General features: G+C 49.3%; 6 protein-coding genes, 2 long non-coding RNA genes and 1 other non-coding gene across 16 annotated transcripts; 6 read left to right on the forward strand and 3 right to left on the reverse strand.

Moving 5' to 3' along the window:
- Nucleotides 1-5758: 5758 nt before the first annotated feature.
- Nucleotides 5759-65549, forward strand: LAMC3 (laminin subunit gamma 3). Its single transcript, XM_057549181.1, has 28 exons — nt 5759-6134; nt 18923-19227; nt 23540-23670; nt 26793-26959; nt 29763-29951; nt 30031-30148; nt 31391-31489; nt 34209-34345; nt 36981-37088; nt 39036-39228; nt 39407-39525; nt 41663-41881; nt 43569-43757; nt 47441-47686; nt 48528-48681; nt 49349-49491; nt 49991-50169; nt 51500-51635; nt 52640-52845; nt 53228-53304; nt 54534-54668; nt 55809-55956; nt 56965-57114; nt 59286-59388; nt 61528-61727; nt 62448-62594; nt 62688-62787; nt 65248-65549. The coding sequence occupies exons 1-28, from the start codon at nt 5759-5761 to the stop codon at nt 65496-65498; spliced, it is 4725 nt and encodes a 1574-aa protein (XP_057405164.1). The 3' UTR covers nt 65499-65549.
- Nucleotides 23728-24314, reverse strand: LOC103006854 (ATP synthase subunit ATP5MPL, mitochondrial-like). The gene is made up of 2 exons (XM_057548266.1): nt 24137-24314; nt 23728-23738 (listed from the first exon to the last, which is right to left on the reverse strand). Exons 1-2 carry the CDS (start codon nt 24312-24314, stop codon nt 23728-23730), a joined length of 189 nt encoding a protein of 62 aa, XP_057404249.1.
- Nucleotides 65550-69857: 4308 nt separating the features above from the next.
- Nucleotides 69858-92493, forward strand: AIF1L (allograft inflammatory factor 1 like). 3 transcript variants are annotated; one of them, XM_057548982.1, is made up of 6 exons: nt 69858-70016; nt 70208-70269; nt 81460-81526; nt 84015-84056; nt 86358-86520; nt 89705-92493. In XM_057548982.1, the coding sequence occupies exons 1-6, from the start codon at nt 69986-69988 to the stop codon at nt 89790-89792; spliced, it is 453 nt and encodes a 150-aa protein (XP_057404965.1). In that variant the 5' UTR covers nt 69858-69985; the 3' UTR covers nt 89793-92493. The 3 variants fall into 3 exon arrangements, with proteins under 3 accessions (XP_057404965.1, XP_057404966.1, XP_028017800.1); XM_057548983.1 differs by lacking the exon at nt 70208-70269 and having other exon boundaries at nt 69879-70016; XM_028161999.2 differs by lacking the exons at nt 69858-70016; nt 70208-70269 and adding an exon at nt 78466-78486.
- Nucleotides 92494-93440: 947 nt separating this feature from the next.
- On the forward strand, nt 93441-195804 carry NUP214 (nucleoporin 214). 3 transcript variants are annotated; one of them, XM_057548327.1, is made up of 36 exons: nt 93441-93603; nt 95825-96020; nt 96647-96798; nt 97811-98009; nt 101191-101261; nt 102308-102371; nt 102831-102934; nt 104598-104704; nt 105364-105430; nt 110159-110285; nt 112945-113106; nt 116306-116783; nt 118100-118275; nt 120775-120869; nt 123627-123713; nt 123924-124073; nt 125900-126058; nt 128884-128987; nt 131729-131911; nt 132642-132727; nt 132833-132916; nt 138716-138976; nt 139736-139897; nt 141796-141895; nt 154202-154277; nt 155616-155694; nt 158696-158786; nt 161275-161336; nt 164009-165856; nt 167666-167736; nt 179638-179794; nt 186512-186664; nt 190631-190802; nt 192613-192752; nt 194006-194030; nt 194537-195804. In XM_057548327.1, the coding sequence occupies exons 1-36, from the start codon at nt 93559-93561 to the stop codon at nt 194568-194570; spliced, it is 6327 nt and encodes a 2108-aa protein (XP_057404310.1). In that variant the 5' UTR covers nt 93441-93558; the 3' UTR covers nt 194571-195804. The 3 variants fall into 3 exon arrangements, with proteins under 3 accessions (XP_057404310.1, XP_057404311.1, XP_057404312.1); XM_057548328.1 differs by having other exon boundaries at nt 179641-179794; XM_057548329.1 differs by lacking the exons at nt 93441-93603; nt 96647-96798 and having other exon boundaries at nt 95886-96020.
- LOC114235577 (small nucleolar RNA SNORA48) lies at nt 171476-171610 on the forward strand. Its single transcript, XR_003621725.2, has one exon. It is a non-coding gene; the product is annotated as a small nucleolar RNA SNORA48 (small nucleolar RNA).
- Nucleotides 195805-220536: 24732 nt separating the features above from the next.
- On the reverse strand, nt 220537-235792 carry FAM78A (family with sequence similarity 78 member A). Of its 2 annotated transcripts, XM_057549377.1 has the most exons (3): nt 235311-235792; nt 233656-234706; nt 220537-221399 (listed from the first exon to the last, which is right to left on the reverse strand). In XM_057549377.1, exons 2-3 carry the CDS (start codon nt 233976-233978, stop codon nt 220871-220873), a joined length of 852 nt encoding a protein of 283 aa, XP_057405360.1. In that variant the 5' UTR covers nt 233979-234706; nt 235311-235792; the 3' UTR covers nt 220537-220870. The 2 variants fall into 2 exon arrangements, with proteins under 2 accessions (XP_057405360.1, XP_057405361.1); XM_057549378.1 differs by lacking the exons at nt 233656-234706; nt 235311-235792 and adding an exon at nt 222230-222468.
- Nucleotides 228897-237694, forward strand: LOC102997486 (uncharacterized). Its single transcript, XR_452190.2, has 3 exons — nt 228897-228975; nt 230874-230953; nt 237606-237694. It is a non-coding gene; the product is annotated as an uncharacterized LOC102997486 (long non-coding RNA).
- A 5058-nt stretch (nt 237695-242752) lies between these two features.
- LOC103020671 (uncharacterized) lies at nt 242753-247523 on the reverse strand. Its single transcript, XR_452188.2, has 3 exons — nt 247423-247523; nt 244201-244481; nt 242753-243113 (listed from the first exon to the last, which is right to left on the reverse strand). It is a non-coding gene; the product is annotated as an uncharacterized LOC103020671 (long non-coding RNA).
- On the forward strand, nt 245900-259523 carry PLPP7 (phospholipid phosphatase 7 (inactive)). 3 transcript variants are annotated; one of them, XR_009008744.1, is made up of 3 exons: nt 245904-246862; nt 249000-249098; nt 258211-258341. XR_009008744.1 is itself a non-coding variant. In XM_057549249.1 (2 exons), exons 1-2 carry the CDS (start codon nt 246412-246414, stop codon nt 248929-248931), a joined length of 513 nt encoding a protein of 170 aa, XP_057405232.1. In that variant the 5' UTR covers nt 245900-246411; the 3' UTR covers nt 248932-248970. The 3 variants fall into 3 exon arrangements, 2 of the variants coding, with proteins under 2 accessions (XP_057405232.1, XP_007194549.1); XM_057549249.1 differs by lacking the exons at nt 249000-249098; nt 258211-258341 and adding an exon at nt 248870-248970 and having other exon boundaries at nt 245900-246862; XM_007194487.3 differs by lacking the exon at nt 249000-249098 and having other exon boundaries at nt 246122-246862; nt 258211-259523.
- The last annotated feature ends 23792 nt before the right edge of the window (nt 259524-283315 follow it).

A 283315-nucleotide genomic window follows, 5' to 3' on the forward strand; every position in this document is an offset into this window, starting at 1 on the left:
GGAGCCTGGGCCTCGCTGCCAGATTTCTTTCTCCTTCCTTCCCTCCCTCCATCCAGTCTTCTTTCCTTCACTCATTCATTCACTCTGTACTATTTATGGACAACCTAGTGTACACCCTGCCTTGGGTGCACGTCAGGGACAGAGCGGGAAGCCACAGGATTCTTGTCCTCTGGGACCGGCAGCCTGGTGGGAAAGAGGGACATGAAAATAATGATGGGTTTAGAGGTGCCAGGAGGTCAGGGGGCGGGGCAGCCTGAGGAAGTGACATTGTCCTGAGGTCTGAGCCCTAGAGGAGGAGCAAGCGTCAGGCTGGTGAGAAGAGCAGAGGAGTGTCTCAGGCAGAGGGACCGGCAGGTGCCAAAGTCCTGGGGGTGGAGGGGACCTGGAGAGGCTGAGGGTCAGAAGGTGCTGGCCGATGATGTAGGAGTTCTGGAGTCTTAGGAGCTGAGGTCTCAGAGACCGCCCTTACCCGAGAGCGATGGGAGCCTCTGCAGGGTCGTGCCAGGCCCTGGGGACAGACAGGGGCCCAACTCAGGCCTGGGGGTCGCATCCTGGTTCCAGCGGTGCTCACGGCAGTGGTTAAGAATCCCTGGGGCAGCTGGAGTGCAGGTGTGGCTTATCTGTGCCTTCCCTTCCCTTGCTAGGTTCTGCTGCTGACTTATAATTGCCGTTTCCTTGTCCTCAGCAGAAAGAACTTGGAAATGAAATTACTGTTTAAGGGCAGCTTCCCTGTGGTGGGGATTGCTGGTGCAGACCAGTGTCTGCGTGGAGCTGGTCACTCCACTGGGGACTCTGTGCCCTTATCTGCTGCTTTGTGCCCCATGGATTCATCCCACAAGTGTCCCTGCTGGGCAGAGAAAGGGGGGGGCAAGCACAGTTGCCGCCCTCAGGAAGCTCCCAGTCTGATGGGAGAGACAGACCACAGACAAACAAGCAAGTATGTGTATGTGTCACAGGTTAGGAAGAAAAACACTGCACAGTGCAGGAGTAGGAAGCACAGGGGAAGGTCAAGGAAGGTCTGGGTCGGACTCTCCATATCAGGACCCTGGGGCAGGGAGGGACACAGAAATCTGCAGGAACAGTGCTCCAGGCATAAGGCACAGCACGTGCAAAAGCCTTGAGGTGGGAATGCGCTCTGTGTGTTTGGGAAGGAGGCCTGTGTAGCCGGAGCTGAGTGGCCAAAAGGAGAGGGTGGCAGGTGCAGTGGGAGAAATGGGGAGGGGGCTATCAGGTTGTGCCTTCTGCTGAGACTGCAAGGGCCCCAGAACTGGGGGCAGAGGCTGTGTGAGGAGAACCCAGGGAGCAGAAGCCCTCACTTCCTGCATGCATGCATTCATTCATCACCATCATAATCACCATCATCATCACCATCATCATCACTTCATCTTTATCATCACCATCATCATCACCACCATCATCATCATCACCATCATCATCACCATCATCATCACCATCATCACCACCATCATCACCACCATCATCACCATCACCATCATCGTCATCACCACCATCAGCATTACTATCATCATCACCATCATCACCATCACCATCATCATCACCATCATCACCACCATCAGCATTACTATCATCATCACCATCATCACCATCACCACCATCATCACCATCATCATCATCATCACCATCATAATCATCACCATCATCATCATCATCATCACCACCATTAGCATTACTATCATGGTCACCATCATCACCATCATCATCATCATCATCACCATCATAATCATCACCATCATCATCAATCACACTTACATCCATTCGTTCACCATCCATCCATCCATCCATCCATCCCTCCATCCATCCATTCATTCAGATGCTCTCATTCTTCATGTACTTTTCATTCACTTACCATCCATTTAACATTCATCATCCTTCATCCATTCACTAGGCATTCTGCAAGCACCCACTTTGCTGCCCACCCAGGGGATGAGTCACACCCCTCCTGCCTACCCTCCAGGGGCCCCTAGTTGGGGAAGCGGTGCAGACAAACAAGAAAAGCCACTGAGGAGCAGCTGGGCTCTGTGATCTACCCACGGGGTGGGCTCCATGGCCTTGTGTTCCTGGCTGACCTGTGTTGTGGGTGACTTTGGCTGCGTGTGGGCAGTGTCAGGCACAGCAGAGACATGTCTGTGTGGACTCGGCTGGGGGGTTTCCCCAGGGAGTGCCAGACCCAAGGAGTACCAGGCCCAAGGATTGCCGTGCTGGACCCTGAGTGTTCAGAGGAAGTGGGAGGGGACCTAGCAGGTGCCAGAGGCTGGATCTAGGGCAGGAGCCTCTCACTGGGGAACGGGGAGCCTGGACCCCTGGGAGAGGTTGGAGAAGGGAGGCTGCTCTCTGGCAGTCCCCACGTGGAGTCCAGCTCTTCATCAGGACATGTGGGGCTGGCTCTTGCCCACCCCACCAGCCCCAACCTGCTTCTTCCCAAACTCCCATCTCCAGCCACCCTGGGCTTCCTTCAGTTCTTCGGTTTTGTCTCCAAGCCTTTCACATGCTGTTTCCTCTCCTGGAATGCTCATTCCCATCCCCTTTACTGGATATTTCCTCCTCTCTGGGTCTCAGCTGAGACCTCACCTCTTCCAGGAAGCCTTCCCTGACTTCTCCAGACTGGGGTAAGCACCTTCTCTTTACTCTCTCTTCCCCAGTGCTCATATCACTCTGTGTTATAATCACTAGTTTATTATTGGCGCCCCCCCAAGTGCAGGGACAGTTTTACCAATTCATCACTCTGTCCCCTGTGCCCAGCCCAGGGCATGGCATGTGGACTAAGTAAATGTCTGTCCAGCGAGTGAATGAATGATGAGTGGACAGCCTTTTTTTTTTTTTTTTTTTTTTAGAAATTTATTTATTTTTGGCAGCATTGGGTCTTTGTTGCTGCACGCGGGCTTTCTCTAGTTGCGGCGAGCGGGGGCTACTCTTCGTTGCGGTGCACAGGCTTCTCATTGCGGTGGCTTCTCTTGTTGCGGAGCATGGGCTCTAGGCGTGCGGGCTTCAGCAGTTGTGGCACGTGGGCTCAGTAGTTGTGGCTCACGGGATCTAGAGTACAGGCTCAGTAGTTGTGGCGCACGGGCTTAGTTGCTCTGCAGCATGTGGGATCTTCCTGGACCAGGGATCGAAGCCGTGTCTCCGGCATTGGCAGGCAGATTCTTAACCACTGCGCCACCAGGGAAGTCCCAACAGCCATTATTACCTCCTTTGGAGCCCAGCCTCTGGCCCCTGCACCACCCGGAAGGGGGTGCATCATTTATCCATCTGGGCCCCTTGGATTTGAAGGGCTATCCAGGGTTGACTCAATCCCAGGCCCAGGCCCTGCTCGGGCTGGGGACAGAGGAGGGTTGAGACAGTTGCTGTACTGAGGGGTGGCATGTCCTGAGGCCAACCATGTCCCTGGGCCTGTCTGAACTTGTTAACTCCAGGGAGAAGATGTTCTCTGAGGGTGACAGCTGAGGGGTCCCTGTCAGCTCCCTCTCCACCCTGCCTCTCATCCCATCTTTCAGGTCTCCACTGTGCTGTCACCTCTTCCAAGAAGCCTCCCCTGATTGCCCAAACTAAACTTAGCCCCTCATCCTGGCCCCTTAGTGTGGTGTGGTCCCCTCAAGAGCCATTGCCAGGAGCTGGGCAAGGTCAGGGAGCACCAGGCTGGCGTCTCTTAAAGGAGCTGTCATCTCCGGCCCTGCCTCTGTAGGATCAGCCTTTGCCAGCCATGTGGTTCCTGCTTGTTCCCCAACATTCCCTGAACTATGCTCAGCTCAGGTCCTGGGGACAGGGGGTGAGGCACACGAGGTCCCTGCCCGCCAAGAACTCACAACCCACAGCAGCTGTAGATCCTCTACAGGACAAAGCCCCTGCTCATCACCATGGTGCCCAGCACCCCACATCATCTGGCCTCTGCCCCCTGCTCCAGCCTCACCCCCAGGACCAACTCCCCACCCAGAGCTGCAAACACACAACAGGTTTGCCCTACCCATTCAGACCTCTGAGCCTTTGCACATGCTGTGCCTCCTGCCTGAGACGCCCTTTCCCCTACTCAGCCTTTACAACTTGGTCTATTTATCACCTCTTCTAGGAAGCACCCCCCACCTGCAGGCAGAACTAGCCACCCCACCCTCCCTACACCCCAAGCCCCCCATGCACCACCTTCCGTTACATCCTATCAGCCTCTTCATGGACATCAATGGATATGGTGTCTCTCCCTCACTAGGGGGTGGGGTGGGGGGTGTCTAATTCACCTCTGTGTCCCCAACACAGTGCAGGGTACACAGTGGGCAACAGTACATGTTTGCTGAGGAACAAATGACTGGAAAACACGTGGTCACAATCCAGTCTTATAAAACAGGCAAGAACAAGCCTTGGAATGTCATCAGGCTGTTTCTTAGTGCCTTGTCTCCCTCTCTAGTCAGACCGAGGGCTCATAGAGAGCAGGATCTTGTCTTCATTGTAGTGATAGCAATTTATTGCCCACCCTCTCCACCCTCACCATGCTGGGCTCGGCGCCAAGCACTTGGCAAGTGCTTAGGTGTTTGCAACAGGAAGGACTGAATGCAGAGAGGTAAGCGCTCAGGGGATGGATGGAAGGACACTGGAAGTGCTGACATCCAGGACATTGCAGAACTGACCTGCCCGGGAAGCTGCCACCACCTGAGGCTCTGGGAGCTCACTCTGTAACTGCAATCCAGGGGGCAGAAATAGGAGTCAAGATGCCACGGCTGCTGCTACCACCACACAAAGCCTTCTCAACCCCCACAGAGCTGGAGAATGGGAAGCACGCTGCTGCAGAAAGGCTCCTCCTCTGTGACCTCACTTGCCACCAGAAAAAATCACCAGAAGGGCAGAGGATGGCCTCTGCCCACTTTTACTTTCCCAGTCTCAAGCAAGAACATCTGATGGGAAGCACCTAGCTGCAAAGGCTGCAGCTGAAAAATAGTCCTGAACATGCTTAGGAAGTTTATTACTATTTTCCTTAGAGTTTTTCTGGGAAGGGCTGCTAAGTTTTATCAAGTGTTTTCTCTAGCATCTATTGATATGAGCATCTGGCTTTCTCCTTTGATCTACTAATTTTAATGAATGGAGCATATAAGGGGGCATCTCCTGCGGGTGGGGGAGGGAAGGTCTCTCTCTGAGGTGATGTTTGTGATGAGACCAGGTATCCTTGGTCACAAATGTCAGAATCTCTGCTTTGAGAGCAGAGAATAGCCAGCAGCAGAAGCACTTTTCAGAGTTAACGGAACAGTGGAAACTTAAGGAACTACCCCTAGGGTGACTTTATTGCTGGGAGGAGACGTGCAACGGGAAAGACCAGGTAAAGACCCTGATGCCCCCTTTTATTACAGGACTTGAAAGGCATTAGTGAGCAGTTTCCATGTCTTGAACAGCCATTGAAACCTCACAAGCACGGTAATGAACCTACATCATTACCAATCCCGTTTTACAGACGAGGACACCGAGGCTCAAAGAGCCAGGGTCCCCCAGCAGAGCCAGGGCAAGGCAGCTGGGGCTGACTCCCAAGCCGGGCACTCCCGGGCACGACCACCAGGTGGGGGTGAGCGCCCAGGGACGGAGCGGTCGGGAGGCTGGGGGGCGCTGCCCGCCGTCTGTCCCTCCCTCCCGCCATGGGTCCCGCCCGCCGGGGGAGGCGCGTCCTGGGGCCCCGCGCGCGGTCCGCGCACACCGGAGCCGGAGCCGAGGCGGGCGCGCAGAGCCGGGCGCGCACTGCCTGATCGCAAGGGCGTCGGTGCCCTTGACCATGGCAGCGGTGGCCGCGCTCCTGCTGGGCCTGGCGCTCCTGGCGCCGCGGGCGGCCGGCGCGGGCATGGGCGCGTGTTACGACGGCGCGGGGCGCCCGCAGCGCTGCCTGCCCGTGTTCGAGAACGCGGCGTTCGGCCGGCTAGCCGAGGCCTCCCACACGTGCGGCCGCCCGCCCGAGGACTTCTGCCCGCACGTGGGCGCTCAGGGAGCGGGGGCGCAGTGCCACCGCTGCGACGCCGCCGACCCCGAGCGCCACCACAACGCCTCCTACCTCACCGACTTCCACAGCCAGGACGACAGCACCTGGTGGCAGAGCCCGTCCATGGCCTTCGGGGTGCAGTACCCCACCTCGGTCAACATCACTCTCAACCTGGGTAAGCGCGGGCTCAGGGCACCGCCATCACCTCGTCCCCTGTGCCCACCATCGGGGGCTCGAGGCTGCGCGCCCTGGGTTAGCTGTGGGATCCAGATATGGGGGGGCCTCAGGAAAGGGATCTGTGCCCCCCACTATCTGGAAGGATAGACTGATGGGTGTCTCTTGGGGCTGGGAGGGGTGGGAAGCCTCCTGGGAGCCCTTTACAGAGCAGTGGATCTGGGTGCGAGGACCATGCCCTGTAATGATTGTCCATCCTAGACCCAGAGCTGTTGTGGGCAAAGAAGGGAGGTGACCCACCAGGGGGTGAACTAGTTGGCTCTCTGGGGCAGGGGCTCGTAATCTTGGGGCATCTGGTTGACTTCTGGGGTTCAGTGAATCCCTGAGGCTGTGTGCCGTCCCTGGGAGTGATCTTGGGGATAGAGCCAGCGTGTTCATCACTGGGAAGGCTGCCCTCAGGGCAGGAGCCAAGTTTCACCCGGCTGTTGGGTAACTGGACCGGATGGCATGGCCTCTCTGCTGTGCCCAAGCCTCCCTCCACCCAACCCCATGCCAAGGTACAAGAGCCCTTAGGTCCCCGGGAATCACAATCCTGAGTCTGGACCCAGCACTTCACTCCTGGCACCTCCCCCATTTCAGGGAATGGGAATAACCACCTCCCCCCGACCCCCGGCTCCATAGCCCTTTCAGGGAGGGAGTGTTTCCATCGGTCCACACTCCCTTATCTGTGGGTTCAAAATCTCCCAAAGCTCTGAAAACTCAAAGTTTTTTTTTTTTTAATATTTATTTATTTATTTATTTGGCTGCGGTGAGTCTTAGCTGTGGCACAAGGGCTCTTAGTTGAGGCATGCATGCGGGATCTAGTTCCCTGACCAGGGGTCGAACCCAGGCCCCCTGCACTGGGAGCATGGAGTCTTAACCGCTGGACCAGTGGGGAAGCCCCTCAAAGTATTTTTATAACTCATTTCGGCTGCTAAACCTGACCTGAGGCTACTTATAGACCTTGTTGATCCTAGAGTGAATAGTCATACATTCTGTTCCTGAGATGTTTGAACATGGCTATTAGCCCCAGACCCAGCTGGAGGTGTTAACACAATCCATGGCATAAGGACTGCATCATCTCTCTAAAGTCTGAAGAGTTCTGAATTCTAAACTACATCCGGAGCCAAACAGTTTTGATAAGGAATTATGGGAATGTATCCATATTTTTCAGATGAGAAAATTGAGGTTCAGAGAGGTTAAGTCTTTTGCCCAAAGACACACAGCTGCTAAATGATACTGACATCCGTGTGTATCCAAGATCAGAGCATAAACTCCTTGACATGAATTCCACCCATTGGTGGAGTCGGCTCTTCCTAGCTCTGGGTGACAGTGCCTTGGGGAGGGCTGGGGAATGGCACTGAAGTGGTAGGGGGGACACCGAGCCTTCTCAGAAGATCAGGCTGGTACCCACCGCCACCCCAAGAAGCTCGGTTGCTCTGAGGCCTTGTTACCACCCATTGACCTGTCGGGCTCTCCAGGTGGGGCTTGTCGATGGGATGGGACGGATGGGATGGGACAGGATCTCTACCCAGGCGTGCGACAGGAAACCAGTGGGGGGAGAGAGGTTGGGGGAGCTGGCTGGACTGGCCTGGCAGGACCCCAAGGCCACAGGGGAAGGAATCTGGGATAGGATAGGGTCTGTGGGAGACAGTCTGTTCCATGACAGAGGACGCGGGATTGGCTGATGTGTTGCTTGTGTGGGTGGAACCCGGGGCAGACGAGGGGCTCAGGCCAGGCACAGATGAGGCGGGAGCGGGCGGGAGAGGGTCTACGTGTTTTGATTTGGGGCAGTTCCCGTTTACACTTGGTGTGTGCCAGGCCCTGCACCACACACACACACACACACACACACACACACACACACACACACCCCATTGTTCTTCCCGTCGTGTTGTGCAGCACCAGGCACGTGGGAGGGGCTCTGGAAGGGTCTGCACAGTGAATGAATGGGGGAGGGACAATGTCACCTCCTCCGTCCTGTGCCCCGGGCCCAGCTCAGGGCTCTCTTTTGCCTGCCCCAGGCCACCGAAGAGGCTTTGCACTCAGGCCCAGCACAGCCACTCACTGGGCAAACGCCACCCCCTCCCCGTGCCTCGGTTTCCTCCCAGTCAGATGGGGTGAGAGTTGCCACCTCTCGGGCAGCGTGCAGGTCCTGTGAGCTCAGGTCGGCCAAGTGCTTACAGGAGCTGGGACAGTCCTTGTGTGTGACCAACAGGACTCTGCTGAGAGAGGCTCAGGCTGAGGTTCCCCTTGGGGTGGCCTCTTCCAAAGGGATTGAGAAATGTTCGCCCACCTGGCTCCCAAAAGACATCCTGACCCTGGTCCCATTTATGCAGGAGGGGTTCTGGGGACCCACAGCAGCCCCAGACGTGGCCCACGTTTGGTTCCATTCAAATTTGGTTTTCTCCACTCTGAGCCACAGATTGCATAATATTAGGGGAAGAAGAGGTCTGGGATCATCAGGGTATTCCCAGTGGGGGCCTGATGGATCCTCAGTCAAGGTGGGCAGGGAAGCCTCTCCTAGCCCTCAGGCCGCCTCTGCTGGCTCTGCCCCTTCTCTCCTTGACCTCACTGGAGGGAGGAGTGGGCAGCGGCTCTGGCCCCGGTCTCCTGGAGGGAGTGGGGTGAGGCCGGGGGAGGGACAGGCGGCCGGTCAGCCCTGGATGGAGGTCACTGCTTTCCCAGCCCCCTGCGAGCTCGCAGACATCTGTTCCAAATCCCCGAGTCCTGTCGCTAAGCTGAGGCTTCCTGTCTGGGATGAAAGGCAGCAGCGGGGTCTTGTGGCTCCCAGCCCTCCACGGAGGCCATGGGAAGTGAGCAGGCTGGAGCCTAGTAGTGGGTGTGTGGGAGGTGGACGGTCATCAGGGGTAACACAGTATTCAGGGGGCCCTCACCACGTGCTAGGGACCCCACTAAGTCAGCACCCCATCCCAGCACCGTTTGTTCCTTTTCTTTGGCCACGCCGTGCAGCATGTGGAATCTTAGTTCCCCGACCAGGGATTGAACCCGTGCCCCCTGCATTGGGAGCGTGGAGTCTTAACCACTGGGCCGCCAGGGAAGTCCCCGTTTGTTCTTTTATAGACAGGGGAACTGAGGCTCTGAGGATGAAATCAGCGCCTAGGGTCCCACCGCAGACCCTGGGACCCTCCGTGCAGCGCGCTGCATTTGGGGATGATAAACGTCCAGCTTATGCCCATCGGAGTCTCAGCTTTTGGCTGGGCTCAGGGGAGTCTCCCTTCTTGCTTGTACACTTTCTTGGATTCCTGAGAACCTACTGGAAAGACCCTTAAGTCCCTGAGCAGGTGAGTTCTGAGCCCCTGAGCGAGGGGAAGGTTTCAGGAGAAATGGTGGGTGGGCTTCTGCCCCCCGCCCTCCAGCCTCAGATCCCGGCTGGGGGCCGCCCGTGTGCAGGGCCAGTTCTCCCTGCATCCGTTCAGCATCTGTTCCATCTTCATGGAGCCAGAAGACGAGCTGGGCCCCGGGAACGATGTGGATGAAGATTTACGCTCAGGGGACACACCCGGGGTGAGCGGGCCTCTCGGAGATCTGAAGGGTGGTGGGAGTTGACAAAAGAGTGGAGGGCATTCCAGGTCAAGGGGAGCCAGGAGGCCGCTCTGTGTGTTCTTGGACCTGCATGGCCTGGATGGCCAGAGCGGAGGGGACAAGAGGACAGCGGGGCCTGGTCCAGTGGGAGCTGGACGTCAGAAGGACCTGCCGGCCCCTGTGGAGCCCGACGCCGGCTGGGTCTCCTGAGCTTTGGCTCCACTGCGTCTTCCTGTCGAGTGGGTGGCCGTGTTTGCGTTGGACGAGGCCAGCGCCGGGGCGCCAAGTCCTCCTTCCTTCTCCCTGGGGGTTCTGGCTAGAATGCTGGGCCCCAGTCAGGTCAGGGGTCAAGGCAGCAGCCCTGATTAGCCTCTACCACAGAAGCAGCCCCCCATGGCCCTGGGCCCAGCTGGCCCTGGCCGCCTCGCGCCCCTCTGGGCTCAGGATGGACCCAGCAGTTGCAGGAGTGGGAAGTCCCAAAGCCCAGGAAGGATGCAGGCAGCCTCCAGATCTCCCCTCCCTCCCCTCCCACTCTGGCTGCACCAGCTGCCCTTCAGCAGGGCTGAGGATGGGCCGAGACTGCATCTCTCCTCCTGGTCTTTGCCTTTGCTGTTGCATCTGCCCGGCATAACTTCGTGTTCCCGCCTTCTCCTGGATAACCCGTATCTCATTCATAAACAAAACAGCCTAGTGCCTACTGCGTGCTAGTCCCTGTACCAAGCCCTGGGGATGCAACAGCGGACAAGCCACTATCTGCCCCACTAGGCTTTGAGGGCACCTCCTACAGGAAACCCTCAGCCCCCAGGATTGGGCGGAGAGCCTGCCTGCGTGCTTTTGCAGCCCCTCACCCTTCCCCTGTCACAGTCTAGATCATGAGCTTGAGGTTTTGGTTTGTCTGTGTCCGTCACCGGCTCCAGGCTACAGAGGGAATGCCTGTTTTCACAGCTGCACCCCAGCGCCCAGCGCAGGGCCCCCTACACAGTGGTGCTGTTGGTTGGATGGATGGATGGAATGACAGCATTTAGTCGTGCATGTACCGGGGACTGTTGTAAGTGCTTTGCAGGCGTTTACTCATGAAGCCCATTTTATTGTGATGCCCATTTTGCAAATGGGGAAATGGAGTCACTGTGTTCAAGATACCTGCCCATTTCACTGGAGGGAGGTTAGGTATTTTGCCCAAGGCAACAGAGCTGCTAAGCAGTGGAGCGGGGATGTGAACCCCAGCACATCATGGCTACACTGTATTTCCTCCCTGGAAACGAGGAATGAGTGGATGAATGCATGAATGAATAACTCCCCAGCCTTCCAGATACATCCCAGACTCCTAAGCTGTGGTCCCACCCTTCCTCCTGGCCCTGCCCCGCACCTGGGCTCCCCAGGGCTCCAGCTGCTTCACCCGCCTCCCTTCCCCTGCTCTCTCTCATCTCCCCGCCAACCCTGCCACCAGCTGTGCCCTCTCCCCATCTCATGCCCCTGGCTTTGCCTGTTGGGATCATGGTTGACGTTTGGGGCTCCACCCGCACCTCCAGCCCAGTCTCCCACCTGAGCCCTTGACCAGGTCATTAAAGCATCCTCCTGAAAGTCAACCCCTGAATGTCACACAAGGGCCCCAAACTTAGGGTCCAAAAGTAAAGGTGCACCGTGTAAACCATATTCATAGCAGCATTATTCACAATAACTGAAGAATGCAAGCAACCCAAGTGTCCACTGATGAATGAATAAGCAAAATGTGGCATACAAAGCCATACAATGGAATATTTTTCGGCCTTAAAAAGGAAGGAGATTCTGACACATGCTGCTATGTGGATGAACCTCGAAGACATTATGCTCAGTGAAATAAGCCAGACACAGAAGGACAAACACTCTATGATTCCACTCATATGAGTCCCTAAACGAGTCACATTCATAGAGACAGAAAGTAGAATGGTGGTTGCCAGGGACTGGGGGAGGAAAGAATGGGAAGTTCGTGTTTAATGGGTGTGGAGTTTCAGTTTGGGAAGATGAAAAAGTTCTGAAGATGGATGGTGGCCACGGCTGCACAACAGTGTGAATGTGCTTAATACCAGTGATCCATATGCTTAGAAATGATTACGATGGTAAATTTTACGTTATATTTATATTTAAAATTAAAAAGTAAAGGCATCCTTCTTTCTTCCCCCTCGTCTCTCCATGCACCAAAGCAAGGAACTCAGGAATCCGCTGCAGTTCTTCCCTCCTCATCCTTTGACTTCAGCATTCGCCAGATCACTAGATCACTGTCTGGAATGTTCCTTGTCTTTGCCTTCCTCTCCATCATTCCCACTCAGCCCCTCATCTGTTCCCTGATTTATTGCGATGGTCTTAAATGCCCTGACACCTCTCTTTGCAGACTTGTAGTTTGTACATGTCAGTCATGGCTCCATTCAGACTGGACCTCAGAATCCTTCTTAACACAAAGCCCTAGGCAATAATCAATCAGACGAAATCTGTTCACTCTCCCCAGGTTAGACAATAGGCTTGACAATCTTGATCCATATTTGGGGTTTAGACTCTTGGCCCAAAGGTGAGGGAACTGTCGTGGGCCTAGCTCTGATTCAGCCAGGCTCTCATGGTGTCTGGCACTGTGGTCACAGGGATTCCCCAGCTCTTCACAGGGATTCAGCGAGCCCCAAATTGCCAAGAGCTAGGGTGGGAGAGGAAGATGAGAACAGTGGATGGCCAGATGCTAGGGCGGAGGAGCCCTGCTGAGATGCCTCCTGCAGGCTGGGAGCGGCTCTCCCCATTTGGTTCTCATGCCCACGGTGGGCAGGGCAGCCTCGGCCACGCATTTCCACTCAGCTCCCCACCCTGTCCCCTCCAGCCCCATCCCCAGGCCACTGCTCCCCAGATGGCTCCAATTAAAGGGCTTTGTTTTGTTTCCCTTTTTCCAAAATAAGCCTCTCCTTCGTAGCTCATTCTGCTCCGTCAGTGCCGGATGTGGGCCAGCCTGCTTTTATGACCGCCCTGGTGTCATTCCTGTCGGGCTTTATGTCCCAGCTGGCTGGAGAGGACATAGCTTGGTGCTCCTGGTGCTGGCTTGGGCGACCTCTGCAGTTTTCATGGGCACTGGCACCTCCTTCCTGGGCAGCCCTTTCTCTCTGGGCATTGAATTGGAGGGGTGGCTGGTTCGGCAACTTGGGGGCAGACAAGCCTGTAGTTGAGTAGAGACTCGGCTGTTTTCTACGTGACCTTGTGCGAGACCCTTTCTCCTGCCTGAACCTCGGGTTCCTTGTTAGTAAGATGTGCACGGTATGGAACTGTTTGGGGGTCTCTGAGATAGAGTGTACATAGAGCACTTAACAAGGTGCCTGGCACATAGTAGGTGCTCACTAAATGCTGGCTGTTGTTAAACAGACTCATTTGGGGGTCGTGATTGGCAGAACACTGTGACAGCCTCAGTCATGTTGTCAGGCCTGCCTGTCTCAACTTGTTCACTGGATTATAACCTCCTTGAAGGTACAAATCATGCTTCATCTGGCAAGCATTTATGGAGCACCTACTGTGTACCAGGCACTGTGCTCAGCTCTAAGGATTCACTGCCCCGTCCCAAGGAGGGCACAGACTAGTGGGAGGGATGAGCAGGTCTTTACAGAACAGGGTGAAGAGGCTCAGGGCAGCTGGGGAGCACCAGTGAGGCACCCTAACCCACAGCTCCAGGGATGAGTAGCCATCAGGGAAGGCGGGAGAAAGGTGTTCGACGCAGGACTCAGGCTGGGGCATTTGATCAGTCTGCTAAACCAGTGGGATGAGCAGGGATGCACAGGAGCCAGCCAGGTGAGGAGCGGAGGGAACAGCATTCCAGGCAGAGGGAACAGCATATTGGGTGGCTGGGAGTTGAGATCCATGTGGCCCCAAGCAGTGTCGCTCCGCAGTTAACAGGTGGGGAAGACGTTTTGGCCCAGCTTTTTTGATGGGAGCACACCTGTCTCAATCACCCTGAAGCCTCATTGGCCCCTGGAGCTTGCAAGGGTCTGGGTTGAGGCTGCAAATTTAATTCTTGTCACTGTTTAGATCTCAGGGCCAGTTCCTTCCCCAGCCTTCGGGTTGCCTTTGGCAGAAACCTTTTCATCGCAAAGCAGGGATTAAGTTGCTTTCTTAGCCCTTCTAATTAACTCTTGTAACAGAAAGTCCCTGCCGCGCCTCTGTGATGTTCCTGCATCTTCTCTCACCTCCTGGCTTGGCAAGGAAAGGGAAAAGCCGCGATGTTTCCTAGTGTGTGATGTTGTTCATTTGCATGAAATCCCGGTGGCTACCTTTTTCCAATCATGCTTCTAGCTGCCAGCTACCTTTTAAGTGGCTCCAAGCTCCCCTCCTGAGAGGTGTCTGGCTGCTAGATGTTTATAGAGGAACTTGGGCCTGTGGACCCACGGCGACCTGCACACAGCATCCTTTCGTGAACACACACCCGGGGCAAGTCCTCACCTGGTTCCGAGGTCTGACGCCTGCTCAGAACAGAAGCGGCCGCTTCAGACACTGGCTCCGTTGGCGACACATGCTTTCTTTTAAGGGACTTGGAGTGACAGTGCCAGGCTGTGCTGCAATGTAACTTTGAAAAACATCTTAAAACAGAACATGGCAAGGCGGTTGCTTTTTAAATTTTTTTTTTAATTTGTGTTTTCTCCAGTTTTTAAATTAGAACAAACTTTGTGAGAAAAAATTGGGAATATGTAGAACACTTGAAAAGGGAAGAAGAGTCACTGAGTCCTCTGCCCTGAGGACAGTCATGCTTATGCGTTCGATGTCTTTCTTTTCTGCTTGTTCTTTAGGGATTTTTAAATATCATCTGATGATTCTAAACGTAAGATCGTTTGTCTTTTTTTCATTCAACATTTTCACTTTCCCGTGTACTGTAAACTCATTGTCAACTGTTTCAGTGGTTTCAATCATCCTGTGAGTGTTTGCCCTACAATTTACTGAATCTTTATGGTTCCAGTTTTTTCCCTATTATAAAAAAATTCCTTGATGAACTTCTTGATTTAGGTTCCATGTCTTGTTTGAATTCCCAGAAGTGGGATTTTTTTGTTTTTCACCAAAGGCCAGGAATATTTTTTTTTTTTAGGCCAGGAACATTTTTATGGCCCTTTATCTGTGTCACCACACTGCATTCCCAAGGGGCCAATATGTATACTTTTGCCCCAGCTTTTTCTTTTATTGTGGTAAAATACACATAACATAAAATTTATTACCTTAACCATTTTTAAGTGTACAGCTCACTGGTATTAAGTATATTCACATTGTTGTATTATTGTTGTATATTCACCACCATCCACCCACAGAATTTTTTCATCTTCCTAAACTGAAACTCTGTCCCCATTAAATACTATTGCTCTCTCCCCTCACCCACCATTCTACTTTCTGTCTCTATAAATTCGACTCCTCTAGGGGCTCCATGTAAGTGGAATCATATAGTATTTGTCTTTTGATGACTGTCTTAATTTGCTTCACATAATGTCCTCAGGGTTCATCCATGTTGTAGCATGTGTCAGAATTTCCTTCCTTTTTAAGGCTGAATACAATTTCACTGGGTGGATGGACCACATTTTGTTTTTAAATTAATTTATTTATTTTTGCCTGCGTTGGGTCTTCGTTGCTGCGCGCGGGCTTTCTTTAGTTGTGGCGAGCGGGGGCTACTCTTCGTTGCGGTGCACGGGCTTCTCATTGGGGTGGCTTCTCTTTGTTGCGGAACACGGGGTCTAGGCGCGCGGGCTTCAGTAGTTGTGGCACGAGGGCTCAGTAGTTGTGGTTCACGGGCTCTAGAGCGCGGGCTCTAGAGTGCAGGCTCAGTAGTTGTGGCACATGGGCTTATTTGCTCCGCGGCATGTGAGATCTTCCTGGACCAGGGCTCAAACCCGTGTCCCCTGCGTTGGCAGGCGGATTCCTAACCACTGCACCACCAGGGAAGTCCCTGGACCACATTTTGTTTATTCATCATCTGTTGATGGACACATGGGTTGCTTCTACATCTTGGCTATTGTGTGTAATGCTGCTATGAACATGTGTGTCCAAATATTTCTTCAAGACCCTGCCTTCAATACTCTGGGGTCTATATTCAGTAGTGGAATTGCTGGATCATATGGTAAGTCTATTTTTAATTTTTTGTGGAACCGCCAAACTATTTTCCAAAGCAAATGCACCATTTTACACTCCTACTAACAGTGCACAAGGGTTCCAACTTTTCCACATCCTCACCAATGCTTGTTATTGTTATCTGATTTTTTAAAATATTGATATTTATTTATTTATTTATTTATTTATTTATTTATTTATTTATGTTGGCTGTGGGCGTCTTAGTTGCGGCATTCATGTGGGATCTAGTTCCTCGACCACGGATTGAACCCGGGCCCCCTGCATTGGGAGCGTGGAGTCTTAACCACTGGACCACCAGGGAAGTCCCTGTTATCTGGTTTTTAAAAAAATAATAGCCATCCTAATGGATGTGAGGACCAATTTTTAAAAATGTATGTAACAGCTTTATGGAGATATAATTTACTGTACAATTCACCCAATTCAAGCATACAATTCAGTGCTTTTTAGTATTATTCATAGAATTGTATACCCATCACCACAATCCATTTTTGAACATTTTTATCACCTCCAAAGAAACCCTGTGCCCGTTAGCAGTCACCTCCCCCTGCCAAGTATTCGCCCAACACCCCAGGCCCTGAAAACCACTAACCTACTTTCTGTCTTTCTGGATTTGCCTATTCAGGACATTTAATATAGGTGAAATCATACATTATATAGTCTTTGGGATTAGCTTCTTTTATTTATCACAATATTTTCAAGGTTTATCCACATGGTAGCATGTGTCAGTACTTTATTCCTTTTTTCTTGCCAAATAATATTCCTTTGTATGATATACCACATTTTATTTATTCATTTATCTGTTGATGAACATTTGAATTGTTTCCATTCTTTGGATTTTATGAGTACTGCTGCTCTGAACATTGGTGTACAAGTTTTTGTGAGGACATGTGTTTTCATTTTGCTTGGGTACATGCCTAGGAGTGAGATTGCTGAGTCATGTGGTAACTCTATGTTTCACATTTTGAGAAACCACCAGACTGCTTTGCAAAGCCACTGCACCATTTTACATCTTCACCAGCTGTGTACGAGGCTTCCGGTTTCTCCACCTCCTTGCCAACACTTATTTTTGTCTGTCTCTTATATTATATCCATCCTAAGGGAGTGAAGTGGTATCTCATTTTGGTTTTGGTCTGGCTAATGATGTTGGGCATCTTCTCATGTGCTCATTGACCATTGATATATCTTTTTTGGAGAAATGCCTATGTAGATCCTTTTTTCTGTTTTCCATTTTTAAATTGGGTTATCTTTGTTTTTTTTTTTTTTTTGGCTGCGCTGCACAGCTTGCAAGATCTTAGTTCCCCGACCAGGGATCGAACCCGTGCCCTCTGCAGTGAAAGCACAGAGTCTTAACCACTGGACCTCCAGGGAATTCCCGGGTTATCTGTCTTTTTATTTTTGAGTTGTAAGAATTCTTTAAATATTCTAGATAAATGCCTTACCAGATACAATGCTTTGCAAATATTTTCTCCTATTCTGTGGGTTGGCTTTTCATTTTTCTCAATGGTGTCTTTAGAAGCGCAAATTTTTTGATTTTGATGAAGTTCAATTCATCTGTTTTTTTCCTTTGTCAGTTGTGCTTTTGGTGTCACATCTAAGAAGGCTTTGCCTAACCCAGGTCATGAAGATTTACTCCTATATTTTCTTCTAAGAGTTTTATAGATTTAGCTCTCACATTGGGCCAAGATGTTTAAACAGAGGATTGAAGTGACTTCTCCTCAGTGGGTAAGGAAGACTGTGGACAGTGATAGAGGTGGCAGCAGCGGGAAAGGCCTCCTGGGGTATCTGGGACCAGGGCAGAACAGCCAGAGGGAAGAAAGCAGATGTGGGAAAGCGGTGCAGAGAAGTTCTGTGCTGCCCTGGGGAATGTGAGTCGACTGCTAATAGTAGAATTTATGGGAGGGCTCCCTCTGTTGGTCATTCGTTCGTTCCTTAGTCCATGGGTTTTTCTGTTCTTAGGCATTGCTTGCTGACACCTGTCGGGGCAGGTGAGGATGTAGGCGGCTGTCGTCCCCACCCGCCCTGCTCCCCAGCCACATTCCCTTCCCATCCCGGCCTCCCAGCTCTGAGTGATTGTGGTGGATCTGGGGCCATTGTGAGCGCTCCTGCAGCACAAAGGTGGCAGCTGGGCAGAGAGGAGGGCAGGGTGGGGCCTGAAGATCCCACATCTTGATGTCAGCAGGGTGGGGGAGGGGACCAGGGCTAAAGCAGATGGAGAGGCCACTGGGAGAGGGGGCATTGAGCAGAGGGGGCCAAGGAGGGGACCCAGGGTGGGCTGGGAGGAGCAGCCCAGGAGCAAGACCCAGGAGGCAGGGCCAGGAGTGTGGACTGCACGGAGGCCTGGGGGAGGGGGCTTCCAAGTAACAGGGATGATCCATGGCCCAGGAAGTAAGGCAAGGCGTGGTCCCCTGGCTGTGACCATAAGGGGCTGTTGGTGAGGAGGCTTTGCGAGAGCAGTTTCTATTGAGTGGCCCAGAGAAGCTGAATTGCAGTGGACTGAGGGTTAAATTGGGAGATGAGACCATGGGGCCAACAGATATAGACTTCTCTTAAGAACTTCGGATCAAACAGAAGTTAGATGGAAGCAGGAGAAAGAGAGGGGTTCAGGGGGGATTGTGTTAGGATTGAGGGGGCCTTGAAACAGGCATATCTCCAGACTCCAGGGGTCTAAAATCACTGGAAGGGAATGAGACCAAAAGGCACAGGTGGAAGGTTTGGCTTTGTTGGATCATAGTAAAAGAAATAACTTTCTAATGGTAGAGCAGGCTTCTTCAGGATGTGGCAACAGCCCATTGCTGGAGATAGTTGAGCAAAAAGAGATGGCTGCCTGTCAGGGCTGTTACACTGCAGATTCCTGTGCAGGGAGACAAACGGGCCTAGTTAAGGGATGGCAAGTACTTGGGAAGCATGCCAGCATTGTCCTCTCCTGTGTCCTTGACAGGCATCACTCATTAATCACGGCACACCCAGCACAGTGCTCCAGGCAGCCTCTAATGATCCATCCAAGATAGTATATGCAGCACAGCCGTTCTGCTCTCCCTGGACCAGGATTCTGACGCTCCCTTCCCTTCTGTAAAATGGGTCCACGTCTTCCCACTGCAGGGAAAGCTTACGAGATCACCTACGTGCGGCTGAAGTTCCACACCAGCCGCCCTGAGAGCTTCGCCATCTACAAGCGCAGCCGGGCCGGCGGTCCCTGGGAGCCCTACCAGTACTACAGCGCCTCCTGCCAGACGACCTACGGCCAGCCCGAGAGCCAGTACCTGCGCCCCGGCGAGGACGAGCGCGTGGCCTTCTGCACCTCCGAGTTCAGCGACATCTCCCCGCTGAGCGGGGGCAACGTGGCCTTCTCCACCCTGGAGGGCCGGCCCAGTGCCTACAACTTTGAGGAGAGCCCCGTGTTGCAGGTCGGAGAGGAGTGGGGCTGGGCGGGGGCGGGGTTGGGGCAGGGGCTGGGCTGGACACTCGGGTCCAGGGGACCACAGGGAAGTCTAAAAGGGCAGGAGGACACAGGGGACTGTGAGAGATCCCACGGTTTTCAGATTTGAAACAGCAGAAGCTTTTGTTGTATCTGAATCTTTTGTGGGTGACTGATAATGAAATAGATGGAAGAGGGTGCCCTGTGACAGCTACCAACTCAGCTGACCCCTTCCTTAGGCAGGTGTGGAAACTGAGGCCCGGAGTGGGGAAAGGACTTCCCAAGGGCACACGTGGGTTGGTGGAAGGGCCCAGCGCATACCCTGAGGGTCCTGACTCGTAGCTGGAGCTTCTGCTAGAACTCCCTGCTGGGAGCACCGCTTCCTCCCTCTGTGATGGATGGCGTTGCCTGCCCTGTGTGTCTCCAAGGGCTGTGACGGGGATAAGAGGGAAAACGCGAAAAGAACGTGAGTTTGGAGTCGTAGAGTCCTGGGATCTGTGCTGTCAGGCAGAGCTATCCAACAGAACTTCCTGCAGCGACAGAAATGATCCCTGGCAGCACCCTCCGGGATGGTAGCCACGAGCCACGTGTGTCTGTAGAACACATGAAATGTGACTAGCACGACTGAGGAATTGCATTTTCATTTTTATTTCATTTTAATGAAGTTTAAACAGCCACATGGGGCCAGCAGCTGCCACGTTGGACAGCCAACTATAAAGTGACCGGCACAGTGCGTGTCCTAGAAGAGATGCTCATTCACGCTTTGAAGATAAGAGCTCGTGGTAGCTCACGCATCTCATCCTCATGGCAGAGAGAGAGCGTGGCAGGCTTGTGGCTGTGTGCATCCGTACAGGGCCCCCATCCTGTCCACCTGGGTCTACTCAGGTTTGTGGCCCTACCAGTATAAGCACCCGCGCGTGTCCACATTTCTGTGCGTCAGTGACGGCTCATCTGTGGATGTGGTGGGTCTGTTGGATGTTTCGGGGCATTGGACGGCACTCTAGTCCACTTCCCTGCGTTCCGACAGGCCTCTGCCGAGAAAAACTGCTATCTTCTTCCCTCGCCATATTCAGAGCATTTCCTTTGCCTGTCTGGGATAATGAGGGGGCTGGGATTAGAATCCCGTTTGTTTCTGGAGGGGACACTGAGGCCCAGAAAGAGGTTGTGCCCCACCCAGGCTGCCCAGCACAAGAAAACACGGTGTCAGCTGGCTTGAGGTCCCCAAGACCACCCTCAGCTTCCGTGATTCACTGGAAGGACTCTGTACAGAACTCAGAAAAGCCGCCGTACTCACGGTGACAATTTATTACAGTGAAAGGATCCAGACTGAAGCCAGCAAAGGGAACAGGCACGTGGGACGGGAACAGGCACGTGGGACGGGTCCAGGAGAGACCAGGCATGGGGCTTCTGGGTGTCCTCTCCTAGTGGAGTCGTGGGAACAGTGCTGATTTCTCCCAGCAACGGATGTGACAAGTGCATTGCCAACCAGGGAAGCTCAGCCGTGCCTTGGAGTCCAGGGTTTTTATTGGGGGTCAGCCACATGCACATGGCAGACTGCCTATGGCTGACCTTGATCTCCAGCCCCTCCAGAGAGCAGGCTGATTCTGTGCGGCCCAAGGCCTCCCCATAAATCACATTGTCAGCATTGACCGTCTGGGGTGGCCCAGGGCCCCAGGTGAACAAATTTACTCTTATCAAGCAGGACATTCTGAGGGCTTGCAGGTGACCCCCCAGGAGTGGGGGGCAAAGGTCAGAACTCTCTCAGGCAAGGTTAATCCTTTCTGGCACAAAGTCTCATCTCCAGACGCCAAGGCCCTGATTATCCCATTAAAAACGTTCACTTTTGATCATCACGTGATTCTGTTGAAAATGACAATTTCTTCTCCATGGGGCTCCAAGCTCTGTAGATTAGAAAACACTGGCCAAGGTCATCTGAAGACAAGCACAAGGGCCGGGCCCCTGCTCTGCCTGCATCTGTGCTATCTTGACAGAGGGGCCCCCTGGCTTGTTGCCCCTTATGTCCTGGATGCTGTCCCTAACGGAAAAACAGCCTTTTCAGAAATGAGACCCCTGCAGCCTCCAGGCAGAAGAAGGACAGAGACGGTCAGAGAAGGACAAAAAAAGCCAAGCCCCCCCTCCCCTTCTCTCCCCTCTGGGCACCCCCAGGGTGGCGCTTCCTCTGAGGACGTGGAGCATTTGGGGTGTGGGGTAACGAAGGATGTGTCCATGCGGCTGCTGTGTCTTGGGTCCCTCTGTCCTCCATGGGAGCCAAGGACCTTGGGGAGAAGGCTGACCCTCTCTGGGGTGCTGGCTGGAGCAGAACCGCTGCTGCTGGAGACGAAGCTCCTGCCTCCCGCTTCTCGTTAACGCTGCATTCTGGCTCCCACGTCTGTCCAGAGTCAACCCGAGACCCCACTTGTAGTTTTAGCTGGGCCATTGCAAGTTGCACAAGGTCCTTGCCTCTGTATACTGGGGCTCCGGTTTGCCCCCAAAGTTACCTCTAAGGCGTCAGGGAGTGACCCGTACAATTTGGGCTAAGGGAACAAATTCCCCTTCTCTCTCCCAGCTCCCTTCCTGGTGTCTCAGGGAGATTTTGATGCTGTTCCTGTCACCATTGTCTTCAAGACTGATGGAGCAGGTCATAGGCTGCAAAGCAGATGCAGGAACCCAAAGAGGGGTCGGGCCGAGACCTTGGGCAGGTCATTGCCCTCTGGGCTCCATTAGTATGATGAGGGCGTTGGGGTAGATGCAGGAAGGCAGGCTACCTAGTAGCTAAAGCTGGGACCCTGGGGTCAGATAGATCCGAATCCCAGCTCCGCGGGCACCAGCCGTGCAACTAGGAAGCAGAGTACTTACCCTTGCTGATCCTTAGTCCTCTCCTCTGTAAAACATGGGTAAGAATAACACCTCCCGGTGGGGTTATTGTGAGGACCCGAGCCATAACCACACAATAAGCGTCAGCTACTGCACCTTCCAGCTTGGACATCAGCTGGTTTGGGTTCTCTAGGGGCACTTTTTCTGCAGGAAGAAAAGACTCTTAGACCATCGGTTGTGCTCTGCTGGGTTCCCACCCCGGGCCTCAGCCCCTTGCTCCTCATTTGCTTCAGGGACCGACCAGCAGCGTCAGTACCACCTGGGCACGTGTGGAAATACAGATTCTCAGGCCCCACCTCTGATCAGAAGCTGCATTTTAACCTGATCCCTAAATGTACACTGACATTTGGGAAGTGGTTCAGGGAGTGACTCCCCGGAGGTTTACAAACTCAGCTGAGTGCTGAGGTCCCCTCTGAAGCTTTCTGGTTCTGGACCCCTCCCTGGCTGAAGCATCCTCAGGCAGAGGCCCCGGGCCCCAGGCCACGGGCTCGAGAGTTGCTGAGCCCAAGGGGATCGGAGAGGCACGCTGGCCTGAGTCATGCTGGGGTGAGAAGTCAGACTTTATGCCAGTTCATTTTCTGTCCTGATGGGCCTGATTGCTAAACCAGCAGCTGCTGGGCTGAATTAAAATGCTGATTAACATTCAGCTGGAGCTACCTCTGATTATAACAGCAGGCAGATGGAAATGTCAGCTTTCACGTGGGCTCTCCCCCACTTCCCCACCAGCTCTTCCAGGGGGAAGCCTCTCATTCCGCCATCAGCGAGTATTTATCGAGTGCCTGCCGTGTGCCAGGCAGAGCCCGGGCTGGGGATGCGGCGAGAACCAGGGGCCCCGAGTCCTTGTCCTCTTGGGGCTGTGTTCTGGTGGAACAGATGTCACCTGGGGCAGGTGCCTTGTCTGTGGGAGCCTGATTCTTAGAACGCGAGAAGCCTGTAAACCCAGGGCCCACCCCACACCAGGGCGCTGGGACGTATCTTCCCTTGGCTGCCCTCTAGAATGGGGGTGCAGCCCCGCTGAGGAGTCAGGTAACCTGCGTGACACGGTTCTAGATGGGCTGCTCCAGCACCTCGACCGTGTACCAGCCTCCGCGCCCCGCCGCTGACATTGGCCATCCTCCTCCGGCACCCTCCTGGAGCCGACATTATTCCTTGTCCTATTTCACAGATGGGGAAATGGAGGCTCTGAGACACTGAGCAAATTCCCCAAAGTTGCACAGTTAGGAAGGGGCCGGGCATCCAGGTTGGTGTGACCCAAAAGCACAGGCTCCTTATTTCTGCAGCGTTCTCGGAACTTGTCAGTGTTTGGCCTGTCCCTGTGTCCCAGAAGATGCCCCGGGGAGCCGGCTGGACCCTCCAGCAGAGCAGGGTGGGAGCAAACATTCAGGAGCCTGCTGATGGTGCCCTTTCCCTTCCACCTTGTCCCCCAGGACTGGGTCACCAGCACCGAGCTCCTCATCTCCCTAGACCGGCTCAACACGTTTGGGGATGACATCTTCAAGGACCCCAAGGTGCTGCAGTCCTACTACTACGCCGTGTCGGACTTCTCTGTGGGTGGCAGGTAGGCGGGAAGCAGGGCAGCGGCCGGGACGCTGTACAGGATGGCTGCCACGTGGGGTCACCCGGTGGCTACCGTGGAGGGTAAAGAAACCACTTCTGGTGCTCCAGGGGGGCAAAGGAGCAGGAGCCTGGTTCCTGGGCCCGGCATTCGAGGCCTTCATGACCCACCTACCTCCCGCCTCCCAGCCCCGTTCCTGCTGCTTTTCCCACGTCAGCTGTGTTTCCGCTGCCGTCAGCGGGACACACCAGCCCTTTGCACCTGTGGTTGCCTCTGCCTGGTGGTCCGTCCCCCTTTCTTTTCTTCCTTTTTTTTTTTTTTTTTTTTGCATCTGACAGTACATTCATTCACGCCACATGTGCCCATGTGGGGCAATGTTCCACGCTCTCGTCTGACACCTAGAACCTGCTTAAATTTCCAGTCGGACCACCGTCCTGTGGGACGTGGGCTCCAAATGAAGCTGGTTAACAGTGGCCGTAAGCAGGCGCGGGACCCCAGGCTTTCAAAGCTTTGCTTCTTTCATCAGCACTCATGAGCTTATAACTGATGGAGCCCATCAACCCCATTCTTCCCCAAATCTTCCGGTAAACTTGGGTAGAGTAGGGCTTCCTGGGGACCCAAGCGTGTTTAATAAGGCTTTGAGGCATCTCCAAACAGTACGAACGGTTCAGGCCACTCCAAAGCCCCACGGCCAGTGACCCAGAAAGGTCACCGAGGAAGGAGGCACCGCACTTCTACCCCCTTCTCATGTGAGGGGCGTCGGGCTGTTCTGTCGGGACCCCTGACCCTGGCCTATATACTCCTCTAGCTTCGATCAGTGCACATTGTAGTTTAAGCATCTCACCTCTCCAAGAAGCAGGGGCCATCCTGTACACACGTGGCCACCTGGTACTGGGCCCTCCAGGCACAAATGACGTCTTTAGTATAAACGCTCCCTCATCAGGTTCCTTCTTGGAAAGGAGAGAGGAGACAGATGTGTTCCCGCCCCAGGCAGACAGTAACCAGATCAGTCCCCAGTAATCATGTCGCACGCCCCAGATTAACAAGGATGGGAAGCCAGGGCAGGGTGTGCTGACAGTCAGGGAGACCACCCTGCAGATGGGGACCCTGCGGGAGGTCAGGGAGACCACCCTGCAGATGGGGACCCTGCGGGAGGTCAGGGAGACCACCCTGCAGATGGGAACCCGGCGAGGCTGGAGAGGTGAGGGGCAAGCATCCCAGGTGGAAGAGCCAGCATGTACGAGACCCAGGCTTGAGGAACGAGGCAACAGCCCTGCAGCTGGAACAGGGGGCGTGGAGACGGCTGGAAGATTGTCGGGGCCATGGACCAAGTTTATGCAGTCAGTGGGAAGTTGCTGAGGATATGGCCAGGGTAGTGACAGGGTCGGATTTCTGAGACACCCGAACCCCTGACATCGCAAGGGGGCAGATAAGAGGAGAGAGAAGAAGCTGGCTGGGCAGAGATGGTGGTAGGATGGGAGAGGTGTGGATCCGAAAGCTGTTTAGGGTGGGAAGTCAGCTCCACGTGGGAGTGGTGGCCCATGGGGGTAGGGGGCGAGGGGCTTTCAAACTTCAAGGATGTTTAGGTGGCGTTCAGAGAGGTGAAGATGTCTGGGAAGGGAACACGGGCCCAGCTGCCTACACTCAGGGTGTCTGCACCCTCTGGAGGCTGGTGCTCGGGTGTGAAGGGGAAATGGGGGGTGTCTGTGAGGGCCCCTCTGCTCCTCCTCCTCCCCCGCCACTCCCACACTCGATTCAGGTCAAACCGCCCGGGAGCAAGGCCTCTCCAAGGATGGTGGATGGCGGTGAGCTGCAGCGTCTGCCATCAGGGGGCTTCGGGACAGAGAACATCTGGGCCCCAGCTGCCAGAGCCAGACCACCCTCAGGCCAGCAGCTGGCTGGGGGGCAGTGGCCCGGGCAGCCTGTGTCCCACAGTGGCCTACAGGAATTTCACTCTTTCCCTTGGGATCAGAGGGCTTCGAGGAGGAGGGCGTGTTTGCAACATCCCCTTGGGGCCATGGGTGGTCCCTTGTCCCGAGACGGGTGACCACTGTCTCCCAAGACTGCCTGGTGCCCGCCTCACCCCTGCCAGAAGTGCTGGGCATTACCTGCCTACCCTGAGCTCCCAGGGAGGCCTGGCGAGGAAACAGTGCTCTGTGCCCTTCCCAAGCCCTGTGTCCCCAGTACCATGGGTACTGGCAGTGGTCAGAGGTTCTTCAACATCCACTTAGGACAGAGCGTGGAACATAGCTTATGGGGAGACACCAAGTGGCCGTAGAGGAGTGTCTAGGAGCTCAGGGTCTGCGTGGAGGAGGAGAGAACGGGCTTCAGATTCTGGCTCTGCCACGTAGCATTCGTCACTTCTTGGTCTGAGCCTCAGTTTCCTCATCTGTGAAATGTGGAAAGTTGTGGGCCGTCCTGCTGCAGTGGTGAAACTCCAGAGAGAAGACGTGAGCTGATTGCTCGGTAGGGGGCTGCTACACAGGAAGGCTGGGCGCTCGGAGCCGTGGCCATCCTCTGTGTGGCTCAGTCTGGCCACCCGGGATGGGGGCGACGACCCCACCGGGTCAGGCTCAGCCGAGCACGCTGTGTGGCCCCCTGAGCACCTTTGTTCCTGCCTGATTCCGCCTGTCTGACTCTGCGGGAGGGGGGGTGGGGCAGGCCCAGGGCTGCCCTCAAAGGCACAGGCTCACTGGGGTCTTGAGATGAGTTGGGGGCCGTCCTGTGTAAGGCGCAATCTCAGGAGACTGAGATGACTTCTTCCTGGGTCCCCCTCGGCCCCTGGGTGTGGTGCCTTCAGTGGCAGCATCGAGAACTTTACCATTACTAACTGGTGGCCTCGGGCAGCCTCTCTGTGCCTCGGTTCCTCCGTCTGTTAAATGGGGATCATAGCGGGCTTGTGAAGATGCGATGGGCTTACACGTGTGCAGAGCTCAGAACAGCCCAGCGTGGTCGGTTCCGTTACTGGTGCCCCGGGCACATAGTAGAAGTTCAGTAAAGCTCCATAGCTGAGCCGTAGAATCAGGCGCTCACCCGAAGGCAGGGGCTACCTGGTGATTAACCCCTTCTCCGCCGGCACCTGTCCCAGCTTCCGGACACCCCCCACCCCCGTGTTCTTTTCCCAGGTGCAAATGCAACGGGCACGCCAGCGAGTGTGGCCCCAACGAGGAGGGCCGGCTGGTCTGCCGATGCCAGCACAACACCACGGGCCCAGACTGCGAGCGCTGCCTGCCCTTCTTCCGGGACCGCCCGTGGGCCCGGGGCACGGCCGAGGCGGCCAGCGAGTGTCTGCGTGAGTGTCCTGGGCCTTTGGTGGCCGGAGGCCGGGGGTGCAGGCCAGGAGACGAACTCCCCATCCCTGGCGGCGGGGCTGCTCCTGGGTGGGCCTGGCCGCAGCTTGGGACTCTAAACCCTGTGCAGGGATGAGGAGGAACCGAGGGAGAGCTGGAGGGGGCACGTGACCCTCCGTCCTCACCCCCTCAGGCAGCTCCCCAGACCCAGGCTCCCCAGGTAGCGGCATGCGTGGCAGGAGGGCTGAGAAGGACCCCCAACTTGTTCCTTTGTGTCAACTGCTCCAACCGCAGCTGCCGATCAAAGCCAGGCCACCCCAGGTCCTGGGGCTGCTGACCTGCCCGCCCAGCCTCTCCTGCAGGCCCCCAGGCAGCCCTTCGCTGCCCCGGCCCCCGTGCGATGTGGCTGGCACTGCCTAACCTCACAGACACGCCGGAGAGGACGTTGCCATCATACTTTTTCCAGGGACGGGGGCTGCGCACGGGGTGGGGGGCTCCTCCCAGCCTGGCGTGCCCCTCCAGCTTCCCTCTGTCCCCAAGCCCTGCCCTCCGACAGTCATCTGGCTTGCTCCGGGCTCCCATGTGTGGCTGGTCGTCGCTGGGCACCAGACTCCACCTAGCTCTGCTGCTGGCAGGAGGCGTGTCTTCATGGGCAGGCGCTCCTGACGGCTCAGCCTCTGGACCCACTGTGCTCCTGGGCTTGGGCTGCTGGCATGTAGAGCTGGGGTGGGGAGAGGACAGCTTGTTCCATGGAACAGGGTGCTGTCTGCAGGAGCTTCCCGGGGCCACTGTGGCCCTAATGAGTTCCTGCTGCCCTTGCTGGCCTGCCTCCACCAGGAAGTCCTCTCGGGGCCAAGGAAGCTGGCTGGCTCAGCCGTTCTGAGTCTGGGGCTCTCTCTGTGGTGGGAACACAAAAGGCCAGATTGCTTCTCCCGTCAGGTCCTCACCCCTGAGGTCACATCTCTGTCCTCCCAGCCTGGAACCTGCGTTTCATGCCTGACCCCTCGTGTTCCCCAGTCCAGGCAGCCCCTGAGCCTCATTCACATCCCCCGAACCCATCTGACTGTGTCCTTCTACACGGTCAACACTGTGGTCCGGCCGGTCACCCCTCCTCTGAGCATCTGAAGCCCCCACCTCCCTGCTCTCCCAGCCCCCATCCCCCGCCTGCCGCCCAGCTGAAGGCACTTTCAAGTGCAGATGCGATTATATTCATCCACGGAGCCCCTTGCTCCAAGGTGAAGTCCACTGACTGCGGCTTCCCAGCCTCCCTGGATCAAGCGCTGGCTGACCTCTTGACCTCAGAACTGCCCCTGCGCCCCTCCCTGTCCCGTCACAGTGCACAACGTCCCCACCCTCTGCCCTGCCCATCACATGACATGCCACCCTCCCACGCCACACTGGGTGAACCTTGCTTCTCTGCCTGTGCCACAACTATCCTCTCACCTCCTGCCTGGGACTCTCCCTTCCCTCTCCTCCCCTCCTTTGCCTGGCCACTTCCTTCCTGCTCACCCTTCAGGTCCCACTTAGCTGTGACTTCCTCCAGGAAGGCAGCTGTAGGGCCCTCCTTTCACCTCCCAGAGCCTCCCTGCTTCTCCCATCACAACCCTTCACCTGCAGGATTTTCACCTGCTTGCTGCCTCTGGCCTCCCTCAAACAGTGGGACCATGTATGCGGGGCACTGGTCCACACCATGCTGGGCTCACCACGGGAGCCAAGATGGAGCCGATCTTTGGTACATACTTTTTTTTTTTTTTAACATGAATGTACTTTGTTTATTTATTTATTTATTTTTGGCTGCATTGGGTCTTCCTTGCTGCGCGAGGGCTTCTCATTGCAGTGGCTTCTCTTGTTGTGGAGCACGGGCTCTAGGTGTGCAGGCTTCAGTAGCTGTGGCACGTGGGCTCAGCAGTTGTGGCTTGCGAGCTCTAGAGCACAGGCTCAGTAGTTGTGGCGCACGGGCTTAGTTGCTCCGCGGCATGTGGGATCTCCCCGGACCAGGGCTCGAACCCATGTCCCCTGCATTGGCAGGTGGATTCCTAACCACTCTGCCACCAGGGAAGTCCCTTTGGTACATACTTTTTAAAAATGTAGGAAGAGTAAGCTGGGACGAAGTGAGAGAGTGGCATGAACTAATATATACTACCAAATGTAAAATAGATAGCTAGTGGGAAGCAGCCGCATAGCACAGAGAGATCAGCTCGGTGCTTTGTGACCACCTAGAGGGGTGGGATAGGGAGGGTGGGAGGGAGACGCAGGAGGGCGGAGATACAGGGATATATGTATATGTATAACTGATTCACTTTGTTATAAAGCAGAAACTAACACACCATTGTAAAGCAATTATACTCCAATAAAGATGTTTTTTAAAAAATGTATTTATGAGTGAATGAAAGGTGACTTGTATTTTCCATGCTTCTGAGTGACCTCATGGTCACTGGGGATCAGATTCACATACTCTTATGGCTCAGAGGATCCACAGGAGATCTTGGAGGGAGCCACGCTGCCACTCGAGAAGGTAGCCAGTCTGTGATCCATGACCAGGTGACTCTACGTCCTGGCTTGCCTGGGAGGGTCCTGTGTGTTGGTATATTTATTAATGGTGCCCCCTTTGTTCTCGAGAGTGTCCTGTTTCGGAAGATCAATTGACTGGTCTCCAGATCCTTGATCAAGCCAGGCCTGAACTCCATCCTTGCCCTTCCTCCAGCTGCCTGCTCACTCACCACAAGGAAGCTGATTGGCCCATACTCCCCTCCTACCATGTGCCACGGCCTCTCTCACACACCCTCCCCCGCCTCCTGCCCACAGCTTGCAACTGCAGCGGCCACTCTGAGGAGTGCATGTTTGACCGGGAGCTCTTCCGCAGCTCGGGCCATGGTGGGCGTTGCCTCCGCTGCCGTGACCACACAGCCGGGCCACACTGTGAGCGCTGCCAGGAGAACTTCTACCGCTGGAAGCCACAGACGCCATGCCAGCCCTGCGACTGCCACCCAGCAGGTGAGTGGGCCGCACTGCCCCGGCCCCCACCCTCGCCCACCGCCACGGGCTCCCGCTGCCCTGTGCCCTTCCTCCCCAGGCTCCCTGCACCTCCAATGCAATGACTCCGGCACCTGCATCTGCAAGCCCACGGTGACGGGCTGGAAGTGTGACCGCTGCCTGCCCGGGTTCCACTCGCTCAGTGAGGGCGGCTGCAGGTGAGGGCGGTGGGGACAGTGGGTGTAGATGACCCAGCAAGGGCGCACGGCGGCGGATTTGGACTGAATGATGGGAAGCAGGAGGGAGAGTCCCAAGCCCCTCGGAAGGCAGAGTTGGCAGCAGGTGGTTACCTGGGAGCGGAAGAGGAAGAAGGGATGAAGGCTGACCCCCTGGGGTTCTGCTTCAGGCACCTGGGTGAAGGGAGGCCATTCATGGCAAGGGGAGCACAGGGTGGGGAGAGGCTGAGTCTGCAGTGCTCGTGGGGCATCCAGGGGGACAGAGATGGGCAGGGGCTACTGGGGTCTGGACCTCAGAAGAGGGTCTAACACTTTACTGTCACTTGATTGAGAAAATACACAATGACCAAAAAAAATAAAGCCGTTATAAATTCAGAAGTACTATTAAATGAGCTTGGCTTTGGTTCATTGCACCAGTCTCCTTGTATATTTGAAAGGCAGTAGAAATGCCATTGGGGAGGTTTGGGGAGTCTCAGATCTCTCTCAAAATACTCAGTGGTTCAGGCATAAAACTGGCCATTAGGTGGGGACCTGGATGCTTCCCCAGGGTCTCTATGGCCTCTGGGCCTCTGTACCTGCCACTTCTCCTACCCTAGAGCATTCTCTTCTCCCTCAACACCCTGCCTCTCCCCAGCCTGTGTCTGAACAAAGTCCTACTCATTCTTTAATTTTCAGCCAAGGTACAACTCCCCACCTCGTTCCCACTCCAGACACCTCATTGGTGCTGCCACGGCCTCTTCTTGTACATTCTCTCCCATAGCTTGTATCAAAGTACAGCATCTACCTGTTTGCCTGTCCATCCTCACTGGACTCTAGGCTCTGTGAGGACAGGGACCATGTCTTATGAGATGGGGGATGGATGGATGGATGGGTAGATGGATGGGTGGGTGGATGGAAAATGCATGGATGGGTGAGTGAATAGGTGTGTGGGTGGGATGGATAGAAGGATGGAAGGATGAATAAAGGGATCAGTGGATGGAAGGATGAACGGATGGATGGATAAGCAGGTGGGTGGGCAGATGGATCACTGTTCAGGTGAGCGGATGGGTCACTTCCTTCACTCAGTGGGAACAGTAGAGCCAGGGGGCAGGCTCTTGGGTCAGCCTGCCTCCTGTTCCTCTTGGGCGTGGGGAAGGATAGAGAGATTCCTTCCAAGGAGCGTGAGCTATTCCCACTCTGGAGTTGCTCGTTGGACGCTTTCCTCTTGTCCTCTCTCTTTGGCAGACCCTGTGCCTGCAATCCCGCTGGCAGCCTGGGCACCTGTGATCCCCGCAGTGGCCGCTGCCCCTGCAAAGAGAATGTGGAAGGCAACCTGTGTGACAGGTGGGTGAACCGACCCAATAACAAGCCTGCTGGAAGTGACCTCAGTGGTGGTGGGAGGAGCAGGGGCCATCTTCCTCCCAGACTTGGGCAACCCCACCACCTGGCACCCTTCCTGGAACACCATGGATCTGACACCCAGGAAGTTATCTAAAGACTTTACAATACCATTTATACTTTGACCCACCACCACTGAGAGTTCATAAGCTGTGAAAAAATACATCTTTTTTCCCCTAGCTCAGAATCCTAAAGAAAGAGCTAGAAAGGATAGGAGAGACCATCTAATCCAGGGAGAGCAGATACATGGTACTCGTACCACAACCCTCCCATCTCACACTCAGGGCAGACATCACTCATAGAGCGCTACCACAACCCTCCCATCTCACACCCAGGGCAGACATCACCAATGGACCACAGCAGTTTACCATGAGCTCTACTGTAACCTCAGAATCCTTCTCTACGCCCTGCTCCAAGAAGTTCCCACCAATTGAGCTGAGATTCAAGCTTGTTTGCCATCCTTGCCATCCTATCATGGTACAAATGGAGCTTCTAAGGCTCAATGAGGCAGAAGGACTTCTCCCTGTACTTCCTCCTTCATGTGTTTAGGGGGCCTCCTAGCCCCAGCAATGGGCTGGCAGACAAATGTGGGTTTACGTCCTTGGGCACACTCTGTCCCCTCTGCCTGGCTTCATCTCCAACCTCTGAAGCCTTTGCAGCCAGCGTGGGGTGTGCCAGGGCCTCCTTGATCCTCTGGCCATGGGCCATGTGTGGGGAACCTGACACGGCAGTATATTGTGGACTCTACTCTTGCCAGACTATGTTGGGCCTCTACTGGTTCAGGAAGAAGCCTGGCCTTGACTCTCACCTTGTCCATGCGGGGCCTGTGGGCCCTGGGGTGGGAGGTCGACTCCCTGCTGGGTCTTCCTTCCCCCAAGACCCCTCAAGCTGAAGAGACAGAGTGGAGTTGGGGGACTAGATCCCACTAGCTCTACGCCACTGCCTCGTACCTTGAGGAAGTCCGCCTCTGAGCCTCACTTTACCTGTTTGTGAGATGGGAGGGCTGGTGAGGTGTGTTCGTTGGAGCTGGCCCAGCTTTGGGGTAATTGGCAGCTTCTTATGAATTGGATTCCTCCACCTGGATCGGCCCGAATGGAGCCCCCATGGTGCAAACCAGGAATATGTGTTTGTAAAAGGCCTCTGCAGGGCTCCTGGGAGAAATGGCTGATTCTGGGGCTGGGGCGGGGAAAACACAGGATGAGCCCGAAGCATCTTGTAGAAAACAGGGAAGTGCTTAAAAACAAAACCAGACAAAGACAAACCCAGAAAACCCCAAACCAGGATGGGGGCCCATGTCAAACGGACATGAGCGCCAACCTGAAAGAGTTCCCAGAGCTGGAACAAAATAAATAACAACAATATCGGATTATAATGCAAAGTATAGAACATCCACGAGTCCACACTGATATAAATAGATGAGTGAATAAATAAATACAGGGGGATGAAGGGACAAATCTTCCTGGCAGAAGAATTCCACATTATAAATGGAGAAGGAATGAGGGAAATATTAAAGCACTGTTACAATATCAGAGTAACGATTGCTGTAGGCCAGAGCCGCTGATGAATGCTGAAATTCGTGGGCAGAACTTGAGGGAAAAACAGGATATTTGCATAGCCCCCAAATATCTCCCTCAAAATATTTACTAATTACTGTGGTGCTTTCACCATAGGTCCACGATTCTTTGATTACTCACACCCTCCCAGAGGTGGAGCTTAATTCCCTTCCCCTTGACCCTGGGCTAGATTTAGTGACTTGCTTTTGACAACTAGAGTATGGCAGTTTTGCAATGGAGAAACCTGGCAGGGACTTCCCTGGTGGTCCAGTGGTTAAGACTCCGCACTCCCAATGCAGGGGGCCCGGGTTCGATCCCTGGTCAGGGAACTAGATCCCATATACCACAACTAAGGGTTCATGTGCAGCAACTAAAGATCCCGCACATGGCAACGAAGATCCTGTGTGCTGCAACTAAGACCTGGCACAGCCAAATAAATAAATATTAAAAAAAGAAAGAAGGAAAAGAAAAGAAACCCGGCAGGCAGCACCTTAACTAAATGGTGAAGGTTAACTTTACCAGTGATGTCATACGTGACCAGTGATGTCATACATTACCAGTGACATCACACAGGTATCATTTACCCTGATATGATGTGAGAAGAAGGGCACTTCGCCTCTATTTCTTCCCCAAACCCACAGCCCCAGTCTAATCTTGAAAAACACCAGACAAACCCAAATGGTGGACATACTACAAAATATCTGACCAGTACTGTCAAAAGTGTCCAGGAAAGACCAAGAAGCTGTTACAGATGAGATTAAAGACACCGCTAAATGCAATGTCATGTCCTGGATGGGATCCTGGAGCAGAAAACAGACGTTCGTGGAAAAGGGGGAGAAATCCTAATAAAGTCTGGGGTTTAGGAAATAACGTTAATCAGTGTTAATTTCTTGGCTTTGATAAACGTACCCTGGTAATGGCAGATGTTAACATTAGGAAAAGCTGGGTGAAGAGGCCATGGGAACTCGTGTCTACAATCTTTGCAACTCTTCTGTAAATCTGAAATTAAAACAACTTTCCCCAGTGATTCTGGGCTCTGGTTAGTCTAGCTGGGATCCCCCGAATGTAGCCAATTCATCTGGCCCCCGTGGGCATGTCCACCTCCATTGCAGATGTCGCCCGGGCACATTTAGCCTGCAGTCCCACAGCCCAGCCGGCTGCAGCAGCTGCTTCTGCTACGGCCACTCCAGGGTGTGTGCGGCCGCTCCCCACTTCCGGGAGTACCACATCCTCTCCGACTTCCGCCGGGGTAAGAAGTGCCCCTCCCTGCAGCCACCTCCGAGGGGTCTGCTTCCCAGCCCAGCTGGGACGGGCGGTCCTGGGTCCTGCTCTGGGGAGATCCTGAAATGGTGGTATGGGTGGGTGTGGAAAGGAGGGGGCAGCCTCGGGCCCCAGCCCGGGCGTCTCCCACAGGCCCACACACCGGCCGTGCCCCTCTGGGTCCTTCAGTACCCCCAGCACCTACCTGCACCCCTTGGCTCCCTCCTGGCTGCTGCCTTCTTCCTCAGCCTCCAGCAGGGGTGGGGGGTGGGCACCTGGCAGCCTTTGGAGCCTGTGGGGGAATTTCCAGTTGCTCCTTACCCCCTTGGTGTATCCTAGTGCTGGGGATCTGGGCTCGATCCCCTGGCCTCCATTTATTGAGCACCTGCTGTATGCTAGGCACCATGCAGAGCTCGTTATGCCCATGGAACCTCCTGGATTCCCTGGCAGGTAGATATTCTCATCCCCATTTTACAGATGAGGCAACTGAGGCCCAGAAAAGGAAGGTCACGTAACTTAGTTGTTGGCACCTTGGGTTCATCAGCTCCCGAGTTTTGCTCTTCACTGCTGTGCAGGTCTTCTCTCTAGGTCCAGGGGTGCTGTGGGGACCTGGGTCCCCAGCTCCAGGTGGATCTTTGGAGCAGGAAAGCAGTGGAGCTCTGAATTCTGCATTAAATCATGGCCTGAGTGGGTCCCTGCCATGCCCACTGAGTCTCCCCACCCCCGCATCTACCCCAGGGAGCTAGAACCTCAGGGCTGGCTCTGGGGTGCCCCAGATGCAGGGGGAGCAGTGCACCCTCTGCTGGACACCACGCAGAAAGCAGGACTGAGCGGGGCTTGGAATGGGGACTGCATTGTGGTCACTTGGGCTGTAGTCCAGGATGTCAGCGTCAGAAGGGACTCATTTTATAGATCCTAGAATAACATCACGATCCTCCTCACTTGGAGCCAAGCCCTGGGTTTGGCACTTCAGTCTCGCGTCTCACGTGATCTCACTAACACCCTCGGCCAGCAGTTCTCAAACTTTTTGATCTCTGGATCCCTTCATGCTCTTGAAAATTAGAGAGAACCTCAAAGTCCTTTTGTTTATGTGGGTTGTTTATACGGATATTTTCTGTATTAGAAATTAAAACAGTTTTTAAATATCTGTGTATTAATTCATTTACAGATGACCGTAGTAAACTTATAACAAAATATAACTTCTGCCTGTGAAAAATAACCCTCTTTTTAAAAGACAAAAAACTTTGAGAAGAGTGCTGCCCATTTTACCTTTTTGCACCTCTCTTTAAGGTCTGGCTTAATAGAAGTCAGCTGATTCTTACCACGGCTTCTGCCATTTAGTCTGTTGTGATATCACACATCCTGTAGCTTCTGGAAAATTCTCACAGTGAGAAAGAGAATGAAAAACGCAAATAACATTTTAATGTTATTTAGAAGATAGTTTGACGCCATGGACCCCCTGAAAGAGCCTTAGGGATCTCCCAGGATATTCAAACCAACTTGAGAACTGCTACCGGGACCACAGTACCTCATTGCCCCCATTTTGCAGATGAGGCACTAACTGGCTTCAGAGAGGTTAAGTAACTTGCCCAGGGTCACACAGCCAGCAAAGGAGCAGAGCCTAGTCTAGCACAGAGGAGCCCCGGACTTCCCCTTTCTGACCTCTTTCTGTTTCTTCATCCCTCCCTCCTCACCTCTTGGGTGCCCCAGGTGTTGGGCCTCCACCCTATTCTCCAGCTGCCCCCCTGGAGAGCACCCTCTGGAGGTCACTTGCTCTATGCCTGACTGTGCCTGGTGTACTGCCATCACCAGAGGGAGGGTGGACTGAACTGGGACTGGGGTCCCACCCTGACCTGGCCACTTCCGAACCAGGTGGCCTCCCTGGGTGCAGTGGGGCTCGTGGCACACACACCTGGAAGGACGGGGTGGTGAGGTCACGGGCGAGGAAATCCTCTAAAGACCTGAAGACGAGGTCAAGTCCAGTCTCGTTAGAGACGGCCCACAATGGGGTCTCCGGGCTGTCCTCATGTCCTCATCAAGTGCTCAAAGCCCAGTGAAGGGGACTTCCCTGGTGGTCCAGTGGTTAAGACTCCATGCTCCCAATGCAGGGGGCCCAGGTTCGATCCCTAGTCAGGGAACTAGATCCTGCATGCTGAAACTAAGAGCCTACATGCTGCAACTAAAGATCCGGTGCGCCACAGTTAAGACCCTGCGCAGCCAAATAAATAAATATATATTAAAAAAAAAAAAAAAAAAACGCCCACGGAAGGGGCAGGGCAGGCCCAGAGGTCTGACTGTGCCCCAACAGAGCCGGGTCTCTGAGCCTCCTAGCTCCTTCTGGAGCCAACTCCCACCCCAAGACCCCCGTCCTGATCTGGAATGGGGATCCGAGCTGCCTGGCTCTGGGCACGGAGCGTTTGCTAGCACCAGCTGGCTCTCATCACCGCCCCCCCCACCCCCGGCCTGTCTCTAGAACAGTCTCTCCCCTCCCTGGGTCCTGGTGTTTCAGGCTGCACTCAGGCCTCTGGGGGTCGCCCTTGGGACCCGGGAAAGGGTGTGAAGTGGGAGGGGGCAGAGGCCACCCTGCAGAGCCTCACAGGGGCGTGTGTGTGTTTGCTGTCCAGGAGCCGAGGGCTGGCGGACCAGAAGCGTGGGGGGCCCAGAGCATCCTGCACAGTGGAGCCCGAGGGGGCTTCTCCTGGACCCAGAGGACGAGGAGCTCACAGCACCAGGTACCTGCCTCCACAGGCAGGGGCAGGGCTGCCCGTGTTCATTTCCTGCGGCTGCTGCCACCGATTACCACCAACGTAGTGGCTAAAAGCAACGCAGATGTATTCTCTTTAGTGTTCTAGAGGTCGGAAGTCGAAAACGGGGCTTGCTGGGCTGAAATCGCGGTGTCGGCTGGGCTGTGCTCCTTCTGGGGGAGGCTCTGGGGGAGAATCCGTTCCCTGGCCTTTTCCAGCTTCTCCAGGCGGCCTGCATCCCTCTGCTCGTGGCCCTTCCTCCTCCTTCAAAGCCGGTCAAATCTTTCTCACGTTGCATCTTCCTGACACCACCTCTTCTGCCTTCCTCTCCCATCTTTGAAGGACCCTTGTGATTACATTGGGCCCAGCTGGATAATCTAAAATAATCTCTCTACTTTAAGGTCTGGCTGATTAACAACCTTAATTCCACCGCAACCTTAATTGCCCCCGCCATGCAGCACAACATATTCACAGATTCCAGGGATCAGGACCTGGACACTTTTGGGGGCCATTTTCCTGCCGATCACGTGCCCCTCAGCCTCTGCTTCCTCATCACAGCCTTGCCACCCAGGGCTCCCTCAGGCCACTGTCGCACCCCATACAATCCCTGCGCGTTTCTCATCAGCGTCTCACCCCGCCAGGCCACCGCACCCCCATGCCCGGGGCCATGGTATTCCTGTAGAAGCAAGAAGTTCTAGATTATTCTGAACCACTCCCCACTAACTAGGGCAGCTTTGGTCTCCTGGAAACTGTATCAGACCAGGAGCCTGGAGCCCATTCTTAGCTCCACTGTGGCCAGATCTGGGGTCCACTGGCTCCCTTCACCCAGTCCTGCCCTTTCCCTCTCTCTGCAAGAGGGGCTAGAGAGGTGGCACTCAGACATCTGAGCAGCTGTGTAGATGCAGCACCCATGTGCCCTGCAGCCAGGAAGCAAAGGACGTGGGGTCCTCGGGTCCCCTCCTGGGGCAGGTGTTCCAAGTTCAGAAGCCCGAGAGCAGAAAACACGCTATGTTCCCTCGCCGCTTTGTCAATGGATTTAAGAAAAAGGAGTTATTCACTCAAAAAGTGTTTACTGGGTTCTCTGCTGGGTGTGCTGGGCACACTGCAGTGGGCAGGGCAGGTGGTGGGCGAACTCAGCCGTTTTTTTTTTGTTTGTTGTTTTTTTTTTTTCAGCCGTTTTTATTTCACTTCTTTTTACGCACACATTCAACAAACACTCTCGTGAGTACAAAGGGCCTGAAGGGAGGAAGGATGGGGTGTCTTTTGGTCCCTTTCCTTCTGTGTCATGATTTTCCGCCTAAGCACTTGGCTAATACAGAGAAATGACAAAGTAAGACAGGCTATGATAGGGCCCCTTGGTCCTTTGTGCATCTGCCTTCTTTCCACTGGAAGCAAGTTCTGATTCCTATGGAAAGTGTGGCCCTTGGGAGCTGTCAGTGCCCCTACTTAGTCACACGTGTAGCACGCTTGCCTGGTACTCGCTTTGAGCCTCACTAAACGCCATGGATGCGGGTCCCTAGGGATTCTGAGCTCACGGGGTGTTGGGCGTCATGAGCGCTGCGTGAACGGGCAGGCAGGTGCCACCGCCTTGCATGCTGTGAGTTTCTCCTCTGCTCCTGTATAGACTCCCTTGTCCCTTGGCACTTCACTTACAAAACCCAAGGTCCAGGATAAAAGTCTTAAGAGCGTCAAGATAGTGACAGCAGAGCATTAAGCCAGGCGTGGGGCCCCAGGTAACTGCCAGGGTCACATGCCCAGGAAGCCAGCCTTGTCTGCGGAGGTATGAGTGGGCCTCTCTCAGCATCTTCTGTGCAGGGACCCTTTGATTTTGTAGTTTTATCTTTTGAAGGTTTAATTGCCAATAAAATCAGTGCAGACATGTAAAATCCAGCTAATTAAGTGAAGACTGTCAAAGCTGCCCTCTCTTGTCTTCAGAGAAGTTCCTGGGAGACCAGCGGCTCAGCTATGGGCAGCCCCTCACACTGACATTCCGGGGCCCCCCCAGGGGCTCCCCCATCCCTGCGAGGCTGAGGCTGGAAGGGGCGGGTCTGACCTTGACTCTGCGGCATTCCAGTTCGCCCAGCCCCCTGGACGCCAGACAGCCGGGGGAGGTCGAGCTCAAGTTCCTGTAAGTGTCCCGCTCTGTCCTGAGAGATGGGGTCGAGCAGTCGGGGTGGTCCCTGAGGTCCAGGCACACTTGGTTCCCCGGGGTCTGGGGGCTCCCGCCCTCCCCACTCCTGCTGGAGGCTTCCTGGCGCCACCTGCCCCGGGCCTCAGGTTCTGCTTTGACCCCCTCCGCCTGCCAGGTTGCAAGAGACCTCCAAGGACGTGGACCCTCCGCTGCCCCCCTTCCACTTCCAGCGGCTGCTCGCCAATCTGAGTGCTCTGCGCATCCAAGCCAGTGGCCACAGCGCCAGCCCTTCCGGTTAGTCATGATAGGGACACCCCCGGCCCCCAAACCAGCCAGGCCCCCGGGCTCTTTCGTGCATAGCCTTGTTGAGTCCTCACAGCAGGTGGTCACCGTCCCCACTTTACCACGAAGGAGTCTGAGGCTCAGAGAGGTTGGGACACTTGCCCAAGTTCATATAACCAGTAAGGGCAGCAGGAGTGGGTGCAGGGGCTGGACAGGTGAGGGGCCTGAGGATGGGCAGCTCTAAGGGACGGGTGCTTGGCCACAAGGCAGCCAAGAACCTGGCGTGGTCGCACCACGGCGGAGTCTGCCACTGCCAGGAGGCGGACCCTAGAGGGCCCTAGGTTGGTGCTGGCCGCAGGGGATCGCTTCCCCCTGCTGGTGATCAGAGGTGTTGCACCTAGAGAAAGGCTGGTTTCTAAACCCTCTCAACCAGCCAGCTAAGTCATCACAACTTCAACCGGGACTTCTCACCACCTCCCATCCTGGTCACTGGGTGATTGCCCTGATGGTCCTCTGACTGTTCCTGGTTCCTCCCTTTTTCCTTAATGTACTTTCTCTCCTCTCCATCCCGTACCTGTATGTGCCTAGACCAGGGATCCTCCATGCCCCTTTTTAGAACAGATCTTTCATATACAGCACCCCTTTTACTATCTGGAAATGAAATTCACAGATATTATAACCTAGACACAATTTTGAAAAAACAGTATAATATTCTAACTGTAGTACACAGAATAAATAAAAGGAAAGTAAATGATATTTTAAAATAACCATATGAATTCCAAACAGTCACTGCTTCTAGGAGGGTGATTTGCTCCTTTTGAGAACCCCTGGCTTAGATGGCCAGCTTTTCCTGGGGCCCCTTTGAGTCCAAGGCTTGGGGGTTGTAACCCAGCCCCCTCCAGCCCCAGACCTTCCTCCTCTTTGGGGCTGTGGTTTAATTGCCTTCATCCCCATCATCCTTGCCAGTACTCCCTGCTCCCCAGACCCCCCCTTGCAGGAATTTCATTTTTACTCTTTCCAGCAGCTTCCAGAACTTCCTTCTGTCACTCACTCAGCCGTCAGTTAACAGATGTTTACAAAGCACCTACTTAGGCCAGGCCTGTGCTGGGTGTGAACTGGAGACGCACGTGGACATATTGATACTCATCTCACCCCACCCCCCAAACCTCCTCTGCCCACTGATAACGTTCTGGGGTGTATCACTCCAGACCTTTCTGTGTGCATGTACTTAACATTTGTATTTTTTTAATACAGAAATGTGATCCCACAGTATAATGATCTGCCACTTGCTTTTTTCAGCTAACGGTGCATCCTGGAGGTTGTTACTTGCCTTACACGTAGAAAAGGCTGGCTCTCTATGTCCACCGCGTTTCACTCCGTGGTAGAGGTGCTCCATAAAGTTTTACCCATCCCCCTATTCATAGGTATTGAAGTGGTTTCCAGCTTTTCACCGCTGCCAGCAGCGCTGCAGGGAACAGCTTCGTATAAAGGTCTTTTATCCTTGTGCAAGTGTGTCTTTAGGACAAATTCCTCAAAACGGAAACGTTAGGTCAAAGAGTGTACATTTTACATTTTGACACATGCTATCAAATTTTGCTTCAGCAAGGCTGTGCCAATCTATATTCTGATGACAGTGTCCACTCTCCTCCCCTATTTACCTGCTCTGGTTTTCCGCCAGCGTTTACAGATAGTTTTTATATTTTGTCCCGAGTTTCTAGTTGTTTTCTGTGGGAAGCTTGGTCTGATAGGAGCTTCTCCCCTGTTGCTAGGAGCAGGACCTCCTGATTTGTATTCCCACAGTCCCATGCCTGAGTTCCCCACACCCACATCCTCCACTGTCACTGATCTGTAAAATGCTCACCAATCTGAGGGTCGTGAATGATAGCAGTCTTTAAATGTACACGTCTTTAATAACCAGTGAGAGTGAATGTCTTTCTGTAAAATTCCCAGCCATATCTATTTCTCCATCTGAAAATTACCTATTTTTTCCTTTGCCCTTGGTCTGTTTTTTAAAAATTATAAGTGATCCATGGACTGCCTTTGTATACGTGGGCCAATAACCCTTTGCCTTTTACATACGTGAATAGGAAGGTTTGGGGGAGAAACATGTGCATGGAACTCTCTCCTTCTCTCTCTCCTCGATCTGCAGGCCCAGTGTTCCTGACTGAGGTCCGGCTCACGTCGGCCCGGCGGGGGCTCTCCCCCCCAGCCTCCTGGGTGGAGACTTGCTCATGTCCCAGGGGCTACACGGGCCAGTTCTGTGAGTCCTGTGCTCTGGGATACAAGAGGGAGACACCACTGGGGGGTCCCTATGCCAGCTGTGTTCCCTGCACCTGTAACCAGCATGGCACCTGTGACCCCAACACAGGTGAGTCTCCCTGCATCCCCCCCACCCCCGCAAGGCCACCTGGGCACACAGAACAGCGAGATGAGTACTGACCTGCACGGGGTCAGCTATGAGCATGTAAGTGATCACGGAAAACAATACCGATAAAATGGTGTACTCGAGTCCCTCCAAGTGCTAGGCACCTTTTTATATGCTATGTCATTGAATCCTGCAAAACCCCCTCGCGGTGTCGGGACCATTCCTGTCCCGTCTTACCGGTGAAGGACCTAAGGTGCAGGGAGGCTGCACGGCCAATAGGTGGCAGAGCTACTCCTCCCACAAGTTCAGTACCAGCTATTCATCCCCACTTGTAGCAGAGGAAACCTGGGGAAAGACCTCGCCCACAGTCACTGGGCAGGAGACGCCGGGCAGGAGACGCCTGACAAGGGCTGGACGCTGGTCCCTCACACAGGAGGTGGGAGGGTCAGCGCCCTGCTGCTCTCCTGGAGCTGCTGGGGTCTCCGGAAAGGGAATGGCTTTTCTCAGCTGACAAAGCACAGTAACCTGGGAATGAACAGGCCAGCCAGGGTGGGCATGCACCGGCGACATGAGGGGCCTCCCCGCTTCTTGTGCCCATGGCAGGCATCACTAATCGAGCCAGATGAGACCTCATAGTCCTTCTATGCAGGGCTCCAGGAGAGTTGTCACATGAGATGGGACTAGTTTGTCATCCCTCGGAGCCCCTTGCCTTGGCGTGACCTCCAGCTCCATTTGGGCGAGTCCTCATCTGTAAAATGGGCACAGCAGCCACTGCCGTCCACCCTGGATGGGAGGAGGGGTAGTGAGCGTGTGGGTGCTGGGCCGAGACAGGGACCAGTGGAAAGCAGGGCAGGTGTGACAGCTCCCCCTGGATGCCACCCCTGCTCTGCCTGTCCGCCCTGCGTCCCCTCCCCTCCTGTTCCCCTCAGTCCCTGCTGGGTGCTGCTGGGGGCCTCTGGGAAGTGCTGGTCTTGCTTAACCCCTTCTCGGCCAGGCTCCTCCCTTAGTCCCTGGCAGTGGCTCTGAGAAGACTCCAGATGCTGTGGGGCTGGAGAAGGGGGTTTGCAGAATCCCCTTCATTAGAAACCAGTGGGCAGAGACGGGGGTTCTGTTCTATGAGACCAGGAAACCTCTGGAAACCCATAGACCCCCTAAACGGGGGCCTCATGTCAAGGCCAGAATCCTGGGTCTGTGTCACTGTCCCTGAAGTTAAGAGGACACGGAGGCTTCAATTAAAAAGAAAAAGAGGACACAGAGGAAGAGGAAAAGGAAAACCGTGACAGCAAATGCTAGCTGTATCGTCAGCTGGTTCGGTTACAGGTTTTGGAATACAAAATAATAATGACAACAGTAATAATAATTGTGTGCGAGAGACTGTGCAGGGCACTTTGACTGCATGGCCTCATTGAATCCTGATGAAAACCTTTTGAGGTCAGAGCCATTTATGCCCATTTTGCAGGTGAGGACGTTGAGGCACAGGGGTGCCCAGGTTCACACGGTCAGTAAGTGGTGGATGTGAACCTGGGGTGGACGCTTCATCCCTGGGCTATGCTGCCTCCACCTTGGAAGTGTCCCCACCCCTTTTCTGCCTGGGACGTGCTCTGTGGCCTCCACGGCCAGAAGCCTGCCTGCTGTCTCTGGAGCGTCTGGGCTCAGGCAGTGGTGACCAGGTGCTTGTCTTGCCCCTCAGGGATCTGCCTATGCGGCCACCACACCGAGGGCCCATCCTGTGAGCACTGCTTGCCAGGTTTCTACGGCAACCCCTTCACAGGCCAAGCCGATGACTGCCAGCCCTGTCCGTGCCCTGGACAGTCGGCCTGCATGGCCATCCCAGAGAGCAGAGAGGTGGTGTGTACCCACTGCCCCCCGGGCCAGAGAGGTGAGTGGCTCATGCCCTGGGGCCCTGCCTCTGCCCAGCCTCCAGGAGTGAGTCCTGGGTCTGGAGTGTGACAGATGACGGAGGGCCCAGCTTAGGACTGACAGGCCTGACCTCTGGGGACACTGAGTCTCATAGCCCCATAGCCAGGCCCCGGGCTGAATGGGTACCTGTCAGAACTTGGGCCACTGAAGATACCACGTGGGATTTTGGAAATCCTCACGTCCGGTCCCGGCCCCGCAGAGCCTGGTTTAGTAGCTTAAGACAGAGTTCAGGAATCCGTATTCTTATCAAGTTTCCTGGCTGATTCTTTTACATAGTTAAGGTGGAAAACCTCTGATTGAACTTTCAGCTTTAAAAAAATGTCGTCATGGGAATTCCCTGACAATCCAGTGATTAGGACGCGGGGCTTTCACTGCCGTGGGCCTGGGTTCGATCCCTGGTCGGGGAACTAAGATCCCGCATGCCGCATGGTGCATCAGATAAATAAATACATACATACATACATACATACATACATACATACATACATACATAAAATTTTAAACTGTCACCAGATAAATGTCTGAAGCAGAAGTGTCCCCATCCCCAGCCCTCTGCCTTTTTCTCATTCCCGCTCCAGGACTCAGAGTCATCCTAGGCAGCTGATTTTTTTTTTAAAAAAACAGCTTTATTGAGATATTATTCACATACCCTATGATTCACCCATTTAAAGTGTACAGTTCAATGGTTTTTCGGTATATGCCATTATTGATTTTTTTTAATTTTGGCAAAATACACATAACACAAAATTTGCCATTTTAACCACTTTTAAGTGTACAATTCACTGGCCTTAAGTACATTCACAATGTTATGCAACCATCACCACCATCCATCCACGGAATTTTTTTTAATCATCCTAAATAGAAACTTCACACCCATTAAATTATTGTTTAATAGTTCTCCCTCCTCACAGCCCCTGCCATCCACCATTCTAGTTTCTGTCTCTGAATTTGACTATTCTGGGTACCTCATGTAAGTGGACTCAGACGGTGTTTGTCCTTTTGTGTCTAGCTTCTTTGTTTCTTCCTTCCTTCCTTCCTTCCTTCCTTCCTTTCTTGCTGCGTTGGGTCTTTGTTGCTGCACGCGGCATTTCTCTAATTGCGGCGAGCAGGAGCTACTTTTCATTGCGGTGCGTGGGCTTCTCATTGCAGTGGCTTCTCCTGTTGCGGAGCACGGGCTCTAGGCGTGTGGGCTTCAGTAGTTGTGGCATGCAGGCTCAGTAGTTGTGGCTCAGGGGCTCTAGAGCGCAGGCTCAGTAGTTGTGGCGCACGGGCTTAGTTGCTCCTCAGCATGTGGGATCTTCCTGGACCGGGGCTCGAACCTGTGTCCCCTGCATTGGCAGGCAATTCTTAACCACTGCGCCACCAGGGAAGCCCTGTGTCTGGCTTGTTTCACTTGGCATAATGTTCCAAGGTTCCCGGACATCTGGTTCTACATCTAGTACCTGTGGCTGCATCAGGACAGCCCATTACCTCGGTCCTGTCAGATGCCTGCTTTGTTGGGACCACTCTGAAAGCAACTCCCTGATGGCTAGCAGGGCTGGGGAGATGCCCCAGAGCAGGGGTCCCAAGAACTGAGGGAGTGAGGTCCCACCACAGGACCCTGCCCCCTGCCGTCATGATGCCCCTCTGTTTCCATAAACTTCCCCATATCTTCTGGCTCCCTGCCTGTGGCTTCCTCTGGTCTGCAACACGAGGAGATCCCACTCAGTGAGGGGGGGACACTTAGAGAAGTTTCCCAAGGGAGGGTTTCGGGGGAGCAAGGCACTGCTGTCCACAGAGGGAACCCTGGGAAGGCTGCCTGGGGTCAACGTTAGGCCCTGGGGCTTTGTACCAGTTCCTGTCTTTACCACACCAGCATCCTTCAGGTCCTGCCAAAGCCCTCACCCAGACAGTCTGAGCAGAGAACTCACCCAGACAGTCTGAGCCGGGACTGACCAGGGTCAAATCCTGATCCCTGCCTGCCTCACTTGTCTACCATCCTGAACCCTTGCAGCTGCCTCCTACCTGGGAGCTGTCCTCACTTGGTCCCAGGTGGATGGCAGGTTAACTATGGAGACGACATTCTTCATCACCAGCTTCAATCTCCCCCTGGCCCATCTTACTTTTTTTTTTGGCCGCGCTGCGCAGCTTGTGGGCTCTTAGTTCCCTGACCAGGGATTGAACCCAGTCCCTCTGCAGTGAGAGCGTGGAGTCCTAATCATTGAATTCCCCCCTCTTATTCATTTCTATTTCAGAGTCTCAAAGCCAGACACTAGCCTCTACCTTGAACTCCATTCAGATTTTTCTTTTCCTTCCTTTTCTCTCTTTTTTTTTCATCTCTTCCTTAGTATTCCTCCTCTCCGTGTTCAAGGTTGCCCGCCTTTAGTCGCATTAACTTGATTTCAACTGGACCAATGAACTTTGAGGACGCAGGGAGCCCACAACTATTCTTCACCACGACAGTAGCTATTTTTTAAATTATAAAGTTAGTAATACTCATTGTAACAATGTAAACTGTTTGTAAAAGTGTAAAGAGGAACATGAATGGGCATACAAGCAAGAAGACAACTTAAGATGCCCATCATCCTGCCACCCCCAGAGTGCCCCCAGTCGTCTGTTTCATGCAGATATACACAGAGAGGAAGGTGTGTTTACCAAGAATGATCTGCCACTGCATGAAGCACATGGTACAAGTGTGTTCTTTTATGCCCCACCTGCGTTCAGAGTGAATCTCCCAGGCCATGACCCTCCAAAGGCCTCCTCACACACCATGTTTTTTGAGACTCACAGTAACCCTGGGGCTGGAAGATGAAGCAGCAGCCCCAGATCAAACCCAGGAAGCAAGGTGGGAGTATGCAATAAACAGTCCAAATGGAGTTCAGAAACCATGAGAAGCAGAAAAGTCAAAGGGGTCAGAAACCACAAACGAAAAAGCAACCACAGCTGAGGGAGGGAGACGGGGGAGAGGATGGGGGACAGAAGGGTGAAGAGGAGGGTGAGAGTGCTGTTGAAGATGGAGACAAGGAAGACGATGATGAAGATGATGAAGATAATCAAGGTGATGCTAATGATGAAGATCAAGATGGTGATGAAGATGATGATGAAGGTGATGATGATGAAGATGATGGCAATAATGATGAAGATGATGGATGATAATGATGACAAAGATGATCAAGAAGAAGATGACGTCGACAAAGGCGGCGATGACGATAATGATGAAGATGATGGTCAAGGCGCTGATGAAGAGACTGATGATGATGAGGAGAATGTGGGTGATGACATGATGACGAGGAGGGTGATGATGGTGAATGGGTGACAACAGCCACTACTGCTGAGCACCAGCCATGTGCCAGGATCTGTGCTAAGTGCTTTGCACAAGTGATCTCACCAAACCTTCTCAACAGTCCTTTGAGGTAGCTGCCATTATTGTCCCCACTCTGCAGACAAGGAGCCCAAGTTCAGAGAGGCACAGTGACTTGCTTAAGACCACACAGCCTGCTAATGGCCCAGCTGGGCCCTGGTCCCAGGTCAGACTGACCCCAGAGCCCCTGCTCTGCTCCACAAGGAGACTTGAGGGAGCTCACTTTGGTTCCTGCCCGGCCTCATCCCTCATGGACCCAGCGGTCTGGGTTCCTCAATCACACAAGGTTTCTCCTTTCCCAGGGTGGCGCTGTGAGATCTGTGATGATGGCTTTTTTGGGGACCCGCTGGGGCTCTCTGGGGCCCCCCAGCCCTGCCAGCTGTGTCAGTGCAGTGGGAACGTGGACCCCAACGCAGTGGGCAACTGTGACCCCCTGTCTGGCCGCTGCCTCCGATGCCTACACAACACGACAGGTGCCCACTGTGAGAGCTGTCAGGATGGCTTCTACGGGAGCGCCCTGTCCCCTTGGCCCGCAGACAAATGCATGCGTGAGTGCCCCCCTCCCAGACCCACAGGGTGGGGCGTGGTGGGCCCCTTCTCCACCAGATCCAGCTGGCTGCTCTGCAAGGCTGTGCAACCTTAGGCAGGTTATTCACCTTCCCTGTTGCCTTGTCAAGAAAGTGTAAGGGTTTGCTCTTCTCTGAGGTCTTTCAGCCTTGGGATCTGATCAACTCTGACCCTGTGATTTTTTTTTTTTCTTGCCCGGATAATTCAGCACTTATCTCACGCTCCACAGTTGGCAAGCAAGACTGTCCCAGATGGCCTGTGCCACTCATCATGTTTGTCCTGCCCCTGGGCTTCCTGTCAGGCCGTGCCTCCCCACCGAGATGCTCAGCCCTCTGTGCCCTCTCAGAGGGCCACAGCGTGCATGAGCTCGTGGGAGGCTTCCAGAAGTGCTGCAGGGAGAAGCTCAGCATTTGCCCCAAACTCACGTGCTCCTGAGCCCCTGCTCCTTGCAGCACCTGTCAGCCTCTTGTTTTATGGGGCCCAGGAGAGCAGAGACAAGTGACCCAAAACAGTGGGAACAGAGGTCTGCCCCTAACCCCCAACCAAGTTTCTGGCCTTCTCTCCAGCCTGTGGGGACCCAGGGCAGGCTCAGAAGGGCCATCTGCCACCACGACTATTCTGGGCTGTCTCTCCAAGGACATAGAAAATGGGCTGAGACTTGAGCCCAGCCCTAGAACCTTTTTTCAGAGACTGCTTAGGAGTCTGAGCTGAACGTGAGTCATCTCTGTGGGCTCCCCATCTTCTCTGCCTCTCCTGGGTCCCCAAAGGTTGAACAGATGATCGGCATGGCTCCCCAACACGCTTTCCTGCTCCCACCCCCAGCCTGCAGCTGCAACCAGAAGGGCTCAGTCGGTGAGCAGAGACCCTGTGACCCAGTGACCGGCCAGTGCGCCTGCCTGCCTCACGTGACCGGACGGGACTGTGACCACTGCAGCCCTGGCTTCTATGACCTCCAGCCTGGCAGGGGCTGCCGGAGGTGGGTGGGGCGAGGCTGTGGGTGCCCTTCCCCTGGGTGTTTCTCCAGGAGGGAAGAAGTCGCCAGGGAGCCTCCAGAGAGGGGCCTGGCTTGGCATGTGTCATCCCAGGCCCACTGCCAGGTACACTGTGCCCTGCACTGAAGGGGGACAAAGGGACGGTCCCTTGGGGGTCAGATTCATGGCCCTGCCAACCCAGGATGCGGGCCAAGAGCAGCCCTAAGGGATGTCCAGGTGGGCAGGGGCTGGTTTGGTCTCTGATTCCCTTCTCGGTAACTCCGTCACTCTGTGACCTTTTGGGCCGCAGCAGCAGCTTAGATACCATCTTTACGGGGCAGTGGAGAACTCCAGGGAAATGCCCAGTGAGGCAAACAGGTTTCTTCCTGACCAGACTTCTCAGGCCTTTAATATGCTAATTGCATTGTGACTTTCCAACTGAAGGGTATAGTCCAAATGTATATATGTCCCCATACCTTTTTTTTGGTGGGGGGGAGCATTTTATGAGACTGTGCTTTCCGGGGCACAGCTTGAGGGAAGCTGTTTGACATGTGCAGACACAGAGATGGGGCCTTGTCAACAGAGGGCGTGATCACCAGCCCTAGCCGGCAGAGGTGGGGCTGGGAGTGGCCCAGAGCTGGACTCAGACCTGGGTCCCTTCCCTTATCGCAGCTGCAAGTGCCACCCGCTGGGCTCCCAGGAGGACCAGTGCCACCCCGAGACCGGGCAGTGCCCCTGCCGTCCAGGCGTCGAGGGCCAGGCCTGTGACAGATGCCAGCTGGGTTTCTTCGGCTTCTCCATCAAGGGCTGCCGGGGTAAGGAAGCCAGGTCCTTCCCAGGCTGCCTAGAGAATGAGGCTTCTAGGAAAGAGGACCAGTGGGGAAGATGGCCATGCAGCAGGAGAGAGATCAGATATGGGGCAGGTTTTCTTAGAGCAGCCGTGGGAACATGGAGTGAGTGAGCAGAGCAGAAGACAGCATAGGAGGCCAAGAATCTAGTCCTAGACTCCACTGCTAAATTCCTGTGTGCCTGGGGCCATCAGGTCACCTCTCTGGGCCTCATTTGTACGGTTAGACTGCGTGGCAGTCCTAAACCTGACTGGTCCTCAGATCCCAGGGGCACTGAAATAACTCAGGCCCTCAGTCATCACCTCCAACCTTCTGAATCAGTCTCCCAGGAAGGACCCAAGAATGTACTTGAGCTGCCCACGGGGTCTGGAGCCGCCAGGTGCAAGGGTGCAGGGGACCTGGGGGTTCCAGTGTGGGGTGGCCATCAGGGCACCCAGCGCCGTCTGCCCCGGCCCCCCCCCCCCAGCCTGCAGGTGCTCCCCGCTGGGCGCCGCCTCGGCCCAATGTCATGAGAACAGCACGTGTGTGTGCAAGCCCGGCTTTGTGGGCTACAAGTGTGACCTCTGCCAGGACAACTTCTTCCTCACGGCCGGCGGCACAAACTGCCAGGAGTGCCCGTCCTGCTACGCCCTGGTGAAGAAGGAGGTGAGCCCTCCCCATCCAGGCCCTGCCCAGGGCCGCTGCACCTTCTGTTCATTTCATGCCCCCAGTGAGCACCAGCTCTGTGCTGGGCACCGGGAAATGCCCACTTACCCACAGCTCTCAGGCCTTCGGGGACCACCAGCCACCTCCTTCTTGTGCCCACCCAGCCACCTGGCCCAGCCCCACCTCTGCCCTTCCCTGGCTCCTGAGCGGACAGGAGAAAGGTGACTCCTGCGGCATGTCCTTCCCAACCTCCTAGGCCGAGGTCTCACACTTTCTCAAGTTCAATGGGGACGAGACCACAGAAGGCCCTTTGGGGGAGGGTCAGGAGGAGGGCAATGCCCATTATGGGACACGAGTAGTATTTCAAGCAGGGAGGTGGTGTCGTGCAGGGGTCAGGAGCATGACCTCTGGGGTTCCCCTACCCTCCCCACCAACCCTGTTAGTTGTCACATGCCCAGGCAGGTGACAGCCTTGGTAAGTTTCAGTGTGTCTCTCCTACTCCAAAATGAAATAGTTCAGGCCTGCAGCCCCTTACCTGAAACCAGTGATGGTTCTGTAGAAAGATAGGATGGTGTGTGCTGAATATTAGGTACCACTCCCAGTGGTGCCTGGGCCAGCCCCCTAATCAAACCCAGTGATATGTCTGCAGGAAAACAGGTAAATAGTCACACCAAGGGGATAAATAAAGATCATAAGTAGCCTTGTTCAGAGCAGTTTTTTTCTAGATGAGTGCAGGGTTTTTTCAACCTGATTTTGCCACCCAATAAGGAATGGAAAGCTTTGCAGGTTTTCAGAGCATTTTGGACTTTGGAATCGAGGCGTGGGCTCGGGACCTGTATCCCCTGCCCCTTAGGGTGGTTACAAGGTGAACGTGAGCTGGTGCGTGGCCAGCAGTCGCTCATACCTGGCTCCTAGCAAGTGCTCCATAAATGCATGTATTGTTCATATGATTGAAAGAATGGGGCTAGGAGACGTTGCAAAGCACACTCACTCAGCCTGCAAGGGTCACATGCCTGCTCTGTGCCAAGTCCTGGGAACATAGAAAAACAGACAGAAATCGTCCTGGGGCTTCCCTTCCCATCCCTCCCTCAGTAGGGCAGAGGTGTGGTCGGCTGAATGCCAGCAGGTGCTGTGGGTATGAGAAGGGAAGGGACAGCTCCGAGGACAGGGTGGGCACAGTTGGTTCTCAGAGGTCCGGTGCGTCCTCAGCTTTGGGGCCCAGGGTAGGATTGGAGAAGGCAATGTTCGGGGCGGGCAGGCCAGGCAGAGGTTTCCAAGCAGGACTTTAGGCCACCAGCCTCACACACCGTTCCTTCCCTGACCTCTCCAGGCTGCCAAGCTGAAGGCCAGACTGACCCTGATGGAAGGGTGGCTGCAGGGGTCAAACTGTGGCAGGGGACCACTGGACATTCTACAGGGAGAGGCCCCACGGGGGGACGTCTACCAGGGCCACCCCCTGCTGCAAGGTACAGTGGGAGAGCAGAGTGGGAGACTGGGAGGCAAGGGGAAGGGGCTGGCTAGTCAGATGCCCCCTTTGGAGCCCTTCAGTCTGACCTCAGTCGGGTTCACCCCTAGGAGAACTCACTTGCTGGGAGAGCCTGTCTGACCTCCCCAACTAAGTGAGTTCCTCCTGCTATGCAGTCCCGTCATCCCACGGACCTCTCTTTCAATATCCCTCACCCAGTTGTATTTTGTAGCTTTATTAGTATCAGCCTCTGACTATAGCCTTGGTCCCCATGCCCCCTGTGCCACCTAGACTGTACCCATAAGCTCAGTCAGGACAGGGTTGGGTTTATTCATTGAGTCAGTCACTCAACAAATAATCATTGGGGCGCTGTCCCAGGTGCTGAACAGGTAAAGTTCCTGCTGTCTTTGACTGTTGGCCGTTTTGCTCGCTGCTGTATCCCCAGCATAGAAAATAAATGGCTAAATAAGAAAAAAGATTGTCATTAAGTCCACGTGGAATTTGTCCCTGGGACACTGAAATTTAGGAGCATCAAGCGTGAATTGCTTATTTTGTTAAATTTCGTGTTCACAAGCACCTGTACTCCTGTAGCAGCCATAGGTGAGCAAGACTAACAAAATAGGGAGCTATCAGATGCTGTGCATTAAAACGCCCACACTGAGCCACGCTACGAATTACAGAGCTGACTCAAGGCGGGTTTTACTGCTGTCTCAGGTTCAGGAATTGTTCGCTGTGGATCTAGAAGGCCTGGATTTCTTCCAGCCCTTCCTCTGTGGCTGACTTCCTGTTTGGGGAACCTTGGGTCATGATTTGCCATCTCTGGGCCTCAGCCTTCGCATCTGTAAAATGGGGAGGCCTTTCCTTTGGAACCAGTGCTCAGGCCTGGTGATGGAGTCAAGCTGTGCCCAGGAGGAGTAGAGGACACAGATGGGGCCCCTTGAAGGTGCAGGCTTTATTGTGAAATCTCGACTGCTTCGTGACTCCTGGACTCTGGGCTTTCTGCAGGGGCCCAGGAAGACTTCCTGGAGCAGGTGACAGGCCTTGAGGGTGCTGTGAAGGCTGCCCGAGAGCAGCTGCAGGCACTGAGCAGGAATGCCCGCTGTGCCCAGGCCAGAGCTGAGAAGACCTGCGTCCAGCTGGCAGACCTAGAGGCGGTGCTGGAGTCCTCAGAAGAGGAGATTCTGCATGCAGCCACCATCCTTGCATCTCTGGTACCCCAGGGGACCCCTCCCCAACTCCTCCCCTCCACTGAGCCTGGGGCATGCCCCCGCCCCCTGCTTTGGGAGACTCAGTTTTCTCATCTGCAAAATAGCGGTCGCACAGTGCCTCCTCTGCCGATTCAGTGAGATAATATTTGCAAAGAACGAGTCGTATTCTAAGTAGACAGTGAATGCCCAGCAAGTGGTAGGCGTCGTTACTGTTATTTCCAAGCTCTAGGGCTCCGCCCACTGGATGCTGACTTTGTAGCTGGCTCTGAGCGTTTATGAAATAAGTGGCATGGCCCAGGTCTGCCCAACAATTTAGCCAGATGTAGGCCCCTGCCCTTCAGGGATGGACCGTCAGTTTCCTCCTATTTCTCTTTCTTCTCTAAAGGCGATTCCTCAGGAAGGGCTCGGCCAGCCCACCAACTGGAGCCACCTGGCCACAGAGGCCCGTGCCCTCGCCAGGAGGTGAGCCCCCAATGCCCCGGGAGCATGGTGAGGTCCTGGCCACACAACCATGAAGGGAGCCCAGCCCTTCTGCTGGGGGCTTCCAGGGTCAGGGCCAGCCCCATAGGTATCCCCACCCCGGGAGGTGGAATCACTTGAATACAGAGCTGAAGTGTCATCGCCGTGGGAAGGAGAGGTGTGCAAGGATGGCATGAGATGCGGGGGTCGGGGTGGGGGTCTGCCGACATTGGTCGACTGAAGGCATCTGAGAGCCTTCGCTGGCTTTTTTTTATAACAGCTTTACTGAGATGTAATTCACATGCCAGGCAAGTCAACCAGTGAAAGTACCATTCAGTGGTTTTCAGTATATTCACAGAAGTGCACAGAATATGCACAGAATTGTGCAGCCATCTCCGCAATCAGTTTTAGAACATTTTCCTTACCCCAGAAACAAGTACCCATTAGGCATCACTCCCCATTCCTCCTCACCCTCCTCAGCCCCTGTAACCACTAATCTACTTTCCGTCTCTATAGATTTGCCGATCTGGACATTTCATATAAATGGAATCGTACACATGGTCTTTTGTATCTGGCTTCTTTCATACAGCATAATATTTTCAAGGTTCATGCATATTGTACCATATATCAGTACTTCGTTCTTTTTTACAACCAAATAATATTCCATTGAACGAATATGCCACATTTTGTTTATCCAGTCATCCGTTGATGGACATTTGGGTTGTTTCATCCACTGCTTTTAAGAAGCAGCTTAAGATCCTAAAGACACAAGCTCTGAAACAATTTGTCCCTTTAGCTGTACTTTAGGGACTGTAGACCCATTTTACAGATGAGAAAAGAGACTCAGAGAAGTAAAGTGACTTGCTTAAGGACACGGGGTTAGAAGTGATAGAGCCAGATTCAAACCCAGGCTGTCTTTTCTATGCTCTCTTTATTAGGATAACCATATAATTTATTGTCCAGGCTGAGATTTTATGTGTGATAAAAGGCCCTATTATTTATTATGCCAGGACAACAGGCATAAACCCTATATAACAGGAACAGGGGCCTGGGTCCCCTTCCCATCAGTCTTCACTGTGTGTCAGGCAGAGGGAGGAGAGGAGCCTGGCACCCATGGCTGTACTCTCTTTGGGACAGCAAGAGGCCCATGCGGTGGCGGGGGCGTGGGGATTGGGCCCAGGCCCCCTTCTGTGTCAGCTCCTGGTGATGGTCGGGCGGGTATTGTCATACAGTCACAGGGACACCACCACCAGGATTGAGACCACTGCTCGGAGGGCCCTGCTCACCTCCAACAGCAGTTATGCGCTTCTCTGGAGTCTGGTGGAGGGGAGAACAGCCCTGGAGGCCCAGCAGGAGCTAGAGGACAGGTGAGGAGACCTCCCAGGTATGGGTAGGAGCTTGGGTTGGCTTCCTGAAGCTGGCAGGGCCTGGTCAGAGGCCGCTGGTTCTGGAACTGGCTTCCTTCCCTTGAGTCCTGATGTTCTTTGGGGCGGGGTGCGATGCCTAGGGTCTTGGGCCTGCTTGGTGGTGCGTTAGAGGAACCCACTCATGCCGGGCTGCAGCTCAGCCTCTGGAGAGAAGGAATGAGAACCTAAACAAGGAGGGCCCAGATCAGCTCATCCTCGGCCCCCTGCAGCTCCCCTGCCCCTCCCCAGACCCCTGGGGAGCTCCTCTCAGGCACCAGCTTTCTTCTTGGCCTCTGCTTCTCTGCTGTGGGTGGCCCCCTTGTATCCAGCTCATTCAGAGGGTCAGCGGAGACCCACCAACGTCTCACTGAGCCCAAGTGGATTTCCTAGATGAGAGAATCTGATTGGCCCAGCTTGGGTCAGGTGGTCAGTCCTGAGCCAATCAGTTTGGCTGGGTGGATCACATGGCCCACTCCCAGGGGCAGGGGGGCTGGCTCTCTGTAAAGGGGTGAGGGATGGGAGGCACCCTGGGTGGGGGGGGGTCCAGCAGTACCCATGGTAGGGGGAGCTGGGTGGGGCAGGGTGTGGACAGCTGGACAGGAAAGCTGTCCTAGTTGATTGATTACAGAATTTCAGGGAAAAAGGGCCCCAGAACAGTCAAGCAGCCCAGAGGTCTCCATTTACCTGGAGAGCAACATGCCCAAGGTCACTCAAGGGCATCAGGGCCTGGGCCGCTATCCCTCCAACAGCACCAGGCATTTTCCTCTTCATGATTCATCCAGAGGAGCCAAACATTTGCAAAACATGTGATTCTCAAGTGGAAACCAAGCGGGAGCTCCTTCAGAAAAGCGTGATTGAATTAAGTGAATGAGGAAACAAGAATGCAGTCCCTCGGCTGCCTTTCCCATTCATTAGACAGCTGCCGAGCAGCGGCCAGTTTCCGAGGCCAGCTGCTGGGTACCAACTCCGCAGATGGCGGTTCTGCCCGAGAAGTTGCCAGAGCCCCTTCAACCGGGGGCTCCAATGGGGGGGCCAGGACAGCAATGGGGAGGGATGGCCTATATCCTGTTCCTGGGCCATCCTGCCTCTGTCTCCTCCCAGGTACCAGGAGGTACACGCGGCCCAGAGGGCGCTGGGCACGGCCGTGGCAGAGGTGCTGCCTGAAGCTGAGAGGGTGCTGGCCGCCGTGCAGCAAGTCGGCGCAGATGCAGCCCAGCGTCTGGCCTTACCAGCTGCCCCTGCAGCACCGGTCAGCTCAGCTGTCCTTGGAGCTCTGCATGCGGTGGTTGTGAGGGAGAATGTGGCAGCTGGGAAACCAGTGCGGCCCAGGCAGAGGCAGAGGACGTGGCTTATTTCTAACTCTCTAGCAGTTGATTAAAAGATCTCAGCCAATCTTTGTTTTTGATTATAATGATAATATCAAGGCCGAGGCCTCTTCTTCATCATAGTGGCATTGGCAATGACACCAGACGGAGATGGGGCCAAATCCCAGCTCCACCACTCTAGCTCTGTGACCTTGGCAAAGGACTTCCCATCCCTGTGCCTCGGTTACTTTGTCCGTCTGTCGGCTAGAGCTCACCCATTTGGTTATTTCAGGGCTGCATCCATGAGGGGCCAGAGGGGATACGTGAGTAATGCCCTCATCCCCTATGTGCCCGTCACCCTATGCTCCTCACCTCTGGATAAATCAGCTCATCAAGTCTTCTCAGTAATCCTGAACTTCCAAAACTTGGGAGCTAAACTTTGAAAAAAAAAGACTAAACTTATAGAAATGCATCTGGGGCCCAGCCTGCCCAGGACTGACTGCTCCCAGGCTGTTTACTCAGGGTGTTTGATCCTCCCACTGTGTGTGAAGAAGGAAAATGTAGGTAGTGACATGTTTGGCCCTGAGCACTGCCCCAGATACTGCTGAGGGCGTTAGTTAATAAGCAGTCCCCACAGGAAATTCTGAATTCAGAAGTACGTCCGGCCCCAAGGTTTCAGCTAAGGGATTGTGAGCCTGGGGAAGGAAACGCAGGTCAGGGAGGTCAGCTGGGTTGCCTGAGTCTGCGCTTCTAGAAATTGCTGGGGCTGGAATCAAACCTCAAGTGACAGCTTCCCCAGTCTGGCTTCTCTCGCCCTGGCCCCTCTGCTTCTTAGGGTCCACGTGCAACCTTGCCCCCCACGGTCCCTGCCCCTGGGCTTCTCCCACCCAGTAGAGGACCTGCCCCTCGGACCTTCCCATCAGGCCTTGTCTAAGCCCTCCATCTCCCGGTAGCCTCAGAAGTCCCAGGCCAGGACCCTGGGCCTGAAGGTGCAGGCTCTGGAGAAGACGGTCACGTCGAGAGAGCGCATGGTCACCGAGGCTGCCCGGGCCCTCCAGGCCACCGCCCAGGCCGTGCTGCACAGGACGGAGCCCCTTACGCAGGTGGGCTCTTGTCCTTTGAGGCAGCACCTGGAGAAGGTTGGGGCTTCCCCAGGCATGATCTGGGCTCAGGGGTTGCAGGGGGAGGGAAGGGCAAAGACCAGAAGTAGTTCTTTCTACCCCTCCAGTGCCTTCCCCCAAATTCTAGAGAACCTCCGCTCGTGCCAAGGCAGGAGGTCCTGATTTCCCGAGAAGGAGTAAAGGTGTGAGAGGAGGCAGGATGGACAGACAGACAGAGCCACGCCCACCACCCTTACTCAGTGTTAATTACAGCTGGGATGGGTCTCAATCACTTATTCTTGCATTCATTAGTTCACTTGCCAGATATTTTAGCGAGCACATACGTTGCTCTAGTGCTAAACTCCACTGTTTGGCATTTACACCCAGGAGGGGAGGCAAGGCTAAATAATCAGGGAATTCAAGAATTATGGGGTGAATTGAGCCCCAGCCAGTGGTTTCCAACCTATTAAAGTATAAGCAGCCCTTCAACTGTTGTTTTTTTTAAACTTTTCATCTTTTCATCTAGACTTAGATAGACGTTGTGAAGAAAACACAAAGAAGTCCCATATACCCTTCACACAGATTCTCCTTCTGTTAATGTTTTACCCAGCCACCTTACAAGGATCAAAATAAGGAAATCAACATGATATAATACAATGAGCTAATCTACAGACCATATTCAAATCCCAGAAATGGCTTATCCCGTAGCCATCTTTTTTTTGGGGGGGGGGGGGGCGCAGAAGATCTTAGTTCCCTGACCAAGGATCAAACCCGTGCCCCGTATAGTGGAAGTGGAGTCTTAACCGCTGGACCGCCAGGGAAGTCCCCTGTATCCATCTTTATTTTCCTTTTAAAGACAAGAAACAAGGCAGAAAGCTGTTGCCTGCATCCGAACAGCTGGGCCTGGTGCCTGTCACATACTGGGAGAGCTGTGCTGTGTCAGGGCCCCCTGGGGTGGTACCCATTGATTTAGTCCATCACCCTGGTCTGGGGCACAGATGAACCCACAGCAGAGTCAGGACCAGACCCCAGTGCGCAGTGCCCCAACACAGTGCCTCCCACCTTCCTCTCCCATCCTGCTAGGCATTTGGAGTAAGACTTAAGACACAAGGGCTCCCAGGGCAGCATCTGGTGGCTCTTCAGACCCACATGATTGAGACTTCCCTGGCGGTCCAGTAGTTAAGACTTCTCCTTCCAATGCAGGGCATGCAGGTTCCATCCCTGATCGAGGAGGTAAGATCCCACATGCCTCGCAGCCAAAAAAAACAAAGCATAAAACAGAAGCAGTATTGTAACAAATTCAATAAAGACTTTACCAAAAAAATTTTCTTAAACCCCGCATGATTGATTGATGGATGGATTGAAATTCACATCACATAAAATTACCCATTTGAAAGTGTACAACACAGTGGCATTTAGCACATTCCCAATGTTGTGCAAGCACCACCTCTGTCTAGTTCCAAAACATTCATCACCCCAAAGGGTGACTGCTTATACCCATTAAGCAGTCACTCTTCATTCCTCCCTCCCCCCAGCCCCTGGCGACTGCCCATCTGCTTTCTGCCTCTCTGGATTTACCTATTTCAGACATTTCATATAAATGGAATCGTGCCGTACGTGACCTTTTGTGTCTGGCTGCTTTCACTTACCATAATATTTTCCAGGTTCATCCACATCGTAGTATATATCAGCACTTGGTTCCCTTTCATGGCTGAATAATATTCCATTATGTGGATACACCACATTTTGTGTGTCTATTCATCCATCAAACCCGTATTCTTTAAGTATCCAGCCTTTTTTAGTTGCAATGGGGAAGAAACTAATTTTCTATGAGTAACAGTTGTATAATAAACAGATTCACTACTTCACATCCTCTGGCTGAGATGCAGCAGCATTCTGACAAGAAATTTTCAGTTGTCCATCTTTCTTTTAGTTCTTAGGTTCCAGTTTTCCTCTGAGCTTTTGTGAGACAGGTAACTTCTTGGGAGAGATATTCAAGGTTTAATATTGGTATAATAAAACAAATCAGATGTTCCTGGTAAACAGCATAATTCAGTGTCAGAGTTTTGGTGATGTTTTGGGACCTTGTACATGTGGCTTTGGTGCCCACCTGACCCCTCTCTGCCCAGCACACCTCCAGCACCACCTGACCAGCCTCTCTCTTCTCTCTCCAGCTGCACCGGGAAGCCAGAGCTGCCCTGACCCGGGCTTCCTCATCTGTCCAGGCTGCCGTGGTGACTGTCACAGGAGCCAGGACTCTGCTGGCTGACCTAGAAGGTATGTGTGCCCTGCTTAGCCCCGGGCTCATGGCTGCACAGATGCCGATGACAGACACCAGGACTCATGCCTCAGCCAGGGCAGGCTTGGCTGCAGGGGACAGAAGTCCAGTCATGTGGGCATAAGCCAGGGAGACCATTCCCTCTGCCTCTAAGGACCTCCCTCTCCTGTGGTTGCTTGTCCCTCCCCATCCCACATACCACTCACCAGGTTCTTGCCTACGTGGCCATCCATCATCAGACCACACGCAGAGCCCCTCAGGACCAGATGGGAAGAGAATCTGATGCCATCAGCTGTCCATCCCTGATCTAGGCAGTTGATTAAAAGATCTCAGCCAATCTGCTGGGGGTCTGGTTACCTGGTACAAATATGGCTGCCCTGGTCCAACGTCCAGTGGGGCTATGGGAAGGGATGCAGCGTTTCTCTTTAGAACGTGGGTTGATGGGTTGATGCGAGTCCAGGTCTCTTTTGAGCTGTAGGAAAATGAGGCCAAGTGCCCCCATTTTACAGTTGGGTAGACCACCAAGAAAGGAAATTTTACTGAGTGAAATGTGGAACAGCCCCTAGCCTGTAGTTGCTCTGCCAAGAGAGGATTTGTGTTCAAATAAGTTTAGGAAATGTCACGTGCTGTAGATCCCCCTGAGGCCTTTGCAGTGCACACCTGAGAATATTAAAGGCTCTGAGAAGTCCTTCAATAAAGAAACCGAGTTCACTTTATGTAAACTTAATTTCCCCTAGCATTTATCAACACCCTGTAGAATTAGGGCTCCCCAGTGTGCACTTTTTTTTTTTTTTTTGGCTGTGTTGGGTCTTCGTTGCTGCGCACGGGCTTTCTCTAGTCGTGGCGAGCGGGGGCTGCTCTTTGTTGCGGTGCACGGCTTCTCATTGCGGTGGCTTCTCTTGTTTCAGAGCACGGGCTCTGGGCGCACAGGCTTCAGTAGTTGTGGCACGTGGGCTCAGTAGTTGTGGCTCGCGGGCTCTAGAGCTCAGGCTCAGTAGTTGTGGCGCATGGGCTTAGTTGCTCTGCGGCATGCGGGATCTTCCTGGACCAGGGCTCGAACCTGTGTCCCCTGCACTGGCAGGCGGATTCTTAACCACTGTGTCACCAGGGAAGTCCCCCCAGAGTGCACTTTAAGAAATGCCAATTCTGTGTACAGGAAGCAAAGTAGATCTAACTTTTGGATTCTCTTCATAGAATGATTATGTAGTATTATGTCCCTGGATATTAGAAGGCTTGATTCTTTTTTTAAAAAATATTTATTTATTTATTTATTTATTGGCTGCATCAGGTCTTGGTTGCAGCACACGGGATCTTTCGTTGCGACGCGTGGGCTTAGTTGCCCCGCGGCATGTGGGATCTTAGTTCCCCGCCCAGGGATCGAACCCACGTCCCCTACACTGGAAGGTGGATTCTTAACCACTGGATCACCAGGGAAGTCCCCTTGATTCTTTTTAAATTTTGACTTTGTCTACTATAATCAGTATTCCTCAGGATAAATTTCCCTTAGAATTTTATCTGGAAGGAAATGAAAAAGTCTCTCTTTCTATGTAGAAGGAAACTACTTCTTATTAGATAATAAAAACCTATGTGAATCGTAGAATTTCTCTTTTTGTCTTGGCTGCTAGGAGGCTAAAAGGTAAATAGTGCATTTGGTACCTGCACCGTCATTATCCTAATTTTCTGGCACTTCTGACTCTTCATCGTCCCCCTAGTTACATATGGCCTTTGGTTTATCATTTTAATGGTCCAGTTTTTGGTCTGTTCATCACGATAAGCTGCCTCAAAGCCTAGTTAGAAATGCGTGGTATGTAAAAACAAAGAACTTCATGGATCTTTCTGTGGACTGTGCTATAGCTCCCATCTCTACCACTGGCCCAGGCATTGGCCACCATGTAATTCTGTGACTGTAGTAAGTATCATAATATAACATGAATCTTTACACTCACAGGGCAGTATGTCTCACTCATTTGTTTTCCCTGGGTGAGCCTGAGAAGCTTACACACAGATCTCATGCATCTCATACTTCTGCTCACGTTGTCCAAGGGTCTGGGGTTGGTCAGACATCTGGCAGTGACCACCCGATGGGCTCTCCAGGCATGAGCCCAGCCCTCCTGACACAGCCTCGTCCGGGTTTACAGGAATGAAGCCAAGGTTTCCTCGGCCCAAGGACCAGGCCGCACTGAGGAGGAAGGCAGCCATCGTCCAGGACAGGCTCCTTGCAGACTCCAAAAAGAAGACCAAGCAGGTGGAGAGGATGCTGGGAAATGCGGCATCTATCTCCTCCAGTGCCAAGAAGAAGGGCAGGGAAGCCGAGCTGTTGGCCAAGGACAGTGCCAAGGTCAGGGCCACGGATGTGACTCCAGGGGCATCCCTGCCTTCTGGGCCTGTGGGAGGACTGTCATAGAAGAGGTGCCCTTCTGTAGGGTAAATGTCCCTTCTGTATGCAATGCTGAATACTCTGCACTTACTAAGGGGTCCCAGGCTCTGAGCTCTGGAGCTTCAGGTGGGTGACCCTGTTGATTCCGCATGAAATAGATGTCACTGCTGTCCCCATGGGACAGGTGAGGACCCTGACGCCCAGCCCAGTTCAGTAACTTAACATAACCAGGACTCACACCTCGGTCTGTTTGGCTCTACTCCCTAAACTTCTAGACTTTTCTTGTTTAATTAGGGCCAAATTTGAATCGATATGCATCTTCCCAGTACCGTCACTCAGGGCCCAAGTAAACTGCCTCTACAGCTTCCTAGAGAAAGTGCTGGATTGAAGGAGTCCCCAGGCTTGGTTTCTGGTCCTGCCATTTTGATTTTGGCCAGCTCCTCCTCTCTGCACCTCTGTTTCCCCATCTGTAAATTACTGGAATTTCTCCTCTCGGGGGAGATGGGTAGTGTCGAGCCATCTGCACTTTGCCGGCATCTGGTACACAGCTGTTGAATGAATGAATGAATGAATGATCTGGTGCATGAATCTATGACCGCTTGGCGGGGCAGTCACCCTTTACCTCTAAAAGGAGTTTCTCCGCTCACACTCCCCTCCCTGCTGCTGCCGCCCACCCCGTAGCTCGCCAAGGCCTTGCTGAGGGAGGGGAAGCAAGAGCACCGCCGGGCTGGCCGGCTCTCCAGCCAGACGCAGTCGATGCTCCGACAGGCCTCCCAGCAGGTGCTAGCCTCAGAAGCACGCAGACAGCAGCTAGAAGCAGCTGATCAGGTATGTGTGCTGAGACCCCAGCACTGCTTCTCCTGCTGGTCCTGGGAGCCAGCCAGGAGCCGCTCAAGCTTTTCTTCTCCCCCCGCCCAAAAGGTGGGTGCCGGCCTGAACGAGATGCAGCAGCAGATCCGGGAATCACGAACCTCTCTGGAGAAGGACATCAAAGCTTTGTCGGAGCTGCTTGCCAGGCTGGGTAAGGAGACCCCAAGGCCGGGCCCCGGCCCCCTGGGTCCCTGGTGCATCTCCGAGATCTTCCTGGGAGGCCCCGTCCTGGGGAAGCTTGCCCCCTAGCCCTCCTGTCTATGGCTCCCCCCATCCCGAGCCTTGTGGTCAATGACAAGCGTTTGTAACCGCTCCAGGCCCCCCGGGGGCGAGGCAGGGATGGTGTCCAGAAGCATCCTCACTCCGTGCCCCCAGGGGCTGCTAGTCAGGAGGAGAGGAGAGACACAGAGCACTCACCGCCCACAGAACACCTGTAGGTGCCAGGTGACTAGGTCCGCCCTCAGTGGTGGAGGGTTTCAGAGAAGGAGAGACAACGTCACAGAAGCAAGTCTGGCATCGAGGATCAGGCGCTGGTTTGGAATCAGAGAGACTGGGATTCAAGTCTGGCACTTTCCCTTCCTTGGCTGTGAGACCTTGGGAAAGTCACTCCACCTCTCTGAGCCTCAGTTCCCCCACCTGGGAAATGGGAGTAACAGTGGGGTAGTTTAGAGAGTGCTTTCCACACTGTGCAGTGTGTGATGAGACAGTACATCGTGAAAGGGACAGCCCCCAAGACGTGGAGCCCTCAGAGCAGGGGCGAGGGGACAGTATCAGAGCAGTTAGACTGAAATGAACAACAAGCAGTTTTAAAAGTTGGGGTAAAATACACAAAACATAACATTTGCCATTTTAACCATCTTTCAGCGTACAGGTCAATGGCATTAGGCACAACATTCACCTTATTGTGCAGCCATAGCCACCATCCATCTCCAGAACTTTTTCATCATCCCAACATGAAACCCGTCCCCATTATACACAAACTCCCCATTCCCCCCTCCCCCAGCCCCTGGCAACCCCTGTTCTACTTTCTGTCTCTATGAATTTGGTACTGTAGGCACCTCACCTAAGTGGAATCATATAGTGTGTGTACTTTTGTGACTGGCTTATTTCGCTTAGTGTAACGTCCTCAAGGTTCATCCATGTGACAGCATGCATTTCAGTTATCATGATCGATAAGACAAGGAAGAATCACCATGTTCTGCATTTTGGCTGGATGCCAGGCCTCCACTAAGCTGTTCACACGCATGATCTTATCTCATTTTAACTTTCGAGGGAAGGGTCCTTATGCTCTTGCTATTTTGCAGATGAGGAAACAACTAAGGCACAGAGAATTTAAATGATGTGCCCAGGGTCCCACAGCCGGTCAGTGGGGAGGCTGTGGCTCACACTCAGGTCTGACCGATTCAGAGTGCCTGCTCGTAGCCACAGGTCTATACCCGCAAGAACTCAGCGCACTGGACACGACGCCCAGCATGAAACAAACGCTCTATGTGGGTAAACCACTCTGGCCGTTGTGGTTGTCATTTATTCGTTCACGTCGGCACTATGCTTGACTCGGGGGTGCAGGAGTGACCATGCACACCTAGACCCTGTCCCCGCCCCAGGAGACCCAGCTGGGCAGATAGAGTGGAGGCTGTAACCTCCTCAAAGACCAGGCTGTTTGGACTTTCCCGTGGATGGTGGGACCTCTCCGAGTCTTGGCTGGGAGCAGGGCCTGCCCGGCAGCAGGGCTCAGCTTCGCTCTGCTTCTTCCTGCCCCGGGCTCAGTCCTTGCAGCCGCCTGGCCTCCAAACCAGCCTTCACTGCCCAGGAAACTCAGGGCCATGATGGGGAGCCGTGGGGCCCAGGGGGGTCCTGTGGGATTCGAAGCCATTTAGGATTTGTTGCTGTGACTCCAGCGCTCTCCCACCTGGCTCAGCTGTCTTTCCATTGAATGCCACCTTAATGACGAGGTGACAAAGGCCAGGTGGGGGAGACAGCCCGTGGATTCCATGCCACCATCACCAAGTTCGTATGTGAGCACCCGGCCCCACCCCCTCGTTTTACACTTGGAGAGGCTCCTCTGGGAAGTCCTAATGTGTGCGGGGCCAAGACTAGACCCCTGCTGCCTGCTTCCCAGGCCTGCAGCCCCTCCTGCCCCGTCTGCCTCACCCACCCTCATTCTGATGCCAGAAACCTTTCTTTTCACCCTGATGTCCCCGCATCCTGGCCCACAAGTGCCATCTGTACGTGTGGGCTCTCAGCGAATTGAAACGGTGTGTGGGAGCAGCAGGCATTATGGGGACCCCTCACGCACACACTGCTTTACAGATGAGGAAACTGGGGCTCAGGACTCACCCAAGGCCTTCATTTTTTAACAGTAATAGTAATAGTGACAACAAAAATTAACCGTTGCCCAGTGCCACCCAGGGGGAAAGTTCCAGGGTCTGCACATAAGCCCGGTGGGGTGCCCAGGCCAGGCCCTCACCTGCCTCACCACGCTGCCCTCTCGGTCCCTTGCCTTCCTGGTAGATCGTGGGCACTCGGGAACCTGGAGGGTTTGGGCTGGGGAGGGCTTCTGGGGCCTGCGGGGGAGGCAGCCCACCCTGAGGCTGTCCGTGCCCCTCCACAGGGACACTGGACACCCTCGGAGCCCCTGCCCGGGCCCTGAATGAGACCCAGCGGGCACTGGAGCGCCTGAGGCTGCAACTGGGCCCACCAGGGGTGCTGCAAGGGAAACTGAGCCTCTTGCAGCAGGAGTCGGAGCAGCAGGGGCTGCAGATCCAGAGCTTCGAGAGCAACCTTGCTGAGATCCGTGCTGACAAGCAGAATCTGGAGGCCATTTTGCATAGCCTGCCCGAGAGCTGTGCCAGCTGGCAGTGAGGGCTGCCCGGACCCACGGTGCCCCCGGCCCAGGGCATGCACGCCCGCCACGGGTGCCCCATGCAGGCACACTCCCCAGATCCTGCCACTGCGTACCCTCCCGAGTCTGTGCCCACACCCCCTCCCCACCGGCAGGAGTGAGTGTGCATTCAGAGCTCACCCAGGCAGCTACAGTGTGCACACCCCCATCAGCGTGCCCTCTCACCCCATACGCACATACACATGCACAGGTACATGCGGACATGTGCCCATGTGTGCAGTGCACACGTGTGCAAGTCCATCCATGTGTGGTGCGCCCCCTCTGGATGCTGGGGGTGTTTGTTATGTTAAATGCCCTGTGACACTGACGTACTCAGGCAGCGTTGGCACCTGGGAGGCTGGGACCGGGCAGGGTCGGGGGGCGGGGTCATCCACAGAGATCCAGGGCGGGTTCAGCAAGAGCCAGAGCCCCCAGTCCCAGCCCTGCCCTCTGTCCTGCAACCCCCTGACCAATGTGTCACCCGCCACGAACACCCAGTAGCTCTGCATAGCTGAGGGACCAGGCAGGTCAAAAGACACAAGATTCCGGGGGGTTCTCAGCAAAGGAACCTGAGGCCCAGGGCTCCTGGGGCCGTGGTGCAGCCTGCTTGGCCGGCCGGGCCATGGCCCACCCATGCAGGGGTATCCTTGGCTTTGTGGAATACTTCCTTCTCAAGATCCTGGAGCTGGGTCAAACTCACTGAAGGAATCACCTGCCCTAGGCCCGGTGCCCCTTTTGGGCCATGGCCTTGTGACCTGAGGGGGCCTGGGTCAGGGGGCTCAGACAGGTCGCTTGGATCTTCCCTTTGTGACCCTGCCAACCCTGGCTGGCCTTTGACCTATCGACACTTCCCAAACTGGCCCTGCAGCCCTGTGGCCCCACCTGCCACACGGGAGGCCCTGCTGGGCGTGGAGGCCTGGCTGCCTTTCTAGCCTGTCACACTAGGGTCTCCCCCTGTGGCTAGGCCCTGCCCAGGGTTCCCGGCCTCTCCTCCTGGCACTCCTCCCCTTTCCCGGGCCCTCTTCCAGCAGACTGCGGGGCCTTGGCACTGGGAGGATGGGTGCCTCGGGGGGCCCAGCCCCTTCCCAGCGTTCTTCCTGCCCCCCAGCAGGGGTGACAGGCAGCAGCCCAGACCATTTCTGTTTAACTAACTCTGTTTAATGTGGCAATAAAGGACCCCTTTACTCGCTGGTGGTGTGCCTTTGGTCCTCCGGTGCTGGTCGGCAGCAGGAGCCCCGGCTGTGGGTGCAGACTCACCACCTGGCTGTGGGTGCACATGCCCCCCCCCCAACAGTGAGTCAGTGGCAGAAGGTTCAGTGAGCCCTGTCGGCCCCCATGAGGTAGAAGGAAGGTGACAAAGCTGAGCCCATCGGCTTTGCCAGTGTCTTCCCACTGGGGGGACTCTGCTGGGGTCCTGCAACCCCAGGCATCTGCCCTCTCCTGTCTGCTCTGGGGGGCTTATTAGGCAAAGTCTAGGGCCTGGGGGAGTTGGAGGGGTGGGGTACAGAGAGGTCTTCAGCTGACCTCTGGCTCAGGCTGGAGACACCGAGGCAGGAAAGGAACTCAAAACCAGTGTCCAGCAGTGCAGAAAGGCTCAGGGAGGGACATCAGTGAGGAGAGGGGGAGGAGGGCTTTGGGCCAGGCCTCAAAGGGTGGGGAGACAGCAGGGAACATTCCAGGCAAGAGGGTGGGCAACAGCCCAGCGTTTGCAGGGTAGGGGCCTGGCCCGCACGGGTCACTCCAGGAACTCAGGTTGCAGGCGGGATTATGGAGCATGCCCAGTCAGGGCTCTTGACCACGAGGCCTGCCCCCCTCCCGGGTTGGTTTAAGCAGAAAAGGGGAGTTTGTTCGGAGGACTTGGGAGAGTCTCCTGGAATCCTGGGGTAGGAAGGGCTGCCAAAGCTCAGAGATGGTCAGGGGCCGGGGGCTTGCCTCTCCCTTCCCTCCCACCCCTCCCCTTGGTCTCTGCGTCTGCTCCCTCCGTGTTTACTTTGTTTTCTTCTCTCTGCAGAGCAGTTTTCTTTGCTTTTCTTGTGCTTGATGGAAGAGAATGTCCCCACTGCCCCCACCTGGACCCACCATGGCCCCCATGTTTACTTGTCATCAGGTCAAAAGCTTGGCAGAGACAAGCTGGAAAACTGACCTGATTCCAGCTTCCCAGGAGGGACCAACCCAGCTTAGGCCGGGTCCCCCCCTACTCCTCTTCAGAAAATCAAGGGTCTCTGGGTCCAAGACCATATAATGAGAGCTGGGCTGTGCCTTCCCCACCCCTGCAAACTCACTGGGGGAGAGCGTTCAGAGAAGAGGTACGCTCCTCCATGGAGAAACTGAAAACCGAGGCCAGGGCTAGGGGGATGACGTGATGCACGTCAGTGACCCGGGGAGTGAGCTGGTAGGTTTGGGAGGGAGGACAGGGGGTGGGGAGGCCAAAACAGGAGGTTGCTGCTCTACTGTGAGTTTGATGATTGATGTCTGGTGTAAGTGGTGTCAAGGAGATGGGGGTGCTTTGCAGACCTCTGGGGTGGGGTCTGATGCCCCCAAACCCTCTTCCCTGCTACCCAGCTTCTCTGCTGACAGAGGCACACAGCTGCTCTGATACCTGCTCTTGGCCTTAAACCTTTCTCTGCTCAAGCTGTGGGGGGCTCAGCAAGGCCCAGTCTCAGCATCCCCAGCGGGTGGAGAACAGGCTTCCTCTCTGTTCCGCGGTGACGTACCTCAGACCTGACATCTTGTGACTCATGCAGTCCAGTCATGCTTCGGGTGTAGACAGCCACTCTCTGGCCCCAGAGGTGGGGCTGTGGCTGGGTGGAATGTGGCAGCTGCTGCACATCTGGCTAGCCCAGCAGCTGAGCAGTGGAAGATGGGGTGGCCTGTGCCCTGCAGATCCAGTGACTGGGGCCAACCAGCCCAACCAACCAGGGCAACAGGCTCTCTGAGCCTGAACCAGGAAGTGCATTATGAGGGTCCCATTCTATGTCAGCTGTCTTCTCTGACCTCCAGACGGGACATCTCCCAGCAACCAAGGGTTATAACTCCTACCTGCTTAAACCACCCTGATGGTAATAAAATTTATAACAGCCCCTGCTGGGTGAAAAGCATTGTTTCCTCCATTCTGCAGACCAGGAGACTGAGGTTCAGACAGGTCAAGTGCCTTGCCCAAGGTCACACAGCTTGGTCATATCCAAAACCTAGGTAGGGATGAATGGGCCTATGGAGAGTGACTGGCTGTGCTGGGGAGGTGGGGCCTGCCCCTTTAAACTGCTGCCCTGGCATTAACCCACCTTGGGCCGTCCCATTCTGTGTACCCTTCTCCCTTGGGACAGCCTGGCCACTTCCCTCCCCAGGGGCAGCTACAGAAAAAAAGAGAACCAGCTGGTCCCAGGATCCCAATCCTAGGGGTCAGGATGGAGGCAAGTCTGTGGGAAGGGGACTTCCTGGATCCAATCCCCAGGGACCCACTCAGTGTACCTGTGGGTGGGTTGGTGGGGGGTGGGTGAGTAGGTACACATTACTGGTGACCAGGTGTGCTGTTTGCCCAAGAGAGTCCCCATCTGTGCCTGCGACCCCAGCATAATTGTTAGGAGTGCCGCCTCTCATTCTCAGAAACGTCCTGATTTGGACAAGTCCCCAGTTCCCGAGCCCCACTATTCCAGGAGTTAGAGGCTTGGTTTATCATCCTGGTGGACCTGTACTCCAGGCTTCACCTTTCTGACTTCTCTGTAAAATGGAAATGCCGAGTCCTATTTCGTAGAGGTTTGAGAATTAAATGATGTAACACATATATCCTGGGTTGATCTGGCAAAGTGCCTGGTGCCCGGTGAGTGCTCAAGAAAAAGGTTTTATTAACGAAACACTAATTCGTTCTAATTGATTTCAAGTGTCACTGATACCCTAGAGGCACTTTGTCATTATGCAATTTCTCAACAAACTAAAAGTTTGTTCATCTTTCAAGAGTTCAGAGTAAAGTTTGGGAACCTAGGCCTCCCTTCCAAAAGTGCGTGCTGCGCAAAAGGCCAAAGGCACGTTACAGCTCCCGGCAGCTGGGACCCGCATTTGATCCTTACAGCCATCCCACGAAGCGCGTACTAAGGTCGTCCACGGTCTGTTTAAGGGGAAACCGCGGCCCGGAGCGGGAAGGGACTGGTCGAGGTTCCTGCAGGAGCGGAGAGGGAGGTGCTCACGGGCGGCCCCCGCGCCGTGCATTTTCCGCGTCCTCCAGCAGAGGGGCCGGCGGCGGGCTCGGCGTCCAGCATAATAGCCGCTTTGATGCCGGGCGGCGGGGAGGGGAGGAGAGGGGAGGCGGGCCGGGAGGGGTGGGAGGGAGGGGAGTGTCCGGCCGCCCGCGCCATCCCTCCGCCCCGCGGTTCCGCCGCCACACGCCGCGCGAGCTCGGACCAGGCGCCCGCCCCTCCTCCTCGTCCTCGCCGCGGTCGCGAAGCCCCGAGCCGGCGGAAGCCCGGTGCTCACCATGTCGGTCGCGCTCAGCAACAGGTTCCAAGGTAGGCGCCGCTGTCCCCACGCTGTCCCCACGCTGTCCCGCGCCCCTGCCCACACCCGGTGTCCCCCGCCCGCCACCTGTGCGCACGGGGCGGTCGGTGGGGTCTGCCGCGCGCGGGAAGCGGGCGCGGGCCGAGGGCGCGCGGCCCGGGGGAGACCCCCGCTTCCCCGGCCGCCTCTTTGTCTCCTCCAGGAGGGAAAGCGTTCGGTTTGCTCAAAGCCCGGCAGGAGAGGAGGCTGGCCGAGATCAACCGGGTAAGCGCGCGCCGCCGCCTTCTCTTTTCCAGCCCCGCCGCCTCCGAGGGCAGCTTGCGAGTCGGCCCTAAAGCTCCCAGCGCTCCGCGGGTCCCACCTCCGTCTGCGCGGCTGTGCCTGCCGCAAAATCAAGCCCCCTTCCTCTCCTTCACCCGGGCTTCCCCCGATTTCTTTCCTCCAGCCCCTTCCCTGTGCCTCCAGGTAGGTCCCCCTCCACCCCGTCCACCGCCCTCTGGTCTCGGGTTGCAAGTTGTTACTCATAGACTAGGGAGGTAGGGCCCTCCCAGGAGCTCTGATGCCAGCCCGGCCCACCGTCCCCGGGCTCCCCAGGAGCCGGCCTGGGACCAGCTGCAGGGAGTTGGCGCTGGAAGGGACCCCTGATGTCTCGAGTAATTCCCACTTTTACAGCGAGGGAAGGAAGAGAGGCTCAGAGAGGCGAGGTGGCTGAACCTAGATTGCACAGCAAGTCTGGGTCAGGCTGCAGTTAGAACCCTGGGCTCCAGATTCACAGGCCCGTGCTCTCTCCACCCAAAAAAGGTTGGCCTCCTGCCTCCCACCGCCCCCCCGCCCGACCCCCCGCCCCACCCCCCACCCCAACACACACACACACACAACTCCTTCTCACTCAGGCTTTTAGGAAAGGTTGCCTTAGAGACTTGGTGCTTTTCATCCTGATCCTAGTGGATTTCTAAAAAGAAATCCTTCCGGCTGTTGCCAGGCACACAATGGGACGTTTTAGACCTTTGCTTAAACACCATTTAAATTCTAGAAGATAAGGAAAACTGTTAGGGCCTGCCTGGATTGGCCGAAACTCAAAGGCAGCACAGCAAGACCTGGGCTCAGATCTGGTCTCCATTAGGTACCAGCTCTGTGGTCCCCAACAAGGACCTCTCATCACAGAGCCGGGGTCACCGTAAGGGCTCCATGAGGGAAGGCATGTAACGTGATTGGTCCAGCATCTGGCACAAGAGAAGACCTCCATGGATGGTACTAGGATTACTTCTTGAGGAGGATGTCTCCAGGTTTCCTTCTCACTGGTTGCAGAATCATGCCCACTGAAACAAGGCTGGACGTTTCCCCTGCAGGCTCCCCCGGGCTCCTGGGCACCCAGCTCAGAGTCCCAAAGTGGAAAGCTGGTGAGGGTCAGCAGGGTCCTGGTGGAATCCATGTGGAGGTGGGTCCACGGGCTGCAGCACGGTTGTAGCATAACTCTCGCCAGGGGCTTGCCGTCTTTATTCCCTCCTTGATTTCCTTGGACTGCCTAGAGCTAGGCAGCCTACCTGGTTTCATTCCACTGGCCGCAGGAATCCCATGGAGGGTTCTGGGGACCCCAGGGTCCCTCCAGGTAAACTCTGGCCTCCGCATCACCATCCTCATCTGGCCTCTTAGTGCCATCTTGAGCACAGCTGAAAGGGAGCCTGGACGTGTGGCTGGGGCTCTCGGGGTCCAGGCTGCTGGGCCCCCCCACAGTTGACTCTGCAGCCAGCTCAGCCTTGGTCTTGGCTGCTTTTGCCCTCTGGACAGGAGCCTGGAACCCTGACCTCATACAGCCCCCTGGGCCACTCAGCCGGCTGGGTTCCAAGCCAGTTGAATCCACCCACAGCCAGAGGACCCCGAGCCAGAGACAGCTGGAGATGGGGGAGAGGAGATTGTAGTTGGACAGACCAGAGGAGCTGAGAGTGTGTGGGACTTTCCATGCCAACCCTGCCCTTGGGGGGGATGGGGGGATTAGGTGGGGTGTGGAGGTGAGGCCACAGGGCTGTTTTGGGAGGTGTACTGGCTTGGCTCAGGAAGGGGAGGGGCTGTGGCTCTCAGGGGCTGGTCTGGACAGCGCTGAGATTGGGGAAGGTGAACAAGAGGGGGCTGTGTCCAACCACCTCGGGACCCCAACGCCCAGAGAGGGCAAGCAGCTGGCCAAGGCCACACCGAAGCCAGTGGCAGAGCTTCCAGTCTAGCGACCTTTCCCTGACTGGATGCTATTCTGAGATCCACCATGTGAGCCCGGGCTACTGTCAGGTTGCTGGGACCCAGGCTCTGGGCTCCCGGAGGAAGGAGGCTCCAGGAACAAACCAGAAGCTTGAGCTGCTTCCCACCACAGCAGGTCAGGGTGGCCCCACCCTAGTTTAGAGTCATGGGCAGAGGGGGGTGCTCTGGGACCTTGGCAAGCCACTTGAGATGATGGTAGTAGGTTTGTTGTGATTTTGCAGCTGAGATAATCTATGTAAACTACACAGGAGAGCTGGCTGCTGTCTTGATCGCTATCATTGGTTTGTTTGGGACTTAAAGGTGCGGGAGTGGAAACCCAGGGGCAAGGTCTGAGGTAGACTGGCTGCTCAGCCTGGACCAGACCCCTTTGTCTGGCAGAACCTTATCTTCCCCTGCCTGAAATGGGAGCAGAGACCCCTGCTCTGCTCTAAGTCCCTACAACGATCAGAGGAGATGAACAGACTGAAGCTCCTTGCAGACTCTTCAGGGAGTTGCTGTGTTTGAGGGTCTGAGTCGGTTTCACCCACGGCCATGGCCATGGTGGAAGTTCCCTTGGGTGGATGGATTCTGGAGGGAACCGCATTGGCGGTCCAGATTGCCTGCCTTTGGGGTGCAGCTTCACTGCCCCACGGGAGGGGGCCTTCTGGGGGGCTGGGCTGAACAGCTGCCCCAGTGGTCCCGTGGAAGCCAGGAAGCGTGATGGATGGGGCTTCATGACTCACTGTATGTGCTTGGGCACCGCTGTGACTGCTGCCTGGGGCAGAGCCCAGTCTGGCTGTGAGCTCGGGAGGCTTCTCTGGGCCAACAGTTCCTCTGGGGCCTTTCTCCCCGCTGGGATGGGCCAGCTTCCAGAGGGCAGCGGGGTAGCTCAGTCTTGGCTATTGTTCTTATAAGGGATTCAGGAGTCAAAATAGAAGGGGACTTGGGTGGACCTAAAGGTCCTGGTGGAACTGTATGAAAATGCACTTTTTTGGGGTTTCGCTCTAGATTTTGCTCTCATTTTCGGAGCACTTGGCGTGTGCCAGGCATGCTTCAGACATTATCTCGTCGGATGCTCACTCCTGCCCTGCGAGTGTCTGTTCCCATTTTGCAGGAGACGAGAGTCAGAGGGCCTGAGTAGATTGCCTGGGTTTAAATAGCCACACTTGAACCCAGCCTCTTCTCTCCATTTCTGAGCTTGATTGGGGCTCCTCTGTGTGTGCCCACCCCACCTCCGTGCTGTGTGTGTGTGCGCGCACACGCTCGCGCGTGTGCCTGCGCGCGCTCTGCACCACTGGAGCGGGCCGGACCAGCGCGCGCCTCCTACTCCCCCACATAGCTGACATTCCCCGCGCCCTGATGGCATGGCAGGTGACCCTGGGCCAGCCAGAGCCGGCCTTACATGGCAACGGGACAAATTCCCTCCAGCTTCCTACAGGGACAGAGGGAAGCTGTGGGGCCGGGTGGGTGCCCCTCAGAGTGCCCTTAGCCTTGGGATGGAGCAGGAGGAGCCTGGAGGATGGTGAGAGCTGTGGCTTGCACCGGCCAGAGGCCAGGATCTTTAACAAAATAGCATGAGTGGTGCCTTTGCTCCGGGCCTGGCACTTGACATAAGTCATCTCACTGACTCCTCTCAATGGAACACTTGATTAGATAGATGCCCAGCAAGAGTCTGTAAACATCCCCATGAGACAAGGATTACTAAGCCTCCCATTTTACAGATGAGGAAACAGAGACTCAGCCAGCTGAAATCACCCGCCCAAAGTCACCCAGCCAGGAAGTGACACAGCCGGGATTCTGTCTCCAGACGCTGCCCCTGGCCCGCCCTGGCCCCTGTCCACCAGGTGGCTGTGGCCTCGCTGTGACACAGGCCTCTCTTGCTTATGTGGATAAGGATCTCTGGCTACTGTCCTGCCCTCTCAGCCGTCCTGGGTCGAATGAAGGGCACTCAGCATTCCCTGTAGCATTTCAGTGCCTGATGGTTATTTCAGAACCCACGTGGCACCTGTGCTGGAAAGAACTGGGTACGGCAGGCTGGGTATCTCTGCCTGGGGTGAGGCTTGTCCCCAGCCCCTCCCCCAGCAGCGGGGGACCTCTGAGACCTGACCCAGGCACTGCACAGGTGTGTCTCTTTTCCTGTGTACTGGCAGTGCCACCCTGCCCAGGTGAATGTGCCCAGCTGGCATCGCTGGGCACCCGTCTCTCTCGTTCTTCCTTAATATATTATAAAGGAGATGGTGATAAGGGGCCACGTGAGCCTCTGAGGATTCAGTGTCCCTGCAGGTCCAACCAGTCTCGACCTCGGTGTGGCCGTGTCGCAGGAAGCTGGAGATGGAATTTCTGCAGGGTCTGCTTCATTTGTGTAGTCAGTGGGGGTGGTTTTCTCCAGCTGCCCCATCTATTGGCGAGGACGCAGAGTCCGGATGAGGCCCCAGAGGTGCCGTGCGGAATGTGAGCCTGCTGTCCTTGTGGGTGCACGTTACAGGCTCCTGCTACACGCCAGGCACCAGGCCGGGCATCTATGGCCTGGCCCTGGCCCTTTAAGAGCCTGTGGGCTGCATCAGAAGCCAGGCCGCACGGCCGGGCATCGTGCCGCTTGTCCTTGGGGTTTTCTCCCAAGGCTTCAGCCACCAGCCCCTTGGATGGCCTCCAAGATGGTGCTATCTGCCAGCCCTAAAATTCTGCTGCGGCTAATTCATAAAGGCAAGCCTGGAGGGCCAGGAGCAAGCATCCAGGAGCAGGTGCTAGAGGTACCAGCCCAGAAAGAGAGTTAAGTCAGGGTGGGCGTTGGGCAGGTGGCAAAGGTCGGGAGGCCAGGACACAGCAGGGGCTGCCAACCTCTGCTGGTTGGGGAAATAGCCCCTCCTGGTCATGAGCACTTGGACGGGGCTCTCAGGGGGTGGGGGGAGTGCATCTAATGTGCATCGGAGGTTGTAGATGGCCAAGAGAAGTAGCAGTGAGCCCGCGCAGTGGCAGGCACCGTCCCTCAGGGCTGAGATGGGTGCACTCTGTCCTCCGTGGATGGCCAGTCACGGCCAGTTCAGCCAGGTATCCAAGGACAAAGCAAAGTTTGCCCTTGAGGAGGAATGACCAGAGGGTCAAGACTCACCAGGAGGACTTCGTGGCACAGTAGGGGACAAAGAAAGTTGTGGGTGGGTCTCTTCTCTGCCCTTCCCCTGCTCACAGTTGTCTCTTGGTGTGGCTTGAGTTTGGGCGATCCAAATGCACGATGATAATTGCTAACCGTTAGTAAGTATACAAGGAGCCAGGCTCTTTCTTTGCAGTTCGCTCATTTAATCTTTACACCAACCCAGTGAGGAGGTTCTATCTTTATGATTCCATTTTGCAGATGAGGAAACTAAGGCCCAGAGTGGTAACGCAGGTTGCCCAGGGCCACAGAGCTAGTAAGTGCTGGAGCTGGGATTTGAACCCCGGCAACCCAAGTCAACCTCCCTGCCCCGTCCCTCTGCCTTGCACGCCCTGTACTTGCCTAGAGGAAGGATGGTTTAATCAAGACCTTGCCCTCTGGGCCTCAGTTTCCCCAGCTGTTGAACAAAGAGAACAAGCTGGATGCTCTGAGTCCCTTCTGGGTTCTGTGTCTGGGTGGATGTTGGAACAGCTCTGCCGCCTCCCTGGGCCTGGCCTGTGGACACTGGCTTGAGAAGTGACTGCCTGGTTCAGAGCTTCCTGTTTTCAACCCCAGGCTCCTCCCTGCTTGCATTTCCTGGTTCTTTGCCAGGGACTGACCAGGCCACCGAGGCCTCTAGACTTGCCACTCTCAGAGCCCAGGGGACCCCTGCATCCCTCATACCTGGAGGCCCTGACAGCAGTTTCTACAGCCTGAAAAACTTGTCTTTTGGGACAGTGGGTTGGAGTGGGAGAGGGGATGGGGCTAGAATAAACCATCTGCACACACCCCCATGCCCCTAGAGGGCTATAAAGTGGTTCCCTGGCCTCTGGAATAACATCTTTCTGTAGCTGCCCAAGAGGAAAGGTAACTCCCAGTATTGACTTTCTTTGCCCAGAAACCTGTGGCCAGGCCATGTTTGGGGCAGGGAGGGAGCTGGGATGGTGAAGGGAGATAGGCCTTGAATTGTGAAAACGTTGTGATCTTGAGTAAGTTGAGCAACCTCTCTGGGCCTCAGTTGTCCCATCTGTCAAATGGGAATACCCAAAAAGGAGGAAGAGCGACCATAGCCAGCCTAAGTTAGGGGAGGGGTTTCCTTCCTAATCTATTTAATAGTCGATGATGGTCTGGATGATGAGCTGTGGGTTGTAAGTGGACTGAATGTATATAGATTTAGCCGATAATAATAATAAATGGCTAACATTTGTTTAACATTTACTAAGTGCCAGGCACTGTGTTAAGCACTTGAGATATGTTTACTTACATACTGTAATTCTCAGGACAAACCTATGTGGTTAATATTTTTATCTTTCCTACAGATGAGGATACTGAGGCACAGGTAAATGAAGTCATTTTCACACAGCACTAAGTATGCTTGGACCTAGGCATTCTGGCTCCAGTTTGCCCTCCTTTTGTTTCTGTTTTTGTTTTTCTTCCAAACATCTGGAGTGACTTCTAGCTCCATCTCCTCTGCCTGGGGGCCCAGAGTTAGGGCAGGGCGGGGCGGGGCTGGAGGCTGGAGTGGGGTGGGTACAAGGTACCCGCCCAGTGGGCATGGCTGTGCCCCGAGGCTGAGCTAGGATATGGGGGGAGGTCCCCTGGAGGGAGGAAGCTGTGGGCTGTGCATGAGCAGGAACCAGGAATCCAAAGCTTGGAGGTGGGGTGGGAGCCGGCAGCCCAGCCAGTGGAACTCCTGTTCCTGCCACCCGCCTTCCTGCCTCCCCGGCCCCCTGGTCCACACAGCTGCCCCAAGCCCTGGGTCAGCGAGGGGTGCCGACCCACACGTGAACGGGTCAGCTGCTTCTCCCACCCCCGGTCACTCTGTGGCTCAAGCATTTGTCATTGTTGGCTCTAAGGAAATATGTGATTCCAATCTCTGAGGCCTCTCCAGCCTCTGTCATACACATACGCATGCATTTGCAAAGCTGCCTTTCCATTGCAGGGCTGAGAGTGGAGAAAGTCATTCTGGGCTGAACGGCCGTCTTCTCCATTCATTCAGTAATGTTTATTGAGCACCTACTGTATGCTGGGCACTGCCGGGTGCTAGGCATCCGTGGGGCAGAGACAGTAAACACATCCTCCTGGATGTGTCCTGTGACCAAGGACCTGCCTCCTCTCAGCATCCTTCCAACACCCACTTTCTTGGGTCACTTCTACTCCCCAGCTCTCTGCAGGGAGGGAACCCAAGCAGCCTCTGCTGTGGAACTTAATCCCAGCTCAGCCGCCTGTGAGCTGTGCTGTCTTGATGAGCAAGTTGTTCATCCTTTCTGAGTCTCAATTCATTGACCCTTCCTGCAAATATTTATTGAGCACCTACTATGTAGAACCCAGCAGGGGGAGACAGATAATGGACAACACCCTTAATAAGCAGTTACACTGTAAATTGTGTTAGGAGATGACTCATCATGGAATAAAAGGTGTTATCTTAAGGTGGATTGGAAGTGGAGGAGGGGACTCCAGTGGGCAGAGTGGATGGGGCTGGCCTCATTGAGATGGTGACAGTTGAGTAAAGACTTGAAGGAGGTGACATGCAGATATGTGCGCTCCAGGCAGGGGACACAGCTGGAGCAAAGGTCCCATGGTGGGAGCACGCCTGGCATGGGAGAGGCGTAGAAGGGAGGTCAGGGTGGCTGAGGCACCCACCCTGGTGGAGAGGGGTGGGGAGTTGGGGACAAAAATGAAATACCATGTTAGATGGTGATTGGTGTTAAGGAGAAAACCAGCTTCATCAGCGAAAAGACAATAATCCTGGAAGCCCTGGGGCTGCCGAGAGCATGGTCCCGGGGTCAGGTCTAAGGAGGGGTGTGGCTATTAAGCACCCTGCGGTTTAGGCTGAGCTCTTGTCTGTCTTTGTCTGTGTCTGATTTGTCTCCAAGACCCAGGACCATGTCCTACCCCTCGAACCCAATCTGTCTGGATCCCTAGAGGTGATCAGTGTATATTACAGACAGGCTCCAGGCTGGTGCGGGATTTCTGGTCAACCAGAGCCTGAGAATTTGGAGGACCCCCCCAGGTCTTTCCCCAGAGGTTCCCAGATGTTGAGCCTTACCTGTGTTCTTGTGCCTCCCCAGGAAGGCTTTCCAGTTCCTAATGTGGTGAAGTGAAGAGAACATAGGGACAATGTGGTGAGTTGAACGTAGGCTAAATGGGTTCCACTTAAAAATTCGGAGATTGTGAAGTTCCTACTTTTACGAAATATCCTTTTCTGAACTCGTGGCAACAGTCCATGGTCATTATTTAAAGTCTTTACTTGGCAAAATAAAATCTTGGAAGCCCAATATTAGCACCTTCCCCCACCTTTTTTTTTTTTTTTTTTTGGAAATGTTTCTTTCTGCTTTACCCCAGAGTCTGGGAACCATTGGCCAATTTGTACCTCCGTTGGACAGATATGGGATCTGTGACCCCAGGAGGTGCCTGGGTTGCTCAGGGTCACAGACAAGAGTTAATTGTCCTACTTTTGGTCACAGAATGGGGGTGGGGGCCTCAGTGGAGAAGACCTGTGAGAGGAAGCCAAGAGGAAGGGAAGGACAGACAGAGCCAGCCGACAGGAGGGCAGCCTCCCAAGGCTGCAGGGGAAGGTTCCAGCTCCGTGGAGCTAAGTGCAGGCAGGGCTGTGCGTGGCACACGGTAATGAGGCTCTGAGTGAGGCTGTGGCCGAGCCAGCTGGACCCCATGGGCCCTGGAGCTGCCCTCCACTTGCTCAACTGCTGGAGGCATGTGCCCTGGAGTCTGATGGACACAGGTTCCAAACCAACCCTGAGCTTCCCCAGGGCCTGGGGACCCTGGACATGTTATTAGCTCTCTGGTCCTCCTGTTCTCACCTGTAAAATCAAGTAACAGTGGCTGTGAGGATTGAATGGGATAACATAGTGCCTGCCAAAAGCAAGGGGGCTATCAGAGGCCCCCTGACCCAGCGAGGGAAGCCACATTGGCGGGGGGTTCCTTCCACTCAGTCAAAGGGTGCTGAGTTAGTGTGGAGGAACTTGAACCCTGGAAGGGATCAGATTCTACCCCACATGGAATTGTACCTATTGTTTACTGAGCACGGACGCTCGAGCCAGGTGCTAACTGCCCGCAGTGGGTTGTCTCGATTGAGGGGTAGGTGCCTGAGGAGGTGGGTACCCGTGAGCCCATTTGACAGCTAGTAAGGAGGGGGCTGAGGATCCAAACCCAGAGGGCTTTATCCTCACTTAGGTTCTTGTCATTCTCCCATTCTACATTCCATTTACAGTGACTGGAGAGGTAGTGAGTTCCCTGTCCTAGGAGATATGTAAGTACAGACTTGGTCATCATTTAGTGGGAAATGACGGCAGGAATTTAGAAACATATTGAGTGATTGACCCAGATAAATTTTTTTTCATTTAAGAGATCATTTATTGAACTACAAGTACATATTTGTATGGAATGTTCCAAAATTTAGAATTAGAATTTTTTTAAACCCCTCAAAATTAACTTATAAGGTGTCTTTTTACAATAGTAGTTGGCCTAGTCATAATAGGAAAAACATTCAAGAGAATGGTAGAAACCCCAAGTTCAGCATAATGATTACCTCTGGGAAGGAAAAGAAATTGGATTAGGGAGGGGCAGAAGGGGCCTTCAAACTGTGTGTTAGTTAGACCTAGATAACATTTAACATCATTTTGTTTTGTTTTATTTTATTTTATTTTATTTATTTATTTATTTTGGCCGTGCCACGTGGCATGCAGGATCTTAGTTCCCTGACCAGGGAACGAACCCATGTCCCCTGCAGAGGAGGTGTGCAGCCTTAACCACTGGACCGCCAGGGAAGTCCCTAACATAATCTTAAACAGAGACTTCCTGTAATTTTAGGATAAAATTTAAATTTATCCTAAAGTTATCCTTTAGGATAAGGACCTTGTCTTATTCACCTTGGTCTCACCCGCTCCCTGGATGCCTAGGACAGAGCAGTGTATACTGTGGTCCCTCAAAAACTGTTGAAGGAACGAAGGAGTCACAGCCATGTCCAGTTGACTCAATGAGGAAAGCAAGGTCCAGGGAAGTAGAGGGGATTTGTGGACTCTGGTGCCAGGATGGGAACACACCCTCTGTTTCCTCGTCTGAATGCAGGTTCTAGGGACGCTTAAAGATTAGCAGCAAGGCAAGTAAGATACCTGGCCACTGCGCCCAGCCTAGCAAGTGCTAATTATCAGTTTTTTGTTTTAAAGCCGGATGAATACCTGTTCACTGCCCATCTTTAATTGTCAGGGTTAAAGATAGATGCAGGCTCTAAAGTCAGACAGAGCTGACTTGAAGTTCTGGCTCTGTGAGCCTCAGTTTCCTCATCTGTAAAATGGGAGTAATAATGGTTGCTACCTCTTGGGCCCACTGGGAGATCCGGAGCGACCATGTGGGTAAGTGCTTCATTCTGGGGGCTGTTGTTAGTCCCTTCCCATCTCCTCCCAGCTCCATCTGGTTCTGAAAAGACTCATTTGAGTCTCTCCAAGCATCTGAGGGGAAGGTGGGCCCTGTTTTACAGGTGAGGACACAGGTGAGAGGGTAAGTGACCTCTCAAGCAATGGACAGTTATTTTCTGACTAGAGAGAGACTAATAATAATAATAATATAGCAGTTGCTGTTTATTGAGCTGCTAAGATTCATATATACACTCTCCTTGGATTCTCATGCAAGAAGAAGCTATGATAGTTATACCCATTTGGCAAATAAAGCAATAGAGATTCAAAGAGGGATCAGTTTGCTCAGGGTCACATACCTAAGAAGTTAATGCCAGAGCCAAGTCACTTGTCTTTGGTTGCTCATGGCTTCATGGATCTTGGAGCCGGGGTGCCCTAGGGGGAAGCCCAGGTCCCTGCACCCGTAATTCAGAGGTTGACTGAAGGTGTTTAGTCTTCTACAGCGGAACCTCTGGGCCCCACCCCCAGCTGCTGAGCAAACTTCCTACCCTCGGGGTGGATTGTACCGATCTGCCTCTGGGGGTTGACAGGAGGCCAGGGCTAACACTGCCCTGCACGGCCAAGCCCAGCCACCTGGCGGGAGAGGAGGCAACGGGCAGTGGGCCTGTGTGTTGGTGAGTTCTGCCTGCTGACCCCTTGCTCAGTGATGTCCTCTCTCCTCTGTAGGAGTTCCTCTGTGACCAGAAGTACAGTGATGAAGAGAACCTGCCGGAAAAACTTGCAGCCTTTAAAGGTGAGCTGGGGCTGGCTGCCCACGCCCCCAGGAGAGCTGGGTGGGCCCCTCCACCCCTTATACAAATCCTCACCCACAGGGCCAGGCTGCACCCGTGTTGCATCCACAATACCCCTCTTCCCGAGGGGGGCTGTGAGACGGGGTGCCCAGCCCGGGGGCACAGCCCCCTCGCCCCTCGCCTGCGGGCCCCGGCCTGCCCTGCCCTTCCCTCCCTTCTGCTGCCCAGCAGGGCTCAGGTTGGCTCCTGCCCGCCCCTGCCCAGGCCCTGCTCGCTCCCGGGGCCCCAGCACACAATCAGCTCTTTGTAGCAGCCCTTGTCTCTCCCCCTGCGCGGTGGAGCATCTTGGGAGCCCCTGCGGAGAATGGACGTTTGTGTCACCACAGTGGGGCAGGGGGCAGAGTTTCTGCCCATTGAATCTCGGCAGCACAGGATGAAAAGAAAACAGGGCCCGGGAGTCCGCGCGGGGAGGGGGCGGCATAAAGGTCCTTCTGTTCCGGGCCCTGGCGCTTGGTTCTCAGCCAGCGGCTCGAAAGGAGAGGAGCTGTGCACATAAGGAGTGGGACAGACCCACCTTTCCTGTCCGAGAGATGCACTGGCACTGCGGGAGCCCTGGGCGCGCTGGGGGACCACATCCCACATCCTCCAGGCTGCGTCCCCCCTGCCGCCCCAGAGTCTTGGCAGCGTGGACGTCCTCCCTGCTCCCGGGCAAGGAACCTGCCGGTGCTCCTCAGACCGCGTATCACGTAGCCATCCTTAGGCAGGACACCAATGGCTAAGCATCTGTTGAGCGCTGACCTTGTGTTCAGGGTTGCGATCTTCCTGCCTCATCCCAATCCAGCCAGGAGGGAGATGGTGCGAGCTTTAGTTTACAGAGGAAGAAACTCAGGCTCAGAGAGGTGGGGTCATTTGCCTGGGCTCACACAGCTCACCTATGGCAGAGTTGGGGCTTGTACCCATATTGGTCTCACTCCAAAGCCCCTGCTTGTGACCGTTACACAATGGTGCTTTTTACATGGGAAGGAAGGAAGGGAGGAAGAGAGGGAGGGAGGGAGGAAGGAAGGAAGAGAAAGAAAGAAAGAGAGAGGGAAAGAAAGAAAAAGAGAAGAGAAGAAAAGAAAAGAAAAGAAAAAAGAACTAGAACAAGGACACGCCCACCCCGGGCTGGTTCCCCTCCCCCATCCCTCTGCCCCTCCCCCTCCCAGTGCAAAGGAGGAGCAGCCAGTCCTTTCCCTTCTCTCTGGATACCGATAGGGTCACTCTTCAGAGGTGACTCTGAGAGGAGGGACAGAGGTCCCAGGGGTCTAACGACCATTCTCCTCGTCCTCATTGGGCTGTAGGATAAGGGTCCATCCTGGGACCACAGGAGGTTACCTTGGAAGCAAAGGGACTACGGAGGTTTCAAATCATTCACTCATTTGATCTCCAAATGAGCCTTACTAGGCACCAGGCCATTTGGGGCCTGGGTACACAACGGAGAACACACAAGACGGCCCCTGGCCAAAGGAGCCCGTGTCCTAGTGGGGGAGGGGTGGTGAAGAGAGAGCAAGGAAGTAGAAAGTGTGTCAGATGGTAGCAGGTGCTTTGCGGGGGCGACTGACAGTGCCCAGTTAAAAAGGCTGGGGGGCCCTGAAGGCATGAGGAGGGGCCCTGAGAATGCCTGGGAGGAACATACCAGGCAGAGGGGTGGCAAGCCTGGGCTCAAGGGTCACTGGGAGCACCTTGGCTTTCTCGTGCTGGCTGCTGGTGCGGAATAGACCTTGTGGCTACCCAAGGCCACACGACTTGTTTGCACCCACTGCCTTGTCAGGAGACACCAAGCTCGTTGCTCTGACCCCTTGATCAGGGAGGTTTAACTCAAAGTCTGTAGGTGAGGTTTGCGGGGAGGGTCTCTGTGCCCCGGGCACTGTATGTGCCACTTTGTAGTCAAGGGCAGGTCCGCGGGCATTTCTCCAGAGAGAGCATCAGATTCTCAGTGGTAGCCATTACCCTCCCACCAAAAGTTCAGAACTACAGGGACTTCTTAAATTGGGGATTCTCACACCCAGCTGCCCATCTGAATCACCTGAGATACTCTGAAAACACACCAATTTCTGCCTCCCAAATCTGCTTCCCAAATCCTGCGGATCTGCATCTCCAGGGCCGGGAATTTATTCCAGTCACTTTACAGCCGATTCGGATGCAGCCAGCCCACACTGGGGACCTGGGAGGAAGCCGCTGCCCTTCTTGGTACAGGGTCAGAGTGGCCCCCGGGCACCTTTCTCCATGGTGCCTGTGAGCAAGTGATGCAGGTGGGCAAGCCCTTTTCCCAGAGACAATGGTTTTCCCCAGAGGAATGACGGGACTTGTGTCAAGACCCCAACGTGGGGTGAGGAGGATGGTGTGGGCACCCTGGGGACCCAGCCAACTGCCCTCAAGGGAGTCACTGGGACCCTGCAGGGGGCAACCCTGCTTCCCAGTTAATGCCAGTTTTTGCTCTGTGATTTCCAGAGAAGTACATGGAGTTTGACCTGAACAATGAGGGCGAGATTGGTGAGTGAGGCCTTGGGTGAGCCGGGGGGTGGGGTGGGGGAGAGTGCTCCGTGGGTAGGGGGTGTGGGCGTCCAGAGAACCCCACTGACTCACCTGCATGGCTGAGCGGCCTGGGGCTCTATTTTGAGGGTGACAAGCACCGACTGAAGCTTCCCCGATGGGCCAGGCCAGCCAAGCTGGCCTTGAACTTGTCTGCCTTTCACCCTGGATCCCCTGCCCCCCAAACTCCTCTCCCCACTGCTTCCCTCCCCCCAACCCCAGCTCCCTGCCCACACCCCAGCCTCCCACCCCAGGTGCTCCCGGGACTCAGGATAGAGGTGCCACCCGGGCCAGGGCTGGAGATGCTCAGGCTGTTGCTGCCCTGGCCCAGGGGGTTGGCATTTCCTTTGTCTCCAAGCCTGTCCTTCCATTTGAACACTGTCCTGCAGTTGATAAGGGGCTTCCATGGACATTGGTCCTCTCTTCCAGCAGACCTTTATTGTGTCCTGCCGTCCAGGCGCTAGGGGTGACAAACACCTTTTCCATGGCGCTTATGTTCATGACCATACCTTGACCTTCACCAGTAGTGTTGTGACACAGTCAAGGCTGCTTTAATTGTTCCCATCGTACAGATGAGGAAACTGAGGCTCAGAAAGGTGAAAGGACTTGCTTGGGGCATGTGGTCATTAAGTGGCAGCCAGGTCCCAGATCCCAGCCTGTGGTTTCCGAGTGGGTTCTCCCTCCAGCGTTTCTCCCCCTCCTCTGTCTTCTCACATTTTTCTCCTTTTTGAATATTTTTATCCCTTTTTTTCTTAAAAAAAAAAAGGGAGGGTTTATCAAATGAATACATTGTCATCATAAAACGTTTTGGAAATCACAGCAAAGCACAAAGACAAAAATACATCACCACAATCCCACCTCCCAGAAATAACTGTGATAAAGATTTTGGTTTATATCCTTCCATTCTTTGTTCTAATCACAAACACTGTTCGATACCATTTTAAAACCTCCTTTAAAAATTTTTTACAATATATTGTTAGTATTTTGACATATAATTCTTTTTTTTTAAAAATATAATTAATGGCTGCATGATACTCCATTTGGGGACAGACTATAATTTATTCAGCCAATGCCTTAGTATCACCCATTTCAGTGATGTCTGGTTTTAACTCTTATTGATAATCCTGTGAAGAACGTCTTTGTACATCAATCATTGTCCACATTGGTGATTAATTCTTTAGAGTAAATCTCAGGAATTAGACCTTCTGGGTCAAAGGCTTTTGAAGCATCTTGCCAAATTGCCTTCCAGAAGAGTCTTGCCAATTTAGAGTCTGGCCAGCAGCGTGTAGGAGACCTTTCACTTCTTCCTGTAGAACATTGCCCAGCTTTCTTTGAAATGTCCTGGACATCCTGGCACCTAAGGGTCTGGCACCGGTCGTGCCAGCCCTGCCTCTCCGGTGAGCTGGCCCACTACTCCCCTGACCCTAAAATTGGCCCCCTGCCCCACCCGCACTCCCGCTGTCCTTTGCTGACCTGACCCATTGTTCACGGAACAATCTGAAGGAAATTGCCTCAGATCTTGGGAGCCAGGAGGTCAGAGGCAGCAACTCCTCAGAGTGTAGTGACTTTGGTGCCTCCCTTGTTTTTCTTGAATTTTGTTCTTTTGTTGGCTTTCCTGCTCTGTGGGATATTCTTGGCATCCTCTCCCTTCCAGCGAGGTGGAGCCCAGGACCGCAGGGTGGGAGTGGCAGGTGGGGAGAAGCTGCCACCGCGCCCTGGAAAGTAACTCCTGATGCCTGGGTCAGGCCGACTCCCTGACCCCACCTCACTGGGCCGTGACTTCCCGGGTAGCTGGAACAGCAGGCTCACGGTCACCTGAACCTCAGGCAGCAGCAGAGAGAACAACAGAATGAAGAAGAGAGGCTTTGTTCCTGGGCACCTGCTGTGTGCCAGGTGCTTCTGGTGCATCCTCACTCCAGATGATCCCATCAACCCATTTTACCACTGATGGGAGTAGGGGCTCAGAGAGGTTAAGTAGTTTGCCCCAGGTCCCACAGCCAAGAATAGCAGAGCTGGGTTCCAACCCAAGTCTGTCTGACTTTAGAAGCCCAGGTCCCTAACCACTAGTCCATACTGCCTCCGCAGAGAGCAGGGAAGATGTGATGGGCTCATTCTCCCTGGAGGAGAAAAGCTGTTGACTTCAGTCTCCAGGGATGGGCTCTCCTGCCGGGCTTGTTCTGGGCACGGGGGTGCCAGAGGGGAGCTTCCCCACTCAGCCCGGCCCCCTGTCTCCACTTAACGGCTCTGCTTTTCCTCCGGCAGACCTGATGTCTTTAAAGAGGATGATGGAGAAGCTTGGGGTCCCCAAGACCCACCTGGAGATGAAGAAGATGATCTCGGAGGTGACGGGCGGGGTCAGCGACACCATCTCCTACCGAGACTTTGTGAACATGATGTTGGGGAAACGGTCGGCGGTCCTCAAGCTGTGAGTATCTCCCACCTCTCCTGGGACCTCTGGAGACAGAGTCATAGTGTGTGGAGTGGCTCCTGGCTCGGGCACCTCAGCCAGTCCCTAGCCAGGAGGTAATTCACTATGCGATCTGCTGGGCAAGATGCTTCATTTCGATGAACGTGATTTTCTTATTTGTCAAATGGTCACGTTAATATGTACCTTGCAGGCAAAATGAGCCTGTAGCAGAACCTCTGGTAGAATCAGTGCTCGGTAAGTGGCCAACTGTGATGGTGACAACGATGATAAATGCACTGCTGAAACCTCTGAGCCTCAGCTTCCTTGTTTGCAGGGTGACTCCACCACCCCATGGGGTTGTTGTGAGCATAACAGAGTCAAAAACCAGCTCTAAAGGGAGGTATCGTTCAAACTTTGATGCTGTTTCTTGCTACTGAAACGACCTTGGGCAAATTACTTTCCTTCACCTATAAGACAGAGATGGTCATAAATATCTTGCATGAAGTGTTGTCCTGAGGGTTCATGAGATAATACATATAAAGAGTCTAGCCCAGTACCTGGCTGATGGCAAACACCTAGTGTATGGTGGCCAAAATCACATTTTGCGGGTACTTCCCCACTGGAGAGCAGCAGAGACATTCCTTGGAGAGTCCCATGGTATGTGTTCAAGCTGTAAAGGACACTCACTTGGCTTTTATGCGATAAGATTAACTTTTTCTTAAAAAAATTGAAGTATAGTTGATTTACGATACTGTGTTAGTTTCAGGTGTACAGCAAAGTGATTCAGTTATACATATGCACGTTTTTTTCAGATTCTTTTCCATTATAGCTTATTACAAGATACTGAATGTAGTTCCCTGTGCTACACAGTAAATCCTTGTTGTTTGTCTATTTTATATATAGTGGTGTGTATCTGTAAGATTAACTTCTTCAAATGTACCAATGTAAAATATACCTGTCTCATTTTACAAAGGGGGAAGCGGGGTGACCTGCTGGTAAGCCCACGGTTCAGGCTGGTCTGGTCGGAGTGCTTATTGTAGGGAGGGATGGGCAGGAGGTGTGGTGGGAAAACCATCCAGGTCAGATCATGCTGCACCCGAGAGGCCAGGTGGTAGCAATAAGAGTGGTGATGCTATTAAAAACCACACCTAAGATTCAGTGGGCATTTACTATGTATTGGGCACTTCCAATTTGATACATCTAGTCCGCATATTGACTCCTTAGATTTATCATTCATTCATTCAGCAAATATTTATTAAGCACCACCTATGTGCCAGGAATTGTGCTCGGTGCTGGGGACACATGAATTGCTTACATTCTAATGGAAAGAGACAGACAAAAACAAACAAAAGACCAAAACACCAGATTGCAATAGTGCAATACAAAGAAAAATAAAGTGGGCAAGAGGATTAGAGAGGGGCGGGATAGTGGGCAGAGACGATCTCATTGAGAAGGTGACATCTGACCTTCTGCGCAAGGGAGATGTGAAGAAATGAGCCATGTGAATATCTAGGGGAAAGCATTCCAGGCAGAGGAAGCGACAAGTGCAGAGGCCCTGTGGCAGAACTGTGCTTTTATGCTCAAGGAATAGCACAGAGGCCAGTGTGCCTGGAGTGCAGTGAGTGAAGGATGAGTCTGCAGAGATGGGCAGGGGCCAGGTGATGTGGGGCTTTGTAGGCCACGGTTGATTTAGCATTTTGTACTACCGCGGAGGGATGCCATTGGAGTACTCTAAGCTAGAAGCTGACTTTTAAAAGGCCCCCTCCGACTGCGGTGGGGACAAGAGTGGCAGCAGGCAGGCCGGTAAGAGGCTTGTGCACTTGTGCAAGTCAGAAATGAGTCTCTCCGCCTGGAGAGGCTGTAGTGGAGGCGGGGCTGTCAGAGTTGGGAGTGATTTTGGAGGCAGAGCTAGAAGGGTTGTTTCCAGGTTTAAAGGAAAACAAGGAGTCTGATGGTTGTAAGGTCTGGGGTCTGAGTTAACTGAGTGATGGTGCTGTTTGCTTTGAGAAAAGAGCAGGGGGGGAAGGTGGGAATTGAGCTCAGTTTTGATGTATTGAATTGGAAGAGCCCCTAGACACGCAAGGGGAGAGGTTGAGGAGGGAGCTGGCTGTGCAGATCTGGAGCTCAGAGGTAAGCCGTTGTGGACTATCACACTTTGTTGTTGTTGTTTTTTAATTTTATTTTTAAATTAATTTATTTATTGGCTGCGTTGGGTCTTCGTTGCCGCACGTGGGCTTTCTCTAGCTGCGGTGAGCGGGGGCTACTCTTCGTTGCGGTGCGCGGGCTTCTCGTTGTGGTGGCTTCTCTTGTTTCAGAGCACAGGTTCTAGGCGTGTGGGCTTCAGTAGTTGTGGCACGTGGGCTCAGTAGTTGTGGCTCGCGGGCTCTAGAGCGCAGCCTCAGTCGTTGTGGCGCACGGGCTTAGCTGCTCCGCGGCATGTGGGATCTTCCCGGACCAGGGCTCGAACCCATGTCCCCTGCATTAGCAGGCAGGTTCTTAACCCCTGCGCCACCAGGGAAGCCCAACTATCACACTTTGGATGGGATTTAAAGCCGGGGACTGAAGGAGCCCACCCAGGGAGGAAGTACAGAGGGAGAAGGGCACTGTCACTTGCAACAGCTCCAGGATGCAAGCGCTTTTGGCATCCTCACTTTCAGTTGGAAACATTGAGCGTCTGTGGGGTTGAGTGTCTTGCAGGAGTCACCAGCTGGGAAGGAATAGGGCTGGGATTCAGATCCAGGCAGTTTCCCTCTAGAGGCTATACTTTGAACCCCCATCCTCTTCTGCTGCCCAGATTTTACTGTCAAGAGTAGTGGGAGGTTTTTGAAGATCTGAAGGGGTTTTGAGCAGAGCCACAGCCCAGCCGAGCTCTGCTTCCTCCAGGCAGTGTGCTCAGGGGAAGGCGCAGGACCTAGAAGTCCGAGGTCTCGAGTGAGTGTCGTCCTGCCTCGGGCTGCCTGTGTGACTCTGACGAGTCTCATTGCCCCTGTGTCTCCGTTTTCTCCTCTGTAAAATGGGACTAGCAGCCCCCTCTGTGGAGTTGCCGCATGGGCTTCTGGGAAAATCTCACTGGAGAGTGGATGCAAGGGCATTCTGTGGAGGACCCTGCAGACGTGAGGGCTGGGATGATCTTTCCCTGGACGAGGAAAGGAGTCTTAATCCTGTTTTGTGTTTTCTTTTTTTTCCTCTGTTCCTGAACCAGAGTCATGATGTTTGAAGGAAAAGCCAACGAGAGCAGCCCCAAGCCAGTTGGCCCCCCTCCAGAGAGAGACATTGCCAGCCTGCCCTGAGGACCCCTGCCTGGACCTTCCCCGCCCTCCCCTCTCCTATTCCTCCCTCCTGATCTCACTGCCCTTCTTGACTCATTGCGATGTGTCTTATTTGTTCTGTTTGGTCGTTGTGCGTTTGTTTTGTCATCAGCAGAGTCAGTGATCTCTTTGTATAGCACAAGTTATCTGCCTTAAAGGGGCTCTGGGTTAGGGAGTCCAGATCTCCTCCTTCTCTTTTTCCCTGCGTCTCCCCTCCCTGTGCAGAAGGGCTGACATTAAACCAAAAACCAGAGGGGGCAGGGCCAGGACAGGGAGACCAGAAGCCTGTGATTCCCGCACTTGAAGGTGGTACTGTTCGTCCTTCCAGGTCACTTGAGCTAAGTCCTGGTACCCTGGCCCTGGTGAGGCCCTCAGCCCCTTTCAGAAGACCCTGGAGTCGGGATAAGGCTGCAGGGGCTCATTAGGGTATCCTCGGACAGCTCTGTAGTTCCAGTGCTCTTGGGTGGGCCAGGATGTGGCCACGCAATGTCCCACCTCCCCAGCTGGTCCCCTCTCAGTCCACACTTCGTCTTATCCTTAGTGAGGTGACAGAAGGAGAGAAGGAGAGGGACTTGGGAATTTGAGCCCTTCAAGAAGGTTCCAGAGGAATCCTCTAGCCTTGCCCCCTGGCCACACCTTTACAAGCAGCTCAGAGGAAGGGTGCAGCTCCCCCTGACCCTTGCTGGGGGCTTCAGAGGCAGAGGGGATCCAGGGGCCTTGGGGGAGGGGATTCAGCTCAGTCTAGTCCCACCTTTTAGGGAGGATGTTGAGGGCAACAGGATAGGAGGATGAGGACTTAAACGCTCATGGCAGAGAGGCAGCACCACTGTTAAGCCAGGAGCTGAGAAATAGGTTGCCTTTCTGATCCCAATCTGCTTGAAACCTGACTCTGCTTCCCCATTTGCCTTCACACCTTCCTTACACCATTCATTCATTCATTCACTCACTCCGTCATTCAACAGGTATTTATTGACAACCTATTATAAGCTTTAAGTCCCCCCACGTTGTCCTGACATGTGCCATGTCCCATGTCTCTCTAATTCATCATTCTGTTTCCAAATCACTCAAAACCTTGAGCTTGGGGATTAGATTGGGATCACCTGTGTTTTTTATTATGGACTAGAGTTTTAGAGCCCTGATCCATCCTGTAGGTTAGCTGGGCCAGGCCTCTCAGTTCACAGGTGAGAAAACTGTGGTGACCCACAGGGATTAAGTGCCTTGCCCAAAGTCAGGGGTTAATCTGGAGACGGAAGATCTGGACTGGGGCCCAGGTGTTCAGATGCCCTGCCCATGCCTCATCTCTGCTCTGGGCTGCCTCAGTCAGTGATGAAAACAAGGGAAGGGGCAGAGAGGGGCAGTCTCTTAGGTCAACCCTTGGGCAAGGCCCTGGGCCAGGATTCACCCTTCCCAGTGCCTCCGAGGTAGCATCAGCAGGGACCCCAGCCTTGACCCTACCTGTATTCTGGAGTCCCTTCCCCTGCCCGCTCAGGACTTAGATGTACTCATCGATTGAACATGTTTATTAACCACCTGTTATGGGCCAAGAGCTAAGAACCCAGTAGTGAAATGGACAGACTCATGGAATTTAGAGTCTAGTGGGGAAGTCAGACCCAGGCGATGAATGTTAGGAAAGAGGAGGATATGAGGTGACTGCATGGCAATCCTGGGGGCCTAACCGGGCCCAGCACTGGGCAAGGGTCTTGGAGAAGCCTTCGCAAACCTGAAGCGGAGAGCTATGGGGGGCGCTGGAGCCCGTGGGAGCTCCCTGTGGCTCCTCTCACCCGTAATCAAGGGCCCAAGGAGCTGACTTTACAGCACCTGGAGGGAGTGGAGCAGGTAAGGGATGGGGAAACGGCCAGGTTGGGTTAATCCACTGGTCTCGACCAGTTCAGGAACAAGACTACTTGGCCGTGACAGGCTGATCTTCAGCCTAAGAAGGTACTTCAGATGCATAAGCCTAGTTGAAGTTTAAACCCCAGCAAAACATTCCACCCTGTAAATGTAAAATCTCACCCCCACTCCCTCCTCTGCCTTTTTTTCCCCCCCTGAGATCCTTAGGTGAGCAACTGCCTGTCTCCACCCCTTCCCACTGCCTCTCCTTTCTGGGACAGGCTGAGACCTTTGAGCAAGGTAATGCCTTCCTTGACTACCCATCATAGTCAGTGTATCTGTACCTCACTCAGACAGGAGGACAGAACCAACCAGGCTTATTTCAGCGGGATACACACTTTACAAGACTGCAGGAAACCTTAAGGGAGGAGAGCAAGTGGGTGTGTCCCCAGCTTCTAGAAAGGGCAGGAAAGAGTTCTCTCATTGGATGGGGAGTGTCCTGGGAAACTCTACCAGCTCCTTCATCATTTGGAATTCAACTTCCAGAAGGAAAGGGTCTCAAGAGTGATCCCTGGAAAGGGAGGGGGTGGTCTGCATGTATTTCAGGTTGTGGCTATTAGCTCTAGGACTCTTCTCTGGCTAAGGGCTCAGCTTCTAGAAGTTCAGCTGTCTTCTTTCTGAAAGACCAAATCTAACTAATGTAACCAGCAGCTTGGGGACTGCCGAGTATGGCTCTGTCCCTGCCATTCAAAAGGAAGGAGTGTCGGGCAAGTTCAAGTGGATGCAGTATGTGTGTGCGTGTGCGTGTTGAGTGTGTGTGGTAATGGACTGGAAATAAAACAAACTTATCAACGTCTTGACTGGTGTATTTTGGGGGTGGTTCCGGGGTCAGCAAATTCAGAAGAGCTAGCTGATATAGTGACACGACTGAATGTGTCCTGTGTGCCTTTACTCCTCACAGCAACCCCATGAGTAAGGTTCTATTATATAATCCTAGTTTGATAAATGAGAAGCAGGCTTGGAGCAGATAAGCAGTTTGCTGAAAACCAAACAGTAAGTGGCAGAATACACCCCCCCCCCCCCGGCTCCTGGAGCTGACCCATGGGCTCCAAGTTAAGAATCTCTGTCCTAGAGCATTTATAATATAATTCCACTACAAAAATCTCTACGTAGGACTGTGTAATAGCCAGCAATCAGCAAGGCTGAATTCTAATCCAGCCTTCACCACTTTCTGACTGAGGGGCATTGGGGAATTTTCTTAACTTCTCTGTGCTTCCAGTTGCCTCATCAATTAAATGGCAGTGATAACCCCTAGGTGACTAGGATGTCTTTGCGCAGTTTCCAGGCTTGTTACTCCAACGAGTAAACAAAGCTGATCGCTGGGGCCCTTTAATATCCTCTTTCAGCCTTCAGACACGTAAGGGTCTCCGTGGCGAGAACCCTTTTCCTCCACACTCCTCTAAAGCCTTTCTCAGAAGCTACCCCTTGGAAATATTTGTCAAGTTCCCAACTCCTCTGAAGTCGGAACTATTGATAACCACCTACATCCAAAGACTACTGCGAAGTCTCAACGAAACGAACGTGGAGGACACGCGCTTGCACTTCCCAGTGTGAGAAACCAACAGGAAGCAACCGCGTTGCACCTGAAAACGCGGTGGCTGCACCCGGACGCCCCCGGGCGCAGGCGCACGGACCCCGGGCCACGCCCCCTACTCTCTCAACGGCGGCCAGAAGGGCTCGCGACTTTAGATTGTCCCTCCGCCGGAAATGCGTGATGTCATCAAAGCGCGCCGGAAGTGCGTCATGTCCGCGCGCCGCCAGAGCTGAGGGAAGGAAGTCGGCCTGCGAGCCGTTTGGGCTGCGTCTGCAGGGACGCGGGCAGCTGCGGTAGCTGCTTTGACCAGTTGAGGGCGGCGCGATGGGAGACGAAATGGATGCCGTGATCCCCGAGCGGGAGATGAAGGTCAGACACTGGCCGGGGCCTCCCTCCCTTCCTTAGTTCTGGTGTTGCCTTGGAGCCCCGCTGACTCGGGAAGCTCGGATGTCCGTTGACCCCCCCCCCCCCCCCCCCCCCCCCCCCCGCCTCCAGCGCCTCCTGCTTGAACAATTTGCCGCTTTCAGAGTTCGCATTACCGCGTCCTGGAGCGCTCTGCCGTGGAGTTGGCGTGAAAGCCCCACGGAGTGCGGTTTCCGCGTCCCCTGTTGGTCTTGTGCGACCCTCTTGAGTTATCCTAGCTACTTTAATGTGGTGATCCGAGTAGTGGTACTAACTACTGTTTATTGAGCGTTTACCGTGCCAGGCACTGGTAATTATCACAGCAACCCTACGAAGTACTTGTTAATGTAGAGGAGCAAATTGAGGCTCGGAAAGTAACTTACCCAAAGCCGCATTTGACAAGCGGGCTGAAAACCAGATTGTTGTTATTGTTTTTAAGACCCTCTCTCCTCTCTCGCTGTACTAGTAAGGCGGTCCACGCTTGCCTAATGCAGAGCCAGGGTTCATCACTTATCCTACAAGAGCTTTCGTTAACTAGGATCGGAGGGCTGTTTCGGTACTGGAAATCAGCCTGAAGTCAGGAAACTTGAGAGGGCCAGGTGATCCAAATGATGGTTGTAAACACCCGAAAGGAAATAAGTTGTAGGAATATTTTAGGCATTTGAACAACAAATCACTGAAATGCATTAGGGAGTAGTAATCCATACCGTGTTTAGAATAGTGATGCTCTCGTTCTTCTTGAGAATCACTGCCAAGGGTGAGCAACCCAATGAGAGTGCGCCATGTTTCATGTGCTGTAGCAGAAGGATAAAAAGGCTTTAGAACCACAGGCTTAGAAAATGATGGCCTCCCTTTGAGTTTCTGATTACAAGACCCAAGTAGGATATTCGGGATTATCAGGATGAGAATTAACAAAAAAGGTTGAAAATTTTATGGTCTGACCTGGAAAGCCGTGTGGATTTCTGATCACCATACTCAGTTGGAATTAAGAAGAGTATTTCTGTTAATCTTTTAGCAAATATGTATTAAACATCGAATCCAAGGAAATTAGTATGTGGGGTGTGTTAGGGATCCTGTATGAAACACCATAAATGGACACAAATGAAGGCTGAGAAAGGCTGTCTTTGGCTTTTACACTTCTTGGAGTGTAAGCAGAAGGAGATTCATATTCTTTTCACCAAAACCTTGACTTAAAGATAGGTTTAGAATTGAAGAAAAAAAAAATATATATATATAACACAACTTAACATAATGCTTGGTAAACGTATGAAACTCTTTTTACCAAGAAGTGGTACACACTGAAAATTCTTTGAAAGCAGATCAATAAATTCATGGAAGACTGGATGAATCAGGCATTGACAGGAGGTTGGGGAAGGCTCCCAGACCCTGAGGTGCCAAGGAGCATGAAAACGGGTGGAAATGAAAACTGGAAATAGGTGGGGGGTGGAGGTGGCACTGGATGTGGCAGAGGTGATGGTGCAGTTGTGGGATGGAAGCAGAGTATTGTGAGGTGAGGCTCTGGAAGTGGACGAGTCAAGCCGTGTTGGCCTTACAGCCTGTGTTAAGGGGTTTGGACTTGATTTTAGATGTCCTCATAGCATCTAGGTATGTTTATAGGTCTTGAACACCAAGAGATTGACCTCTTCTGTGGTGGGAGTTTTGTTTAGTATCTGATGCAGGTAAGCCAGTTCTTGGCATTTGGTTACCGTTCAGTGGTCATTATTTCCATGTATCTTTGTTGAGTACTGCACTGGTAGTTTGAGCTTACAGGGTAGTTGAGTGATGCTTTCAATATGTAACAACAATTTATTAAGCACTGCTCTGGATCATAAGACATACCATGAAATAGGACAAGATTGTAAATTTAAAAATGCAGCTTGTGTGGTGGTTCAGACAATAAATAAGCTAGGAATTCAGAAAAGGAAAAGATCAGTGTTATGTGGGTTAGTCAAGGAAGGCTTCATGAAAGAATTTTTTTTAATTTAATTTATTCAGTAAATACTAATAAGCACTATACCGGGTGCCACAATATCACAGGAAGCTTAAAAATGACTGAGCCACACAGCCATTACCCTCAAGGTAATGTATATTTTGTTGTGCTGGAATTGGGTGCACTGAAATATAATGACAGATGTGATTTAATTTCCTGTTTTCCCTGAATTGATCTTGTTTTGACCCCGCACCACAGGATTTTCAGTTTAGAGCACTGAAGAAGGTGAGAATCTTTGACTCCCCTGAGGAGTTGCCCAAGGAACGCTCGAATCTGCTTGCCGTGTCCAACAAGTATGGCCTGATCTTCGCTGGTGGAGCCAGTGGGTTGCAGATTTTTCCTACTAAAAATCTTCTTATTCAGAATAAACCTGGAGATGATCCCAATAAGATAGGTAAGTTCCTTGGTTTATGTTGCATGATAGAGGAGTGAAGTGCTAATGTCATTTGATTTACAAGAAATCATTCTAGTAGGAAAACTGCTGTTAGTCCTGAGATTGACCCCAAAGAAGAGGAAGTTCTAGGTAGGCTTCTGGAAGCCCTCCTGGGTGTTCTCTTTGGCCCTTTGTATTTCTCTTTTGGTGAGCTGTTGCTCTGAGCTCAGAGGGAAAAGAACAGCTTACCGTTGCGCCATATGATCGGTTGAACTTGGGTTCCTGCTCCCTGGGAGAAGAGTTTCATTGCGTGGCTTTTTAGTTGTCACAACAGCGCCATCCAAGCAAATGGGAATGTGTGCTATCTGGAGCATTGTTGCAAAAAGACGGTACAGGGCACTGTTTTCAACAAGGGCTACAGCCACAGTTAGTTTTCTCAGGTCAGATGAGGAAGAGTCCCTATGATACTTAATGCAACATTATACATCTGTAAGAAAGCTACGATTTATCTGCACAACTTGTTATCAGGGTGTGTGCATATTTTTACGTAGATGCAAAAATTGTTTCACATAGACCTGAATAGAGAGTTTGTGGCTTATGCTTAGAACATTCCATTTTCTGCTCTGTGTTTTTTTATGTTTTCATAGTTGATAAAGTTCAAAGCTTGCTAGTTCCTATGAAATTCCCGATACATCACCTGGCCCTGAGCTGTGATAACCTCACACTTTCCGTGTGCATGATGTCCAGTGAATATGGTTCCATTATTGCTTTTTTTGATGCTCGCACTTTCTCAAATGAGGTAAGCTGCTGGCAAACTGTAGGGACCTAAGAAGATTTCCTGGTATTGAATCATAACCTAGAAGTTCTTGGTTGACCTTTGAATTCTTTTTCTAGATTAAAATATGGGTTTTTAAAAGGTCCTTAATTATAGAATCATAGATCTTTGGAGATAGAAGTGACTTCAAGAAATTATTTCATAATACCACCTGCCCCAAGATGTTATCATTTCTCATTTATATATGAGATAGCCAGAGCCCAGGGACCCTTAGGTGACTTGCCCAAGGCCATAGAGTTAGTAGTTACTGTCAGAAGTTCCTACGTCCTGGATCTCTGGCCTCCTAATGTAGTGTTCTTCCATTCCAGGCCGTTTAGTAATGATAATAGTCAATACTATTGAGTGTGTATACGGACTGTGTGCCAGGCCCTGTACTGGTGCTTTGCGTGCCTTGTTCTCATTCGTGCCCACCCCTCATGGCCTTATGCAGTAGGTACTGTCGTCTCCATTTCATAAGTAGAGAACCAGGCCCAGGGAGTTTAAGTATTTGGGGTTCTTGTGTGTGTGTTTGTTTGGGGTACTTTTTATATCATTAATCTTTCATTAGCCTTCCACAACAAATGCTTCAGTGAAGCTCTTGGAATTTTGAAGCCTTTGGTGGTTTCTGCATACCAGTTAAAATAGGTACAATACAAAACTATTTGTTTTGTATTGTGGCCCAACACTATTAAGAAGCAGAACCCAGATTTTTATTTAGTGTCTGCTCTTTATGGATTATTTTGCATTTGTGTATTCCTTTGTTGCGAGTCCCTCTGAGTATGCTATAACAGTTGATTGCCGTTTTCAAAGTTGTGTTAAAAGTGTCTGTAACAAATAGACTGTTGTGCAGAGCTACCTTTTTTTTTCATGGTCATGGAGACAAGTGAACTGTAGTTCGAGAAAACTTGCAGATTCAGTAATTTTCTTTGACTATTAAATGTCTCTGTACTTATTAATTTACTAATATATGTTTGCTTCTGGGCATTTGTTTTAAAAGGCCAAACAGCAGAAACGCCCGTTTGCATATCATAAGCTCCTGAAAGATGCAGGAGGCATGGTGATCGATATGAAGTGGAACCCTACTGTTTCCTCCATGGTGGCAGTTTGTCTGGCTGATGGCAGCATTGCTGTCCTACAAATCACAGAGACAGTGAAAGTGTGTGCGACTCTTCCTTCCACAGTAGGAGTAACATCTGGTGAGTAATAAAGTCTTCTCCTCTGTAACATATGGTAATGGTAATCTAGTTAAAATTTAATTTCTGGGAAAAAAGCAAATGGGGTTTTTTGTCATATTTGTTGTTCTTTGGTAGAAGTGGAGAGAGTGTTTTTTATTTCCATAGTTAATGTCCTTGAAGCCAAATAGCATACATGATTTAACTTGAATGTGCTTGGGTTTTCTGGAGAAAGAAATATTTTGGCATAGTTGGTTTAGAACTGTGTTATTGAGAATAATTGTTTTGATCTAAAAGGGTCGTACTCTGAAACAGTCATTTGTACGTTTGAGGAAAAGCATTAGAAAATATCAAATAGGAGCAAGAGAATGATTTCTTGATATTTGAAAACCTTCTGTATTCTCCTTGTTTTATCTAAAGACTACAGAGTTTTCTGTACTTTACAGCTTTCTGGGCAATACTCCATTGAAAAAACATTTTTTTTTTTTTTCACTTGGTCAAGATTTATTTCAAGGCCTGAAAACACTGACTAATCGAAAATGGCCCTACTGCAATTTCTTATAATATATAAATACTTTATATATAAAACTTAAAAAAATGTAGACACTATTAACTAACTCCTAAACCACACACTATAGGCTTTTCAAAAGCAATAGTTATTTAACAAAATGTAAGGTGACAGTATCAAAGAATTTTCACACTTAATGAGGACACAATCAGTCGCAAGCTACTCAAACACAAATCTTTTTTACACTTTCCATGTTTGTTTTTAACTTTGTTTCATAGAACCACTGATAATTGAGGCTTCTTTCAAGTACAGGATTTCTAACATTAAATTACATTTTCTAAGTATTTCTTTAAAGAAGAAATGAAAAAGACACATACTACATTGTTTGCCATAAATTCATACACCAAAAAGTCAAAACAATCCAACTGAATTTATTCCTGCTTCCCCCTTCTCCAACATTAGCTTTAGATGTTCTTGTAAATATTATATAAACAGTTTTGTTAAAATCAGTTCTCATTTATGCAGATTAGGGGAAAATGGTTTTATAATGAGTTATCTTTAAAATTATCTTCTAGATAGCACTCTTTAGCCTTAAATTACATTGTGCACAGACAACTACAACAGTCTGCATTTGCTCAGGAACATATAGTCACATTAAAAACAAATAACTTTGTATTTCATAATTTAGTTGGCTCTTAAATAGTTTCCCGGGGTGGGGGCGGGGAACAAGTATTTTGTGTTGTTTAAGAAACTGGTATGTATAAATGAAATGCTAGGTGTTCGTTTAAACTTTGAGGAAACCTACAGATGAACATTCGGGTGTTTTTTCTAAAATGCAAGAGACATGCACTTAATCACTGTTCATATAGTGAAGCGATGGGATGGCAGATACAGACACAGATGAAACTACATTTTGTAAATGTAAAGTTGGATATTCTAAATGGAAGAACTGACACTGACAATTGTTTACAGGAAGCAAAGGTTAAGAAAAATGTTGAAGAATATCTACTCTTAAAAAGAGAGAAGTGTTATACAACACAAAAATGAGAACTAGAGATTCGAAAAACACTCATTTTAACTGTTTTAAAAGAAAAACAAAAAAAAATAGGGAGAGAGTCTAGACCAATTAGAACTGAGGCAGCTGTAACAAAAATGGAACACAGTACAATGATTTGAGCCCTTAAAGGAAATGACTAACTAAAATGAAATTTCACAAGTCTTCATGTCTATAATAATATATAAATGCACAAAATATCAAAAATACAAAGTCTGGATTTTTCCCGTTAGGTTTGTAATAAACTGTCAAACCTCTGCTTAATATAGTTACTTTTATGAGCCTTCTGATTAGCAGAGCATGCTGTCTATACAGGTACATGCATGCTAGAATTTTACCATGAGAATTATAGTTCTCATCTCAAACTAGTGACTTGCCTGTTACCCATATTTATATATATTCCATTTCCATTATAAAACACTTAAGACCTTTCTAGTAGTACATTTTAATCAACATATTACATAAAAAAAGACTCTTGATTTTTAAAATGAACCTTTTTAGTACTGTAACATGATGGGTTTAATTGAACAGTTGGAACATAATATGGTAACTACATTGTACTGTTTAATTCACAGCTGTAGGAAAATGTTTGATTTTTAAAATATAACCAAGATGAGACTGTAGAGTTAGGAGCAGTAAAATATTAGAAAACAGGGCTTCCCTGGTGGCGCAGTGGTTGAGAGTCTGCCTGCCAGTGCAGGGGACGCGGGTTCGAGCCCTGGTCTGGGAAGATCCCACATGCCGCGGAGCGACTAGGCCCGTGAGCCACAATTGCTGAGCCTGCGCGTCTGGAGCCTGTGCCCCGCAACGGGAGAGGCCACGATAGTGAGAGGCCCGCGCACCGCAATGAGGAGTGGCCCCCGCTTCCCACAACTAGAGAAAGCCCTCGCACAGAAACGAAGACCCAACACAGCCATAAATAAATAAATAAATAAAATTTAAAAAAAAATATTAGAAAACAGTGAATGAATAAATAAGATGCTTTTCCTTCAGTGGCCATTCATTACTTTGCTTTTAGGAACTTAGAAGAAATTGTCTTCTTTGAGTTTCAAATGTTCTGGTAAATCTAGTCGTTTCTTAGCTTCCTCAATATCACCTTGAATTGCTGAAATAAGTGACTCTAAAGAATCAAAATTCTTTTCTGGTCTGAGGTAGCCGACAATGGCCACGTTGAGAATTTCCCCATAGAAGTCCTCTTTGAAAGTATGCATGATATGAGTTTCCATGGACTTTTTTGTATTCTTGTAGTATGGGTTCCATCCTATGCTCACCACCGTCTTATGGACGTCTCCACTTCCAACGCTGGCCCAACCATAATATATGCCAGTGGATACATCAGCTGGGAGATTATCTACTACTCGTTCAGGAAAGTTAGCTGTAGGGATGCCCAGCTGCTTGGAGCTGCGACCGTGAAAAAGCATTTTTAACAGCTGATTCAGTGGCCCAGTGATAAATCACAGTTGGCTTCTATTATCAAAATGATCTTTCTTTTTTCACTGTGCCAAGTAAGGATGATCCCACAGTCCTCCATGGACTGACAGAGGAACAAGAAGTGGTTATTATGTGGCTGTTTTGGTACAGATCTCATTGGTTTGCTCCATTTTATTCAGTTTTTAATTGGTAGCATTCTCTTCTTTACCCAGTCTGCTGGAGCCCCAAAGGAAAGCAGCTGGCAGTGGGGAAACAGAATGGAACTGTGGTCCAGTATCTTCCTGTAAGTCTTGCCTTGGACTTCAGAACTTTTTTACTTAAGTTACCCACTGTTTTGGGGGTGGTTTGGGAGTATCTTTGCTGTTTTTTTCTATTAAAATGTAATTTATGCTCATTGCAACAAATCTGTCAGTACACAAGTGAATGCAGGAAAGAGTTGTTGCATGTCCACTCTGTCAGCTTCCCCCTGTGGTCTTCCAGAGGTAATATTCATGAATATTCTTCAATATAAATTGACAAAGAATCCATATATATCTGGTCACATCCGAATGGGAAGGAGGGGTTCACAGGCAATGCCAAGGCCTGTGCTGTTGTGCATTCCACCTGTTCTCTGTGGGGCTGCAAAGTGGTGAATGTGGTGGAATAGGTTTGAGGTTAAGGTTTTGTTTCTTCTTTGTCATCACAAAAAGTTATGTGACATTTGGTACATATTCTTTTAGGGCATTAGCCTGTAAAAAGTTAATACAAAAAAAAAAAAGTTAATACAGTTGGTTTAATTTTATTGTTTGCCTTTTTTTTTTTTTTTTTAAACTTAATAGTGTATTGGAGGGACTTCCCTGGTGGTCCAGTGGTTAGTGCTCCGCTCTTCCACTGCAGGGGGCATAGGTTCGATCCCTGATCGGGGAACTAAGATTCCTCATGCCGCGCGCTGCGGCCAAAAAAAAAAAAAAAAAAAATAGTGTATTGGAGTCTTTTTTTTCCAGCTCATTACATATAGACTTACTTCATTCTTTTGAATGGCTGCATAGGACTCCACTGTGTGAATCCCTCTGTTCCGTTATTGATGGTTATCTGCATCCGTGTGAGTGGTTTTGCGACTCTAGAGCATCCTCATTACCTACATTGAACACGTTGCCGATGAGTGTTGCCATAGGGTAGGATTCTAGAAGTAGGCATCCACTCGTCTCTGTATTCATTCTCTCCTGGCTGGGGAGATGAGACTTAGGTGGTTTCTAGGGGAACTTACTGGATTTGACAGTTTCATTGGTTTGGGAATTGTTTCATTCGACTCTGTTTTTTGTTTTTTGTTTTTTTCCAAATCTCTTTCAGACTTTGCAGGAAAAGAAAGTCATTCCTTGTCCTCCATTTTATGAGGCAGATCATCCTGTCAGAGGTAACACATCTGCTTTTCTTACTGGGCTGACCTCTAATGAGGTGCTGTCCGTATTGCAGAAATTTCAGATCATGTGATGCACCTGCATACCTGCTCAGGGAAGTGTTGGTGCCTCCTGTATGAAAACTCCCATTATTTCAGTTAGCTAATTAAGTCGCTGTAACAATAATCCTCTGGTAGACGCCTGTGTCTCTTGGTAAATGACATTAAATGGATCCTGATTTTTTAATTAGAATTCTTCATTATTTGCCTTGATTATAATCCACCAGAAAAAAAACAAAATACCACTTTGGGATGAATTTGGGCTTCTTGAGTCTTTGTGAATTGGATTTAGTTAGTGAAATCTGGACCTTTTTAAAAGCTATAGGAGTTGGATTTTTTTTTATCCATGAGATGGTAATATAACGTACAGGGGTTATTCCAAGCACAAGATGGTTTATTAGGATGTGTGTCTTTCAGTTCTGGATGTGCTGTGGATCGGTACATATGAATTCACAATAGTATATGCTGCTGCGGACGGGACCTTGGAAACTGCTCCAGATGTGGTGATGGCTCTACTCCCGGTATGTCTATGAAAAGGATGTCTCTGTTATTTGAGAATTTTAGAAGACTTCTAATAAAGTTTGCAGTTAGGCTTCAGTTTCCTTTTCTTGCTGGCAGTGGTCGTGCAACCTGAGGTGTAAGATTTTAATGCTGCACCGGGATCCTAGGGACCAAAATGGTGGTATTCACTTAGAGCGTGTTCTACTGTTGAGTCACAAGGTGAAAAAAGTCCTAAAACTTACTTTGCTTAAGTTGCAAACTATGAGTTGTGGTAGATGTTAACCTGATAAAGACATTTTAGAAAAGCAAGAAAGTACCTTGATTTTCAAAATTCGTTTACTTATTTATTCATCCAATATTTATCGAATGCGTACACAGTGTGCTTTAAAGCTGAGAATATAGCTGCGACCAAGGCAAAGTCCTTGCTTTTGTGGATCTTGCATTCGGATGAACGTGCTAGTCCACAAACAAGTGTCGGATCACGGAGTGATAGGGGTGATGGAGGAAATAAAGCAGGGTAAGGGGTGGATGATGACGGGGGTTTAGCTTGGGTGGTCAAGGAAGGCCTCTGAGGAGGAGCCATTTGAGTGAGGGAGTGAGTCATTTTGAAGGACAAAGAAGGACCTGAATAATAAGATCTACACTGTCTTACTGAATTGCAGTGGCATTAAAAAACAGCAAATGAGGCAGGGCTTATATTTCCAAATCACATTAGCTTTCAAAGTCTAGAAAAACATTAAATACATACATAAAAGTCTAAATATAACAAAAGTGGGGGTGGCACTGGTCATTCTGTTTTGCAACCTTGTTTTACTTAGTAAATTGCAACTATCTTTCTACCTCAGTAAATCTGAATTTTGCTTTTGGGCAGATAATCAATTTATTTAGCGCTTCCTCTACTGTTGGATACTCAGGTGGCTTTCACTTTTTTTCTGTTTTAAAGAATACTAACACTCTTTTATGTACACTTAATGGGATTATGTTTATTTTTTAGGATAAATACCTAGAAATGAATTTGCTAGGTCAAGCAGTATATGCTCTTTTGATATAGGCTTTTGAAAACACTGCCGAAGTATCTTTTAGAAAAGTTGTATCAGTTTATACTCCTACCACGGATGGAACTACCAGTTTCCCAATATGTGTGTCAATATGCAATGGTACCATTTTTAATCTTTGCCAATCTGAGAAAAAAGTGCCTTGTTTTTATTAACTCTTTTGGGTTCCTGACAATATTGAATTTTAAAAATAAGTTTATTAAGATGCCTTATTTCGAGATATCATTAAGATTTTCTTTTCCCAGGGATAATATTAACACTAGCATTTATTGAATACTACTTATGTTCCATGTTAGACTGGGTTAGATGCTTTATATGTATCCTTTCATGTCTCACAACAGCCTTTGATGTAGGATTTTTAGGTCCATCATACATGAGAGAAAACATTATCAGAGAGGTTGAGTAATCTGTCCATGCTAAAGTGACAGAACACTTTGAATTCAGTTTGGTCAGTGGCCAATGCTTCTGTTCTTTGTACTGCTCAATGCTGCCTTTATATAGTGTCTATATATTTTGAATGAATTTTCTCATAAAACTTAAATGGTTTTATCTTTTGAGATTCTTAACTGTGTAGGATTCAAGAAAAATCGCCCATGAGATTTTTTTTTTCTCGTTCTGTTCATTGTAGAAAAAAGAAGAAAAGCACCCAGAAGTGTTTGTGAACTTTATGGAGCCCTGCTACGGCAGCTGTACAGAGAGGCAGCATCATTACTACCTCAGCTACATTGAAGAATGGTGAGCCGCGTACCCAGGGAGGGTACAGCCTGCCCTCGCTGTCAGGTCACGCCTGAGTCACTTGGTCCTGCTTGTTCTGTTTTGTTTCCTTTCTGTAAGGGAGGAAAATAGAGGCTGGAGATACCCCGAACATATTTTCAGCTCTTGCTAGATAATGCCTTGCTGACTACTACTTCTGTTTTCCCAGTCTTGAATTATTTAGCTCGAATACATACTAAACTTAGAAATCCCATTTTCTCATTAACTCCAGTGATGACTTAAGAAAATACTGATGTTTAAGGAACATACTAAAGTTTCCCTCTGAGCAGAAGTGTCCCTTTGAAAGATAGATGACTTGAAGCAAAGCTTCTATTCCTCTAATTAGATTATTCTCTCTACAGGGGGGTATTATATTTATTGGGAATTCTGACTTGATTCTGTTGTGTCTCTCCTTTGTCTTAAGTAGGGAGGCAGTTGGCTGAGTCTCCAGGGCTCTAGCCTATGAACTAAAAAGTAAAGCTTTACATCCAAAATCTTCTTACCTTTCTTCAGCCAGGTAGAAAACCTTGCTTTTCTCCTTCACATCCCAATGAAAGCCTTGTAGATGCTACCAGTGACTCAAGTCAAGGTACAACTGTTGCTGTTTGAATTTAATGGTCTTCCGGTTTTATTCTTTGAAGGGATTTAGTGCTGGCAGCATCTGCGGCTTCAACAGAAGTTAGTATCCTCGCTCGACAAAGCAGCCAGGTAAATGTCTCTCTTTTGTCACTTTTATGTGATACTATTCTGAGAAAGGTTTTGGAGGGGTTTAACTGAGGTTAAGATTTAGATGAAGTCACATCCCTTTTAATGAGTTTCTGGATGAGAGCACAGCTTAAATGACCAAGAGCCTTGGACCAAATGGCTTGGATATTGCATTGGACAAACATGGGTGTCAGATTTAGCCATTCCTTCAATGTCATCAAAAAGCCCTTCCGTTAGGTTAGGATGTATCCACTGTGTGTGGAAACTTACTAGTAATCAGCCTCCAATAGGAGTGTACCTGGATGTGTAGGAGGTTTTTTCTGCTTTGTTCTGTTCAGCCGTCTTTATTTTCTTCCTATTACTTGAACCTGCCTCTTCTATTTGGTTAACTATAACCCGTCCTTGACTATGGAAGAGAAACATGCAAATCAAACCAAATTGTGACTCATCAGAAATACTTTCTGTTTGACTTTGAAAAACTGCCAGAAAGCTAAAAGCGCCTGTGCAGATAAGCACCCATCTCCCTTCTTCCCCTGTGTGCTCCTTGCAGGCCAGGGTGGGCTGAGGTTGTCGTGGTAAGCTCTCCTGAGCTCTGGTAGATTATGCACAGTGACTGCACAGGAGAGACAATGAAAAGGAAGCTTTTCTTTCTTTCTTTAATTATATAATTAGGAAAGGCCAGGTAATGGTTGTATTAAATTTGGGTACACATCAAGAATAAACTTTTTTTTTTCCAGAAGCCACAAAACATTTTGAAAAATTGATCAAATCAAGTCAGATGTAGAAATGACATTGCACTGTTTCTGACATTGTAATAAAGCTGGATAATGACACAATTTTAAACAATCAAAACAAAACTTCAAAATACTGGCAAATATATATACATGTATATGAAGTCACTAACTGAAATAACTCAGGTCAAAGAGAAGCTCAGAGCTACAGTTGCAGACTACTTAGAAATAATGGCAGAGACAAACATAAAAACATACGGAGCTGTTCTTAAAGAATAAGAGAGAATGAAAACTCAATAAGCTACAGAAGACCAAATCAATAAAATGTTTTATTTAAAATGTGAGCCAAATTTTAGTGCCTCTGCTGCATTTTGTAAAGGATTATAAGAAAAGGATGCAGAGAACTTTGAATATGGGTCAGTTACTTATTCAGCTAATCAAAGTGAGTACAGAACTCTGCTAATTTTATTTTATTTTTTTATAAATTTTATTTATTTATTTATTATTAGTATTATTATTTTTTGGCTGTGTTGGGTCTCCGTTTCTGTGCGAGGGCTTTCTCCACCTGCGGCAAGCGGGGGCCACTCTTCATCGTGGTGCGCGGGCCTCTCACCGTCGCGGCCTCTCCCGTTGTGGAGCACAGGCTCCAGACGCGCAGGCTCAGTAGTTGTGGCTCACGGGCCTTGTTGCTCCGCGGCATGTGGGATCCTCCCAGACCAGGGCTCGAACCCGTGTCCCCTGCATTGGCAGGCAGATTCTCAACCACTGTGCCACCAGGGAAGCCCAAATTCTGCTAATTTTAAATATTTTTTCTTATTGCTAAGAAAACCAGGAGAATGACCTAAAATTTCTTTCACTTCTGAACATTAAAATGATAAACTATTTTTCTGCTACTGTCCTGGTGTTAGGTGTGGCCACGTGACTGAGTTCTACCTATTCCAATGGGAGCAGCAGTTTCTGTGCTAATTCTAGGCATGGCCCCTAGGAACTGTGGGCCTCCTCCATTTGCTCTTCTCTTTGTCACCTGGATACAAAGTTGGTTAAGGACTAAAATAATGGCTTGTGTTAGCCACAAATGAGGAGCTTGGATCCCTGAATAAAGCTGGTAGGACAGCCACTCTGCCAACTTGAATACCCAATCAAACTCCAAAAATCTTCTGTAATGTTGGCTAGTACATATTTGGATCTATATTTGTTACAGGGTGTTGGTATACCCTAAATAGTGAACTAGGCAAAAAGAAACAAAATAATACATGGACCAATAAAATACAGATGAAGTAGTATCTGTATCAGAATTTGACATTCCAAATTAAGTACCACTACATTAAATAAGGCATTAAGCAAAAGAATCATATGCAATAAGCAAGTGGAGTTTATTCCAGGGGTATTTTTCTATCTCATATGTAAATGTTTAAGTGGCAACTCCTCTTGTATTTTTAAGAGGCATCTTAAACTAATACTGTCTGTAAATAGACTCTTGTTTTTCTCCCAGTACCTGCTCCTCCTTCAAGTTTTTCCCTTCTTTGTAGGTTAGTCTCCATTCCATCAATTGCTCAAGCAAAAATTATGGTGTCACCTCTGACTCTCTTTCTCTCACATCTCACATCTATCAGAAGGTAATGTTTGGTCTACTTGCAAAATGCATCTGCATTCTGACCATTTCTCACAACTCCTCAGCCAGAAGCTTTTCTTTTTAAAAGTCTACCTTGAGTTTAAAAATGTTTTGTGCTGCACCCCATGCACAGGTACATATGCCTCTTCCTTCAGTCGTTCAACATTTATCCATCCTTCTCTGGGCAGCAAGGTGGCCAATCATAAGTGCATAGCCCTCAGGGTCACAGGCCAGAGTTCAGCAGTCTGATTTGCTGCTCTTGGATTAACTTCAGTAAGAATTTCTTAGTAGCACAAATATTTTATGTATTCACACATTGAAAAACACTTATTTTTGCTTTTTATCAAAATAATTATGTTCACGGTTGAAGAATCAAATAGTGGAGAGAGGCTTATAAGTGAAAAATCACCCCTGTGCATCCTGTCCTGATCTGTTCTGTTCTCAAAAGGGGACCACTTTTAACTTGTAAACTTTTTCTTTTAATGGTTACCTCCTTATCCCTAAATAATGATTTGCTTTATCACTAGTTGTTGATTATTAATGTTAAACTATTGGCTGTTAGGGCTAATGAGGATTTAGCTCACATGTGGCCTTCAAACCCTCCCTCCTTCCTTTCAGTAGGGTTATAGCACTGTTTTAGTTTCTTCTATTGGTTATCTTTGAATTCTGAGTAATCATTTTTACCTTCATTTCTTATGGTATTCCCATACACCATCTCTCTTGATCTTCCAAGCTGTGAGAGGAACATCTCAGCGCCCCACCCTTGCCTTTAGCACACCTTCCCCACTCCCACCTGTAAGCTGTTGTCATCTGTGTCTCATCTTTTGCAAAAGCAAAGCTGATACTGTGTGTATTCTGTTCTGTAGTGATTGGCAAGCCTTCTTTATTTTGTCTATAGATTGTTTTTCCAAGGTGGAATCCATTTTGTTTACGTTGTTATGAATGTGACTTCACTCCATAGCTAAGTCATGGAACATGATTATGTTCCCTTTCCTGAACAGTTTTTTGTTTTTCTGTTTCTCATTGAGCATTATTCCCCTTTGATTCGTGCTGCCCAGTTTTGGTCAACGTTGAAAGGTTAGATTTTTTTTTTAAATTTATTTATTATTTATTTTTGGCTGTGTTGGGTCTTCGTTTCTTTGCAAGGGCTTTCTCTAGTTGCGGCGAGCGGGGGCCACTCTTCATCGCGGTGCGCGGCCCTCTCACTATCGCGGCCTCTCTTGCTGCGGAGCACAGGCTCCAGATGCGCAGGCTCAGTAGTTGTGGCTCACGGGCCCAGTTGCTCCGCGGCATGTGGGATCTTCCCAGACCAGGGCTCGAACCCGTGTCCCCTGCATTGGCAGGCAGATTTTCAACCACTGTGCCACCAGGGAAGCCCGAAAGTTTAGATTTTTTTTTTTTTTTTTTTTTTTACGAAGTGATCTCTCTTTTTTTTTTTAATATTTATTTATTTATTTATTTATTTATTTATTTATGGCTGTGTTGGGTCTTCGTTTCTGTGCGAGGGCTTTCTCTAGTTGTGGCAAGCGGGGGCCACTCTTCATCGCGGTGCGCGGGCCTCTCACTATTGTGGCCTCTCTTGTTGCGGAGCACAGGCTCCAGATGTGCAGGCTCAGTAATTGTGGCTCACGGGCCTAGTTGCTCCGCGGCATGTGGGATCCTCCCAGACCAGGGCTCGAACCCGTGTCCCCTGCATTGGCAGGCGGATTCTCAACCACTGCGCCACCAGGGAAGCCCCCGAAAGTTTAGATTTTTAAAAACCAGGAATCATTTGTTGCAAGGAACAGATCCCACTCAAGCAAACTTGAACGAAAGGGGAGTTTATTGGAAAGATGTGGTGGTTTCTCAAGGAATCCAGTGGCAGGAAGATTGGCCAGTGTGAGGAACTGACACCAGGAACTAGGAAGACAAGAACTAAGGTTATCTTCTGTCTCTGTGGTCGACTGAGCACGGGGCATCTGGCCAGCTTTATAAGCTGCTCTGCTCAAGACCTCACTAGAGATCCCCTGGAGATCCTGCTTCCCGTCCCAGATTTCTAGGAGCAGCTACTGACTGGCTTAGTGCAGCTATTAGATTTACCCTCTGTGTTCAGGAGTCTGCCTAGTTGTGGTGGACGATACTTCAGAGAGTGTTCACAGTAGTGGTTATTTATTCACAAGGCAGGAACTTCGTATACCAGGAACAGACAGAGAGGTTGACTTGGAAAAGTAACCCCTCGCTTGCTGGGGGACTCATAGCTTTTAGACTGTTTTTCCAGATTTCATAGTCTCAGTCAACACACAACTCTAAACCACGTGAGCTGTCTTTTTTCTTCTCTCCTGTTGAGCAGTGCTGGAGAAAGCTCTAACCAACATGGCATTTTCTTCTTCTCCTTGTTCTTTTGTCCAGAGTAATTGGGAATCTTGGCTGCTGGAGGATTCTAGCCGAGCTGAACTGCCTGTGACAGACAAGAGTGATGATTCCTTGCCCATGGGAGTTGCCATCGATTACACCAACCAAGTGGAAATCACCATCAGTAAGTGTAGTCTGACATAGCTTAGTGCAGAAGTAGTCTTCTTCCCATCATGGTTAATATTCAAATCCAGCTCTACATTTTCATGATAGAATCTACTCTGCTGTGCACTTTTAACTTGTACCATGTTTCTGCTTAAAGAGTGAGAGAGTGTGTTGTACAACACTCATCTAACTTGAATGGATATTCATTGACCGAGGTCACATACTCTGTGTGTCTGAGCGTCTGAGTGTTGGCGTGTCTGTGCGTGCTTTAGAGTACGGCTGAAACACACAGCGCTGATTTCATAGCTTTGTCTCTGTGCCCCTTCCAAGTTCCCGGTGCCTCCCAAGGGGACAGCACCCCACGGCACGCGGGTGCTGCATACCAATACTTGGTTCGAAGGCCTGGTTAGAAAATGGAGGCCTCAGGCACAGGCTTCCAGATGGGGCCTGAGCACATGCTCTGAGTCTGTCTTCTCCCCTGCTGAGGCTCGGCAGGGCCGCAGTCCCATGAAATGTGAAAGTGAGACAAGGCATATTCTTTCTCACAGATCTAGAGAACAAACTAGTGGTTACCAGTGGGGAGAGGGAAGAGCTGGGCAATATAGAGGTGGGGGAGTGGGAGGTACAAACTGTTGGGTGTAAGACAGCCTACAAGTGTGTATTGTACAACATGGGGAATATAGCCAGTGTTTTGTAATAACTATAAATGGAGTGTGACCTTTAAAAATTGTATAAAAAAATAAAGTAAGAGAATAACAAAAAAGAGAGAGAGCAAAGGAAACAGCATAACCAACAACATAATGAAAAGGCAGCCTGTGGAATGGGAAAAAAAATTACAAACCATATATCTGATAAGGGGTTAACATCCAAAATGTATACAGGACTCATACAACTCAATAGCAAAATAAAACAAAGTAAACAACCTGATTAGAAAATGGGCAGAGGACCTGAATAGACATTTTTCCAAAGAAGATGTTCAAATGGCCAACAGGTATATGAAAAGGTGCTCAACGTCACTAAATACCAGGGAAATGCAAATCAAAACCATAATGAGTTATCACCTCACACCTGTTAGGACGGCTGTTATCAAAAAGCTAAGTGATAACAAGTGTTAACAAAGATGTGGAGAAAAGGGAATCCTTGTATACACTGCTGGTGGGAATGTAAACTGGTGCAGCCAGTATGGAGTAGAGCATGGAGGCGCCTCAAAAAATTAAAAATAGAACTCCCATGTGAGCCAGCAGTTCCGCTTCCCCTTCCAAAGGAAATGAAATCAGGATTTTGAAGAAATAGCTGCACTTCTATATTCATTGCAATATTATTACCGCAGACAAGATATGGAAACAACCAAAGTGTCCATCAGTGGATGAATGGATAGAGGAAATGTGTTATATATATATACAATGGACTGTTCAGCCATAAAAAGGAAATCCTGCCATTTGCAACAACATGGATGGACCTTGAGTGAAATAAGCCAGACACAGAAAGACAAATACTGCATGATCTCAGTTACATGTGGAATCTAAAAAAGTCACACTCAGAGAAGCAGAGGCAAGCATGGTGGTGGCCAGGGACTAGAGGGTGGAGGAAATGGGGAGGTGTTGGTCGGAGGGTAGAAACTTTCAATTACATTATGAATAATGTCGGGGATCTGTACTTGAAATTTACTAAGGGCGTAGATCTTAACATAGACACGCTACTGTATATAAAATAGGTAACTAATAAGGACCTACCCTATAGCACAGGGAACTCTACTTAATACTCTGTAATGACCTATATGGAAAAAGAATCTAAAAAAGAGTGGATACATGTGTATGTATAACTGATTCAGTATAGCGGAAACTAACACAACATTGTAAATCAACTATCCTCCAATAAAAATTAAAAAAAAAAAGTTTTCACCACACACACAAAATGGTAAAGTACATGAGGTGGTGGATGTGTTAATTAGCCTGATTGTGGTGATCATTTCACAGTGTATACATCCATCAGGTCATCATGTTGTATACTCTAAATACGTACGATGTTTGTCAGTTTTATCCCAATGAAACTGGGAAAAAATATTTGTTTACAAAAAGCCATATTCTTCACGCTTTGTGCTTCATTTTAGAAAGGTGTACCCGTCAGACACCACTAAGTTCCTTGTCCTTTCCCTGGTCAGGCTGTTTGGTCTGATTAGCTCATTTACTCTGATTCTCGTAAAGACTTAATTGACAAAATACATGCTTATGATTCAACTGTGAATGAATATAAAGTAGTGGGACTCACTTCTCTGTGCCCTACCATGTGTTTTCCAAAGAGGCTCATCTGTCATTTTTTTTTTACTAAAGGAGTCGCTTCCTGGAGACTCCTGTCTTGGTCAGGGGAATGCTAAACCTACCTCCCAAACACCGGGGCACACGTAAAAATCGGAGCTTTGGGAGTCAGAGCCGCTGCAGGACTGCTAGGGCTTCCCTGTAGGGCTGGTGGGACGGTGGCCATCTGATCATGGCAGTAGCTCTTCTTTAAGGAGCTGTTTCATAAAAGGCTGTTCAGATCCAAATCAGAACAAACCAACTCGAGCTACTGTGGAGATGAGTCCTGTGAAGCGTCTTTTGCTTCCGGCAGTCTTCCGCTTCTGGGCCCAGGCCCTTCAATCGACTTGGCCCTTTTATCACCTTTGTTTTCTTTTTTAACAGATGATGAGAAGACTCTTCCTCCTGCTCCAGTTCTTATGTTACTTTCAACAGATGGTGTGCTTTGTCCATTTTACATGATCAATCAAAATCCTGGTGTTAGGTCCCCCCTCAGGACACCAGAGCGGCTCTCATTGGAAGGAGAGCGACAACCCAAGTCATCAGGTGCGTGCCTCCCCCGTTTTGGCCGAGAGGGGGTACCGAGGGCTTGTACAGGAGTATTTGCCGGGGTGAATACTGTGAGGACACACAGTGGTTACCTTTATCAGCCGGTCTGTCTTACCGAGGCAGGACTAATCTTTTCCTCAGACACATGCACATACTTGCCTTCTCTCACCCCCAAGCTTTATTCTCCAACCTTTACTTTAGAGAAAAAGGAATCTCAGCCCGATGGATCCCATTAGGTAATTTACTGACAGTATCCTATTATAAGACCCTATATTATGTGGTCTGAAACCTAACATGTTTAATCCTGAGAGGTTGGTTAAATAAATGATTGTACATCCATACAGTGAAATGCCATGTAACTATTAAAAATGTTATATTTATTGACAAGGAAAGGACAGAACATATCGTAAAAGAACACTGTATACTCTGATTCCTTTTTTATGAGAAAAATATGTACATAGAAGAGATACTTGAAAGATGTTAAAATCTAAATAGTGGCTATTGCTGGGTGATGAGAACATGGGAATTTTCTCTTTGTATTTAATTTTCTTTAGTTTTTTTTCCCCCTCCTCTTTGAAGATATCACTTAAGTAATATATGTTTATTGGAGAAAAATTAGAAAATACAAAGACAGAATCACTACAGAACCCATCATGCAATAGCCAGTCAGCATTTTGCTACATATACTTCATATACATAAATGCATGCATATAAATGCCAATCTGCATTTTCAAAATTTTCACAATGGCAGTGTATCACTTGTGAGAACAAAATGAACTTTTTAGAAGGGCATTGTTTCATATTTTAGAATTTTACTAATATTTCTCTTTTTGAATTCTGTGAGTATATAACTAGTAAGTTTTTTCTCTTCTAATATAGCTAAAAAAGCTCATACTGCCACCAATTCTATATCTAGGAAGAAATGTTGACCAGTTGGGTTGGATGTGGTGGAGAACACTTAGGGGATCTTTTCTCACTGCTTCCCAATGCAGAGTGAGTTGTACTTCATAAATAGAGCCACTCAGATACTTGGGCTCCTACCAACTGGCAGTGTGACCCCAAGTAACATACCAGGTGCCTTGCATAGACTTGTATCAGTGTTGTTGTGTTGGGATATCTCCTTATCTGCAGTGTGTACTCTGAGTTATTTTTTCCCCTTTAAGTGGTGCTGAGTCCCATGAACTACCTACACTCAGTTGCTGGGTCTGTCTGTAACAAGCAGTGTACCCTGTGAAGTCGGGAGCCTGTGGGATGATGTTTGTTTCTGAGCACAGTTCAGTGTGAGGGACTTGCTACAAGCCCCTTATTCCCCGAGCACGAGCAAAGACCAGTTTTACTGTTTGCCTCTCCTAGAGAAACCCCATGTTCCCTCATGCTTAGCCCAGAGGTAACAGCCATGTTTAGATGAGAGGAAGAGAGCCACTGAAGGGGGAGGAGGTGTCCCACCAGTTCACCAGCTCTAGCTGAAGCTGGCTCATGGGTTCAGAGGACATCAGTGGTTCTGCTTGCTTCCACACTCCAGCGCCAAGGATGCTGGGTTGAATGATCACAAATAGCAGCATGATGGTTTTCAGATATTTCGTTCCATTTTCAGTGGGGAAGATGCCTATGATTTCTTTTGGGTTTGGCATATGGTTTTTGTATTGGTCTACTAAATGCATGGAAGTGATTAACACATGTGCTTGGGTCTCTAAGGAGGTAAGCTGTTGTTGGTTCCATATTTATTGTGTAAAGGAAGTATTAACAGAATAGATAGGCTTGCATTATATACTATCACAGAAGTGACAATTTACCTGGGGGTCGTTGTTTTTAGAAAGTGGCATTTTCATAGTTGTATCCTAAGTATTTCCTTGCTTTAGACATAGTGAAGATAAACTGTCATCTCTGACAATTTGGAAGAACCAAGACCCATAAATGTATTGTTAAAAAATACTGCTTTCTTAGTTAGTTATTTAATTTGGAGAATTAACATGTTTACTTTATAGAAAGTTTGGAAAATAGAAAAAATTTTAAACTTGCCTTTTATGGTATTCTCTTTCAGTGTTTTTTCATAAACATCTTTCTTCATAGTTGTGATTATATTGTATGCATAATTGGTATGCTGGTCTTTTATTTAAATTTTAAGTGTTTTCCAGGTTCTTAAATAATTTTTATGATTCATTTAGGAGTGTTTAACACTCTATTGAATATATTTTACCATTTGGGTTGTATTAAATATCTTTTTCATTTTTTAGGTTATTTCCGTAGTCTTTATTCTTAAAATTGGGATTACTAGGTACATGTTCTATGATTTTTGAGACATAATGCTAAAATGCTTTCTAAAAGACTGTGCTAAAAAGGTACCTAGTAGTGATAAAAAGTTTCAGGTTTGTTTTACCCTTTCAAACATAGGAGATTATATGTATTTTTATTTTGATAATTTAGAGGACAACCAAAAATATGCCGCATTTAAATTTGTATTTCTTTGATTAGAGAGATTGAATATATTTTCTTTTTGTGAATTAGATTCCCAGCTTATATCTATTAAAGTCTCAAAATTTTTTAAATCTCAATTTGTATGAGCTTTAAAAAAAATAAAACATATTACTTGTCATTTGCTGCAAAATTTTTTTCATTTACCTTTTGGTTGTATAACTATTTCTGTACATAGTCAAATCTTTATCTTTTGTGTTTTTTTTTTTTTTTTTTGGTCACTTTTAGGTTTATCAAGTTGATAGACTCTAAGAGACAACTCACTTTTTGCCTCCTTTGTTTTGAGATATAGTTATATATATGCTTTTGTATATGTGTTTATCTTTAATTAACCTGGAGTTGTTTTAGTGACTATTATGAGGTGTAAGTCTGAATTAAAGTTTTTCCCTGATAATAAAATATTGCAGAATAACTTATTTTTCACTGTAACATCGAGAAGTGTATTTTTTCTGCATTACTCAAGTGGGTGTTCATGAAGTCCTATTAGTCTAATGTCTTTTTGCATGTCCTTTTTCCTTCAAAGTTTTAGACATCTTACCATATGGAATGTTTGCTACGGAAAGTCGAACATCAACTCCACTTCCCTTTTTTTTTTCCCTTGTGGAACGAGAACCATTATTTCTGGCTTCATTCTTCCACAGACCCACTTACTTTCTGTGATGTGGACCTCCACTGTTACGAGGTTAACTTCTCCCTTCCTTTTTCTCCATGTTTCTCATTGCAGGAAGTACTCCTACTACCCCCACCTCCTCTCAGGCCCCACAGAAGCTCGATGCCACAGCAGCCATAGCTCCTGCCTCTGTTCTGCCTTCATCACCGGCTGCTCCCACCTCCACCTTCTCTTTGCCTTCTGCCGTTGGAGCCCCTGCTGTGTTCTCCTTTGGTTCTTCATCCTTGAAGTCGTCTGGTTCTGTCACTGGGGAGGCCGCTCCGTGTTCCAGTGCCTCTGACAGTTCCAAAGCAGCCTTGGGCCCTGGAGCGTCCTCCTTCTCTTTTGCTCCTCCTCCTCCTCAGGCCTCCCTCGTACTCACCCCTGCGGCCTCTCCCATGGCACCCTCAGCTGCCTCATTCTCCTTTGGATCATCGGGTTTTAAGCCTACCCTGGAAAGCACGCCAATGCCAAGCGTGTCTGCTCCAAACACAGGAATGAAGCCCAGCTTCCCACCATCAGCCTCTGCAGTCAAGGTCAACCTTAGCGAAAAGTAGGTAACGCTTAAAGTTTGATGGATAGAAATATCGCTTGTTATTCACTAGAAATAGAGTCGCTGTGAGTGGAGTTATTGAATAGATTTTCTTTTCCTTTTTCCCATAGTAATACTTGCAAATGGTAAAAATTCAAACAACATAAAGGTTTGCATTTCATCAGTGGACAGAGTCCAGAGATGTCTCTTAGAATTTTTTTTTTTAACTATTAGAAGTTTATATTTAAATGCTTGTTTTGCTTTTTCAGATTTTAAATGTAGGAGATATTCCTTACTTTAAAAAAATGAAGCAATACAGACTATATATCCCTTAAGGAAAATGAATCTCTCTACTCCCTTTTCTCCCTTGTGTCCACTCTTGACTCTCTGAACTGTTTTCCACATAGCCACTGAGTGATCTTGTGAAATTGTAAATACATCAGATGACAGTCCCCAGCGGCTTCTCATTGCTCTTTGAGTACAATCCAAACACTTCAGCGTGGTATTCCACTTTCCTCCAGATCTGGGTCCTACTAACTCACTCATATCTTATTTTTTACTTCTTTATCTGCTTGTTTTGTTCTCACCACTAGCATGTAAGCTTCTTGAGAGAGGTAATCCCTTATACCTTGTAACCCTTCCTAAGATAGCCATTGAGTATAAACACTACCAATTTTCCCCCACTCTTCTGTATTATCTCTTATCACTATGAAGGGGCTGCTGGCCGCTGTCATTGTTAATATTAAATTTGCCGTGCAGCCTCTTCATTCTAAAGGTTGCCTAGTATCCCATTTTGTGGCCACACCATAATTTATTTGACCAGTCATCTGATGCTGGATGTTTAGATTGTTCACAGACGTTTGCTCTGTAGGTGAAACTTACCTCCCCTGCCCAGTAGATGGTCAGCATCCCAAAGATGGTGACCTGCTCTCCTCTTCCTTCCTCATTCCCCAGAGATGATCACCCCACAACGAGTTCTCAGTAATTTCCTTGGCAAAAGGAGAGCACTAAACTCTCCTAAGTCCAGTAGAGTCCCACCCTCTTTCTTTACTCAGCTTGATAGAATCGACAATAAATGTTTTATACCATGATAAACTTAGTTTCATCATCATGTTAAGTACTTATTAGACATTTTCACTGAATTCTTCATTCCAAATAAGCAGATGATAAATGCTTTCATGCAGCTTTCACCTTTTATAAGAAATAGCTAAATGTTTGCATTTCCTGAAGGCAAAAAAGTATGGATAGTAAGTTATCCTTTGATGATCGCTCATGACCAGTGGGAAAGGATCTCACAGCAGCAGGCTATTTTGATCCATTCGGGCTTCCATTTTCAGGTTCACGGCCGCGGCCACCTCTGCTCCTGTTCACAGCTCACAGAGCGCACCCTCAATGCTGCCATTCTCCTCGGCCTCCAAGCCAGCATCCTCTGGACCTCTCAGCCACCCTGCACCTCTCTCGGCATCATCCAGTTCCTTGTCATCCAAGCCCTCAGTCTCTTCCTCAGTATCGGGTATGATTTTAAGCAAACTGCTTTAGAGCTCAATCCTGAATCCCCAGATGAATATTTTTCCAAGTTGTGGGACTTCCCTGGCGGTCCAATGGTCAGGACTCCGCGCTTTCACTCCCAAGGGCGCGGATTCAATCCCTGTTTGGGGAACTAAAATCCTGTAAGCTGCACGGCACGGCCAAAAAAAATTTTTCCAAGTTGTTTAAAAATCCTTACTTGTAAGGACTGTTGTTTAAATCCTTTTTCTTGCTTCCTGTAACTCACACTGAAGTCCTGTGGCTTTTGTACTCTGGATTGGGAAGGTTCACAGTGGCCTCAGTACTGCCATGCTGTCTCCATCTTGTCGTGGGACATTTATCTTCACACACAGCCTGCCCTACGTGAAGGTCGGTCACAGAACAAGTCTTTAAGCCACATAGATGAGAAGGAGCCTACGGTGGCTTTATGCTTATTTCCTCTGATGACTGTCTTTGGGTTTTCACACTCAGCCCTACCGCAAGCAAATTTATTAAATAAAGATCATAAATGGGAATAATGATTATAGCCAAGTTGAAGTGCGTTATAAAACCCCATGAGTAAATGTACCCAGCCTATCTCTTTCTTCTTTCAAACCTACAGAAAGGTTGCATAAATTATATTCTGAATACCATGCCCTTCCCTGAGAGTCAACACTTGCTAACATTTTGCACCATTTGCTTTATGTCTTTTTTTTTTTTTTTTTTTTTAATTTATTTTAGGCTGTGTTGGGTCTTCATTACTGCGCGCGGGGGCTTCTCATTGTGGTAGCTTCTCTTGTTGCAGAGCACGGCCTTCAGTAGTTGTAGCTCGAGGGCTCTAGAGCGCAGGCTCAGTAGTTGTGGCTTGCGGGCTTAGTTGCTCCGCGGCATGTGGGATCTTCCCAGACCAGTGCTCGAACCCGTGTCCCCTGCATTGGCAGGTGGATTCTTAACCACTGCGCCACCAGGGAAGCCCCGTCTTTCCTTTTTAATGTAATTTTTTTTCTAAAACATTTGAAAGTTAATCGCAGACATGAAACACTTCACCCCTAGGAACTTCAGTATGTTTCCTAAAAATAAGGGCACTCAACACATTGTCACACTGAGGAAATTTAACAGTAATCCCGTCTACAGCCGGTATTCACATTTCCACAGTTGTCCTTTTAATGTTCTTTGTAGCCGTTTTTCCCCCCCTCCAATCCAGGAGCCACTCAAGGACCACACGTTATCTTCCAATTTTGTCTCGTTAGTCTCAACCAGTTTCTCACCTTTTTTGTCTTTCTCAACGTTAACATTTGTGAAGAGGTCAGGCCAGTTAGTTTTGTGGACTGTCCCTCAATTTGGATTTGAGAGTTTCCACATGGTGAGATTCACATGAAACATTTTGAGCAGTAATACCACGTAGGTGATGTGCATAACATCACATGATTTCTTTTTGTCCTGACGTAAGTGATGTCAGTTTGCTCACATGGTTGGGATGGTGTTTGTCAGATCTGTCTCAGTTTTTAAGTTGGTTGCTTCTGTGAATTCCAGTGATAATACCTAGCCAGACATACTTGGGTAGCCATTTGGTGTTTGAGCGTCAGGAATAATTTTATCTTGATAGATATTGAGCAAGCATTGAGCTGTGAAATTCCTGAAATCTTCTCTCTTACCTATTGCTCAGGAGAAAGTGCTGCCTTGTGGCGTTTGCCAAAGTCACGTCATTCTGGGACTTGTCATCAAATTCTGAAAAGCACCTGTCTGTGACCCAAAAAATTAACAAGCCTTCCTTTAGTCTTTTCCCATGTCTTTACAGTTTGGGAGAGAGGAGATGTACCATAACACACGTACATTTTCTCCGTTTCCACCGCTTACCACCCAGATCTCCCTACCCCCATTGACGTATTTAATTCTTACAGTTTGGTGGGTCTTGGATTATTGGATTGCAATCCCAGTTGTACACTGGACGCAGTGGGGTATCCCCTCCCTAACCGTTTAATCAGGCTCTCTGGAGATGAGGCTTGGGTATGAGTTTTGGTGTATTTTTTTAAAGAACTCCTAGGTGATTCTAATGCGCAACAGGGTGAGACTTGTCCTAGAGGCTTACAGGAGGGTCCTGAAGACCTTGTGAGTTCTTACACACACTGTTACTGTTCTGGTGGGATTACTGTTCTGGTGGTCTTTAAACTTTGCCCGCAGTTCCCAGAGGTGCATCAGGAACCTCTGCGGGGAGTAAGGATGGGCCAAATGGACAGCCTCCTGGGCCTCCACACCATCCACATACCTATTATCAGAGACACTCCAGTTCTACCTGCTTTACAAAGGAGTTTCCCGTTTTAAAATGTGATATGTGTTTTTTAGTTATTTGGGAACTGTGGGTGTCACTCTTGGTAACAAAGATCATAAACGGGGGCTAGGGACAATGAGAAACTTTTTTTTTTTAGATTTGAGGAAAGGATGTTCGCGATAGGAGAAATAACGGGAATAAATACTGTTTGTTTTAACTGACTTCTTGTTCCACCAGGGCGATCTGCTCAGGGTGGTCCAAGTCCAGTGCCGTCGATGGTACAGAAATCACCCAGGATAACCCCTCCAGTGGCCAAGTCCGGCTCTCCCCAGGTACGTTTAAACTCAACCTACAGTGCTGTGTTTATTAATTTACTGCCCAAAACATACATGTTTATAAAATGGGTTTTTGTGTTTTAGAATTCACACCTTTGAAATAGTATATAGGATTATGTGATAGGAAATACCAAAGTATGATCTTTGAATATTTGTAATGTGAGCTCATAAAAGCCATTTATCTCAACCCTAGAGTCTTAGAATTGTTTTCTCTGCTGGTTCCTGAGCTTATCCATGTTATGTTCCGTTTGTTGAATTCTCTTTATGTCTGAAGACTATGGTGTAGCCCCTGATTTTTTTCTGTCATTCCCAAAGTAACCAAGAAATCTACCCACTGCCTTCTTTTTCTTTTTCTTTCCATAACAACTCAGTTTATTTTAGTTACTTAGTTTTTTACTAACATAGAATACACATGGGGGTAAAAAAGGATACATATGACACATGTCCACCTCAGTGAATTGTCACCAGCTGAATACACCTTGGTAACTAACACCCAGATCAAGAAATAGAACATACTAGGGTCCCAGAGTCCCCCTCATGTTCACCTATCTGGTCACAACTCTTGCCAAACAGGTCTCACTATTATGATTTCTAACAGCATAGCTTAGTTTAGCCTGTTTGTACCTTCTGTAAAGTGGAATCATACAGTATATATTCTTGTGTCTGACTGTTTTGCTCAACATTATGTTTGTGAGATTTTTCCGTATCATTGTTGCTGTATGGAATTCATTGGGCGACTCTACTACAAGTTTCATTCCATCCTTGACAGGCATTTGAGTAGCTTCCGGGTTTGAGTCATTGTGAATAGTGTTGTTATGACCATGCTAGTTTACGTCTTTGGGTTAATATGTGTGTGCGTTTTTGTTGGGCAGATACCTGGGAGTGGAATTGTTGGGTCAGACTATTCGTACATTCCTCTCAGTACGTTCCTACTAGGAGTGTATGAGTTCAGCTGCTCCACATCCTCACCACCCTTTGTATTTTTCATTGTTTATTGTTGTTGTATTTTGTGGTTTTGAGTAGTATTTCCCTGATGACTAGTAAAATTCAGCTTTTTTTTCATATGACTATTAGCCATTTGACTATCTTCTTTTACAGGGTGTCTTTTGGGTTGTCTTTTTCTTACTGATCTGTAAGAGTTCGTTTTTGTTGAATATGCACATGCATGTGCAAACACATACATATAATGCAAATACTAATACTTTCTCACTCTCTGAATTGCCTTTACATTCTCTTTGTGGTATCTTTTGATGACTACAGTTCTTAATTTTAGTATAATTCAATATATCAATTTTTCTTTTATAATGAGTGCTTTTTGTGTTCTGTTTTAGAAATCATTTCTTATTCCAAGGTCAAAAAGATGTTTTCCGAAAGTTTTATTATTTTACTTTTCATATTTAGATCTGCAGTCTATCATCTCCGTTTATTTTTATGGTTTAACTTAAAGAGCATTTTCTGTCCATTTCCCACTTGATTACTTGAGTGCCCTCAGAACAGGAGTCATGTCTTTTCCTTCTGTCCCTCTCCCAGTCAACCTCCTTCCTGCCCCCAGCACACACCTGTACAGGCTCCACAGTAAATGGCCAGTTTACAGGTGTAGCTTTTGGCATAAAGCATGACACATGGCATTTATTAAATAAAGCTGTTTTAATGAATGCTTATGCAGTCTAAAAACTCTCCATGTGTTAATTGCTGTAGGTATCAAATAATCTGAAAGCCATCTCAAGTTATAACATCTCTAAAGCAGAATTCTTGATTTCCATCTTCCCCAGAACCTGTTCCTTTTCTAGTATGCCCATCTCAGTAAGCAGCGCTAACCCGGTAGTTTGCTCTACCCCCGGTCCAGAAGTCATCCTAGATTCCTCTCTTTAATAGCACCTCCCCCAGTCCATACTAGCAAAGGTCTTGCCAGCTCTGCTCTGTGATGTGTCATATGTCGTAAATCCACATCTCTGTCCCCTGCTAATGTCGTATTTCAGGCCATTATCATCTCTTCCCTCATTAGCCTCCTGACTCCTCTTCCTATTTCTCTTCCTACCTGTCACTGTCATCCATGCTCTATGTAGCAGTAGGAGGGATCCTTTAATATCATAAATCAGAGGATAGTTTAAACTCTCCTAAAACTCTGCTAGTACTTTTCCAACTCACTTAGAATAAAATCCAGACTCCTTGGAATAGCTTTACACGACCTGCCTCTGCCTGCCCCGCTCCCTCCCTGACTTGATGTGCCCACATTCACTTTATACCTTTGCCTCAAACTTGCCAAAGTCTTTCCTGCCTCACATTCTTTGCACTTGCTCTTCTCACTGCCTGGAGGTGCTTCCCCTAGAGCTTTCCATAGCTTTCTCCCTTTCTTCAGGTCTCAGTGCAGAGGCAGTGCTCAGTGAGGGCTTTTGGGCTGTCTCATGTCAAGCAGTGCCCACTTTTATTCTCTCTATATGTTCCTGTTTACTTTTTTCATATCACTTATCACTAGCTGAAATTACCTGAGTTGTTTACTTCTTATTATCTGTCTTGTCCCAGTAGAATATGAGTTCCATGAGAGTAAGGACCTCATCTACCTTGTTTACCTCTATCTAGAGCATGTCTTATACCAGGAAGGTACCCAGTAAATACGGGTTCAAAAGAGTGAGTGGTGGGACAGTGACGGTATTGTGAGAGCGCCGCACCTGTGATAGGCACGGAGCCGCCTGCCCCAGGAAGCCATCGCTTGGGGTGTGGGATGCACTTTAAAACCTTTGCCTTTCATTTCAGGCAAAATCACTTCAGCCTCCTGTTACAGAAAAGCAGGGACATCAGTGGAAAGAGTCAGATCCTGTGATGGCTGGAATCGGGGAGGAGGTAAATTTGTTCCTGCAGATTTTTCCAGAAGTAGCTCTGATAGTGAGACTTGACTGGCTCTGAGTGTGGACTCCTACGTGACTGTTTTATTCTGGCATTGAGCCTTGGCGTGTCCCGGGAGTCTGCGCTGTTAGCGGGCCCGGGAGCAGTGACAGACATGACTGCCGTGCCATTCAGACTGAGCCGTCCCCTCATTTGTGGCCTCTACAGGTCACTCACTTTCAGAAGGAGTTGGAAGAGTTGAAAGCCCGAACTTCCAAAGCCTGTTTCCAAGTGGGCACTTCTGAGGAGATGAGGATGCTGAGAACAGAATCAGATGACCTGCACACCTTTCTTTTGGAGATTAAAGAGACCACAGAGGTTTGTGTTTTTGATATTCTTCCTAAGTTGAATTGCACATTTGCAAATTGTTGTCCTGATACTCCACGGATGTATGTATTTTCTCTCTTCAGGAATCACCAGTCTTGTTTTTTTTTTTTTTTTTTTTTTTTTTCTAGAGGAGTGAGAAAGGGAGAGATTCTACTTGAGAAAGTTTCAAGGGAGAGAGGCAGGGCTGTTTCAGGGTAAAGACAGATTTTATACTTGTGTAGCTCTCTCTGATGGTGCTTTTTATTTATTTATTTATTTTTTAAATTTTATTTATTTATTTATTTATTTATTTTTGGCTGTGCTGGGTCTTCGGTTCGTGCGAGGGCTTTCTCTAGTTGCGGCAAGTGGGGGCCACTCTTCATCGCGGTGCGGGGACCGCTCTTCATCGCGGTGCGCGGGCCTTTCACTATCGCGGCCCCTCCCGTTGCGGGGCACAGGCTCCAGACGCGCAGGCTCAGCAATTGTGGCTCACGGGCCCAGCTGCTCCGTGGCATGTGGGATCTTCCCAGACCAGGGCTCGAACCCGTGTCTCCTGCATTAGCAGGCAGATTCTCAACCACTGCGCCACCAGGGAAGCCCCCAGTCTTGTTTTTTATGTGGATGAGTGGTTTACCTAGGAATGCCTGACTTCAAATCCTACCTTTAGCACTTAATAATAAATTATGTGACTTTGGGCAAATTATTCCAGCTATTCTATATTTTAGTTTTCTCATGTGGAAAATGGAATAATAAGTACTTTCTACCCCATTGACACTTACAAGGCACTCCATAAAAGTTTATTCTAGTTGTTAATTTAGTTTAGATATATTTGAAAATTTACTAAGTTTTTTTTTCTTGGTATAAAAGCAGACTTTAATGAAGATACTGTGGGTCATTTACAGGAGAAAATTTACTGTCTTTTATAGTAAATTGTTAGGTTATAAAGGGTTAAGTTTAAGGTAAAAGCAGGATACTTAAGAGCATATACAGTATAAAAATAACAAATATTTGTTGTTAACTGTTTATTTACTGTGTTACAATTATTACTACTTACTATGTGCCAGGCATATCTATATTATCTCATTGAATCCTCACAGCTTTTCTGTGTGGTAGGCACTATTATTCTTTTTGTTTTGCAAGAACAGGAAACCAGGGCTTAGAGAGATGAAGTAATTTGCCCAAAGCCACCCAGTTACTGAGTTATAGAGCCAGGATCCCAGTTCAGACTGCCTGACTCCAGAGCTCTGGTCTTAAATAACACACTTGGAAAGAGGAAAGTTCTCAAGGGTGGGGAAGGGATAAGTTGGGAATTTGGGATTAATAGATACTACTATATGTAAAGTAGATAGACAACAAGGACCTACTGTAGAGTACAGGGAACTATATTCAATATCTTATAATAACCCATAATGGAAAAGAATCTGAAAAAGAATATATATATATATATATATATGTGTATATATAACTGAATCACTTTGCTGTACACTTGAAACATTGTAAATCAACTATACTTCAATAAAATTTTTAAAAATTAAAAAAAAAAAGAAAGAGGAAAGTTCTCCACGGTTTTAACAGTGATCATCTTTAGTTGGCAGGATTACCAGTACTTGTCTTATTTCCTGAGTTTCTGATCATTAGAGTATGTATTTTTTTAATGAGGAAGGAAAAAAAATGAACATTAGTATCTTTCTTTCCAAGCAGTGAAATTCACTTTTTGCTATATTCATATGTTCATCATGTTAAATATTTGAGAAATACCACCTTCCTTGATCTAGAAAGAAAGGTTTATTTCTTGGAAATACCACTTTTGTATCAATTCATCCTCGTACCTTTTCTAGTCTCTTCATGGAGATATAAGTACCCTGAAAACAACTTTACTTGAGGGCTTTGCTGGTGTTGAAGAAGCCAGAGAACAAAATGAGAGAAACCGTGACTCTGGGTATCTGCACTTGCTCTATAAGAGGCCGCTGGACCCCAGGAGTGAGGCTCAGCTCCAGGTAGGAGAACCCCGCCACAGCTGCTGAGAACAGACTCCTAGACAGGCGCTCCTTTGGGAGGTACAGGCTTGCACAACTGCTTGTACAAAGTTGTTCATTTCCTGTGAGTGTTGACCCACTTGGCGTAGACTCCCTTCACTGTCGCAAAGGAAATGGCACTTTCCCACTTAAGGTTTTTTGGATTAAACAAAAACATAATTCTTAATTAAACCTTAAGATTGGTAGAGAGTAGCTGTTGAAAAAGATATATTTAGAAATCAAATCAGGAATAATAATTATTAAACTAGCAACTGTTCATTGGGCACCAAGTACTCTGTGAGGTGTTTTTTTTTTGTTTTTTTTTTTATATAAATGTATTTGTTTATTTATTTATTTATTTTTGGCTGCGTTGGGTCTTCTTTGCTGCACGCAGGCTTTCTCTAGTTGTAGTGAGCAGGGGCTACTCTTCGTTGCGGTGCACAGGCTTCTCATTGTGGTGGCTTCTCTTGTTGCGGAGCAGGAGCTCTAGGCGTGCGGGTTTCAGTAGTTGTGGCACACGGGCTCAGTAGTCGTGGCTCGTGGGCTCTAGAGCGCAGGCTCAGTAGTTGTAGCACATGGGCTTAGTTGCTCCGCAGCATGCGGGATCTTCCCAGACCAGGGCTCGAACCCGTCTCCCCTGCATTGGCAGGCGGATTCTTAACCACTGCGCCACCAGGGAAGCTCTGTGAGGTGTTTTTTAATACATTATTTCTAGTCTTCAAACCCTGCTGCTCTGCAAGGTGAGAGTTACTGATCCCATTGTACAGATAAGGAACTGGAATGTCATAGGCTAAGGAGCTTGCCCAAGGTAATGTTGATTCCAGTAAGAGTGGAACCAGGATCGAAACTTCTACCTGCCGGGGCTCCTTCCTGTAACTATTAGCAAAGTTACTTTTCTCATTCTTAATTATTCCTATATTCTCTTTGAGCTAAATCTGAGTTTTGTTTCCATCTTTCAATTTATTCAAAATTGTTGCATCACAGCTTTAGTAGGGGTCATCTCCCAGCACCTTGCCTTCCCCTAGAATCAGGTAGGAAAGGGTGCAGGGGTGGCAGCACTGGCCTTCCTCACCTGGGACCTGAGGGTCTGTGAGTATGGGGAACCCCCTCCTGCCTCAGAGGATTTGAGGCTGCAGACTCTACTGTTGCTGTCATTTGCATCCCACACCTGGTAAGCATACTGACAGTAGGAAAATGAAAGAAGTGGAGGCCTCCCAGAAAGGCTGAGGAACCCCTGCTGTGTCCTGCCGCCCTTGAGGTATTCCTAGGTGTGTCCTTCTCCTGGGGATGGTAACCCTCTTAGCAGAGAGTGACGACCACCTGCCTGCCACTCATCAAATTACAGATCTCCACGTTGAATCTGGTTACTCTTTCTTCCTGTGTGCCTTTTCACCCCTTGCTCTGTGTGCAAACTAAAAGAATTCAGCTTTGGGTGAACCACTTTCCCCATTCAAGGGAAATAATTTTCTCTTTTCCACAGTGCTAAGTAGATAATAATAGCTAGCATTTATTGAATGCATACCATATACAAAAGAAAGATAAGGAATCAGAGACACAGGAACTACCCAAGTCTCACCACTAATAAATGCTGGACCCTGGAGCCTGGGCGGTCTGGCTCAGAGCCTGCGGTGTTCAGCACTACACTGCAGCTGGATAAGTAGCAGCGGAAAGATGGACTTGTAAATACAACGTGGGGTGTGTTGCCGTGGGATTGCAGATGGGGGAGCAGCTAAGCCACAGAAAAATATTTGTGATAGGCCTTAAAAGAAGAGTTTTTTTTTCCTGGCAGACAAAGTTGGGAGGGCATTCAGAAGAAACAAGATTAGTTAATGCACAGAGGTGTGGTCACATGTGAAGTGTCCACAGTAAAGGGCCTCCGTGTAGTCATGGAGCACTGAGTTGAAATTTGTATTTGATGCTCAGGTTACTGCTGCTTCCTAGAATCAGCCTGGCTCTCTTTAAATGACATTTTCTTCTTCAATTAGGACACATACCCTTGTCCGAAAATAATTTTGAAAATACAGTTAAACACATTAAGATCTTTGTACAGATGTAAAGAGTGTTTTCCACTGTAAAGCACATTGTCTTCATTTGTATACGTGTCTAATGGAATGCTTCGTTTGCATTAATGGAATGCTATATTTTTTTAATTTTTGAGAGTCAAATGGTATAGCCATGAAGGTTAACACTGGACCAATATTTAAAGAAAATTATTGCAGGCCTAAAATAAATTAATAGGTAAGACTTTTAATAATGGTAAATTCAGTTTCTAGTGCTGATACTATTCTTTGTTTTTGAGAAATGAGTTTTTCCCCACTGGTGAGATGACTTCTGTGTTCTACTCTATGAATAGATAGGTGCAGAATTATTTTCAGCACTGTTTTGTAGAATAATTTTGTCTGTATTACAGTTAATTTCATGGGTGGGAGAGCAAAAGCTAAATGGGTGCCCTGTCGGAGTAACAGAGTGCAGTGGAAAATTCCTAGGCCATGTGGAGATACTTTACAGGAGCTGAAAATGAGAACTAAGCAAGAACATTGGTTCCCTAGAGGCCCTAGGCCGATACGCCCTTTCTGTTTCCCTTTTCTTCACACCACCTCTCTGTCACACGCTTTAAAAGGTTGAGTTGCTGTTTTTCATTTGAATTATAACATTCTAATGATTGTACTAAAGCCTGTTAACATTTCCCTTGTTCATTATGGTTCTCAGTATAAAAAGACTTCAAAGTCATTTTAACTGTTTTGATACACCTTCCTGCAAGCTACTGGACAACTGAGTCATTTTGACGTTTCATTTTTTTCTTATAGGAAATTCGGCGCCTTCATCAGTATGTGAAATTTGCTGTCCAAGATGTGAATGATGTTCTAGACTTGGAGTGGGATCGGCATCTGGAACAAAAGAGAAAACAAAAGTGAGCGAGGCCTCTCATCCACTGTGTAGATAGTTGCTGAAGCCCTTTTAAAGGATCATTTAGGAGGATTTATAAAAAACCCTACAAAGGTTCATTCTCTTTGACCCAGTCATTATACATCTAGAAATTTGTTCTACAGAAATAATAGCAATATTCACAATAATTTACATAAAACAATTTATATTACAGCACAATTTATGAGAGTGAAAAATTGGATTCAGTCTAGTTACCCAAAAGTTAGAGGAGTGGCTAATAAATCTGGTCACATTTTTTTCTTAATGCAGAATACTGTGTAACCGTTGAATCGCATATTCTCAAAAAATTCATATTAAATATGTTTTGTGTTACATGAACTATACAAAATATATAATCCTGTAACTAATTATTAGGTATAAAATATAAAATATGAAAAAGGTAAGACATAAAATCAAACTAGGTGACCTCATTGTGGAGGTCTAATGTAGAAAAGGCTGGAAATAAATCTGTCAAAATACTCATACCTGCAAGATGAGATTAAGAGGAATGTTTCTTTTATACTTTTCTGTATATTCCAAATTTTCCTTTGGAGGAAACATTCCTAATTAGTATGGATAACTAAAAGGATGAGAGGAGTGGTAACAGAGGTAGAGGAAAACCTTCTATCCTAATCTTCCATCCGTGGATATTTGGTTTTATGCCTCGTGTTTTCCAGAAGGAATAGAATGCAGTACATTGTGAAAGCAGTAAGGTGCCCACAAGAAATGTGAAAACCAGGTCAGCCCTCAAAATGCTAGATTTCTGAAACACCTATACTTGATTAATGTGATTAGCCTTGTAAGGAAACAAACCAGGAAATGATCTATTCGCTTGTTTACAAAGCTGTGAGGTCACAGACTTTTTTTCTTTAAATTTTAATTAATTAATTAATTAATTTATGGCTGTGTTGGGTCTTCGTTTCTGTGCGAGGGCTTTCTCTAGTTGTGGCAAACGGGGGCCACTCTTCATCGCGGTGCGCGGGCCTCTCACTATCGCGGCCTCTCTTGTTGCGGAGCACAGGCTCCAGATGCGGAGGCTCAGTAATTGTGGCTCACGGGCCCAGTTGCTCCGCGGCATGTGGGATCTTCCCAGACCAGGGCTCGAACCCGTGTTCCCCGCATTGGCAGGCAGATTCTCAACCACTGCGCCACCAGGGAAGCCCTGGTCACAGACTTTTAAGTGGGGCAACCTGGGTGTTGTGTCGGGGGCAGGGCTAGAAGGTGTTTAAAGTTCAGTAAACAGAATTTAATACATTGTATTCTACAGTGTGGAGAAAGGCTTTGTGCCTGACCTGAGGAGCATAGGTATGGGAAGACAGAGGTGAACGTTGATCCTCCAGACACTGGCAGGGGGAAGGTTCTGTGGCCTGGAGCACTTGTCCCCGTGGGCAGTTGGGCCCCTTTAGAGATTTCGGAGCTTACTCCCCCAGTTCGGAATTCATGTTCCCCCCCATGTGAGAGAATGGCTTGACCCGACAGTGAGAATGTTCTGCTCTGCTTGACAGTTGGATTTCTCTTTGCTAATTAATAAGTTGGCTTTTTAAAAAGTGCATGATGGGGACTTCCCTAGTGATCCAGTGGTTAAGACTCCGTGCTTCCACTGCAGGGGGCACTGGTTCGATCCCTGGTCAGGGAACTAAGATCCCACAAGCTGCACGGCCAATAACATAAAATAAAATAATAAAAAAATTTAAAAATTAAAATAAACAATAAAAAGTGCATGATGCTAACAGAGAAGCCAGGCTTTGTACTCCTTTAAACAACCCCATGGATTTTCTACTTAACGTGCTTTTTTTTTTTTTCTCTGCACTTGGACTTTCTTTAGTTGCAGTGAGTGGGGGCTACTCTTCATTGCAGTGCGCGGGCTTCTCATTGTGGTGGCTTCTCTTGTTGCGGAGCACGGGCTCTATCTAGGCACGCAGGCTCAGTAGTTGTGGCTCGTGGGCTTAGTTGCTCCCTGGCATGTGGGATCTTCCTGGACCAGGGCTCGAACCCGTGTCCCCTGCATTGGCAGGCAGATTCTTAACCACTGCACTGCCAGGGAAGTCCCTTAATGTGCTTTTTTTAAGTTCCCTTTCTGTAGAATTCAGATTCTTAAATCTGTACAATTTTCTAGCACTTCTCTGTTTTGGGCCCTTCTCTAAATGTTGCCTTGTACCCTATTGAAATGCCTATTAAAAATATATGTTGAACTAACTACCTTGTCACCAGAAAGAAGGGGACAGTTGTCCCTGTCTTCTTGTAATTCTTTTGGGTGGGTGACCCCCCTGCTGCTAAGTCATGTGCTGTTCCTCTGTTTCAGTGTTGACAGCACCCTGAAGAAATGACTGACTGACTCCCTAGATTTCCCTGCACCCTTGGGCTTTTTCTTTTTATTTCATATAATTTACATACAGAGAAATATGCATATCCTAAATATACAGCTGGATGAATTTTCCCCCATTTCTTCCCTGGAACCCATCTGAGGTTCTGTCTGGCTGTGCTGTCCTCTGCTACAGGCCCGGTCCTGCACATCCGAAGCTGCTCTTTCCTCCTTCCACTTTATCCTCGTTAGGCTTTCATCCCCTTTTTATGTTCTAGTAATTTCTTGATGTTTCTTTCCCACTAGTGGTTCTCCAGTTTAGTCTTCTCACTGTTAACAGTTGTGGTCTTTTTTTTTCCATTCAGTGGGGAGTTCCTTTACTTGAACCATTCACATTTAATTCTTTTCCTCCTTGCTCTCAACAGGCGCCTGCTTGTGCCGGAGCGAGAGACGCTGTTTAACACCCTTGCCAACAACCGGGAAATCATCAACCAACAGAGGAAGAGGCTGAATCACCTGGTGGATAGTCTCCAGCAGCTCCGTCTTTATAACCAAACCTCCCAGTGGGGCCTTCCCTTGGATGTTCCCTCGCAGAGCAGCACTCACAGGTGTGCAGGAGAATGGGCCTGTTAACGCCCCGTGCACTCAGTAAATGTGGCTGGATGAACGAATGAATAGTCAGAGTTAGGTGGAGTAGTCCTGGAATGGTTCACATGTGGCTTTGAAAGTGACTCTGCTGTCTTTCACCTGTGTGAGCCTGGTCAGATTCCTCACCCTCTCTGAACCTCTGTTCCTTTGCCAAAAAGTAGGGCTAACAATACGTGCCTCGTGGGATTACTGGAGAGTTTAAAGCTAAGTCTTTAAAGCACCTAGTAGTGTGCCTGATGAAACAGATGCTCAATAGATGATAACAGACACTGTAGTCACAGTATTGTTTAATTGAAAATTAACTGTCAGGGTTAGGTTGACCAATTTGTCTTGAAGCTCAGATTTATCATTTTGCAAGAGTGTGGAGATTTCAGACCCTGCAGTTAGACAGTTTACCCCTGAAGTTACCAAGGTGGTCTTGTGTTTCTGCCTTTAGGCTGAATGTGTAGATTTTAATTGCCCTTCCTGCTGGAGCCCCGTTGGTGGTGTGTTTGCTCTGGGCTTGGGATATAATATGGAGACTGTGATCTCTTTCCTCTTGGATTAATTTCCTTGATTGGTCAGATTTTCCATTTCTGTATTGGGATGCTCTCATATCTTGCCTTTAGATTTAGGAGGATAATGTACCACCACCACCCCCCCGATTTCTCAGGTCGTAGTTGGTTCATATGTAACACTATCCTATTTCAGTTTTGACAGTGACCTCGAAAGCCTGCGCAATGCTTTGTTGAAAACAACCATAGACTCTCAAACCAAACCCTTGCCCAAAGTCCCAGGTAAATGAGTTCTTCCCAGTCTTTAAACTCTCTTTGTTCTCTTTCATCTATTGACATCTTAAAAACCGAGTCTTATGCATTTATGGGTTCATGAATTTCTTGCAGCTAAACTGTCCCCCGTGAAACAGGCACAGCTGAGAAACTTCTTGGCCAAGAGGAAGACCCCACCGGTGAGATCTACTGCTCCAGGTAGAGGAAACTGGTCCTGAATTTTTAGGATAAACCATATAGTACATGGTGTGGGAGTAGGATGGGGTGTGTGTGTGTGTGTGTTTTTTTCTTTGGTTCTTAATGGGAGATAGAGAAAATGTCCCCAGAATCTGTCATCCATTTGAATATTGGGGTAAGAAGCAGCTTATACATGGTCAATGAAGCAGTTCAAGGTAGTTTTTCTGGCTTTTACACTGTGTTTTCCACAGTCCTTAGGTTCTGTGGCAGTGACTCCCAAGGGTTTTGGGGGAAGCTGAGCTGGCTCCAGGGGTCCTAGCCTCTGCTTTAGCTAGAGAAGCTTTACTTTTCTGATTGGTATGGGGTTTTGAGTAAGGCTACATTTGAAAAAAAGACGTTCTAAGAAAGAAGAAAAAAAAACGACAGATTAGGGAATGATGGCTAAAAACACTTGCTGAAAAGAAGCCATATACCTGATAAAAAATATTTTGTCATGAAATTATCTATATAATTACCTGAATTTTCTTTTAAAAAACTATTTGTTAGATGCAACTTCAGGCATAACCCTGCTTTGCTCTAGTGCCTGTAACTGCTTTTTTCTTTGAAATTATGTTTTGAGTTGAAATTTTTTTTTTTTCCAGCTGCATTGGGTCTTCGTTGCTGTGCGTGGGCTTTCTCTAGTTGTGACGAGCGGGGCCTACTCTTCATTGCAGTGCGTGGGCTTCTCATTGCGGCGGCTTCTCCTGTTGCGGAGCACGGGCTCTAGGCGCGGGCTGTGGTAGTTTCAGCACGCGTAGCCAAGCTTTTTGGAAAATCAGGATCCAGTCCAGGATTGTACATTGCATTAAGCTGCTGTTCTCTTTAGTCTCCTTTATTTTTCCTTTTTGACAGTTTTACTACTTAAGCTTGCCTCCCCAAACACCGTAATTTGGTTTTGCCTGTTTTTTGGGCTTTGGATACTGCGGAAGTCCATTTATTTATTCTCTGGATGGGTTTCTCTTACTCCACGTCAGGTTTCTAAGAGTCATCCATGTTGCTGCATGTAGCTGTTTGTTTTTGTTGCTTTGGTGTATGAATATACTGCATTTGTTTATCCATTCTCCTTTTGGTGGACATTCACTGTTTGCAGCTTTTAGCTGTAACATAGTAGAATGTTGCTCTGAACATTCTTGTGCTTGTCCCTTGGGGTACACGTGTATGTCTTTTATGTGGTCATGTGGCTCCGAGTGGAATTGTGTCTCGTACTCTGTCCCTGTGCTCAGCTTCAGATTGTGCGTGCAGTTCTCCAGAGTGGTTGTACCGAGTCACACTTGGCCATCAGTGTATGAATATTCCAGCTGTTCCACAGCCTTGCCAAGCCTGATGTTATCAATCTTTTTCCTTTTAACTCTGCTGGTGTCACCTTTTTATATGTTTAATTACCATTTGGGTATCTTCTTTTGTGAAGTGCCTGATTAAATCCTTTGCTCATCTGTCTATTGGATAATCTGTCCTGCTGATTTGTAAAAGTTTTTATCAGTTCTTGATACCAGCCTTTTGTTGGTTATGTGAGTTTGTAGTTATTCACTTTGTTGCCTTTTTAGCCTCTTACTATCTTTTGGCAAAGAGAAGTTCTTAATTTTAAAACAGATTTTTCAGCCCTTTCTTTTATGGTCAGTTCCTGTTGTTCTGTTGAAATCTTTCTCTACCTCTAGGTAACAAGAGTATGTATGCACCTTTATTATTGTCTAGAAATGTTAATGCTTTGCCTTTCAAATTTAGATCTGCTATCTACCTGGAATTGATTCTTTTAAAACAACTTTATTGAGGTATAATTTGCATATCATAAAATTCACCTGTTGTAAGTGTATATAGTTTGACGATTTTTGGTAAATTTACAGAATTGTATAACCATCACCACATTCCAGTTTTAAAACATTTCCATCACTTAAGAAGTTGCCTCATGCTGTTTGTAATCAGTTCCTATTCTGCTCCCAGCAACCACTGATCTGTTTTCTTTCTCTGTGGAACTGCCTTTTTTTAGAAACTGCGTATAAATGGAATCATATGTAGTCTTTTGCTTTGGCTTCTTTCCCTTAGTATAACTTTGAGGTTCACCCATGATGTGTATCATGTATTAGTAGTTCATTCCTTTTTTTGCTGAATGGTATTCCATTGTATGGGTAGACCATATTTCGTTTATACTATCTGGAATTGGTTTTTGTGTATGATACAAAGTATCGCTCTCATGTCATTTTTTTGTATTTAGATATCTGATTGTCCCAGCACTGTTCAGTGAAGATTCTTCCTCCCTGCTTAGTGGCCACCTTTGTTGTAAATCGGTTTTCCTTATACTCGTAGGTCTGATGGTCTGTACACTGATGAGAAACCACTGCCACCGCACTGCCTCAATTAACTGGTGCTAAAATAAGTCTCGATACTGTTTTTTTTTCTAGATCCTAAAGCTGTGCTGTTCAATATGGTAGCCTGTTCAAATTTAAATTAATAAAAATTAAATAAAGTAAAAAATTCAGTTAATCCCAGCAGCCACATTTCAAGTGCTCACTAGGTACATGTGACTAGTGGCTACTGTAATGGGAAATGCAGACATAGAACATTTCATCATCGCAGAAAGTTCTGCAGTCTAGAGTAGGGGTTGGCAAACTGTTTCTTAAAGAGCTGGATAGTAAATATGTAGTAAATATGTAGTTTCTGTGGTACCTAGTGAACTCTGCCCTTGTAATGGGAAAGCAGCCACAGACCGTATGTAAACAGATGGGCATGCCTATGCTTCAGTAAAATTTTCTTTATAAAAGCAAGCAGCTAGCTCATGGTTGTAGTTTGCTGACCCATGATCTAGAATGTTTTGGCTCTTCTTGGTGCTTTCCATTTCCATATTAATATTATAATTGTCTTATTAAGTTCTACCACCCTCAGCCCTCAAAGAGTTGAGATTTTGATTGGGATTGTATTGAATCTCTGAATTGACTTAAAAGAATTGACATTTGTACAGTGTTGATCTTTCATTTCCTAGACATGGCGTATGTTTATTTGGGTCTTTAATTTTTCTGCATGGAGGACATGCACATCTTTTGTTAGATTTATTCCTAAGTTTGATATTTTTGATGCTTTTATAATGAGGGGGGTTTTTTCCTTAAATTTCACTTTATGTTTTATTTTATGTTAGATATAGTATATAGAAATGTGCTAGATTTTTTGGTATGTTGACTGAATCTAGCATCTTGGCTAACTCATTTCAAATAATATGTCTGTAGCTATTTCTTGGACTTTCTGTGGAAACAATTATATCTTCCATGGATATGAACACTTTTGTTTTTGCTTTTTATTTAATTTTCTTACCTTATTTCACTAGCTAGACCCTCCAATGCAGAGTCCAATAAAAGGGGCGAGTAGGCATCCTTGCCTTGATCTCAAAGGGAACACTTTCTGTAGTTCCTTATAAGATAGAAGGTTTGCTGCGTCTACTGAGATGATCATGATTTCTACCCCTTCTCCTTCCTGTTAATGTGGCTTTCTGCCTGTCCTGATCTGAGCTAACATTTAAGCAGAGTAAGATTCTTTAGGTTTCAGTGGGGCCCCCTTTCTAGTGCCAGGAAGGTAGCTGCATCCTTGATCACAGCAGGAAGCAGCATGTGTCAGCTGCGGAGGCAGCATCATTGGGACAGTTGAGCAGGCCAGGCCTCTGCAAGTGAGCATGGCCATTGCGTTTTTCAACTGATGGGTGTCCCTCCACCCAAATCCATTGAATGGCATCAGAAAGATGAAGGAAGGAAACTGAGAGAACCCCCAGGTGGTATCAGACCTTGGGAGTTAAAGTTATTTCCGTTTTCTATCCAGTTCCTGAAGGTGATGAGTCTGAGTCATCTCTTGTTGCTATTAACTCTCAGGAAGTGGGATTTTAGAGAAATTAGTGAGAGCAGTGTGGCCCTAAGAGAGTGTGGGGTTTATATTAGTTTTCTGTGGATGCCGTGTAACAATTTATCACAAATGTAGTGGCTTATAACACCACCTGTTTATGATCTCCCAGTTGTGTGTGTCAGAAGTCCAGGCGCAGCATGGCCCTGCTGGGTCCTCTGCTCGGGGCTTACAGGCTGAAGTCAGTGCTGGCTGGTCTGAGCTCTCATCTAAAGGCTCTAGGGAAGATCCCGCTTCTGAGTTATTGGAGTTGTTGGCAGAATTAGGTTCCTTGCAGCTGTAAGACTGAGGTCCTCGTTTGCTTTGCTTGTGCCCCCGGCCCCCTTCCATCTGCAGTCCAGCAACAGCACATTGAATGCTTCTGTGTCCCCACTTCTGCCACCTCTCTCTGCTTCCTCTTGTGCTTCTTTTCTCTACCTTTAAGGGCTCATGAGATTTTACACTGGGCCCACCTGGAAAATCCAGGCTAACCTCTCTGTTTTAAGGTCAACTGATTAGTAACCTTAATCGTGTCTGCAAAATCCCTTTGGCCATGTAATACAACCATCTAACAGAACATAACCATGGGTGTGGCACTGGGGGCAGGGGTCGTGGGGTCAAAATTCTACCTAGCACAGGGTATTTTATATATAACAGAGTATTGTTAAGAACATGGTCTTTCAAGTCGGATACATGCCAGGTTTGAATTCCGGCTCTACCACTTACCAACTTCGTGACCTTGGGCAAATTACTCAGCCTTTCTAGGCATTAACCATAAAGTCAGATAACAGGAATTTCTAATTTAGATGCTTTGAGCAGTAGCTGGTACCAGGTAAGTTCTCAATAAATGTTAACTGCAGTTTTACTGGTGGTGCTGGTGGTTGTGGAGGGACTTGCTAAGTGACCCTGCTGCACATTGACCTGCATCAGAACACTTTGGTACAGTGCTGTCCCGTAGGACTTCCTGCAGTGGTGACGATGTTCTGGATCTGTGCTCTCCAGGAGAGCAGTTAAGCTGCGGCTATTGAGCACTTCAAAGGGGGCTGGTGCAACTTAGGATTCCAGATTTTCATTTATTTACTTCACATTACTTTTCATCTAAATAGGCACGCGTGGCTGGTGGCTACCGAATTGACAGTGCAGCCTAGCAGCAGCGCTAGCGCGCAGCGTCGGCTTTCACTTGCATTTGTCTATGTTCCGGTTCCATTATGACAAGTAAAATCTTGCAGAGTGACGTGCCTATAGGGCAAATAAGTCAGTAAATATTAGCAATACTTTTACATAACTTGAGGAGGAGAGAGGGCTGTTTTCTGTTTGGTTTTGGTTTTTTCCAGTATACAGACAGTAACATGACTTCTGAAATTCACGGTAGAAAGTAACATGGCATATTACCCCATAGTTTATGGAAGGAAAAAAACAGGGAAGGTGAAGATTGATTTCAGTGATTTTTTTTTTAACCTAATTGATTCAAAAGAATGATTAGATTTACGTGGCAGTGTTTGAGACCCTCAGCATTGAGGACATGATGTCTTTTCCAGTTTGCGTTAGGCCTGTTCTCAGAAGTTTATTGTTGGAAAGCAGTGGCAGCACTGGGACTGTTTACTCTGCTCTGGAAGCTTGTCTGTTGCTTTTCTGAGACGGTGTTCTTGCCTGTGAACTTCCTGCTTTTACACCAGCATGCATCCCGTCTCTCACCTCACATTTTTTTTGTTTAACAGTCAAAATGTTCTTGTCCTACACAGCTCGGTTTTGCAAAGCCCGTTTGAGCAAAAAGTATCTTTGTTCGCATTCAGCAGCAGCTGCTTCCACTTAAAATAAGTAATAATTAAGTCGATTTATAAATTGGATATTTCTCTAGTGGCAGTGAAAATTACATAGCTTTTGGACTTGAATTGTCTAAGTTGTGTTTTGTTTTGGGCTTTGTAGCCAGCCTGTCTCGGTCAGCTTTCCTGTGTCAGAGGTATTATGAAGACTTGGATGAAGTCAGCTCAACGTCATCCATTTCCCAGTCTCTGGAAGGTGAAGACACACGGGCATCCTGTAAGGATGACGACGCAGTGGTCCAGGTTCCCCGGCATGCTCCCGTGGTTCGAACGCCTTCCATCCAGCCCAGTCTTTTGCCCCAGGCGACTCCTTTTGCTAAATCTCACCTGATTCATGGTTCGCCAGGTGTGATGGGAACTTCAGGTAAGTAAACAATGAGACAGGAAATGATCTTTTTTCCCTAAGAGATCTCTGACTCCTGAAGGAACTGTAACTGGGTTTTATATTATCACGCCCATAAGTTATGGGTTCCAGCCCATTTCTGTTAATATTCTAGGAATTACAGGACAGATTCAAGAGGTGTGTTCCCCTTGAAAGTGGTTGGTAGGACCTGAGGAAGAGGAGACCCTGCAAGGTTCACAGTTACTGCTTTCCTGTGGAGCACAGCTCGTGCCTTTCACGTCCCACCTCATTTCAGCTCCTCCACTGTAGCCATATTGTGCCTCAGAGCTCAGCAGCCAGAAAGCTCATTGTCTGTGTTGGCTCGCTGATGGGACCTGTGTTGTGCTGTCACACCTTCAGTTCAGAGCATCAGGACTTTGTATTGCAGTGACTTCTAAGAGGACAAAGCCGGGCATGAGGTACCAGAATGGAGAGATTTTATGGGAGGAGAGCAGGACATTGCTCTGTTTTGGCACAAAAGTTATATCTTGCTCAGTGTCAGAGGAAATGATCATATGAAGTATTTTCACTAATAGAAGTGGGCGGGCAAATTGCCTGCAGCATCTTTGAAAGATAAAGGTACCAGCCTGTCAGTTTGCCAGTACTTTTCTGTGTTAGTGCTTAAGGATTTTTAATCTTAACGTTTTCCCTGCAACCACACATGGAGAATTTACCATTTTAATTTTTGTGTTTTCTTCTTCTCTGACCCACTCTCTCACTTAATTTATCTTTTTTCCTCAGTGTCTACACCTGCTAGCAAAATTATTCCCCAAGGGGCTGATAGCACAATGCTTGCAACAAAAACCGTGAAGCATGGCGCCCCTGGCCCTTCCCACCCCATCTCTGCTCCCCAGGCGGCCGCTGCGGCAGCCCTGAGACGGCAGATGGCCAGTCAGGCGCCAGGTAAAAACATCTGTGCAGGGGCTGATGGTGAGCTGTCTGAGCCCCAGGCCAGGACACAGGTGCCAAGAAACGGTGGGCTCTCTTTGCTGCCCTTCAGAAGAGAAGGCTGATGTGATAGGTCTCTCACCTTTTGGGGGAGAGAGTTCTGCGAAGGCAGAGGCTTCGTCGGGAACTTTCCTTTTAAGGGGCGGTATTATCTGCAACATTCAGTTAAGTGGGAGATCAGTGGGGTTTTTTGATGGAGTTGTTAATCCCTACTTTTGAATAATGTCTGCTTTAAGCCCAAAATTAATCTTCGCAGTTAGATCACCTAATAACATTAGAGTTGTCTGATGGTATCTTAAGGATCCCAGCCACCCTCTGAGGTGGGTATAAGTGTGCCCATTTTGCTTTTGAGTGATGTAAGGTTTGGAGAGGTGAAGGTCACCTGACCAATACGTAACAAAACCCAGACTCCAACCCTGTGTTCTTTGTATCGTAGTACAGCTTTTTCTTAAGACTGCAAATTTAAGATGGAAACTTGACAGATGAAAACTCTAAGGAGCTAATCAGCTTTTGCATTTTGTCAGTGGTTTGTGGCTATCCGGAATTTTCTACATTAAGATTTATAGGTAGTTCGCCTTGGGACCTCAGTTATCACTGGCTATCAATTTTTACAAGCCAGTGGTTCTCAGCCAGAGGCTATTTTGCCCCGCCCATCTCCCCTCCAACAGTTGGCAGTGTTGCTGGCATTTAGTGGGTAGAGGCCAGGAATGCTGCAAAAAAAAATCCTAAATGCACAAGACAACCCCACAACAAAGGATTATCCAGCCCCAAAATGTCAATAGTGCCAAGGTTGAGAAACTCGGCTATAAATCAAATATTTTTGTTTTAGCTGAATAAAATTATTTTTTAGTTCTATAACTGCTTAGAACACATAGCAATTTAGACTAAAATTTTAAAAGACTAAAAAGACATGATGGTTTTATTTAGACAAAAAAGAATTACCATTATATAATAATAAAAGATTTCTAGGAAAAGTTCAAATATTAAAACCCTTATTAAGCCATCTAAAATAGATATGAAAGAGCAAAAACCGGATAACTTTAAGGCACTTTTGAGCCGTCTGAAAAAATAAGAAACCTTTGATGTTTTAAATATTGGTTGGACCAAGCAGAATCTTAGCATTGTGCTGAACAGGCCCAAAATCAAGCTGATTGAGTTGGAAGAGATCTAAGAGCTTTGCTTAGGCCTTCTTAAAAGTTAATTATGCAATATCATTAAGTCTTGGGCTACAGCTTTAAATTATAAGACACAAAAAAGGAGACGTGAAAGCTGACAAGCCTAAGATAGATAAGTAGATGTCAAGTCAATCCCTGTTGCCATTCCTTAATTCAGGCCTTTTGGCCTCATTTTTCACATTTTATTCATCGTGTCTGTCTCACTAAGGCATGAGCTTCTTTAGACAAGGAACTATGTTTTAGACATTTTTTTGTATTCCCAGCACCTGAGTCCGACAATAATAAGCTCATGCGAAAGAACAGTTGAATGAAAATGCACGATGGATGGCAGAAGCCCTTAGTCTGAACACTGCTAATCCTAGCTCTTTCTGCCCTTTTCCAGGGCAAGCCAACAATATGGCAGGTATCTCAGCTCTGCTGTATAAAAGCTGGCTAGGGAATTCCTTTTTTCTAAACTAGTACATTTGATTAAATTGCGCAAAGCTTCACCAAATAACTTTTGTGAATGGAGTAGGCCAGGTGCTCCACTGAACACAGTGCTGCAGAACAACCTAAATTTCCTTTATATAATAAGTTTGCATTCTGCTTAAGTTTGTGTCCCAGTTATTCATTATACCTGGCTAGAATTTTTGATCCTTTACTGCAGTTAACGTGCCTTTCTCTTCTCTATTTAAATAGCTGTCAGTACTTTGACCGAATCAACTTTGAAGAATGTCCCTCAAGTGGTAAATGTGCAGGAATTGAAGAATAATCCTACAGCCCCCTCTGCAGCGATCGGGTATGTTACTACTCTTCACTGTGTTGAAGCCCGTGAATTATTCTGTAATAGCGGTGAACTGCCTGCAGGGAGCAGCATTGCCATTGTCAGAGTGTGACTACTTTTCCTGCAGAACTTTAGGTTATAGGAGGGGTGGAGTGGACAGCTAATCTTGGGTACACAGTTGGGTTCTCAGGAGATTGTCTTCTTCAACCGGCAGTAACAGTTGCCTCATAAACCTTCAAAGTCTTGGTGATATAAACTCAGTATGCTGTTTGCCATGTGTAAGTCTACATAGGATATACATTACGGTTATTAAGTCAGGTAAGGTGTAGGGTTTGATTTTTGATTTTTTTTGTTTTTTAATACTCTTGGGGCTCCTGAGTTGGCACCTCGACTCTAATGCAGACTGTTGATTCTGAAAACCCCGTGATGATCTTGAGACTGACGGTCTCTCCTCCCTTCCTTCCTCTCGCCGGGCATTCCTGTTCTTTCAAGTTTCTCATACCTTTTGTATGAAAAAACAATCTTTTAAAAGGCACCAGCTCTGTTTGGAGACTTCTAGCTTGTCTTCATGCCGTATCTGAGGGCCAGATCATTGCTGCCAGAGCTGACTTTTCTTTTTTTTTTTTAATTAATTTATTTATTTATTTATTTTTGGCTGTGTTGGGTCTTCGTCTCTGCGCGAGGGCTTTCTCCAGTTGCGGCAAGCGGGGGCCAGTCTTCATCGCGGTACGCGGGCCTCTCACTGTCGCGGCCTCTCTTGTTGCGGAGCACAGGCTCCAGACGCGCAGGCTCAGTAGTTGTGGCTCACGGGCCCAGTCGCTCCGCAGCATGTGGGATCTTCCCAGACCAGGGCTCGAACCCGTGTCCCCTGCATTGGCAGGCAGATTCTCAACCACTGTGCCACCAGGGAAGCCCCAGAGCTGACTTTTCTTAAGTCTGAATCTGTGTTTAGAATTCAAGTCATTGACTCCGTGTCACTGTTCTGGGCAGCACGATTCATAGAATATGCCTGTGCCCTGTTGCTCTGCGTATTTTGTAGCCAGGAACTCTTCAGTGTGGCTGAAGAGGGAAGAGTTGTGGGCCGTTTCCTCAGTCTGAACGTAGGGATCGTGAGGACCAGTGTCATTCAGGCAGTTGGAGTCTGGTACCCATTACTAGTCCAGCGGTGAGAAGAACAGCCACAGACCCTGTGTTTTTCCGGTTTGCGTGAGCTCTCTCCTACTCCCCTGCCCCCAGGTCAGCTCACTGTTCTGTTTTGGCTTTATCGAGTGGCCCTGCTGCACTAGTCCACTGGCCTCTTTTTTCCACATTGGTCCATTTATCAACACTGCCAGGAATTTCTCAGTTATCTCAGGGCCATACTAACAGCCAAAAACAAGCCTACTCGCTTTCCTATCTTGTAGTGACCTTGAAGCTTTGGTATGCTCTTTAGACCAAGATGGCATTTGTGGTCGTTGTGAACTTCTCAAGGGAAAGAACTATGCATTAGAGTTTGGGAATTATAGCCAGATTCCTAGTGTAGGGTAGGCAAAGAAAAGCCACTGCAAGGCAGAATATTACATAAGACAGGAAAATCCAGCTTAACAGTGAAAGAAATATGGTCTGGTATTTCTCAGATATTTTAGCTGTTAACCATATGTGAGAAGCACCTATTGGTGATTTCCTTTATCTTGTCTCAGGCTTTGTTTCCCTCCAAGGTTCAGCTGAGTTAATCATTGATAAGGGCTTTGTTAAAGGAGCAATGCTGAATTTGCCCTTTTTTCTGACTTAAGAAAAATAGACACAAAAGTTAAAAAGGAATCGAAGAAACTCTCTTCCTTTCCCCACAGAATTAGACTCTGGTCCAATTAACCTGTAAGCCCAGCGTGGTGCCTGGAATGCAGTTCCTTTTTAATAACCACTTGTTGAATAATAGGTGGATCTAAGCATCACTGACAAGTGGAAATTGGTAGTTACCGCCTCCCCCAAGAAGCAAGCTTGAGAGGCAATTACATTCATTATAAAATTACTTTCAGATTCTCTTAAGCAGTAGTTTGGTAAGTGTATTTTAAATATTTAATTTTGCATTTAACTTTTTCTGAGTAATATCTTAAAGAGATTTATTATAAGATGAGCTTACACATTTCTTGCAAATCAGAACTACAGTGAGGTATCACCTCACACGGTCAGAATGGCCATCATCAAAAAATCTACAAACAATAAATGCTGGAGAGGGTGTGCAGAAAAGGAAACTCTCCTACACTGTGAGTGGGAATGTAAATTGGTTACAGCCACTATGGAGAACAGTATGGAGGCGCCTTAAAAAACTAAAAACAGAACTACTGTATGACCCAGCAATCCCACTACTGGGCATATACCCAGAGAAAACCATAATTCAAAAAGATACATGCACCCCAGTGTTCATTGAAGCACTATTTACAGTAGCCAAGACACAGAAGCAACCTAAATGTCCATCGACAGAGGAATGGATAAAGAAGATGTGGTAGGGCTTCCCTGGTGGCGCAGTGGTTGAGAATCTGCCTGCTAATGCAGGGGACATGGGTTCGAGCCCTGGTCTGGGAAGATCCCACATGCCGCGGAGCAACAAGGCCCGTGAGCCACAACTACTGAGCCTGCGCGTCTGGAGCCTGTGCTCTGCAACAAGAGAGGCCGCGATAGTGAAGAGGCCCGCGCACCGCGATGAAGAGTGGCCCCTGATTGCCACAACTAGAGAAAGCCCTCGCACAGAAACGAAGACCCAACACAGCCAAAAATAAATATAAAAATAAATAAATAAATAAAAGATTACTATTAAAAAAAAAAAAAAGATGTGGTACATATATACAATGGGATATTACTCAGCCATAAAAAAGAACAAAATAATGCCATTTGCAGCAGCGTGAATGAACCTAGAGATTGTCATACTGAGTGAAGTAAGTCAGACACAGAAAGGCAAATATCATATGATATCACTTATATGTGGAATCTAAAAAAAAAAAGGGTACAAATGAACTTAACAAGACAGAAATAGAGTCATGGAGGTAGAAAACAAACTTATGGTTACCAGGGGATAAGGGGGGGAGCGATAAATTGGGAGACTAGGACTGACATATACACACTACTATGTATGAAATAGATAACTAATAAGAACCTGCTGTATAGCACAGGGAACTCTACTCAATACTCTGTAATGCCTATATGGGAAAAGAATCTAAAAAAAAAAGAGGAGTGGATATATGTGTATGTATAACCGATTCACTTTGCTCTACGCCTGAAACTAACACAACATTGTAAATCAACTACTCCAATAAAAATTTTAAAACAAAAGCAAACAAACAAAAAAGATGAGCTTACACATTTCTGTCGTTGGTATATCTTATGTTCATTGGCCTCATCCCTTATATTCATCTCCTGTTTTCAAGAAGAGGGTTTATCTGGAGCAAAGCCATGGCTATCTAAACTCCTCTCCAGTGCTCAGTCACTTGATTCAGTAGGTTCCTAAGGGGTGTCTGCCATGAGCATGATAACACCCTGGGTATTTGCGATCCAGTAGTGAGTAAGACATACCAGGTCCCCGCTTTCACGGCACTTAGATCTTAGCAAGAAGACAGCCACTAAATGACCCATTACATCGACAGTTCTCTAACTGCAGTATAATGAGTTGGATGAAGGAGACGTACAAGGTGCTAAGAAGGCACACAGTGAGGCCATCTGGTTGAATCTGGGGCTGATGAGGAGGTTGGGAAGGAAAAGGTGTTTTAGCTGAAAGTTGAGCAGTGACCAGAAGCTGCCAGGCAGAGTGGAGAGAAGATTGTTATAAACAGAGGGTGCAGGATGTGTAAAAGCCCAGACCTGGGAAAGGACAGAGCATGTTTGAGGTGAAGGTGAAAGAAGGCCAGTATATCTAGAGACCTGGCAGGAAATGGAGGATGAAGAAAGCAGGGCCGAATGAGGTTAGAAATACGGTGGGATTTTTGGTTGGTTGGGTTTTTTTCCGAAGCACACCGGATAGACCATTCCTTTCAGGAATTTTGGCATTCGTTTATTCATTCTTTCTACAGATACTTAATGAGCATTTCCTATATGCCACACACTATTCTAGGTGCCGGGGATAAAGCAGTTAACAAAACAGATTCCCAAAACCGCCCAAACCCTGCCCTTGTCACAGAGAGACAAATGGTACGTAAAATATATAGTATTTTAGGTGGTGATAGGTATGATGGAGAAAATTAAAGCAGAGAAGGGGTTTAGGGACTGTTGTCTGGACATGGGTTGCAATTTTAAATAGGAACAAGGAAGGCGCTATTCATACATGGCTAATGACTAAAATATCTCAGAAATATCAGACCATATTTCTTTCACCATTAAGCTGGATTCTCCCATCTTATGTAATATTTTGCCTTGCAGTGGCTTTTGACACTTAACATTTGAATAAAGACCAAAGACCAGAGAGCAGGTCGCATGAATATCCTAAGGAAGAAAGCCCCAAGCACCGGGCCTGTAGTGAGAGCATGTCTGGCAGGTTCAGGAAGGAGCCAGACAGCCACTGGTGGCTGGAGGGAGAGGGAGAGCGGGGCCGGGGCCCAGGATTACAGGTCTTGTAACATCTGGTAAGCCTCGGTCAGGACCTGGCTGACCAATGGATGTTGAGCAAACTGATCTGATTTATGTTTCCTTTATTAAAAGCAATTTTAGCAATTTTTTAAAATATTGGGGCATAATTAACACACAGTAAAATTCACCTTTTTTTAGTGTAAAATTCCATGAGCTTTGATAAATGCAGACAGGTCTCTTGGCCTATGGTTTTAGCAGGAAGCTTCTGGTTCTTATATTGAGAACAGATGAAAAGGGCTGGAGTGAGGAATGGTAGAAACAGAACAGTTAGGAAGCTTTTTTTTTTTTTAATTGTGGTAAAATATATGTATAACAAAATTTATTAATTTAACCATTTTTAAGTGTACAGTTCAGTGACATTAAGTACATTTACAGTGTTGTGTAACCTTCACCACTGTTTCCAGAACTTTTTCATTATCTCATACAGAAACTGTAGCCATTAAATAGTAACTCTTTACTCCCCCTTCCCTCTAGTGTCTGGTAGCCTTTATTCTACTTTCTGTCTCTAAGAATTTGCCTGTTCTAGGTACATCATATAAGTAGAATCAAACAGTATTTGTCCTTTTGTGTCTGGCTTATTTCACTCGAATTTTCGAGATTTATCCATGTTGTAGCGTATGTCAGAATTTCATTCCTTTTATGGCTGAATAATATTCCATTGTATGCCTATGTCCTATTTTACTTATCTGTTCATCTGTAAGTTGACATGGGTGTTTCCCCTCTTCTTGTACAAGTATCTGTTGGAGTCCCTGCTTTCAGTTATTTGGGGTAATGTTTTAGGAGTGGAATTGCTAGATCATATGGTAATTCTGCATTTAGCTTTTTGAGCTAAATGTAGTTCAAACTGTTTTCCAAAGCAGCTGCACCATTTTACATTCCCAGTAGCAATGTATGAGGTCCCAACTTCTCCACATCCTCACTAATACTTGTTATCGTCCATCTTTTTGATTATAGCTATCCTAATGGGTGTTACATGGTATCTCCTTGTGGTTTTGATATGCATTTCCCTTATGACTAATGAATGATAATTGGGTGTCTATTCATGTGCTTATTGGCCATTTGTATCTTCTTTAGAGAAATGTCTATTTAGATCCTTTGCCTGTTTTTTAATTGGGTTATTTATCTTAATTGTTGAGGTGTCATATTCTTTATGTAATCTAGATTCAAGTCCCTTATCAGATACATGATTTGTGAATATGTTTTCCCATTCTTTGCGTAGTTTTCACTTTCTTGATAGTGTCCTTTGGAACAACAAAGTTTTTAATTTTGATGAAATTCAGTTTATTTTTTTCTTTTGTTGCTTGTGCTATAGGTGTCTTACATATAGGTATGTGTTTAAGAAACCATTGCTTAATCCAAGATCATAAAGATTTATTCCTGTGTTTTCTTCTAAGTTTTATTGTTTGAGTCTCACATTTAGGTCTTTGATCTGTTTTGAGTTAATTTTTGTAAATAGTGTGACTTTGTGGTCCAACATCTTTCTTTTGCATGTGGATATTCAGTTATCCCAGCACCATTTGTGGAAAAGACTCTTTTTTTTCCCCCTTTTAATTGTCTTGGTGCCCTTGTCAGATTGATCAGTTTTCTAATGTTAAACCAATTGTTGGTAATGATGTATTGTCCTTTTTTTATATATGGTTGGATTCAATTTGCTAAAATTTTGGTAAGAATTTTTTCATGTCTTAATGAGGGATATTGGTCTGTAGATTTTGGTTTTTTGTAATATCTTTGTTTCATTTTGGTATCAGAGTAATGCTGGCCTTACAGAAGGAGTTGGGGAGTGTTCCTTCCTTTTCAGTTTCCTAGAAGAGTTTATGTAGATTTGTTATTATTTCATCCTTAAGTGTTTGGTAGAATTCACCACTGAAGTCATTTTGGCTTGGAAATTTCAGTTTCTTTAGCAGATATAGGACTATTCAGCTTATCCACTTCTTGAATGAACTTTGGTAGTTTGTGTCTTCCAAGAGATTTGTTCATTTCATTTGAGTTGTCGAATTTATTGGCAAGACGTCTTTTGTAATAGTCACTGATTATCATTCTTTTAATGTGGATAGAATTCATAATGATTTCACTTCCCTCTTTCCTGTTAGTGGTAATTTGTGTCTTTTTTTCCCTCATCAGTCTAGCTAGAGGTTTATCAATTTTATTGATCTCAAAGAAACCAGCTTTTGGTTTCATTGATTTTTTTTTTTCCTATTACTTTTTTACTTGGTCTTTATTATTTCATTTTCCTGCTTACTTTGGGTTTTATTTACTCTTCTTTTTTCTGGTTTCTTAAGGTAGAAGCTAATGTCATTGATTTGAGACTGTTCTTTTCTAATACAGGCATTTTAGTGCTATAAATTTCCCTTAAGAATTGCTTTGGCTACATCCCACAGATTTTGTATATGTTATTTTTCATTTTCATTCAGTTCAAAATACTTTTGTTTTTTTTTATACTTATGGATTATTTTAAAGTGTGTTATTTAGTTTCTAAATAACTGGACATTTTCTAGATATCTTTTTGTTATTGATTTTCAATTTAATTATTGTGGTCAGAAAACATGCTTTGTATGACTTGAATTCTTTAGATTTATTCAGACTTCTTTTATGGCCCATAACTGGGATCAGCAAGGTTTTTTTTTTAAGGGCCGTATAGTAAATATTTTAAGTTTGTGGGACATATAGTCTCTGTCTCAACTACTCAACTCTGCCATTGCAGCCTGAACGCAGCTGTAGACAAACTGTAAATGAATGGGCATGGGCTTTGTTACAGTAAAACTTTATTTACAAAAACAGGCAGCTGGTCTTTGGTCTGTAGTTTGCCAGTCCCTGACCTAGAATATCAATCATCTTGGTACATGTTCTGTGTGCACTTGAAGAGAACATGTATTCTACTCTTGTTGGTTGGAGTGTTCTATAAATGTCAATTAAGTTAAGGTGGTTGATAGCGATAATTTTCTGTCTGCTTGTTCCATCAATTAATGAGAATGGTGTTGGTATTTTCAACTATAGTTGTGGATTTATTTTCCTTACAGTTCTATCAGTTTTTGCTTCATGTTGAAGTTCTGTTATTAGTTGCATAAATGTTTAGGATTGTTACATACTCTTGATGAAATGACCCAGTTTGTCATTACAAAATACCTCTCTTTCTCCCTTGTAAGATTAATTGCTCTGAAATCTACTTTCTCCTATGTTAATGTAGCCAGTCCAGCTTTCTTTGTTTAGTGCTAGTGTGGTATAGCTTTTTTTCCCTTCCTTCTATTTTAGACCTATCTTGTGTCTTTATATTTAAAATGGGTTTCTTGTAGACAGCATGTAGTTGCATCTTTTTTTTTTAAATCCAATCTGACAGTCTATGACTTTTAATTGGAGTACTTAGGTCATTTACATTTAATGTGATTATTAACATGTTTGGGTTTTAATCTGTTATATTGCTATTTGTTTTCTGTCTGTCCCATTTGTTCTGTGTTCCATTTTCCCTCTTTTTCTGCCTTCTTTTGGATTGAGTGGTTTTTTTTATGATTCTGTTTTATCTTTTTCCTTGGCTTATTAGCTGTAACTCTGTGTTATTTAAGTAGTTGCATTAGGGTTTATAGTACACATCTTTAACTTATCACAGTCTATCTTCAAGTGTGATTATACTGTTAAAATATAGTAAAAGAATCTATAACAGTATTCTTCTATTTCTCCCCTCCCCACCTTTGTGCTATTGTTGTTGTATATTTTCCTTCTACCTATGTTATAAACCCCATGATATGTTGTTATAAATAGTGATTATCTTTTAAACAGAACTAAATAAGAAGAAAAATATCTTTTCTTTTCCCATATAGTTATCATTCCTGGTGTTCTTCATTCCTTTGTTCAGTCCCAGGTTTCCATCCGGTATGATTTTCCTTCTGCTCAGGGACTTCTTTAACATTTCTTCAGGTTTAGATCTGAATTCTTCCATCTTGTGTGTGTCTTCCAGAGTCTTTATTTCATCTTTGTTTTTGAAAGATATTTTTCTTAAGTAAGGAATTTTAGGTTGACCGTTTTTTCCTTCACTGACTTAAAGATGTTGCCCCACTTTAAACATAATAACTATAGTAATTACCATAACCTTAAAAAAAACTTTCATTCTTCTATTTTTCTTACTACAAATGTTCACTCTAGATAGTATGAAAATCTCAGATAGTTAAAAAAGAACAAAATTTAAATTACCTTTATTCCCACTGCAAATGTTTAATCACTGTTTACATGTTTCTTCATCTTTATTCCATGAAAATTTAGTTTTTTAAAGTAAAATTTGGAGGGAGTTCCCTGGTGCTCTAGTGGCTAGGATTCTGCATTTTGACTGCCGTGGCCCGGTTCAATCCCTGGTCAGGGAACTGAGATACTGCAAGCTGCATGGCGTGGGCAAATAAATAAATAAAGTAAAATCTGAATACATGCTGCTTTGTAACCTCTCAGCTTAATCATGAAACTTAATTGTTAACATTTTTCCATGTCATTATAAATTCTTAACAATCCTGTTTTCATATTTAATATAGGTCTTTTTTAAAGCTCTAATGCAGTTCCAACTTGCATTATTTAAGTTACTTGGCACCTAGACACGCGTGCAAAAACTACAGTTTGATTTAGCAGACTTTTAGATGATATTTTGGAAAGCATTTGAGTCTTCAAAGACATAAAATTTACCAATAGGGGACAACAGTTGGTGGTAACAAGACATAAGAAACTCCTAAAAGTGAACTGATAGCTTTTTTTTTCTCTACTGACTGATATGCAGGGATGTGCTTCTTATGTTGTTACCAACAACGCTAAAATAATTTGACACTTAGATAATTTTGCATGCTTGCAGCCATATCTGTTGGATAAATTCTCAGTTTTAGGACTGCTGAGGCAAAGGAGATATCCATATATGTGAGTGTATATATATACATATAATTTTTATAATTGTTGTCAACTTTCTCTCAGTAGAGCTTATACCAATTTCCCCTTCCCACAAGCAGTGTATGACAATCTGGTTCCCCATATCTTTGCCAAGATTATCAAACTTTAGGATTACTACAGTCTGATAGGTGGAAAAATGAACTGAGAGCTTTTGTTTTCAATATCTTCTATTATTTTCTTTTTCTCTCCTGATTTATTTGTTCAGTTGCTCTTGATAAGTAGTCCTGTCTCCTTACTTGCTTCACCTTTAAATAATTACAAAAAATTCATAGGTCATTAAATAGTTAACTTTAGCAGCTTTCACAATTTAGATCCACTGTGTCATATGTGACTATATAAAAAGATATACATGATAATGATTAAGACTTACCAAAATAAAACATAACCAACTCTGTTGTTTTTTAAGCTCTTTAAAATGTTGAAATAGGTAGAATAATGAGTAGTTGGCCCCTTTCACAACAATAGTATGAATATTTACCTTGTTAAAGTTCATTAGTTTAAGGGACCACTAAGAAAGGGCCTAGGCAACATTTTAATGCTTCACGATCTTAAGTCAATTTTATCATTGTGTGTAGAGTACACAGCCCTCGAATGTGTGTGCATTAGCCTGCCTATGTCGGCAGGCAGTGCTGATAGGGTGTGGCAAAAAAAACCAAAAAAGTGGCTTTCCTGTGTTCAAGGCAGTGTTTGAACGAGGTTTGTTGTGACATTTTTTGATGTTTATCATACTTGATATGTTCACCTCCACTTGTGTATTAACTTTTTTCAGGATGGTCTGGATAATGGAGAGTCAGAGAACTTAAGTTCTGTTGCAGTTGTTTTTCTCCAAGAACCTAATTTTACTACTCTTAGTGACCTGTGTAGCTCCATTCCTCCTTTCTAAAGCAGTGCCCTAGTGTTGGCAGTAGTATAAATGTCATTTGTAGGCTCATGTAGTAAATATATGTGACAGTGCCATTCTCTGCCTGTGGTCCTTTGATTTCTGTTTTCAGCTGTGGAACAGAACATTTCAAATGAATTTCCAGTGATCTCTTTTCAGGTCCATACTGCTAGAAAGTAGAATACAGTCATCCAAAATATGATAATTCCAAGTTTAGTATTTCCATCTTCTCTTGAACATTTCTAGCTGTTGATTTCCATTGTTTTGGTTCATAGTCACGCACAAGTCTTTGAACACGTTTGTTTGGTAGTATACTGTTCTTTTCTGTTTGTGCTCTTGGATCGTGGTGGGTCCGATTTAGTCAGTAGGTTTGTTAGCTGATTGCACTGAGCAGCATTTCTCTGCAGGGTTGTCATATGGCCTGGTGTGTAAGTACTGTGAATCCTAATTTTGTGTGTTTGGGGATTTAGGACATCCAAGAGATTTATAGCATTATCACAAGTAAATAGAACAGTAATTACACTCAGTCTGCTTCATGCATGATTTAATTTACCGTCATGTCGTAACTAAGTTTAGGGTGGAAAAAATGTTCTAAAATTGGGTGATTTGCTGCTTTTCTTTTTATTTGTAGTTTCTTTTTTGCTTATCTTTAAGAAAGCATGAAAGATTTTCATTGCCCTCGTGACTCGCCTGAGCTGCAGCCATTTTTCCACCTAAGTCTGCTGTGTCCGCCCAGGGATTTCTCAGTCCCAGCATCTCACTCACACATTCCTTTTCTCATTGGAGAGTCAGCAGATGAGGGGAGCAGTGTCCCTGCGTACCTGTTTGGTAGAACATCTCAGGGGAACAGGGGTGTGTCTCTTCAGAGAGGCGCACATTTACAGCTGCTTCTCTCTTCAGTAGGAAAATAAAGAGGTTCTGTTTCATTGAAAATAACTGCCTTTTTTCTTCTCTCTGAATCTAATAAAGTTTGTTTGGGAAGGTTCCTGTATTATTCCACGAGAGTATCCTGAGGTGACTGTAAGATTATTAAAATGTTTGATAATTTTTTTCTATGAGGCATGGGCTTATTTTTGTCTTTCCTCTTCCGAGTTAATCTTTCGATGGAAAATTATTAATTCTCCCTAAATGAGAGTTCTGAAAAATAAAACCAGGGCCTACAATTGCTATTCCTATGCATACTAGTCAAAGTAGCTCTGCACTGAGGACAGATACATTGATGGAAAGAATTGCTCCCAGGAGCCAAGAATAGAGCTTTGCGTTAAACAGGTGATTTTTTTCCATCACATATTAACACTAAGTAATTATTGAAATAACAGTTCCCTGCTTACTGTGTTCAGGGGTAACAAAAGATGGTGAGAACTCTTTCTACACACACTGGATGCACTTTTCATACCACAGCAGAAGTGTAGGTCGGGAACGGAACCGTGGTATGTTTGACTCTCTTGTGTGCTGACATCATGAGCGCTGGGCTCCCAGGGCTGGTTGCTGTGAGAAGCTGAGATCTCTTCTTTGAGCCAGATCGTATACATCCCATAGATCCTGTTGCACATTTTCTCAGGCTTGGAAAACAGAATCAGGAATTCCCCACGTGGTCCGGAATGGCGGTGGGTGTTGGGGAGGAGGTGCATAAGGCTGATTCTCCAGATAAGAAAGGGATCTGCTTCTGAATATTCATAATTTTTTCCTTAGGATTGCAGGAAGAAAATTCATTTTAAGGTCACTGCTTTGACTTTTATGCTAAAGACCCAAATTTCATTTAAAGAATTTATTCTTCAATCCGAAAAATGTCAAATGACTTTGATTAGGGTCCCAGACATCTATATTCTACCCCAAAATTGATATTATTTTTTGCACAGAAGGTTAGCTCAAGGATGAATGTGATTTACACCCAGTCATGCCTTTCTCTTGGGCATATGCTTTGTGTTTTTCAGTTCTTCAGTGCCGTACTCTGCAGCCAAAACACCGCACCCGATGTTGACCCCAGCGGCTGCTAACCAAGCTAAGCAGGTAAATTGCTGATTGTGGCTTTGCTGACGTGACGTGCAGTGACTGTCTTTGTAACTGAAGACAATACTGTACTAAGCCCTCTTGTTGTTTAAATGAACTATAAGTCTGACAAAGACCTGTGATCCTTTTCCCACAATTTATGCCAGTCTTGACCTAGTAGGTCAGTTAGGACCTGATACTGTCTCTGTAGGCCATGTGACATTCTGCACCTGGTAATCTTGGGTCATAATTCTATATTTGTATGGGGTATCTGTATGGAGTTGAAATTTACTTTCATTTAACATTGTCTTAGTTAACCCATACAACAACCATATAGACAAGACAGGTGTTCAGCTATGTTTCACTAATGAAGAAGCCAGGGCTCAAGTGACTAACGCAGGCTTCCACGGTTTTTATTAAACGATGGAACCAGAGCTGGAACCCAAGTCTTCCAGCTTCTGCCTGTCCACTGCTTCGTTCATTGTCCCTTTCGGTGTCAGCGTCCAGGAGGTAGGTTCTCTTGCTTTCTCTTGCAATCCCTGTTTTTCAGACCTTGCATCTTCAGTGATGTTTGTTATGTCTACTTTCAGGCTTTTGCCTGATAAACATTGTCTCTTACAAAAATAGGTTATACTGTAAACAGTTAAACAATCCAGAAGAAAATAATAGGAGATGGCTGAAAGGTAGATCAAGCTCTCTGAAACTTTCCCTAAGAAAACCTGGTTTCTCTGCTACTCATCTCTGTCTCTAGAAATAATTGTAGACTGTGTTTGAGATTGAACATCAGAACTTGCCTATTGTGAGTTCTCAGACGTGGCTCTCTACTCCTTAGCTTGCCGTGACTTAACATGACACTTAAGCAGTTAGCATTTGGTCTTTCTTCTGGAGTTTTCCATGTTCACCTTGGAGGACACATGGTAAGGCACAAATCCTCTTGCCTTACCAAGAGGAAAGGAACATTGACTGGAGATGGATAAGTTGAACAGTTTTGCTTTCTAACCTTATTATAAGTTTTATTGAGAGCCAGGACCTATTTCATTCATTAACTTCTTCCTTCATTTGTGTATCAAATATCCCAGTGCCTTTTACGTGCCAGGTGTTGTGTTAGGCACTGAGGAAATAGCCACAAGCTAAACAGGCATGACTCTGTTTTCTTGGTGCTTGTACAATATTCCCATCTCTGACACGATCTTACATGTGGTAAGCATTTAAAAATACTGACTTAAATTGAAACGGAAAAAACAAAATTAAATAAAAGTGTTTGTGCTTGCTTATTTTAAATTATGTTATCATTTTACATGTTCCTTTATTCCAAAGGCTCGTTTGTGGTTTCACATAAATGTCTTGCTCCTGTTACAGGGATCTCTGATAAACTCCTTAAAGCCGTCTGGGCCCACACCAGCGTCCAGTCAATTGTCATCTGGTGATAAAGCTTCAGGTAAGTTTGCACTTTTGTTTTAGTGAAAATAAAGGTGAAAGATACGCTCCACAGTAGAGTTTATTGTTGTAGATCACAAAGGCAGCTTGATGTGAAATCAAGTACAGTAAAGACATATTTGAAAGGCCTCAGTTGATGTAGAATATCCAGGAAATTAGCGAGCCCTTCAGCAGCTCTGTAGACTTCTGAAATATGAGAGCAATAGGAGAAAGCCTGCCTTTAAATGTTTTTCCTAAAAAGGAGCACCTGCCTTGCTGGATAATCAAAGTTTAGAGAGGAGTGGATCAGAACATTGAACTCTATTTCTTCTACTACAAAGGAAAGAAAAACTCTCTGGGTTTACAAGGACAATTCAAAAGCTGGTAAAACACAGAAAGTAAAATGGATCTGTTACAATATAAGATCTCAGAGTAGATATAATTCAGTATTAAAAGACTGTGGCTTCACGTGCTTCCAACACTCACTCAGGCGTAATTACTCTTAACCGAAATTAGTTTTTACAGTCACCAGAAAGTGCTCTGACCAGGCATCCACGCCGCCCTAGCCCACTTGACCTAGAAGTGTGCTGACACGTCGTGCCTAGTTTAATGTGGGCTCTTCCGCAGCTGCCCCTCTTGTTGACTCTGTGTTGGAGTCCACTTCATTTGACATGTGTTACTTTCTGCTACAGTCCAGAGAATGCTAGATTGTGCTGCCCGCAGTCCAGCGTTCTCACCATGCTCTGGACTCTAGCTTTTATTCTGATTCATGCTCTCCAGTGGGTCTTCGAGCTAATAAATTCTGCTCGAGATGCTGAACTTCACACTTTAGCAGCCTGCTTTCCGTAATCTCTACACAATCATACCATCATCCCAACTTCTCTGTAGTCAAATCTTTCTCACTGGATATTGGGTTTATCTTCAGAAGTATTCCTTGCACTCAGAAGAAAACCATTATTGTGTAAGCCCAAGTTGTATTCTAGATTTTGGATTAATGGAGGAGCACAGTTTTTATCATATAAGCCTTCCATGAGAAGGAGGTATATAGCGCTTCTTAACTAGCAGCTAAAACTTTATGCTAGAAGGGAAATTACAGTGGAATTTGTCAAAGACTTTTGAATCATTTAGGATTCAAATTAAGAAATTTGTTTCCATTTCTAGCTAATATTTTAGAAAAATTTTTTGAAAGATTATGTATCTTAACCCCTTTCAAGGATTTTATTGGAGAGTTTTTTGTCACTCCTGAAGTTAAGAATCAAGGACATCTAAGGGGCTTTGTTTTGTGCATGTCTAGGCAGTTAGCATGACTTGCAAAGAAATTTCTAAGATTCATCATTCAGTGATGATTGTGAAATATTCTCTGTCCTTGCTATGTGTTTCCTTCTGTCCTCACTTTCTGGAAACAGACTTTTTTTGAGTAGGAAAATTTCCCTGAAAAGTACTATTTAAGAGTTTGCAAAAACTTTCTTTTAAAAAAAAATGCATTTCTGAAACCTCTATAGAATAATTCCCTTATTACTTAATAATGGAAATACCTTCATTGTTTTTCTGATTATAAAACTATTACAAGTCCACAAAAAGTCTATGGTGTAGAGCTATATAATGTAGAAAACGAAAGCTGCCCTGTAAGTTCCCTGTTCCAGAGATAACAGCCCTCAACGATTTGATGTGTATCTCTTGGGGTTTGATGTGTATCGTTTTTTTAAACAAAAATAGTCATATCCTTTATATATTGATATGTAATCTGTTTCCCCGCCCCCCAAAGTAAATATCGTGTTCATCTTTCCAGATCTGATACAACTCTACCTCACTCACTTTAATGGTAGCCTAAGACTTCACTGTACAGTTGTACCCTGTTAAGTTTTAATAGTATTCTGCAGATAGTTTAGATTGTTTTTAACTTTTCAAGATTATAAGTCAGGCTGCCTTGGACATCCTTGTACACATCACATTGTATTATAGTGGTTTGTTAGATAATTTTACAAATATTTATCCCATACTTACTTAAAGGGAGGTGCTTTTTCTTATTGTTTGGTTTGGTTTGATTTGGGTTGGGTTTTTTGGGTTTTTTTAAAATTATTTATTTATTTATTTTATTTTTGGCTGTGTTGGGTCTTCGTTTCTGTGCGAGGGCTTTCTCTAGTTGCGGCAAGTGGGGGCCACTCTTCATCGCGGTGCGTGGGCCTCTCACTATCGTGGCCTCTCTTGTTGCGGAGCACAGGCTCCAGATGTGCAGGCTCAGTAATTGTGGCTCACGGGCCTAGTTGCTCCGCGGCATGTGGGATCTTCCCAGACCAGGGCTTGAACCCGTGTCCCCTGCATTGGCAGGCAGATTCTCAACCACTGTGCCACCAGGGAAGCCCTGATTTGGGCTTTTTAGATGTAATTCCCCCATTCCCCTCCTCCTTTTAAAAGTAGAGCGATAGGGGAAAGATTGTAGGTAATACCCCAGACTATCAATAAGTAGTTACAGTATATTGAATGTGGGAAGGATGATGGATTGCACTTTTAACTCTCTATACTTCTCTATATTACAGCAATCATATGTTACCTCTGTAATTAAAAAAAAAGAACTATTTAATACAGAAAGTCTATGGAAAATACAGAAATGTGGAGAGAAAGCAAATAGCCATGAAGTCACTACTCAGAGATATTTAGTTAACCTATTTCTCTTCAGAATTTTGTTTTTCCTTTGGTATATATTACTTTTCGGTAATTGTAAAAGCTACTTTTAAAGCCTTAAATTTGAACTGCACTCCAGTTATTTTGACCTCTTTCCTGGAAAGGGGCAAGTGTGGCATGTCCTGGTTTGGAATTGACAGTGACTGAGCCAGAGGGCAAGTTCAGAGACCTTGAGGCAGCACGACTTAGGCAGCACTGCGGCCACCGACTTGTCATAGAAAGCGCGTGACCTGGGGCTGCGCTCTACACGGCACCACGCGTTCGCTGCCACAGAGAATTAAACTAAGATGGTGATTCTAACTGGTTTTTTGTAATGTTCTCATTTTTTTCCATAATTTCAGGACCAGTGGCAACCAAGATAGAGACAGCTGTGACGTCTACCCCATCTGTTGTTGGGCAGTTCAGCAAGTCTTTCGCATTTTCTCCTTCAGGGTCAGTAGTGAACTAAATTTTGTGACATCACCAGCAACCTTACAGATAGCTGTCCCAAATCCTACAATCAGTAGGTATACTTATATGAAGCCAGGGTTCTTATCACTGCAGTGATGCGTTTGATAATAGTGACAGTAGCTTAGTGTCCTAATGTAAATCTGTTTCCCCTTTTTGATTCAAGTTTATACATGTGTTATTACATACTTGCTTCTTTGTTTTGTTTTTTAGGAAAAGCTTCATTTTCTTTGGATAGTGAGTCTGTGGTTGATCAGGTCTATCACACTGAGGTGTGTTCACTCTGACGCCATCTGGGGGCTGGGTGACAAGTGCGGATTGCCTTTGCTGCCCTGAGAGGCCACGTCATATGTGACTTCTGAGAGATCAAGACAGTAGCCATTTGAAAATTTGGGTTTTACATAGATGCGGGGAAATACATTTCTGTTTCATTTTTTAAAAAGTAATGATGGCTATACTTGACAAGTTGAGTCATCTTTAAAAACGGAAGGGTCTTCTAACCCTCATTTCAAAGGGAGCTTTTATTAACCTTGGAAGGAGAGTGCCTTTTCTCTGTGCTGCAAGCACTCATCTTGAAACCTGTGAGAGTCGCCAAGGTGTCCTTCCCCTTCAGGGGTGGAGTTAGGCTCTGTGTGGCTGAGATAAAAACCCACCAAAGACTGTTTTTACTGTGAAGAGTTGCATGTTCAGTTCCATTAGAAAAGCCTCTTAAGCTCTTTCAGTTTATGCTTTTGTAATAACTGGAATCATATTGAACACAATCTCTTTTTCCTGACGTGAATTTGTTTCTTGAGCATCCTTCAACCTGACCCCTTAAGAGAAAGGAGGTGGTTAGAATAGAATTTGAGGGGAGGAAATTATATATATTTTACTGTCAATCGTTATGTTTTCTACTTCCCAAAGGTAGTTTGGAGCAAATTTTAAAGAGTAGGTCAGTGCCAGGAGTTACTGCATCTTTTTTTTTTTTTTCTTAATAAATTTATTTATTTTATTTATTTAATTTTGTCTGCGTTGGGTCTTCAGTGCTGCGTGCGGGCTTTCTCTAGTTGCAGCGAGCGGGGGCTACTCTTTGTTGCGGTGCGCGGGCTTCTCATTGCGGTGGCTTCTCTTGTTGCGGAGCATGGGCTCTAGGTGTGCAGTCTTCAGTAATTGTGGCACACGGGTTCAGTAGTTGTGGCTCGCGGCTCTAGAGCACAGGCTCAGTAGTTGTGGCGCACGGGCTTAGTTGCTCCGCGGCATGTGGGATCTTCCCGGACCAGGGCTCGAACCCGAGTCCCCTGAATTGGCAGGCAGATTCTTAACCACTGCGCCACCAGGGAAGCCCTGGAGTTACTGCATCTTTTAATCTTTACTTCTGTGAACTGATAGTCTTCTTGCCATTTTTAAAATAACCTGAAAAGGTTTGGGTCATTGGGTCAATGGCTTACCTCTATTAGATAAAATTTCTTCACCAAGTTTGAGACAAAGAAAGAGAATTGTTTTCTTTTTTGATGTGATGAAATGTTTAACACATCTTCTTAGGTGGTCTTGGTCCATTTGACGAAGCCAATGATGGGTTAAAAAGAAAACCCGAAGTCCAGTCCTTACCATTACTTACCATATTTGGTATGCTTGGTCCCTTATATTTTAAAGCTGTATAGTTTTAAATTTGCTATTTGAACTTTTCTCACAGTGAATAGTCTGTTCTGGCTCAGCTTGTGCTGAGTTTTCTTCTTTGGCCATGGTGTCTTCATTCACGGTGTAAAGAAAATGTACAGAAAGAGAGGAGGTGACGAAAAGAGTCAGAAAAGTTTTTGAGGGCAGTTTCCTGGTGGTCTAGTGGTTAGGATTCGGCGCTTTCACTGCGAACGGCCCGGCTTCAGTCCCTGGTTGGGGAACTGAGATCCCGCAAGCCGCGAGGTGTGGCCAAAATTTTAAAAAAAGAAAAGAAAAGTTTTTGAACCAAATTTCCGAGCCCAGAACTAAGCATTCTGTCAGAACGGCAGAGACAGTGGCTCCTGTTCCGCGCTGTCCGTCGTCTCCCTGTGGCGTGCACTGTCCTGACGCGCTCTTTGGTCTCGGGCTGGGTCATAGAGGTCCTCCAGCCTGTCTCGTCTTCCTCACTCGGTGGGCCGTCTGCTCTGGCCACTCTCCCCACAGAAACATTCCCAGTGCGTTTCTCCTACTCCTTTGCTTTCCTTGGAATAGATCCCCACCCAAGCCTCCACCATGGGAAGCCCAGCCATTCCTCCAAGGTCTTCTCACCTGCTTCTCCCTTCTTACCTCACCCACAAATTGCCTCTCCCCGCTTAGAGAGCTTGTGATGGCTCTGCTGCTTCAGAGATAACGTGCTTTTACTTTGTTGACGTTTATCTTCTAGATTATAAGTCCCTTGAGAGCAGTTTGTGTGAATGAATTATAAAATGTACTATTAAAAGGGCAATGTTGTGCCTTGGGTTTGTTCATTTTTAGCTTCTTTTCTTTCCCTCCCTAGGACTGGCTTTAATTTTGGGATAATCACACCAACACCGTCTTCTAATTTCACTGCCACACAAGGTACAGTCTCTGCATGGCGTAGCATTACTTTTGTGTTTCCCCCTAAACAAGCGCAGGTTTTGGGGGGCAGATGTGTTGACTTTTTGCTTGCTGCTGCATCTTGCCTAAAGTATCTGCAATTAACCTGGTGTTGATATTATGCATTAAAAATAAGCTAGATTTACGAAACTGTGGGGAAGGACTTCTACTCTTCATAATTAAGTACAAGGAAAGGATTTGCTTCTAGAAAAGCAAGGCTGTGCTTTAAATGTGAGTGTTTACATGTGAATTAAAATTTTTCTCCATCTTTTTCCTATGTCATTTAAAATTGTATCAATTTATAGGATGAGATAGCCTTAGTACTATAGAAATCAAAGACTGAACTCATCTTTTTTCCTTGATAACCTATCAGAAAACACACTGGTCTCATGCATGTTGTTACAGATCTACCAACCAGCATGTTTTTAATGTTTAAAAGAATTTGAAGACCTATAAGGAAACCAAATATACTTTTTAAGTGCCTTCCAGTTCTCAGTTTAAGTAATTAAGTTTACTTTTATTTTAAAAAGAAAGCTTTTATTATAAAAGTGATTGTTATATTTTATTATAAAAGTGATGTGTTCTAGAATCACACATTGTACCCTTAACCATTGCCATTCGGTTATATTTCCTTCTGGGGTTTTTGCTTCCACTCTATTTCATTTAACACAATCTCTTGTGAGTTTTCCAATATTATTGAAAATCTTGTGTAAATGTCATTTTTGATGGCTACGTAATTTCTATCTTGTGGATATGCCATAATTTATTTAACTATTCACCTTTTGGACATTTAGGCTCTTTCCAGGTTTTCCCTATGATAAATAAGACAATGACCATCTTTCATCTCTTCGTTCAACACATTTTTATGAGTGCTTTCTATGTGCCAACCCAAGTGGTAGAAGTTTTTTTTAGTAAAAAAGGGCTCTCCTAAAACCTCCTAGAGGGAGATTAGGGAGTTGAAAGCATAGCAGACTTCCTAAACCTGAGCTGTGTGTGGCACTTAAAGCGTTGTTGATCTCATTCCTTTCTCTCTGGAATAGTGATTCTTAAACTGTTCTGCCCACTTAGATGTGGCTGAATACCCTTGAGGCCCACCCTCTCCGCAGTCTCACTTTCTAGAAGAAAAACAACTCAATGATATAAAAAGATTGGAGAGGAACAGAATAATTGTCAAAAATCCTAAATGAAATAAATTAGTAATAAAACACAATAGTAGGGCTTCCCTGGTGGCGCAGTGGTTGAGAATCTGCCTGCTAATGCAGGGGACACGGGTTCGAGCCCTGGTCTGGGAAGATCCCACATGCCATGGAGCAGCTGGGCCTGTGAGCCACAGCTGCTGAGCCTGCGCGTCTGGAGCCTGTGCCCCGCAACGGGAGGGGCCGCGATAGTGAAAGGCCCGCACACCGCGATGAAGAGTGGTCCCCGCACCGCGATGAAGAGTGGCCCCCACTTGCCGCAACTAGAGAAAGCCCTCGCACGAACCGAAGACCCAGCACAGCCAAAAATAAATAAATAAATAAATAAATAAATAAGAAAATCCTTTAAAAAAAAAAAAAAAAAACACAATAGTAATTCCATAAACATTTTCATTAATACAAGAATAGACAACAATCCAAAATCATAAACAACTCAGTACAACACCAGTGATACAAAGAGGGGTTTCTGGAAATTACCTGTAAATAGTAGGGGCTTTGCAGTGTTCTTAGGAGTTTGTGATAGACAGACTTTTTAAAACAGCATGGAGTTAGAAACCTCAACCAGCACTTTCGATAGACCAATTTCAGTTTGTAAGTATCAAATTAGTCTTTATTGATCAGTTTTTTGACCAGGCCTTGTGAGTGCTTTACCTGTATTTCATTTAATCTTTGTAACAACTCTGTGAGGTACGTACTGTTATTATCTCTCTCTTCCAAATGGAGAAATTGAAGCCCAGAGAAGTCAATTAACTTTTCCAGAGTTGCACAGCCAGCAAGTGGCAGAGCCCCCAGCCTCAGAGCCCACCCATGTCCTTGACCATCTGGCCACACTGCCGCCGTGAAAGCACTTAGTGAGGAGAGCACTAGGAAGTAGCCCTTAATTATAGGTAAAAATGATTGCCTGTGGATTGACACTTTATCTGTCCATAAAACCAAAGGAGGAATTCCCTGGTGGTCCAGTGGTTAGGACTCTGTGCTCTCACTGTCAAGGGCCTGGATTCAATCCCTGGTTGGGGAACTAAGATCCCACAAGCTGCACGGTGCGGCCAAAAAAAAAAAAAAAACACCACCAAAGGATCAATTCCTGGTCTCTCAGGAGGTCCATAGGCTAGTACTGTTGCCAGGAATGTTATTGCAATGTGCACACAGGGAAAATGTGGGAAGATGCCTTTTCTTTCTCTTTTGGACCACTAGGTTAATTCCATGTACTCTAGAGAGAAGTGTATTTGTTATGATTTAATGGTCATAAAGAGAACGTTCGTTCATCTCACCTCAGTGAGATGACTCAGAGCTAACGTTCCTGCGGAGAAGCAATTTGTTCTGTCTGCTGCTGTCCGAACAAGCTGTCCCTGACAGTGTCAAGGGAGGAGAGAGGCTTTGGCTTAGAAAAGTCAGTGATATTGTGATAGGTCATATTTTGTGAAATCCAGTCCATTTCTTAATTTCTGTTTCTTGTAGGGGCAACACCCCCCGGGAAAGAGTCAAACCAGCTGGACACATTCTCCTTTGGCGGGACAGGCAAACCTTTTTACGAGGCCGTTCCTGAAAGCTCACCTCCCTCGGGAATGACGACGTCAAGTAGCACGGGAGCTGCTGGTCCCTCTCCGGGGGAGTCTGCTCCGTCCGGCGGCAGGCCCGTGGCACCTTCTGGAATTGCTCTTTCCACCCCCTCTGGCAAGCTGGAAGCTCCACCGTCCAAGTTGGGAGAGCTTCTGTTTCCAAGTTCTCTGGCTGGAGAGACTCTAGGAAGTTTTTCAGGACTGCGGGTTGGCCAAGCAGATGATTCTACAAAGGGAGCCAGTAAGGCTTCATCCCCAGGCGGGACTGGTGCTAGTGCACAGCCCACCAAGACTTTGGCCGTCCCCTCCGGGTTTAGTTTCACCGGCCCCGTGGTGCTGGGGAAGCCCGCGGAGCCTCCCGTGACGACCTCTGCGGCCACCACTGCGGTGACCCCGGCGGCGGCGGCCGGCCCCAGCCCCAGCCCCGGCCCCGGCCCCGGCCCCGGCAGTTCCTCGACTGGCGTCTTCGGCAGCCTGCCGCTCACCAGTGCGGGACCCTCCAGCGTAATCAGTTTTGGGGGGCTATCTCTAAGCGGTAGCAAGACCAGTTTTCCGTTCGGAGGCCAGCAGACAAGTAGTACAGCGCCGTCCTCTGCCGTTGCCGCTGCCACACCCCTTCCTACGTCCCTTCCCGCCTTGTCGTTCGGCAGCCTCCTGAATTCAGCGTCTGCTCCCGCCCTGCCCCCGTCCCCCGGCAAAAGCCCAGAGGCAGCCACGTCATCGGCTGTGCCCGAGAAGCCAGGTGGCAGCGAGGCCTCGGTGTCAGCAGCCTCCCTCCTAGGGCAGCAGCCATCTACCCAGCTTCCCCAGGCTCCTCCTCAAACGTCTGACTCCGTGAAGAAGGAGCCCGCTCTCGCCCAGCCTGCGGTCAGCAGCCCTGGTACGGCGGCACCCAGTGCCACCGTCCTAGCGCCGACCGCGGAGGCCACTCCGACAGCCACCGGGGCCCCGGACGCCAAGACCGAACCACCGTCCCCGGCCCCCGCCCCGGCCGCGCCTGGGCAGATCGCCGTCGCAGCACCTGCCGTCCCAGGTGCCGGCCCCGTGGCCCCAGAAACATCCAGGCCTCCCGCCACCTCCAGCGCTGTTTCCGGTGATGCTCCAGGCCCAGCCACGGAGCCCGCAGTGTTTGGGGCGGTCACTTCGGGCTCGCCTGTCTTTACTCAGCCGCCGGCCGCCAGCTCTAGCTCGGCTTTCAGCCAGCTCACCAGCCACACAGCCACCGCCCCCTCGGCGACCCCCGTGTTTGGGCAGGTGGCCGCCAGCACCGCCCCGAGCCTGTTCGGGCAGCAGGCGGGCGGCATTGCCAGCACGGCGGCTGCCGCGCCGCAGGTCAGCGGCTCGGGGTTCGGCAGCCCAGCGTTTGGCACCTCCGCCCCGGCGGTCTTTGGACAGACGAGCTTCGGGCAGGCCCCGGCCTTCGGGCAGCCGACCAGCAGCCCCGCGAGCGGCTTTTCCTTCAGTCAGCCTGGCTTCAGCTCCGTGCCGGCTTTTGGTCAGTCCACGTCCCCCACCCCCGCGTCCACCAGCGGGAATGTCTTCGGTGCATCTTCAGGCGCCAGTAGCTCCAGCTCCTTCTCATTTGGACAGTCTTCTGCCAACACTGGAGGGGGGCTCTTTGGCCAAAGCAGCCCTCCTGCTTTTGGCCAGAGTCCTGGCTTTGGGCAGGGAGGCTCTGTGTTCGGTGGCGCCTCAGCCACCACCACGACGGCAGCATCCTCTGGGTTTAGCTTTTGTCAAGCGTCAGGTAAGAATTTATAGAAGACTTTTACTTTGTTGTCCTCTGTATTATTTGAAACATTTGCAGCAAATCTGCAGTACTTTGGTGATGAAGAGAAAGGAAGGGAAACCAGAAGAGGCTCTGGAAAGTCCGGAAGGGAGCCCGGCCGCTGGCAGTCTCGGGCATTTCTTTGGTCTAATCACTGCAGCTCCAGGTTTGCTTCTCAGCAAGTTCTCCACTCTCCTAGCCACCGGAGTGCCAGTTTCATGGGGGGAGGAAAACAGGTGTAAAGTCATGGCAAGTAACGAATGACTCATAAGTATGAAATTTTACTTTTGCAAGGTGCTTTAGAGGCCATTATGTCCCAACCTGTCAAGCCTCGAGGTGACTGATGTAATGTCATTTAGTGCCAGTAGTGGAGCCGGGGCTGGACTCCGGAGCTCCTCATCCTAGTCTGCTGCCCTGCCAGTATTTCGTATTTCCTCTGGCACCACCTTGCTTTCTAGAAGGGCAAATAGTGACATTTGAGACGTTGGATTCTTTTTTTCTATTTTTGGTGTAATTTTTTAAAGAAAACAAATCTTTAAATTTTACTATTTTTGAAAGTAAAATGTAATCCTCACTATTGCGTGTCCAATCTTAGCAGCTGCTTTTGCTCCTAAAACCAGTAGACAGGACAACTTGAATATCTTTTTCTAATTTTCCTTTCTCCATGGTTATCTTATGAAAGGCATTTCTTCAGCCATCAGGCTCAGGGGATGGGGGGCGGAATCAAAGATCAGTGATTTCTTGGTGGACAGGATTACAAGTAACTGCGCGTTCATTCCTTTGGTGAAAATTTATTTGAAACTGGTTCATAATTTATTAGAAAGGAAGTTATTTTCTTCCTGCCTTCAACAAATGTTTGTGAAGCTCCCACTATGTTCCGCTACAAGAACACAGTGGTGCAAGACAGTTTTGGGATCCACCTGATGCCCTGTGAAGAGGCTGGTTGGCCTGTATGAGTGACGGGAGATGTGATAAGTTGGTCTAGAGAACGGGCAGGGAAGAGGCCTTGTGGGTCTTAAAAGAGAGTACGATAGTTAACGCTATCGCTAGTGCTTTTTTTTGTTCTGCAGTCAGAACTTGAGAATCCTCGTTCACAAGTATAATCAAAACTATTTCAGTACAACTGAGAACCTCTGAAAAACCCTTCTTTCCTACAGGAGCTAGGTGGAGAGATAACCTGAGCAGCCTCTCCAGTGCTGGTTGAGGAACTGAGACTTGCCTGAGCTCCCCTGCCTAGACCAGTAGCAGAAATGAGCATGGAACTCTTGTCCTCCAACTCCTCGTCTAGGGCTCTTTTGTTATAAAATATGGTTCTGCCTGATTTTCCCAGGCCCTGTTAACTCAGCACCTCAACCATGTTATGCCACCTAGAAGAAAGATAAACTACCCTGAAAGAATCTGGTGTTTGAGATTAGAGGTAACCAGGGAGTAGGAATATTCATGATTTTAAGTCAGCCATTGGAAGCACTTCTTGGCCGCTGTAAGTCTAGGGGAGCTACTCTAAGAGTCCTCGCCCACCTGGGGTTTGGTAGGAGACAAGGATTCAGTCCTTGGGACTTTGGGACTTTTTTTACTATTATAAAATTCTAACAATGAAGAAGAGGTTTTTAAAATTATTTACTCATAATTTTCTCCATTGCCTAGGTAGGAAAACAGATTTTCTTCATGAGTTGATTTATTGTGAGGCACTTTAGCACACCTGAATGCCATTTAAAAAAGAAAAAACAAAACTTTGATATTATAGAAGGTTCATCCAAATTAAACTTTGGTTTTCTTTTTACTTTACAGGTTTTGGGTCTAGTAATACTGGTTCTTTGTTTGGTCAAGCAGCCAGTACTGGTGGAACAGTCTTTGGCCAGGTAAATATGGATGTTTGCCTCTATTCATGTCAACATGTATCAAACCCATTTGCGTCGTTCCTATAGGATGTAATCAGTCATGTTCCTGTAGGATGTAACCAGTCCTGTAGGATGTAATCAGTCATGCTCCTATAGGATGTAACCAGCCCCAGCAAACAGCCCTGTTGTTCTCAAGCTCTGCCTTCTGTAGCTCCCTTGGGGACGCAGAAGTCTCAGCCTCTGATTTGGGAGAATCACTACAGTTTTGATCCTTGTGTGAAAGTCCTCTCGGGAAGCACTTTAAAGCACATTGCCTGATTTCCATCAATCTTCTGCCTGTTGTTAGGCCAGGGATTGGCAAACTATGGCCCATGGGTTAAATCTGCTCCTTGGCCTTTTTTTTTTTTTTTTTTTAAAAGGCCATCGAGCTAAGAGTTTTTATTTTTTTAAGTCATTGTTTAAATAAGATGAAGAAGAATATACAACAGAAACTGTATATGGCCCCTGTGCGGAGCAGTATATTGTCCAGGGACCTTTCAGTGACCTGAGCCGTTTCACTTTGTCTGGCTAGTGGTTATCTATGTGCTGGGTGTGGTTTTAAGTGCTGTACACACACTGAGTCATGGAATCATTAGTACTTGTATAAGGTAATGCTGTTATTATCCCCATTTGACAGATGAGGACACGGAGGACCCAGAGGGGTTAAATTTACTGTTGTAAAAGCTAGCTGCTTTTAGATCATAGTAACTTCATAAGGGGAGTCCTTCCGAAGAAAGGTACTCTGATATATTGGAAACGATTGTGACTTTCTAAAGGTGGGGTTGGTACTTGTCCAGTAGTTAAGAAAGTGGCAGCCATATTATATGTTTCTTCCAAGTCTTCAGTAGGAGATTTTCTTTATCACCTTTTTCCTTAGAAGATGGGCTCTGCCCTAGTCAGTGATCCTTGACCGAGAAACAGAACTTCTGGTTTTCAAGTTCCCCACTGAAACCAACTAAAAATGGCTACATAAAATGTACAAACCATAGTTTCAAAAGCACTTATAAACTAACAAGGTATTTAACCAAACCAGATTAAAGGGAAAATGGGAACCTGTAGAAGTGAGTGGAGCACAGAAGCCAGTTCTGCCCTGAGAGCATCTACTAATCTGAGAGCACCTGAATTGCCTATGTTAACAACCCCAAAAGGGCAAAGGGGCAGACATCATTCACCAAGACGTGTACAAAGTGGGAGGGCTAAAGGAGACCCTCCCCACGATAAGCTGTGACTCCAGATTCACCGGTCTCGGCCTGAGAATGCGGCTTGAACCGATCCGAGGATGACGGTGTCTCCAGATGTCTGGCAGAAGAGCACAGGCCACTCTGAAGAAAAGTAACTGTAGGCCTCAGATAATTTTTAAGGACATTGATTCCCACACGTAAATTCATCACAACAGGAAACAAGGAACTATGATCAAGAGCCAGAATAAACATGAGACACAACATTTCCAAAGACTTCCTAGACTATAAAACAGCTGTGTTTTACGTGCCGTAAAGAAATAAAAGACAAACTTGAAAATACCAGTAAAGAATAGGAGATTATAAGAAGTGTCATAGCAGCTTTGAAAAAGAACCAAATAGAACTTCTAGAGAGAGATAATAATTAAAATTTTAAATCAGCAGATTAGACCCAGCTGAAGAGAACAGTAACATACTAGATCACGGATCAGGGAACTTTTTCTGTAAAGGGCCAGATAATAAATATTTTAGACTTCGAGAGCTACATACTGCTCCTGTCACAACTACTCAACTCCACCATTGTGACACAAAAAGCAGCCATAGACAGCACATAAATGAATGAGCATGATTATTTTTGTATAAAGCTTTATTTATAAAAACAGCAGGCTGGGTTTGGCCCATGGGCTATAGTTTGCTGACCCTTAAACTAGAAGTTCAGGTTAAGTTATCTGGAATTCATCACGGAGAGCATAAAAGATGGAAAATACAAAAGAGAAAGCAAAAATGCTGAAAGAGAAAATCTAACATACATTTAATCAGGAAGAGAAGAGAGAGAGAAAGTATGTATGGCAATATTAGAAGAGAAAAAGACAGATTTCCAAAACCAACAGAAAACAGTAACCCACAGATTGAGAAGTCCAACAAATACCAAGCAGAATGTATAAAAGGAAATTGAATCCAAGACCTGCCATAGTGAAACTGCAGAACTACTAATATAAAATATTAAAAGCACTCAGAAAAAAGATTACCTTCAAAGGAGCAGTAGTTGGACTAACGGCTGAGTTCACGGCAGTGACAGGGAAAGCCAGAGACAGTCTTATCTGCCTAGAATTTTTGAACCCAGTAAAAAACATCTGTAAGAATTAAGTGAAATCAAGACACTTTTGGGCAGATACTGAAAGGATTTATGCCTAGCAGACCTGAAAGAAATTCTAAAGGATATTTTTCAGGCAGAAGGAAAGTTTGACCTCACTAAAATTACAGCTTTCTTAATTTTAGGGTAAAACAGGCCATGAAATAGGAAAATTGTAGCCTATATAACCAACAGAGTAATTGTATTCAGAATATATAAACGATACAAATCAAAAAAAAAAAACAAAACTGCAGCCCCATCAGAATGGCTAAATTGAAGGGCTGATGATACCCAGTACCGGGGAGGAAGCAGAGCTACTGGAAACTCTCACAGAGCAGGAATGTAAGTTCATAGAATCACTTCGGTATCAAAACTAGGTACACGGAATCCCTGTTGACCCAGCATATCTACTCTAGATATGTAACCCACAGAAGCAAGTGCCTTTGTTCACCAGAAGGTATGGATAAGAATGTTCATAGCAGCGTATTCAGAACAGCTAAAAACAAGAAACAACCCAAATGCTTATCAGCTGAAGGATGGATAAATAAATTGTGTATTTATACAGCGGAGTGCTACAGAGCAGTGAAACAAGACGCACAGCTCCTGTACCGAACAAAACAGATGCACCCCACACACAGTGTTAATTGAAAGACATAGACACAAGAGAACACACTGTTGTTACCTTAGAGTCAAGTACAGGCAAAACTTAGCTGTCACGATACAAATCAGAATGGTGGTTACTCTTAGGACATTGAAGGGTGCGGTACGGGGAGCCATCTAAAGTACTAACAGTGTTCGATGTCTTAAATGTTGAACATTGGGACTTCCCCAGTGGTCCAGTGGTTAAGGCCGCACATCCACTGCAGGGGGATGGGTTCTATCCCTGGTCGAGGAACTAAGATCCCACATGCCACGCAACTTGGCCCCCCCAAACCCCCCCCCAAAAAAATAAGGCTGGACTTCCCTGGTGGCGCAGTGGTTAAGAATCCGCCTGCCAATGCAGGGGACACAGGTTCGATCCCTGGTACGGGAAGATCCCACATGCGGCGGAGTAACTAAGCCCGTGTGCCACAACTACTGAGCCCGCGTGCCTAGAGCTTGTGCTTCACAACAAGAGAAGCCACCGCAACGAGAAGCCCGCGCACCGCAACGAAGAGTAGCCCCCGCTCACCACAACTAGAGAAAGCCCACGCGCAGCAACGAAGACCCAACGCAGCCAAAAAAAAAAAGTTGAACATCGTAAACAGTTATATGTCAAAATTCATTGAGCTCTGTACATAGAAAACTTAATAGAAAACACAACAGAAAGAAAAAGGACAAGAAACTTCATAAAAAAGGATAGTGTTGGTTACACAGCATTGTGGAATGTACTCAATGCCACTGAATTATACACTTAAAATGCTTAAGATGTTGCCCCTGACCTGGGTCGAGTGGCACCTAGTTGCTGGTGCCTGTCTCATATCAGCCGGGGACAAAGCAACTCCTTGTTTATCCCAGCTTGGCTTTTGGTTTGTGCCCATGCCTGGTTCATGCCCCGGACACGTGGGGGAAAAAAGCTTAAAATGGTTAAGTTTCATGTATATTTTACCACAATTTAGAAAAAGAGAGAAATAAGAAAACATTTTTTAAAAAGGATAGCCAGAGGACCGTAAACATATTCAACTTAATTAGTAACACAAAGTAAAACCACTAAGAGATGCACACCTGTAACACAGCAAAAATTTAAAAGCCCAACAATACCAAATGTCAGCAGATATGCAGAGCCACAGAAACTCACGTACACTCTTAGCTGGGGCGTAGATTGGCACACCGCCTTGGAAAATAGTCTGGTGTGATCTAGTAAAGCCCTGCGGTTCCACTCCTAGTTTGTTCTTTAGAGAAACTGATGCACCTGTGCGCCAGGGTACAGTGTTATAATAACTGAGGACTAGAAGGAACCCAGACGGTTATGGCCATTCCACTGGGTAGATGAACTTATATTATTCTGTAGTAGAACATTACTACATTGTGGGAATGAACAAATTAGAGCTACATGCGTGACTTTCACAGGCATAAATTTTTTCTCTCTCTCGCAGGCATAATTTGAGCCAAGAGATTTAAAGCTTACTGTGATAAACTCTATATTGGTTACTGCCCTGCACCTCATGTTCTTCCTTCACAGAAATTATATTTGCAATCGGAGGGTTAGAAATTCAAATGAATTTTTTTTCTATCATGGCAGGGGCTTTATCTGTTAGATTTGTTGCTATATCCCCAGTGCTGAGGACTGTGGCTAGCACAGGATAAGCACTGTAAAAATGAATGAATTTTCAGGTAGGGGTATTCTCAGAAAAATCTAAGGATACAGGTAGATTCTGGCCAGGATATAGAAGAACTTCATTTTCATCATAATACCAAGAAAAATCCAGATGGTGTGAAAATCACACTAATTCTGTGGATATTAGAATTACCTAGTGCTGTGTAACAAATTACCCCAAAACTCAGTAGCATTCTCCAGTGGTTGGCTTGGCTGTTAGTTCCAACCTTAACTGGAACTCTTGGCTACAGCATCTCCATGTGGCTTCTCTGTATGGCCTGGGCTTCCTTACAGCATGGTGGCTGGATTCCACGGAAGAATATTCCAAGAAAGGGAGGGAGCCAGGCAGAAGCTGTCCTCAGAAGTCACAGAGCATCATTTATACTGCATCTTCTTGTTCAAGGCAGTCACAAAGCCCCACCCAGGTTCAAGGGGAGGGGGAATAGACTTCACCTCTTGCTCTAGAAGAGCATTTTGGTCTAGAAATACTACTGTGACCATCTTTGGAAAATATAATCTGTCACAATGGGACCATCAAAACATGGCAGAAAGCCTTGTTGAATTGATTTCCAGACAGGGGAGTTAATCGTAGGTGAGCTTGATGGTACAGCAGCTTTTGGGGGCAAATGTCAGGTCTGGGTTTAGGAAGTGGAAGAGAGGCCTTGCTGAAGGAAATTTACTGGCTGGAGAAGCCAGAGGAAGCTGTTGGCAACAATGAGGGCAAACAAATGACCGATAAACACACGAAAAGATAATCAATAGTATTATAAACATTAGGAAAATGAAAATCAAAACCATAATGAGATACCACTCCACAACCACTAGGAGGGCTATAATTTAAAAAAAAACAACAAAGAATAACAAGTATTGACAAAGATTGGAGAGATTGGAACCCTCATATATTGCTGGTTGGAATGGAAAATGGTACAGCCATTGTGGAAAACAGGTTCCTTGAAAAGCTAAACATAGAACTGTCATATGACCCAGCAGTAGAACTCAGACACTTGCTCACCACTGCTCACTGCAGCATTATTCACAGTGGCCAAAAGATGGAAACAACCCAGTGTTGATCAACAGAGGATTGGATAAACAGAAGGTGGTCTGTTCATACATAGGAATATTATTCAGCCTTCAAAAGGAATAAGGTTGTGATTCATATTACATATGGATAAATCGTGAATACATTATACTAAGTAAAATAAGCCAGATATAAAAGGACAAATATTGTATGATTCCACTTGTATGGAATATTTAGAATAGGTAAATCCATAGAGCTGGGAAGTAGATTAGAGCCTACCAGGAACTGGGGGGAGGAGGGACCAGGGAGTTCTTGTTTAATGGTTACAGAATTTCGGTTTTGGTGATGAAAAATTTTGGAAATAGTGGTAATTGTTGCACAACATTGTGAATATAATTAATGCCACTCAATTGTATACTAAAAGATGATTAAAAGGGCAAGTTTTATGTCATACATATTTTACCACACTTTTTAAAACTTAAAGATGTAATATACCAAAACCATTGAATTTTATACTTTATAAATTTATTTATTTTTTATTTATTTATTTTTGGCTGCGTTGGGTCTTCGTTGCCACATGCGGGCTTTCTCTAGCTGCGGCGAGCAGGGACCACTCTTCGTTGTGGTGCGTGGGCCTCTCGTTGCGGTGGCTTCTCTTGTTGAGGAGCATGGGCTCTAGGCGCGCGGGCTTCAGTAGTTGTGGCTCGCGGACTCTAGAGCGCAGGCTCAGTAGTTATGGCGCGCGGGCTTAGTTGCTCCGCGGCATGTGGGATCTTCCTGGACCAGGGATCGAACCCATGTCCCCTGCATTGGCAGGTGGATTCTTAACCATTGTGCCACCAGGGAAGTCCTGAATTTTATACTTTAAATCAGTAAGTTGTGTGGTATATGAATTATATCCCAGTAAAGCTGCTTTTAAAAAAACAACAGCAGCAACAAATTGGAGTCTGAAAGACTTGCAAGTTCAGTATAAAAATCCTCTATTCACCTCTCCCCCAATTTTGCTGAGAGAAAGAAAGTAAAGTAGAAAGAACTTGCAGTCTAGCAACCTCCTGTTCCCTGAAATTGTTGAATCCAAAGGTAGCACTGCAGCCTAACTGCCTCCTGGCTTCAGGCTCCAACACTTCTACGACAAATAACCTAAACCCTAAGCAAAGACAGTGTTTGGCTAACGAGAGGTGAGTTCGGTCTAAATCTGTGAACCAGTTCCCGATCAACTGGACACTTAGTGAAATCTGAATAATTGCCTCCTCCCTTTAGGACACAGACGAGAGTGGTCTCTCACTCTCTGGGGAAAACGCTAGCATTCCTCAGTCACCACACCACCGTTCCTCTGTATAAAGTCCAGTATACCTAACAAACAAAAAAAATTATGTAACATATGAAGAAGCAAAATGAAAAGGGGGACCTACGGTCATACTTTAGAAATCAGCAAAAAATAACCTACAGATGAGCCAGTATTAGAACTAACAGGCAGAGACTTTATAATAACTGTTGTGCTCAAGGATTTACAGGAAAATAAAAGAATGGTTGAATAAGGAATCTCAGAAGAGAAATGGGAATTACAAAAACAAATAGAAAGTCAGTCTGTATCTGAAGTTTAAATCTAATATCCAAAATAAAAAACAATTAGGTTAAACAGCAGAGTGAATACTACAGAAGAACAGTGAACTTGAAAATATGTCAATAGAAATTACCCAAAATGAAGCTCCGAGAGACTGAAAAAAAATTGGACAGAGCATCAGTGACCTGTGCAACAGTACCAGGCAATTCAACATAATGGAATCAGAGTCCCAAAATGAGAGGAGACAGAATTGGTGAGAAAAAATTTTTTTGAAGAGACAATGGCCAGGCTTTTTCAAATTTGTTGAAGAACAGGAATCCACAAATCCAAGACACTCTGTGAACCTCAGAAAACCACCCCTGGACACAACCTGGTTAAGCTTCTGGAAACCAAATACAAAAAGAAAACTTTTAAAGCAGCTGAAGAAAAAAGATTGATGACATAAAGAGAAACAATGTATTGTGCGGTTAATAACAAGGAATTAAATATATGACAACCGTGGCAAAAAGAACATCTTTGCTACCTTGGAGTAAATCAGTGCTTCTCAACCGGTATGGATTTTGCCCCCTGGGGGAATTTCACAGTCACAACGTCTGGAGACACGTTTGATCCTCATGAGTGGGGGACGCTGCTGGCATCTCGTGGGTGGAGGCTAGGGATGCTGCTAAACATCCTCCAGCCCTCCAAAACGAAGAATCATGTGGCCCAAAATGTCAGTAATGCCACTGTGAAGAAGCCATTAGGAAGACAGAGGTTTCTTAGAACACAGAAAAGCACTAGCCATAAGAGAAGAAATTGAAAAACTGGATTTCATTAAAATTACAAACTTATGCTCATCAAAAGACTTTGTTATGAAAATGAAAAGGCAAGGTATAGACTGGGAGAAAATATTTGTAATACATAAATGAAAGGGCTTCTGTCCAGACCATATAAAGAACTCCTATGACTCAAAAATAAAAAGACACCTCAATTTTAAAATACTTGGACAGATACTTTACAAAAGGAGCTATGCAAATGGCCAATAAGCACATGAAAACTTGCTCAGCATTGTTAGTCGTCAGAGAAATGCAGATTAAAACCATGAGATACTATGTCATACCTGTAGAATTACTGAAATTTAAGAACCAACAAGATCAAATGTGGAAAAGATCTAGAGTGACTAGATCTCTTAATGCGTTGCTGGTTGGTGGGAAGGTAAAATGGTGCGGTCACTTTGGAAAACCATTTGGCAATTTCTCAGTAAGTTAAATATACACTAATTTTATGGTTTAGCAATTCTAGTCCTAGGTATTCACCCAAAAGAAATGAAAATATATACTCACAGACAGACTTCTATCAGAATGTTCATAGCAGCTTTGTTGATGATAGCCCAAACCTGGAAACAGTCCAGATGTTCATCAGCAGGAGAATAGTAGACCCTGGCGTCCTCACACAATGGAATACTATTCAGCAATAAGAAGGGAAGGACGGCTAATAGCATGCAGTCATAGGGATGGCTCTCAAGAGCATATGTTGTGTCTAGCCAGGTCAGTTAGGCAAGAAATGAAATAAAGGCATCCAGATTGGCAAGGAGGAAGTAAAACTATGCATCTGCAGGTAACATGATCATGTATATAGAAATCCCAAAGGAATCCACTACAGAACTAGAACTAATGAATGGGACCAGCAAGTTTGCAGGATGCAGGATCAATATATAAAAATTAATTGTATTTCTGTACATTTACAACAAACCGTCTGAAAATGAAATTGAAATTAAGAAAATTCATTTTCAATATCATGAAAAGAAGTAAAATACTTAGAAATAAATTTAACAGAAGTGCAAAACGTGTGCTCTGAATACAATGAAACATTGTTTAAAGAAATTAAAGGTGATCTAAATAAACGGAAGGACATGCTGTGTTTATGGATCAGAAGATTTAATGTTGTTAAAATGGCAGTAGAGAACCAGGACTGTGAAAATTAATTTAACATTCATGCCGGGATTCAGTAATGAGTAAGACAGACAAAAGTGGCTATGTCCATAGAGCTTACATTTTGGGGGGGTGGGGAGGGGTGTCAGTCTTTATTAAAACAGTTTCATTTCAGATAGTTAATTTAAGTACTATGAAGACAGTAAAGCAGGATGATGTGGCAGTAATCAGGGAAGCTGATTTAGGTTCGATAGTCAGGAAATGCCTTTCTGAAGAAGTCTCATAAATGTCTGTTTTTACATTTGTTTCTTTGAATCAGGATCAAGTCAGGTTCACTCACGGAGATTGGCTGATAGTTCTCTTCAGCCTCTGTATCTATAAATTGCCCTCCCAGGACCGCCCCTCTTTTATTTTCCCTCATAGTACACAGTTGATGAACAAAGCAGATTGTTGGTCCTTTGGAGATCCCCGGGGTGTAGCTCCCGATTAACTTGTTCCTCTGTCCTCTCTGTTACTTCCTGTGAAATGGTGCTTGGGTCTGGAGGCTGGATGAGATTCACAGGGTTTTTTGGCAATTTTATTAGGCTGGATCTTGAACACTAGCTCTATTCAATGATATAAAGGAATTAATTTTTAGACACGATAATGTTATTATAGTTATAGTTTATGTTTTAGAGCTTTATACTGGAAGATCCGTGGATGAAATGGTGAGATGTCTGGGATTTACTTCATACTAATAAAGGATGAGGGGAAGAAAATGGGGCTCTAGGTAACACTCTGTGAGCGTGAGTTAACGGGTGAAACTGGGTGATGGGTACATGGGTTCATTATGCTCCTCCATCTATACTTTTGAGATTTTCCATAATTTAAAGTTTTAAAAACTATTGTTATTTATTGTAGTTAAAATGAATGGGATACTCTAACCCACTTCTGAGGATGCAATAACTGTCGATTCACATTCACTTCAGTGAAGTGCTACCCATTTCTATTCATTTCTGCAGATATCCATTACTTTTCAAATCATGTTTTTAAAAATAAGTTGAACCATCTGAAATTGCTGGGTTTGGTGGGGTTTTTGTTTTGGTTTTTTCCTTGTAGGGCAAAAATGTCCATATATTGGCAGTTTCCTATGTTTCAGCCTGATGCGTGGAAGTCAGCTAAGAAACCTGATATTTTCTATTTTCCGCATGCATGCATAGTTGTCACGTCTTCGTTCCTTTGAAAGTCAGTTTCCTAGTTATCAAAGCCTGTGCTCTTATGGTTGGATTTCATTCCAAGTTTTAAAAAGCTGTTACTCATCATTAAATGGTTGTAGTAAACAGTTACTGTTGTTTTTAAAGAAGTTTAAAGGGGGGAAAAAAAAAAAGGAGAGAGACAAGCAAGTACATTAAGTACGTTGCCCTCAGGTAAAAATTAGCTTGTCTTGTCCAAGGCACAAAAGACTGGTGTGACTGTACCAAGTGCAGGGGGGGCGATCGAAGACGATGCCAAGAGATGGATGGGGCCAAGTCATGTGTGTCTTTCAGAATTTGTAAGCAGGAGTGAAATGTTTTGACTGCCATTTTCAAGGATTAATCTAGCTGCTGTGTGAACACAGATTGTAGGGGAAGCAGAACGTCAATGAAGTTGTCGTATGGTCCAGGCAGAAAGTCACGCTACGGGGGCTCAGAGCAGGGGTGTGCTGGGGCACGTTTCAGGGGCAGCCTGCTAGAGGTTTGACTGTTGTGGGGATTAAATAATTATTTGTAAAGTGCGTAGAAAAGTGCCTCGCACAGAGAAAGTGCTCGGTCATTGGTTCATTATCATCATTGTCAAAATACTGAACAGCAACCATTTTTTGAGTGTGTAAATTACATTTTAGGCACTTTTCTGAAGGGCACTACCTTCCTAGCTCATTTATTGATATTTCACTCACTGTTTTGAGGTGGGTGGTTTATTTTGCCAGAAAGAAGAGGGACTTGTACATTTCTCTGGTTCCCCCCACCTCCCCTTTGAAGGGGCTCCTGTAAGGTTCCTGTGCACAGCGACCCATTTCTAATGGCCCATCGTATTCTACATTATCAACCAGGGAGATATCATACTTAACTAATCATTAATGGTCCCTCAAATCTAGCACTGGTCTTCCTTAAAGAACCAGTTTCTAAACAAAAATACAGTGTGTGGTGCCTGATACAGCTTTGTGTCAGCACGTGCCCAGCATCCTCTGAGCATAAGATTTGCAAACTTGGACAGAATTCAGCTGCGGTCATCGTTTCAACAGCGGAGCTAATTTAAGCTCATTTCTGCAGTACTGGGGAAGTCATTACGAAATAAAAGCACGCAAATTGGGAGAAAAGACAGTGTAAATCCCTTATCGTCGGTTGCTGATGAGGTCAGCCAAACACTAGAGGAATCAAAATAATTGGTGCTCATCATAACCTAGACATGTTTTTAAACTTTCGCATTTGGGGGCGCTTTTGAGGGTTTGGTTTTCCTGCCCCTGGCGTCATAGCCAGCAGAGACTGCAGGCAGCAGGGCAGATGAACTGTTAAGACTCCCACCTACCGTAAATGATGTTTTCAGAGAACTGTGCACATAGAAGAACTTGAGAACTTGTGATTGTAAGGAGTGTTCCTGTCCAGAGCTCAGCTTCCTTTGTGGGTGTTAGAGCACCTGCACCAGAACTAATCAACGTTCTCTTGCTTCTTCCACTTGCACAGCTGTGAGTGCCCCCCTCCGTGGATGTGACCTGCCATTTACCGTGACCTCTCATCCTGTCCTGCTTCCTGTTCCTTTTGTTTTTCAGCAGTCGTCCTCTTCCAGTGGCAGCGTGTTTGGGTCTGGAAACACTGGAAGAGGGGGAGGTTTCTTCAGTGGCCTTGGAGGGAAACCCAGCCAAGATGCAGCCAACAAAAACCCGTTCAGCTCGGCCAGCGGGGGCTTTGGATCTACGGCCACCCCAAGTGAGTTAAAAAGTTTCCCCAGTCTCTTGGTCCCCTGATGTCATTGTCATCCTCGTGGTGTTATCAAAGCTTCAGTGACAAGTGTAGAAAGGAAAGGTCTAGAAGGCCCATTTAAAATATCTACCCCAAAGCAGTGTGATCTGTTTTGATTTTGTTTTTTATTTTTGGTTTTCTAATGAGATGTCCTATATAATCATGGAAAGCCATCAGAGCTGCAGAGAGAGAGGATCTGTGTATTGAGCTACTCCCCTCTTCTCTCCCAAGGCCCAAATTGCTCTGTTTCTTAGGATTGAAATGACTTGAAATGAATGCAGGCAGACAGGCATAAAAGAGAGCAGCAGAACAAGCTGGGTGTGCTTGGAGGAGCATCTGGATTTTCATTTGTGTTGGACTCTCTTTGAATTTGCTTTAACATTCAGCTGCTGTAGAGAAATGTCACACAAAAGTTGAAGCCGTCATTATTTCTCATCTCTCACATTTTTGTCGTATTTTCAGATGAAGCTGTATCTTTCTGCTGGCACTTTCTTCTCCAGCTAATTCCTTGTTGATCTGTCTGTTCATGGTTGGAAATGAAAGAAATTTGTTTGTTTAAATCTTCTAAAAAAATATATCCTGCTGCCAGTGGAGACTGAGATGGGAAGTCGGGCACCTGTCACCTTCATCTTAGCTTCTCTTGTTTAATACGCTCTACCAGAAGCTTCTCTCATCTGTTGTGCTATATGTGATCTTAATGCGAGAGCTCATGTTCCGTAGACAGGACAGATGTTTCCTTGATATTAAGGCTCATGTAGTTAAAAAGCAAAACTCTTTGCTGAGACTCCTGGAGTCACAGATCAGTTATTTTGATGTCACTGTTCATCTAGTAATATATAAGGTGAGATTATAGTGAAGACACACATAGCTTTAAACTTGCGAAATTATATAATCAGAAATTTGTGTTTTGCTAGGAGGAATTTAGAACCCTAGAATGAAGGGATCTGAGAAGTCAAGTCTAGTAACAGTTTTCGGAAGCCGTTTCTGCAGATGAACTCTTACGCAGAATCCTGATACATAAAACAGAGAAAAACAGGGTATTCAGAAGCAGGGGCCAAGAGCCAGCGATACTCCTGGGTGGTTTCCCCATCTTTTCCCCAGCTATCAGCACACAGCTGCAGGGCTCCATAGCACGTACTTTGAAAACGTGACCCTTGGGTGTCAGTCTCCCTTTTCCAATAAAGAAACAAGCCCAGAATGGTTAGGTGATTTTTAGTTACAAAGCCAGAAAGTGGCAGACCTAGAACTCAGCTAGATCATACATAAGGTGCCAAACACAGCGTCTAGCACAGAACAGGCATTTGATAAAACATGCTAGTGAGAAATGTGGGTTTGTCCCATAGGTAGATTATTGTCTGCAAGATTGTGTTACTAGCCTATTTTGTTAAAACGTGGGTATGTCATATCCATGTAAAAAATCCTTTCCTCCTGTCAGATTCACCTTTAATGCCATGGCTCTTACCTGGCAGAAAATGGCCTTCTCTCAGTGATGGGCTGGAGCTGGCCTGCACTGGCTCAGGAGAGCCAGCTTGCACATTTCTCCCCAGCTCCCTGTTCAGTGACATCAGGGAGTAGTTATTTACACCATAATAACTGGACAGTGCTACAGATCGGGGACAGACACCCCCCGCCCGGCCCCAACCTGTTGTTCATAGGCACACCATTGTTTCTAATTCTTTAATTCTGGTTTAAAATAAACATATATCTGTTCTTGATACCAGACACCTGCGGGTCTTCATCTCCTAAATGTCAGCTGTTGTAAACCAGCAGTTTACTTTCACACTTAAGGGAAGTTTAAGTGAATTTGAAAGTATGCAGGAAAGATTTAGCATTATTTTGGTTTTTAAAACTAACTCCGTGATTTGCTAGTGAAACGGACAAGAGCTTCTGTAGCCCTGAGGACCAAGTGCAGGATGAGAGGAAGGAGTGGAAGAAGGAGCTGGAAGGCCCCTGGGGAGGACACTGGCCTCGCCACAGTACTGAGAATGTTTTCTGCAGGTCACAGGGGGGGCCTCCTTCCCCTCGGGCGGCCCTGCGGCGTGTGACCCTCTGAGCAGCACTGTTTCCTGCCCTGTGTGGATGGGCTCCTGGCTCCTTTCCTGCCTGCCGAACAGTTCCTTCCCTGCTCTTTCCTTCTCCTTTCTCCCTGTCACTGTGGGGTGTGTCCCCAGTGTCATCCAGGTTATCACAGGAGTCTCCAGACTCCCCTCTCTGCCTGCTGTCTCCTACACTGTGGTCTGGAAATCTGTACCAAATTGAATGTCTTAAAACTCTTTTATTTTGCCACTCTCCCTACTCAGAACCCTTTAGCAATGTCCCACTAACTACAGAACAAAGTCCAGACCAGCTCCTTAGGCTATAATGCAGGGCCCTCCATGAGCCCTGACACACTTTTCTGACTTTGAATTCCTTCGCCTGCACACCTGCGCACACACACACCCCCCTCTCTTCTCCCTGCTTCAGTGCCGGGGTTCACACTGCTCCCCACGCCCCGCTCCTCTGAACCTACCGTTCCTTTCAGGATGAATGTACGTCTTCCTCTGTGCAGCGTGGCCGAAAGGTCACGAGGATGCACAGTGATCTCTCCTTCCCTGGAATCCTGCAGCCCTTATGCTCTGTTCTTTCACGAGCCGTCAGCAGAAGGGAACTCATCTTTACTGATCACCTGCTGTGCGCCAGTTGTTCAGTGTGTGCGGTCTAATCACCTTTCACCTCTGAAATACAACAGTATTTTCAGATGTGGCCGTCCCCATGTTACCCATAAGGAAGTAGGTTCAGAGTGGGAATGTGGGCTTCCAGTGGTGACAGCCGTTAAGTGGCGTAAGGAGGGTCTCATCCCGGCGTGTGTGCAGAGCTCTGGTCCACCGTGCTGCCTTCTGAGGCCTTCTGGCCTCGCCACGGAATGGAACGCCTCCCCATGCGCCTCGCCTGACAGCCCTTGTGGTCACTCCGCGTGGCATCGATCAGGCTCCCCTGCAGGTGGATACCTGAGCACAGATTGGGCGGCCAGCAGCTCCCTTGGTGGTGTGTAGGCCCCAGGCTGCCTGGTCCTGGAGCTGCCCTCTTTAGGCCCGAGAAGTAATTGCAACTACGCACTGATCGAGAAAGGCAAGCTAGGAACACTGGTGCTTGGAGTTGGCATGTTCTGTATCCAGAAGCTCACACTAGAAAGGCTTCTTCTCTCTCTCTTCCCCGAGACTCTACCACAGACACAGTTAACCCCTGGGGGTCCTGTGAATTGCTACCTGTAAGGCCCTATTGCCTCCTTGAGTCTTGTCCTAAAGACACTGGTGAGAACAATTCTCAGCACATTCTTTCTGCACCGGGGCTTGAAAGACACGTTTGTATGAGGATGAAGGAGTCATTTGATGAGAATTTTTGGTCCCACAAGGCTCCTTCTACTACTGTTCTTTAAGAGAATATCTTGGGAAGGTATCCTGGACGAGGGCTTCCTGAGAACCGCCTTCTCAGTGTGTGTTGAATTCTCGTCTAGTGACTTTAGACCTGCAGAATGACATGGGATCTGGTCTCTGTGATGTTGTTTATATCAAATTTATATCAAGTATCATTTAATTTAAATTGGGTCAGACCCTGATGTTGGATTTTGCTAGTGTTTTTGCCAAATAAAAGACCATGGAGGGTCCACGTTGCACCAGTCGGGGGAAGCCCAAAGCGGATGCCAGTGTGAGCCGTTCTTGGAACCCCCAGTGGAGGTCATCCGATGGCTCTGCAGAGACAAGCTTTCCTACTGGCTAGTTCACAAGTGAAGAAGTCTCTTCCACAATGAAATATTGTTCCAACAACCAAGATACCATATTTTCAAGAGCTAGAGACTGTTATTTTGGAGCCACTAGGAGAAAACTGAGAAGCACATTGTTGGCCATAGAGACAGGGAGAAGCAGACATCCCATCATTTAATGCCACTTCGTTTCAGAGCAGCTTAAATAAATCCTAAAACGTTTCAACGTGCAGAGCTCCTTTTGAGACTACAAATGACAACTGTTAACAACTTGAATGGCTTGATTCTAGTGATCTTTGCAAAATGAAAAGGGTTTAACTTTCTACAGCTGACCTGCTCTGTTTTATTATATTGAACTTGATTGGGATAGGAAACATGATTGGCAGGAGGAAAGTTAAACAGGGAGGGGAAGTCCTATTTTCTAGGACCTACCTTATGCCTGACTAGGGGCTTTCCATACATTAATTCATTCAGTCTTCCCAGCAGCCTTGCCTGGGCACAGTGGCTGTCCCATTATATGTATGAGGAAACTGGGACTCGGGAAGGTTAAGTCCTTGCCCCACAGTTATTAGGTTTTCGAAGCCAGGGCTGACTGCACAACTCATTTATTCCACTGTCATATCTGTGAACATCTTAAAGACAAAGGAGTCTTAAAGAGATAAAGGGATAAAGAAGCCCGAAGACTTCTAAATGTTCTCTGACTTCTCTAGAGTTTGTCTTCCAGCACTGTCCCAGTAAAATCATTTCATCTCATCTCTGTATTTCTGATTTCTCCAAGAGGAGATCTAGCCTCTAATCTTGTACTTGAATTTGTTTGCTATTTGGAATTTTTGCCTTGTTAGCACTAACAAAGTCAGAAACTTGCAGTCCTCTGTTCTTGAAATACCAAATAAAAGGAATGGCTGAGAAGCCTGTTTTTGTACTGCCGTTGGAGGAATCTGATGTAACCTTCAGCCGGCTCACTAAGGGAAGGATCAGACTGCTCAAGAGGGCATTTTGCAGACTCTACGGGGGGGTATATAGTCCCGTGTGACCGTATATGAAGGTGGTGAAAAGGAATTTGTTAACCACTCCTGCTCTCAGTGCCTGACCTACTCACAACCAGGCTCCCAAACTGTCAGCAGTAGTTTTACAGAGCAAGTGACCCTGTGGTGGTCTGAGGCTCTATGTTATCGGTGCCTAGAAATTTGAGGTGGTTGTGTCCCTGAGGCGAGGCTCCTCACTTCTTGGCCTGCAGATCAAGAGCATTGCAAGCGGAAGTAGTAACAGAGTTGCATCTCACACTGGGGTGGCATTGGCAGCAGAGCGAGATGAGAGACCCTGGCGCTGACGGGCTAGTGGTGGGCCACCTCTTCAGACGGCTCGACTTGCAGAGTTATTCGCCCTCCACTCTTCTCCTTTCCATCACCTTCTCTGTGAGCGCCTGACGGGCTTGGGGGAAGACTGGCCTGGGCAGGTGTTTCTGGGCCTCACTTGGTGACATGGAGTCAATGCCCCATTGCCACCCGGAGCGTGTCATTTCAGCCTCCTGTCCGTGCCTGTGGCTTTGGGCACTGATCCCATTTCAGCAGAGCTTCTTGCTGCCTTACTGTGGGTGCAAACTCATTTTAATAAAACACGCATCCAAACATGGTGGGGAAATGTGAGTTATCCCTCCCCTCTCCCCCCGGAAAAGGGTTAAAGAAAAATTCCTGTTATTTAGTGTGCTGTTTGTACTCTCTCCAGGCACTTCTGTGTATATGACTTTGGCTGTTTATACATTGCCTGTCAGATTCGCATTTCTTGTAACAAAAAACTTCTCACCCATCTTGGTTTTTAGTAGTTCACTTCCTTTTTTTTTTTTTTTAATTAATTAACTTATGTGTCTCCAGTGGGGTTTAGTTGCAGCATGTGAGGTCTTTTGTTGCGGCACGCGGGCTTCTCTCTAGTTGCAGTGCACGGGCTCGGTAGTTGCAGCACATGGGCTCTTTAGTTGTGGCGCGTGGGCTCAGTAGTTGCAGCACACGGGCTCTCTAGTTGTGGCTCGCAGGCTCTAGAGTGTGCGGGCTCGGTAGTTGGCAGAGCACAGGCTTAGTTGCCCCGCGGCATGTGGGATCTTAGTTCCCCGACCAGGGATCGAACCTACGTCCCCTGCATTGGAAGGTGGATTCTTAACCACTGGACCACCAGGAAAGTCCCTCATTTCCGTTTTTCCTTTAAGTCTTGGAGCCGATTCAGTGTGTAGCTGCGGGAGCGACCCACTAGATAAGCATCTGAAAGGTCAAGGGCTTAACTGAACCTCTTAGAAAGAGGAAATCAGACTGGAAGTCTTGCTGGCCCCTTACGTTCTTCAGAGCATGCCTAGCTCCTGTCAGATCAGAGGTGGGAGCAGCAGGGTTTTTCCTATTTCGTCTGCTGTTCTCCGCGCAGATCAGCCAGCGGCAAGCATGCCCAGCTAGACTGTAAAAGCAGAACGCTGGAAGCCACCGCACTCGGTTTGGATTCGCTCTTTGTTTTCTCCAGTTTGACAAAATTTGAAGTTGGTCTTCATACGAGGAGATCCATGAAAACCAGCCCTGTTCTTCAGAAGCAAATGGTCTTGTGTGCGGCTGCGGGGTTGGCCCTGTGTTGGACATACCTGTGATACCTGTGGGCACGCAGGTACCTTTCTGCAGAAGAGCCTCTTCACTGGGACCTGTTGCGGCCCCGTTGTTCTGTGCCTGTAGAATCGCGCCAGGAAATCCTGAGCCTGAGCACCAGAATGATTAAAAACTTGTCGTCAAGATGCATGCAAATCAAAGAAGGTTTCTGTCTCACTGCCACTCAGCGACCTTGGATCCTCGACTTCTCTGTCATTCCCTTCTCCCCAGACACCTAGTGAGGTTCCTTCCTTATCTGTTCGGAGAAGTAGATAAGGACATTTTTCTCCCTCTGACCTCCCTCATACGTGTTCTTCATCTTTTCAGATACCTCTAACCTTTTTGGAAACAGTGGAGCCAAGACGTTCGGCGGATTTGCCAGCTCATCATTTGGAGACCAGAAACCTGCTGGCACCTTTAGCGCTGGAGGAGGAAGTGTGGCCTCCCAAGGCTTTGGGTTTTCCACTCCAAGTAAAACAGGTACTCCTATGCCTGTTAGCTGTGGTTATTGTTAGATGCGTATTTAACATTGCATAGACCTCTGGAAGGAGAGCTCTCTGGGGTGTTCTCAGGGGAGAGTATGGAGTATGGATGAAGGGATCTTTTCCCCCAAATTCATTTTCTAATTATTGAGCATCTACTACGTTTCTGACACTGTTCTAGGTCTCCTGAGACATGTTAAAAAGCACAGAATGCATAGCATGCAGCCCTGAAGAGAACTTCATGTTTTCTTAGGGAAGAAAGCATTGTAAATATTTAGTTGCATTTAACAACCAAAGTGAGGGAACATATAAGACCATGATAACTGAAATATAAACAAGAAAGCATCCTAAGTCAGATTTGCTTGGATGCCCATTACCTGTGATGGGCAAGACAGATTATTTATTTAATTTCTTACGTCTATATCATTTGTCCTCCTTCCCAAATCACTTTTTTTTTTTTACTTTTGAGTGTAACATACATAAATGTATTGATACTCCTGTACATATACAGTATCCACATATCATAACTATTCAGCTCAATTAATTTTCGCAGTTGGAATATACCCATGTAGTCAGGAATAAAGAACATTACAGTACTACTTTTTATCCCAGCATTACTTTTAAAGTATACATTTATAAACTGTGTGGCTTCTTACAATCATGTATTATTACACTTATAATTAAAAATTTTAAAGAACGATATATGTTTACCTGTAAAACCGTACTTCATCTCTGTCAGCTGCCCCTCTATCCTATTTCTGTCTCTGAGATCTACAGAGGGGATCTGTGCATACCTGCCCTTGTTGTGTGGAAAATTGTGTGAAAAGATTTTTTTAAGGCAGGGGGCAAAGGGGGAGGATATTTGCTGAGAAAGCAGTTCTTTAAAGCAAATGCCCCACAGGTGAGCGGGCAGGATACTTCTCCCTTGTGTGTATGGGATACTCTGAATTTATGGGGGGATTGCAGAGGAAGGACCCTACCCGAGGAGCAGATGCCTGGGTGGCTCTGACTGAGGAGCAGAACTGCCCCAAATTAGTACCTGGAATCCCACCTTTTAGAACCGAAATTGCTGTGGTTTCTGAATGCACTGTGCACCTTTACTCAGACCCGTGCCTAAGCTGGGTTAGTCTATGAGTGCTCGTTTTTTTATACTCCTTCCTAGGATTTAAAATGGACTAGAAATGAGCATCACAGCTTTATTCTGCCGCCACCCTTCCCTGCAGTCAATGATTTAAAAATGAAAGGGCTACTAAGGTTTTGGTCCTGCTTGACAAGGCAAATATTGTTTGACTAAGAAATTTTAGTTTATTAATCATCAAGACTTTTAAATTTACTTTTTCAGGAACCTGATCATGTTTTCTTCGATTCTTGTGTTTACCTTCTATGTTGTTCCTTATCCTGGGATCATGTCCCAGTTGATCTGAGAATTTGCCCCTTTTATTTTTGCAGTCTGAGAGAAAATGTGTCCTTCCACGTTTCAGAATATTTTTCCTATTTGATTACTTGCCCCATGAAACCACCTAGATTGAGGTGTCGAGGGATTTTTAGATTGATGGTTTGGATGGGTCTCTGAAATCCCAAAAGTGCCCATCCTCCCTTGAGTACAGTTGCAGTAGAAAATAATAGCACTGGAGATCGTTTGAGGAGAGGACAGGAAGTGGGACAGACTGACACCCCCCAGTCCACTGGGGTCACCCCACTGCTCTGTCAGTGGAGTTGCTGGATTTGGCGGCAGTGGCACGGGGCAGCGTGGCACGTAGTGGTGAGGGGATGGGTAGTCTTGTGAGTCACTCAGCCCTGTTCCAACCCCAGCTCTACCGCTCGCCAGCTGGCTCAGCGCAGATGAGAGACATGTTCTCTGAGCCTCGGGGTCCTCACCTGTGAAGTAGGGAGTCCCGGGTTTGTTGGGAGGGTTGAAACAAACTGGTGTACAGCACCTGGCACGTGGCGGGCCCTCAGTAAATCAGAAATCTTATTATCCTTGAGTACTACTAAATTTCTGTCTCTTCTGGAGGAGAAAAAATATAAGCATCTAATAAAATTGGAACCCCCTAGCATCAGGAGTGAGTTGCCTGTCTCCAGAAATAAAGCCCAAGTGACCACTCTCTTCTGTTTCACGTAGCTGTGACATGGATTCGTTGTTTTGGGGGCATTGTGTGTGTGTGTGTGTGTGTGTGTGTGTGTGTGTGTGTGTGTGTGTGTGTGTGCGCGCTTAATCTCCTCCCCTCCCTGTCCAGTGTACTTTCTGTATCATTGTGACTTCTCATTTTTCACTCACCTTCCACCAAGAACTCTGAACACTATTGAGTACAAGGCACTAGATAAAGGCCTGTGTGTCCAGGAAGAAAGTGTAACCAGATCTGTGATCAGTCTTAAATAATTCAACTGCAAGGGTTTTTTAGCACTTTTTTTTTTTTCCAGTCTGTTATATTTGTAACCCAACAGTCTCCATTATCATGGCTTGGAATTTCACTCAAGGTTTTAAAATACAGAATGTAAACCCAAACGTGAGCCCGCACAGAAAGCACCTTCTCAGTTGTGCTTCTGCTGTTCATGGTAAATAAGCAAACGATTGAACCACAAAGTAGCAGCTAACTAAGGCGTTCAGCTGACAGCTTTTCGTGTCCAGCAGTTGATCTTTCCTGTTGCAGGTGGCCGAAGCTTGTGCTGTGATTACGCTCATAGTAAGAAGGCCTGAGTGATCCCTCTGTCAACGGGATTCACTTTCTGAAGGGGCGAGAATGAGGTCCCCGTCTCCCTGGGCAAATCGCCTCCTGGCTCTGCCTGGGCCACCGCTCCTCCCTTCAGCATGTAGCTCCTGGGCCAATAGTCACTGTAAGAAATACTGCCCTTTAGAGCACACGTCTTGTACCGTTTTGCTCTGTTCTGCTCAATAGATACTCAGCAAGTGTCTCTGCTAATAGCCTAGAGTGATGTGTGCAGTATCTTGGGGTTTGGGAACCCTCCTCAGGAGCGGAAGGAACAGTTAGGGAAGGACCTTCTGTCTTCCCGCCTGATGGGCATCCACCAATCAGGGGAGGTGGCCTGGGCACGCCTGGCCCTTCCTGTGCGGTCACCTGCGTGCGTGCCACCCCTGCGGGCCTGTGTCCACATGAGTGAGAGCGCTGGGAGCCTGCCCAGGGGGTCGTGGACTCAGGGCTCTCCTCCCGGCTGATTGATTGCCTTTTCACATTTACGCAGCAGCCTTCCTCCAGACGAGAAACGGCGTGCTTTTTTATTGAGGAGCAGTTCCTGACTGCAGAGAGAGAGCATTTTTAAAAAATTCTTCTGTACAGGGAGAGAAAGACTCCTGTGAGAGATGTGAGAGCTCTCAGGCTCTAAATAAGTAAAAAGCACCTGGCCGAGCGTCAGCCTCTCCGTCTCCTCTGTAACCCGGCTCGCAGATTCTCCCTGAGAGGGGATTTGAGCCTCTAATTTTATAATTTGTGTTTCCATGAAGCGAGATGCCTTGCCTATGTGATGATAAGTAATAAACTCTGACCACTTTGACAGCTGGGTAGGGATTGGCGCTTTTGAGCGTGACTTTTCGGTGAGGAGTCTCCAAACGTGGCAGAGGGTCTGGGCGGGGGTCTGCCGTGCATGGAGTTGGTTCTTGGTGGCAGTCGGATCTCACGAGACTTGGAGCTGACGAGTCCAGCTTGCCTCTGGGAGGGACCAGGGAGCTCGCAGACAAACACGGAGTCTGCTGGATTCTTAGAACTCCAAGGAGCTCTCCTACGTGGACCCCAAACCCCTCTGCTAGAAATGGAGTGGGTGGCGGGTTGGGTTGGGTTTGGGTTTGGGTTTGTTATTTTGCTGATAGAAAGGGTGTTGTGAATTGAGTTTCTAACGTATCTTCCCCTTTCTCCTGCCTCTTGTGATTTGGTTTCTCACTGCTCATTGTCTTCTCTGTCTCCTTCTTTCTTTCTCCCCATTTCTGTTTTTTTGCCTCTGTTTTGCTCAGGTGGCTTCGGTGCTGCTCCAGTGTTCGGCAGCCCTCCTACTTTTGGGGGATCCCCTGGGTTTGGAGGGGTACCAGCATTCGGTTCAGCCCCAGCCTTTACAAGCCCTCTGGGCTCGACGGGAGGCAAAGTGTTCGGAGAGGGTACCGCGGCCGCCAGCGCGGGAGGATTCGGGTAAGCCCCCCAGAGAGGCCTGGGCAACCCACAGGCTCAGGTCAGCAGAAGCACTGGGGCCCAGTACTGCTGCTTTGAAAAGAAAGTTCTTCTGTTTCCCCTACTCTCGACTGAGCTGAAAGCCCCTCCCTCGAAATCAGCAAGCCAGTCGCTCCAGGATCCCTGTTCTCTCCAGGAGAAGGTTCGTGTCTTCCAAGGCAGACTCTGTCCAGTACGTGGTGGACACCAGCTGTGTTGCTGTCCCCTGATACGTGGAGTAGTGGCTGGCAGACCCCTGTTCTCCTGGTGGAGCTGGAGGATTGGTTAAAGGAAGAAAAACAGTCTCACCTTGGCTGCTTTACAGCCACGATTGCCCCTTGTATGGTGACTTCTGTTAGTAAACTCTAAATGAATAGTTTTTAATCAGATTCCTTCCTCTTGGGATTGTTGCGCAGAAGACCCATTGTCCTTGAGCAAACAACTCCCTGTGTCCCCTGCTCCGCTCCAGACCCCCGGAGTGGGTCTTCGGTGCACAGTCCGCTGGGCCAGCTTCCTTAGGCACCGCCTGGGCCCCGTGCGTGTTTCAGAGTCTCCATGACTGCTCAGCTTTCAAGGCGGCTCTCACTCCCTTTTGCATATCCTCACTTGAAAATGCCATATTAGAGATTTGCTTTTAAGGGCCCCAGAAACTCGGTCTGGTTACCAAAACCCCATGGAAAAAATAGCCTTCACCACACCACAAATTCCCAGTAAAATATATGTGGTGATGACTACAAAGTGTCTCCTTCAGAGGAGGTGTGGGTGTCTGAGAGGAACGTCTTATCGGCCTCTCGCTGTCCTTGTCCTCAGCGCTGGCTCGGGATGTGTAAAGCTGAAGAGTTGGGGGGTGGAGCCAGGGGCTTGTTTGGGAGAGCTGTCAGGGTACGTGGGGTGAGGGTTGGCCAGGTGAGAGCATCTTTATCTTGAAAATAAACTCAAGTGGACTCCTTATTCATACCCTTTCCTCTCCATGAAAGATGCTGGTGCAGCAGTGCTGGCGAATTTCAAGGAAAGTGAGCAAGTTGATGTATTGCTTCTTAGATTTCATGCAGAGACCGATGGGTCTTTTAAGTTTCTCCCAGTAAGTCAGGAAACCCCAAGACTTAAAGTTAAGAAAAGCTTTTAAAGGAGAGTTGGGATCGACTTAAGCCAGTATTCTGGCAGGTTCTGATGGACACTGTTCTCGCCAGTGACCGCCCGGCACATAATGCTGCAAAGTTGGTGGAAGGTTCGTGGTTGACTAGGAATCTTGAGGTTTTTATTTATTTATTTGAAACCAGCTATTTTCTTCACTAGTAAAAAAAGTATCAGATTCTGCCTTGGCTGGGGGCTCTCCCACACAAATCCTGACTGGCTGGTTCCATTTTGTCCAGCAGAGCTGAGTACCAGCTTTGGTATGAAATCTCCGAAAGAGCCTGTCACCTTTTTTCAGGTCCCTGGCCGGGAAACTGTATCTGACCCCGACTGACACCTGACGAGTTCCCACAGGCATACACGAGAGACCCGAGGCAGGAGTGGGATTAGAGTAGGACCAGACAGTGGAGAACTCAGACACTGGGCAAGGGGGATTTCATATGGCGTCCCTTTACTTTTCTTCCCGAGGCTGAGGTGAAGGTTGGCTCTGGGCTCTAGCCTGTTTGTTCTGAGAGGCTGCCAGTTTAAACCGAGCACGTCACCTCGAATCCTGTGTGTCTCACATCCTGAGACTCGGGAGGGAGGACTGAGGCCGTCGGGCAGCAGAGTGGCCGCGTGGCCACGCTTAACTGCAGCCTCATTTCTCACCGGAACCCAGGTTTGGGAGCAGCAGCAACACCACGTCCTTCGGCACCCTCGCCAGTCAGAACGCCCCGACTTTCGGATCGCTGTCCCAACAGCCGTCTGCGTTCGGGACCCAGAGCGGGGGATTCTCTGCCTTCGGATCAGGCAGCGGAGGTAGGCAGCCAGACCCCTTCCCGCACCGTGGCCCCTCCTTTCGTCTCCTCAGTAAATGCCTGGACGCCCCCGGCCCCAAAGAAAAGAATGAGTGGTTTTACCTGGCTCTTCAGTGTAGTATTTTAAAAGCCAAAAGTGCTTGAAAGACAAAATGTTCTTTTTTAGGTTTGAATTAGATTTGTAACGCTGTGCTGTTTCTTACCAAGTGAAGAAATGGCTGACTTGATTTTTCTCTCAAGATTTGAGGACCCCAAAAAATAACCTTGATTGAAAAATCAGGTTCTACTAAACCTTGATTTAAGAATCAGACTTAAAAAATAAGATAGAGAAAAAAATAGAAATAAGACGTAGAGACTTTACAAAATGTCTTTCATTTGTTTGACACTCCGCTTCTTCACATAGTACAGTGTGTGCATTCTGCCTTTATCCTTGCACCACACTTACTAGACACAGAAGTTAGGCATCGTTATTATTTTACAAATGACACAAAAACTCCAAGGAACCAATTTGCCCAAAGGGCCAGACGGTGAGCCGCCGCAGAGCCAGGCCTAGAACCCGAGTGTCTTGCTGCTCTGGCCTCTAGAAGAAGAGGAAGCAAGTGGATGGGAGAAGTAGAAAAAACATATTTTCCCGACGCAGTGCATCTGTGTGGCACGGTGCAGCAGCGAGAGGGCGCCTACCCAAGACCCTCTGCCAATGCCCGCCAGGGAGGAGGGAAGAACCCTGAAATACCCAGAAGACCACGGCACTTCCTGCCCGCCTGGGCCTGCAGGCAGTGCAGGAGGAGGGAGACAAAGGGAGGGAAAGAATGCGGCCTAGAGACCACCTTTGTCTTTCAAGTGTGTGGTGGTGTTTTTTGGGGGTTTTTTGGGGGGGTTTTTTTTGGTTGCGCTGGGTCTTTGGGTCTTTGTTGCTGCGCGGGCTTTCTCTAGTTGCAGCGAGCAGGGGCTACTCTTTGTTGCGGTGCATGGGCTTCTCATTGCGGTGGCTTCTCTTGTTGCGGAGCACGGGCTCTAGGCGTGTGGGCTTCAGTAGTTGCAGCACGTGGGCTCCGTAGTTGTGGCTCGAGGGCTCTAGAGCACAGGCTCAGTAGTTGTGGCGCACGGGCTTAGCTGCTCTGCGGCATGTGGGATCTTCCCGGACCAGGGCTCGAACCCGTGTCTCCTGCATTGTCAGGCGGATTCTTAACCACTGCGCCATGGGAAGTCCCATGTGTGTGTGTGTTTTAACTGCACCCTTTTCCTCTTTTTCAGGATTTAGCTTTGGATCATCTAGCTCGTAAGTATCTATCTTCAGTTATTTTGAGTCATTAACGAAGGATGGAAGAGTGTGTGGTACGTGAAAATACTAGTTTCTGCTCTGTTTGTACATTTTGTGTCCATTTTTCCTGGTTTAAAAGCTTGTCCTAGCAGCATGGTGGTCTGGCAGCAGGCTTTGTGTTCTGTGGACTTGCTGATCTCGGACATGTGGCAGGAGGTGCCCGGCTTGGCCTCTCCTCAAGGGCTGAGCCTCAGAGAGAAGATTGTGCCTTCTGATGAGCAAAGTCTGGAAGGCAGGACTCGAGAGATGCTTTTGCTTGTTTTGCTCTTCGTGTGTCAGGAGCTTCCTGGGCTCCAAGCCGATTACCAAGTCTTATTTTTTTGATCCTCGCTCTGTGATTCTGTGTAGAATTGCATGACATTAAAAATTCAGGGTCCTGAACTTTGAACACAGGGAGTGGCACAAGCCCCGAAGCCCTTCCTCAGAGCAGGAGCTGATCTGCCTCTCCCGGCGCTTCCTTGCAGGTCTGTCCAGGGCTTTGGTGGCTGGAGAAGCTGAATGGGTGTCGGTGTTCCTTTCTGTTCCTGTGACCAGCTGCGTTCTCAGCTCCCCTTCACTGAGAAACCCGGGAGCAGTCCTTTGAACTGGACATTCTCATTGAAATACACACCCCGAAAGAAACAGCAGAAACCAAACTCCAGAAATGCTTGATTGCTTGTTTTGTTTTATATTTTGTGTTGGTTGTTCCCCCCCGACCCCTGCTATTAAACTGTTTGGCCTGTTTCCATACAGAATGTATGTGGGCTTTTTCAGGTCACAGCCAAGGAGAGAGGTTTCCTCATTTCTGTGGCTCTGAGAAACCTGCACAGCCTGCCATCAGCCAGCAGCATGTGTCTTCAAAGACGGCTGCCAAAAGGGTCCAGCATAGGATACAGATAGGCAGGCGCTTCTCCCAGACAGTCTCCCCTGGTCTCCTCGGACTGGGGCCCTCCCCAGGGGGAAGAGGTTGAGTGCTGGCCAGCACCTTTTTGAGGCCATAACTCGGTGTCTTTTCTTCACGTCCTTTTTGCTGTTGAGTATGAGGCCCCTCAAGGTGCCAACTTCGTGATTGAGTAGAGGGAAAGAAACTCACTTATGCAGGCATTAGCTGAGTTTCAGGAGAGGTATTAACACCTCAGAGTACAGGTAGCTGTGAGGCAGGCATGGAAAGCATGCCAGGGGGTGCTGATGACAGGGGTGCTGCCCTTGGAACACCTCTGCTCATTCTCTCAGTTTGGCTCTTGGGCACTGTGTGTCCAACGGCTAATTTCTTATACTCTGGCAGCAAGGTGGGCAGTTGATTGAGAAACACCTTTTATCTCCAGTAGGTGACGGTGACATGGGTGACCACTCCTGGCCCCTGTCTATGAACCGCAGTGCACATAACCCTTGGGTAGACCCAGGAGTTGAGAAGATGTTGCTACTGCCCGATGCCACCAGGCAAGTGTTTGCTAGGGTGGCCTAGAGATCGTGACTTTGGTCTCATTAAAGTGCTTGTAATGCAGTGTTCTTCAGGTCTCGGCATATTTTAGTTCTTAGGCCTGTGATGTCCTTGCCAGTTGCTGACAAACAAGGACTGCCTTGCACCAAAGCGTAGGCGTAAGAATTTGTTATCTTTCAGGCTCAGAATAGGACAGCGCTTTGGCTTGGGTCATTAGCAGGGGAGGGTTGGAAAGGGACAGTTATTTAGATTTTTATACATTGGAAAGTTGTATTTTGAAAGGTGTTAATAAAAGTTTTCCATGTGGTTGAATTTGTCACATTACAGCCAGTACGACCTGGCTGGTTCTGTTGGCTTGTTGGGAGGGTAGAGCCCGGGGAGGTACCCTGGGCCACAGCCTGCCCTGCCGGTCCTCGCTCTGCTAGGGGCTCTGTGTAAAGTCCAGACTCGGAAGCCCCAGTCTGGCAGGTTCTCATTCAGTAGGACTGAAACTGGTACTGGACGCGCTCGGGCTGAAGGCAGTAGTTTCTCACGCTCATCAGAAGAGGAGTTCCCTAGTGCGGCGCGTTGGGTTTCAGGAATCCCAAACCGGAATTGGGCCCCTGGGTGACTTCTCCTGTTTTCTGTGCAGCTTATGAGAGAAGAGTGAGAGTCTGCTCGTATGTTCCATTAATCAGGGCGTCTACCTCCTTCAAAGAGCTTGGACTTCAGTCATTTAACAGGTTCCCTTGTTGGTTTTTGTGGAACTGAAGTGCCCGTCTCCACCTGTTCTCACGTGAGGCCCCCCCAGCCGCAGAGCCAGTCCCCAGACATCCACACGGCCAGGCACGGGGCTCATTCCTCCCACGTGTGCTCTCCCTCATTTGTACCCAGGGCCATCTTGAGACAGAGGAATTCGAGCGTTGGTGGGAACAGCTCGCGGTGGAGGGCCTTGCTTTAAGGGAGCAACGTGACTAAATGGCAAGAGCTGACCTGCCTCGGCATGTCCTCCTCCTGACCGGCACCCAGACAGAGCCATCTCCTGCGCTTACGTTTCCCCCCAGAGGCTCTTTTTTATAAATAGAAGCTGGTTTGGCCTAAACCCTTGACCTCAAATTCTCTGTGTAATCCTCCATCGAGGTGGCATGTGACATCTCTCCCTAAGGCCGTATCAGCTGAGCTCGGCCAGATAACGCCCCCGCACTCACTGTCGGGCGGCGGCCACCAGGGAATGTATGGCTGGTGCGGGAGCCCCTCTGAGTTCCTTTTTTGGGGTCGATTTCGCTGGTGGGTGACAGGGGTCATCTCAGAGCGCAGCCAGCATGCGTCCCCTGAAACCCAAGCTCCCAGGATGCGGGGCAGGGAATGCACGGTGGCCCCAGCCTGCCCGGGGAGGAGGCGGCGGGGCTGTGCCTTCCCCAGACAGGGGCAAGCGGAGAGCAGCCGCGAGTGCGAGGGTCGTGTCCCCGTGAGGAGGGAGCGTGACCGCAGATGGGCCCGGGAGGGCGCCTGCTGAACCAGGCTCTAGCGCAGGAGGCCTCCACTTCAGTCTGAGATTCTGCCTCAGCAGAGCTGAGTTGGTCCCTTCACGCTGTGTTTTCGATAAGCTTCACAGGTGATTCCCACGCAGACGGTCTGTGGTCCACATTTAGAGAAACCTTTTAATGGCAGTAACTATAAATATCTTCTTCCTGTGGAGCATCTGAAAGAGACCCGCACTCCTATGGCTGTGTTTATTTTGCCGTGAGTCCAGGGTAAGGGATCTTTCTGAAACTGTTGATGAGGGGCACCGAGTTTAAGTTTCAGCTGCATTTGGGGCACCTGCTCAAAAAGGAAATACGAAAGCACAGGTGGGCTGTCAGCGCCTTCCTGTTCAGGCAGCTTCTGAACGCCGCTTCTGTGAGGTCTCCCCGGATTAACGGATGGGAGGAGGTCCCCTCCTTGACCTCATCCTGTCTCCCGACGCGACTCAGTCGCGCTGTCTCTGGTTGCCACGTTTTGCTTCAAAGTACTGGAGGAGGAGGAGGGCCGTTGTCCTGCATCCTCCTGAGATTGGCTCTGTCATCCTTTCCTTTTCTCTTGAGTTCCATCAACTTGTGGGTTCCCACTCGGTTTCCTCACAGAGCGCCTGCCCAGTGCCCCCAGGCTTTGGCCGGCTCTCCTGCTTCTTCTGGGTGTCACCTGCTGGGTGGAAAGCAGGGGCAGGTGTACCTCCCGGCCCCGGGCTTCCGGGATCAGTCTCTTCCTCCTCCTACCCCGGTTCTCTCTGATTTCTCTGTTCCTTCATCTCTCACAGGAGGAAAAAAAGCAATTAGACTGAGATGGTTTTAGCCCCCAAAACTCCTCTGTCTTCAGAATGTTTCCATACTCAGCCAAAATAAGAAGGGTTCCACGGTCAGATAAGTTGGGGAAAAGAATGAACAGAATGAAATTTAACACATCTTTTTATCAGACTCTTTTGAGCCTTTAATATGCAAATTTGCTTTGTAAATCAATAAGATGCAATAGTCTGCCATTTCCCAAATACTTTTACCGTGGAACCTTTCTGCTGGAGCCAGCTTCCTTGAAACTCATCCTTGCTTCATCGTCGGTGTCGCTGGACAAAAGCATAGCTTACTTACTTCCTGCAGGTTGTGTTTCCAGTACACATCCCTCTCGTATTCAGTGATAATAGTAGTGATAGTTCGTTGAATGATTACTGTCTGCACGTTTAACTTACATCTTCCAGATGAGAGTGAGACCAAGAGAGTAAGCAGTTTGCTGAGTCCTAAGCCAGGCAGCGGTGGAGCCAGAAGGAACCGGGGCAGTGCCTGCTGCCCTGCCCCACACGGCACCCGCCTGCCCTCGGCTGGGCCCTGGCCGTCCACCGCTGGCTCTCGTGATCGTCCTCCCTCAAGGTGGTCGTTCATTCTAGAGGCAGTACCTGACCCGTTGTAGCCAGGGACACTGCCGAGCCCCTCACACGCCTGTCGTGTCTACCCCCACGGAAAGGAGCTGACATTGGGTGGGGACCACGGTAAACGCGCTGCCGGTTGTGCAGTCGGTTGCCGCCATTCTGCTGCTGCAACCTTGCGCGTGATTGTCCGACTGAACCGCAACCCCAGGGGGGCGGGGGGGCGGCGGGGCTGAGTCTTTGGCGCCCGCATTGGCTCCCACCGTGTACAGCTGGGGGCTGGTGTCCGCTTCCGGAGGAAGGCGGTCAGACCCCGGAGGAAGCAGCTGGCCCCACGCCCTCTGGCTGTCCAGGCCCCTCCTTCCTCCGCTGTCTCCTGCGGGCTCTGGCTTTGAGGCTTTCCAGGGTCCCACAGGTCCCTTTCCAGGGTCCCAAGGCGGCAGTTACTCCATTGTTCCGCCCCTCTCTGCTCACGAGAGGAGTCCCGTCCATTCCACAGCCCTGGCCAGAGATTCTCCACGTCGTTCGCGGCCCTAGCCCGCCAGCCACAGAGAGGGAGTCAGTGCGGTGATGGGGGCGCGGGGCAGGCCCGGGCCGCACAACGCGGCGAGTCCAGCTCATCGCTCCTCCCGGCCCCCCTCCACCTCCGCTCCCGCCTGCCTGCCCCTTGCTGGCCCCGCTCGTCTGGGGCTCCGAGGATGCCGGAGAGCGTTGCTTCCTAACCCTCCATTGGGTGGGTTCCGCAGCCACACCTATAGGCCCCCCCATCCAGAAGGTCAGAAGGCAGTCCTCACAGTGGCCTGCGGGTCACACCTCCAGGCTCCCCGACCCCGGCTGGCCCCTCTTCTTGCTTCATCTCCTTCCTTTCCGGGCCCTTCTGCACATTCTCTTCCTCACGTGGCCCGTGGTCCCCCTCCCCACCTCAGGGCTCCCCCGCACTTGTCTCTGCTGCAGGGCCCCTCGTGCCTTCCCACTCACCCGGCAGCTCTCGGCTTAAATCATTCCACCCCCCCACCCCAGCCACCCCGCGCTGGGCTGCCTGCCCTGCTCAGATTCAACCAGTCCTCTCACACTGTATTGCCATTTTGAGGTACACGTCGCGGTTACGGTTAGTCGTGTAATTGGGTGGCTGGTTGGTTGTCTGGTCTGTCCCACGCCTCCCCTCCCCCAACGACTGGCAGCTCATTGTGGGCAGAGGCCGTGTCAGCCTTGTCTGTCCTCAGCCCCCGACAAGTGCCAGGACAGCAAGAGTCAGGAACCGTGGGATAAAAGCCACCCAGAACAGCTTCCCAGAAAGAAGCCGGGACTTGCTCTAAAGCCAGACCCCAGCGGGAGAGGACAGGGTGGGGGGCAGGGCTACTATTCAAGAGCATGGAGCCAGCTGATCACACCAGGGCCACACAGCAAGGCCACTGTCCGCCAGGCCCGGGGCCTGGCTCAGTGTCCTCTGCCCAAGCCGACCAGAGCCCCCATCAGGCATCACCGCAGTAGCCCTGGCCCAGTGGTTCCCCACCCTGCCCAGCGGTGCTTTCATCTGATCACTCCCTAAGGAGGAACAGGGCCTCAGGCTGAAAGATACCTTGCCCTTGTTTCCCCCTCAGCCTCATCCCGGCCCGGGAGGGTGCAGGCCTGGCATCCCCCGTCCAGTCTACAGGTTTCTGCCCCTGCAGGTGAGAACAGCCAGATGCGTGGCTCGCCCCGCGCCTTGCTAATCTTCGCGTCCCAGAGCTCTCCAGCTGGCCGGGGGGGTGCAGGAGGAGCAGGAAGGGCTGCTGCACCCATTTTGGAGTCACTGGCTGCGGCTGACAGAGGAGCTACGTGAGCCAGTGGAACAGCTTGGTTGTCACCAGCCGACAGTTTCAGAAGCATTTAGAATTCTCAAGTCTTGGGAGGTTTGCTTTTAAATCTCTTTCATTCTCTGCGATTTAGGGAACAAAGATTTGCCCCAGTGTAGGGAAATGAAACTGCTATAATTACAAGTTTTTACGTACGGGTGAGTTGACAGTGCAGCCTGAATCTCTCCCACCAGCCCTCCGGCTCGGGGCCCAAGAGAGCCATGCTCCTCTGTTTAATGACCTGGCAGCAACTGCTCTGAGCTGAATTCAGGCCTGGATCCTCTTCCCCACTTGGGGGCTTCAGGCATCTGACCTGGCTGACTCCTGACCCTTGTCTATAGCTGCTGCTGCTTTCATTTTGAGCCATTCTGGAAACAGGAATAAACATCGTCTCCGAGACATTCAAGCCAAGTGGTGCTCAGACTCTGCTGTGTGATTGTCAGTGTCACAGATGGTGGGACCGGTGGTCACCATCCAGAAACATTTATATACGTGTTGTGCTTCCTGTGTGCATCTCCCCCGCCAGTCCACCGTCAGCACGGCACACACGCCATGCTTTCTCCTAATGGGCAGTGGGTCTGGCTGTTCCGGCCACGAATTTATCACCCAGGCCCTTTTTTCACCAAGTGCGTTGCTGGCTGTAGGTTGTTCAGGATGGAGGCGATCCCTTCTGTGGCCTTGGCACACAGCAAAGCTGGCCCAAGCGGGAATCAAAGAAGCCGGCATCTGGGGGCCGAAGATGATCCTGTTCGATTCTGTCTTCAATACAGAAGGGAATTCAGACCCAAAAACGGGAAGAAAGTGACTCAATCCAGCAAGTGGAGTTTATTGGTTAAGGTCATGTGTGTGTCTGGGCTCGAATCCCATCCTAGCTGTGTGACTTAAGGCAAGTCACTTAACCTCTCTGAGCCCCAGTTTTATCATCTGTAAAAAGGGGGAATGACAATATATTTGTCTAGATTTGTTGACGATTAAATGAGACATTATATATAAAGCTGGTGGTATTATTATTATCATCATCATTTATTAGAGTGAGAGCGGAAGGCTAAGTTCCCCATTCCTGACCCACTTCTCATTTACTGCACTCAGTATAATGGCAGTAATCAAAGAGCTAAAATGAGTCCGCTGCAAGATCTGAGTCGCGTGCTCTGTTAGCTGTTTATACTCCAAAACAAATGAGCTCAACTGTCCAGAGGTAAAATCTTGCTCAGAGCATTACAACTTAAAGATACACATGATGGCTCCGCTTGTGCAATAGATGTTCACTGGATAAAAGTATCCACAGTTAAACTTGTGGTAAACATTTTATTTTCATGTTTTCAGCCATGCAATAAAAATCAATTATTGAAAGTCACGGGACTTCCCTGGTGGCGCAGTGGTTAAGAATCCGCCTGCCAATGCAGGGGACACGGGTTCGAGCCCTGGTCCGGGAAGATCCCACATGCCGCGGAGCAACTAAGCCCGTGCACCACAGCTACTGAGCCTGTGCTTCAGAGTCCGTGAGCCACAACTACTGAGCCCGTGTGCCACAACTACTGAAGCCCGTGTGCCTAGAGCCTGTGCTCCACAACAAGAGAAGCCACTGCAATGAGAAGCCCGCACACCACAACAAAGAGTAGCCCCCGCTTGCCGCAACTAGAGAAAGCCTGCGTGCAGCAACGAAGACCCAACACAGCCAAAAATTAAAAATAAATGAATAAATTTATTTAAAAAAAAAAGTCGCATCATGGGGATCTAGCTATAACGTGGGTCCCTGTGGTCTCTGAAGGACTAAGGGGTGGCAGGAACACGTGGTCCATTTGAGACTTTGGCTTGTCCACAGGTGCCTGTAGCTCAAAGGTACAAACCAGTGGGCCCTGCCTCCTCCCACTTTGGCAGTTTACCCAGAGCTGTCCCTCATCGCCCTTGGGTGTCCCTAAATGCCCTCTCTGCACAGTTTTCCCCAATGGAGTGGCACCCATGAAGGTGAGATTTCACTTTCCATTGATCCATGTTAAAGTGAGGTCTCTCAAAATGCTCTGAGCCTGAAACTGGAACCTGCAAATACACAGAAATTAAAACCCTGCCTTTGAAGAAGCTTCTAGTCTGATTTTTATTGTAGAGATGAGCCTTTTCATGGTGGTGTCCATCCACTGCCTCTTGGATATAAAATCAGAATGTACCTTGGGCTTCTCTCAAACTCATCTTTCTTTCCAGTGGCTCATCTTACCTATAAAGGAGTATTTTGTGTCACAGTGATTGGATTGGGGTATCTGGAATGAGAAGGGGCTCCAGCTCTGCTCATCATTTAATGCTGATCAGGGCATGAGAGCAACTTGCCTGAGTAGATAGAGTTATTCTATCCAAAAGTCAATTTAACTTCCAATTAGATTCTTAATCAAAGATGTTTATTTTATCTTAAAGCTAAACTTCTGTCAAGAACAAATAGAATAGTCAAAGTATACTTGACTCAGCTGCCTAGTAACCGGAAACAGGACCATGGGGACCTATGTTATGGTGATCCGTTGCCATTTGTAAGTTTATTAATACTATCAAATAGTGAGTGACTCCTGTCTATTTCCTAGCGCTAATATCAGATTGGAGAGGTAAGAGAGGCCAGAGGGCTAGAGAGGAAGACAAAATTTACACTGCTCATCCTTAAAGTAAAACTCCTTCAATCTGTATCTTGGCTACTGACGCCAGAGCTATGGACCAAGTGCCCAAGCCTCTGGGCAACATCCTTTAGAAGGGTCTATGGATCTAAAATGGAAGTCTGTTCTTCAACACAGAATTCCTTAGATTTCCTTCACATGCAAGGAAAATGATTTACTGAGTTAGAAAAGGTTACCCGTATTAGGTATTCACAAGTTGAAAGTGTGGGGAAAATCTACAGAGAACTCTAAGTCCCTGTTGAGATGTCTAGCTGTCGTGCAACTCTCCACTGCATGAGTGCCTGTCAAGAGGGTGGGAATTCTTGCAGTTTGGGGGAGGGCCAGATTTTTTTCAGCGAGCAGCATTGCCTTGAATTGGTCATGGTTTTCAGTTGCTGCTTATGGATGAATTCATAAATTTTAGGATTACTGTTGTTTTTCCTTTGGTAGATCATTGTGTTCTTGTGAAACTGCAGTAATACCTTTAAAAAAAAAAATCAGTCCCTCTAATTCTTGGTTATTTCAGAGTTCTTTTCCTCCAGAAACTGTGGAAATGCGTGACACTGGCCTACAGATTCTTTTATTTCCAAGTAAGCTAACTTTGTTTCCAGCAAGATGAGTTAGTAGGTACCAGATTTACCTTCTTTCTGAAACAACTAAAATACCAGTCAGTTTTCAAAACAGTTGACATCAAACAGCAAACAACAGTGACCCCTGAGATTCAAGAAACAAATGAGGTGAGCCCTACAATTGGCCTAGTTTCCTGCCTAGGGAACATTTCCAGATCCCAGCATTGGGAAGGAGCATCCAAGTAGAGCCCAGTGGTCTTTCTGAGTTCATACGGTGAAGTATCAGAGAGGACAGGGCTGCACAGAGAGAGCTCTGGACTCTGCAGAGGGACTGTCTCAGGTACTAAGTACTGATCAGCACATGCATGTGAGGAAATCCCATGTCTGGAGAAAAAGCAACATGAAAGGATTAGAGGCAAAATCCTAAGAACTTTAGGGCATAAACTAGTGCTGGTTCCTATCAACCAAAGTGGAAAGCCACATTATTCACTTAGCATTAGATAGAGTACTCAGAAGGGTTTTACTTCAGTAGTAGGGGAAAATCAGTCATAACAAAATGCCACTCTTATCTAACAAAGCTTAGAAGCAAAGCACAAATGAATAAGATCGTTTCCAAGTAAGATCCCAGAGCTAAGCTCAAGAAACTTACAGGAATACAAAAATACCCAGTACCCAACAAAATAAATTTCACAATTTCCAGTATCCAATCAAAAATTACCAAGTATGCAAAAAGAAATATCTGTAATGAGGAGAAAAATCAATTGAAACTAATCCAGAAGTGACCCAGATGATAAAATTAGTGGCTGAGAATTTTTCAATCATTATTAAAACTGTATATGTTTAAGAAGCTAAAAAAAAAGACGGAACATGTTAAATAGGGGCATGGAAGAGACCCAAATCAAACTAGAGATGAGAACTGTAATGTCTGAAATGAGAATATCCTGTATGGGATTAACACAATATTATACACTTCAGAGGAAGATTAGTGAACTTGAAGACATAGCAATAGGAACGACCCCAAATGAACCACACAAAGAAGCCTGAGAAAAAATTGGAATAGAGCATCAGTTAACTGAAGAACAACTTCAGGCAGCCTGAGATGTGTGTAATGAGAGTCCCTGAAAAGAGAGGAGAGATGGAGGGAAAATATGAAAGACATCAGAAATGGTAACTACATGAGTAAATATAAAAATTGGGGAGGGGGGATATTTTTCAAGTCTCTAAAGGATAACTATTTAAAGCAAAAATAATAACGTATTAAGGGTTTTATAACATGTAGAAAAAAATGTATGACAACAATAACAGAAAGGCTGGGAGAGAAGAAATGAAAATATACTGTTGTAGGGTTCATCAACTACCCCTGAAGCACTATGTTAGTTAAAGACAGATTATGGTAGGTTAAAGATGTATTGGTAAACCCTAAAGCAACCACCAAAATAGCACAACAAAGAGTTATAGCTCATAAACCAACAAAGGGGATAAAATGGAATCATTAAAACTAATCCAAAAGAAGGCAGAAAAAGAAGGGGGAAAGTAACAAAAGGAAAACAAACAGCAAGATAGTTGATGTAAACCCAGCCATATCAATAATCACATTCAATGTAAATGGTCTAATTCCCCAATTAAAATCTCAAGATTGTCAGATTGGATAAAAAAGCAAGATCCAACTACTACATGCTTGCTGCCTGTAAGAAACCAACTTTTTTTTTTAACTTTCTATTTTATATTGGAGTGTAGGTAATTAACAATGTTGTGTTTCAGGTGTACAGCAAAGTGATTCAGTTATACATACACATGTATCTATTATTTTTCCAATACTTTTCCCATTTAGGTTGTTACGTAATATTGAAGAGAGTTCCCTGTGCTATACAGTAAGTGCTTGTTGGAAGAAACCAACTTTAAGTGTAAGACACAAGTAGGTTAAAAAGAAAAAGAGGGAAGAAGATATCATACCAACATAGATTTTTCTAAAAAGCTGGAGTAGCTGTATTTATATCAGATAAAGAAGATTTCAGAGCAAAGAATATTATCAGGGATAAACACGGTCACTTCATAATATGTCAATTCATGAAGAGGACATGAGTCCTAAATGTTTCTGTACCTAATAACAGCTTTAGGATACATAAAGCAAAACCATTAGAACTGCAAGGAGAAATAGGTAAATCCACAATTCTAGTCAAAAGGTTCAACAACCCTCTCAATAATTGATAGAAGTAAACAGAAAATCAGTAAGTCTTCAGAAGACTTGAACAACACTATCAACCAACTTGGACCTAATTGACATTTATAGAACACTCCACCCAACATCAGTAGAATATATGTTCTTCTCAAATGTACCAAGATAGACCATATTCCAAGTCATAAAACAAGTCTCAGTCAATTCAAAAGGAATCAAATCATAGAAAATATGTTCTCTAGTGTATGAAATTAAATTAGAAATCAATAACAGAAAGATATCTGGAAAATCCCTAAATATTTGGAAGCTAAATAACACATTTTTAAATAACCCATTATTCAAAGAAGAAATTTAAAAGGAAATTAGAAAATGTTTTTAACTGAATGAAAAATGAAAACACAACCAATCACAGTTTGTGGTGCTAAAGAAGTACTTAGAGGGAAATTTATAATACTAAATGCCTATGTTTAAAAAAGAAGAAAACTAGGAAACTAGAAAAAGAAAAGTAAATGAGACCCAAGATAGGCAGAAGACAGGAAATAAGGATCAGAGCAAAAATGAATAGAAAACAAAACAAGACAAAAAGGAGAAAAATCAATGAAACCAAAAACTGGTTCTTTGAGAAAAATCAATTAAGTTGATAAGCCTCTAGCCAGACTGATCAAGAAAAAAATAAATAACAAAAAACAAATTACCAATGTCAGGAATGAGAAAGGTGACGTCACTACAGATTCTTCAGATATTAAGAAGACAGGGAATATTACAAATATCCTATGTCAATAAATTCAACTTAGATGAAATAGTCCTTGAAAAACACATTATCAAAGCTCACTCAAGAAGAAATAGATAATCTGAATAACCTTACAGCTACTAAAGAAATTGAATTTATTATCCAGAATTTTTCCATAAAGAAAATTCCAGGTCCAAATGGCTTTCCTGGTGAGTTCCAGCAAATACTTAAAGAAGAAATAATGCCAGTTATACACAAACTCTTCCAAAAAAATCGGAAAGAATGGAATGCATCCCAATTCGTTCTATGAGGCTAGCATTACTTATATACCAAAACCCAACAAAGATATATAATATAAATGAAAACGACAAATATCACTCATTTAGATAGATGTAAAAAATTTTAACAAAAGTATAGGCATCAAATCCTAAATAATAATATAATAATATATTAAAAATATATAAAATATATATTTTATATAATAATATATAAAAAAGATAATGCATAATGACCAAGTGGGGTTTGTTCTAGCAATTAATGGTTGGTTAAACATTTGAAAACCAATCAATACAATTATATTAACAGTCAAAAATAAAAACCATATGATCATCTCAATAGATACAGAAAAAGCATTTGATAAAATCCACTGTCCATCTCTGACAAAAATTCTCAGTGAAATAGAAATAAAAAGGAATTTCCTTGACCTGATAAAAGGCATCTAGGAAAAACCCACTTTTAATATCATACTTAATGGTGAAAGAATGCTTTCACATCAGATTTGGAACAAGGCAAGAATATCCATTACCTCTTCTGTCCTACATTGTACAGGAAGTTCTAGCCAATGCACTAAGGCAAGAAAAAGAAATATAGGGATCCAAATTAGAAAGGAAGAAGTTAAGCTTTGTTTGCAAATAACATGATCATCTATATAGAAAATTCTATAAAATCTATAAAACTACTAAAACCAGTAAGTGATTTTAGCAAGGTTGCAGGATATAAGGTCAATATAAAAAACCAATTGTAGGGCTTCCCTGGTGGCGCAGTGGTTGAGAGTCTGCCTGCCAATGCAGGGGACACGGGTTTGAGCCCTGGTCTGGGAGGATCCCACATGCCGCAGAGCGACTAGGCCCATGAGCCACAATTGCTGAGACTGCGCGTCTGGAGCCTGTGCTCCGCAACAAGAGAGGCCGCGATAGTGAGAAGGCCCACGTACCGCAATGAAAAGTGGCCCCCACTTGCCACAACTAGAGAAAGCCCTCGCACAGAAACAAAGACCCAACACAGCCATAAATAAATAAATAAATAAATTTTAAAAAAAACAACCAATTGTATTTCCACATACTAGCATGAATAATCAAAAATTGAAATTTACAAAGCAAATACCATTTACAGTAACATCAAATACCTATTATTTAAGTATAAATCTGACAAGATGTACAAGACCTGTACACTGAAAACTATAAAATAATGCTGACTGAATTTAAAGAACACCCAAATAAAAGGAGAAATATATACTCATGAATAAGAAAACTCGATATTGTTAAGATGTCAGTTCTCTCCAAATTTATCTATAGATTCAATGCAATCCCATGAAACTTCCAATAGGCTTTTTTTTTTTTGTAGCTGATTCTAAAATTCTTATGGAAATGAAAAGAACCTATAATAGCTAAAACAACATTAAAAAAGAAAAAGTTAGAGAACTTAAGCTGTTTGACTTCTAAACTTATTATAAAGTTATGATATTTAAAACCATGCAATACTGGTGTCAAGATAAGCAAATAGATAAATTGTACAGAATAGAAAGTTCAGAAATAGATGCACACATATGATCAATTGATACCTGACAAAGGTGAAAAGGCAATTCAGTGGAGGAAGGATAGTCTTCAGCAAATGGTGCTGAACAATTGAGGGTATATAGAAATATAATTGATTTATATTAATTGTCTGTGCTCTGTAACTGTGATAAATTTGCTTATTCTATTAATGTGTGTGTGTGTATGTGTAGATTTCTTTGGATTATCTGCACACACATTTCGTTTCACTGCGAATAGTTTTCTTTTTCCTTAACGTTTCTTTACGCATTTTATTTTTCTCTCTCTTTTGCTCTGTGCACAAGGTAGAACAGAAGTGGTAAGAGTGGTCATCCTTATCTTGTTTCTCCTACCTGCCCTCCAGGCAGCCACAGTGATGTGTCATATGGCTGAGCCTTGGCGATGGAGAATGTGGGGTGGGATGAAACTAGTACCCAAAGGGGTTTTCTGTAGCGCCCAGCTTTCTGGATTCTCAGGCTGGATTTTCAGGACCCCTGTCCAGCTAACAAAGAAGAGGTGCTTCTTCCTAGGGTGTCCATCTCCCTCAGACCCCCCAGGGAAGGAAGATGGATTGTGGGCAGGATTCAGGCCTTTCTGGGTTCCCTGACCATCAAACCCATCAATTCTGCCAACCCTACCACCATTTCCCACATCTGTAGTTCCTATAGGAGCATCAGCTTCATGTCATGGGGTGGGAGGAGTTGGATTCTCCTCCTCCATCACCATCAGAGGGTGAAGGAATGTGTCCACATGGCAGAATTACTGCGGTGTGGAGCCGTGTGTCAGGAGGACAGCTGAAGAAGCCTAGCCAGCCGCCCCTCATTTACCTTTACAGGAATTGTCAGGCTGTTTACAGGGAAATCCCTTTGCCTTGCAGGTAACAACATCCTAAGTGCTGCGTTAATCACTCAGTCCACTTTGCCAGCTGCCATGCTTATTTCCTGAGACCCCACCGTGCAGAGCTCCTCACTGATCAGAGGCACCAGAAGAAGTCCCAAAGGGAGCTCGCTTTCCATGGCTGACAGCCAGATCTGCAGCCAAAACCAAGAGATCGCTGAAAATCAGGGCAGATGCCCCTGCCACTAACCCACAGCCTCTGGGTCCCCCTCCTGTCCCCGCCACATGTTGTGATGGGCTTTATCCAGATTAAAAGAATCAGGGAAGAGGGTTGCAGTGTGTGTGATCAGCTCGTGGACATTCTTGTGATTGGCTAGTGTTGAGGTAATAAGGAGTTAACATCATCAACCTTCTGATTCCAACCAGTCTGGGGTCTGTGTGCTTGTGGGCACTATACTGTTAACTTCTTCCACCTGGTTGGGGTTTCAGTATCTGAAAAACAGCTCAAAGGATATAGCTCAGAATACTATATAGCCCCTGAGAAGGAACTAAAAGTCCTTGACTTTGTTTAACGGCTAAACTTATTATTTTGTCTTATTTGTTTCGTTTGTCTCTGCATTTTCTCACTTCTCTGATTAAACGTGTTCTTTGAAATGTGGGGAAGGCCTGGGAGACTAAAGTTTGTCTATAGACAAGAGGTAGGCAGGGGCTTCCCTGGTGGTGCAATGGTTAAGAATCCGCCTGCCAATGCAGGGGACACGGGTTCGAGCCCTGGCCCAGGAAGATCCCACATGCCGTGGAGCAACTAAGCCTGTGCACCACAACTACTGCCTGTGCTCTAGAGCCCACGAGCCACAACTACTGAAGCCTGCGCGCCCAGAGCCCATGCTCCTCAACAAGAGAAGCCACTGCAGTGAGAAGCCCGTGCACTGCAATGAAGAGTAGCCCCTACTCGCTGCAATCAGAGAAAGCCCACGCGCAGCAACAAAGACCCAAAGCAGCCAAAAATTAAAAAATAAATATATAAAATAAATAAATTTATTAAAAAAAAAAAGAGGCAGGCAGAGGACATGGCGGGGGGGTGGGGCTGAGGGGGTGGCAGGTGTCTGTCCCAGGAAGGCCCCATAGGGTTCTGCTTGGTTGCACATGTATCTTTTCAAATTAGTGTTTTTGTTTTCTTTGGATATATACTCAGGAGTGGAATTGCTGGATCATATGGTAGTTCTATTTTCAGTTTTTTGAGGAACCTCTGTACTGTTTTCCATAATGGCTGCACCAATTTACATTCCTACCAACAGTGTACTAGGATCCCTGTTCTCCACATCCTTGGCAACATTTATTATTTGTGGTATTTCTGATGATAGCCATTCTGACAGGTGTGAAGTGATACCTCATTGTGGTTCTGATTTGCCTTTCTCTGTTGATTAGTGATGCTGAGCATCTTTCCTATGCCTGTTGGCCATCTGCATTTCCACTTTGGAAAAATGTCTGTTCAGTTGTCCTGCCCATTTTTTATTCAGGTTGTTTGTTTTTTTGAAAATGAGTTGTATGAGCTGTTTATATATGTTGGATATTAATCCCTTATCAGTCATATCATTTGCAAATATTTTCTCCCAGTCAGTAGGTTGTCTTTTCGTTTTGTCAATGGTTTCAGAATTTCCTTCCTCTGCAATTTGTTTTTTGAATAGTTTGAGGAAATAAGTGTTAACTCTTCTCTAAATGTTTGGTAGAATTCACCTGTGAAGCCATCTGGTCCTGGACTTTGTGTTTATTGGGAGTTTTTTAAATTGCTGATTTAATTTCATTACTGATAATTGGTCTGTTCACGTTTCATATTTCTTCCTGGTTCAGTCTTGAGAGAGTGTACATTTCTAGAAATTTGTCCATTTCTTCTAGATTTTCCATTTTATTAGCATATAGTTGTTCATAGTAGTCTCTTATGATCCTTTGTATTCCCATGGTGTCAGTTGTAGCTTCTCCTTTTTCATTTCTGATTTTATTGGTTTGGTGCCTCTCTCTTTTATTCTTCATCAGTCTGGCTAAAGGTTTATCAATTTTGTTTATCTTTTCAAAGAACCAGCTCTTAAGTTTCATTGATTTTTCTATTTTTTTGTCTCTATTTCATTTATTTCTCCTCCAATCTTTATGATTTCTTTCCTTCTACTAACTATGGGTTTTATTTCTTTGTTTTTCCAGTTCCTTCAGGTGTAAAGTTTGGTTGTTTATTTGAGATTTTTCTTGTTTCCTGAGGTAGGCCTGTATCACTATAAACTTCCCTCTTAGAACTGCTTTTGCTGCATCCCATAGATTTTGGATCATTGTGTTTTCATTTTCATTTGTCTCCAGGTATTTTTGTTTCTCCTTTCATTTCTTCAGTCATCCATTGGTTGTTTAGTAGCATGTTATTTAGCCTCCACATGTTTTTGTTTTGAGGGGTTTTTTGGGGCAGTTTTTTTCTTATGCTTGATTTCTAGTCTCCTAGCATTATGGTCAGAAAAGATGCTTGATATGATTTCACTTTTCTTAAATTTACCAGGACTTGTTTTGTGGCCTAGCTTGTGATCTGTCCTGCAGAATGTTCCATGTGCACTTGAATGTGTATTCTGCTGCTTTTAGATGGGATGGTCTATATGTTATCTATTACGTCCATCCGGTCTAATGTGTCATTTAAGGCCAATGTTTACTTATTGATTTTCTGTCTGAATGATCTGTCCATTGGTTTAAGTGGGGAATTAACATCCCCTACTATTATTGTGTTACTGTCAGTTTCTCCCTTTATGTCTGTTAATATTTACTTTATGTATTTGGTGCTCCTTTTTTGGCTGCATATATATTTACAATTTGTTATATCTTCCTGGGTTGATCTGTTGACCATTATGTAATGTCCTTCTTTGTCTCTTGTTACAGTCTTTGTTTTAAAGTCTATTCTGTCTGATATAAGTATTGCTACCCCAGCATTCTTTTGATTTCCATTTGCATGGGATACTGTTTTCTATCCCATCACTTTCAGTCTGTGTGTGTCTTTAGATCTGAAGTGAGTCCTGGGGTTAGTGCTGGCTCACTAGTGGGCAGAACCAGGTTCTGAGGTGGGTGGTTGTAAGGCCAGAGTTCCTAGAGCTATTGTCACCCTGCTGGTGGAGGCGGGGGGCAATTCATGACACAGCTGGATTCAGGTTCTGGGGTGTCCCAAAGCTGGTGCTGGCCCACTGGTGAATGGGGCTAGATCCCAGGGTGGCTTGCTGAAGAGTCCAAGGTATCTCACAGATGGTGTTGGCCTACTGGTGGGTGGGGCCCAGGCCTGGAGGGTCCTGGGCTGGTGCCAGCCTGCTGATGTGTTGGCTGGCTCCTGACAAGGCAGACTGCAGGGCTGCAGTGGTCCTGGGGCTGGTGACCACTGATAGTGGGTGGATTTGGGGCCCAGGAGATTTCAGGGCTAGTACCAGACTACTGGTGGGCAAAGTCTGGTCCTGGGGTCTCTGGCTGCAGGGCCCAGGGGTCCCAGAGCTTGTGTCAGCCCACTGGTGAGTGGGGTGAAATCCCAGGGCAACTGACTGAGGGGCCCAAGGTGTCTCAGAGGTGGTGGTGGCCCGCTGTAAGGGAGGGCCGAGGCCCAGTGGGTCCCAGAGCTGGTGCCAGCCTGCCAGTAGGTAGAGTGGGTCCTGCTATGGCAGGTTGCAGGGCTGTAGTGGTCCTGGGACTGGGGTCCTCCCACCAGTGGGCAGGCCAGGGCCCAGGGTTTCCTGAGTCTAATGCTTGCCCACTTGTCTGTGAAGCTGGTCCTGTAGCTAGATCTGGCTCACTTATGGGCAGGCCAGGGCCCAGGGTTTCCTGAGTCTAATGCTTGCCCACTTGTCTGTGAAGCTGGTCCTGTAGCTAGATCTGGCTCACTTATGGGCAGAGCCAGGGCCTAAGGGATTCTGGGACTGGTGCCTGCCCACTGGTGTGTGGAGCTGGGTCCTGGAACCTCTGGCTGCAGGGCCCTAGGAGTCCTAGGTCTAGTGCCCATCCATTGGTGTGGGGGGCCGAGTCCTGGACCTTCAGGTGAACGGGGCCATGTCCAGGGACAGCAGCTGTAGCCTCAGGGGATCTTAAGGCAGCCTGCCCACTGGTGGGTGGGGCTGTGTCCCTGCCCCGCTAGCAGCTTGGCCTGAGGTGTCCCAGGACAGGCGCCGACAGGCTGGTGGGCAGGGGCAGGTCCTGGCACTAATAAGCTCGAGGGAGGATTCCAAAATGGCCCTCGCCATCCACGTGGTAGAAGGAGCTCCCAGAAATGGTTGCTGCTGGCATCTGTGTCCCCAGGGGGAGCTCCAGTTGCCTCCTGCCTCTCTGGGAGGCTCTCCAGGGTTAGCAGGTGGGTCTGATCCAGGCTCCTTTCAAATTTCTGCTTCTGCTCTGGGTCTCAGAGTGTGTGAGATTTTGTGTGCACCCTTTAAGAGTGGAGTTCCTATTCCCCACAGTCCTCTGGGTCTCCTGAATGTAAGCCCTGCTGGCCTTCAAGGACAGATGTTCTGGGGGCTCATCTTCCCACTGCAGGACCCCAGAGCTGGGAGCTGATGTGGGGCTCAAACCCCTCATTCCTTGAGGGGAACCTCTGCAATTGTAATTATTTTCTCGTTTGTGGGCCGGCCACCCACCCAGTGGAGTGTGTCTTTCCTATACTACGACTCTGCCCTCTCTGCCCATCTTGTTGTGATTCCCGCTTTTATATCCTTTTTATTTTAATGTATTAGTTTTTTAAATTTTTGGCCGCACCGTGCATGATGTGGGATCTTACTTCCCCGACCAGGGATCGAACCCAGGACCCCTGCTTTGGAAGGCAGAGTCTTAACCACTGGACCACCAGGGAAGTCCCCCCACTTTATATCTTTAGTCATAGATCTTTTCTGCTAGATCCTGGTCTTTCTCTTGAATAGTTGTTCTGTAAGTAGTTGGAATTTTGGTGTACCTGTGGTAGGAGGTGAGCTCAGGGTCTTCCTGCTCCACCGTCTTGGACCAGAACCTCATTAAGCAACCATTTTTATCCCCATTCTCTGTAACCATATCCGTATATCTTGCTCAAGGTCACATGGCCAGGGAGGGGTGGAGCAGGCCTGCAAACCCCGCTGAGGTCGCCATGACCCTCTCCTGCCTCTGCAGCCGGCTGTGTCAGAGGGAACAGGAACTGCCATCTGGGGAGGCCCGAGAGCTCCCCTTGGCAGGCAGAGGCTCCTGCATGTGGCCTCCATTGTTCTCTCCTTCACGGAATCATCTCTCAGTCATTCACAAGTGATAGGCACCTTCCAGAAAGCTGCTGCTGCTGCCGCACGCTTACCCCGGGCATAACCCGGCACCCCCTTCCCTCGTTGCTCCTAAAATAACAAGAGCTCCTTCACCAGGCCTGGCTCTGCACCCAGCTGCTGTATCTCCAGTTGGTCTGCGGCCCCCAGGGCGCTCTCCTAACTCAGAGCCTCTCCAGGCAGCCCTGCTTCCTCTCCCCGCTCTCACAAGGCCCAGACTCCCCAGTCCATTCTCCAAGTCTCCTCGAAAAGGCCCCTTCCTCGGGGAAGCCTTCCCCACCTCCCTTCGCAGCCCCTGCTGATGGTCAGCATTGCACTAGTCCTTTGTAACATTTCATTTCTCTTCTCCTTGGGACTGTATGCTCCAGGCTGCCGCTTCTCAGGCACTCAGCAAAGTACCTCGTTCACGGGAGATGATCAAGAGTGCGTTTGTCGAAAAGGAGGTGCTGGTGCATGCCACAGCACGGTGAACCCGAAAATGTGCTCGGTGAGGAAGCCAGGCACCAAAGACCACCCGTCACATGATTCCACCTGCATGACATGTCCAGAATAGGGACATCTATAGAGACAGAAAGTAGACGAGTGGCTGCTTAGGGCTGGGTTGTTGGGGGGAGCAGGGCGGCGGGTGATAGCTGACAGGTACAGGGTTTCTTTCTGAGATGAAAATATCCCCAAATTGACTGGTGATGGCTGCACAACTCTGTAAAGATACTAAAAACCGTAGAATTATACACTTTGAATGGGTGAATCATATGGTATGTGAATCCTATCTCACTAAAGCCGTGAAGAAAGTTTTTTTAATCCACCTGTCTGGCTGACGGGCTGGCGTTCGGTGTGTGTTTGTTGAGGATGCTTGGCGTCCTGAATAACCAAGTCCTGTCCTCTGGATGTTGCCGTGACTTTTAGCCACATTCAAAGAGAAGTCTCTGGTCTCTAATATAAACCAGGGTCCAGTGTGACCGTTTTCAGGCAGCCCCTTCTGCACATTTAATACCGAGCACCACCCCTACGCTTGGCTGGGTCCCGACAGGGGAGGGAAGGCTCGGGGTGCGTGTCCCAGCTTGCAGATTGGGAAACAGGCATGGGAGGTCTGGCGACCAGCCCGACCTCACTCAGCAAGACAAGTGGCAGCCAGGAATAGCGCAGGGCTTCGAACTGAGTCCCGCTTGCTGTAAACACCCAGCCACGCCCCCCTTCATCTGTCTGATTTTAAAAGGGACCATAAAATATGAGCCTGGTAGCAGCAGCCCTGAAACCGAAGTTGGGCTCAAGCCGCTGGAGGAACTAATCCCGTCTCTGCGTTCCAGTCTGCAGGGACAAGTGGGGAAGGCCCGCCGGGTCAGAGCTGGGCCGGCTTCTGCCAGGACCGGTGTCAGCTGTGTGGATGTGCCTCTCTAGACACAGGCGCAGAGGCGGAGCTCATCACTCAGATGTGTTTTTTGCATTCAGTAATTTCCGTCTTCCAGTGCCAGCGGGGCTGCTGACGACTCATGTGAAGCCTCGTGTTCAGGGACCTTCTGTGCCGGTTAATGAAGGAATGGTTAAGAGCAGTGTGGTAGAATTGGGGTGTGGAAAAGCTGGGGATGGTGTAGCCAAAAAAGCAGTGACAGAGCCGAGTCAAAAGACAGCTATTTGAGGCCAGCCCAGCTCTGCGACTTCCCAGCTGAGCGATCTTTAGCAAGACCCTCAGCCCTTTGGGAGGGTCAGTTTCCTCATCTGTAAACGGGGAAGGACACCATTTGATGAGGTATGGGGACAGAAAAGGGCCGTGGAAGAGCCAAGCGCTCGCTCTTTGGCTGTTCTTTGTCTTGGGGGATTTCGTCGTGTTGATGATTCGGATGGATCCTTAGTGGATGGTGTGTGGGCACTGTGGTCTGTCGCTACCCACGTTTGCCTTAATTGAGGGCCTGGACCCCAACCAGGTGGGAAACAGTCTCTTTGGGGCCATTCAGGCAGGATAGATGAGGACCAAGAGACAGCTCCAGCCCCAGGTGCGAGAGAGCGCCTGGGCCATCAGAAATGTCCAGGAACCCGAGAGCGCCACCAGCCTTCGCCTTTCTGCAGTTGCCAACAAGCTGTCTCCCTCTTGGACCCAAATGGGGTTTCCTCTAGGCCTCAGGGCCTAACCTACAGGGAGTCTTTGTCCAGAGCAGAGGTTGGGCTCTACCCAGAAGTGACTTTACTGGTAGAAGGCAGGCTGGGTGTGAGGTTGCTGTGAGCCTGCTTCTCTGGGCCTCTTGGGGAAGGTCGGCCTGGCCCAGCCTGGACAGCCGGCTCCCCGGGCCTTGGCTCCTGGCGGGGGCGGGGAGAACGCTGCAACAGCTGGCTGGAGCCTGGTGTCTGTGTCTCATCCCAGTCTGGGACTTCTAAATTTAACCTGCTATCAGCTTGAGAGGCTGGAGGCTTCCACTGTGTGACGAAATGCCACTTGGAACCCATTTTACTTGTAACCACTCCCCCTGCACATTCCCCTCCCAAATGTTACCCCCAAACGCAGGCGGCCATCTGCGCGTCCTCCCGTGTCAGTGTGAAGGTTCGAATGCCTGAGCAACTCTGGACCCTGATGGGATCCGGCTCAGCTCCCTCCTGCCATTGGCCAGGGCTGCACCCCGTTCTCTGTTCACACACATGCACATGCACACGCACACACCATGGTCTCACAGGCAGAGCGCAGGGGCTGAATCCACAATCGAAAGCCAAACCATGACAGTGAGCTGCACCACCCATAAGCCATCTGGGTGGAGGGCGGCCAGTGGAGCCCATTATGCAATTTCCTGCTTTGGTGTCTCGGAGGAGACACCCAGGAGACAGGATGCAGAATGCCGTTGGGTTGCTGCAGTGTGGGAAGCCCAGGGAAGAAACCAACTCCCCGATGCCCAGAGTGGACGGGGCCCCTTGTGCTCCGTGGCGATGTTGAGAGGCTACCGCCCACCCAGCCAACGAGCGAGCCCGTGGCCTGCAGCTGACCAGGCAGCCCCTCGCAGGCCGGGACCGAGCGGGCTCACCGTGGGCCACGGAGAACTGACAGCACAGACTTCCTGTGGGGGGGGAGGAAGGCACTTCCTGCCTGGGGAACCCAGGATGGAGTGAGCCGCAGGCGGGGGGGTCTTCTTATTAATAGACGCCGTTAATTATTGAGCCCAGAATGTGTGCTCCACAATGACTCGCTGAGGTTGAGAGCACACAGGGGAAGGTTTGGGCCCTGGGGCCCGGGTTCAAATCCTGACTCTGCCTCTTCCCAGGTGCATGGCCTTGGGCAGCTTCTCGACTTTGGCTCTCCCTCAGTTTCCTCATCTGTGAAATGGGGATCGGGATAACATCTGGGGTGTTGTGAGGATTTGGTGAGTTAACACCCAGAAACCGAGTAGAATAGGGTGTTCTCACTGTGTCAGGAGGCGGCTACTCAGAGAACCCCCATCTTGCATACAAGGTAAGCGGGGTCAGACGGGCTCAGTGTCTTGCGCAGACTCACAACAGTGACCTTGAATCCATGGTCCACCTTCAGAGCCCACACCCACTCCAGACCTCTGGGCTGCCTCACTTCTCATCCTTCCATAAGGAGGCTCCAATAGGAGGAGAAGATATTTACTATCAGTGCTCTGGCCACACGACGCCTTTCACCAGCTACAGGCGAGGGCAGGTGCAGGGCCACGGCCTAGGTTGACCTTGACTTAGCAGCCGCGTCTCCATGTGAAGACAGGTTTGCAAGTCTGTGGGTAAGGACCCAGTCTAAACACTAACCCCTCTTGTCACACAGGTTTCTACTGTTTGCCAAAAAGCCAAGCTGCCCCCAAGTCCTAGCTGCACATCCAAGTCTCCTGCCCCTTCTCCACACAGGGCCCCAACCAGGGGGCACTTTGGGTGGGGACTGAGGTCCCAGGGCTGTGGAGAGCAGAGGATGCCATCCGCGAAGTGGCCCACCTCCTCCTGGGTTCCTCCAAGGCCCTTAGCACCAGAACCCCCAGGCTCCAGCCATATACCCCCAGATACATTCACTCCCCAGGCCAGAGATCCAGAGCCGTCAACCCCCAAATGAACCGCCACTTCAGAAACATCCAGATCCTAGCCAGGCCTACTTTAAAATTACATTTTATTTCTCTTTGTGCATATTTGTTGTTGTTTTAAAAAGGTTCATTTTACATTTTCTTCAAGAGTCTTGTGCCTCCTGGTGAGTGCATTGGTCTGTTTTCACAGTACTCTCCACGACCCCAGACGGTCCTTATTGCTGGAGGAATGTGTCCACGCCGGGGAGGGGACACCAAAGGGATCGGGGACCCAGGTGAGAAGCCTGGGCTCTGCGTTCCTGACATGAGAAGCCGAGGGAGCAGACCCAAGCTGAGCCGAGCTTCCTTAGCGGGACCTGCAGCCTCCCCAGGGTCCTCCCAGCCCTGTCTTCAGAAAGGCCAGGAGGGGCACAGAGCAAGGGGAGGGGCAGAGAGCAAGGGGCCGGGCAGTGAGGGGCGGGGCCGAGCAGCAGTGCTCCTCCAAGTGGGCCCAGCCGTGGGCCCCTGCCCAGGGCCTGCTCACACTCAGGAAGCGTGGGCTTGGGGGACTCTGCCCCCAGACAACTCAGGACCACCACTTACTGTTGGTTCCTACTCCCACCCCTGCCCTAGTAAGAGCTCCTTAGCGATGACCCAGCCCAGAACCAGCACTCCGGTCCCTGACCCCTCGCCCAGGGCCCTTTCTCCTTTGTAGTGCAAGAAAGACCTGAGTGCAGAGAAGGGCCGTGCCATCAGGAGGCCAGGTCCCGTCCGCGGCAGCCGGCCACTGCCACCCTGACCCCTCTGCAGCCTGTCCCCAGAGGGGGAGCTGGGACCCATCATCCCCCTCACTTGAGGCTATGGCCTCTCTGGGTGGCAGGCCTCCCTCCGAACGCACCAAGGGGAACTGGCACTTTCCAGGGGGAAGGTCCCAGTCCTGACAGGGGTTCCCCAAGCACCAGGCCGGCAGCCGGCCACACAAAGCTGTTTCCCGTCCAGAGGTTCCAGGAGAGCTGCACGCCTCCCATCAGGAGCGGGCTCGGGAGATGGCTGGACGTTAAGCACCCCTTGAATAAATACGATATCCCGTGGATAGAGGAGCAGAGCATGGACTTAGTGAACCCCGCCCGCCCACGCTGTCACTGGGACTCCTACAAACGGCTCATCTGCAGCAGAAATGGATTATTCTTCTCATCTGACAGTTTTCTGAGCTTGATTATTATCGGTCTGAATGAGGAACCCAGGCGATGTAGCTGTGGGTTTGTCAAGCTTGGAGGAAGGGGGCCTCAGCAGGGTGTCCCCTCAGCTCCTGCAAGCAGCCTTCAAGGCAGACATGGCTAAAAAAGCTTGGCGACGCTCAGGACCAGGTCCTGGGGCTCCAGAGGGCCCAGGACCCGAAGGAGGGTGACCTCAAGGACCAGCCTCAACCCCAGGCTCACTTCATCGCCCTGGCCGTGGGCGCTGGCTCGCTTCTGTAAGGACTGGCAGCAGGGGTTCTGCCTCTTGCCTCCCGCCTCCCCAGCCTTACCAGGTCCAGGCATGCCCATCTGTGGGTGCCCTCACCTGCAGCACCGCGGTGCTTGGAGCCTGTCTGTTGGCGCCCCCCCAGAGACCCTGGGAGGGGCGTCCCCGAGAAGGTGCTGGGCGGCAAGGGCAGGCCTTCTTAACTTTGAACTACAGCTGGGTAAGGTGGCTGGCCCTCCAGGCGTTTGGGACAGTGTGCACGGAAACAGAAAAGCTGCCCACTGAGATGTGCCGACAGAGCCAGCTGGCGATGGGCGCTGAGGACCGAGACGGTGGGAATTCCCTGGGCTCAACCTATAACTCACGGGACCCTCCCTCTCTCCTCCTAGGCCCACCCAAGGCAAGTTCTGGCTGCAGAGGAGAGAGGAGAGAGAAGCCCCCGGCAGATCTACCCTGAGCCCGAGCTCACAGCTTGTCTCTGCAGGCACGGAGTAGGGTAAGGGTTCCACCTGGGGTGGAGAGAAGGGACTTTGGGGGCAGAATCTGCCTGTGGTTTCGGCTCAGCTAAAACGGAAGAATGAGCAGCCGGTTTTAGATCTAAATCTGTAGCCCAACCCCCTCCTCCCTCACCTCTGGCGGAAGATGCAAAGTCCAGCAGAAAAGACATCCTGCTCTCTTTGTTTCCGGTTTTTTCCTTTAAAATCAGCTTAAGGCAAAAGTTTGGCAAAGCAAGTCTACATAAGGCCGCGTGACGGAGGACGAGGGGGAGCTGCCCTGGGAGGGGCCGCCGCAGATCAGCCCCGGTGCCGTGTCACCAGGCTCATCACCAGCTGCACCTCGTCCCACCCCTGAGCCTCGTAAAGAGGCGTTAAAAAAAAAAAAAAAAAAAGGAACGGAAAAAGCAGTTGTTTCAGGGAGTCTGTTGCATGTGAATGACGGAAATTGCGAGGAGAGGAAAGGAGACCCAAGGTGACACTGAGGGCGCACGTGGAGTGGTCGGTCCCGCCTGGGTCTCCCCCCTCCCCCAGGGAAGCAGGTCCCAGGAGGGCGGGGGGCCATCCGCGGGCGTTCGCACAGTGAGATCCGCCCGCTGGAGAAGGTAGAAAGGTTGTATTTTGCTGAACGACTGCAGAGTCCGTGCGGGTTGTTTGCGTGGTGTTGTTACTTGGGTGTCACCTCGCGGGCGCCCTGGCTGTCACCGGTGCTTGGGCGGGATCACCACCAGCGCCTGCCCGTACTTGGGCCGCCACATGAGGACCTGAGCGTCGTTGGCATTGGGCTTGACCAGGGCGCTGGGCGGGATGGGCTCATTCTTGCTCAGGATTTTGGGCTGGTCCTGGGCGATGGGCTCCCGCAGCCGGGCGCGCTGGCCCAGGGGCCGGCTGGGGTTCACCTCGATGCTGAGCTGCATGCGCCAGTGCAGTGTCTGCAAAATGATCATGTCGTTGGTCGAGGTGTTGGTGGCTACCAGCCACGTGATGAAGCTCTGGTCCCGGTAGATGTTGGTCAGCTTGGCCACATTGCTCTCACTGACGGGCACGGCCCACGTGACGCTGGGGTAAAAGTTGTCATTCATGCTGATGATGAACTTGGAGTCTCTCTTGGTGGGGCCCACAATGGTGCAGGTCTCCGTGGTGTTGCCGTACCAGGGGTAGTTCACCCCATCCGAGTCGCTGATGGCCTCAATCTTGCCGTCCTGGAGGTCTGGGAGCTCCCAGCTGGACCTGAGGATGGGAAGGCCAGTTTACTCAGCCAGCCACACACAGGCTCGTCTGCATCCCCTTGTCCCTGGGGCTTACCTCCCCAGGGGGCCAGACAGTAAACAGACACCCAACATCATGTCGGGGAGCTGGGGCTCCCCGAGGCATGGCCCCCTCAAAAGCCACATCCTGTTCTCTTGCATCATCTCAAATTGGTCTCCCCCAGAAACCACTGTAGACAGGGCTGGATTCTGGCTGGGCTTTGGGAAGCCCTAGCTGCCCCTGCCCTCAAGGGAGGGGCCTGGGGGCAGCACACAGTAATGGGGGGCCCTGACCTGCGCTGTGCCCCCCCGTCCCATGTCCCAGCGGCTGGTGGGACGGCCACATGCAACCCTGTGGCCTTGGTTAGGGCGGAGGCCACCAGCCCCGAGAGGCTGGGGTGGGGCTACTCTCCTGGCCATACAGTGTGTCAGGGCGGCCTGGGTAGGAGTGCAGGTGGCAGGGAGTTCCTTTCTCTTGCTTTAGGGGACCCCAGTGGCCGTGGGGTCGGCACATCTAGGAGTGATTTGAGCCCCTCATTGACCAGCGTGTGACCGGGGTCAAACGCCCGCCTGCCCCCGAGCTTTGGTGGCCAGGGGCATGGGAACCAGCGCTCAGGGCCCTCGCCAAGGCTCTGGCCCCTCCCCTCCACATCTCCTCCACCACGCGTGGGCCTGGGCTCCCTGGCCCTCCGCCCAGCAAGGCCAACACCATGGGCGGTGCCCTCTTCTCCCCACCGCCCACCCTCCCCCCGCCTTGTTTCTGCTCATGCCCGCCTAGAATAGGAAGCACAGCTCAGCCAGAATGGCTCCCACCTGGTTGGCCCCTGTCTTTGGAGCAGTAGAACCAAGAAAACCTAACCAGCCAGTCTCAAAACTCTGCTCTCGGTCCCAGCCTCGGGGCCAGCTTTACAATCAGTGCCTCCTGGACTTGCTGCAGCTGCCGGGGAACCTGCACTTGCAGCTTTCGGCCAGTCTGAGAACCAGCAGCACTTGGTCAGCCCGACTTGCTTGCAGGGGGCTCAGCCTTCCTGGGGAGGAAGCAGGAAGCCGGGCTGTTCAGAGCTCGGACTCAGGAAACCTACTGGCCTTGCCGAAAGTCTCAGCCACCCTCTCACTGGTGTGAGACCCTGGGCAAAATCCCAGCCCTCCCTGGACCCCAGACTCATCACCCACATCCCACCTGGGGTCATGGAAGACACAGGCAGGAACATGCCAGCCCAGGGCAGGGCATAAGACAAATGCCAGTGATTGGTGCCTGCTAGTACCATTGCTGTCACTTTTTTTTTTTTTTTAAACTTCTTTTTTTTTAATTATTTTTTTAATTTATTTATTTTTGGCTGCATTGGGTCTTCATTGCTGCGCACGGGCTTTCTCTAGTTGCGGCGCATGGGCTTCTCATTGTGGTGGCTTCTCTTGTTGCGGAGCACGGGCTCTAGGCGCACGGGCTCAGTAGTTGTGGCTCACAGGCTCTAGAGCGCAGGCTCAGTAGTTGTGGCGCACAGGCTTAGTTGCTCCGCGGCATGTGGGATCTTCCTGGACCAGGGCTCGAACCCGTGTCCCCTGCATTGGCAGGCGGATTCTTAACGACTGCGCCACCAGGGAGGCCCTGCTGTCACTATTGCTACTATAATAATAAGTCTCTGACAGAAGAGGACTGTCCTAAGTTGCTCTGAGGACACATGGCTGGGGGCACAGCAGCGTCTGGGGAGCCCACCCCTTAGAAACTCATCAGCAATCACATCCACCCCACCAGACAGATAAAGTAACGGCAGCTGGAGGGGGGCGTCTTTTTCCCAAGTTGATTTAGCTAAGCAATCAGGCCTGGGCACCTGCCATACCAAAGCTCAGGACACTTTGCCCCCAGAATTCCGCATACCTGTGTACACCAGCGGTGCTCTCCAGAATATACTACTTTACAAAATGCATTCCTGTTCATAGCAGCATTACTCACAATAGCCAAAAGGTGGAAACAACTGAAGTGTCCGTCAACGGATGATGGATCAAGTGGTCTAGCCACGCAATGGAATATTATTCATGCTTAAAAAGGAAATCCTGACACCTGCTACAACATGGATGAACCTTGAAGACATTATGCAAAGTGAAATAAGTCAGACACAAAAGGACAAATACTGTATGATTCCACATATATGAGGTTCCTAGAAGAGTCAAATTCATAGAGACAGAAAGTAGAATGGCGGTTGCCTGGGGCTGGGAGAGGGGAACGGGGGAGTCAGTGTTTCACGAGTGCGGAGTTTCAGTTGGGGAAGATGAAAATGTTCTGGAAATAGACACACAACAACGTGGATGTACTTAATGCTACCAAATTTAAAAATGGTTAAGATGGTAAATTTTATGTATATCTTATCACAATGTAAAAAATGCATTCCCCTACTGAAATGCATCGTTTAATGTTAGCAGTTAGCAAATTTGGGGCCACTACAGGAGGGATGATCAGGGATGTGATTGTGCTAATTTTTCTGTTTATTTCATTAAAAAGCTCACAAATTAGGGTAACACCTGCCTAGTAGGCCATCTCCTGCCCGGGGCCCTGAGCTCATCAAACACCAAGGAGGAGGTCACAGTCGGGAGCCTGCAGATTCGGCTGCCCCCGGGGGTGGCCGCCATGGACCAGAGAAGGGGGTCAGGGTCCCTGTCCCGAATTTCTCAGAAGCCTGTGTCCCACCCGTGCCCAGCCTCCTGTGGTGGAAGGCACCCACTCTGTCTTCTCACAGTGGTTACACTTGCTTGTAAAAGTGTTGTGTTGTTTTTTTTTTTTTAAGGCAGAAAGCCATCTTGCCAAAAGACCTTTTCTCTTGCCTTTGCCCTCTTTCACTTCCTAAGAGCTGGCTTGTTGTGGGACGCGGGGTCGCCACCAGAATGGCCTCTCTCTCTCAGCCTCTGACCCCCAGCTTCAGGTTTCCTTTTCCGCCTCCCAACCCCCAAATGCCCAGGCGCTGGCTCAGTCACAGACGGGTGACGGTCCCCATGAGCTGGCAGACAGCCGTGTCTCATGTGGGGTATTACTCAGAACCAGGGCCAAGGGCGTCTGTTTTCAAATCATCACAAGCCAGCTGGGCTGGCTCTGGGCCCCGTGGTCCAGTCTCCCCGTCGAGGTGGTGGAGGGAACATGGTTAAGGGCACAGCTTCTGAGGGACGTGGACCAGCCCGGGTCCAGTCTCCCCCCGGCTACTAGTCACAAATCTCTGAGCTCCACATTGGTTCACTGTGGATAACCGCACCCACCTTCAAGGTTTTTGAGATGATTAAATGCGTCAATATATACTACCTGGTACACAGTAAACAGCAATACGTGGAAACTTCCGGAGACCATTGGAGCGAGGCTTGCCTCTAACACTAATGGATTTGCCAGCCCTGATGTGACCTGAAGCCTTCTGACCTCATTTATGTTTTCAGATTATCCATGCTCTGAAAGGAATGATTCCATAGAGTTCCTGCCTCTAAGACTTCCTGTTTGTTCTGGAATGACCTTGGGCTTCAAGGCAGACCCTCAGTTTTCCACCTCCTAGGTGGAGGGGTGAGTTTGGACCCTGGTCCTGCACACCCTGAGCCTTCTTGTTTGCACAGCAGGGACAATCCAGGTGCACATGCCAACGAAAGGTGTAGGCAAGGCTCCCAGCTCCGTGCCCGGCACACTGATGCTCAACCGGCAGATTTAGGTGGAGGAGGGGCATTTTGTGAACACGAGCAAACGCCCATTTCTGCCCCAGCACCTTCTCTCCAGACCTCAGGGCAGGTCGTGCCAGGCCTCCTACAGGCCAGTAGGAGGCCCTGGTCTCCCCCGTGTCCTCCCCCTTTGCTCGCTGGCCTGTGCTGGTCTTCAGGGCAACACTGGCTACAGAATTTGTGGGACCAGGGGGTGAATTGAAAATAGGAGGCCCCTTGTTCAAATATAAAGAATTGCAACGTGGTGACAGCAGAGCACGGAACCACGCAAGGGGCCCTTCTGAGCACGGGGCCCAGTGGGACGGTGCAGTCCCCACGCCCGGGAAACTGGCCTGCTTCCGTGGGCCCCGTCACACTCCCACCCTCATCCCAGAGGGCAGCAGGCAAGTCCAGGCTTTCTGGGCCCCTTGCAGCACATCTGAAACAGACTCCAGCGCCCCTCAGTACCCTTTCCTTCTGCAGCCCCATCCACCATGCACTCAACAGATGTTTGCAGGGGCCTGCCATTGACGCTGGCCACGATGCTGTGAAAGGGACAGGCAGAGCTGCTGACCTGGTCATCAGTGATGCCGGCGGGGCCTGCACCCTCTGGGCGCCCAGCACCATCCCTGACTCCCTCTCGCCTCCAGACTGCCCCCCCTTCTCCTCTGCCTTCGCCCTGGCCACGACCCCTCACCTCTCCCAGCCTCCTCTTGCCGCCTGCCATGCTCTCCTCCCTGAAGCCTGAGTGATCTTTAAAAACACAAACCTGATGGCACTGTTCCTCCCTCCAACCCTATTAAGCCTGCCATGACTCCCCAAGGCCCTGAAAGCCAGATGCAGATGAAGCCAAGGGTCTCGCGCGCAAACACACACACACATACACACACACACACACACACACGCCCACCCTCTCCAGGCGCCAGACCCACCAGCCATCCCTCTAATGGGCTGTGCCCTCCCGACTCAGCGTCTTTGGCCACGAGCAGCGTCCCCCACCCCCCTCCTGTCCTAGCCAGTGGTACCCACGGCTCATCTCTGGAGCCCCCAGGGAAGCTCACCCGGACCCTTCGCACGAGGCCTGGTGTCCCCATATTCGATCTTTGTCCTGCTGCTTCCTGGGACACGCACGGGGGTGATTTAATAATCATGCCACCCTTTGTTGACGACCTCACTCCCAGACAGACCACAGGGGCTGAGAAGCAGGGGCCAGGCCTCCAGAATCCACCCTGGTGCCCGGCCTAGAGTCAGACACAATAGAGGCAGGTGGCCTGGATCAGTGGCGGTGGGCAGCCTGCCCCGTCTCCCCTTCAGGGCCTGAGCCCCACAAACGGGTCCCAGTGATGAGTTTAGGGCGCCCAAAGCTGCCTCTGCTTGTGTACTTTCTCACCTGGAGCAGCTGCGGCTGGGACAGCCACGCCCAGCACAGGTCGTCCCTGCTGCAACACTGGTGACAGCGATCACATTTCCTGAGCGCATCAGACATGCTGGGAGCCCTGCGTACATACATCCACGCAGGCTTCTCCTCGGTTACCCCAGGGCTGCAACTGAGGGTGTTTTGTAGAGGAGACCTGGGGACATCAGAGGCCTGACCCAGGGTCACAGAACCGGGAAGCCACCAGGCAGGACCCACAGCCTGAGCGAGCTCTTACCCATGGCCTCCAACGGCCCCTCACCCAGCACACACACGCATACACGCGTATGCACACGCACACACACACACATATGCACACACATAAACGCAGACACACACATACAGGTTCTTACCCATCTGGCTTCCAACACACCCTCACCTGAAATACACACACACACACACACACACACACACACACACACGGCTCTGAGCAACATGACCTAGAGTGTATGTCTGAGGGCTTACAAAAGGCCTTCCCTGGAGGCCAGAGAAGGGGTAGAGGCTGTGCTGAAGGGCACCCATGGGGGCTGGGGAGGGACACCCTGAGGCTCCAGGCCCAGCCACCAGCCAGAAGCTGGCCCGGCTCGAAGGCCTCTTGTAGAGGGTGAAGGAAACCAGGGATGCCCAGAGGCCAGAGGTGTGGCCCTAAGGGGATGGGTGGGACTTGCCCCTCCTGTGGCCCTGGGAGCCCGCCTTTCCCAGCTGCTTTGTGCCAGGCAGGGTGGCGAGCCTGGGCCTGGGCTCTCTCCTAGGCACGGGTGGACCCTTGTGCCCCCGTGGGCCCTCGCCTCTCCCAGCCCTCTGACTGCATTTTGAGTTCCGGACAACAGAGCACCTGGTCTCAGAGCAGAGCTCCCAAACTTCACATCTCTTTCCTCATTTTGGTCCTGTTTACATATCTCCTGTGCTATTATTCACTTAATTTTTTTCCTTGAAATTAATCACTTTTTAAAAAAACTCAACTAAATTTAGCTTTTCCTATGGAACACCTTTGAAATAACAGGTCGGATATATTGGGTATATATATATATTTTCGAATACACATTAGAACAAATATGTGGCTTTAAATTACAATCACACTTAAGCTGAAACGAGTTCTCCTAAATATTATTTCACGTCCCACAAGTGGCACCGTTGGGCACTCTAAGAAACACATTTACAGATGGCGACTTGGGGCTTGAGGGCAAGAGGGCTGCCCAGGGCACAAGGTTCTTCTGCCCGGCGCTGGTTTCGGTGCCCTCATGGGGGCCAGATGGGCGCTTAGGGATTTTCTCACCTGGTCCCCAATTTTACAGAGCTTACTGATTTTTTACAATTTGCAAAAAGTTCCAATTTTGTAAAATTTTTGCAATTTTACGAGAAATGAGGCCCAAGAGCCCCCTTCCAAACCAGACTGGGACCCTGGTTTCCTGACTCCTGCCCTGGGCGGCCGCCCACTGGGCTGGCCCCTTCCCACCAGACAGGTCACCAGGCCCCCCTTTCCTGGGAGAGGAGCTGGAGGTGTCCCCTCCCTGCCTGCCCCTGGGGTTCCCCCAAACAACAAACACCACTTTTTCTTCCCACCTTACCCTTCTTCGCCCAGGCCACACTCCCAGGGCCTAACACGAGGGGGAAAGGGCCAACAGCATTTTCGTTTTTAGTTATAAAAGCTGTGTTTTTGTTTTTTTTAAAAAAAAAAAAAGCAAGAGATCGAGAAGTACAAAAAGTGAGAAACGAAAGTCCTGTCTTCCGTGCTTCCGCCTCCCTCACTGAGGTTACTCACCACATTACACCCTGATAAACATCCTTCTAGAGCAACCTCCCTGCACATACACACAGTAAATGTTCCCGTTTTTAGCGCTTTTAACAAAGATGGATTCGTACCCTACATATTTTACAACTTCTTTTAATGCAACGATGATAATATGTTATAGAAACTCTAGCTCCTCCTCCCCATGTGTAAGAGCCTCATCCTGTTCTGCCCTGGAGACAGACCATAGTTTCACCGCCTACTGATGGACACTTCGGGTGTTCATGGCTCTTTTCAGTGATGGACAGGGCTGGAGTCTCTGTCCCCACACATACGTCCTTCTGCCCTGCTTCCTGCATTCACGTATTCGTTAATTCACTTGCTCAGGAGATTTCTGTGTGTGCCTGCCATACTCCAGGCACCAGGCCAGGGGCTCAGTTTCTCTAAGACAGACTCTAAAAGTAGGACAAGAGAGTTGAAGGGCGTGTGTGCTTGACATTGTAGTGGACAAAGCCAAGCTCACCTTCCAGAAGCTGCCTAAATTGTACCCCCAGGAACAGCACGGGAGGCTGTCTGCTCCCCGCCCCCGCCCCACAGCAGGCATTACTGATCTTTTTCATTTTTACCCAGATCCGATCAGCAAAAACAAAAAGCATCTCCGTATTTCATTTGCAGTTTCCCTGATCACTGTGCTGTCGGAGGCTTCTCACATGTCTCTGGGAGCTGCCAGCTTTTGTCTTCAGCCCTCAGAAGGTGAGGGTGGGTGCGATCGCTTGGCCGGGGCCGGTCCATGGGGAGTTCTTTTGGGGCCAGGCCGTCCCCCCAAACTTCCTCCCACCCCAAAGCCTGGAAACGAGAACTTCCCTCTCCTGCCTCCGCCAGGGCCCCGCAGATGGGGGAGGCTGCCTTCCGCTCGCAGAGAGGAAGCATCGTCCTCAATTGTTCTGCACGGGCCCCGGCTCAGGCCCAGGCTGCAGGAAGAGGCCACATGGTCACCAGGGCCATTCCTCCTGACCCGGCTCCTGACCACTGGAGCAGAGCAAGCCTCCTGGGGCAAGTGGCCTCAGGTCTCAGCGGCCCTGGCCTCATCATAAAATGAGGACCTCGTGGGGTCCTTGGGAGACCAGAGAGTGAACAGGGAGCTGGGGCAGTCACACAGCAACACCCCAGCTCCAGCATCCCCTGGCCAGAGGCCTCAGGCCCCTCCACCCCTGCTCGGCCCTTTCCCACCAGCCTCATGATCCTGTGACAGCAGATGTCACTGCAGGTTCTGGCTGGAAAGACCCTCAGAGGTCTCGTCGCCCGAGATTCTCATACTGTAGGCGGGTATGTGAAACCCAACCCAGGAGAAGAAAGAACAGTAATGACTCCAACACGGCAATCTCCGTGCTGACTCTCTGCCAGGCACTGTGTAATTGATGATGAATTATTACTAGTTACGGTATGGATAGCGACCACATATACTATCTCATTTAATCCCTCAAACAACCCTGCGATGAGGGACTATTCTCCCCATTTCATAGAAGGGAACAGTGAGGCTCGGTAAGGTTGAGAGCCTGGCCCAAGCTCGCCACACCCGTGGACGGTGGCGCTGCAGCCACGCCTGGCTGGACAAGGGCACAGGCGGGTGGCACTGTCAACCCAGAGAGACCCCGTCTCCTGAACTGCTCTCCTCCCCTCACCCCAAGCCTGACCTTTGGCAGAACCCTGAGCCAGAGCCAACCTTGACCTTGGCCGTGGGCCAGATGCTCTGGGGGCTCCAGAGGAGGGCAAACTAGGGATAATGTGAAGCATCTCCCACACAGGGGAGAAACTGTGACTTGTCACTCGGAAGACTGTGCCAGCTGACAGGTGGCGCTTGAGGATTGTGGAGGATGGGGTGGTGGAGGCAGGCGGATCCAACAGTGTTCTGGGGGGGTGGCTCTGAAAGCTATGTGGGTTGGACCCCAAACCATATAGAATCCTCTCAAGCTGCCACAAGAAACTCACCATCTTCTAGCTCTCATCTGTAAGTCGGGGTATTACTGGGGTAGCATGTGGCGTTGTTCCACTGCAAATATTTCCAACCCACGACATTCAAAAGGGTTCTCCTCCTGGATTAGAGATTAATTTCAAGCAGGGATAATGTTTGGGGGTATTATGGGTTTTGCTTCAGTATTTGGAATTAATATTTTTAATACAAGCCCATTTGGCAAGAACAGAAGCCCTAACCTAACCTTTGCCACATTGCCGTTCCCTCCCCAGGCCATTAAAGCCCAGCACCCGTGTGGGTTTCGTTTTAAGGCTTGAAATTGTCTGGGTCTAGCCCAGTAGTTCTCAACCAGGGGTGACTTCGCACCCCCCCCGGGGACATGGGGCAGTGTCAGTTGTCAGGACAGGGGGAGGGAGGCCGCTGGCATTGAGTGGGCAGAGACCAGGGACGCTGCCCAACGTCCTGCAGTGCACAGGAGAGCCTGGTCCCGGCAAAGTCAGGGGACAGTTCCGGGCGGCCTGAGGCCGCTGGTCATCCCAGCGCTCACCACCCCTCACTTGCTTTCACATCACGGGTCTTAAAAATATGCAGCAGCTTAGTTACCACAGGAGGTTTGGGGTAGGGGAGATGGGAAGGGTATTTTCATCACATCAAAATGCTTCCGTTTCCATTCGAGCAGGTGCAGCTGTCCAGGCTTATTCCGGAGGGCGCCAGTTGAATACAGAGCCTCCCCATGGGCCGGAGGAACCGTGCTATTTGGTAATTCCGTTTCTTAATATAATTTTGTTGATTAATAATCAATCGAGCAGTTTCCAACTCAGCATTTCAGCCACAGGTCACCTCCACCTGTCCTCTCCCCGAATCCTCCTAGCAGCCTAAGGGGGGTTCTTACCCTGTTCACAGATGGCAAAAGCGAACCTCCAAGAGGTGACCTGCCGAGGCCCCAGAGCCAGTACTGGGCCGTAATTCTGACCCCGGGGCCTGAGCCCATTAACGACCAGTGCATCCTGCCCCTCCAGGGAGCCTCGAACCCTGCCCTTTCTCCAGGGCTGGTCCTATCCCAACCAGGAGTCCAGTGGACCCAGAAGAATGAGGTATGCGGGACACAGGGGTCCCTGCGCTGAAGGCGTGTCCAGAGAAGGGGAGGGAACAAAAGGAAACATGGAACGCAAGGAAAACGGCCTTCAACCACTTGGAAACTCAAATCATCCATGACTTACACTACTATTAAATTCTTAAAAGTCAGGGAGTGGGCCCTCTGTGAAAGAGGAAGACCTGGGCTGGGGAGAAAATTCCACACAAAGAGTAATTTACATCTGTCCAGATTCTGTCGTTTCGGCCCTGATTCTCAACTCGTTACATATCCCATTACCCACTTCCCATCCGATAGAAGAATCAGAACAGTAATAACACCGTTAAGGACGACAGTCACTTGCAGTAAGTGTTTACCGTGGGCTTGGCGGAGTGCCGGCTGCTTGACCAACGTCACCTCCCGTAATTCAATAAGCCTTGGTGCAAGAACTATGACTGGCCCCAATTTGCAGACGAGGAAACCGAGGGTCAGAGTGGCTCAGGTCACACCCTGGAAAGTGGCAGAGCCTGGACTCAAGCCCAGGTCTGCTTGACTGCAGTCTAGATGTGCACTGGGTTCCTCTAACCGGGAACCAAGGACTGGCACAGACAGAGAAAGGTCACCTCAGGTCTCCTGATGCACGCCTGTCTCCAGCCATGGCGCTTGGACGGACTCAGAGCCACCAAAGGGAGCACAAGGCCTTGAAGACTCTGTAAACATCCCCCACCCTCCCACCCCCGTGCACAGATGGGGAAGCTGAGGCTCCAAGCCAGGCCCGCTCCCTCCCCACCACACGCCACGTCCATCTCTGCAGAACTCAGTCCCTTTAGCTTTCCCCAACGTTCTTCCTCTTGGAGCTTGCATCTTTCCAAGTTCAGAAGGACCCTCTGGCTTCCTTACCCTTTCTAGGGAAGAAAACAAGCGGAGCCTAAAAGCCCTAGGAAAACCTTTGTGTCTTGCCAGTTGCCCCAGATGCCTTGCAAAGCCTGAGGAGGTTTGGGGCTTAAGGCTTCTTACGGAAGGTCCGCACCAAATAACTAAGAATCATGTTTCCCTTCTTGGGATGGAAAGTCAGCCCCCAGCCTGGTTTAAGAGCCACCTGGAGAATGAGACTTGGATGTAGACGTCAGGTGGCCAGAGGGGAGCCGATGAGTGTCCAGATATGCGCCATGTGCACCTCTGGCGCGGTCATGGTTACACCTAGTTTTAAGTTTTTCCATGATCCTCCTGTTGCCCTTGCAACTTCAGTCATCAAGTGGAGAAGCCACAAGGTTTGGTGTCCCCTCCCCACCCTCTCTAATTTCAGGTGGCCCAGGATATTCTTAAATCAGTGAAGAGTTCCAAGTCCTGAGGAAAGTCGACTCCATTCCTCCCTTGCGGGACTGGGGAGGGATGCAGCACAGGGTAGAGACCCCGAGAGACAGGCTGTGGGCGAGTGTCCATGGCCAGCCGTGGGAGTCACAGGGGTCAAGTTGGGGGGCTGCCCTCGGGGCCTGCCTGGTGCTCTCAGAAGCGTCCTCGTGCTCAGAAACAGCTATTGTCACCACCCTGTCTTAGGCGGCCCTTCAAGTTAAGTCACTTCCCCCTCTGTCTACAGCTGCTCTTGCCACACTCAGGATGACCACCTCTAGGATCAGAGAACATGCCAGGGTCTCAGGGTGCCACACCGAGAGCTACATTGTCCTGGGGACATTCTGGGGACCGGGCTGGACAGAAGAGGTCTGAGGGCTCCTCTCAGCTCTTAGGGGCCCACTGGAGCCTTCTGGACACAGACGCTGGCTGTGCACATAAAGTGGCCTTCTGCTGCGGAGAGAGGAAACGCTGCGCTGAAAAGCACACCGGGTTTCTACAACCCTCTCAAACAAAACTCCGCCCGGAACAGAGCAGTGTTCCCCCAGGTCCTGATGTGCCTCTGCAAACACCAGGGGACGAGTTCAGGTCCGACACAAAGCCCTGCACCCTAAATCTGGAGACTGCAGAGGCCCGGCTCTCCTTCCCTCAGTACCTGCCACGTGTGCTGGTGGAGGCCTGAGCCAGGCCAAGCCGCAGCCTCTCTAGTGACCCGGGACAGCATGCGTGCTTTGCCAAAGAGGCACCTGGTGGAACGTCCCTCTGCTTTCTGGGCATCTTGCAGGGAGGGGTACGGGAACCGCAGGGGGCCAGGGACAGTGGAAGGGAAGGTCCTAGAGCCGTGACCCCAATCTGAATCAACCGGCAAGCCCTCTAGGTCACCTGGCCAAGGAGGAATCAGAGGCCACTTCCATGTCTGCCTAACACTTCCCTCTGGCCCTGGTGAGACCCCTCTCTAACCCCCCCGAGCTCACCCCCCAGAGCCCCAAGCTCCCCCATCCCAGGGGCGCCCCGGAGCTTGCTCCTGAGCAGTACTCACATGCCCTGCTCCCCATACTGGTTGTAGAACTCCATGTGGCTGCACGCCTGAATCCAGCCAACTATCCAGGTCTCCTTCTTGGGGATGGGCGGCATGACCACCTGGGCCGAGGCACGGAAGTGGGGTGTCCGGTAGCGGAGCACCACGCTGGAGGACTCATCGATGCTGGTGGGGATGGGATCGATAGAGGCCTTGACGTCGATCACCGTGATGCCTTCCCGGAAGACTCTGGCTTTGCCCCCGATGCTCTGAATACAGCCCATGGCACACAGTACGGCTCTGATCTCCAGGGAAGGCCAGCAGTCCCAGAGAAAACCGGGCATTGAAAGGATGGAGGCTGCCGGACCCACTGCAGACAGTACAGCTCTCCAGTCTCAAATCTCAAGACTGATATCCATAGGATAGAAAATTCACTGAGTAGAGGGGGTTTGCATATCACTACCTCGGGCCTGATTATAAATAAGGATTTTGCTGCATTTCAAGGGCCCTGGGTTCTCTCTTCTTCTGCTAGCAGTGGACAAAAATCACCGATATTCTTTGGGTTAAAAAAAGAAAAGTTTGGAGGTTAATGGATAATCATGTTGTTCAGACATCCAGCCCTTCCTTCTGTGCCTCACACGCGGGGAACGCAGCTCAGAGACGCTCCCTGAAGTCTTGGGGCGAAGAAGGCAAATGCCGGCAGGCACATAAATAAGGAAGGCTCCGTCGCCTGCGCGGTGCCGCCACCCTCGCTGCAGAAGACCGACTTCCTGCCCTTCTGCCTTCCGCACGCGCTCGGGGCACACGCACCCGGCCGCTCGCCCAGCCTGGCCGAATCAATGGAAGAGCAGTTTCTGTTCAGTCCGCCGAGGTCCGGGCGCCCTCAGTGGCTTCCAGGAGGCGAGCGCCCGGCTCCCGCGGGGCCCCCGAGGAGCGCGGCGCGGGTCCCCGTCGGCGCCCACTCGCGGGCACGCCGCGTCCCCTCGCCGCTGTCGCTGTCGCCGCCCGCCGCCGTGCGGAGCCCCAGGGCTGCGCTCGGGCCGCCGCCTGGTTCGCCGCGGCCGCCGAGGACCTGGTGGGAGGTGGAAGGCACAGGGCGTCAAGGCCCGCCTCAAAGTTGAGCCGAACTTTGCTGCGGGGGGCGCGCGGGGCGGCGACGCGTGTGCGCGGGGCGCGGGCTGCGGAGCTGACGGCGCAGCTCTGTGAGGTCTGCCCGGAGGCGGCGGCCCCCCCCCACGCCCGCCCCGTCAGTGGCGGCCGCAAGACCGCGCGCACCAGCGAATAATCGCCGCCGGTGACATCTCCGCTGACCCCTCCCGGCCCGGAGGCGGGGTGGGGCGGGGGGCGACTGGCTGGCACTGCAGTGGGCCTCGTGAACTTTCGGGTCCTGGCACTGTCCCCACCGCCTCGCCGCCGGCGCCCCTTCCCCGAACGGGTCCCTTCGGCCCCCGGGGGGCGCAGTGCCACCCCGCAGGCCGGTCTGATCGGGCGCACGCCCCTTCCCGGGCCGGGGTCTCCCGACTCCCGGAGGGCGCAATGCTCCAGCCCCGCCGCGTCCGGCGCCTCTGTGCCCCCCTCACCAGCCCCAAGCGGCCCCCGATCCCCGCGCGTCCGGCGCGCTCGCCGCTGCCGGGAACTTTGGCGCGCACACCCCCACCCGGGCGCCGCCGACTCACCTGCCCCTCGGCCCCCTCCGCGTGCCCGGGCTGCCGCCCTCCGGACGCCCTGAACCCGCCGCGGGCACGTCCTCGGGGCGCCCCCCCCTTCCCCAAGCAGTGTCCTTTAGCTCTACTGGGGTCTGGGGCCGGCGTGGGCGCCCCCGGCCCCCACGTCCTCCTAGCTCGGGGCTGCTGGGGGGTGGCCGGGGGCGGAGGGGTGAGGCTCGGGGCTCTCTCGCCCCCACCCCGCGCGCCTGCTTTATTTTATGATCATTGTGAGCGTGCTGTAGCCGCTCAGCCCCGCCGCCGCGCCGCAGCCGCCTGGCGCGCCCCGCGTTGCCTCGCTCTGGTGCAGCATCGGAAAGGCAACCAGGTCAAACTTTGCAGAAACTCAGCCCCTGCGCCGGCCTGGCCCCGTGTCCGCCCGCAGCCGCCGGCCGGAGCGCAGCGCACGCAAAGACCGCCGCCCGCTCGCCTACCCCGCGGGGATGCAGGTCCGCAGGCGGCGGCGGCGGCGGCGGCGGCGGCGGCGGCGGCGGGCGGGCGCCGCCTCCTCCTCGCCGCCCGCCCTGCGCTCCACCCTCGCTCCCCGCACACAGCCCGCCTCCCCTTGGTAATCCTCTCCCCCTCTTCCCCCTCTCGCTCCCTGTCTCTCTCTCCCTGTCTCTCTCTCTCTCGCTGCGGGGGGGAGCTGAGCCTATCCTCGCAGAAACGACATTTCCTTTTCGGCTAGCCGCGGGAATTCTGGGTAGTGTAGTTCGGCTTCTGTCTCGGGTCCAGGTGGGCTGCTCCTCGTGCCCTTTGAACTCAGCGGGCTTTCCGGGACTCAGGGCAGGAGGGAAAGGGTTGCCGTTGCCCTGGCATTCCTGGCCTGGCTGGGTGGAAACAGTGCAGGGCTCTGGGAGGCTCCAAGCCTGGGAAGTTTGGGAGTGGGGAGAGAAGTTCTAGGAAAAAGGTCCCCGTGTTTCTTGCTCTGTGCTGGACTTCTGGGCACCCTGACAGGTGGTCAGGCCCGTCGGGCCCCAACTGTGATAAGCACTGTACAAGCTTGATCACTTCATCCACCATCAACCACCCCTGGGTAGGAGGCCTATGGTGTGTATTTCACAGAGCAGGACTCCAAAGCTGGGAGATTCCCAAGACCTGCCCAAGGCCTCCCCCAGGCGGGTATCCCAGCTGAGACCCCAGAGATCTGAGTACAGAGGTTCAAAGGGGTTTGACCCTGGATGGCGGAGGGGAGGGGGAATCGCTGTTCACCTCTCTAAGCATCTTCAAACCAGTAGCCCCACCCACACCTGGTAACTACCCCCCGCCACTCCCAAACCAGAGCATCTTGAGTGGCAGTGAGGGCAGGGATTGGAGGAGCAGAGGGTTCTGGCCACTTTGAGGTGTTTTCTTTGAGGGGTGATCAGCCAGCCAAATGATCCATCTATACCAGCACCAGTTCAGGCCCCAGGCAGGAAGTGGCCTGTTGAGGTGGCCACTGCCTCTTGGCCAGCTGCACCCCTACCCTCGCCCTGCTTACTGCCATGGGCCCTCAGCCTAATGAGGGGTCATCCCTTTCCAGGTCAGCTGGTAAGTAGTTTATTCCTAGTCCTGCTGACTGAGACCAAGGCGGGGTGGCCTCATGGTCTGCTTACAGCCAGAAGACAGGAACAGCATGGGTCTCCGAAGGACCCCATGTAAATTTCCATTTCCAGGAAGAAGCTTTCCCTGGCCTCTAACCCACAGCGTCCTCTCCCTGCTGTGAACTCACGGCCTCCACAAAGCATTCTGCCCTTCTTTGACGCACTTCAGCCTTCACATAATTATTATGCTAATAACTTTGGGGGTGTCCATCTCATCTGCCCACACCATCACCCCCAGTGCCTGGAACAGAGAAGACCCCACTGGCTGGGGTGCCCCCTGAGGGCAGGGACACTGTCCTGGCCACAAGGACATGAGTGCTCTGTGAACATGTGCTGAGCTGCACTTCTTGCTCATCTGACGTGACGAGAACAGAGGCCAGAGCCCTAACCTGCTCACTAAGCGGCCAGGCCGGAGAGGATTTCCTGGAGTCCTTGATGCCTGTTGGAAGTGAGGTTACACCCTGCAGCCCTGGGCTTGGTCAGCCTGGGTTTGTGATGATGATGGTAAAGCACCCACTGTGTGGTCTGTACTGCTGAGTGAGTATTGTCTCCGCTATCCTCCTTGACCCCAGGAGGAGGGCTGGACAGACAGAGAGACCCAGGGGTCATGTGACAGTGGCTTTCCGGAGTCTGGATGCACGCTCAGATCTGGCCAAGTTCAAAGCCCACTTATTTCCTCCTCCAGGCACGCCGCCCTTGCCTGGGGGCCAGCCCCTCCGAGCCGGATGGAAGTGACGTTAGAAAGCCCTGTGTCCGGTAAGTCCCACCAGAAGACTGCTTGGGTGCCCATGGGGTGAGCAAAATAGAAAACCCTTGTCCCTCGGCCCCAGAGCTGCATCCTCTGCTACGTCACCTCCTGTGCAGTACTTTGTCTTGGGCTAGTTCGAGGGCCAGTCCTGCAGAGGGAGGGCCCAGGCAGCATCTTTTTGCCAGGCTCTGAGCTGAGGACGGGACCCCCCGCGGCCAGCCCTGACGGATGGAGGGTCTGAAAGGGCTTGGCCCACGCCAGCATCCCCTGTCCCGGCTCCCCACTGGCCCTCCAAGGTTCCAGCTGCTCCCCCAGCTCTCAGCCCCTCCAGCCCTCCTGCAGCCCTTCCTCCTGCTCAGCATTTTCTGGAGTCTGTGGGTGTTGGGCACAGACCCACGGCTGTCTCAGCATATGTGAAGGCCCGTGATACATCCACACGAGAGGGAAGCGCTGGCGTCTGCAGAACCAAGGAAGGGGACATCTGTTTGCGACGTGCCCAACACCACGGGGACACTCGCACGGCCCTCCAAACCTCTCCCCCTCCCTCAGACCTCAGTCTCCCCAGCCTCCTCTGCCTTGATGTCACCAGTGAATGGGAAAGAGCAGGGCTCTGGAGGCACAGCCGCCACCCCTCCTCGGGGAGGGTGAACCCCCCAGTGTGGCAACTTGGGAGCGCCAAGTGCTGTCAGTGGGAAGACAAGGTCCCTCAGTTCCCAGCATGTTGGCCCGGAAAGGCCGTGAAAACCCAAAGCCACACAGCAAACCAGAGGAAGAAACAACCTGACCTCACCCAGCTGGGTTTTAACACGCAGCCCCAGTGAGTCCAGAGTCCTCCCAGGTCAGCAGAAGGAGCCGGATGCAGGACCTCCTCACTGAGCATCACTGTAGCCAGGGCCTTTGCATGCATCACCTTCGTGACCACACAGTGACCCAGTAAGCCAGTCCCGTTACCATCCCATTCCACAGGTGAGGATACTGGGGCCTGGTGAAGAGGGAGGTGTGGATGGAACCCGCCCCCCGGCTCTGAGACCTGGAGGCCGGAGGATTTGATAGAACAGGCGCTCTCACCAGCATTCCCTGCAGTTGTAGGGACCTCACTCGTATGGCCAACGGAGACAGTCCTAAAGCACCTTCTCCCTCATGGACCAAGATCTCAGGGCCACAGCTGGTCCTCCAAGACCTCTCAGCCTCCAAGGGTGCAGTCATCATGAGACCGGAAAGGCATTTCTCAGGTGGGAAAATCCCTTGTTCTGCAGATGGAAATGTTAAGTGCTGGGATTCTGTTGCCCTGGGAGACAGGGTTATCTCCTTAACTGTTTAGGACCAGGCCGGAAGCCAATGGTGGCGCTTGAAATGTCCGCCTGGGAGACGCGCGGGCAGGGTTGGAGGGCCAGGTAGGTGGCTGGAGGGGATGATGCATCAGGAGGCAAGGAGGCTGCAGGGCCCACCTGGCACCACTGAGGCACCTCACCTCTGCAGAGAGTGGGCTCAGCCTGGCCAAGCTAGCACATCCGGGATCTCCGAGAGGGCTGATCCCACAGCCTCCCTACAGATGGGGAACACGGGCCGGCAGGGTCATACAGGGAGGGCTCCGGAACTAGATTCCAGGTCTCCTGGCCCCGAGGTCCATGATAACCTCACTCTCCACGGAGGGGCAGAGCTGTGGCATGGGGCCCTGCGTAAAACCAGTGCCTGGAGTGGCCGCAAATCTTTCCAGCCAAAGGCTCAGGAGCACATTCTTGTAGGTCGTGTTAGGTTTGGGACTGACCAGCTGGCCTCCCCACCACCTCACGCCCGTGCATTCCTTCCCCAGTATTGACTGGGCACCTGGGCTGGCCGCTCAGAAGACACGAGGGAACACAGCCAGGGCCTGGACACATAGGAGGCATGGTCCCCTCAGCACTCACATCCCCGTGGGCCGGAGAGATGCCAAGGGATAACTCCGAGAATGATGAAGAGATGTTAATTAACATGGATTATAAATGGGTACAAATTCATGCTCAAGACGGTTATGAGAAAGTATCGATTGCTATAAACCAGGACGTATATGAGTAAGTTGTTTTGATGTGTGTGTGTGTGTCCAGTGCTGAGCTTGGGGAGGGGAGGGTGAAGGATGCGTGTTCCAGGGGTGTGAGGGGTGTGATGGTGTGTGAGGCGGTTAGAGTGTGTGGGTGAATGTGTGTGTATGTGAGTGTGTGTGACAGTGTGAGTTTGTGCGTGTCTGTGTGTGAGGGTACGTGCGGCAGTTGTGTGTAACCGCTTAGGGGGTGTGTCTGTGTGTCTGGGAAGGCGTATGTACGTGTGTCCATGTGGGTGTGTGTATGAGGTGTGTAATGGTGTGAGTGACCACAAGTGGTGTGGGTATAGATGAGGGAGTGTGTGTATATTGTGTATGGCAGTGTGTGCCTTGTGTGAGGGTGTATGTGAGAGTGTGTGTGAGTACGGAAGGACACGTTTGTGGTCTGGTTGTGCGAGTGTATGTGTGAGTGTGGCCGCTGGTGCGTGTTCATGTGTGTCTGTGAGGGTGGATGTGAGCGTGTGTGTCTGTGGGTGAGTGTGTGTCCGTGCAGATGTATGGATGTGTGTGTGATGGTGAGTGTAGGTGAGCACGTTCGTGGGTGTGAGTGGGTGGGATGTAGGCGCGTGTGTGAGTGTGCATGTCTGTGCACGCGGGTGTGTTGGATGTTATTTTGGGGCTGGAGGGGATCGTTAATGTGCCTGGGGGATGGAGATCCAGGGCCAAAACGGGGTCAGGACGGGCCGGGGAGGGGTTGCTTCTCCCAGCCTGGCTTACGGGTCCCTCTGGCCCCGCTTCCCCGTCGGAGCCACAGTTCTGAGCGAGAAACGCCTGCTCCTCCCGGGACGGCCTCTTGAACGCACCACCGTCCCCCCAGGCGAGGAGCGGAGGCTCAGCGGCGCCCCGGGTCCGGCGGCGGGGGCAGTGAGCGCAGGTGCCCGCCCTCCCGCCGCCCACCCCGGTCACCTGGCACCGCCCCTCCGCGCCGCCGCCCCGCCCCCAGCATCCTCGGGCCCCCCCATCACGGTCCCGCGCGCGGCAGATGCGGGAGGACGCGGGCGCCGCGCCCCGGAGGCTGCTCCGGCGGGGTCCCCCGCGCGCCCCGCCGCCCCGCCGCCCGGGGAGAACGGGGACGGAGGCGGCGTCAGCAGGCTGGGTGCGGCCCGGGATCGGGTGCGGCGCTGGGAGTTCTCCAAGGTGCTAAAATAAACCCGGAGAAGGATCAGGTTTCCCGACCGAAATAACCCAGGAGCGGCCTTAGAAATGCGAACTGACAAAGCGATCCGGGGCGGGAGCTGGCGGGGTGGGGAGGTGGTGACGAAAAATGCTTTTCTCAGGGCTGCTTCGCCGTCCTGGCAGGGAACCCCGCCGCTGCCCCTCCCTGCTCTCCCCTCCAGCTGTGCGTCTCCCCAGAGTGGAGCTTCTCACCCCTTCCCCTCCTGTTTTGGGGTCATTACCCCAAATAACCCGCCTCCTCTTGGCCATCGTCTTTGACGGCAAGGTTTGTCGTAGATCAGAGCCCAGGCTTCAGAATCAGACAGCCATTCATTCAGTACATATTTATTGAATGCCTACTAGGTGCCAGGCACTGCTTGGGCACCTTGCCCCACAAAGGAACAAATAGACAACAGACAGACCCTGCCCCGTGGGCTGACACTCTGCTAGGAGGACACAGGCCCTGAGCACACACAGAATAAATAAGTGTATGGTGTGTTAGAAAGGAAACTGGCCAAGGAAAAAGGAAAAGAGAGGGAGAGGGTAAGGGGGATTGGGGTGAGGTTTGAATCCCGGAGTACCTCGCTGGCTGACTCCATGGTCCAGAGAGAATCCCTTAACCTCTGAGCTTGGTGTTCTCATGTGTACCATGGGGACTAAAAGCCCGTCTATGAAGTTGCGGTGACAGTTGAGACACACGTATCTCTGAGTCTGGCACGGAGCGGTGTTAAGTACAAGTTAATGATAAATATGCTCAATAGTAGTAGTCAGTCTTTCTTAAACATTTAAAGACAACAAATAACAAGTGACTACAATGTACAAATGGCTCTAGGTCCCAGGATGCTGCCAGAAAACCTCTCCTGCTTTCAAGTGACAGGCAGTGTATCCAAATGCTTGGGGCAAGGGCTTTAGACTGAGTCCTGAGTCACTTCACTGCGTACCACCCCCCTCTCTCAACAATGGACAGTGCTAGAATAGGGAGGTTATGTGGACCTAGGGCCAGGTGGGGCAATGATTCAGGGCAGGCCAGGTGGTCTGCACGCATGGGGCCGCCTCAGAGCCATCTTTGTACTTCCCACTGGTCCTTGCATGGGGAGAGGGCCTGGCACACAGCAGACCTCAAAAAGTTTTCCAGGGACCTCCAGTGGTCCAGTGGTTAAGACTCAGTGCAGGGGGCGTGGGTTCGATCCCTGGTCGGGGAACTAAGATCCCACGTGCCGCGTGGCCAAAAAATAAATAAATAAATAAATAAATAATGTTTTTTAAAAAGTGTTCCAGGAGTGAGTGAGCGAATGAGTGAGTGAAAGATGAGGTCAAGCAGGCAGGGAGCGGAGAAGCTGTGGGACACATGGCCAGGAAGACAGCCCACAGGCCCAGAGTTACAGGGACCAGCCAGCCCACATCCTAACTCTGGCCTTGCTTGACCAGCTCTGTGGCCTCACAGGTGATGTCACCACTCTAGCCTTCTCTTCCTCAACTCTAACACAGGAAAAGTGTGGTTAGACTTGCCATGTCGGCTAGAAGTGTCTCCGACCCTGTGCTGCTCTTCCAGGTCTAGGCACTGCAGTAGGTGGCTCAGGACGACCCACTGGACTTCATGGGGATGTATCTCAGCACACTTCTATTTGGTACTTGCCGCTTTAACCCCTTATTTATATTCTGCTGTAGTGCACAGGAGTGTATATATAAGGATAGCTATGCCATAACAGTTCCGAATCGTCACAAAATGCAAACAACCTACATGTCTAATAATAGGGAATTGCTTACATAAAGGATGGCCCATCCACATGACAAAATGCCAAGCAGTCATCAAAAAATAATGGGTTGTCATGGAGACATTGCCAGGTTTATGTATTTTTTATTTATTTATTTATTTTTGGCTGCATTGGGTCTTTTTTTTTCTTTTTCATAAATCTATTTATTTTATTTATTTATTTTTGGCTGCGTTGCGTCTTCGTTGCTGCGCGCGGGCTTTCTCTAGTTGCGGCGAGCAGGGGCTACTCTTCGTTGCGGTGCGTGGGCTTCTCATTGTGGTGGCTTCTCTTGTTGCAGAGCGTAGGCGCTAGGCATGTGGGCTTCAGTAGTTGTGGCTCACGGGCTCAGGAGTTGTGGCTCATGGGTTCTAGAGCGCAGGCTCAGTAGTTGTGGCGCACGGGCTTAGTTGCTCCGCAGCATGTGGGATCTTCCAGGACCAGGGATCGAACCCATGTCCCCTGCATTGGCAGGCAGATTCTTAACCACTGTGCCACCAGGGAAGTCCCGGCAGGTTTATATTGTTAAGTGAAAAGGGGAGGTTATTTTTTAAAGGGTATATAATACAATCATATTTTAAAAGCATATTTCTTTATATATATAATATACATAGGTATAGTTTGTTTAATAGATATTCTTTCTGATTATTAAAGTAATACTTGGTTGTCATAAAACATTTCAGTAATTGGAAATGAGACAAGTGAGAATCCCTTTATAACCTGACCACCATCATGTTAACAGTGATGGTCTCCAGGCAGTAGGATTATATCTAGATCATCTGTATTTATTGAATTTATTGCAGTAAGACTATAACATTTTGACAGTAAGAAAAAAATAAGGCTATTGGTAAAAGTATATTGTTTTATAAACTGGCTAGCTATCTCATGGGTGTGTATCCTATCTCCCCGACTAAACTGCAGGAAGAGATCAATGAAAGCACCAATTCAATGAATGAATGAATTCTAAGACTCTTGAGAAGTGGGACTGTGTGGGCTATGGTAGGTGCTCATAAAGGGATGGTGCCTGCTTCTCAGCTGTCTGAGGATGTGAACAAGGTCACCCTAACTTACAGATGGAGGAGAAGGTCTCAGTCTGAGTGAGTGGCTCTCACCAGCCCCCTGAGGGGGAAACAGAGGCCAGGAGTGCTAGCAGGACTTGCCTGAGGTCACTAAGGTAGAGGTTGCTGAGGGGTTTGAACCCAGGGTTGTCCCAGCCCAGAGCCCACTTTTCACCACTCCTGGGCCAAAGTCCAATCGGATTCCATGGCCCTCCCCAGCATGGAGCCCATTGTAGCCCTCAGAACCTGCCAGCAGCTCTTGCCAGGCCAAGGTGCTGACACAGGCCTCTGGGTATTAATAGCCCCTATCTGGGCTGGGCTCCTCCTCCCCTCCTGAGGTCAGCCCAGGTCACGGGCCCCACCCAGGGAGAGTGGGGTGAGTGCCCTGGTGGACAGCTAAGCGGGCACATCCAGGTCCCTGTGGTCTGAGGCATCTGAGTCTGGAGGCCCTTGTATCCCACCCCAGGGACTTCTTGGGTGTTGGGCCTCACCTCTTTTGGGTTTCACTCCTCTGAGCCTCAGCTTCCTTGTCTGGAAAGTGGGGATGATATCTTGACTTCACAGGAAGGTTGGTTATATGGTGTCAATAAGCTAAAGCAAATAGAGAGCACAGTACACTGCCCACTACCCATGCATTCTGTGCACATCTTCATGTGCATCTGTCCAGGGTCCAGGATGAGGCAGCACAGGTCATTATGGCCACACCCGAGAGGGAGGGATGTGACACAGTCTGAGACGTCCTTCTCTGTGGGTGCATGTTCTGAGGGGAACACTGTGGAAGAGAAGTACCAGGGAGTCCACAAGGAACCCCAGACTGAGGGTTCTTGGTGTCTGGCTTCACACCAGCCAGGTATGGAGTCGGGGCCAGACCTTGGGGGTGAGTCCTTCTGAAGGGGGCACTCAGAGGGAGAGAGGACTTTGCCTTGTTTGTTAAATAGGATCAATTCCTAACCCATAGGCTTAAAGGCTCACTATGTGGCAGGGACCCTTCTCAGCATTTTACAAACATCATCTCACTGACTTCACAACAGCTCTTGGAAGGTGGACACTAGTGTTCCCATGTTACAAGAGGAGAAAACTAGGCCCAGAGAAACCAAGTGACTTGCTTGAGTTCCCACAGCTAGTTGGTGGCAGAGCCCCAGGTCATTCCTCATCTTTCGGACTCTGGAGCCCCCAGCCTGGTCCCCTGTGACCACAGAGCACTCACTCCCACCCCAGGCAGCTTCGTGTCCTTGGGAGGCTCCGGACCTGGTCCCTGGGAGGCTGTGGGGTGGGCCTGGGGCTTCATGGGGGTCTCCATGCTTGGAAGGACTCCTGCCTTCATCCCAGCTGGGCAGACAGGCCTTGGGTGCCGTGAATCATGAGACCAGGGCATTCACCCCTGACTCTGCTGCTTGCCCTAGACCAGTGGCTTCCCCTTGAGCCCAGGCCCAGTCAGCCCTGAAAGGGCTGTGGAGACTTTGGGTTCCTGCAGTCAGGGAGGCCAGACTCAAACCCCAAATCCTCGTCTGGGCCCTCGTGGACTGCCCCTTTCTGGGTCTGCAGCCTCTCTCGCCCCCTCAGTCCATGTACTACCACACGGGCCCCCAGACCTCACAGGAGGGCAGGAGGTAGGCTCTCCCTTGCCCAGGAAATCTCACCTGCCTTTCCTTCCGGGGGAAAGCCCTCCACAACTCCCAGGCCGGGCCCGGAGCCCTGTTCTATGATCCTGCAACACGTCTGCACGCTTGCAATCATTCACACATGTCATTCGTTTAATCCCCGCTGAACTATGAGCTTCCCGGGGAAGGGGACGCACGCAATGTGTTCCATTCGCTGCGGTGTTCCAGGCACCTAGCACAGGTCCAGGAGCTCGGGAACTAGTTACGGGTTGCCTGAAGCTGCTTTAGTGATCCTGTCCTTCTCAAAGCTTCCGGGCAGTGGAGGCCACCTCCGAGGGGCAGATCCATTACCAACCAATTAATTACCCCTCCCTCTAATGGAAATCGAATCTTACAGATTGCCATTTGATTGAACGGTCATGCACTGAAGCCCAATTCAAGACTGATTGAAAATAAAAAAGCCCAGCCTGCCAGCTTAATGAAATGCTGTCACAGAGGGGAGGGGCTGGGCCCAGCCCCAGTGGACCCAGGGTGATGCTTTCAGTGACGTCATTCACTCCATCTGGTGTCCGGAGAGGCCTTTGGCCTGGGCTCCACCGTCTAGCCCATGGGACCAGGTCCAAGCTGTCCAGGCCAGTGGGTCAGGCGGGCCTGGCTCACAGGGGTCTGGCCTGCTCAGAAGGAAGCTGGTCAAACCAGGGCTGAGTCGGGGGGCCCCGATCTGGGCCTCTGGCCTGGGCACAGCCGAGGCCAGAGCAGCAGGAGGACTACATTTCCCAGAGTCCCCCAAACCCCGGGAGCGAGCCATTGGAAGATTTAAATAGCCCAGGCCCGAGGCAGCCAGGCTGCAGCTGTGGCCGTGTCCACCTCCTGGGTGGCTCCGCTGGCGCTGGCCCGCACTGGGGGGCTCGATTGGCTGCCCAGCTGGCACTGACGTTCCCTGGGAGCCTGGTGGCAGCCGGAGGTAAACAGCCATGTGCAGTCCCGCACTCTATATTTAACAGCTGCCGCAGAGCAGGAGGGGAGGCCGGGAGCAGGGGAGGCTCCAGGCTTCCGTCTTTGGAGAGAAGGGCCTCACAGCCAGGCTGGGTGACTGTCACCATGCCTGGCGCCCAGAGCCGGGCCCGGGCCCGGGACCGCAACAACGTCCTCAACCGGGCCGAGTTCCTGTCGCTGAACCAGCCCCCCAAGGGGGCGCCGGAGCCCCGCAGCGCGGGCAGGAAGGCCTCGGGCGCCTCGGCACAGCCCTCGTGCCCTGGCGATGGGGCCCGCGAGCGGCGCCAGTCTCAGCAGCTGCCCGAGGAGGACTGCATGCAGCTGAACCCCTCCTTCAAGGGCATCGCCTTCAACTCCCTGCTGGCCATTGACATCTGCATGTCCAAGCGCCTGGGGGTGTGCGCCGGCCGGGCTGCGTCCTGGGCCAGCGCCCGCTCCATGGTCAAGCTCATTGGCATCACGGGCCACGGCATCCCCTGGATCGGGGGTACCATCCTCTGCCTGGTGAAGAGCAGCACGCTGGCCGGCCAGGAGGTGCTCATGAACCTACTTCTGGGTGAGTGTGCCCGCCGTCCACCACCCACCCCGCCAGGCCCGGGGAGGGAGCCCACCCCAGCAGGACCAGCGGGGCCCTCAGAAACCGACTGGAACAATTTAATGAGGTTAGGCAGGGAGGGTGCCCCAGAAACAGGCAAGCCTCCGGCTTGGGGAGGAGAGAGCTGAGGATGCCCAGATGACAGCCCCCTGCGAAGTGAGGGCCTTGAGAATGCGGGGCCCCAGCGGGAACTTCTGAGGAAGGGCCCTGCTCTGGGGAAAGTGTACCGCCGCCCCAGAAGCAGCTTGAACAGGGGTGCTGGAGGCCGTGGCCTCGAGGGAAGTGGCCAGGAGTCTGGCGGGTGCTCTGCAGTGGGGTGTCTAACCCTGTAACACGCCATCCCATGGGTTGGGGTCCTTGAGTTCCTAGGCTGCTTGCAGGCAGCACTTGTGAGCTGCTCCCATCAACCCCCTGCTTGGCTCAGGGACCCTGCAAGCAGCCCAGGATCCTCCCACAGGGCCTGGGGGTGCAGGGGTCCAGTCTGGGGCTCCCACCCACTCGTGGCCTCCTGGAGTCCTTACCTGCTGCTTCCCTGGGTGAGTCGCTGGAGGAGAGGAGGGCCTGGTGAGCTTTGGTTTGTTTTTGCGAAGTCTTTGTCACCAGCGTCTTTCAGTTGAGCTCTGCCCTGTGCCAAGTGTCACGTGGGCGCCATGTGGAAAGCAGGCCTTCCCCTCTACCCAGGAGGTGATGCCCAGCCCCCATGCGGCCCACACTGCAGCCACTTCCAGATCCCCCAGGTGCTCGGGGACCCTCTGCTGCCACCCTCCACGGTGGGCCATGTTGATCTCCTGGCCCTTCCCAGCACAGCCACGATTTGGGGCGGGAGGGATGGCTCAGGCTAAGCAAACACTGACAAGGGGTCCCACTTCCAAAGGGGTGTGTGTTGGGCCACTGAGAACTGCCATCCCAGGGGAAGTTGCAGTAAAGTGTGGCCCCCCACTCAGGTCTCAGAGCAGCTGGGGTGGACACTCTGTGGGTGGGATGTCTGGGGTGGACACTCTGTGGGTGGGATGCAGGGAGGGGAAAACAGCAGATGCTCGTGCAGGAGGTAGCTGGGTCTGGTACCATCATCGTTTTCTTGTTCTCATTCCTAAATGATTTACATTACTTGTTATTGTGCCAAATAAACAGTCCCATGTGACTGGTGCTATTACCATTCCCACTTTACAGATTAGGAAACTGAGGCTCCTGTAAATAAAGCAACCTGGCCAAAGCTTCAGGGCTGGAGATTTGCACCAGGTCTGAAGATTTGCACCTGACATCCAGGCCTGGGCTCTTTTCAGGCAACGTGCCCTGGGCTTGAGACAGAGGGACAGAGCAAGGTGGCCCAGGTGCTGGGCCGGGTGTTTGTCGGGGGGCAGAACCCTAGTCTCATTACCCACAGTTTCCCCGGTGCCCGCTGCAGCCTGACACAGAGCAGTAGCTCAAGAAAACTGTGTTGGGGGTCAGGTGTCCAAGGATGGGGGTGGGAAAGCATCCTTGAGCCTCCCTCTCAACCCTGCTCCCTGGACCCCATCTGCACATTCCTTCCGCGTAAGATGATGGAGGTGGTGAAGCTGTGTTCGTAATTTGCTCAGCGCTTACTACGTGCCTGGCTTTGCATAAACCACATCACCACTTCTACAGGGAGATGATTTGTCCACAGCCACGTAGCTAGTCATTGATGGGGCCAGGACCAGAGCTGGGAACAACTCTTAACATCTTAACAATTTGTTAAGATGAGGCTTCTGGCTCTTTCCAGCAACCAGATTCTGTGGACACAAAGGAGTTTGCTTCATAGGATGAAGAGCAAGGTTCGAGGTGCCTCCCTTCTTGAATAAGAAGGACAGCCATGTCTAAGTTTTTAAAATCATCATTTATTGAGCTTCACTATGTACCAAGTACTATGCCATGAATGTCCTGTATTTCATGATTTTTAACTCTTTTTAATGACCGTGTAATGTAACTCTTAATGCACCCACTTTACAGAGGTAACTGAGGCTCAGAGGGGTCAAGGGACTTGCCCACCCCCACGTGCCCGTAAGTGGTAGATCTGGGAACCAAATCCCAGTCCTCCAGGCTGCAGACCGCTTGCCCTCCCCCCACCGTCCGTCTGCAGGTCGGGCTGACCGCCCAATCCACGCTGAAGCTTGTGCGTAGCGAGGAGGCATCTGGGAAGAGTTTCCTGTTTTACCAGCACCTTTGCTGGCACATCCAGGTACCGACATGACAGAGAGATAAGAGCCTGGCACAGAGCAGCTGCTCAGAGCAGGCAGGGTGGTCTGTGGGCCTGGGGCATTTCGTGGGGATGTGGACCCAGTAAACTGCAGCAAATAGCCAAGGCGCGTTAATCCCACAGCTCTGACCCGACCCGCCAGGAGGAGCTGCCCACACCACTCTCTGGCCAGGGAAGAAAGACCGTCCGTGGAGCGCAAACTGCACGGATCTGTCTGTTCTTCAGTCTTTGGGGGCCTGGGGGGGCCTTTCAATCCTGGAGCTCTGAGGTTCGAATGGACTTTGTCCTGGTCCTCACTCTGACCCGCACTCGATCTGGGCAAGTCAGTTCCCATCCCTGAGCTTCAGTTTCCTGATCTGGACCTGGGGCTTCAGGACTGTGGTGGGGGTTCAGGGGGAGCTGGTAAAGCACATAGCACAGTGGGTGGCAGGCAGACGTGGAAGCTGCAGGGCCCTGAGGGATGAGGGGGCCTTGCCTGGTCCTGCCTTCCCTGCTCTGAGCACCAGGGCACCCAGCAGAGTCCTGAGGGCAGAGCCCTTCCCCTATACACCTGGGACTTGGGCTCTCCTTGGCCCCAAAGCGGAAAACTCAGGAGCCTCGGGAAATGGAGCTCCAGACACTGGACCCGGGAAGAGTCCCAGGTGGGCCAGGAGGAGGTTCTCTGCTCTGCTCCCTGCGTTCCTCCCCAAGGGTGTGCTGTGCTGCCTAGACTCTGGAAACGTCAAAGCCAGAAGGGATCTTAGCAGCTGGCACAAGCTTGGCTCCAGAGTTGGCCGGACCTGGGTGCAAATCCCGGCCCAGCTGTGGGAACCAGGGCAAATGACTTTGCCTCTCTGAGCCTCATTTTCCTCATCTGTCTAGTGGGTGGCTGGGACACTTCCCTGAAGCATCACACGGAAGTGCATGGCTCATACGAATGCCAGTTGATGCTTGGGCATCAATGATCATCACCATCCTCATCACCATTGCCACCATCAAAAGAAGTCCCAGGTCCAGGGTCCCTCCAGGTCCCCTCCAAGCTCTAGGCACCTGTGAGATGACCTGATCCCCTCCTTTGTCCTTCCCCTGCAACACCCGACTTGATGATCCCAAAGGAGGCCAGGTGACAGGGGACCCAGGCCATCCCCACTCACCAAGCCCATCCCGGTTCCCCCGTGGGCCTGTCCTCGGTGGAAAATGGCTTCCATGTCTTATTTCCATGATCTATAAAAGAATCTTTATTGAAATGTCCCTGATCATAAAAACTATACATTCTTTTTTTTTCTATGTCATTTTTTTAATTTTGGTTAAATAGACATAACATAAAACTTACCATTTTAACCATTTTTAAGTGTATACTAGCATTAAGTACATTCACATTGCCGGAACTTTTCCATCTTCCCAAACTGAAACTCGGCTCCCATTAAACACTAAATCCCCCTCCCCCTCCCCACAGCCCCCAGCACCCACCATTCTGCTTTCTGTTTCTCTGAATCTGACGAGTCTAGGGACCTCATATCAATAGCATGATACAGTATTTGTCTTTTAATGTCTGACTTACTTCACTGAGCAGCCTGTCCTCGAGGTTCATCCATGTTGTAGCAGGTATCAGCATTTCCTTCTTTTTTAAGGCTGAGTAATACTCCATGGTATGGACAGACCACATTTTGTTTATCCATCATCTACCTTCTGGCTATTGTGAGTAATGCTGCTATGAACATGGGTGTACAAATATCTGTTCAAGTCCCTGCTCTCACTTCTTTTGGGTATAGAACCAGGATGGAATTGCTGGATCCTATGTTTAATTTTTTGAGGAACCCCCAGACTATTTTCCACAGCAGCTGCACCATTTTACATTCCCACCAGCAGTGCAAAAGGGCTCCAATTTCTCCACAAATGTTCTTTGCCAGCACTTTTCTTTTTATATAATAGCCATCCTAATGGGTGTGAAAAGTGGTATCTCATCGTGGTTTTGATTTGTGCTTCCTTAATGATGAGTGATGTTGAGCACCTTTTCCCTATACATCCTCATGGTAAGGAAAATTCAAACAACGACAGGTGATGAAAAAAGTGAGTGTTTCCCTTAAGCCCTTTCCCCAGGAATAACCTCCATTGCAGTTTGGGTCATGGGCCTCTGGATTTTTCTCTGCGCCCAAACTAACGTATCATATGCTTCTAAAATGACCTCCTGTGGCGTTTTGCCCAGCTTGGCCTCATTCTCATGGCCCTACTGGGCCTTCTGGGCTATGTACCTCCCATCTCGGCCCCCACTCCTCCCTTCACATCAAGCATGAGGGGTTCAGAAACCAGAACCTGCATCCTCAGCCTGGCAGCGCCGCCCCCGCCCACCCCAAGCATCTCACAGCATCCCCTCCCCGCCCCAGCCCCTGCTCACCCACCCTCCATATAATCTGTTCTGTCAGCTCTCCCACCCCAGCCCACCGGTCCCTGCTCTTGGGGACAGCTTAGGTGACAACCCCTCCAGGAGGTTTGCGTAGCCTGTCCCTAATTGATGGATGTTTAGACTGATCCCAAACCTTCACGGTCAGGAGCCCTCCTGCTGGAGACACCAGCGCAGCTCCGCAGAGGTAGGACATTCTCCACGCTTCCCCCAACTTCACTTCTCATCATCTCAGCGGGGCTCAGCGAAATGGCCCCTCCAGGCTAAAATACACATGACATAAAATTCACCATTTTCACCATTTCTAAGTGTCCAGTTCAGTGGCATTAAGTACATTCACATCGTTGTGCAATTGTCCCCACCATCTATCTCCAGAATTTCTTTCATCCTCCCCAACTGAAACTCTGCACCCGTTAAACACTAACTCCCCAGCCCCCCTCCCCAGCCCCTGGCAACCTCTAATCTACTTTCTGTCTCTATGAATCTGCCTACTTTGGGGACCTCATAAACGCAGAATCATGCAATACTTGTCTTTTTGTAAAAATAACTCTTTTCAAATGTGCACAAGTCATGCACCTTCATGGTAAGAAACGTTTTAATGCGGAATTACAGAAAGACACCAAAAATCACCCTCATCAACCCACCCAGCTAGAAGCACTGTTAACATTTAGCGTGATGCCTTCCAGACTTTTTTCTCTGCGTATAAACACATTAACGTCTTATTTTACAAGAACGGCATCCTACTGTAAATCCAGTTTGCTCATCGGCCTTTCCCGCTTAAACCCTATAGCTATCGTCCGGTGGCTATAAATACACGTCAGCTTCATCATTCGCAGTGGCCCCAGAGTGCTCCACCGTTTAGACTTGGCCGCAGTTTCTCCTATCTGTCCCCGACTCAAGGGCATTGGGTTGGTTTGGGGTTTTCAGTGTTACAAAGGACGCTGCAGCGGACATCCTTGATGTGGGGTACATCCCTAATCACTTCCCAAGGAGATAGTCTTACAGATGGAAGGCCTGAGTCAAGGGAGGCCTGTTGGAAAGACTTCTGAGTCTGAAGCCAGACGCCCTTCAGAAAGTTTAGACCGATTTACAGCACTACCGGGCTGGTTCCCCAGCTCCCGGAGAGGCCAGAATTGGGGGATCAGAGGCCAGTAGAGCTGGGACCCCCTCCTCCCAGCCCCAGCCAGTGAGAGGTATCGGCTCTGTCTTTGCTCTTTGCAGGGCCCGTAGCTACCCCTCCCCCACCCCCAGCCCAGCCTCGTTGCCCTGCTGCTGAGCTGGTCCCATGGAGCGCATCTCAGGGCAAGCAGCTGAGCGTGAGGGGCCACGAGGTGTCATCCCGGCAGCCCCCCAACCAGGCTGAGAGAGAATAGTGGGCACCAAGGCAGCACAGCTGGGCCTTGAGAATGGGTGTGCTTCCTGCCAGGAGGGTTCAGCCAGCTCAGCCCCCGCCCCGTGAGAGGGGTGGAGAGTGGAGATTATTGGGAGGGAAGGTGTGAGAGGTGATGGGGCCCAGCCCTGCAGCCCAGGCGGCCCTCAGAGTAGCTTCTGGGATGATCCCCATTTTATCAACGAAGGGAGGAACTCAGCGGGAGGGACGTTCCAAGGTCATGAAATTCACAAGCGGTCGACCTTGAGGCCGGTCTCTGATCCTGGAGCCCAGGTGCACAGCCTCTGCCCTGAGGCCCAGGGAGGGTAGGTGACCAGCTGGGGTCACACAGCAAGTCGGGGCAGGTGGCGTGGCTTAGGCTCCTCCTGACTCTGGCCCCTGAGCTTGCTGCCAAGAGGACCTTTCCCCACAGGGGCCCCCTGCCTCCCTCCCATTCCAGGAGGGAATGTAGGTCAGGAAGCTCAACAGGCCGTGTGTGTAGAGTTCACGGAGCCTTGAGTGACGGAGCCATTTGCTTCTATTTCTGGGCCCCAGATTACGTGCTGACAGTGTCAGGATCAGAGTCACACGAGGGATGGCCGTGGTGCTGGAGGGGGTGCGAGCAGCCTGCGGGAGTGCTGCAGGGGGGGCTGTGAGTGGAGCGGCGAGGCCCTGGTGGCCACCAGCTCTGCTGGAGAACTGTCCCCCCATGGCCTCTTCTACACCCAACTCTCAAAACCAGACAGCAGCAGTGTGATGTGGGGAGAGGCTGTGGGCGTGCCACACCTTGAAAGGAGCCCCCGTGTAACTACTGCTCATCTTCCCCACCCTCACCGCCCAAGCCACCTGGCACCCTGCCAGCCTGGTTCACCAGCCCCAGGCCTGGCCCTCGCCTGCCATACTCAGGAACCAGCGAGGCCCAAGACCTGCAGCTCCAGTGAATGAATGAACCAAGCACAGGCTGGGCCGGGCCAGCTGGACAGCCAGGCTGACCCGATGGTCCCGAGAGGCCCAGGGCAGTGGGGCAGTCCCCACCTCATTATGGCCGCAAGGGACAGAGCCAGCCAGAAAAAGCAGATTCCCAAAGGCCCAGATGTGGGGTTCTCAAATCACGGCACACAGAAGCCTCAGCCCCAGAAGCCTCTCGAGGGGGCAGGGGAGGGTCCCCCATCCCCCCCAGCTTCAGCCATGGGGCTGCCTCTTTCATCTGTTCATATACTGAGTCTCTGTGTATACTTACATTGGGGGAAAATGTTTTGCTGCTAAAAAAGTTTGAAAGGTGTGGGTCTTGCTCAGCTCTTGGCCTGTGGGCCTTGACAGCCCACGAGGAGCACTGGGACACCTGGGGGGCCAAAGCACAAGCCCGCCTTGCCTTCAGCCAGCACGTGGGAGCGAGGCCCTGAGCACGGCATCCCCCCTGGGCAGCCCACGGAGACCCGATGCTGCCCGTCCCTCCCGCCTTCCTCCTGAACCCAGCAGCTTTCTCTGGGCACCTCTGCTGTGGTTTACACTTGTCTGGGAAGGCAGATTTAAATCGGCAGGAACTTGCCAACTTGCTGAGCCCTGGTTTTCGGCTGAGAAACTTGGCCACCAGTTAGATAGATGACGCACATCTCCCAGTGGCTAGCGTCATGGTTTGATCTACCTTAGGGCCTGGTCCTGGTCCCCATTAGCCCCCTCCAGACGCTGGCCCAGGATGCTCTGACTTTCCTCCAGGTGGTGAGGGTCTCGGAATTCGGGCCACATCATTTTGACCCTGGTGAGACCTCAGAGAAGGAAACCCTCTCACCAGTGCCCCTGCGTGATGACACCCAGCCTCCGGGGTCTGAAAGCCTTAAGGTGCTTACCTGGGTCAGGCCAGGCTGGGGCTTAGGAGTAATAAGAGCAGCTACGGCATCAACCGCCACATACCTGGCCGTTCTAAATACTTCACAGACACTGAGGAGCTCATTTCATCCTGTGATAACCCCTGTTACAGGTGGGTAGACGGAGGCTCTGACAGGTGAAGGGACTTGTTCTCAATGAGCAGGGGAACCGGGGCTTGAACCCCACCTGTGACTCTGAAACCTGCAAGTTTAACAGGTTTAAACTCTCTCTCCCAGGTGGAGAGAGCCTGTCACAAGGTGAGGGAGGGGCCTCCCTGGGCCGCTTCTCCTTCAGGCTCAGGGTCCCTGGGGTCAGATGCAGCCACCTCTCTCCAGCTCCCACCTGCCCTGTTGGTCCCTCCCTCCTGCTGGGACTGTGACCCCCCCCGCCCCCCCCCCCACAGGCTCCAGATGGCTCCCAGCCTGGGCCTGGCCTCCACCTGGGTCAGCAGCATGCGGGCTGGGAGGCCTGGCTCCTGGGAACCAGTTGCCGTGGAAACACGGGGCGGGGTGTGGAACAAGGTTCCCTCCCTCCCTTAGGCTCCTCCCCTCATGGCCTGGCGGCCTCTCCGTCCACCATTTCCTGCTTCTGCCCCCTTCCCTGGCCGGTCAGGTACATCCCAGGGTGGGCGAACGTCAGCTGGCCCTGTGGCTGGTGAGAGGGGCAGGCCCTGGGGACGCCAGGCCTTCAGATCCCAAACCAGGAGCCCAGACTGCAAGCAGCAACCCTGCAGAGGGCAGGAAGAGAGTTCTGCACTGACCAGGGAGCGCGGTGTTACCCGGGAGCAGTCTGGACATCCAACGCTGGGACCGTCGGGTAGATACGCCAGGGCACCTCGGACGCTGCAGCCATGGGTGTCCGGGGCGGGTGTGACCCGGCAACTTTCAAAAGCAGGTTACAGAACGTTGTGTGTGGAGCACATTACAGCTTTTATTAAATCTACGCTCTATAGATGGACAGAAGGTTCTGGAAAGGTGGCTACCTCTGGGTGGCAGGATTACAGGTGATTTAAAATCTTATTTTTTTTTAAAATTAATTTATTTATTTTTGGCTCTGTTGGATCTTCGTTTCTGTGTGAGGGCTTTCTCTAGTTGTGGCAAGCGGGGGCCACTCTTCATCGCCTTGCGCGGGCCTCTCACTATCGCGGCCTCTCTTGTTGTGGGGCACAGGCTCCAGACGCGCAGGCTCAGTAGTTGTGGCGCACGGGCTTAGTTGCTCCGCAGCATGTGGGATCTTCCCAGACCAGGGCTCGAACCCGTGTCCCCTGCATTGGCAGGCAGATTCTCAACCACTGCGCCACCAGGGAAGCCCTAAAATCTTATTTTTGTCTTCTATTTTGCAAATTTTCTACAGTGAACATCTACTGTGTCATTTTTTTCCCAAAAGTTCTTTTTTGTTTTTTTTGTTTGTTTTCATTTCTGAGTGGTTGCAGGCCAACAAGTTCGGTGTCTCCTGTAAAGTTTCCAGGAAAGCTCCCAGAGCCAGGCTGCACTGAACTGTCATTTGGTGATAATCCTCCATCCTTCTCTGGCCCTCCTGGTGTGCCAGGCACCAGGGGGGACCACCTTGTCTGGTTTGCTGGGACTTCCCTGTTTTAGCCCTGAACTTCTTATGTCCTAGAAACCCCTGTGTCCCAGGCAAACCCAGGACAGTCAGTCACCCTGCAGGCACCGTGTCAGACCCCGTCTGGGAGGCAGGTGTTTGGGATATCTTGTTACGGGTGAGGGAAGTTAGGTGACTTGTCCAAGGTCACAGTCAGGAAGCTCCGAGGCTGGGACTCGAACCCAGGTCTCTGTGACACTCGCAAGCCCCCACTTTGGCTGACCGGATGCCACTGTGATCAGCTGGATGGAAGTGGGCCCTTGGCGTGGGCCTTCGTCTAACGGCACAGAGAGGCAGAGCTGCCTCTCCAAGGCCACACAGCGGCGGGGGGTGGTGGTGAAGGCAGGACAGACAGAGATCCAGGTCTCCCCCAAACTCCCCAAATGGGAAAGGAGCCCCCCACTCTGGCTCCGCACCCCAGGCCAGCGACTCAACTAACATTTGGAGACTGCCGTTCTGTGTCTGGCCCTGGGCATACGCCTACGAACAGAATAGATTTGGCTTGAGCCCCCTTCTGTGAAGTGATGGTGGTGGGGAGGAAGTGAGGGGTTGACCCCGAACCTCTCACCACCCAGCGGGTTCCTTAGTTGCGGCTGGGTGAGTGCCGTGAGGAGAGCGTGGCGTGTCTGGAGGGCGGGGACGGCCTCGCTGCGGGTGTGACATTTAGGCTGAGGCCTGGCAATGACGGAGAAGAAGTCAGGGGGAGGGAAAGGGAAACGTCCAGAAAGAAGGAGGGGCAGGCAGGGATGCACCAACCTCCAGGGCTTCGTCTCGTCTTCGGTAGAACGAGGACGACACGGCACAGCTGCCATGGAGAGCGGTTCGGTGGCTCCTCAAAAACCTTTACATAGGGAACTCCCTGGCGGTCCAGTGGTTAAGACACGGAGCTTTCACGGCTGAGGGCCCGGGTTCAATTAATTCCTGGTCGCGGGACTGAGATCCTGCAAGCCACGAGGCGCAGCCAAAATAAAAAAAAAAACTATACATAGTTAACACACGATGGAGCAACTCCACCCGTAGGGATGTGCTCAAAAGAACGGAAAACGGGTTCTCCACAAGTACTCGCACACAAGCGTTCATAGCAGCGTTAGTCACAACAGCCGAAATATACAGACAAGCCAGATTCCATCAACAGTGAATGGATAAACAAACTGTGGCAGGTCCAGACCATGGAATAATAGTCAGCCATAAAAAAGGAATGAAGTTTTGATACCTGCTACAGCATAGATGGGCCTCAAAAACATTACGGTACGTGAAAGAAGCCTGACACAAAAGGTCACACGTTGTATGATTCCACTTACATGAAACGTCTAGAATAGGCGAATCCATAGAAACAGAAAGCAGACTGGTGGTTGCCAGGGGCTGGGGGGAGGGAGGACAGGGACCAACTGTTCGATGGGAACTGGGTTTCTTTTTGGAGCTCGATAGAGGTGATGGTTGCACAACATGGTGAATATACTAAATGCTGCTGAATTGTACACTTAAAAATAGTTAATTGTGTGTTACGTGAATTTCAGTTCAACTTAAAAAAGATGGCGGTGGTAACACCCTGTTCTCGGGACTGGCGGGGGCTTCAGTGAAGTCCTTTGAGAAAAGCCACCAGCCCGGGGCCCCGTTTGTCAGGATGAGATCCTCCGCCGGGCCCACAGTGGCCCACAAAACCCCTGATAGCCACTCTCTCATTCAGCACTTTTACCTCTCCGGATATCCCAGGGAAGGGCCTTCCAGGTAGAGGGAACAGCGCAAGCAAAGGCCCCGAGGTGGGACCCTGCTTGCGGGTCCGCGTGGTTCAAGTGAAGGAAGCCAGGGAACAGTGGGGGGAGAGCGTGCAGGAGGCGGCGCTGACGGCCTCCGGGGCCTCTCTCTCCTGCCCTCAGCCCTGCTCCTGGACATCATGACGGTGGCGGGCATGCAGAAGCTCATCAAGCGGCGCGGCCCGTTTGAGACGAGCCCCAGCCCCCTGGACTACCTCACCATGGATATCTACGCCTTCCCCGCTGGACACGCCAGCCGCGCGGCCATGGTGTCCAAGTTCTTCCTCAGCCACCTGGTGCTGGCGGTGCCCCTGCGCGTCTTGCTGGTGCTCTGGGCCCTCTGTGTGGGCCTGTCTCGGGTCATGATCGGCCGCCACCACATCACCGATGTCCTCTCCGGCTTCATCATCGGCTACTTCCAGTTCCGCCTGGTTGAACTGGTCTGGATGTCCTCCAACACCTGCCAGATGCTCATCTCCGCCTGGTGAGCCGTTCATCTGCGGCTCCGGGGCCGGGGGTGGCCCGAGGGGCAGCAGGAGGACATAGGGCTGGCAGGGGCGGGGGGACCAGGCAGCCCCAGCCCATCTCCCCAATCTTGGTTGGAGGCTGGTGACCTCAGGTGGGCCCACCAGTGACCGGCACGTCCCTCCCATCATGCTGGGTGCCTCCTGCTCCTTCAATCAGACTCCGAGTCAGTCCCTCTGTAGACAGGCTGGGGCCCAGCCGTGGGGATAGGCCTGCTCCGCTTCTGCTCTGGAGGTACCAGGTGAGAACCAGGATGGCGGGAGAGGGGCCGAGTCTCATCTTGTCCTTTCACCATCGTGACTGTTGAGTTCCTGGCTGTGCCCACCTGACCAGCGAAATGCCCACAACCCACCACCCAACACAGGTGCCATTGCCATTAACGGTCATCGATAGCTTAGGGCAACGCTTTCCAGAGGGTACCCCACCGGACACCAGCCTACAAGACACTTTGGGGAGAGAAATGGTCTTGTAGTCAAATAACTTTGGGAAATGCTACACACTCTGTTGGACATTCACGAGGGCTGGGATTGTCGTAAAGGCAAAGTCCTGTAGAAGAGCTTCCATGGAATCTTGTTTAATCCATGTTTCCTAAACGTATTTGACTACAGAACCCTTTTCTCAAGGAAAAGCTATTAACCGCCCCCCAGGGAACCGCATTTCCCCAGGCGCATTTTGGGAGATGCTGCCCGGAGCGGAAGGGCTTGAGGCGTGAGCTGCCCTCTCCCAGCGCTGGGCCCCAGCGCCCGGGGAGACCAGGTGTCTGCGCCACCGCCTGTGGCAAGCCCAGGGCCCACGGGCGTCGGTGCCGCTTTGGCCCCCAGGGGCCGGACTCCGTGTGACCTAATAGGTCGTTTCCAAGTCAGCCGTTCCGGACGTGCACTTCACGTGACAATACAGATGACGTGCAAATAGGCCCTCTCCTGTGTGTTTTTTTTTCCTCGTTTGATGCAAGATTCCAGGTGGGAGAGTCCCTGTTAACATGGGGGTGGGGAGTGATGTCTTTACCCCCAGTCAGGCCACGGTGTCAGATGGTCAGGGGGCAATGGGCTCCTAGACTTTTCCGGGCTGCCTGGTCCCTTCTCCCTGAGGTCCCTGCTGGGGTTCCCTCCATCCCCGGGGCCCTGCACTGGCCACCCTGCCCAGGGCCTGGGTCATGATCCGTTTGGGAAGCCCTCACTGTGGTGCTGAGGAGCTCTCCCCTGGGGGCCAAGCCCCTCTCACTCCCCGCTGACCCAGACCCTGCCCCCAAGGAAGTGGTCACTACCAGGACAAGTGGAAGCAGGGTGAGGTAGACATCAGTGGCGATAGATGGTGGATTCGTTTCCTGGCTGCCGTAAGGAAGAGCCACAGCCAACCGGGTGGCTTAAAACAACAGAAGTGTGTTCTCTCTCAGTTCTGGAGGTTAGAAGTCCAAACTCAAGGTGTCTGCAGGGCCACGCTGCCTCTGAGACTCTGGGTAGAATCCTTCCCCGCCTCGTCCAGCTTCCGGTGGTGGCCGGCAGTCCTGGCTGTGGCCACGTCACTCCAACCTCTGCCTCTGTCGTGTCACAGGGCATTCTGCCTGCGTCTGTGTCTGTGTCTGTCTCTCCTCTTTTTTTTTGGCTACACTGTGCGGCCTGTGAGATCTTAGCTCCCCGACCAGGGATCGAACCCATGCCCCCTGCATTGGGAGCACGGAGTCTTAACCACTCGACCACCAGGGAAGTCCCCGTCTTCTCTTCTTATAATGACAGCAGTCCTATTGGATTAGGGCCCACCCTACTCAGAATGACCTCATCTTAACATCTTAATCACATCTGCAAAGGACCTTTCCAAACAAGGTCACGTCCGTAGATACTGGGATTGAGGACTCCAACATCTTTTGCGGGGACACAATTCAACCCATAACACGCAGGATCCTTTGGGGGGAAAGACAACTTCCTGTCCCAGCCGCCCCACTGGGACAGGACAGGGGTATAGCGCAATCCCATCCGAGGGTCCAGCTGCTGCTGATGAAGGGCATCGGATCTCCTGGGCCCTGAGCCCTCCGCAGGCCCAGCCCTCAGGCCTGAATACCTTCCCCTCCTGCTGCAGATCCCACACCCTCAGGGGTCATGGTCCCCCGAGACCGACGCCCCTGCAGGTAGGACCCAAGCCGCCCCTGCTCGCCCTCCCAAGGCTTCTCTCTGGAGCCTCCTTTGCGTCCAGCCCTGCTGGGGGTGCAGGAGATCTGCACCTTGTCTTTTCCCTAAAGGAGCTCGGGGATGCCAGACCCGGCTGGGCCACCACAATGAAGACCCCCCAACCTCCAATCTTGAACACTGGCTGGTTCCAGAGTCTTCAAAATATATTCTGCCCGTTCCCATAGATGCTCCTGGACGGCGCGTCCATGAGATGCTGAGCGGAAGGGGTGAGGGTGTCTGCCTTCGCTCCTCGCCCCCACCCTCGGGAATCCGGGAACCCATCATCCAGGGTGAATCCGGCTCCAGCTTTGGGCTGGGGACGGGCTGCTGCCCTCCAAGGCCCACATCCCCAGCGGGTCCCCAGGGCCTCTGTCTCTGCAGGGGTGGATGGTGGTCTTTGGAGTCTTTAAGATGAGGAGGGGGTTTCTGAAGAACGGAGGGCTCTCAGCAGACCCCCTAAGCTCAGGGTGGGCAGTGGAATCCAAGTGCCTAACAACCGATTAGGAGAAAAGTCTCCCTGGAGAGGCGGTCGGCACCCTGTCCTGTGAGGTGTCAGCAACACCAGGTGCTGAAGCCCGGGGCTCAGCGCCAGCACTGGTACAGCAGTCACATGCCCTCTCCAAGCCTGGTGTCCTAGTCTGTCAGACAGGGATGGCAGTGGTCCCTGTGGGGTCATGTGTGACTCAGGGGTGCTCCCTACCTGGGCACCTGGCGCAGGGTCTACCCTGCCATCCTGGACGGACCCCCTGGGGGAGCCCTCAAGAGCAGAGCCTGGGAGGGAGGGAGGGAGGGAGGAACTCGCCGTCACACCCGTTCCTGGAGAGACCCTGGGCGGAGGCGGGCAGGCGGCGGGAGGCGGGGTGACAGCCGAGAGGGCCCCAGTGATGGAACCGGAGACGCGGAGCGTGTGTGCCCCCTCGGACATAGTTAATGCGCTTTGGTGATCGAAGCCAACAACCACTCCCACTTTTTTACGGTGAATTATAATATTTGGTTCTCAACGGTAAACCTATTCTGCGTACCTGGGGTAAAGCCCAAGTGGTCAAGATGCACTGCCTTTTCTAAATATCACTGCTTTGCATTGGATAAAGATTTTGTTAAGGATCTTTGCCTCTCTATCCATGGGGGGTGTTTGTGTTGTCTCCTCGATGTGTCTGTGTCCACTTCGGTTATCAGGCTAAAGCTGGCCTCTGCTATTTTTCTGAAGGGGTTTGTATAGACTCCGTATTATCTCCTTTTTCACCCCTCGATTTCTGTCTGTCATTCCTGACCTCTCAGAGACCAGCCTCTCCATGGACCTGACGTTCGACTCATGACTTGGGGTGGGGGTGGGGTGCGGGGGGTTACGACTTCCTAAGTCCTCCACCTGCCTCGTCTCGCTGAAGCCTCATGACGACCTTAGCCCTATTTTACAGGTGAGGAGACTGAGGCCCAGAGAGCAAAAGTCATTTCTGCAAGGTCATCAGGTAGGATGTGGCAGAGTCAGGGCTGGAACCCAGGCTGCAGTGGCCTCAGAGCAGAGAACCCTCTGGAAAACAGAAACGCAGAGCACCCACCAACCTTGGAGGGAGGCTGGACTGGTGAAGCGGCAGGTACAGGGGTGGGTTGGCTTTTTTCTTCTTTTAACAGAGTCAAATCCCACTGTGCTGGACAGCAGCTCGTGTTGTCTGAGGTCCACCTCGGCCGGACTCCGTGGGTCCCGCCTGGACCGGATGTTGGGTATGGTGGGAACAAGCCCCCCCCCAGCCCCTGAGTAGCCCCCAAAGCTCTCCCTCAGTGTGAGGCGTCCTCCCCCACTTCCTCGCTCCAACCCACATCCTACCCCAGCCCTGTGGGCCCCCACCTGCTCCTCCTGGAGCCTGGAGTTGGTCCTGAACTTGCCCAGTGCCCTCCTGCCTCCTGGCACCACCCCCTCGCCACCCCCAGCTGCCATGGCCAGTGCGATCACTTCCCAGAACACAGAAGCCTACCTGCATTTCCTCTGTCGAGGTCACGTGGTTGGAGGGCCGAGGGGGCTCAGGGACAGGCTAGGGGGCGGTTTGAGCTGGGTGGTCTCGAGGAAAGAGCACACACATGGGAGTCAGACCCCCGGGTTCAAATTCCGGCACTGACAAGTCGCTGAACCCTTCTGAGCCTCAGTCTCCCCCTCTATAAAATGGGGCTGATGCTTACCTTGCACAGGCATGAGGATTAAAGCTAGAGCATCCAGAGCACCCAGCCCTGGGCCCGGCACACAGAGGAGTTGAGAAAGGAAGACAGAGCTGCTCGGGCCACACATACCCGTAAAGGACCATGAGTCCCCGCCGGGCACTTGGGGACAGGGCAGGATGCTTCGGGGCTTGGATGGGCAGGGGTCAGCGGGGACTGGAACCTGGAGATGGGCACCTACCCAGGTCATGGTGGGCCCAGCGGCCTCTTTTCACAGATGGAGACACTGAGGCCCAGGAAGGGTGTCAGCGCCACACCAAGTGCCCCAGGCACTGTGGAGCGTGCCCTGAACCCCCCAACCCCGGGCTCCCTGGCTTCAGGCTGTGGGTGGGCAAAGGGGGTGTGAACTGACCCCCCCCACCCTGAGCTGTCACGTGTCCCCTCCATGCTGTCCCAACCCTCCTTCCAACAGAGCTGGGGCTCGGGGCTGAGGAGGTCACCTCTGACCTGGCTCTGCATCTTCGTAGTGTCTCTATTTGGCCCCCAGTAAAGTTCTCAGTTGTCAAAATACAAAGCAGGAAACTGGGGTTCTGAAGACCCCCAACAGCTATTGCCCGGCGCTGGTGCAGCTGGGGTGGGAGAAGCCCACTCCCAAGAACACGCTACCGTGGGTGCTAACCGGCTGCATTGTGCCCTCACCCCCACCAAAACATTCATATGTCGAAATCTCAACCCCCAGGACCTCAGAATGTGACTGTATTTGAAGATAGGACCTTTAAAGAGGCAATTAAGTTAAACTGAGGTCATTAGGGTGGGCCCTAATCCAATAGCACAGGTGTCCTTTTAAGAAGCAAAGCTGGACACAGACACATAGAGGGAAAACCATGTGAAGACACAGGGAGAGGACGGCCCTCTGCGAACCAAGGAGAGAGGCCTCGATCTCAGACTTCCGGCTTCCAGAACAGTGAGGAAATACGTTTCTGTTGTTAAAGCCACCCAGTCTGTGGTCCCTCATGGTGGCAGCCCTGGGAAACTAATACGTGGGTTTATTAGGTCAGCTGGCCATCACCTGTCACCTGGAAGAGGGCAGCTTGGGGGAGAATGGGACACAGGCCAGGTGAGTTGGGGGCAGGTCTGCTCTGGGGCCAGCCACACCAGGCTGCTTCTGGGCGACGTAGGGAGACCACTGAGCTAAGAGCTGCCCTGGGGGCGTGGGCATCTACCAAGACACCATCACCGAGCCCCTGCCTGGGTGAAGCCACTTCCCAGATGAGGCAACTGGTCCAGTTCAAGGTCCCTGTGTCCCCAGCCCCTGCCCTGCCTGGGGAAAAGTCCAGAAAGGGCAGGAGAAGGGGACGGCAGGAGCTAGAAAAATGCAGAAACTCCCGGATCAGCCGCCATCTGGTTCCAGGAGGAGAAAGAACATCTGGCTGCAGCTCTGGGCCCCAGTGTTTACGTAACCCACGTGCAGGCACACGTGTCTGCCAGGCAGGCAAGCGAGGCTGGGGCCCTGGCCACGCTCCACCTGACCTTCCCCTTGGGAAATGGGCCTCAGAAGAAGAAGGCTGCCGTGGTGATTGTGGACCGCAGCGCCTGGCACGAGGTGACAGTCAGAGAGCCCTCCCGCGCTCCCCACCACCCCCAGAGCTCGGGCACACTCGCGTGCGTGCACACACACAGGCGGTCTGGCTGGCTGGCCTCAGTGTTCTCACGTGTACAATTATGTGCACGAGATCTCCAAGCTTCCTTCCAGCTTTAATGTCCTGTAACGTGCATGTACGTGAACACTTCCACATCCGACACTTCATGTGCTTCGGTGTACACACACGTAGATGCAATTTGGAAACACGTACATGACCACCTTTGCACACAGATACTTTTATACATTCAGTTAACATACCAAAAGTTTCACAGCCACGCACCGGCTCACACACACAGTGAAATCTCTACCCCTGCATTCTGCTGTGCACGCACCTTGGTGTCTATGTACACACCTGGCCTTGCGTACGTTTATACACACACATGTGTGTTCTTGCACAGTATACACACTTAGACACTTGCAAGTTCTCTGCAAGCCCATGTTTACAGGTATCAGGCTTGCCAGATTTAGAAAATAAAAATAATACAGGATGCAATCTTTGGGACATACTTATACTAAAAAACTGTTCATTTATCTGACATTCACATTTAACCAGATGTCTGTATTTTATCTGGCAACCATAACATGTATACATTCGTACACACACACACACGCACACACACACACAGAGACACAAATTCATGAAGCCATCATGAGGCCCAGCCCAGGACATGCTGTTTCCCTGGGAGAATTTCTAAGACCTTCTCTTGATCTGGTAATTAGAGCCACAGCTGCTCCTCTGGCCACAGCGCAGCTCCAGGCCCCCAGTTACGGCTTTCAATAGCCTGGCCCAGGACTCAGCTTGCTGGTGGGAAAAGGAAGGGCTTCCAGCAGGAGTGGGGGGCTTGCTGGGACCCTGGGAAAGCTCCTCTCACCAACAGCTCAGCCGTGAGATGTGGCAGCAGCGGCCAAGCCCTGGGAAACCCCACCCCGACCCGAAGCCCGGGGCTGGGCCTCAAGGAGGGACATCCAGCTGGGGTCAGAGATGCAATCTGAGCCCCTGAGGACAGCTTGGCCTCACCCCCATCCGGTGCTGCTTCCACTGCTGGGGGACAAGTCAGGGCAAGTGTGTCTTGAAATCCTGATTCCTCAGCTTAAATCCTTCAAGAAAGTTTTGTAGAGGGACGGGGACCAGCAAGGTCCTAGGAGGGGCTTAACTCAGGGAGAGGGGGTCCTGGGGGAAGACACAGACCTGCCCCTCCACATGTGACCTGGGCAGCCTCCCCGCCTCCTCCCTCGCAAGAGAGGAATTCTAGTCCTGAGCCCCGGGGCCGACAGATGTGTGATGAGTCTCCTGAGAGTCTTGCAGAGAACAGGATGAATTTCTTTAAGGAAGTATCTGGTTATCATGTTTTTTGGTTACATAAGAAGACATTTTCATTATTTCATGACAAATACAGGAAAACCAAAAGCAAACATCTTTTGCTTATTCCTTGCAGACGTTTTTCTTCACGTTCATAAAAACAGAGACGTATTTTGACAAAAAAGCCATTATACGCCATAGTTTTGTGACCTGCTTTTATCATTTATTAACATATTGTGAACATCTTCCTGCACCAATAATTCAACATCTCCCTCTTGACTGATAGCAGCCTCAAGTGATTCCTTGTATGGAAGAGACTCTTATTTGATATTTAGATTGCTACCAGTTTGTTTGTTTGTTTGTTTTTAATTGCAGTGCAATTCACATAACATAAAATTAACCAATTTAAAGTGCACAGGGGACTTCCCTGGTGGTCCAGTGGTAGAGAATCCGCCTTGCAATGCAGGGGATACGGGTTCAATCCCTGGTCGGGGAACTAAGATCCCACATGCCGCCGGGCAACTAAGCCCACGTGCCACAACTACTGAGCTCGCGCCCCTCAACTAGAGTTCGTGTGCCACAAACTCCAGAGCCCACGTGCTCTGGAACCCGCACGCCACAACTAGAGAAGAGAAGAGAAAACCCGGGTGCCACAATTAGAGAGAAGCCCGCACACCACAACGAGAGATCCCGCATGCCTCAACAAAGATCCCGTGTGCTGCAACCAAGACCCGGTGCAGCCAAAAAAATAAATTAAAAAAATAAAGTGTACAATTCAGTGGCATTTAGCACATTTGCAAGGTTGTGCAACCACTGCCTCTGTCTAATTCCAAAATATTTTCATCATCCAAAAGGAAATCCAGGACCCATCAAGCACTTGGTCCCCGTCCTCCCTCCCCGCAGCTCCTAGAAGACATCAGTCTGCTCTCTGTCTCTATGGATTTGCTTGTTCTGGACATTTCATGTGAATGGAATCATAGACTATGTGACTTCTTGTGTCTGGCTTCTTTCAATCAGTGTAATGTCTTCAAGGTTCATTCATGTTGTAGCAGGTATCCATACTTTGTTCCTTTTTATGACTGAATAATATCCCATTGTGTGGACAGACCACAATTCGGCTATCCATTCCTCCCTTGATGGACATCTGTACTGTCTGCCTCTTTGGGCTGTTGTGAACAATGCTGCAATGAACATTTGTGTACAGGCTATTGGCTGAGAACCTGTCTTCAGTTCTTTTTGGCACATGCCTCAGAGTGGAACTGCTGGGCCATTGGTAATTCTATGTGTGATTTTTGGAGGAACTACCAAAGTGTTTTCCACAGTAGCAGTGCCATTTTACATTCCCACCAGCAGTGTATGAGGGTTCCTGTTTCTCTCCATCCTCGCCCACACTTGTTATCTGTTTTTTCATCATAACTATTCCTAGTGGGTATTGAAGTGGACCCCAGATTTTCTGCAAATATGAGTAATGCAGGTATAACCCTTCTCTGTACCTCTCTGAACAGAACCGCTGCCTTATTTTGTGTTGAATTTCTGGCAGTGGAATTGCTAGACCCAGCCATGTGTGTGTGTGTTTGTATGTGTGTATAATTCTTTAAAAGGTTTTTGATATTACCAAATAGATCACCAGAAAAGTTTCACCAACTTACTCTTTCTCTAGTAGGGTAAGAAAGTGATCACAAAAAGAGTTCTCTCTACCTTTATAACCATGTCAATCTGATTGTAAAAGTTTATATTCCCTTGTTTTCTTTTTGCCTCCCACAATCACTGTGCTAAGGAAACTGCTATAGGCTGAATTGTGTCCCCTACCCCAAATTCATGTATTGAAACCCTAACTCCCAGGACCTCAGAATGTGACTGTATTTGGAAATAGGACCTTTTAACATGTGATTAAGTTAAAATGAGGTATTTAGGGTGGGCCCTAGTCCAATATGACTGGTGTCCTTATAAGCGAGGCACGCACACACACAAAGGCCACGTGCAAGCCGAGGAGCGAGGCCTCAGGAGAAACCAAACCTGCCGACACCTTGATCTTACACTTCCAGCCTCCAGAACGGTGAGAAAGTAAAAATTCTGTTGTTTAAGACACCCGGTCTGTGGCATCTTGTGATGGCAGCCCTGGCAAACTCATACAAAGACTAAACCTTTTCTCTTAAGCTTGTTAACCGTTTGTATTTGTTCCTTGTGAATTGCCCACCCCGTCACCTGCCTTTCCCTTGTTAAGGAGTCTAAAGTGTGCTGAAGGGCCCTTACCTGGGCAGGTCAGCAGCCTACCATGCTGAGAGCAAGGTCACACTGGTGAACAAAAGCAGAAGTCCCTGGAGGGAGGTGGCGTCTCCTGGAATGTGGAGAACAGGGCAGAGCACGGGCTTTCCAATTATTAGAAAACTAAGGAAGCCCAGGTCCCACCTGCAGAGGGTTAGATGTAATTGGTCTGGGGTGTGGTCTCCAGAGGGTAATTTTTTTTTCAAGCTCCCCAGGTGATTCCACTACAGGCAAAGTTGAGAACCATCAACCCTAACCTCCAGGACCCTCAGCTGGAAAAGCCAATGGCGTCCATCTCGGGTATGGCCTGAGCCTCTGAGCCTTTAGTCCAGGCAGGTTTGGGACGATCTGGGCACCTAACTCTACCATCCCCACTGTGCATGAGAAGGAGGGAAGTATCGCCCCCGGAAACTGGTTTGTGTGTATCCTGCTTGTGCAAGACGTGCTACTGCCAGAGGCGCTGGGCTGTTAGTTCAGTCGTGTTTGCTCCTGCAGATGAACCTATTTGGGTCAGCAGGCCTGGGCTGCAGCACTGACTTCCCACCAGTGTCTGCGCGACTTTGGGCAAGTCTCTTGACGGCTCAGATCCTCAGTTTTGGCATCTCTAAAATGGGGGGAACGGGGTTGCTTTGAGAATCGGCTACCCCAGAGTCTCCATCCTTGGACATAACTCTTGGACATCTCAGGTGGGTAAGTAGATCAAGTCTCTTCAATTTCCTTTATTAATGATTTACAGTCCTCAGTATATGTCTTTAACCTCCTTGGTTAGGTTTATTCCTAAGTGTTTAATTTTTTGGCGGTGATTTTAAAAGAGTTTTTTTTTTTTACATTCCCTTTCTGATATTTCATTGTTAGTGTAAAGAAACGCAACCGATTTCTGTATGTTAATTTTTTTTTTTAATAAATTTATTTATTTATTTTATTTATTTTTGGCTGCGTTGCGTCTTCGTTGCTGCACGTGGGCTTTCCCTAGTTTCAGCGAGTGGGAGCTACTCTTGGTTGCGGTGTGCTGGCTTCTCATTGCAGTGGCTTCTCTTGTTGTGGAGCACGGGCTCTAGGCGCACGGGCTCTAGGCGCATGGGCTTCAGTAGTTGTGGCTCGCGGGCTCTAGAGCGCAGGCTCAGTAGTTGTGGCACACGGGCTTAGTTGCTCCGCGGCATGTGGGATCTTCCCAGACCAGGGCTCGAACCCGTGTCCCCTGCATTGGCAGGCGGATTCTCAACCACTGAGCCACGAGGGAAGCCCTGTATGTTAATTTTGTATCCTGCTACCTTGCTGAATTCGTTTATCAGTTCTAGTAGTTTTTGTGTAGAGTCTTTAGGGTTTTCTATATATAGTATCATGTCATCTGCACATAATGACAATTTTACCTCTTCCCTTCCAGTTTAGAAAACTTTTATTTCTAGTCTGATTTGCTGTGGCCAGGACTTCCAATACTATGCTGAATAGAAGTGGTGAGAGTGGGCATCCTGGTCTTGTTCCAGATTTTAGCAAGAAGGCTTTCAGCTTTTCACCATTGAGTATTATATTGGCTGTAGGTTTGTCATAAATAGCTTTTATTATGTTGAGATATGTTCCCTCTATACCTACTTTGGTAAGAGTTTTTATCATGAATGGATGTTGAATTTTATCAAATGCTTTTTCTGCATCTATTGAGATGATCATGTGATTTTTATCTTTTGTTGATGTGGTGTATCACATTGATCGATTAACGTTATGTTGAACCATCCGTGTGAACTTGGGATGAATGTTGAACCACCCTTGTGAACCTGGGATGAATCCCACTTGGTCGTGGTGTATGATCTTTTTAATGTGTTGTTGGATTCGGTTTGCTAGTATTTGTTGAGAATTTTTACATCTATATTCATTAAAGTTATTGGTCTGTAATTTTCTTTTTTGGTGGTGTCTTTGTCTGGTTTTAGTATCAGGGTGCTGATGGCTTCATAGAATGTCTTTGGGAGTATTCCCTCCTCTTCGATCTTTTGGAAGAGTTTGAGAAGTATCAGTATAAGTTCTTCTTCATATGTTTGGTAAATTCGCCTGTGAAGCCATCTGGCCCTGGACTTTTGTTTGTAGGGAGTTTTGGGGTTCTTTTTATCACAGATTCTAGGCAGATCAATCTCTTTTGGGCTGCAACTGGTTGGAACTGAGTTTCTGTTACTTGCGACCAACAGAGCTGGGTGCAGGCAGGAGGCTCTAGGAAAATAGTCATGGGAATGAAGGGTATGCACTTTAAACAGGGTAGGGCTGAGCAGGCTCATAGGAGACCAGACCTGTTCCTCATCCCACAGCCCCCTCCCCAGGGAGCAAGGGAAAGCCAGGTTCCCGCTCTGCCCCCGTCTCCAAGTCAGGCTTATCATGGGGAAGCATAATAAAAATAGCTTCCACCGATAAGAGCCCACCAAATACGCTATGCTGACCCTTACCAAAACCCTCTAAGCTGGATACTATTGTCCTTACCTGCTAGGCTCACAAAGGGAATGTCCCAGAGTCAGGTAGGTGAGCTGCATTTCTTATTAAGGAATCTCAGAGGACCAGAATTGGTTTAATCATAATCTTTGGTTCATAACAACTCTAATTATTGAGGCTTGATGCTTTTGTATTTGCTTTTGTTAAAAATGTACTTATTTTTAATGCTCAGAAGAACTGAATAGACATTTTCCCAAAGAAGATATACAGATGGGCAACAGGCACAAGAAAAGATGCTCAACATCACTAATCACCAGAGAAACGCAAATCAAACCCACAATGAGCTATCACCTCGCACCTGTCAAAATAGCTATTATCAAAAAGACCACAGATAACAAATGTTGGTGAGGATGTGGAGGAAAGCGAACCCTCGTACACTGCTGGTGGGAATGTAAATGGGTACAGCCGTTGTGGAACACAATATGGAGGTGCCTCAAAAAACTAAAAATAGAACTGTCATATAATCTAGCAATTCCACTCCTGGGAAAACACCCATTCAATTCAAAAAGATACATGCACCCCAAGGTTCACAGCAGCATTATTTACAATAGCCAAGATATGGAAGCAACCAAAGTGTCCATCAACATTTATCCGTTCATCTGATGGACACATCAACCTATGTAGCCATCAGATGAATGGATAAAGAAATCATGCTATATATATACAAGGGAATATTACTCAACAATAAAAAAGACTGAAATGTTACCATTTGCAACAACTTGGATGGACCTAGAAGGTATTACGCTTTGTGAAATAAGAGAAAGACAAACACTGTATGTTATCACTTATGTGTGGAATCTAAGAAATAAAACAAACAAACGAATATAACAAAACAGAAACAGACTCACAGATGTAGAGAATAAACTAGTGGTTACCAGTAGGGAGAGGGGAGAGGGGAGGTGCAGGACAGGTGTAGGGGATTAAGAGGTATAACCTACTGCATGTAAAATAAATAAGCTACAAGGATATATTCTACAGCACACAGAATATAGCCAACACTTTATAATAACTTTATTTTTTTGTTTGCTTTTTTTTGTTTTGTTTTGTTTATAAATTTATTTATTTTATTTATTTATTTTTGGCTGCATTGGGTCTTCGTTGCTGCACGCGGGCTTCTCACTGCAGTGGCCTCTCCTGTTGCGGAGCACGGGCTCCAGGTGCGCGGGCTTCAGTAGTTGTGGCTTGTGGGCTCTAGAGTGCAGGCTCAGCAGCCGTGGCGCACCGGCTTAGTTGCTCCGCGGCATGTGGGATCCTCCCGGACCAGGGTTTGAACCTGTGTCCCCTGCATTGGCAGGCGGGTTCTTCACCACTGCGCCACCAGGGAAGCCCTATAATAACTTTAAATGGAGTATAATCTATAAAAATTTTGAATCACTGTGTTTTAAACCTGAAGCTAATGTAATATTGTAACTTAAACATACCTCAATTAAAAAGTACTTATTTTTAATAATAATGAACACCTATGAAACCACCAGTAAAATCAACAAGTAGAACATGACCATATATATTTTTATGTGCTCCTCCCCATATCCTGAATTTTGTGTTTATCATTCCTTTGTTTTAAAAAAAAAGAGCATTATCATTTATTATAGGCCCAAACAATGTATTTTGAGATTTGATTGCTTTGCACTTTATAAAAATGGTATCATTCAATGTTATGATGACAGGAGTCATCCTTGTTATTGCCTATAGCTGTGCTTATTCAATTTTCATGGCTGTACAGTATTCGATCATGTGAATAAGCTCCCATTTATTTATACCTTCTTTTTTTTTTTTTTTTTTTGACCACGCTGCATGGCTTGCCGTGATCTTAGTTCCCCGACCAGGGATTGAACCCGGGGCCACAGCAGTGAAAGCACCGAGTCCTAACCACTGGACCGCCAGGGAGCTCCCAATGCTTTCTCTTTTCAGTGAGCGTTTAGGGTTGTGTTCAGCTTTTAAATGATGCTATTGGCGCTACTACTGACATTCTTTTTTTTTTTTAATTTTTCTATTACTTTTTTTTTTAATTTTATTTATTTATTTATTTATTTATTTATTTATTTATGGCTGTGCTGGGTCTTCGTTTCTGTGCGAGGGCTTTCTCTAGTTGCGGCAAGTGGGGACCACTCTTCATCGTGGTGCACGGGCCTCTCACTATCGCGGCCTCTCTTGTTGGCAGAGCACAGGCTCCAGACACGCAGGCTCAGTAATTGTGGCTCACGGGCCTAGTTGCTCCGCGGCATGTGGGATCTTCCCAGACCAGGACTCGAACCCGTGTCCCCTGCATTGGCAGGCAGATTCTCAACCACTGCGCCACCAGGGAAGCCCCTACTGACATTCTTATACAAGCCCTCAGGCAAACCAAGAGTTTCTCACAAGTCTTCAGGTGAACCAAGTAGTTCAAGGCCATCTGAAAGTGAACTTGCTGGGTCAAAAACAATCAACCCTACAGGATATTGCCAAACCACACTCCAAAACGGTTGGCCAACTTATGTTCGTACCAGCAATCAGATCTGGTTGATCTGTGTTCTTTCCAGCACTTGGCATGGTCAGACTTCTTGGTTTTTGCAATGGAATGGGTGTGAGTGGTAACCCGTTTAGTCTTGGTGTGCATTTCCGTGATCCTAAGGTGAACACCTCTTCATGTTTATTGACTATTTTTGTTGCCTCTTCTGTGAAACACCTGTTCATGTTTCTTGCCCATTTCTCTATTGTTTTTCTTCTTCCCTTTTCTTATGGATTTCTAAGTGTTCTTCTATATGCTGGATAATAAGCCTTTGTCAATTACCCATATTTAAAATATCTTCAAGGTTGAGCCCCTTGTCATTTTACTTCCTTTATTCTGTCATTTGATGAAGAGATATTCTAATTTTAATATAACAAAATGGATGATTCTTTTATTTCATGGTTAGTGCTTTTTTTGGTCTTATTTAACAGATTCTTTCCTATCACAAGGTTAGAAAGAAACTCAGGTACATCTTCTATAATTTTTTTAAAGTTTTACCTTGGACATTTAAGTCCTTAATCCATCTGGAGTTGATTGTTTTGTATTTTGTGAAAGAGGAATTCCATTTCTTTTTTTTTTTCCATATAGATAACCACATTTCCCTTTTCAATTTAAATTGTCAGACCTCCTTTCCTTACTGATCTGCCATGCCACCTCTGTTATATGTCAGAGTTTCATACATGGGAGGGTTTGTTTCTGGGCTCTCTATTTTCCACTGATTAATTTATTGCTGCCCAAGTGTCATAGCTTCATACATCCTGATATCAGGTGGGGCAAATTCCCATTTGTATTCCTCCTCTCCTGGAGTACCATAATCCTTTGCTCTGTCATATAAACTTTAGAATCACTGGTCAAATTCTACAAAAACCCCATTGAGACTGTGATTGGAATTGCATTGAGTCTATAGATCAATTTGTGGAGAACTGTCATTTTTATGCTACCTGCCCTCCTGTCCTTAAGCATGGGTTATCTGTCCTTTTGTTTTAGTCTTCTTTAACTTCTTTTCATGAACTAGTATAATTTTCTGCCTAATTCTTACCGCTAATGAAATACTAGACTAATGAAATTTTAGACTTATTCTTAGATACTTAAAATTTTCACACTCTTCAGACTGGCCCCACCCCCTTTTTTAAAGTACATTTTCTGATTGCTTGGTCCTGGTATCAAGAAATGTAGTTAACTTTCGTGTATTGTTCTTGTATCTAGGTATCTTGCTAAACTCTCCTTTTTGGTTTTCTATGTCATTGAGCATATCTGAAAATAATGTGTTTTGTTTTCTCTTTCCCAATCCTTGTGTTTTTTCATTTATTTCTTATAGTCTTATAGTTAGGGGAGGATTTCCAGTACTCACTGTTAAACAAGAGCAATAATGGGAAACATAACATTTCTTAGTTCTAATCTCAGAGGGAATGCTGCTAATGTTTCCCCATTTATCAGGCCAAGGAAGTTCCCTTCTATTTCTGAATTACTGAGAAGTGTCTATCACAAATTTATGTTGAACTTTTTTTTTTTTTTTTTTTTATTTATGGCTGTGTTGGGTCTTCGTTTCTGTGCGAACGCTTTCTCTAGTTGTGGCAAGTGGGGACCACTCTTCATCGCGGTGCGCAGGCCTCTCACTATCGCGGCCTCTCTTGTTGCGGAGCACAGGCTCCAGACGCGCAGGCTCAGTAATTGTGGCTCACGGGCCTAGTTGCTCCGCGGCATGTGGGATCTTCCCAGACCAGGGCCCGAACCCGTGTCCCCTGCATTGGCAGGCAGATTCTCAACCACTGCGCCACCAGGGAAGCCCTATGTTGAACTTTTTAAAATACTTCTTCAGCATCTATTAAGATAATCCTGTAGTTTTTCCTCCTTTAATCAGTTAATGTGTTAAATGACATTGATTTTTCTAACATTAAACCATCTCTTGCAATCGTGGGATAGAGCTAATTCCATCATGTATATTACACTTTTTTATATACTATTCTATTCAGCTTGCTAATGTGTTAGTTAGTATTTTTACGCTTATGTTCATGAGTGAAATGTGTCCATAATTTTCCTTTCTTGTACTGTTCTTGTCTGGTTTAGTGTTCCAGGTTATATCGGCCACGTAGTGTGAATCTCCATCATCTCTTCCCTGGGAAACTGTGTGTGATATTAGAAGGATCTGTTCCTTAGATGTTCGATAGAACTCACCTGTAGATCACTGACTCCTGGGGTTTCCTTTCACTCTTTTATTCTTTAACATGATACTTAAAAGAATATTTAATTCTCTTTTATAGTTATATTCAAGTGTTCTACTTCTTGGGCCCATTTTGGTAAGTTATATTTTTTCCAAGTTTTGGACCATTCCATCTACGTTTTCAAATTTATTGACATAAAGTTATTGATCGTATTCTTGTACTATCTTTTTATTCTCTGTTCTTTGTAGTTATACCCCTCTTTACAGCCATAATGTTGTGCCTGTGTCTCTCTCCCCTCCTAGTTAATCTTCTCTATAATATCATTTTCTTTTAATTTCCACTCTATCATTAATATCTTCTTCCTTCTACTTTGGTTGGGATTAGTCTACTTCTCTTTGTTTAGCTCTTAAGTTGGGCACTTTTTTACTTTTCAGCCTTTCTTTGTCATATAAACATTTAAACTTTAAAGTTTCCTTGAGGAATCATTTTCGTGCATCTCACACATTTTGATAGGCATTATTTTTCACTTTTTTTCAGTTCTATGTATTTTTATATTTTCATTATGACTAGTTCTTTTATCCATGAGTTACTTGGAAGTCTTTTAGTCATGGAAGTCTTTTAGTCAATTTCCCAATATAGGTAGATTCTATAAGACATCTTTTTGTTATTAACACATATGAATTGTGGTGAGAGAGTTTTTTTAAATTATTTATTTATTTATTTAGGCTGTGCTAGGTCTTCATTGCGGCATGTGGGATCTTCCTTGCAGGTTGTGGACTTCTTAGTTGCAGCATGTGGACTCTTAGTTGTGGCATGCATGTGGGATCTAGTTCCCCAACCAGGGATCGAACCCAGGCCCCCTCCATTGGGGATGTGGAGTCTTACCCACTGGACCACCAGGGAAGTCCCCCGTGGTGAGAGAATTTTTTAGAAGAATAGTATCTTAAATTTTTTTGAAATGTTTAGGGTCTAATTTCGATTGATTGTTGTAAACGTTCCACCTGTAAAGAAAGTAATTTCTCTAGTAATTAGATATAGAATTCTATATATGTCAACTACATCCATATTGTTATCTGAGCTGATCAGATCATCTGTGTATTTGCTGAGTTATTTTATTTTTATTTTACTTTTTTGGTAAAGTAATGGAGAGGGATGTGTTGAATCCCTGTGAAAGTGAACTTGTCTGTTTTTCCTTGGTGGTCTGTTAGGTTTTGCCTTAGGTTTTTTGAGGTTATTTCAATATATATATTTAGATTAATATATCTATATATAAATATATGTATTTAGGGATTGACATATACACACTACTATGTGTAAAATAGATAAGTAATAAGAACCTGCTGTAGGGACTTCCCTGGTGGCGCAGTAGTTAAGAATCCGTCTGCCAATGCAGGGGACACGGGTTCGATCCCTGGTCCGGGAAGATCCCACATGCCTTAGAGCAACTAAGCCCATGCACCACAACTACTGAGCCTGTGCTCTAGAGCCCGCGTGCCACAACTACTGAAGCCCGCACACCTAGAGCCCACGCTCCGCAACAAGAGAAGCCTACACACTGCAACGAAGAGTAGCCCCCGCTCGCCACAACTAGAGAAAGCCCATGCACAACTACAAAGACCCAACGCAGCCAAAAATGAAAATAAATAAATAAATAAATTTATTTTAAAAAAAAAAACAAGAAAGAACCTGCTGTATAGCATAGAGAATTTTACTGACTACTCTGTAATGGCCTATATGGGAAAAGAATCTTAAAAAAAAAAGAGTGGATATACGTATATGTATACCTAATTCACTTTGCTGTACACCTGAAACTAACACAGCATTGTAAATCAACTATACTCCAATAAAAATTTAAAACACAAAAACAGAAACAAAAAAACCCAGACAGATCAAAATAAAATTTAAAAAATAAACAAACAAATAAATAAATGTATTTAGATTTATTACAACTTCTGGAAAATTTGAACCTTTTTCATTATGTACTGACCCTCTCTATTCTTTTTTTTTTTTTTTTTTTTATTAATGGCTGTGTTGGGTCTTCGTTTCTGTGCGAGGGCTTTCTCTAGTTGTGGCAAGCGGGGGCCACTCTTCATCGCGGTGCGCGGGCCTCTCACTATCGCGGCCTCCCTTGTTGCGGAGCACAGGCTCCAGTCGCGCAGGCTCAGTAATTGTGGCTCACGGGCCTAGTTGCTCCGCGGCATGTGGGATCTTCCCAGACCAGGGCTCGAACCCATGTCCCCTGCATTGGCAGGCAGATTCTCAACCACTGTGCCACCAGGGAAGCCCGACCCTCTTTATTCTTGATGATGCTTTTAAAGTGTAACACAAATTTGCCTGATATCAAAATACATGTTTTCATATGTATGTATATATGTGTGTGTACATGTTTGTGTGTGTGTGTGTGTGTGTTTATGTTTAACCATCCTTTTATGTTTAAACTTTCTGGATCTTTATGTTTTCAGCACATCTCTTCTAAACTTCATCAATCTGGATTTTCTTTTTCCTGCTCAGCCTGACAGTCTCTTAACGGGTTAGTTGAGTCTATTTACGGCTATTATTATTATGGATATATTTGCACTTGTTTCTACCACCTTTTTTTTCCATTTTCTCTGCATTCTACCATCCCTGTTTCTCTCTTCTCCTTTTCTTGCCCTTTCCAGAACTGAGTTTTTAGTTGGCTTTTTCTTTTCACTTTTCTCTCTACTGATTTCTACTGCTTTGTCACTGTCAGAAGGTTGGTAAATTTAGCTTCAAGTCTGAAGGTTACAGGTCTTACCCTCCTTCCCAAACAACACAGGCCTTTAGCTTCAAAACACCTCCTTCTGGTTCGTATAGATCGCCAAGTAAGCCAAGTGTGTCCTTTTGTTACCCCCCCAGAGGAAACCCCCGTTACTCCACGCAGCATTGGTTTTGTGTGACCTCCACAGTTAGCCCTTTACTATTTACTCTTCCTTCTCAGGCCCTCAGTCACCCCATCATTTCCCTTCTTCCTGAAAGTGTACTCCAAGCACATCCTCTAGAGCAGGTGGCAGCAAACCTTGCAACTGTGTTTATGTATAAATGCAGATGTCTTCATTCTCATTCTGACCTTCATGTCTCGGCTCTCTTTCGTATTTTCCCATTCTTCTCTATTTTTTATTGCTTTCTGAGAAGGAATTCAAAAATATTTTCTACTCCATTTGTTTTTGTTCCAGTTGTGTCTATTTAGTCAATTTACAGTTATTGTATTCTAAATTTATTCTTCACTCCTAGAAGTACCATCTCTGTTTGTTTCTTAAGTCTGCCCATCCATGGGAATTCCCTGGAGGTCCAGTTGTTAGGACTCCGCACTTCCATTACAGGGGGCACGGGTTCGATCCCCAGTTGGGGAACTAAGATCCCGCAAGCCGCTTAGTGCGGCCAAAAACAAAAACAAAAAACATCTGTCCATCCATCCCTGATGGTTCCTTTGTGTCTGCTTTAGCACTTGCATCCTTGGTCTCTTTACCTTGGTAACACATCTGCTGCTCTACATTCTGGGTCTGACCATCCCAACAGCCACTGTCCTTGAGCGCTCTTGTTTCTGCTTCGTGTGTCATTACTCTTTAAGATCAAGCCATGAGTTTATGAATAATCTGTGAGCATCCCGGGGGCCTCATTCGGCCATGGCATTTTCCTTCAGAGAAGATTGGCTTTGCTTCTGCTTGTAGCCTGGATGTCCACTCCGGGCTCAGAGTTGGAGCCCCAACTTAGCCCACAACTACCTGCATCCCTTGCCGTTGTACTAGCTTAGGTACCCCACAGCCGTGTTGCCATAGGAACATGGCCTCTGGGCACCCCTGCCTGCCTGGGTGCTCACTAGGCTGAACCATTTTCAGACTCTTTCCAGCTCCCACCCTTATGACCCCAGTATCTGGCTGCCATCACTCTTCAGTCACTGAGGACCCAGCTCACATTTGCTTACATGTCTTTTTTTGGGGGGTGGGGTTCCATGGAATTTTCTCCTTTTTATGAGACCTGCAATGCTTCCAAAAATATTCTCCATCTAGGGCCAGTATGGGGAATGTATGTTCCTTAGAGCTCCCAGAGTCATAATGCAAAAGCTGAGGACCTCAGACTTCCCTGGTGGGCCAGTGGTAAAGAATCCACCTTCCAATGCAGGGGACGTGGGTTCAATCCCTGATCGGGGAACTAAGATCCCACATGCCACGGGGCAACTAAGCCCATGCGCCACAACTAGAGAGCCCGCGTGCCGCAACTAAGACTCGACACAGCCAAAAATAAAAAATAAAATAAAAATAAATTAAATAAATAAATTTTTTTTTAAAAGCTGAGGCTCTCAAGAGCTGAAATTTGAGCCTATTCACATGCTGCTGGAAACCACCACCCTCTGCTGTGTCTCAGGCTTCTCGTGGTTGGTGACTCTGGCGTGACGTCCTGGAGGGCTGACGACTTGTCACGAGCTACCTGCCCCACGCTGAACAGCCAGGCTCCTTTGCTTTTAGAGTTCTCACGCCTCCCTTCGAAAGCTTTCCTGCACCTGCCTTGCTGCCAGACCCTCTGGGGGCACTTGGTGCTGTGGCCGAGTCTGCCTCACGTTTGGGTCCAGGCTCGCTGCGGTTTGTGCAAAGCACAACCCAGGATCAAAGCACCGACCCTTCTGTGCTGACTTTGCGCAGGCCTTTTTCTGCATATTTTCTTGGCCATGGTTGCGGTGAGACCGCTGGAGTGTGAAACTGCTGTGTAGACAAGGTGATAAGTGAATTCATTTGAAGGCACGGGACTGTGGCCATGGAGAGCCAGCACGTTGAGGTCAGACAGACTGGGACCCAACCCTGGCTCTCCCACTTAGAGCTGGGTGACCCTGGGCTAGCAACCTCATCTGTCTAAGCCTCAGTTTCTTTTTTCTTTTCTTTTCTTTTCTTTTCTTTCTTTCTTTCTTTTTTTTTTTTTTTGAGTGTGCCGCATGGCACGTGAGATCTTAGTTCCTAGACCAGGGATCAAACCCATGCCCCCTGCATTGGAAGCACGGAGTCTTAACCACTGGACCGCCAGGGCAATCTGTAAGCCTCAGTTTCTTCATCCATACGATGAGAGTCACATCAGTCTCTCGATCTGATGTGCTGGGGACTGTTAACGGCGCTTGTCCACGTGAAGAGGTGGACGTACACCTGCCATATAGTTAGTGCTGAATCAACGTGTGTGCACGCGTGTGACCCACAGAGAGAGGTTTCCAGTGGTGCCTTCCGGGTACCAGCTCCATACTTGGCCCTCTGCAAGCATCCAGCTCACAGCCCTGAGAGGTAAGAGCTTCCATTCTCTGTAATTTGAGCCTCGATTCTCTTATCCTTAATGGTTGGACAGACAGGTGTGTGAGGACAGCAGTGCTTTGAGACCCTGCCCAGAGGGACCACCATCCTCTGGCTGAAAGCCCCGCCCTCCTCACCAGCCACATCCTGGTTCCCAGAGCAAACATCAGGCCTCTGGGCTTCCAAAGAAGCAGCTGTCCCTCCCCCAGCCCCACCCAACAGGGTCACCTCCTCCGAAGGGTCACGCTCCAGCCTCCGGGGCTTTCTTACGCTGGCTGAAGAACCAAGCCAGTGCCGGGGCTTCCTGTTGTGATAACCCCCTTCCTGCCCCTGGAGCGCCCCTTCCCCACTTGGCAAAACTCAGAAGAGGGGCCGGAAGGTGGCAGGCTTTATCTTCCCCTCCTTACAAGGGGCGGCTGGGTTGGAATGTGTTCCCTGATAACGGGTTGTGAGGGGCTGGGGCGCGGCAGGCTGCCCGATGTGTGGGGCTGGCTGATAAGGGCTCTGGAGAGCCTTCAGAGCCAAAGCCCCCTTCGGACAAGCTGTGAGTAGCGTCTAAGGAGGGTCCGGTATTCACAGAATTCCTTCCGTCCGTCAGTGTGCGGGGGGCACAAACTTGGGAGGCCAAATGAGCAAGGCGGGCCGGGGCGGAGAGGACCCAGTGCAGGGGCCTGAGGATAAGGACACAAAAAGAGGAATTCTCTAGGGATGAAATTTTTATTCACTCATTCATTCCTTCAACAAATGCCGAGCTGAATGAACGTGTTTAGAATCAAGGTTAAGAGTAAGGGCTCTGGACTCATCCAGACCTGGGTTTGAGTCCTAGCTTTATGACCTAGTGGCAGCTGACTTTGCCTTGTGGGCCTCAGTTTCTTCATCTGTAAAATGGGGAGAACAAGCGTCTTGTGAGACTTGGACGAGAGGACATGTGTATCTCACTCAGGCCGGGCTCTGGCACCAGGGAGGTCCGCAGTAAATAGTTTTAGACCATGATTGCAGAACTCCAAGGGCTGGGTGGTCAAGAAATGATCCCACCTCCCCCCGCCTTTGCAGGGCTATGAGGAAGTCTGCGGCAGCAAGGAGGGTGTTGCACAGGGGATGCAAGGCAGCCTCCTGGAGCCTGGGGCAGGAAGTGGGTACAGAGGGCTGGGAACCAGGGGCTGGGAGGCCTCTCTCCTGATGCACTTGTCTTTTGATGCATCTGCCTCATTTCACCCTCTGCAGTCTAGTCCCCTCTGTTGCCATGGACACCCCCACATGGGTCCCTCACCACCTCCCTCCCCGAGTCCAGATGCTCTTCCCTTCAGCCAGTGCCCACCCCACACGACCAGAGTCCTCAAGACCCAATTCCAAATGTCCGGGAGAGCTGATCAGTTTGGCCATCGGAGGGGCTCAGCTTCTGTCTGGCCCCCGGCCGAGCCCAATCAGCTGTGGCTGCTGGCTGGGGGCCCACACTGGGCAGACAGTGAGCTCTGTGAGGACCGGACCATGCTGACCCCGCTGCAGGACGCCCAGCAACAAGGACAGGGCTGGCCCGCAGCAGGGCCTCCGGAAAGGGCCTTTTCTGGAAGAGCAGCTCCTGCCTCTTAGCTCCTCCTGCGTGCCAGGCCACGGAGGAGCAGTGTCTGAACAGGCTTCCTGCCTCCACTTCGTAGTCAGGTGAAGTGACTTGCCCCCGGGCCACATGACCACTCAGAGCACAGGGCCCCCAGCCTGAGGTGGGCAGGGCAGGGGGAGAGAGGAGGCAGGGGAGTCAAGAATATCCCTGCCGTGCTCAGCCTCTGGGTCTTGTGATGCCGAAACTCAAGAGCCCCTGACTCAGCAGGATATTAATAAGCCTGGCGGGCTCCCAGGGGGCCAGCTCTGTCAGGGGCAAGAGCGGAAGGACTGCTTCCAGCGCTGGGACCTGGGACCTCCCTCCCCTCGTCCACAGCACCAGCTCCTTCCCCGGGACCCCCTGGCGACCCCATATCCCAGCCTCTCTAGGTAGGGAGACCCCTCCCCACTGCTCAGTAGACCTGGGTAAACCTCACTGAGTTAAAGGGAACCATCTAAAAGGGACCCAGGAGGAGAGACAGAGGCAAACAGCATGGGGGAGGGGGGGCATGTGGTCAACACTTCGGGTTCTGGGGTCAGAGTCAAGTTCAAGCTTTAGCTCTCCCACTGCTAACTTGGAGACTTGGGACAAATTGTTTAACAACGCTGAGCCTGTTTCTTAATCTGTGAAGCGGGGGTCCTAACAGTACCTAGTCCTGGATTTACTGCGAGGACCCAATGAGGTGGTTGTCACAAAGGGCAAGTCCAGGGAATGACAGCTGTTTCTCACCTGTCACCGCTGCTGGTCTCAGCTGACGGGCTGATTGGTCCATTCTGGATCGGGTTTCTGTCCCACAGCGCTCTCTAGTGGGAAAAGGTGATTATTGCAGAGGCTCCCTGCAGGTTGTGTGGGCTTTGCTGCTTCTCAGCCCCAAAAGGTCCAAGAGGTGCCCTTTCCGATTGACTCAAGTTCATGGCCCCTGTGATGCACTGGCAGGGCCGGCAAAGAGGAAGAAGACCCGCTCCCTTCCCTTTGAAGTTCAAAGTACACGACAGCCTGGTTTGGCATCAATGACCTATCTAAGTCCTGTCCTGGGTCGTGCCCCCTCCAGCCTGGACAAGCCACAACCTCCCTGATCCTCACAGACGCCATCTACAAACGGGAACACGAAGCCCTGAAGGCCATGCACAGGAGCTGGGCACTCAGGAAGTGGCAGTGGACCAGGTGCCTGCACACCAGCCC

The sequence above is a fragment of the Balaenoptera acutorostrata genome, chromosome 6, assembly GCF_949987535.1.
Source record: "Balaenoptera acutorostrata chromosome 6, mBalAcu1.1, whole genome shotgun sequence".
Lineage (NCBI taxonomy): Eukaryota > Metazoa > Chordata > Mammalia > Artiodactyla > Balaenopteridae > Balaenoptera > Balaenoptera acutorostrata.

Bases quoted from the DNA above. Each gene is read 5' to 3' on its own strand.
- LOC103006854 (XM_057548266.1), bottom strand. From the start codon at position 24,314: ATGCCTCAAAGCCTTATTAAACACGCTTGGGTCCCCAGGAAGCCCTAC.
- FAM78A (XM_057549377.1), bottom strand. From the start codon at position 233,978: ATGCCCGGTTTTCTCTGGGACTGCTGGCCTTCCCTGGAGATCAGAGCC. The intron at 221,400-233,655 runs GTGAGTACTGCT...TCCCATCCTCAG, and splicing joins CAGTATGGGGAGCAGGGCAT to GTCCAGCTGGGAGCTCCCAG.
- LAMC3 (XM_057549181.1), top strand. From the start codon at position 5,759: ATGGCAGCGGTGGCCGCGCTCCTGCTGGGCCTGGCGCTCCTGGCGCCG. The intron at 39,229-39,406 runs GTAAGTGTCCCG...TCCGCCTGCCAG, and splicing joins GAGGTCGAGCTCAAGTTCCT to GTTGCAAGAGACCTCCAAGG. The intron at 55,957-56,964 runs GTCAGCTCAGCT...ATCTCCCGGTAG, and splicing joins CAGCTGCCCCTGCAGCACCG to CCTCAGAAGTCCCAGGCCAG.
- NUP214 (XM_057548327.1), top strand. From the start codon at position 93,559: ATGGGAGACGAAATGGATGCCGTGATCCCCGAGCGGGAGATGAAG. The intron at 118,276-120,774 runs GTATGATTTTAA...TTGTTCCACCAG, and splicing joins AGTCTCTTCCTCAGTATCGG to GGCGATCTGCTCAGGGTGGT. The intron at 167,737-179,637 runs GTAAATATGGAT...TTTGTTTTTCAG, and splicing joins GTGGAACAGTCTTTGGCCAG to CAGTCGTCCTCTTCCAGTGG.
- PLPP7 (XM_007194487.3), top strand. From the start codon at position 246,412: ATGCCTGGCGCCCAGAGCCGGGCCCGGGCCCGGGACCGCAACAACGTC. The intron at 246,863-258,210 runs GTGAGTGTGCCC...TCCTGCCCTCAG, and splicing joins GCTCATGAACCTACTTCTGG to CCCTGCTCCTGGACATCATG.
- AIF1L (XM_057548982.1), top strand. From the start codon at position 69,986: ATGTCGGTCGCGCTCAGCAACAGGTTCCAAG. The intron at 70,270-81,459 runs GTAAGCGCGCGC...TCTCCTCTGTAG, and splicing joins GGCTGGCCGAGATCAACCGG to GAGTTCCTCTGTGACCAGAA. The intron at 81,527-84,014 runs GTGAGCTGGGGC...TGTGATTTCCAG, and splicing joins AAAACTTGCAGCCTTTAAAG to AGAAGTACATGGAGTTTGAC.